Source organism: Sarcophilus harrisii, chromosome 1 (genome assembly GCF_902635505.1).
Source record: "Sarcophilus harrisii chromosome 1, mSarHar1.11, whole genome shotgun sequence".
Classification (NCBI taxonomy): domain Eukaryota; kingdom Metazoa; phylum Chordata; class Mammalia; order Dasyuromorphia; family Dasyuridae; genus Sarcophilus; species Sarcophilus harrisii.
The window spans coordinates 66048057-66336414 of NC_045426.1; the positions used below are offsets into that span (position 1 = coordinate 66048057).

The window sequence follows — 288358 nt, forward strand, 5'->3', positions numbered from 1 at the left end:
ATAAAAGAGGAAAGTTTTTTTACAGAAGAGGGAAAGAGTGAGTGAATCTTACTCTTATCATAATTAGCTGAAAGAGGAAATAAACTACATACTGAATATGAATATAGAAATCAATCTTACTCTATAGGAAAAAAATGAAAAATAGGGAACGGGATACAAGAAGGATGGAGAATGAATGAAGAGATGTCATATTGGCAGAGGGAATGGTCAGTAGCAAAACACTTTTGAGGAAAGACAGTGAAAGGAGAGAGAGAATAGAATAAATGGGCAGGATACAGTTAGCAATAGTAATTGTTTTTTTAACTCAAATTTTAAAATGAATTTTTGATGTAAAATTTTTATTTTATTTTATTTTTATTTTAAAGCTTTAAAAACATATGCATATATTATTTTCAACATTCACTCTTGTAAAACCTTTTGTTCCAAGTTTTTCTCCCTCCCTTCCCCCACTCTCTCCTAGATGGCACGTAATCTAACACATTTTAAACATGTGCAATTCTTCTATACATATTTTCACAATTATCATGCTGCACAAGAAAGAATACAAAATGCAAGCAAACAACAAAAAAGTGAAAATACTATGTTATGATCCACACTCAATCCCCACAGTCCTCTCCCTGAATGCAGATGGCTCTCTTCATCATAAGACTACTGAAAATGGCCTAAATCAATGCACTATTGAAAAGAGCCATGTCCTTCAGATTTGATCATTGTATATTCTCGCTATTTTTGTGCACAATGTTCTCCTAGTTGTATTCATTTCACATAGCATCAGTTCATAAAGTGAACTCTCTGAAATTATGCTGGTGATCATTTCTTATAGAACAAAAATATTCCATAACATTCATATACAATAACTTATTAAACCATTCTTCAATTGATGGGCATCCACTTAGTTTCCAGTTCATTGTCACTACAAAAAGAGCTACTACAAACATTTTTACACATATAGGTCCTTTTCCCTTTTTTATGACATCTTTGGGATAAGGCTCCATAGAGATATTACTGGATCAAAGGGTATACACAACATGATAGCCTTTGGGCACAGTTAAATATTACTTTCCAGAATGGTTGGATAAGATCATAGTTCCACCAACAATGTATTAGTATATCAATTTTTCCACACCTCCTCCAATATTCATCATTATTTTTTCTGTCATCTTAGTCAATCTAAGTGGTGTGAGGTTGTAACTCAGAGTTGTCTTAATTTGCATCTTTCTGATCAATAATGATTCAAAGCACCTTTTCATGTAACTAGAAATGATTTTAATTTCTTCATCTGAAAATTGACTATTCATATCCTTTGACCATTTATTAATAGGAGAATGACAAATTTTTATGCATTTGAATCAATTCTCTATATATTTTAGAAATGAAGCCTTTAACGGGAACTTTGGATGTAAAAATTTCCTCTATTTATTACTTCCTTTCTAAACTTATCTGCATTGGTTTTGTTTACAGAAAAACTTTCTAACTTAATATAATTAAAATTATCCATTTTTCATTCCATAATGTACTTTAGTCCTTGTTTGGCCACAGATTCCTTCTTTCTCTACAGATCTGAGAGGTAAATTGTCCCTTGTTCTAATTTGTTTATAGTATCACCCTTTATGTCTAAATCATGAACCCATTTTCATTTTATCTTGGGATAGAGAGTTAGATGTGTGTCAATGCCACACATCTAACTCTCTATCCCAAGATAAAATGAAAATGCCCAGTTTCTGCCATAATAATTTCCAACTTTCCCAGCAATTTTTGTCAAATAATGGGTTTTTATACTATTTTAGGGGGGTTGGGTTTAACACTAGATTACTATAGTGATTAAATATTGTATGTTGTAAACTGAAACTATTTCTCTGATTGACTACTGTATTTCTTAGTACCAAATGGTTTTGATGACTGCTGCTTTATAATAATCGCTTTAAGTCTGACAAAGCTAGGCCACTTTTGCTTAACTTTTTTTTTCATTAGTTCCCTTGATATTCTTGATCTTTTGTTCTTCCAGATAAACTTTGTTATTATTTTTGTCTAGCTCTGTAAAATAATTTCTTGGGAGTTTGATTGTTATGGCACTGAATAAGTAGATTAATTTAGATAGAGTTTTCATTTTTATTATATTTGCTTGGACTATTCATGGACCCTTGATATTGTTCCAATCGATTAGATCTGACTTTATTAGTGTAGAAATTATTTTGTTAATTTTTTTCATATAATTCCTGACTTTGATTTGGCAGGTAGCCTCCCAAATATTTTATATTATCTCCAGTAATTTTAAATAAAATTTCTCTTTGTATCTCTTGCTGCTGGAGAAGTACTAATTATAAAAAGAATTTTGAAGCAAATTTCTCTGAAGAAAGCTTCATTTCTCAAACATAAAGTAATTGAGTCAAATTTATTTTTAAAAAGAGCCAGGTCCCAGTTGATAAATGATCAAATGATATAAACAAGAAATGATATGCCAAGAAGGCTATAAAATTATATATGTCCTTTAATATACCACTCCCAAAAGAAATTTTTAAAAAAGGCAAAGGACCTATATATTCAAAAATATTTATATTTATATTATATAATATTTGTTATATGTATATTAAGTATATATATATCTATATATCTACATGTTGTATATATTATTTTTAAATTGGAAACTGAGGAGATGTCCACCAATTAGAGAATGGCTGAATAAATCATAGTATGTGATTATGGTTGAAATTATGAGTAGAATGCTCTCAAAAATTGGAAAGTCCTTTATGAACTCAAAGTGAAATATTCCATTGCAAAGTAATAGATATGTTTTTACAATGGTCAGCTGTCTATGACTTTGCTCTTTTCAGCAATAAAATGATCCTAGACTATTCTAAATGATTTATCATGAAAAATCCTATCCATATCCAAAGAAAGAGCTGATTGTGTCTAAATTCAGATTGAAGTGCACTCTCTCTCTCTCTCTCTCTCTCTCTCTCTCTCTCTCCTCATTTCTGTCTCTTTTTAATTTTATTTTATTTTTCTTTATTTTGGGGGGGATCTGTGTTTTATTTCACATGACTTTTATGGAACTATTTTAGATAATTTCACATGATTTTTCTTAATGAGAACTGAGGATGAGAATAATGGAGAGAACTAGAACTCAAAAATTTAAAGACAAATGTAAAATCATTGTTTCAAATGTAATTTGGGAAAAACAAAAATTTTAAATAAATTAAAAAACAATTGGCTTAAAGACAGAATAACATGCACACTCAACTGAACAGAGAAACCTATCTTATCCTATAGAAGAGGAAGGGAATAAGGGGACACAATAGAAGAGAGATCAGATTGGGGAGTGAGTAGTGAGAAGCAAAAAAACTTTTGAAGAGGGGCTGGATGAAATAACATAGAATAAATAGAATTAAATAGAATTAAAAAGGGGAAAACACAGTTACCAAGAATAATTGTAAAAGAAAAATTAAGCAGATTTCTTATAAAAGGTCTCATCTCTTGAACATATAGAGAATTGCTTCAAATTTATAAAAAAAAATAAAAGCTATTCCCCAAGTAATAGTTGATTAAAAGATAGAAACAGTTTGCAGATAAAGTAAACTGTGCTATCTATGTTAATATGAAAAAATGTTCTAACTCACTATTGATTGCAGAAATGCAAATTAAAACAATTTTGAAGTACTATCATATACTTATTTGATGGGCTAATAGGAAAGAAAAGTGAAATTACAAGTGTTGGAGGGAAAATGAGAAAAATGAGACATTAATGCATTATTGGTGAGGTTGTGAACTGAGGCCAACCATTCTGTAGGGTAGTTTGAAACTGTGCCCAAAGGGCTATAAAATCATGTGTGCACTTTGATATAGCGATACTATTACTAGGTTGATATCCCTAGAGATAAAAAATAAAAATGAAAAGAACTTATATGTATAAAATATTTATAGCAGCTCTTTTCTGGTGACCCAGAATTAGAAATTGATGGGATGTCCATCAATTATGGAATGGCTGAATACACTGTGTTGTGTGATTATGCTGTAATACTATTGTGTGATAAGAAATGACAAGTAGTATGTTCTCAGAAAAACCTGGAAAGACCTGTATAAGCAGATGCAAAGTCAAATGCACTAGGTCCAAAGTAATAATATTGTAAGATGATCAGTTCAGAATGATATTATTATTCTTTGCCAAACAATGATCCAAGACAAGTCTGAAAGACTTAAGAAAAATGCTATCCAGACCCAGAGAAATAACTGATAGTGTTTGAGTGCAGATTGAAATATACTTATTTTTATTTACTTAATTTTTCTTGAGTATTTTTTCTGATGGGAGAGTCCATGTTTTCTTTCACAACATGTATTATGTAAATATTTTTCATAACTACAGTTATCTAATGTTGAATAGTTATCTGTGTTGAATAACCTGCATTTTTAATGTGGCAGTTGGGAGGAAAGAATGGAAAGGGTTTGGAACTCAAAGTTTTAAAAAGAAAAATTTTAATTGTTTTTATATGTAATATGAGAAAATAAAATGCTATGTAAATTTAAAGAACTTAAAGAACGCTTTTTCCTTGTGGGGATATAAACAGTACAACTCCATTAAGGTCCTTTTGTTTTCTTCTCCCTTTTTAACTGATTATGCTTCTCTTGAGTTTTGATGTTGGAGAGCAAGTATTTTGTTCAATTCTGGTCTTCTCCTTATGGATGCTTGAAATCCTTCTATGTCAAGGAATGACCATTTTTTTTCCCTCTTGGAGTATTTGCTGTAGAAGTAATTAATAGTAGTCTTAGTTTTTATTTTCTGTAATATCATGTCCCATGACCTCTGATCTTTTAATTTGCAGTTGTTAAATCCTGTGCAATCCTGATTGTATCCCCCTGATATTTGAATTGTTTCTTTCTAGTCACTTACAGTATTTTTTCCTTGACATGATACTTGTGAAATATGACTGAATGTTCAATAAAGTTTATTTTTTATTTTTTAATTTTTTTGTATGTATAGTATAGCATGACATAAAATAAAATAAATATTTTCAAGCATTGAAATTTGAAAGGTGCTGTTCAGATCTTCCTTTTGCTTAAGGATTTTCAGGTAGCCCAGTGATTGTGATATTTTCTCTATGGAATCTATTTTTAAGTAAGTTATTTTCACAAAGTATTTAATATTTTCTCTGATTTTTCATTCTTTTGAATTTATTTGATTGGTTCTTGATGTCTCATACAGTCATTAATTTCCACTTCCCAATTCAGACTTTTAGAGTTGGTTTTCCCTGTTGGCTTTTATATTTCACTGTCCATTGGTCAATTATACTTTTTTTGTATCTCCTTTTCCATTTGACTAATTCCATTTTTAAACAACAAATTGTTGATTCTTTTCTTTTCTTTTTCATGATTTTCTTATATTGCTCTCCTTCCCCCCCCCCCATATTTTTTCTCCTTCTTCTCTTATCTAATTTATTTGCTTCTCTTATCTAATTTTCAGCTCTTATATGAGTTCTTGGATTTGCAACCACTTTTTCCTCTGGGACTTTGTTCATAGATGTTTTGATTTTGTTGTCCTCTTCTGAAATCATGTCTCAATTTTTCCCTGTCATAACTTTCTATGGTCAGATTTTTTTAGTTTTTGTTATTTTTTTCTTGGCCTTTTTCTTTTCTTTTTATTTAAACTCTGCTCCCACCCTTTGGAGATTTTTTTTTAATTTTAATTTTCTTATTTTTATTCACCATAAGTCAGAAAATGTTTATTTTCTGTCTCTTCTTGAGCTTGTGCCTGCTGGCCCTGGCTATGTATTGGGTGTTGAAATGATAATTCTCTGAGGTCCATGAAGGATTCTTGTGTCTTGTGTTGCACTGATGAGGCTGGAAGTTTGCTGGGACTTCTGGAGGGTATAGGAATCTGACAGCTTACATGATAATATTGATCAAAGTGCTAGTGGTAATGTCTGGCATGAGCTGAAACCAGTGGAGTGTTTCTGCATTGTTGAGGTACTACACTTAAGCATATAGTGGTCTTATCTTTGAAAGCTGCCTGTTTATCCCATGTTATGTTAAAGCATATGGAAATCTGTCTAATAGAAGATGTTTGTTTGCTCAGAGCTCTAATTAAATGTGTAGTGGTTCTCAGAGTTGGAGCCTGTCAGTTTCCCTAGTTATGCTAAGATATATGGAATGTCCTAGTGTTGGTATAGTGGAGTATAGTGGCTGCTCCACTATAGTAGGTTCAAAATTTCCTGATGATTTGTAGAGATAAACCTTGGTTCAGGATTTCTAGATCACTTTTTGTCCTACACTGCTTCTCCCCTTCACCTGAGCATGACAGAACTTTTTTTGTCACTCTTCCAAGTTTCGAGGCTAAAATATTCTTTCATTCCACCCTTTGATTGTTCTTTTGTTGCATGATTTGTTTTAGGTCATAATTGTATAGCTGTTTGCAGTTAAATGTGGGAGAATCACAGTAATTTACTGCTTACTCCATAATTTTGACTCCTGAAAGTGATTTCAGGAATGATTTTTACAAAATAGTCATATGGATTATCTAAATTGGATTTTTTTCTTTGGGGGAACATATGACTATGATGTTACAAAATAAGTTAAATCATAATCCAAGGGGAAGCTCTTGAATTTCTCTTTATCAAAGGTATCTAGTTTGTTTTGTAGAACCTCTGTGCTTTTTTTTTAAAGCTTGATTTTTTTTTCTGGATGAAAGTTAAATTAAATTTCTCTATTTTAGAAAATGTGGAAAGCTTAATCAACCTCATTGTGATGGTTTTTTTAACCCTTTGGAGAGGTGATGACACTGGACTTTTTTTATATTAATTTTCTTTTTTCTATTCACCATAAATCAGAAAACACTTGTTGAAATCCTGACTCCATTATTTCTATGCAATCTTAGGGCAGGCCATTTCCTTTCTCTAGGTCTCAGTTTCTCTGATATTGAAGTAAAGACATTGAATTAGAAGATTTCTAAGGCCTTTTTAAGTTCTGAAATCTTATGATGGTCAATTATAAGATGTTAGGATGTATGAAACTTCTTTTGAAGTCTACCCTTTTGGATAGATAATGATTTTAACTTTTCTGTACACCAATGCAGGGACAATTATATAAATTTTCTTGAAGATTTCCAACTATTTCATTGAAATTCAGATCTGTGTTTTTACAGTTAAATAATTCCTAACTTTGGGGCAAAAGTTATAACATTAGACATTTAGAGTTGGAAGAAGCCTTAGAAGCCAATCCTTCATTCTCCAGATGATTATACTGAGGATGAGACATTAAGTGACTTGCCCAGAATAAAATGATTAATTATTCTTTAAAAGTTGGATTGGAACTTCCTTATTTAAGTCCAGCATTTAATTACCTCCAAAATTATCTCCCAATCATCTCTAAAATTATCTCCAAAAACTTCATTCTTATGCACTGCAATTTTTTTTTAAATCACGGAATGTCAGTTTTGGGAGGGACTTTAAAGATAATCTAGTCCAAATTCTACCTGAAATAAGAAATTCATTTATCTGTTACAAATGGTATCTGACCTCCATGTAGGAGTGGTGGTTCAATAATGATTTAGCTGCTTCCTTCCTACCTTTGTGAGCTTGAGGAAATCACTTTAGCTTTATAATCCCCAGAATTCTCAACTGAAGAACGAACTTAATGAAGTTTGCAATTCTGTCATATTCTAAACATGTAATGATGTGATCCATAGGTAAAATAAAACAAATAACAGCAAGAAAAAAAAAGCTATTCATACACATTAATTACCATCTTCAAATTAGTTTGACATGTATTCTGAATTAGCTTTAGAGAGCCATTTGATAAAAAAAAAAGCAATGGCATGGAGAGTAGACTAGAATAAAATAATTCATTTCAGTCATTTTATTTAAGGTACTTTACTAGACTTCAAACTGCAAAGACAAAAGGAAACAGTGCTACTATTCAAATACTCCTAGAATCTTCTAGAAGAATATAACATGTGAACAGAAAATTATAATGCTAGATAGGTAGTGATGAGAGCATAAAGCTTTCATAGAGTTAGTAATAACTGTTCTGAATCTATATAACCATGGTAATTGGACCATAGGTGAATCATACCAATGACCTTTACTTTGAGAACACTCCACTAAATTAAATGAAAATAATTAATAATGACTTCTTTTAACTAAAAAGATAATTGCTGAGAGTTGTAAGATTATGAAAATTACAAAAGGAAAAGATTAGGAGGGAACACATTGAAGTTATGGTGTTGGAAGGGTGGTGGTTTAAGGCAAGAAATGATTTTGTTAAAATGCATTTGCTTTTTGGTCAAAATTATTAGAAGGTAAATGAACCATACAGAGCTATGATTATTACAACACATGAATGTGCCCCCAAGCCAAAGTACAAACATTATGGATTTGTGGAATAGGCTTTTTATGCATCATAATTATCTTTTTTTTTTTGCCACATCTACTCTGAAAGCTAGTGATTAAGAAAAACAGTATTCTCTTTGTAATTCAAGGAACAGAACCATTTTTGGAGGCTTTTGGATAGTGTAGGTAGTATGGCATTCACCACTTCTTATTTATGTCTCTTTCCTCTTCCCCTCCTCCATGTCTGAAATTGTTATATTTGTGTGGCCCTTGTGTCAAATTTTATCATCCTGTCCAGAAAATTTTAAGCAAAATATTTTTAATTCTGAATTGAAATAAAGTATGATTTTGTATGAGGTAGGGCTGTGGGTCTCCAATTATATGTTAGCACATAATTCACTCAGTGACTTCAGGAAAAGGATTCTTACTGTTTTATGTGTCAGTAACTCCTTTAGCTGTCTGGGGAAGACTGTGGCTTCTTTTTTAAGAACAATGTTTATTGCCTACATTTATAATTGAAAAAAAACTAAACATCATTCATAGGTTACTGAAACTAAAAATAGGTTTAGTAGAGCCAGAAAGGAATACACCTTTTTCTCAGCAGTACATGGCACTTACACAAAAATTGACATTGTATTAGAGCATAAAAATCTCACAATCACATGCAGAAAGGCAGAAATAGTAAATGCTTCCTTTACAAACCACAATGCAAACAAAAATGATATTCAATAAAACGGCAGGGAAGGTAAACTAAAAATAAATTGGAAATTAAGTAATCTAATTCTAAAGAATGAGCGGGTCAAACAACAAATCACTGAAACAATCTGTAAATTTCATCTGAAGAATGACAATAATGAGACAACATACCAAAACCTTTGGGATGCAATCAAAGCAGTTCTTAGGGGAAATTTTATATCTCTAAATATGCATGTGAATAAAATAGAGAAAGAGGAGATGAATTGCCATGCAATTAAAAAAATTAGGAAAAGAACAAATTAAAAACCCCCATTAAATACCAAATTATAAAATCTGAAAATCAAAAAAGAGATTAATTAAATTGAAAATTAAAAAAAAAACTATTGAACTAATAAATAAAACTAAGAATGGGCTTTATTTTTTTTTTTTATTTTTTTAATTTAATAGCCTTTTATTTACAGGATATATACATGGGTAACTTTACAGCATTAACAATTGCCAAACCTCTTGTTCCAATTTTTCACCTTACCCCCACCCTCCCTAAATGGCAGGATGACCAGTAGATGTTAAATATATTAAAATATAACTTAGATACATAATAAGTATACATGACAAAACATTATTTTGCTGTACAAAAGAATCAGACTCTGAATTATTTACAATTAGCTTGTGAAGGAAATCAAAATGCAGGTGCATAAAATAGGGATTAGAATTCAATGTAATGGTTTTAGTCATCCCCAGAGTTCTTTTCTGGGTATAGCTAGTTCAGTTCATTACTGCTCCATTAGAAATGATTTGTTGATCTTGTTGCTGAGGATGGCCTGATCCATCAGAACTGGTCATCATCTAGTATTGTTGTTGAAGTATAATGATCTCCTGGTCCTGCTCATTTCACTCAGCATCAGTTCGTGTAAGTCTCTCAGGCCTTCTGAAATCATCCTGTTGGTCATTTCTTCAGAACAGTAATATTCCATAATTTTCATATACCACAATTTATTCAGCCATTCTCCAACTGATGGACATCCATTCAGTTTCCAGTTTCTAGCCACTACAAAAGGGCTGACAAACATTCGTGCACACAGGTCCCTTTCCTTCTTTATAATCTCTTTGGGATATAATCCAGTAGTAACACTGCTTGGATCAAAGGGTATGCACAGTTTGATAACTTTTGAGCATAGTTCCAAACTACTCTCAAAATGGTTGGATTCGTTCACAACTCCACCAACAATGAATCAATGTCCCAGTTTTCCACATCCCTCCAACAATCATCATTATTTTTTCCTGTCATTTTAGCCAATCTGACAGGTGTGTAGTGGTATCTTAGAGTTGTCTTAATTTGCATTTCTCTGATTAATAATGACTTGGAGCATCTTTTCATATGACTAGAAATAGTTTCAATTTCTTCATCTGAGAATTGTCTATTCATATCCTTTACCATTTTTCAATTGGAGAATGGCTTGATTTTTATAAATTAGAGTTAATTCTCATATATTTTGGAAATGAGGCCTTTATCAGAACCTTTGACTGTAAAAATATTTTCCCAGTTTATTGCTTCCTTCTAATCTTGTCTGCATTAGATTTGTTTGTACAAAAACTTTTCAGTTTGGTATAATCAAAATTTTCTATTTGTGGTCAGTAATGATCTCTAGTTCTGCTTTGGTCATAAAGACCTTCCCTTCCTACAGGTCTGAGATGTAAACTATCCTATGTTCCTCTAATTTATTAATGATTTCATTCTTTATGCCTAGGTCATGAACCCATTTTGACCTTATCTTGGTGTACGGCGTTAAGTATGGATCAATGCTTAGTTTCTGCCATATTAGTTTCCAATTTTCCCAGCAATTTTATCAAACAGTAAGTTCTTATCCCAAAAGCTGGATCTTTGGGTTTGTCAAAGACTAGGTTGCTATTTGTTGACTGTTTTATCCCTTGAACCTACTCTATTCCACTGATCAACTAATCTATTCCTTAGCAATACCAAATAGTTTTGGTAACTGCTGCTCTATAATATAATTTTAGATCTGGTACAGCTAAGCCACCATCATTTGATTTTTTTCATTAATTCCCTTGAAATTCTTGACCTTTTGTTTTCCATATGAACTTTGTTGTTATTTTTCTAGGTTATTAAAATAGTTTTTGGGAGTCTGATTAGTATAGCGCTAAATAAATAGATTATTTTAGGTAATATTGTCATCTTTATTATATTTGCTCGCCCTATCAAGAGCATTTAATATTTTCAATTGTTAGATCAGACTTAATTTGTGTGAAAAGTGGTCTGTAATTTTGCAATAAGTTTCTGATTTTCCCTTGGCAGATAGATTCCTAAATATTTTATATTATCAGTAGTTACTTTAAATGGAATTTCTCTTTGTAACTCTGACTGTTGGATTTTGTTAGTGATATATAAGAATGCTGATGACTTATGTGGGTTTATTTTATAACCAGCAACTTTGCTAAAGTTGTGGATTATTTCTAATAACTTTTAGCAGAATCTCTGGGGTTCTCTAAGTATACCATCATGTCATCGGCAAAGAGTGATAATTTGGCTTCCTCATTGCCTATTCTTATTCCTTTAATCTCTTTCTCAGCTCTTATTGCTATAGCTAGCGTTTCTAATACAATATTAAATAGTAACGGTGATAGTGGGCAACCTTGTTTCACTCCAGATCTTATTGGGAATGGTTGCAGTTTGTCTCCATTACATATGATGCTTATTGATGGTTTTAAATAGATGCTGCTGATTATTTTAAGGAAAAGTCCATTTATTCCTATACTCTCAAGTGTTTTTAATAGGAATGGATGTTGGATTTTATCAAATGCTTTTTCTGCATCTATTGAGATGATCATATGGTTTTTGTTAATTTGGTTATTAACATGGCCAATTATATTGATAGTTTTCCTAATATTGAACCAGCCCTGCATTCCTGGTATAATCCTACTTGATCATAGTGTATTATCTTGGAGATGATTTTCTGTAGTCTTTTTGCTAATATCTTATTTAAGATTTTAGCATCAATATTCATTAGGGAGATTGGTCTATAATTTTCTTTCTCTGTTTTCAGCTACCTGGTTTAGGTATCAGTACCATGTCTGTGTCATAGAAGGAATTTGGTAGGACTCCTTCATTCCCTATTTTATCAAATAATTTATATATAGCATTAGAAATTGTTCTTTAAATGTTTGGTAAAATTCACAATAAATCCATCTGGTCCTGGGGATTTTTCTTAGGGAGTTGTTTAATTGCCTGTTCTATTTCTTTTCTGAAATGGGACTATTCAAACATTACTTCCTCCTGTTAGTCTGGAAGTCTATATTTTGGAGGTAGTCATCCATTTCACTTAGGTTATCAAATTTATTGGCATAAAGTTGAGCAAAATAACTCCTTATTATTTCTCTAATTTCCTCTTCCTTGGTGGAAAGTTCTCCTTTTCATTTTAAGACTACTAATTTCATTTTCCTCCCTCCTTTTTCTAATCAGATTTACCAAAGGCTTATCTATTTTATTGGCTTTTTCATAGAACCAACTCTTAGTTTTATTAATTAGTTCAATAGATTTTTACTTTCAATATTTTAATTTCTCCTTTTAATTTAGAATTTCCAATTTAGTATTTGATTGGGGTTTTTAATTTGGTCTTTTTAGTTTTTTAGTTGCAAGCCCAATTCATTAATCTTTTCTTTCTCTGTTTTATTCAAGTAAGCCTCTAAGGATATAAAATTCCCTCTTATTACCGCTTTGGCTGCATCCCACAAATTTTGGTATGATGTCTCATCATTGTCATTATCTTGAGTGAAATTATTAATTGTATCTATAATTTGCTGCTTCACCCAATCATTCTTTAAGATGAGATTTTTAGTTTCAATTACTTTTTGGTCTATTTCCCCTAATTTTTTGTTGAATGTAGTTTTATTGCATCATGATCTGAAAAGAAAGCATTTACTATTTCTGCTCTCTTGCATTTAATTTTGAGGTCTTTATGTCCTAATATGGTCAATTTTGAATAGGTTCCATGAACTGCTGAGAAGAAAGTATATTCCTTCTATCTCCATTCAATTTTCTCCAAAGATCCAACATACCTAATTTTTCTAATATTCTGTTTACTTCTTAATTTCTTTCTTATTTGTTTTGTGGTTTGATTTGTCTAATTCTGAGAGTGCAAGGTTGAGATCTCCTACTATTACAGTTTTGTTGTCTATTTCTTCTTGCAACTCTTAACTCTCCTTTAGGAAGCTGAGTGCCATACCACTTGGTGCATATATGTTTAATATTGATATTGCTTCGTTGTTTACTACCCTTTAGCAGGATGTAGTTTCCTTCCTCATCTCTTTTAATTAGATCAATTTTTACTTTCTTGATCTGAGATAAGGATGGCTACCCTGCTTTTTGACTTCACCTGAAGCATAATAGATTTTGCTCCAGCCTTTTACCTTTACTCTATATGTATCCCCTGCTTTAAATGTGTTCTTGTAAACAACATATTGTAGGGTTCTGACTTTGATCCAGTCTGCTATCTCCTCCTCTTTATGGGAGTTCATCCCATTCACATTTACGGTTAGAATTACTAAATCTGTATTTCCTGCCATCCTAATAACCCCAGATTGTGCTTTACTTATTCTTGCCTCCCCAACCCTCTTTCCCCTTTTAAACTTATGTACCCCTCTTGTATCACGATACTTATCCTCTTTATAATCCCTCCCTCCCCTTTGAGTCTTTTCCCCTTCCTTCCCTTATTACTCTTTTCTTTTCCTTTTCTCTCCCCCGTTTTTAATGAGGCGAGAGAATTTTCTCTAAAACAAATGTCAATTATTTTTCCTTTGAGCCAACTCTGATGAGAGTAAGATTCACACAATGTTCCTCCCCCTCTCTAAATTCCCTCAGATATAAGTTTCCTTAGCCTCTTTGTGGGATGTGGTTTCCCTCTTTTTATCCCTCCTTCCCACCTTATTCTGCCATCATCCCTTTCCATATCTACTTCCCTTTTTATGTTATATCATACTATCAAATTTTACATGTATTTTTTTGTATATCCAACTAGAAATACAATTCTCAAGAGTTATTTTTACCTTTTTCTGCATCTCTTGAGTTCTATTCTTGAGAATCAAATTTTTTGTTTAATTCTGGTTTTCTTCAGAAACAATGGAATTCATTTGTTTCATTAAATGTCCATCTTCTTCCCTGGAAGAAAATGCTCACTTAGCTGGGTAGTTTATTCTTGGCTGCATCCCAAGTTCTTGTGCCTTTCGGAATATCATATTCCAGGCCCTTCTTTCCTTTAATGTAGAGGCAGCCAGATCCTGGTGATCCTTATTGTGCAACCTCGGTATTTAAATGGTTTTTTGGCTGCTTGTAAAATTTTTTCCTTTATCTGATAGTTCTGAAATTTTGCCACAATATTCCTTGGTGTTTTTATTTTAGGGTTTCTTTCAGAAGGTGTTCGATGAATTCTTTCAATGCCTATTTACCTTCTGATTCTATTACATCTGGAGCAGTTCTCTTTGATGATTTCTTGTAAAATAGTATCAGGCTCTTTTTCATCATAGTTTCGGAAAGTCCAATAATCCTCAGATTACTCTCCTAGATCTATTTTCCAAGTCTGTCATTTTAGCAAGTAGATAATTCATGGTTTTTTCAGTTTGTCATTTTTTGGTTTTGCTTGACTGATACTTGCTGTCTCAATGCATCATTAGTTTCAATTTGTTCAGTTCTAATTTTAAAGAATTATTTTCTTCATTAGCTTTTTTTACTTCTTTCTGTATATGTCAATTGAGTTTTTGAATGTATTGTTTTGGTCTTGGAATTTTTTCCATTTCACTAATTTTTTTTAGTGAATTATTTTCTTTTCAATTCACCGATCCTACTTTCTTGCGTGTTCTTTGTCTTTTCCAATTCAGGATCCTACTTTCTAGTGAATTCTTTATTTTTCAATTCACAATTCTTACTTTCCTGTGATTTTTTATTTTTCCAATTCACCAATTTGCACTTCCTGGGAATTTTTAACTTTTCAATTCGTATTTCAGGAAGTTGTTGCTCTCTTTGAGCTTCTCTTTCCTTTCCCATTTATCTTCTAACTCTCTTTTGAGACTTTTAATGGTCTCTTCTATAAGGAGCATTATGTAAGGAGGACAGTCTGATGCATTTTGCTGTTTGAGGTCTCTTCAGGTTTGCTGACCTGCTCTTTTTCTGCATAGAAGCTGTCGATTGTTCTTTTCATCTTTTATTCATGTTTTAAAGCCTTTGGGTAGGTCTCCTAGGGGGTTACCAGCTTCCTCTGCAGAGCAGGGAAAGATTCTAAAACGATTTCAGCTCGAGGTATGGGAGTGCTCTGGGTGAGAGTTTTCCTTCCCCAACAGGAAGTGGATTCAGCACTGGCCGAGCTATCAAACGGCTTAGTGGGGCTGAGGGGATTATCGAGTGCCCTAGGCTAGAGACTAAGTGGCGAAAGTGTCACTGCCCCAGGCCGGAGCCTCTTGTGGGACTGTGAGTATTAGGCAGCTGACCTCAGACCACAGACCGCCGGAACTCTGCCCCAGTGTCTCTGCCCAATGCAAATCGGCCCTGGAAAGCTCTATGGCCCCAAGCCGAGCTCCCCACTGCATGCAGATTGGAGCTAACCCGGGCTGCGTCCTCCTGCCGTGCAGGATCACAACTAGCCCCAAGGAAAAGCCCTTACTGCGGTTGGGGCTGCGCACTGTGCTGAGATCTGTGCTTTCACCCTCGGTTTGAGACTCTCCTCGAACCTAATTTCTCTCCCGTCTGCGCCGATCCCCTGGCCTCCGTAACCAACCTTTTTTGGCGAGACTGCAGATTTTCTTTGGCGGTGAGTTGTTCTACTTCTTATCTTTCCGAATTGTAGCAGTCAAGACTATTTTTGAGGCTCGATATAATATTGGTAACGAGGGTAAGAGAAGAGCTTAGAAAGTCGCGTGTGTCTTCTCCGCCATCTTGGCTCCGCCCCCAAGAATGGGCTTTATAAAAAAGCAACAAAATAGATAAATCTTTGGTTAATTTTATTAGAAAAAGGAAAGGAAAAAACACAAATCACTAACATCAAAAATGAAAAGACTGAATGTACGAACAATGAGAAAAAAAGTAATAATTGGGAATTATTTCACCTAACTATAGCAGCAAAATTGACAATCTAACTTAAATTGATGAATATTAATAAAAATATAAATTTCCCAGATTAATAGAAGAGGAAATGAATTACTTAAATAGCTCTATTTTAGAAAAAGAAATTGAACAAGTTGTTAATGATCTCCCTAAGAAACAATCTCCAGGGCCAGATGGATTCAGAAATGAATTCTATCAAAGATTTAAAGTACAGTTAATTCCAAAACCATGTAAACTATTTGGAAAAATAGGTAAAGAATGAAAACTGACAAATTCCTTCTATGACACAAATCTCCCTAATAAATATTGATGCAAAAATTTTAAGTAAAATTTTAGAAAAAATATTACAGCCGTTTATTAGCAGGATAATACACTATGACCAGGTGGGATTCATACCTAGAATTCAGGGTTAATTCAATATCAGGAAAACTATTTCCATAATTGACCATAACAGTGTCAAAAGTAACAGAAATCATATGATAATTTCAATAGATGCAGAAAAAGCTTTACACAAAACATTGCATCCATTCCTGGTAAAAACACTAGAGAACATAGGGATAAAGGAAGTTTTCCTTAAAATAATAAGCAGCATCTATCTAAAACCAACAGCAATTATTATTTGTAATGGAGAGAAGCTGGAAGCATTCCCCAAAAGATCAGGAGTGGAACAAGGATGCCCTTTATCACCACTATTATGCAGCATAGTAGTAGAAATGTTGCCTTTAACAATAAGAAAAGAAAAAAAAAACAAAGGAATTGGAATAGACAAAGATCAAATAAAACTTCTCTCTGTTACAAATAATGCTTGTAGTTGGTTTTAGATAAATACTGCTTATTATTTTAAGGAAACTTCCCTTTATGCCTATACCCTAGGTCCTTTGCCTTTTGGAATAGGATATTCCATGCCCTCCAATCCCTTATAGTAGAATCTGCAAGATTCTGGATTTGCTCCTTGATATTTGAATTATTTTTGTCTGGCAGGTAGAAGCATCTTTTCCTTGAGATTATAATTTTGAAGTTTCACAACAACGTTGTTTAGTATCTTCTTTGTGTGATTTCTTATGAAGATGCTCAATGGATTCTCCCAATGAATATTTCTCTCTCTCTTTCTAGTATATGAGGGAAGTTTCCCTTAATGATCTCTTGAAGAATGCTATCCAGACTATTTTATTTGTCATGGACTTCAGGTAGAACAATTATTTTAAAATTGTCTATTTTTCTGGTTTTCAATTTTTTAGTGAGGTATTTTACATTTTCTTTCATTTTTTCATTGTTTTTGGTTTGTTTGACTAACTCTTGATGTCTCATAGAGTCATTAGCTTCTATTTGCTCTGTTTTAGTTTTTATGTGATTTTCTTCAGTTAGTTTTTGTATCTCTTTTTCTAATGATTAATTCTACTTTTCAAGGTGTTGTTTTCATCATTGGGGTTTCTTTGTGCATTTGGTCAATTGTATTTTTTAAGAATTTGTCTTTTTGCAAGCTTTTAACTCTGTTACATCTCTCATTTCTTTTCTCATTTTTTCCTACCTTTTTATTTGTATTTTAAAGTCTTTGAAGAGCACTTTCACCATCTTAGTTCTATTTCTTCCTTATTGATCTCAATTCTTGAAAAAAAAATTTCACTTGATCCAACCATTCTCATAGCAGTCATCCTATATCTTTTCTCTTTTTCTTGACTAGATTTCTTGAAGTACCCAAATAACACTAGATGAAACAATTTCCTCTCTCATCTCATCCTCTTCTAAATACTCTTGTATTCTGGTTTCCAACTATTATCATTTAATTGAACAGCTTTTCCCAAAGTTATAAATGTTATCTTAGCTACCAAATCTAATTGCCTTTTCTTATTCTTCATATTTCTTAAACTTCTTTCTGCAATTTCCACTGTTTATCATTATGTTCTCTTAAATTTTCTTCTATATGTTTTTGTTACATTGCTCTCTTATCCTAGCACTTAGCAAAGTTCCCTCTAAATTTTCCTCTCTTTCTCAATTTCTTTTCCCTTGTCATGGTACCACACTCAGTAACAAGACTTCAGTGTTCTATAATGCCTCATTCTTACTCCCTTTACATATTCAATCTGTGATCAAATCTACTTCCTTCACATCTTGTACATTCATTACTTTTTTTTTTTTTTATTGACAGAGCTATCACCATAGTAAAGGGCCACATAACTTCTTACCAGACTGACTATCTCAATAGTCAACTGGGTCAACTTCCATAGCTCTCTCCCCTACATTTTAAAGTTATTTTCCTAAAGTGTAGATTTGAACATGTCACCTCTTAGGATGATTATTTCATTGAATCTGCAGGGTTTGGGGCTTCTATAAATTGTGTTCTCGCTTTATTTTAATAGTTTACTAAATACAGTTTTGCCCAAACATCAACTAATTTAATTACTTTGTTATCCTAGATTTTATATGAGATGATTTGAACTTTTCAGGGACAAATTAATTGAATTCCCATAATATATTTCTTATAATATTCTAATAATGCAAAAAAATGAGATATCATCAATGTGGGTAGTAATTCCATTAGTTTAAATCACTACTAATCTATTCCTGTCTACATTGACCACTCTTCTACCTTATTAATCCATACATTTTCCATAAGGAAGTTTTCCTGGGATGCTAAATGCCTTTGTAAAGTTCATTTTAACTCAAAAGACACTAATAGAGCACAAATATGCAAAGTATTTACTTATTTTTTCAATTACATATTTTCTCAGAAATTTCCCTTATGTCACCTCTCCTTTGTGATTCTTTGAGCTGCTGAGATCATTGTACCCTTTTTTATTCCACTGGAGTTGGTCATTACAAATGGATGTTTCATCACTCAATAATACCAGTAAAACTTGCACTTTTTCACTTTTTAAACTTTAAAGAAAACTTTTCTCATAGCAGTTTTGAATGGGGTATAGCCATGGGTTATATGATTATATGGATACTACCAATAGGAATTATTATTGAATATAATTTCCTGAAATTTTCATGTTTTAGCTTTGAATTTGTTTACTTGCCTCATCTATCCCAATGAAATGAAAGACATGTAACTGCCTGACCTGTTCATGGATACCTTCCTTAAAAAATAAAGTGAATACCTCCAAAGTTGAAGGAGACTTTTGCAAAATGCATTTATGTCCTTTAGAAAATTTCATTTATTGTGCTTTTCAGTATCTTCGACCTATCAGAAACATTCAATATGGCATCTTTTTGGTATATATCATTTTACTAACATAGCATATCAGTCAATTCTTTATCAGTTTCAGATGTTTTCAATCTCTTTTGTTTGTTGAAAGGATGTAAATACAATAGAATATAGATTAGGAAAGGATAATATTGGTCCTAATTCAAGTCACTCATTTTATTAAAAAAAAACTATAAAATATTCAGTTAGGTAATCAACTTATCCAAATGCATTTAGGCTATTTGGTCAGTCAAAAAGCATTTTTTATGTGGTTAGTAAATAGTAGAGCTGGGACTGTAATCCAGGTATACTTACAGATGCATTCTTCTTTTTTATTATATCAATCTGATTCTTACTTATTACTTTAGGAACTTATTTAATTATATTTGAGGAAAGCCTTAATTGCACAACCTACAGTTATACATGATTTTTAATTTAAATTTATTTAAGTACATGCATGTGTATACACAGACAGAGACTCATTTGTTGTTGTTATTAGGTCATTTTTAGTACTGTCTCACATTTAATGATCCATTTGGGGTTTTCTTGGCAAAGATACAGAAGCAATTTGCCATTTCCCTTCTTCCTTCCAGTATTCTACCCAGTACACCACCAAGGTGCCCCCATATACACTCTTACATACTGTAAAAAAGCCTTTGAAGGCATTAAGGAACTTAACTAATATTCACAAAGGAAACTAAACCATCCCGATGAGGCTAACTGATTATTCAATCTTATTTACTATGGAGAAGTATGTGTCATAGTAGAAAGTATGTTTGATTTTACACAAAGAAGCCTGAAGTTCAGACCTTATTTCAGAAACTTTGTCATTATATAACCTAGGTCCACTTACTAATCTTAGTTCCCTCATCTATAAAATGAGAGTTACAATAGTACTTACCTTAAAGGATTGTTGTGTGAATCAAATGAGATAATGGATGGGAAGATTATATTATATATGTTACCTCACTTATGACTTAATGAATTCCCCAAAACTTTATTTTAATACCAGCTATAGGTTTATCAAGAGTTTTACTTTCAAGATATCATTTTATCCCTACAAAAACTATAAACACTATAAGGAAAAGAAATATTCCTTCAGGCAAAGTATAAAAAAATTAGAAATATTTTCTGTTTGTGTTTAATTGTCTGGAAGATGCTATCAAGAAAATCCACTTATATAAAATATTGCCCAGAAACATCAGAAAATTGAAGACCCACAGAACTAGATTTTGCTATCTAGAATATCAAGTTTTTATTAGAAGCAATAGTTTCTACACACATTACCTCACAATTTCCTTCAATGTCTGATTTCTGACAGGAGACTGTAAAGCCTATTTCAGGAAAATTGTCATAAAATGATTTATAGCAATAAGGAGTCAATGCTTAAAGAGTTGAATTTTAAACTATTCAGGCATATTCTTTCATCCCAGACCACATGGGATAAGTAATTTTTTTTTCAAATTGTAAATTTGTAAATCTTAACAAAGAAAAAAATATATAGATAGTGGGCCTTAGATTTCATTAGCACAGGAAACTCCAGTGTGAGAAAATTCCACCCCTTAAGGCAGATAAGCTCTTTTGGTCTTCAGGATTTGATAGAGTACTGAAAGGTTATATGACTTTCTGAGAATCACAGTATATGTTAAGTATCAGGACTTGAAGTCTTTTCAGTTCTGAGATCATCTCTCTTCAATCTCTTCCACAATGAATCTTTTAAAAATAGTTAGGTATTCACCAAATTATTATTGTTTTGTCACAATCAGAAAGTCAGCTGGACTATTTCTTAAAGTAATGAATTGATGTAAGCTATTTTGTAAAAGACATATGTATTCAAAAGCATGAATGCATCAAGAGTATTTGTCAATTACCAAGGTGAAATGCACTAAGGTGATGAAAATTTAGGAATGACCTAATTTGATTTGATTTTTGTAAATTATGTAAAACTAACAATGAATTTTAACAGTCTCTTCAGGAAAATTAAACCATTTATATTTTTCTTTTACAAAAGAAGAAACCTAATTTTTATCCATTATACAAATGGGGAAAAACCTAATTGGATTGGATTCATTTTTCCTGTTTTTCTGGTAATGAATTAAAAACAAATTTCCATGTCCATTAATGTGAATTAAGGTAAATGTACTTTAAAATACCTAATAGCATTTTAATGTTTCATATTATTTTTCTCCTTGATTACATATGTACATTTTATTTTTATCCAAATCGTTAGTAAAGGATTATTGAAGTATTTTCCTTCTATGCCTTTAGAGCAAAATGCTGACCTGAAGAGAACTCTCAAGTATAAGAAGACTATGTCTCTGTCTTTTTTTAGCACTTCTCATCAGAACTGACTTTTGAAGAAGACCACTGATTTACCATTAGTCTTTTCAGGGAGTGAACTCTTTGATCTCATTGACATATGTGTCAGAGAATGAGGCTAATTATTTTTTTTTGAGAATAAGTATGCCAAATTTAACCAATTATTGTACATTTTATAGGTAATGCCTGTGTCTATAGGCCATCTCTATATGATGAATAAGAAAGATCAAAATGCAATTAATCTAGAATAGTTTAATGGCTTAATAAAATGAATTGTATGGAGATTTAATTAATTTTTCAGAAGTTGGTTACTAGGCTAGTCAAAGAAAAAAAAAAGCCTAGACTAAAAAGTATTCATTAGATTTCTAATTTTTATTTCAATTCAATTTGGCCAACATTTATTAAATGCCTGTTCTATAAAAGCCCTATGCCAAATACTAACTACATACAAAATATCAAAGTTGATACCGTCTCTTTACTTATGAAACTTTTGTTCTATTATTGGCATTAATACATTCACAGATCAGTAAACTTAAGACAGTTTAGACTCAAAGAGAACACTAAAAACTGAGATAAGATGAATTAGGATAGACTTTGACTAAGTGGTACTAATCATTGAAATATGCTAGGGTTTTAAGATTTGGCATGGGAAAATGTGCAAAGGATCAAAGATGGACAATAAAATGTCAATTTCCAGGAATAGCTATTTAGTCCAGAATACAGATTGTGTTGAAGAAGAAAACATGAAATTTCAAGTAAGGCATTTTGGAGACACATTGTGAAGAGATTTATTTAACAGACTAAGGAATTTGCATGCTATCTTAAAGATAATAGGAAGCTGCTCAAGTTTCCTGAGCAAGAAGGCACATGGACAGGTCTATATTTTAAGAGTTTTTTTTTTCTTTTGTAAATAATAGTTTTTTTTTTATTTCCAATTACATGTAAAGATAGTTATCAATATTCATTCTGATAAGATTTTAAGTTTCAAATTTTATATCAACCTCTTTCCCCTTCTCCATTCTCAAGGCAGTAAGCAATCTGCTCTGGCTTATACATGTAAAAATGTGTAAAATATATTTCCATAATATAATTATATTGTAAAAGAAGAATCAGAAGAAAAGGGAAAAACCACAAGAAAGAAGAAAAACTATTAAAAAATTGAAAATAGTATGCTTTAATATGCAATTAGGTTTGTCCCTGGATGTCTATATAATTTCCCACTATGAGTTCTGGAAATGTCTTTTATAACTATATCTCTAAGAACAACTAAATCCATCACTGATGATAATTGAATAATGTGGCTGTTTCTGTGTACAATGTACTCCTGGCTCTACTTACTTCACTCAAAACCAATTCACCGAAGTCATTCCAGATTTTTTCTGAAATTTGCCTGTTCATTATCTTATAGAATTTTGTACTCCATTGCATTTGTATATCACTTCTTATTCAGCCATTGCCCAAGTGACAGGATACCTTCAATTTACAATTCTTTGCCAAACCTCTCTCACTGGCTAGTTAATTCTTGGTTGTAATCCCAGGTCCTTAGATTTATTGAATATGGCATTCCAGGCCCTTCAAACATTTATTGTGAAAGCTGCCTGATCTGATGAATACAGAGAGGATTGACGAGACTTACATGAACTGATGCTGAGTGAAATGAGCAGAACCAGGAGATCATTATATACCTCAACAACAATACTGTATGAGGATGTATTCTGATGGAAGTGGATTTCTTCGACAAAGAGATCTAACTTAGTTTCAATTGATCAAGAATGGACAGAAGCAGCTACACTCAAAGAAAGAACACTAGGAAATGAATGTAAACTGCTTGCATTTTTGTTCTTCTTCCCGGGTTATTAATACCTTCTAAATCCAATTCTCCCTGAGCAACAAGAGAACTGTTCGGTTCTGCACACATATATTGTATCCAAGATTTACTTTAACCTATTTAACATGTATAGGACTGCTTGTCATCTGGGGGAAGGGATGAAGGGAGGGAGAGGAAAAATCAGAACAGAAGTGAGTGCAAGGGATAATGTTGTAAAAAATTACCCTGGCATGGGTTCTGTCAATAAAACGTTATTAAAAAAACATACATCTAGCCATGACCTGCAGGAAAGGAGGAAAAAATTGATTTTTGATGCCTAGAAGCTATATTGGTATGATTTGAGAAAGCAAAATAATGATTTAAAATGCTCTCTAAAAAAAAAAAAAAAAAAAACAAACAAAAAAAAGAAAGCTGCCTGATCCTAGGTAATATTGATTGTTGCTCCTTGATATTTGAATTGTTTTGTCTGGCAGCTTATAGTATTTTTTTCTTGAGATTATGATTTTGGAGTTTCAAAACAATGTTCCTTGGGGTTTTCTTTGTGGGATTTCTTACCAGACGTGATTGATGGATTCATTCAATGAATATTTTCCTCTCTTGTTGTACCTGGACTAGTTCTCTGGAGGACCTCAGTACCAGCCCTAGTCCTTGGTCTTAAAAGTGAAGAGTTCAAACTCATGTGGATGGTCAAACATATAGTCCATTTATTCCAAGTTCTCTCAGCCATATATACCTAAATACCCTTATTTAACCACACTGTGCATGTGAGACCCCATAAACAACTTGCTATTGTATGTAGATGACTCTTTGACACTTGGAATCCCTCTGCTTTAATTGCAACACAGATTTGAACTGCCCCCTGATTTCTCAGGAAGGTTAAAGTCCTAAGGGGAGATAGGGGAGCTGAGCAAGACATTGTCAGCAGGTTCCCTCTGGGCTGAAGGATCTTATATCTTAACCAGAATTCCCCCACTATCTGTGGCCCTCTATATATCTCCTTTTCTTTTGTTTTAATTAAAGCAGGTATACATCAGTGGTTAAATCCATCAGCATGGGAGTAATCACACAAGCAAGAAGTAATATCACACAAGCAAGTAATAACATCACAAATAATATGAATAAACAAGATATTATAAAAGACTTCCATGAGTCCCAGAAGGAATATATAGAAAGTAAGTATCAATTCACTATCACACATATACCTCCTTCTTCAGTCAAGAGATAGCCCAAAGCCAATCTATTGTCTATCACTTCATGTGTCAGGGAATCCAATCATTCCTGCAGGTTTTGAAGTCCTGTATCAGTCTCATTAACAATTATTTTTGATATTCATGATAACGTTCATGAGCCAATTGCCGCTCCCCTATCTCCCCTTAGGACTTTAACCTTCCTGAGAAATCAGGGGGCAGTTCATATGTATATATAGTTAACTGCCATGCTCTTTCAGTGGCAGATGTAGTCAAAGATGGAATCACCACTGACGTTTCTTGGGTCTTTTTATTTAAAAGGTCTACTCTTTTCCTTTCTCTCTCTGATGTACAAGGCAGGTATGGTTCATTGGCACCCATCAGATTCCTTCTGCATCTGTAGAGACACAAGCAAACTCTCTACCCAAAGCAATAAGTCTGTCTGGTCCCTTCCATTCACCACTCTCCAGATCTCTCCACATCACCTGGCAATTACCTAAAGATAGTGGAGCTGTTTGCACTGGACACTGCCCTTCCAGTGGATTATAAAACCTGCCTGCCAGAACCAGTGTCTTCTCATCAAAAATGAAAAAAATAGCATAAAGTATTAGGTTGAGAAATCCTCTAGGGTTACCTGTGCTCTCCCTGTCTTTTGTTTTTGGAGGAGAGTCTTGATGTCTCTGTTTTTACTCTCTACAACTGCCTGTCCTTGAGGATTGAAGGGTATGCCAGTGGTGTGTAAAATCTTAATGCTGTACACAAAAGTGTGCAAAATGTTTAGAAGTATATGCAAGTATATTATCAGTTTTTTTATGTTTGTAGAACACTCATAACTGCAAAGGCCTGTGTATGGAATTCAGGGACCACCTGGGCCATCTCTTTTACTGCTGATACTACAAAAGTAAATTCTAAAAAGGTGTCTACCAAGACATGGATAAAAGACAAATGATCAAAAGATTTATAATGAGTCACATCCATCTGCCAAATTTCATTGGGTCTCAAACCATGAGGATTCTTCCCTGGAGAGAGCATAGAAAGGAAGGTAATCTGTACAGGCTTTTACTATGCTCCTAGGTTTAGATGTAAAGCTCGTTGCAGCCTGATGATATTTAGAATGAGATTCTTGGGCTGCCTGAGATAGAAAAGTGTTAGCTAACATGGTGAGAAGTTGATCTACCTTTGAGTTTCCATTAAAAGGAAAAAAAAAAACAGTTCCTAAAAGTCTTCTTTGAGAGTAGATATACAAGAAGTAATACTTACCAGGACATTTTCTCACTTGTTCCTGAAGTTCCTTAAAAAACTGATTTATGTTAAGACGCTACAAATTTTATTCTGGGTTTGGCAATTCTTTGTACCACACTAATGAATAAGCTGAATCAGGTATTATATTTACATCACCTGAGTAATAAGTAAGAGCTAGCAAAATTGCATACAACTCATTCTGCTGAGTGGACTGAAAGGAAGCTTTGACTATTTTTTAATAGTTAAGTCAGGAGAATATACAGCACAAATGTTATTTTTGAAAGTATATGTAAAGGATTTCCGGCCAAGATGGCTTAGAGGAGGCACACAGTTGTGTAAGCTCTGCATTTTCTCTCAGAATCCATCTCGTTACAGGCCTCTGAATTAATGCGTGACTGAAAATAAACCCACAAATAGTTACCAAGAGAAGACGTCCTTGAGATTCACCAGGAAAGGTCTGTTTTTGCTCAAGGGCGAGGACGGTTTTAGATCAAGCACAGGCTGAGGGCAGGCAGCGGCACTGGGAACTTGGCAGGCAGCTCATAGCCAAGCAGACCAGAAGGGGTTGGGATGTGATCTCAGCCTTCTCTGTGGGGAGAGCTTTGCTACAGACTTGGATACTTTGCCCTGGCAGCAAGTCAGTAGCCCAGCAGAGAAGCTAAAAACACCAGGGGTGAAGAATACAACCCCAAACAGCTGGAGTTACTCAGGATTTGGCCACCCCTCCCCCACAGTATCTCAGCACACTCTCAGAGTCTCGGAACACAGGGGCAGCACAGTCCTGCTAGTGCCTCGCTGCTGCCCCCGCAGTCTGTAGAGGAAGCTTGGTTACACCACCCAATCCCTCCCCCCAAAAAAGCAGATTCCATTTTTTTTTTCCTTTGCTAGTTTGTCTGATTCTTCTCTGACAAAATGAGCAAAAAACTGAAAAGGACCTTAATGACTGACAGCTTTTATATGGATAGAGAGCACACTCTAAACCCTGAGGAAACTAAAAACAGACTGTCTCCAGCTGAATCCCCACATGAGATCATCTGTTCCTCAGCACAGATGAATCTCACAGAAGAAATTAAAAAGGCTCTCACAAGAGAGCTAGAAGAAAAATGGGAAAAGGAGAGGGAGGCTTGGCAAGAGAGTCTGGGGAAGTCATTCCACTCACTTAAAGACAGAATGGATAAAGAAATCAAATCCTTGAAAAATAGGATTAGTGAACTGGAAACAGAAAATAACTCTCTAAAAAAATAAAATTTGTGAAATGGAAAAAAATTCCATAGAACAAAACAACACAATTGGACAATTAGAAAAAGATATAAAAAAAGTGAGTGAAGAAAATACTTCATTGAAAATCAGAATAGAACAAATGGAATTGAATGACTCGAGGAGACAAGAAGAATCACTCAAGCAAAACCAAAAAAATTAAACAATGGAGAAAAATGTGAAATACCTTTTTGGGAAAACAACAGACCTGGAAAATAGGTCCAGGAGAGAAAATCTGAGAATTATTGGACTCCCAGAAAAATATGATGAAAAAAAGAGCCTGGACATTATTTTCCAGGAAATTATCAAAGAGAACTGCCCAGAAGTCATAGAAACAGAGGGTAAAATAGACATTGAACAAATTCATTGATCACCTACTGAAAAGGATCCTAAAATCAAAAAACCAAGAAATATAGAGGCCAAATGCCAGAACCCTCAAATGAAGGAAAAAATACTCCAAGTGGCTAGAAAAAAACCAATTCAAATATAGAGGAGTCACAATAAGGATAATCCAGGATCTTGGAGCATCCAATTAAAAGATCAAAGGGCCTGGAATATGATATTCTGAAAGGCTAAGGAACTTGGTATGCAATCAAAAATAACTTACCCAGCCAGAATGAGCCTCTTTTTCCAGGGAAGAAAATGGTCATTCAACGAAATAAGTGAATTTCACCTATTTTTGATGAAAAAAACAGAACTTAACAAAAAGTTTGATCTACAAATATAAAACTCAAGAGAAAACTAAAAAAGGTAAAAAGAAATCTTGGGAACTATATTTCTTTTGTAAAGATGTATAAAGAATACATATATAGCTTTTTCTAGTAACTAGAGGTGAAAAGGACATTTTACCAGAAAAAGGGTAAAGTGGAGGTACTACATCTCACAAAAAGGCAAAGGAAACCTATTATATCTGAGAGAAAGAATGGAGGGGGAGGAATATAGTGGGTATCTTACTGCCATCAAAATTGGCTTTAAGAGAAAAATTGTAGACATATTCAATTTATGGTGAAACTTCTCCCACCTCATTGAAAAGTGAAAAGGGAAAAATAAAAAGGGAAGGAATAAGCTAAGCAGAAGGGAATACAGAAACTGAGGCAAAGGAGTAAGATAAGGGGAGGTACTTTAAAGTGTTGGGGGGGAGGGATACTAAAAAGGGAGGACTGTGAAAAGCAAATGGTGCTCACAAGTTTAATACTGGGAAGGGGGGAGGGGTAAAGAAGGGAGAAAAGCATAAACAGGGGTTAACAAGATGGCAAGTAATACAAAATTGGTAATTTTTATCATAAATGTGAATGGGGTAAACTCCCCCATAAAGAGGAAGCAGTTAGCAGAATGGATTAAAAGCCAGAATCCTACAATATGTTGTTTGCAAGAAACACACCTGAAGCAGGGAGATACATGCATAATAAAGGTAAAAGGTTGGAGCAAAATCTACTATGCTTCAGGTGAAGTCAAAAAAGCAAGGGTAGCCATCAAGCAAAAACAAAAATTGATCTATAAAAGAGATAAGGAAGGGCACTATATCTTGCTAAAGGGTAGCATAGATAATGAAGCAGTATCAATATTAAACATGTATGCACCAAGTGATGCAGCATCTAAATTCTTTTTTTTTATTTTCCATGGATATTCCTTTTTTATTATTATTATAATAACTTTATTTTTTATTGACAGAACCCATGCCAGGATAATTTTTTACAGCATTATCCCTTGCACTCACTTCTGTTCCAATTTTTCCCCTCTCTCCCTCCACCCCGCCCCCATGGCAAGCAGTCCTATATATGTTGAATATGTCACAGTATATCCTAGATATGATATATGTGCAGAACCAAACAGTTCACTTGTTGCACAGGGAGAATTGGATTCAGAAGGTAAAAATAACCTGGGAAGAAAAACAAAAATGCAAACAGTTTACATTCATTTCCCAGTGTTCTTTCTTTGGGTGTAGTTGCTTCTGTCCATCCTTGATCAATTTGGAACTGAGTTAGATCTTCTCTTTGCCGAAGATATGCACTTCCATCAGAATACATCCTTATAAACTATCATTGTTGGGGTATATAATGACCCTTGGTGCTCCTCATTTCACTTAGCATCAGTTTGTGTAAGTCTCTCCAACCTCTCTGTATTCATCCTGCTGGTAATTTCTTACAGAACAATAATATTCCATAACATTCATATACCACAACTTACCCAACCATTCTCCAATTGAAGGTCATCCATTCATTTTCCAGTTTCTAGCCACTACAAACAGGGCTGCCACAAACATTTTGGCACATACAGGTCCCTTTCTCTTCTTTAGTATCTCCTTGGAGTATAAGCCCAGTAGTAGCACTGCTGGGTCAAAGGGTATGAACAGTTTGATAACTTTTTGGGCATAATTCCAAATCGCTCTCCAGGGAATGGTTGGATTCATTCACAACTCCACCAACAATGCATCCATGTCCCAGTTTTCCTTCATCCCCTCCAACATTTATCGTTATTTTTTTCCTTTCATCTTAGCCAATCTAACAGGCGTGTAGTGGTATCTCAGACTTATCTTAATTTGCATTTCTCTGATTAATAGTGATTTGGACCACTCTTTCATGACTGGTAATAGTTTCAATTTCATCATCTGAAAATTGTCTGTCCATATCCTTTGACCATTTACTTTGAGTTTGTGTTTTGATCATTGCATTTTTTTTTTTTACCATTTCAGAGATTTTGTTTTTCAATCAATTGCTTTCTTTTTCATATCTAATTTGTAAGGAATGATATGCTTTTTCCATTTCCTCAAATCTATTTTTAAGTTTTGTTCAGATAATTTCTGTTTTTCCTTTTCCTTTCCTTCTTGTAAAGATCTCATTTTATTTTTCCCCACATTTCTTCTAACTTTATTTTAAGATTCTTATTGAATTCTTCCAAGAGACACTTGTGAAATGGGGAATAAGTCATATCACCCTTTGGAACTTCATATGGAGTTGACTTGCTTTTAGCATCCTCAAGGTTTGTAATCTGCATTGTTGTTGTTGTGGTTGTTTTCTCTATAAAAGCTGTCTATGATCCCATTTCTTTTTGCTTTTTAGATCTTCTTTTTTTTTTAAAGATTGAAGCCTGCTCTTAAGGAATAGGCATGATAGACACTTTAGTTTCTGTTGGGTTTGGTGTTGCTGATGGACTAGTGTTGCGTAGACATGACCATGTCCCATGCTATTCTAGGGTTCAGAGGCTTACTATTTGTCTTTTGTATTTGCTTTGGGTATCTCACAGCAAATCTGCTGAACCACTGGCTTGTGACCCAGACACAGTATCCTAAGAGCCTTGCAATAGATTCCCTGGTGCGTGCACACCACAGTGCCCTTGCTCACTGCCACAGTTCTCTGCCCTGGGCTCCCTGGGCTGTGGTCTGAGCCCAGAAGCCTCTCCCCCTATCTGATTAAAATATACTTTTTCTGAAGTTCTTCCAAAGTATCTTCAGGAAATAATTTGTTGTTCTCTAAATATTTGTGGGCTCTGTTACTCCAAAAGCAGTTCAGAGGCTTATTCTGATGTTGATCCAAAGGACATTAGGAGGAGCTCATATAGAGATGTGTCTGCTTTCTGCCATCTTGGCTTCATCCCCTATAAGTTTATGTTTTGATCTTCCCTGTTGCTATAGTAGCTTTTTATGGTCAGGGCTCCTTTTTTTTGGGGGGGGGGAGGGTTGTTTTTTATTTTCATTTTGATGTCGTTATTATTGTTGTTGACTTTTGAAAATTGTTTTTATTCCACTAAGACAGACCTTCTCTAGTCTCCTAAGTTATCTTGAACTGGAAATCTGTTTCACTCCCTCTTATTGTGGATTCAAATCACTTCACAATAAATCAAGTCCTAAAATAATTCTGGAGTGAGGTTTCAATTGCTGATCTGTGCTGTGGCTGAGAGTTTCCCACTGGCTTGTCTAGGTACCACCTGCATTATGGAGAGCTCAGACAACTTCCTGCCTTCTCTCCAGTATGTGTCATCACTCAAGAATTGCATATGGTTTTAAGCAATGCATTGGACTATTTGGAAAATCAAATTATTTGAATAAGTAAAATTAAAAGGATATTAACAATTGATCCAAACAAAAACACATAACATCCTAAACTAAGTAGTATTTTGTGGAGAAAAAAAGGTATAAATGTGAGAAACATTATGAAGATGGAATTTACAACACTTAAGAATTAATGAAATATGAAAGTGGTAAGGTACTCTGGTGAATCAAGGATATCCTTGACATGGGAAATCTGAGTTACTAGAAGTATGAATATAACAATTCTTTGAAGTAATATGTTTTGGTAGGAAAAAAGCAAGGCTGAAATGAAAAAATCTGGTTGAAATCCCATCTATTGTACTTACTATTTGTGTTATTTTGGATAAATCACTTAACTTTGGCCTCAGTTTCCTTATTGGTAAAACAAGGAGTTTGAAGTAGATGGATTAAGATAGACTAAGAACAATTCCTTCTCTGAATTTATTTTCTCTAAACAAAATAAGAACATTTGTAAAGCAAATGAGTTTAGAGAATAAAATAATTAATTCTGGTTGAAATATCTTGAATTTGAAATGTTACAGGAATATCTGAGGGAGAAGTCCAGCTCACTGTTAGCAGTGCAGACTAGAGCTCATAGGGAAGATTGTAGCCCGATATACAGATCTGGAAAACATCCATATGGAAATGATACCTGATCCTATGGTAACAGATGGGATCATTTAGATACAGTACAGAGAATGAAGATCCCAAAATATAGATATCTAGGGCAGAATTAAGTTTAGAATTCAAATCATTGTTGATATTCTTTCATAGGAGACTGATAAAGAGTTGTAAGATAACCAAGAAAAATCAATGTCATAAGAAATAAGATAGGCGGTGAAAAATCTAGAAGTAGGAAATGGTCAACTATGTCATTTTAATAGAGCATGAAGTTGAATAGGGAAATTAAGTGGCACATTGCCTGAAGTAAGGAAGACTCATCTTTGTGAGTTCAAATCTGGCTTCAGACTTTTACTAACTGACAATGAGCATGCAATTTAAACCTGTTTTCTTAGTTTCTTCATCTATAAAATGAGCTAGAGAAGGAAATAGAAAACCATTTAAATATCTTTGCTAAGAAAACCCCAAATGGGGTCATATAGACCTGGACACAACTGAAACAAATGAATACCAAATTGGATAAAGATTGAGAAAAGATCATGAATCAGCCTTAGGACTAGAAGACATGAATTTAATTTTGCCTCATACTGTTTGTGTGACCACAAGAATGTCATTAAACATCTCAGTATTCTAGATTGATTTTTGAGAACATAAATTACTGAGAAGGTACAACTTCATTGATAGAATTTCCTTTTATGGGTGTCCTCTCTAACAGTGAACATATATGTTCATTCCTGCTCCTGTGATCATAGTATGATGCTAACATGAAGTGGAGAGACTGCTTCGTAGGTGTGTTTCAATCTGTTCTTAGTTCTCTGTTGTAAATATATTTTAAAATTGTAAAAGTAAATGTTGATGAGAACAGAAATGCTTACAGGACTTAAGCTGGAATTTATTTTCTAATCAGAGACATTTGTCTCCAATTAAAAAAAAAAAGCACAAAATCAAAAAACACAAAAATATTGATAACAACATCCTTAGAAAATATTTTCAAAGTATTGTTGAGACTTTGTTTCATTAGCAATTCAGTAGCAAATTCAGTAAAAATTGTAAAGAATAAGAAAAAAGAATGAGTTATGCCTCCAAAAAAGCTTGTCAGAATATGTATGATTTACATATAAAGATTCGTTAACAAATTCAAAGGCTATATATAAGAGAAAGGTTATAAATTAGAGGACAAAATAGTCATCATTTGAAGAATCTTGTGTAAGATAGAATAGTTTTGTTCTTTCTGGCTCCAAAAATAGTACTCAAAATGATTAAAAGTTACCACATTGATTTAAGAATTGAATAAGATAATTAGATCTATCTAAAAGTGGAATGAGCTGAGTGAGGATCTAGTATTTTATTTTTTATCAGAGTTCAAAGCAAAGCTAAATGATTTATTGTAATATAATTTAACTCTTTTGATCTGGATTGCACTGGATGAATTTTAGGGCCATTCCAACTCAGAGACTTCTTGATTCTTTGGATTTATGGTCTGATATTTTGGAGGCTTCCTTATTTTCCTGTTTACAAGTGATTGCTACATTCACTGCATTGTTGGGATGGTTAAAAATTCTCTTTCAAAAATATGCCTTACTCACTGTCTTCTCTGGGAAGGTATTCAGCAAAACTATTCTTTTATTCCTTTATTTTGAGAATCTTGTGAACTGTGACTATGCTCAGCACCACCCTGTTAGGGATCTGACTTTTGATCTTACAAATCCATAGTGATAAAGAATTCCTGAGCTGCCTTAGAACTTTTCTTCTAAATAATTATCTCTATAAACCTTCACACAATCAACTTATAAAGAAAATGACACTGGAAGCCTAAGAAATTTTATGTGTGTGTGTGTGTGTGTGTGTGTGTGCGTGTGTGTGTGCTATTAGCATACATTTATATTTAAATCTTTCTCAAACAATAAGAGTAAAAAGACTTATATGAGCTATAAATTATAATCAGTTTTGTCTCATTTAATAATTAGGAAATTGCATAGAACGCAAGGATCTTTTAAATTATGGAGTTTTAGAGTATAACTCAAAGTTGTATTTCAATTTCCAGTTGTTCTATATTTCATTAGGTACAGGATCTTTTTAAGTTAAGTCTTCTCTCTTGGTACAGATCATAGATCATTTATCCATTTATCTTCTTTGACATTTTTCCTGTCCCTCAAAATAAAAATCTTCCCTACAGTATTCTGAAGCTCTTTGTTCAGCTCTTACAATATTCCATAAATGCTACTATATTTTAACTCATATTTTCTATTTGTTACCCCTTATATTTTATATGTGACCAAACCTTGACTTCCTCCCCTTCATCATTTTTAGGTGAAATTCTTTGAATTATTCCTCATATACAAGTCACTACTAATAATAGATGACAATCTACTTAATATGCTTATCATATGTCCCTTAATTATCATTTGAGATAACTAAAATTGTGTTTTTTTTTCAGAAATTGTAGTATTCCAAAATTGTAGAGTAAAATCAGGAAGTTGGTCAAGCTTTCCCAGTAACCATAGAAAACTACATGAGACCAAGCCTCTAAACAGAGTTTGATGCAATGAATCTCCAGATGAAGATGGACTGAAAATAAAAAGCATTTGATAAAATCCAGCATCCATTCTTATTAAAAACACTTGAGAGTATAGGAATAAATGTACTTTTCATTAAAACAATCAGTAGCATCTATTTAAAACCATCAGTAAGCATCATATGTAATGGGGATAAATGAGAACCATTCCCAATAGATCAGGAGTGAAACAAGGTTACCCACTCTCACCATTACTATTCAATATTATATTAGAAATGCTAGCTTCGGCAATAAAAGTTGAGAAAGAGATTAAAGGAATTAGAGTAGGTAATGAGGAAACCAAATTATCACTTTTTGCTGATGATATAATGGTATACTTAGAGAACTCCAGAGAGTCTACTAAAAAGCTATTAGAAATAATCCACACCTGTAGTAAAGTTGCAGGATACAAAATAAACCCACATAAGTCATCAGCATTCTTATATATCACTAACAAAATCCAACAGTTATAGAGTTACAAAGAGAAATTCCATTTAAAGTAACTACTGATAGTATAAAATATTTAGGAATCTATTTACCAAGGGAAAATCAGGAACTATATGAGCAAAACTACAAAGCACTTTCCACACAAATAAAGTAAGATCTAACCAATTGGAAAAATATTAAATGCTCTTGGATAGGGCGAGCAAAGATAATAAAGATAACAATACTACCTAATCTATTTATTTAGCACTATACCAATCAGACTCCCAAAAAATATTTTAATGACCTAGAAAAAATAAACAACAAAGTTCATATGGAAAAACAAAAGATCAAAAATTTCAACAGAACTAATGAAAAAAAAATCAAATGAAGGTGGCCTAGCTGTACCAGATCTAAAATTATATTATAAAGCAGCAGTTACCAAAACCATTTGGTATTGGCTAAGAAATAGACTAGTTGATCAGTGGAATAGGTTAGGTTCAAAGGACAAAATAGTCAAAACTTTAATAATCTAGTGTTTGACAAATCCAAAGATCCCAGCTTTTGGGATAAGAAATGTCTTATGTATACTAGACATTAAGGCTAGCTTAAATTTGAGAACGAACACCGAAAAGTAAAGAATAAGAGCTAGAATAAGGGGGTATGGACATATTATAAAGAAGTCCACTGACATTGATGAAATGATAGACCCACCCAAATACCCCAAACTATTCATAAGATAGTACATGATTTTCACTTCACGTGACATATTGAATACGAAAAAAATTTAAAAATACACTTTCCAATATGAAGTAATTTAGTCATGTATCAGTCAAGTTTGGTTGCTAGAAAATATAAATCATGATTTGCTAAATCAATTTTTAAAATTTGTTATTAAAACATTTCAATTTTCAAAAGATATGTGTAGATAATTTTTCAACATTAACCCTTGCAAAACTTTGTGTTCCAATTTCCTCCCCCTTGTCTCCACCTCTTCCCCTAGATAACAAGTAATTCAATCTATGATAAACATGGTAAAATATATGTTAAATTCAATATATGCATACATATTTATACAATTATCTTGTTGCAAAAGAGAAATCAAATCAATAGGGAAAAAATGAGAAAGAAAATAATGTAACAAAAAGAGTGAAAATGCTATGTTGTGATCCACATTTAGTTCCCACAGTCCTCTCTTTGGATGTAGATGGTTCTATTCATCACTTAACAGTTGGAACTGATTTGAATCATCTCATTGTTGAAGAGAGCCACATCCGTTAGAATTGATCATCATATAATCTTGCTGTTGCCGTGTATAATGATCTCCTGGTTCTGCTCATTTCACTTAGCATCAAACCATGTAAGTCTCTCCAGGCCTCTGAAATCATCCTGTTCATTGTTTTTTTCTTAAATAAAAGACTAATATTCCATAATATTTGTATACCATAACTTATTTAGCCATCCTCCAGCTGATGAGCATCCACTCAGTTTCCAGTTTCTTGCCACTACATAAAAGGGATACCACAAACATTTTGTACATGTGGGTCAATTTCCCTCCTTTAAGATCTCTTTGAAATGTCCAGTAGAAGCACTGTTCCATCAAAAGGGATGCACAGTTTGATAGCCCTTTGACCATAATTCCAAACTGCTCTCCAGAATAGTTGGGTCTGTTCACAATTCTCTATTAGTGTCCCAGTTTCTTCCCATCCCCTACAACATTCATCATTGCTTTTTCCTGTCATCTTAGCCAATCTGAAAAGTGTGTAATAGTATCTCAGAGTTGTCTTAATTTGCATTTCTCTGAACAATAGTGATACAGAGCACCTTTTCATTGACTAAAAATCATTTTAATTTCTTCATCTGAAGATCACCTGTTAATATCTTTTGACCATTTATCAATTAGGGAATACCTTGAATTCTCATAAATTTGACTCAATGCTATATATATATTCAAAATCATTTGAATATAATAATGTTTTGTCTACTTATTGCTTCCCTTCAAATGTTGTCTGAACTAGTTTTGTTTGTACAAAACCTTTTTAATTTAATATAATCAAAATTATCTATTTTGTGATCAATAATGATCTCTACTTCTCTTTGCCCATAATTTCATTTCTTCTCCACAGATCTGAGAGATAAGCTATATTTTGTTTTTCTAATTTGCTTATAATATTACTTTTTATGTCTAAATTATGAACACATTTTGACCTTATCTTGATATAGGGTGTTAAATGTGGGTCAATGCCTAGTTCCTGCTATACTAGTTTCCAATTTTCACAGCAGTTTTTTTCAAATAGTTCTTATCTCAAAAGCTGGGGTCTTTTTGTTTCTCAAACAATAGATTGCTAGAGTTATTGATTATTTTTTCCTGTGTACCTAATCTATTCCATTGATCCATTACTATATTTCTTAGCCAGTATGCATATGGTTTTGATGACCTTTGCTTTAGAATATAGTTTTAGATCTGGCACAACAAGGCCACCTTCATTTGCATTTTTTCCATTAATTCTCTTGAAAATCTTGACTTTTTGTTCTTTCAGATAAATGTTGTTTTTTTTTTCTAGATTTATAAAATAATTTCTTGGGAGTTTTATTGGTATGGCATTGAATAAGTAGATTAATTTAGGTATTATTGTCATTTTTATTATATTAGCTCAGCCTTCCCATGAGCATTTAATATTTTTCAAATTGATTAGATCTGATTTTATTTGTGTGGAAAGTGTTTTATATTTTTGTTCGGATAATCCCTGACCTTGCCTTAGCAAGCAAACTCCGAAATATTTTATATTATCAACAGTTATTTTAAATGGAATTTCTCTTTCTATCTTTTGCTGTTGGATTTGTTGATAATATATTAAAATGCTGATGATTCATGCTGATATTGTCAGTTCAATTAGCTTGGTTGTTGACAAGTTCAGAAGGCCCTAAGAAACAAAACAGACAAACAAACAAACAAAAATTTCCAAAGCTTTGATTTGGATTTTTTTAGCTCATCAAATTATTATATTAGTAATTGAAAATTTCTGGATATGAGGCATACATTCATATACATATGTGATATATTCATATGTATTTATATATATGTTCAAGCTCATATATATGCATATATATTCAAAAACATATATACATAAAATGTATTTGATAATTACATATTTTCTCTTTTCCTGATCTTATTACATTAAAATTTTCTATATACTGCCACAAAGTTAAGGCTGGAGTTTGCTTTTTTAAACATATTTAGATTACCTGTCTTCAGTCATAAACCATAGGCATCAGGGATTCATCTGAAAATGTATGAAGTATAAGTGGTATGGAGGCGTGGAACCAGGGAGAATACATTCTCACTTTAGAGTACAGCTATCCTAGAAGGGGGTAATTTGTCCCAGAAAGAGTCCTACATATATGATTTTACCTGATGTCCCTGTGATGCGGGAAAGATTCCAATCTTTGATTCCCAACCCCCCTAGCTAATGTAAATTACCCTTTGACTCACAAATCCTGGTCCCTTTGAATTCCAATAGAAGATCCGGACCTGTCCCAGCCCCACCCAGATCTGAGCCAACTTTGGGGCTACACCCCAAAGCCCCTCGAGCTAAGTCTCTGACTTAAAAGAACCAACTGGGAATCCCTCTTTGCAGAGATTCCAAACATGGTTGCCATGTGAGGACCCTCTGTCCACTGGACCCTCTGTCCAGTGCCCTCCTTATCTCTACCTTCACTTATCTCCTACTTCTAAACTCAGTAATAAACCTCTTTTATTAATCTAGCTCTCTGGGCCAATAAATGCTTTTATTGGGAATTCGGCGCCGCTACTAGACCTCGTATACCGCCGTATCCTTGCGCCGAATCCAAGGGGTTGCAGGGGAACTCTGTTTGACTCCCTGTACCCCAGACCTGCCACTAGACCTTAACTAAATCCTAATTTCATTTAGGTACCCCAAATCGAAACCACATTTGGTTCCTGACACCTGAATGATCTGGAAATGAAGCAAACTAGGCCCCTTCCTATCAATCAAATTACTAATTTATCAACTTAATAGGCAGTATCACAATATATAATGCATCTGGACCAGGACAATCAAACTTATTTATATCAGACTACCATATGGGCTTTTAATTTGTCATATTTGCTCTAAGAGATGAAAATGAAATAAAAATTGAGTAGTTCTGTATTTTCCCTTTCACAGAATCACTGAATTTCAGAATTTATAGGGAATTTAGTGACAATCTGTTCTAATTTATACCAAAAAAGAAAGAAAGAAAGAAAGAAAGAAAGAAAGAAAGAAAGAAAGAAAGAAAGAAAGATAAAGAAAAGAATCCTCTATGTATGTTAGCTGGTCATTTAGCCCTTGTGTGAAAACTTCCAATGAATGGAAATGCATAGCCTCTGAGGAAACTTGTGTGACTTTTGGTTAGTTTTAATATTAACAATTTTGTTTTACATGTATTAAACTGAAATATGACTCTTTGAAACTTCCACCTTTTATTCCTGGTTCAACTGACCAGTGCCAAATAGGACAAGTCTAATCCTTCTGTCTTACAGCAGGATTTTGAATACTTGAACTGATGTATCATCTACCTCTCATACTCATCTCTATCACCAATATTCCTTCACAGCATTCTCCACATGATTTTTGTTTGAACATGTGAAGCTTAATCCTAGTGTGGATACCTTTTCAATAATCCTTGGAAACACATCCATGTCCTCTTTAAACTTGAAGGATGGGGTAAAACAATATATTATAGAGCTTCCCTGGGGTTGTGCTTTTGTATACTCCCCAAAATACCATAACTTGAAAAGGCAGCATCAGAAAGAAAATAGATTTAATGGGGTTTTCATCTCATCCTTCCACTTTAGGTATCTTGGTTGCTATAATTATGATTAGGACAATTTCATTGAGAATTGTCAATCTTCTGGTTTTAGACAATCAGAGTTGATAAAACCTTTTCAAAAGTTGAAGCATGTATTTCTAACATGTTACTGCTTCATCTTAACAACTTTGTAAGGTCAGGTATTTGAGAGTTCAGAAAGTAAGCAACATATAGTTTCCTATATTTGTGATGCAGTCCTGGGGACATTTCCCCCCCTAGAACAATTTGGACAACTACATCCCTGAGGCAATAAGTAACATTACAAGGGTCTATCAAAATAAAAATCTCAATTCAGGAGAACTTCCATCTTTTGTGTATATTAGGATTAAATATAATAGGGCCCAAAGAAAAATGCAGGTGTGTATACAGAGGGAGATAGTCTAAAGAAAAGGAAATAACAAAAGTCAGCTATTTGGAAAGTCTATCATCAGACTTTCTTTCCTGATTTGAAAAAGAAAATTATAATGTGCAGAGGCAGGCTCAGATCTGAAAATCATGTCTAATTTGTTGTATAGTCACATGGCATGTTGTTTTACATCCAGAGACTTTAATCTAGTGTCAAAAACTTTTTAAAAAGTATCTTAACTATATTTCAATAAAATTAACTTCCTTTGCAGTCTCATGTATTTTTATGCATTTAAAATGTTAGGATGACAAGATGTTTCTAGGCTTTATCAGATTGCCAAACAGATCTAATACAAAGAACTTTTGCTTAAGAGAAATACAGTTGGCTGATTGAGTTAAATATCTCTTGATTCATGATGGGCAGGGATATCTGTTCCCTCAATTTTGTGTATTGTCACCTTCCTATATATTCATTTGGCTTTGTATCACTCATCTAAATGTATCAATTAATTATTGTGTCCCTAGTTAATTTCTCCTTGTTTACTCCAAGAAAGAGAACCTGAGCTAGGGTCTAGTTTGTGCATTTTGATTAATAAACAGAAATAATTGATCGAAGCTCATTATATTGCTCATCTTGGTTGGTGTTGGCAAACTAGAGCAGATCATCACAATGGGGGCTGGGAGAGCCCAAGTTGGATCAGATCCAATGGGAGCTGGGACAACCCCGGATCTCCTATTGGAATTCAAAGGGATGCTTTTGACCAGGATTTATGAATCAAAGGTCCTGGCTTCCTGAACTGAAATGCCTCAGCCAGGAGGGGCTGAAATCTGAAAGGAATCACAGATCAATAGGAAATACAGTTTCTTAAAGGGACCACAACCCACTTTGTAATGATTAGCCTCCTTTGGTATGATTAGGAAAATAATTGAGTATTGGTGAGGATTGATTCCAAATGAGAATGGTTTGCCACTTAACTAAGAGTATAAATATTTGCTTTTCTCTATCAATACTTTATCAATATGATGCTGTTGTAGCGGCAATGCAGAGTTGTGGGAATCGCCTTTTGGTCAAAGGTACAGGTCCAATGTGAAAAAATGAAAAAAAAAAAACTGAAATATTAGTGGCAAAAGAAAAAGGTTTAATTGGCACTGAGAAATCAGCTTTGGTAGGAAGACTGATTTCCTCAGTGGCAAAATCCTGACAGAGAAATAAAAAGGGTTATCACTTAGAAGAGAAATTTTTCACAATGGGCCAGAGTTCTGGTAGGCAGCTTTGCCCTACTCTGGACTTCTGCAAAGATGTGGACTTTAGAATTATCTTTTATAAAAATCTGAGGCTAAAATTTCCAGTTGAAAAGAAAGCCAATACCCCCAGGCCTAGATACTTGGAATTTCAAGCCACTTAATATCACACCCAGATATCCCAATTGAATGAAAATCATTTTGAAGGCTTCCTGAATGGGGATTCTGTTTCCCAAAAGATCAGTGGGGAAGAGGGGAAAAGAGGGGATGATTTGCCTTAGAAAAGCCCAGTCTGAAAAATAAGTCTTCTACTAGACTCTTTGGAGTCTGAGAGATCCTGAATCCAAAGGGATACAATTTCAGTGATTATTTTACAGATTAAAGGGGACACAGTTTCACCCCCATCAAGTATATCAAAGAAGTTGATTATCTAGGTAAGTATTACTTCCAACAATTTCAATACTTTGCATTATAGATACATTTTTCATTCCTCATCTTTGTTTTGCCTAGTAGTCACTCTTCCTGAAAGTTATCTCAGTGGATAAATATTCTAAGTGACTGCCTGGAGGCAGTCACATTTGCCAAACAAGTGCCAACTGTTTAAAAGCCACTTTTATTTGGTGAGTAGTTCCTGTTTCAGTAAATGCATTCAGCAAATCCATTTCATATATATTTGTTGAATACTCAAAATATATTCTCACCTAAAAGGAGCTGACCTTTAGAAACATTTTTAATGCTTTGTTTTTGGCAAATTATCAGTTTTTTTTTCATTGCTGATTCACTTATTCTTATGCATTCATATAGTTCTGAAACACGGCAGAACTGCTCATAGGTTGGGGAGCATTGAGAAATAGGTGCCCTCTCCCCTAATTGAATGTTAAACATTGGTGCCAAAGGCAGATTAGAACAGAATGCTTTATTTCCCTGATTCCCAAAGGAATCATCAGTCAGATCTTCAAACTTCAGATTACTGAGTTGAAAGCATTTAATAATCTAAATATTGATAATATTAAACAAGGATAAATGTCATCATTTCTGGTTGAATAAATGTATCTAGTTTTAAGTAAATATTGGCTTGCACGCAACGTGCTTATGCAGGTCACAGAGACATGAAAACAATAAAAAATACAGAAAAAGAATTTAAACATTCCTGTAAGTTCTTCACTTTATCTCTCCATTCCACATTCTTCAGGGAAAAAAAATGATTAGACATAGTCTGTAAATGCAATAGCACAATTAAAGCACTGACCTTTCTGGATTTTTGTCCAAAATGATGCCACAAAAATGAAATCTATGCTGTTTAGCTTTAAATAGTTGCAAATAAAGATCCCTAAGATCCCTTGAGATCCATAGGCACCAAGACCTTGGAACTTGTCTCTGTGATTTTAATTTTTTCCTACCTCAAAATGAAAAAAAAAATAATGATGACATAATAGAAAACTACTTCCAAATAAATTGAAAAATGTATAATAGTCTTGAACTTTGATTTTATTTATATGATATTTTATCATTTTAATTTAAAATTTTAGATTCAAAAGATATTAATTATATTGGATAAGAGAAAGGGAAATGAAATTCCTGTTTATGTCTTTTCACAACTTTCCTTCTAGACCTGGCTTTTGTGATTGTAATGAATCTTTAGGTGACACTTTAGACTCCATGGTCCCTCAATGATTAGCTTTTCTTTCAGGCAGGATAAAGTAAATTTTGAGGAGAGCAACTACAATTTGGAACAGGAGAGGATTTTAGAATAGTCACAAGAAGGTCACAAAACTAATATGCCCTTGGATAATCTGGAATTGGGATTATCCAAAAATAAGAAGGATTGCTAACATACCAAATGGAAAAGATAAGATCCAAAAGAATCTTGACAAGTGAGGACACTGGAATGAATCTATTAAGAAATTCAGTAGGAATAAAGGTAAATTGTTACACTTGGATATAAAAGAAAGATCAAGTTCAAGGTATAATAGAAAATGGAACAGGTATTCTGCAAAAGAACATAGTTTTTATTTTATTAGAGCATAAATTTAATGATATTCTGCTACGGTACTCAGAAAAAAAAAAACTAACACAAAAATCTTAGTATACATTAAAACAGATATAGTTTACAGGAATAAGGAAGTCATAGTCTCACTATGCTCTTCACCTGTCATTAGTCACCTGGAGTATTGCATTCAGTTTGGAGCTAGAGTGTGATGAAAGCAGCTCCTAATGACTTGAAGGAGTCAATCATTAAACTTTTAAATATAAGGATTTATGCTTCAGAAACCATATGTGTTAAAAATCAGGACATGATTTATCATTTTGTAGATTAACTAGACTTAAAAAGAAATGGATAATATTAATGATGCAGATTAAACTTTATGTGCATCATGTATACATCCTCCTCACCTGTGCCTCCCCCCTCCTCCCAGACTGCCCCGAGTTACACATTTACAAGCACACTCTGATTCTTAATGTCATGGTTTGAAAAATCTCAGTAAAATAAACATTGTCTGACAGAAAGCAACCAAGATGGTGAAGGGTTTTAAGTCATTGCTAAAATAAGATCATCTGAAGTAATTTAGAAAAGAGTAGAGAAGACTCAGGCAGGACTGGCAGCTGTTTTCAAGTATTTGAAGCATTGTTGTCATGTGGAAGAAAGATTGATTAGACCTGTCTCTTTAGTTCTAGAGAGCATCAATAGGAATGATGCATAGAAAAGTTGCAGAAAGCAAAATCGGGAATGGTGTCAGGTTAATCTTGCTAACTATTTGAGGTTTTTAAAGATGGATAAAGGCTGCCTCAAGAGCTAGTGGCTTTCTTTTTAGATGCCTTGAAGCAGAAGCAGGACTCTATTTGTCGGATATGTTTTGGTGGAGAATACTTCCATGTATTGATTTGACAGCTAAATAGACAATCTATTTATTAACTTTTAGATTCCATGATTCTGTAATTATACCTGGGCCAATTCTACAACTAAGTAACATTTTATGTAGTGACCCAATCCCAGTTCTGAAAATTCCAGTACACATTCATGCTTATTGCAAAGTCACACAAATCTCAACTACATATATATATATATATATATATATATATATATATATATATATGTCATTAAAATAAGTAACTAGATACATGGTAGGGAGAAGAACTATTTCTGTCTTGCACATCATTTAATATCATTAACCTCATGCAGTTGACTTTCATGTGATTCTTTCTACGAGCTCTTGCTAGTGGAATTATCTTTCTGCAATTCGTGTATTGTTTTCTACATTAAATGCATGAAAAATGGTTACTACTTCAAAAATGTCTCAAAAGGATCAATGAAGAACAGCATTTGGAAAAGTATCCAAAAAACTATCCAAAACTGCTTGGATTTAATACAACTTGTTATTTCAATTCAGGGTCTTGATTAATTGCAAACAAATGATGATCAATATTAACTGACCATTTGTCATTTTTCATTGATCAGTTTTATAAATCTTTGGTGAAATACAATGTTTTGCCCAATTCCAATCATGGTCAAATTCTATATTTAAAGTTATTTTATTAAAGTGATTTGGGTTACAATATTTATTATATAGCAGATGATTTCATGTCATGACATCTCCACATAGTTGAACTCTCTTGGTTCTTTGTAATAAGTACATGGTGAAGCAGTGATAGAGTTGAAATGAGTTTTTTTTTTCCTGCCCCATTTCAGCTACTTGTGAAATGCCATCATGCAATAAAGAAGACATCATTATAGTTATATATCAGAACTGCCTTTTTCTCTAGATGCTTTTTCACTGGGAGTGTGACACAACATTCCCAGAAACGTTCTCAAAACTAAAATTCATTAACTTACATCTAAATCTGATTCTCATAACATCTATGATAAATAGCCAAACTCAATCCAAGTTCCCTAGCTTCTCCAAATAATTAACAAATAAATATAGGATAGTTGGGGATCTATACAGAAGCTTCCACTCTTCAATAAACACCTAGACAGGAAATACTTCCCTATACAATTTTCAGGTGGTCAGATCTCAAGGAGGGCAAACAACATCCCAAGATGTAGCTAGTGAAGAATTATTGAATCCATATGGTTCTTCTTGAGATTTCCCTCTATCAATACAATAATCAATAAACATTTTTAAAGTACCTATCCTAAATGAGGAATTGGCAAGATATAATGATCATATATTTGTGAAGACCGCGTATTTTAAAATCAGCAGGAGTCAGGAATTCAGGTTAGGGGAAAATTGTCAATCTTTATTCTCAGTGAAGAAAGATCAGAGGTGGAAGAAGACGGGCAATAGCCATGTGTGCAGCTGAGTCAAGAAGCTAGCTAGACCAGCAGTCATATGACCAACAGCTACCAGCATAGAACCCAGGCCAATCTCTCCCAGCCTCTCTTCCTGTCTCTCTGCCTCCACCCACCAAAATCGTCATTTCCTATACAACAGATCAGAACTTGCACAGAGAGTGGGCGGGGGCCATTCTTTATCCAAGCATGTATATTAATAGAGTATAGTCCAATTACTATTTAGCCTCACGTGCTTGGGACCTCAAGTGCATTAACTCAAGCCTCAGCCCATTACATATATTGATAAAGATCAGATCACAGGAATATATTTACAAAAGTTAGCTTTTCAAGAAGTAATATACTTATAAAAGCAGATTAAAACTCAATTATTACGCATTTAAAATATTAACAGATAACTAAATAGAACAAAAAAGCACTACAAACACAGTTTTTAAATCAGAAAAAAATACCAAAGGCTTGTTGTGAGCATGAATCAGTGAAATGCTAATATCATAAGGGAGAATAAAGAGAGAGAGAATAATGTCATTAAGACAAATAAAATGATTAAAATATTTTAATACTAAGGAGAAATGTGTGAGCTGCTAAAGTAATAAGATCACAAATTACCAAAAAGTAATCATATGGTACTAGTAGATTTATTTATTTATTTGTTTTTACTTTTCAAAGAAATTTTTTAAGTAGGTTAGGAAGCACAATTTATGGCTTAAAGTATTTTACCAAACTTTCTCCATGATAACTTCTAAATAGTAATTGTTTTGAGCCAGAACTCTGAACTCTAAACAAGTATGCTTACAAAATACTAAGTGGAATTGATGAGACAATGGTTATCTAGTTTAGCATGGTTCAGTAAGATTGATTTAATCTTACAACAAATAACGGTTTCCTAGTGATATAATGATTGGTTTATACTTAGTGTGGAACATATAAGCAAGGCCTGAGAGCCACAGAGAACAAGCTCAATAGAAGTTTTTGGAGCCAAGGAGACAGAAATTCATTTCACCTTCAGTCAGGTTCCTGGTGGCTGGCCTGGCCTCCTGCACTTCCCCCACTGATACCAAGGCAGGTCTGAAAGGCTCTCCAGAAAGCTGCCCAGACCTAGGAATGAGATAATAAAAGATTTTGATTTTAACACCTGTCTATTCTTGTGATGATTACTGAACTGAAAGAAAGGCTGTTCCCAGAGACCCCAAGAAAACAGAATAAGAGAACATGACAGTAGCTGTTCTCTCTGGGTCCACAATAGGCTCTTATAGCCTCAGGTCTTCCTAATGGTACTTGGCAAATCCTTTCAGATCTTCCTGAAAGTGATGTATTCCTGGTTCTAAAGCCATGATAAGTTTGATCAGTTTAGTTGCAAATGTATTCTCAAGTTAGGTCAGTCAAAAAGTCTATCAAGTCCTCAAAGGTCCTAGTCCAGGAAGAATTCCTGGACTAGGAAGTCTGTTCAGTGTGTAGTTTGTATCCTTCCAGTTTGATTTTCTGGTGGGCTGAAAGCTAACTTCCTGGATGAAGAAAATGGTACTCTCATCCTCTTCCTGCCCAACCTCATTCTTTGGAAAATGACAGTCTAACACAAGGGTCTTCTTTGTATCATGCTTTACAACTTCCATCACCAAATTCAGAACTCTACTTGGTCTGCTTGGTTTTTCTTTTTCTCTGGTAGTTTATCATCAAATATGGACAGGATACTTCAATATTAATATTGAAGGTTACTGTGATTCTCTCACCAGCTAATTTCCAGATTAATTTGGATTCTGTCTCTTGCATACCCAGTTCCCAAACCATGGGCATCTTGGAAAAAGATATGTGTTTCTGGATTTTTTTATCCTCTTCAATTTCATCTGTCAGGAATTCAGCAAAGGCATTGTCTACTCTTCCTCCAGCCCCTTACCTCCCATGTGGGACTCCCTGCATGTACACAAGCCAGGTCCATATGTACAAGTTGCAGGAGGTGGGGACCACAGGCCCTGGTGGCTCCTCGATTCCTCTACTTTTAGGTCTTTAATAGGGCAGTTTGCAGTGCTCATGGCAGGACAGGTCCCTATCTGGCAAGGGCACAACAGCAGGAGCAGCAACAGAGGAACTATGACTGAGACATGAAGAAGGGGTAAAAGTGATGAGTATTTTTTTAAGGATAAAGAAATATAAATAAAAACATAATATCTAATGCATTCAAATATTCCTGTTTATTAGGAACACCAGACCCAGCTGTACTACTGAAATGCTATCTTGGGAGAAAAAGAACCAGCACCCCTGGAGAGCGTAAAAATAATAGGTCAGAGACACTGCAGACTTCAGGTATTTGCAGGAGAGTAGAGCTTTTGGTTTGGTATTCCAAGTAAGAGAAGGGAACTGAAGTAAAGATACAGGAATTACTCTCCACCTCACCCTAGGCTTAGAAATGCTTATGTTAATCATTCTCATTAAACACACACACACACACACACACACACACACAAAACAAAACAAAATAAACAAATATAAACTGTCAAAGTTGAAAGAACCCAACAAGAGAAACTTACTATGGGAATAAGGAAGAGGGGAGTTATCGTCAGAGGAGGACAATGAAATAAAGAAAGGAAATTTCTACCCCAAAGAGTAATGTTAAATGGCTACCTATCCAAAAAGAATTTATAGAAGAATTCAAAAAAGACATCAAAATCAAATAAAAGAGACTGAGGAAAAACTTAAAAAAAAAAAAACTATTCAAGGAAAACAAAAAGATTATGATGGGGGAAGTTAACCAATTAGAAAATGAGATAATAATGAAGAAGAAAATAGTATTTTGAAAATTTGAATTGGCAAGGGGAATTCAGTAAAGTATAAGGTACCAAGAATGAACAAAACAGAATATAAAAACTGAAAAAAGAACAGAAAATGAAATATTATTAAAAACAGCAAATCTGAGAACATGTCAAGAAGAAAAATTATTTTAAAAATTAGACTACTTTAAATGTGTTACCAGAAGGATAGAGTATTGACACAATAATGCAAAAAATAATAAAAGAAAATTGTCTTGGAGTAATAGAACATGAAAAAAAAGAAGAAATTGACAAAAGTCACCCATCACTATTTAAGAGATTCTACATAGAAAACACATAGGAATATTAGTATCGAATTTCAAAACTCCCCTGATCAAAAAGAAAATCCTATATGAAACAAACAGACAAACACAAAGCAAAACAAACAAACAAAAAACAATTCAAATATGTTGGAATTAAAATTAAAATTTTTCAGGATTTATCAAGTTACTATAAAAGACCACAGGTCCAGGAATAATGTAGATTGACAACCAAAGAACTAGGCTTGTGAGGAAAAATACATTCAGCATGACAAATGAATGAAAAAAAAAAACATTTAAAGAACTTGCAGATTGGTAGAAAAAATATATATAATAATAGCCAGCATCAAAGACTAAGTTTAAGGCCCTCAACAAGGACAGATTATTTAGATTTTTTACATAGAAATGTATATATCATATGTTTAAGATTGACATCAGTAACTGAATAGCTGAAAAGAAAAATTAAAGCAGAGCTGAGTATGGTCTGACTAAGCAAAATGGTCAAGGAAAAGATAAAAATAGTAATTATGATAATATGAATGAAGTGCAGAGGAAGAATTGACACTCAAATATTAGAGAGGAGAGGAGAGCTGTAGTTATAAAAAAAACATATTCATATTGGAAATGGGTTAAATAGGGAACAATATATACATAGACACATACGCACTATATCTGTATCTATATCTATCTATCTATCTATATATATATATATATAGACAGAGAGAGAAATGAGAGAGGGGGGGAGATAAGGGAGAGAGAAGGGAGAGATCTATGGATGGGAAGAAGTTAAGTAATACCAAGGGAAGTCAAGGAATAAAATTAAAGTAGAATTGTTACCAAAGATAAGAAATAAAAAATACATAAAATTAGAGCAAGGATCGGGAATAATATTTATTAGAAAACAAGTAAGGCTAGTAATCCTTGATCTCAGACAAAATAAAACTTAAAGTTTCAATCAAGAGAGAAACCTAAATATCAGTAAACTATATTAATATTGTTTTACATACATATTTACATGCATGTAAACTTGTAGTGTTCTTGATTAGTTTTCAGGAGGTCTTAGCAGCCTTCATTTCAGCAGATTAATCATTACAAGAATAGCCATGTGTTAAAGTCCAAATCCTTTGTTATATCCTTCACAATCTAGTTTCCTTTCCTGGGGCCTGGGCTAGTCTTCATAGAGACCTTCTGGAATCTTGGTTTCAGGGGGAGAAGGGCAGGAAGCCAGGCAGCCACCAGGAGGCTGATGAAGATGGAATGAATCTGTCCCTCCTTGGCTCCAAGAGCTGGAGCTCCCAACTCCAGTCCACTTGTCTTCTCTGGCTCTGACTCTGGCTGAGGCTCCCAGCTTATATGCTTTCTTATAATTACATCATCATAGGTATGAATCTTGTATAACTATATTAAGTACTAAGTACATGTACTGAACTAAAGAACTATTAAGCACCATGCTAAACTAGATAACCACTGTCTTATCAATTTCACTGATTTAACACCTTTTAAGAATCCTTGTTTCAAAGTTCTGGCCCAAAATATAAACTCATGTGTATATATGTATATGTATACACACACATATCTCTTGCTTAACTGTAGACTGCTTGTGGGAGGTGAGGTGGGCTGAAAGAAGAAAAAAAAAAGGAAAAAGTAAAAATTGCACAGTAGGGAACAAAAGAATTTACTACAAGTAAGCAAAGAAAATGTCTGTTATGAATATAATATTTTCTATTTTTATATATGCTTTCTTGAAATGGAAATTTATTATTACATGTTTGGAATCACCCTAATGTTTTTCTGTGGACATAACAATTTTTTGTTTTGTTTTTTCTTTTTTTCTCTCTTTCTTTTTCTATTTTATTTCTTTTTTTTCTGTTTGTTTTAATAATGTATTTAATAAAAAATAAATTTTATTTTAATAAATAAATAAAAACATATGAAATGTAACATATAACAGAATACAAAATAAAAAATAATGTTCTTATGCCCAAAGGGCTTTGGAATTGTACACACCCTTTTTATTCAGCAGTCTCATTACTGGATCTGTATCCCATAGAGATAATAAAATAAGGAAAAAGGGCCTAAAGATGCAAAAATGATTAGAACAGCTCTTTTTGTTGTTGTGAGGAACTGAAAATTGTATGGATGACATCATGATATATTAATGTAATAGAATATTATTGTTCTATAAGAAATGATGAGCAGGTTATATTACATAACTTATGCTAGTGAAGTAAACAGAGCCAGGTAAACACTGTACACAGTAACAGTGAGACTATGTGAAAATCAACTGTGATTGACTTGGGTCTTCTCAACAATGTGGTGATTCAAAACAATTTCAGTGGGCTTGGGATGGAAAATGCCAATCACATCAAAAGAAAGAACTATGGAATTGAATGTGGATTGAAACATAGCATTTTCTTTTCTTTTCTTTTGTGCAAAATGACAAATATAGAAATATGTTTAAAAGAATTGTACTTATATAATTATATCTGATAAAAAACATTTAAAAGTTAATGATTTGTGATTTAATCACATTTTAATTTAATTTAATTAGGTATTTCCTTTAAAAGCATATATATCCACCCATATATCCTCAGCAGGAGAACAAGGTTGTGACCTTTTTCATAAAGCTTAAAAATAAATGTATAACAATAAAATATATACATAAATTTTTTATCTCAAGTCCCTTGTTCTTGCTTTATGAAAGACTCATATACTCTTCAAGTTTCACATCTCTGGGAATAATTTAGTGCTGCTTTTTATAAGTTCACCATAATCATTATTCTATTGTCTATTTATGCCAAACAATTTTTTCATTGCTCTTTATGTGATCTGCATCTTCAAGTAATGTTTTACTTGATACTTTGTAGTCATATAGATATCATCATCAGAAGAATATTGATAATAAAAGATACAGATTACTTTCATAGTCATTGAACCAGTAATTATTATAAAGCACTTACTTTGTGTCATACAGTTACATAGATGATAAATAGTTGATAGGTGGATAGGTATGAATGTATAAGTATATATGTGAGCATATATATATGTGTATATATATATATATATATATATATATAAAGGTATTCATATTTGAATAAAAATGAGTGTGTGAGGGTGAGAAACAGCAAGAACAAAAGAGAGTGAAAGCAAGAGAGAGTAAAAGAAGAAGAGAGAGAATAAGAAAGAAAGATAATAAGAATGAGAGAGCAACAAACAAAGAGACATGGAGAAAGAGAGACAGAAAGAGAAGGAGGGAGGGAGAGGGAGACAAACAGAGACAGAGAGCAAGATGATGAAATGTGAGCTGAGGTTTAAATCATGCAAATAAACTAAGAGATTGTGGTGAAGGACAGATATTCTAAGCATAGAGAATAACTCATAGGCCACAAACCTATAGGTAGGTTATGGGGTTTCTACCCCAAGCATATGAAGTCTTTCCCAGTGGAATTGGAAGATGAGAATAATCTGTTTCACAAGTCATAAAGTATAATAGTGAGACATCCAAAATGTCAGAGTCATGCTCTGCCTTCCAGGCCAATGTGAGTACTGACTTTTGACTTGCCATTGGACTGTGATAACTCTGAAAAGAAGTGGGAGGCTGAAACTCTGTTTCAATTAAATAAAGATATCACCTTGTAATGTCAGTGGTCCTCTTAAAAAAAGATGAATTCTGGGAAGATGGTGGAGTAGGTCAGTAAATATTCAAGCTCTCCATATTTAACCCACAAACAGACTGTGCTTTGGGGACAACAAAGACTGATAAAATTAAAAAGATTTGGGAAATGTAATGTCTGGATTAGTTTCTGGAGGATCTCTAGACGGGCCTTGGTCTACAGGCAGAGAAGTGATGAAGGCAAGAGAGCCACTATGAGACTGGATGGTCAAAGATGAAGTCTGAAGTCTTCTTTGTGACTGTATTTGTGTCTGAGAAAGTCTTCTGTGTCTGTGGCTGAAAGTGTTTCTTCCCAGTCCTCCCAGCCCTTAAATACATTAGTATGATTAGATCAATACAGCAACTTAACATGTGCAACCATCATAACCATATCACGTATGTTTAGAGAACTATTATCACACACTGAGTAGGTGCATAAGTATAAGCACCCTGCTGACCTTGATTCAAATAGACTTTTTCAGAGTTACAGCCCTCTATATCTCCCCTTTTCTTTTGTTTTTGGAGGAGTGTCTTGATGTTTCTGTTTCTCCTCTCTACTATTGCTGTCCCTTGAGGATTAAAAGACATGCCAGTGGTGTGTAAAATCTGATACTGTGCACAAGTGTCCAAAATGTTTAGAATTATATGCAGGTCCATTATTTGTTTTTTTCTTTTTTTTGCTTGTGGCACACTCATAATTGCAAAAGCTTGTATAAGAAATTCAGTGACTACTCAGACTATCTCTTTTGCTGCTGTTATTGCAAATGTAAATTCTGAAAAGGTGTCTACTACAACACTAGATAAAAGGTAGATGACCAAAAAATTAGGTCACATCCATTTGCCAAATTTCATTGTGTCTTAAACCATGAGGATTTTTCCCTGGAGGGAGCATAGGATCGTGGAAAGGAAGGCAAGTTGTATAGCCTTTTACTATGCAACTAGCTTCCTCTTTTGTTATCCCAAATTGTAAACATAAAGCTTAAGTAGCCTGATGATATTTAGAATGAGATTCTTGGGCTGCCTGAAATAAAGGTATATTGGCTAACAGTCAGAAGGCAAACTGCCTTTGAATTTCCATCAAAAATAGGACCTGGAAGTCAACTATGAGAGTGGACATGCAAGGTATAAAATCTTACCTGGATGCTTTCTCACTTGCTCTTGAAGTTCCTTAAGGAGCTGATATATTTTAGAAGGTACACATTTTATTTGGGCTATGGCAATTCTTTGTACCATATTTACTGAATAAACTAAATCAGATATTATATTTACATCTCCTGGATAATAAGTAAGCATGATTGCATACAATTCATTCTGCTGAGTGGACAGAAAAATAGTTCTAACTACTCTTTTTATAGTTAAGTCATGAGAGTATACAGCATAAATGTTACGTTTAGATGTATCTATAAAGACAGTTGGTCTTTTAAGAGGAATATTAGAAACCTTTTCTTGAAAAACCCATCACAAATTATGTAATAACTAGGTTATCTTTAAAGAAGACCCATGTGTAAAATTGGGAGCTCTGGCCAAAGCACTGGGTAAAGAATAAGGCTTTGTTATTGTTGTGCTGGGAGGTTCACCCACTCTATCACACTACGTCCTTGATGAAGGACTACTGTGGGTGTCTCTTTTGTAGCAAAAATTGATATTTCCAAGGGTTTTTGAGTGACTCTTTCAAACACATTGGATAAAGCCAGTTAAACTTCTCTCAAAGCTTTGTGAGCTACTTTGGTAAACTGGTGTGATGATTTTAAAGCATTGTCTCCCATTAAAATGTCATATAATGGTTGCAGTTGATGGTAGTTCAGCCTAACACTGGATGCATCCATTGGATATCTCCAATCAATTTCTGAAAGTCATTTAAGCTGTTTAGCTTCTCTGTTCTTAAGGAAAGTTTTTGTACATTTTAGGGTATACTTCATATCCTAAATATTGAAAAGGAGTATGTCTTTCAACTGAAAAGGAGCTATGTGTAATTTGTAGTTCCTTAGTATTTCTATGGTCTTTTGAAGACATGCTTCTAACATTTGTTCCTCAGGTGCACACCCCAAGATATCATCCATGTAATGCAACAGCATAACTTTTGGAAATGCTTTTCTTACTGGAATAAGAGCAGCAGCCAAACACATCTGACACACAGTAGGACTATTTTTCATTCCCTGTGACAAAACTGTCCATTCTTATCTTTTATAAGGCTCAGCTAAGTTAACACTGGGCACTGAAAAGGCAAATCTTTTCATATCTTCCTTATCCAGAGTGACAGAATAGAAACAATCCTTAATGTCTATAACCCAAAGAGACCATTCTATAGGCAACTGAGTAGGAGATGGAAATCCAGGCTGAAGAGTTCTCATAGTTTCCATCTGTTCATTTACTTTTCTTAAACCAGTTAATATCTTCCATTTTCCAGATTTCTTTTTTACAACAAATACAGGGGAATTCCAAGGACTTAGACAAGGTTGTAAGTGCCCTTGGTCAAGTTGCTTCTGTACTATGTCTAATAAGGTCTGATTTTTTTTTTTAATTTTGTAAGAGCCACTGTTCTAATCACACTGGTATATCAGTTTTCCATTGAATGGGAAATGTGAGAGTGTTGGCAGGCCTTCAACAGTAGCCCTGCCTAACAAGCCAAAGTACTCAATTGTAATCCTAACTATTGTAAGATGTTTCTTCCTTAGTGATTGATGGGGCTTTTTTGAATTACAAAAAGAGTAAAAATCTTGTTTCACCTTCAACCATCCATCTCAAAGGAGTAGCACTAATTTCAGCTGCTATTGATCCTCCTATCCCAGACTTATAGGTGTCTGCCTTAATCTTTGACCAATAATTGGATCAATTGGCATCTCTAATGACTGTACAATCTGCATCCATGTCTACCAACCCTTTCAATGGTATGCCATTTACATAGATAGTGAGCATAAGATGGTCAGCTGTCATAGCTGCAGTCCAGAATATTCCTGGATTCACTTGTCAAAATCTTGGCAAATATCAACAAATTGCCTATTAGGAGTATGTATCAATAAACATGATGCTATCCTTCTCCTGGGTGGTAAGTCACACATTGTCTAATTGTATTAGTGAGATATTAGCTACACATTCCCCGGTTTCCCAAATCAATATATGGATAGACACTGTTTTGTAAGCATTCTTGGGAGGTGAAATGATTAAACCTACTGTGTGTGGAAACAAAGGATCTATAGGTCAAACAGGGACAGATTTTGCCTCTCCAGGGGATATCTCACTAGTCCCAATTGCATTCAACTCTATTCTCCCCAATTGTAATCTCTTTCTCCCATAGGATTGCTTTTTGGCTGATTGATCATGTTGGAGTACTGAACTTCTAAAGACTCTCTGGGTGTAATATAGGCTGTGCTTTCTGCCTGGGGCTATGGAGCTGAGCCTCACTTCCCATATCCCTGAGCCAATCTACAGTCTGATGCCTAATGGAAGCCTTTGTTGCATTTTAGTCATAGGATTTTGGATCTTATTTTCCCACCCTGTTTTTTCACTCTATCTTTATGCCAACATTGGACTTTCAAATGCCTTACTTTACCACATTGAAAGCATTGACAAGTCTCTCTGGAAGTCCTTTGCCAAAAGAAACCCTGTCTTTCCATGTTCAGATCTTGGAAAGTCTGCATCATAGCCTGGATATAAAAGGTATTTGTGCCCACTGTGGCACAGCATTTTATGATCTCATCTAAAGGAGCATCCTTGTGTAGTCCTAGTATAATTCTTCTACAAACCTCATTAACACTTTCCTTAGCAAGTTCTAAACATGTCCTTGCTATAGATTCCAATCATTAGGGGTTAAAACTTAAAAAAAAATTTATCTAATAGCATCTTAACATAAGACAATGTAGACCCATAAAGAGTCCAAGCCTTTTTCAGATATTTGATAATTTCCAGATTAAAAGGAGTGTGTCTTCTTTTTTCTTGACCTGAAGAGTCAAACTCTTCAATCACAGAGTAAGATTCTAATTTCAAATCAGATGTAGCCTGTCCTTCCTCTTTAGCTTTAATTAGTGCCTTTTGTAATCCTGTCATGGGGGTGGACAAAGCTGCTTCATGGGTGGTGCTGATGGTGTCACTGCCCTTCCCACTCCTCTTACTCCCTTCACCCACAAAAGCAAAATTCAGGGAAGATGGTCAGGAGAGGGGGAATGTCTATACTGCTCCAGTATAACTGAGCTGTGAAAGTGAGAAGCACCACACTCCTTTAATTCATCTGTGCTGTACTTAACTCCTTTCTTGACCAATTCTCCATGCTTCTCAGATGCTTTGTAAGTACTCTTTCTCTTCCTGCTCTTTCTCCTCACATTTTCTTGTCTGGCTGTCCACCTTAAAATTTTTCCTTTTTTTAGAATTTGTGGGATTCTTTAAAGCCAATTGTATTATATTGTATTATATATGTTTCCTAAGGAATTAAAATAGGACCCATAGCTTTGTAATATTCACTTAATTGCTCTCCCACTATTTCCCACATATTTGGCTCTAATTTTTCTTTCTTAGAGATCCAAGGAGATGTGCACTCTAATATATTTAAGAGTCCAGTGATCTGCTTCCAAGTTTCCAACAAACCTTGCTTCTTTATTAACCTACCTATACATTCTACATACTACCCTTGTGTTATGGGCTAGAACTTGAAACAAGGTACTAAGTCAGTGGAATTGATGGAGACAATGGTTATTTAGCATGGTGCTTAACAGATGTCTAGTTCAGTACATGTACTCATTACTTTAGTTCCACAAGATTCACACCTTTGAGAGCATATGTAAGCTAGGAACTTCCACCAGTATTCAGTTAGGGAGATTCAGAAGCTAGAGAAGGCAGCAGGAGCTTAAGCTCTAGGAACCAAGAAGCTTTTAAGAAAGCTAACTGGGCCCCCAGGAAAGGAAAGACTTGGAAAGAGATAATAAAGGATTTAGACTTTAACCCCTGGCTGTAGTCTTGTGATTATTGAACTAAAACAAAGGCTACTTCCAGAGACCCCAAGAAAACCCCAACCAACAAGAGATTACATTTTAGAGAGAACATTACACCCTTGGGGTAGGGAATGTGCTTTTCTATGTATTTGCTCCATTTCAGCTGAAAAAAAAATGAAAGTGACTAGTTTATCCCTCACCAACTATTTACCCCAGTTCTGGGTCCCCAGAACTTCTTCACTGAACTCGGCCAATCATGACAGTCAAATTTGTGCCCTGTTGTGCAAGGGCCTGTTTCTAGGGCCTCACCTTTAGATGCCAAAATGTAATGTCCAGGCTACCTTTCTGAAGGATCTCTGGAGGGGCCTTGGTCTTTAGGTGGAAGTGTGAAAGAGGCAGGAAATTCATGAGGATGGATAGTCAAAGATAAAGTCTGGAGTCTTCTTTGTGTATGTATCTGTGTCTGAGAGAGTCTTCTGTGTCTGTGTCTGAGAAAGTCCTCTGTGTCTGTGGCTGAGAGTACTTCTTCCCAGTCCTCCCAGCCCCTAAATACTTTAGTAAAATTACATTACTACAGCAAGTAAGTATGTGGAACCATTACATCATCATATTATATTAAATATATGTCACATTAAATATATTATTTCACACTGAGTAGATGCTTAACTAAAAGCACCCTGCTGTCCTTGATTCAATTATGCCTTTTTAGAGTTCTGGCCCTCTACAAGGGCAGAACAGGGATTCTCCTGGTACAATTCAAAAAGACCCAAAGAAAGACCCCAGGAGGGATTAACCAGTGTGAAGTGCACACAACTCTAGGCTAGCTCCACAGATACATCAAGTGGGGAGCCCTGGGACTAGCTGGATTTGCCTGGAGCCTCAGCAGGAACGAGAGAAACTTTTACCTTTTGAACTTTGTATGGAGTTGGGATTGTGAATAGGGAAATACGGAGTGGACCTTGAGCAATCAGGAATGCCAGGTCTAGATATGTTGCAGAGATATAGTCCTAATTGAGAAGGAGCCAGGACACTACATGAGTGTAGAAGTACTGAGGCTAGGATGCTGTTGTCTGTTACAACTTGCAGGAGGGTAGATCTTTAGTTTGGAATGACAAGTCAGAGGGGAAAGCTGAAAGGAAGCTAGAGACACCACCACCCTCCCTGTGATTAGAGATACTTACACTAGTGTCTCTCATTTAAAAAAAAAAAGTGAATCAGCGAAATAAAAAAAAAAAAAAAGCTAACTTAGAAACTTACTATGAGAATAGGGAAGACAAAGATTCAAATTGGAGACGAGAATACTGAAATTAAAAAAAAAGTTTTTTCTAGCCCAAAGAGTAATAATGTGAAATGGCTATATGCCCAGAGAGAATTTAAAGAAGAAATTAAAAAAAAAAAAAAAGAACTTAAAATTAAAATGAGGGAGGTGGAACCAAAATGTTGGACAGAGAGCAGGTATTTGTCTGAACTCTTCCTGACTTCACTCAGCATCAACAACAGATCATGGCTCTGAAAAGGTATTACAGTGATAAAACTCACAAATATTGGGTGTCATCTTAGTCAATCTGAGAGATGTGAAATGGTAGTTCAGATTTGTTTTAATTTGCATTTCTCTCATCAATCGTGATTTAGAGAATTTTTTCATATGACTATAAGTGACTTTAATTTCATGATATGAAAATTGGCATAAAATTGTCATTCATATTTTGACCATTTATGAACTGGGGAATGACTTGTATTCTTATAAATTTGACAGTTCTTCATATATTTTACAAATGAAATATTTTTTCAGAAACAGTATTTGTAAAGATTTCCCCCCTTCTTTGTACTTCCCTTTTAATCTTGTTTCTATTGATTTTGTTTATGCAAAACCATTTTAATTTAATGTAATCAAAGTTGTGCATTTTGCCTTTACTACTGTTCTCTGTTTCTTTGGTTATAAATTCCTCCTTTGTCCAAAGATCTGATAGGTATAATATTCCTTGCTCTCCTAATTTATTTGTGGTATCATTTACACCCAAACCATATATCCATTTTAATCTTATTTTGGTATAGAGTATGAGCTGTATTATTTTTGATATATTATTTTACAATTTTCCAAACAATTTTCATCAAATAATGAGTTCTTACATCAGAAGTTAGAGTTTGGGGGTTTATCAAATACTAGATAATTATAAGCCTTGAATATTGTGTTGTATCTAATCTGTTCTGCTGATCTACCACTCTATTTCTTAGCCAGTACAAAATGGTTTTGATGACTGCTACTTTTTAATATAGTTTTAATTTTGTTACTGCTAAGCCATCATAATTCATATTTTTCATTAATTCCCTTGATATGGTTATCCTTTCTTCCAAATGAATATTATTATTTTTTCTAGTTCTATGAAATATTTTTGGAAATTTGATTATGTCACTGAACAAGTAGATCAGTTTAGGCAGATTTGTCATTTTTATTATATTAACCTTGACTATCAATAAGCAATTGACATTTTTCAATTGTTTAGATTTGATTTGATTTGTCTGAGAAGTGTTTTGTAATTGTATTTATATAATTCTTGGTTTTGTCTTGTCAGATAGGCCCCAAGTATTTTTGTCTAAAATTATTTTTAATGGAATTTCTCTTTTGCTGATAGACTTGGTCAGTAATATATAGCAATGCTGTTGATTTGTGTGGGTTTATTTTATATCCTGTAACTTGGCTAAAGCTGTGAATTATTTCCAGTATATTTTTCAATGATTTTCTAGGATTATCTAAGTATATCATTATATCATCAGCAAAGAATGATAGCTTTATTTCTTCATTGCCTATTCTAATTCTTTTCATTTATTTTGTTTCTTAATGCTAAACCCAATATTTCTAGAACAATGTTGAATAACAGTAATGATAATGTACATCCTTGTTTCATCCTGGATTTTATTGGGAACGTATGCAGCTTCTGTTCATTACAAATAATGTTTGCTATCAGTTTTAGATAGAAACTACTTATTATTTTGAGGAAAGCTCCCTTTATCCCTGTGATCTCTCATGTTTTTAATAGGAATGGGTTCTGTATTTTGTCAAAAGCTTTTTCTGCATCTATTGAGATTATCATATGATTTATGTTGGTTTGAAAAGTAAATAATCTAATTCTAAAAATGATTGGATCAAACAATAAATATTTAAATTGTAATAAATGTTATTAAATATGTGCAAATGTAAGTGTTGAGACAATGGGACTAGGATAGTAAGTGTTGCATATATGTATAATATGTTTGCATATATGTTTATATAGATATGCATGTTTACATGTATATTTATATAAGAAAAGTTTTTTGGCTGGATATAAGCTATTGATAAATTCATTTAATTTTTTTTACTATGTGTATATTATTATAATAGACTGAGTTTAGATTTCAAACTGTCAAAAATTAAGAAGTGATTCTTTTCTGTTATAGGTAAGGGAAAAAGGAGATGAACAAGTGAAGTAGAATTGTGTGTGTATATATATATATATATATATATATATATATATATACACACACATATACATACATATTTATACACATACATAAGCACATAGTTGTTTATATATATATACTTTCTAGTGTGTATATATGCACATACATGTGTAGATAAATGTATATATATATATATATATATATATACTATATATATGATGTATATATACAGACACACACACACACACTATACATACATAAACTACAGTATTTCAGCAAGTCTGTATTCCTAAAAGGATATATTGTTCAGTTTTGTCTGATTATATTATCATATAAGAAAAATTTCAGATATGATCATTGAATGTGTCTGCTTTGTATAAACTGCTTTTTGTATGCACAGAGACATTTATCCCTGAAGACTAAGTAGATCCTCTTTCATTATAGTAACCCATGAAACAAACAAATGTAAAAATAGAACGGGTTACTGTTTCCATCTCTAGATGACCAGAATCAATATCTAACAATATGTTCTGGAATTTCACTACAAAGTGAAATTGTATTCATTGATTTATAAACTTTATTCTCTTTTATTTTCATGTGAAAATTGGAACAAATATTTGATTTACTATAATTCTCTGGTATTTACCTTTTTCTCTAGGAACCTTTAGACTTTATTGACAAGGGCTCCACAATTATACCTGCCAGTTTTTTAAAAATATATTTTCGGTTGTAATTGATCTGAGTCCTATGCTTATATTTGAATAATAACAAGATTCTCTTTTAATCTCTTCTTACAGTTTGTGATTATGGGGACTGGACCAAAATAAGCCTCTAAACTGTGAGTGGCCAGAGCCAGATTAATCAAGGTAGAGACAGGAGAGTGAGGGGAAAACATTTGCAAGTGGAACTTCTCTCGAGGAGCAGAGCTTAACATTCTGGGGCAAAGGCAGTGCTTTCAATACTTAAACACAAACACACATACACACATAAACACATACACACAAAAGAAGGCTGGACCATGACATAATCATTCCCAGTCTTTAGTAGCACTCTCCACAGCAGGCTCATATTCATATGTGGTCAATATAGGAATTCCTGAGTTCTGTGGGAATAGTCTGCACATTAATTGTCTCAAAAAAACCCCCCAAAAAAGAAAAACAAAAAACAAACCAAACAAACAAACAAAATTAGAGTGGCAGAAGTGCAGTATCTTGTTCCAGTTTGCTTAGCAGTTATAAAAATTAGGGATTGTGACCATGCCAAGAGGTATGCTGGATGGTCCTTGGGGAAATAGGGGAAGCTCCAACAAAAATGAACAGTTATTGATTAATATGAAAAAACAAATATATATATATATATATATATATATATATATATATATATATATTCCTCAATGGATACCTGGTGATGGTCAAAGAATACACTTTTTCAGAGGGTAAAATCATTTAGAATTCAAAATATTGTGATTATGCCAAGTTTATGGCATAACAGTTTGCTTGTTGGGCCTTAGCTCTAGAAAACGTTCAAAATTTCTTCTTGATGGAGAAAAAAAAACAAAATAAAATTTTGGTATTTGATCCTCCTTATCTGTTTTCAATTATCTTATCAGAAGTAAACAGTGCAATTATTTCTTCTTTCATCTTTTTATCACCCTCAAAATTGATAAAAACAGACTTTTCGTGATTTTAGTATTAATTTTCTTCCTCAACTAATTCTGAACCTTTTGATTTCAGTTACAATTTTTACATTAAGAATAGTATTATTAGGGGTTTTACGTTAGAGATTTCAAATAAGAGAAGATGATGGTTTATTTACAGTGAGATACATTTAATGAAGGCATATGACAGTTTAAATGTTTTTTTTTTGTGTGTGTGTGTGTGATTATTGCTGCTTCTATTGTTGTTTATGATAATAATGATGATAATGGTTTTCTTGGCATAGAATGCAAAAATGAAGCTATATGAATGAATGTATGTGTCTGTGAGTGTGTGTGTGTGTATGTGTGTGTGTGTCTGTGTGTGTGTGTGTGTGTGTGTGTGTGTGTGTAGAAAAAAGTAAGGGAACAGTGGCTAAATCACTTGAGGTTCAAAATTATTACTACAATACAGTAGAGGGATAAGCTACAATGGGAGCATTCAGAGAGAAGAGGGAAGAATTGGTAAATGGAGTACGATGTTGCTGAAAACAAAGGAAATGTCTTGAATGGGCATGATAACCAGTTACACATGCTCACAAGAAATTAGTTCAATCGAGTTCTAAGAAAGAACTACAGATTTTACTTGAAGCAGGTTATTCATAAACACAGAGAGCACCTCCAGTGACATAAATGTAGATCTTCACATAAGCAAAGGAATGGAGGAATGATTATGGGTTACTTTTAAGAATCACATGATTGCGGCATCAATGAAACAGTAGCTGAAATGAATATTGGAATTCAAACACACCTACAAACGTTTTTTAAGATAGATTGCAAGTTCTGGAACTGAATGTTTCATTTCATTTATGCATACTTGAATTTAATACAGCGTCTTATACTGAATTAATGACCACCAAATATTGGGGTAATTTCTGAAGAGAGAATTTGAATATGGAAACAACTTCCATTTGTAGGATAGTGGGGGTAAGATTCAGCACCCAGATAGAGTGATCATTTTCATAGGAGAGATGGGTAATCTCTCTGAGAATTTAGGAAAATCATAAAGATATAAAAATGGAGCTTTATTGAGGGGAAAGAGAGAGACAGAGAAATTCACATTAGATAATTACTGCCATCCATGTAATACTATGAAAAATATTAATATTGCAACATTTTAAACGTCAGGTAATAATTATGCTGGGGTATAGGTAGGGAAAAACAAGGGGAAGGAAATCAATATTGCTTTATTGTGCTTTTCTAAAATTATTTTCATGCCTGAATAGAGAGGAAAGTAAAGATATAATCTCAGTTTCTATAACAAAAGACACTTCTTTGGGAGAACCAGAAGACATCTATTTCTAAGGAACATCTATTAATCATTGCATTTTTTGCATATGCTGAATAAATGGTTTTTGGGGTTGATTACAACTCACAAGCTCCACTTGGCACAGACAATGTTACTTTAGAGTTGATAACACTTCCTTTTCCCCCTGACAAGATGAATTATGTTTTTTTAATATAATGATGGCATGGATTCTTTTCATGGATGCTGTATATCCTAGTAGCAACATAGCAAATATTTTGTATAAGTATATTAACTATCATCACAGGCTGAAAAAAACTTGTGTGTGTGTTGCCATTTCTTCATACTTTTCAATTATTAGAATTTTGTCATGTCCTTGAAATATATATATTTGAAAATTGCATATTTTCTTGACAAAATTTTTTCACCATAGGGATGAGTACAGTGAAACAGACGAGGTAACCACACTGATGACATTTATAAGTAGGTATGCCAGATATCCATTTACATCTCAAAACTTCTCACTTTTCCTGAAAACATTCTGATTGAATTTTGTTATACTTTAAAACATATACAAAAGAAACTTTTTTCAAACTATTGGCTACTTGCCTTGAATTTAATTTCTAATATATGATTAGAGACAATTAAAGGAGTGGTTTCCACATATATATATATACACATATATGCACATATATAATTATATATTATTATTTTGCTGCAGCAATTGGGATTTAAGTAACTTGCCCAGATCACACAGTTAGAAAGTGTTAAGTGTCTGAGTCCACATTTGAACTCAGGTCCTCCTGACTTCAAGGCTGGTGCTCTATCCACTGCACCACCTAGCTGTTTTGTGTTTCCAACTATTTTGAAAGTGAAACAGTGATGCATATGATATTAAATAGATTTACTAAGAAAATATATATATGACTAATCTCATCTCTATTTTCAAAGGGAACTCTTTAGATTGGTAGACTAATGGAATTCTATAGATGATCTAACACCTGGATTTCATTAAATGATTTGATTTTGAAAATATTTGGAATGCACTATTTTAATTATCAAGTTTATTATTTTACTAGGAATACATCACTAGCTTACTAGGAACTTCTTTGAAGAATCCAGTTAAGGAATTTGCAATCTGAACTACTTAATCACAAACGAAGTGCTACAGTCTGAAACTTTAGCATACACATGAAAAAAAAGAACTAGTAAAGGTGTAATCCCAAGGGCTTGTATAATTTACAGAATTTAAACAAGTGATCATGTGATATGCTAGTCAAAGAATATTTAAAATAGGAAATTCATTTTATTTGATTTTAAATTCTCTCTCTTCCAGGATAGGAAATCTTCATTCTTAGTCAATGACTCCCACATCCATAAAACACAGGCATTTATCATTCTCTCTCTCTCTCTCTCTCTCTCTCTCTCTCTCTCTCTTTCTCATTAGGTATACCAAAAATGAAAATAAAATTAAATGTGTTATTTCTTTCCCAACCATCTCCTGAAACTCCTCCTTTAAAAAGGCACATAAAGAAAGAGAAGTGAATTTGCAAGTTTCTTACACCAGAAGGAGATAATGAGAAAATAAAAGGGGAAAAAAGTCAAGATTAAATTTTTAATTGTTGATATTCTCTGTTACTCTAGACTTGTCTCTTAGGCTCTAATACTTATGACATCTGGGTAGGATGAATTTTAAGTTTTCCTGACTGCTTTATTTTTGTTCACATGATAAAAGAAGACTAAATCTTAGAGTTTAAGAGTATCATCAATATGAGAAATGAATGCAGCCACAGTCAGCATAACTATGCCCCAAACTTTCAGCCCAGTTTTAGCCTACTGCCTTTGAAAAATTTCGTAATTAACAAGTCTCTGTCAAGGTCAAAAAAGAGAGAAGAAGCAGCCCTTCATCTTCTCACAAAATTCTTATCACTTCTCTATCCTATTACATGGCACCATATCCTTTTGGACTGTGTACTTTTCCAAAAAGAAATAAAAATGAGGATATGAGTTCAAGGTAGACAATAATTCAACATTTCAAACTGATCTCTTTAAAAATCAATATTTATTGTCTTATTAATTCAAGTACATGAGAGAACACGCTGTCTCAGAACTCAGGTTTCCAGGACCTCAGGTTTTAGCATGATCCCTAGTACATAGCAAATGCCTGATGACTGTTTTTTTTTATTTATATGGAAGATAATTTGGCCCTTACCAACATCAAATATTCCTTAAGTCATAGTAGAGGTTTGATTATTCCTGTTATGCTAAAAGAAGCTCTAAGATTTCCCTCTACTGCCCTAACTTACTTGTTACAAAGACCCTCTGACATTGGAGCATACCTCATGACAGCAATTATGAGGATCCTTTAAATCATCTCTTTATGCTAAGTTCTCTTTCTCCCTTTTCCTTTTCCCATTCCAGTGGGACAATGACTCTTTCCCTCAGTTCTCAAGCCCTCAGAACCCAGAAATCTTAACTTATTAGCCCTTTGTCCATTCCTTCCTTCTCAATAGTAGTAGGAAGAGCTTCTCTAGCTCTCCTATCATTCATTCCTCCTCAGATATGTCTCATGACAAAACAAACATTTACTAAAAGACATCTGGTACACTAGCCATAGATTATGGCCTATTTATGATTCTTTCTTACTAGCCTCCTCCCTTCCTAATTTTAGAAGCAAGATATGTTTCAAACATATACTTTGGAACTTCCATCCTCTTCATCTTATATAAGAAGATATTAATTTGCTAGAAGAGAAACTGACTTGCTCAAGGTCATGCCCAGATCTTTTTACTCCAAATTCAGTGTTGTTTTCATTGTAGCATTTATGAAATGCTGATTTTTATATTTCCATATTCTGAGGTAGGTCCCAAGCAAAGTACAAAAAGAAATGATAATGAAATATGTAATTTGGATGTAATCCATCTGGCTCCTAGGAAAGTATTTTATAACACCATGAGGTTTCATGGAAGGCACACTCTGAATGAGAGGGGAGCTTAGAATCAAACTGCCAGAAATGTACTGGTTCCTGTGACTACGAATTTCAGATTTCTTTTTCTGAGCACAACTAAAAGACAATAGATTTTAAAAGTAGAAAAGGTTTTTGGAATCCTTCCCAGAGATTGAACAAAGGAAATAACAAGATTCAAAGTAACAATGATAGAAAGAGTTAGAAGTGACTGTTTATACAAGAGAGAATACCGGCTTAGGAGTAAAGTTATAGATAAATATCATTTTAACATAGTCCCATGAGTTGTGTATACAATGAATCATGATGGACAATAGTCATGGTTGGCTGTAATAGAAAGGATTCTACCAGAGTCCTTTTGTTTTCTGAATTCTTGAGTTAAAGGAAATGAACATGAGCTATTTTCAACTATATGAGCTCATCTTCTAGAGAGCCCCCACTAATATACCCTTGTAATACCCTAATACCCAAATCTTGTATGTAAATAAAATTTCCATGGATGGGCATACGTTTACTAAACAGTTGGAAGATTCACAGTTCAGTAAAAGGACATGTAATATAACAGGATGGTAACAAAAGCCTCAACAAAAGCCATCAATCTAGACCTCATTTTCTGAAAAAACACACTGACCCTCAGTAGGAAGAGTAGGTCTATATTAATGTCTCACTAGGGCATACATACATGAAGAACCCAAGTGCTAAGAAACCACAAGAGGAGGGTTAATTCATGTGTCTGATGCTACATTGCTGCTAATATCTTCTAGTGATCTTATTATGTCTCCACTACAATTGGTTTTTCACATAGTCAATATTTAGTCTTTTATTCACTAGGGATCATGTAGCTAATGAACTTCTCTTCCACAGATAAGTACTATAATCCTGCTATCCAGCTTATTCCATGATCACCAATATGAGAGAGAAAGAGGAATGGCATCACTTCTTCAGGAAAGGATTATAGTTGTTCAGCTTCTGACTGAATACCAGGAACAATTTTCAGTGGAAATACAATAATCTGGAGTGGGCTGCACTTCTCAAAAAGACTAAAGACCTATTCTTGTCTTGTACCACTCCCTCCAACAAATTTCAGGCTTTTCTTTGCACATATTCTCCAAAGAATCAATTGCAGCTTTCCATTCCAAAATTACATGGCATATATAATATTTTAACATGACCCACTAATAATCTGATAAACATCAGTAATTAATATAAATTTAATTGCAAATGATTATTACAATTCTATTGCACAGTCACAGTATAATCCTTTATAAGAGGTAAGAACTTATGATAAAGAGACTATTAAATGTATAATCAAAAATACTTATATTAATAGTATAGAGATTTAGATTCAGCTCTCACATATAGACATAGTTTGTATGTATACCCACGCACACACATATATTCATTAAGAGGTCTAAGCAATTTTTTCTTTTATCTGTAATATTCAGTATGTTCCTTAAGACTTAATTTTACTATATCACCTATTTGTTGAAGCATTACTTGAGTTCCATCCCATCATTCACATGCCCTATTTCCTACATCTCTCTTTTCACGCATGATTATGTTTTATCCTTCTAGTAGTTTATATGGGACTATTAATGATAGGCATGATTTCATTTTCCTTATCATCCCCAGGTATATCCATATACGTATATATGGAAAGATAGAAACGTAGATAGATCTACCTTTAAAATAGTATTATGTATCTAGAATACACAGACATTGTGTGTCTTGAAGATAGGAAAACTTCTGTTCATGAGTTCAAATCTGGTCTGAAACATTTATTTGTTTGTGCAACCCTGGAAAAGTAAGTTATCCCCATTTGCCTTAGTTCCTCTTCTGTGAAATGAAGAGCCGTCATTGGGTGGAACCAAAATCATGGAGAGTAAGTGTGCCTGGATCTGAGGTTCTCCAAGCTTCCCTCAAATCAACAGCAAATTAAGCCCATGAACTGGTTTTGGAGTGACAGAACCTATAAATATTTGGAGTACAACGGGTTTTCCAGGAGAACATATTTTGGAAGAACTTCAGAAAAGATTTGTTTCAATTGGGCAAGGGGAGTGGCTGCTGAGCCCAGACCACAGTGCAGGGAGCCCAGGGCACAAGGCCAGGGCACAGACCCGGGGCTGGAAGCCAGGGTATTGCCATGCATTGGAGAATCTAATGTGAGCTCTTTGGTTACCCTGTCCTGGTTACAAGTCAGTGCTTCAGAGATTTGACTTACTACACCCAAAGCAAATACAAAAGGCAAATTGTGAGCCCCTGAGAACCAGAACAAGCGACTTGGCCATGCCCACCCAGTGCCAAAAGTCAGTCAGAAACAATGACGCAGGGCAAACTAAAGTGGCTATTGCCCCTTTGACTTCAAACCTTAAAAATGACCACAAAAAAAGCAAAAAAATGAGCAAAAATACAGCTCTTATAGAGAGAAAGAAGAACAAATCTCAAATCCTGAGATTCTTAAAGGCATGAAGATGTGTCTTGAAGATGAAACTCCAAAGGGTGATATGACTTGGTTCCCTTGTCACAAGGCTCTCTAGGAGGAATTCAAAAAGTATCTTAAAAGAGAGTTAGAAGAAAAATTGGAAAAGAAAATGAGATCTTTATAAGAGGATGTGGAAAAAGAAAAAGAAAAACAAATTATCTGAAGAAAATGCCTTAAAATAGATATGATGAAATGGGCAAAGCATATAACTCCTCATAAAATAAATTTGATGAAATGGAAAAAGTATATAACTCCTTACAAAATAAATATGAAAAAGAAGCCATTTGTTGAAAAACAATGTATAACATGTAAAAAATGCAATAAACAAAACAAAACAACAAAACAAAAAATTCAACTGGCCAAATACAAAAGGAAGTAAAAAAGGTAACTAAAGAAAATAATTCACTAAAAATTAGAATAAAAAATGGAAATGAAGGACTCAATGAGACATCAAGAATCAGTCAAACAAAACCAAAAAAATGAAAAGAAAAAAAAAAGAAGAATAATAACTTGCATGAAAATAGATCTAGGAGAGACAATCTTAAGGATTATTAGTCTTCCTGAAAACCATGATCATCATTGTTCAGGAAATCACCAAGTAAAACTGCCCTGATCTCCTAGAACTAGAAAATAAAATAGTCATTAAAGAATTCACCTATCACTTCCTCAAACAAATCCCAAAATGAAAACTCCAAGGAATATTATAGCTAAATTTAAGAATTTTCAAGGAAAAAATATTGCAAGCAGCTAGAAAGAAACAATTCAAATATCAAGGAATCACAATTAGCATTACCCAGGACCTAGCAACTTCCAACTTAAGGATCAAAGATTCTGGAATTTGATACTTTGAAAGGCAAAGGAACTTGGAATGCAATCGAGAATCAACTATCCAGAAAAAACTAAGCAATATTTTTCAAGAATGAAGATGAACATTCAATGAAAAAGGTGAATTTCATTTATTTCTGATGAAAAGACCAGAGGTGAATGAAAAATAAATGATTTCCAAATAGAGAATTCAAGAGAAACATAAAACAGCAAAAAGGGAAGTGAGAACTATATTACTGTATGAGTATACTTAGAGAGTGCAAATATGACTTGGAAATGACAAGAAAATCATAATCATCTCTACTTTTGAGAGTAATGTATACATACATACTAGAATGATAAATATCTTTGATACAGGGCAATTTTAGGAAAAGACTAGAAAATATAGAGAATAGAGTACAATTTCAAGTAAGCATGGTTTTGATAAGGAGTTGAACATCAAGCTAAGATTTTGAGGAAATATATTGATTATTGGAGGTCAATGACAAAAAGGGGAAGGAAATACATATTTACTTTACATTTGATCCTCACAAAAGCCCATGAGATAACTGCATTATAATTTTCATTTTGCATTTGTGCAAACTGATGGTGAGAGAAGTTAACTGAATTTCACAGGGCTTTATAGCCAGTAAGAGTCAATGGATTTGAACTCAGCTCTTTCTGACTCCATGCCTAGCACTCCATTCAAGGACTTCTAAACTTGTTTCTACTTGGGACCCAAACAATTTAACATGACCCTGGATATATAAAATAGGGGTATAAATCAAACATTTACTAATAACAAATCATAATTTCAAAAGCCCCAACATTTATGGTCATGTCCCACAGTTTAAAGTTTTAAGACAGAAAACAAAACAAAGTTTCAAATAAAAGCAGAAGTTCACATCCCTAAATAAAAAAGGGAAAAAAAAATCTTCCAGCTCTTTAGCTATATGATGATAGTTAATGAAACTTACTTCTCTTTGTAAATCATGCTATTTTATGTACTTAATTAAGAATTGTTTATTGAGTGGCTATTCTGAAAATAGTATTCTTATTTGTTATTCTTAGGGATAGCAAAAAGATACAAGGGAATAGACCTTTTCCTAAAGAATCTTTTAATCTTGTTGAAGAGACAGAACTAAAACGTGATACTGTTTAGTTTAGAATTGAAGGCTAAATGAATTTAGAAAGGGGAAATTTCTGAAAGGCCTGAACTTTATGGTTGTAAAGGCTTCATTGAAGAAATAAGGAGTAATAGGTGCTTAAAGAATAACTGATAGGATCCTTGGAAGCAAGAGATTATTGAATGGTTAGCAAAGGAAATCTGGACATAGTATGATGTATGCTATCAATTTAGGGAGAATAGATTGAAAGGATTTCAGAAGGAGAGTTGGTAGGAACCAGTGGCCTAAGATTCTATAAAACAAGTTGGTTTAAAAATGTGATTTAGAAGATAATAGCCTCTAAAGAATACTGTATCCTTTTCCTGACAACACTATTCAGTAGTCAGAATAAAGTTCTGCCAAACAAGTACTTTTTTTCACTTGTTCAAAAACATTTTCAATCATAGTGAGTTGTAAGATGGTTGAATCCCACAATTCCTTTATTTGCCTTCTTCTTTTTGTAGTACTGTCATTTTTACTGGTTTAAGGTGTGGGTAGATTAACCAATCACATCTTACCTCTCTTCTCCATCCCACTGTTTCTAAATCCATTCATTATTACATCACTGGCAGTATACTACGGGATCACTTAAACAACATAGTTTACAACTAAACAAATTAGTTTAAGTTAATCAAATAAATAACATCTATCAAGCAAAATAGTCATCTTTTCACTTTGAGTCAACTTCCTCCAAGCAGGCAGCAACTCTAATAGGAAGTAGGCCTAATATGGGCACTGACTGCACATCCAAACTGTTTCCATTGACTGTTTTAAAAATCTATTTATGATTTTCACATATATGAACAGAGAAAAGAGAAATGATTGTACCTGAATCTGCAGGTAAGTAAATAAATAACATTAACATAATATTTACATTATATAGATCCTGCTTTACACTTATTATATCATTTCATCCTTACAGCAGCCCTGGAAAGTAAGTATTATTAATGTTCCCATTCATAGTTGAGGAAACTTGGGCAAATAGAGGTTAAGTTAACTTGCCCAAATAGTAAATATCTGAGGCCAGATTTGAACTCAGTTCTTCCTGATTTTAGATGCTGCATTCAGTAGCCACTGTGTCATCTAACTGAATCTCTCAGGTGATCCTTGTTTATCCTAGCTAAATTTTTTTTCCTTTCCATTATTTCAACTGTTGACAAACTAATGAATGTATCATTTTATTCCAAAATAGAATATATGTCATGGGAACAATAATTGGAAACAGGCTCTGTATAAAACATTAAGTTAAGAAACATTGATCTAAAATCATAATTGGTTAATGTGGTATTCACTCAGATCACTTCTGCTAGTCTCTCCCATGGCAATATGGGACATTGTGGAAGAATGTGTCTGTGTGGAATGGAGAGATAAAGAACTTACAGTAATGTATGAATTCTTTTTTCTTTATTTTCATTATTCCTGTGTTTATGACCTGCATAAGTACAGTATCTACAGACCTATATTTATTTAAACCTTAGTTAGTTACAGGCATATTTACTTAACCAAAGTTGGTGACATTTATCAGTGTTTGACATTTATCAATATTTAGTCTATTAGCTTGACCACTGTCAGCTTGATTATCTAAAGCCTGAAGGCCTAAGCCAGAAACCTTCCATTCCAATCTCTCCAGATAGCAACAACCAGTTAGATGCCCCTCCCCCCCATGCTCTCTTACTTGTGATGTAATGTCTTGTAACAAAATCTATAAAAGCTGCCTGTCTTCACTGATTCTTCAGCCCTCCTGCTATGAGTACTTTCATTTTCCTTTATCTCTTGAAGCAGGACTGCCCCCCTCTCATGAGATGCTATAATAAACAATTTTTCTGCTTTCTATTTTGAGTGATCGCTGAGTAGTCATTTTGGGTAGGGGTCTCCCATGTCTAAGGAGAATTCACAGTTAGAAGCATGGTATTTCCATGTGTTAGTGCCTAAAACTATTCATATTTACCTGTCTAGTTTTGAGCTGTTTGTCTTTCATACCAGACAAATGTTAATTACCCATATGTTTTTTCTTGACCAAGCCTGGCTTAGTATATTTTCATATTACCCTGAATTTAGAAAGGATATATTTTGGCCATAACTAGAGTATTGTATTATTTCAACATCCCTTCATTCAGAAGTTACTTTCCTCTGCTCTGATTATTTTGGAAGACATGATACCAGTGTAATGCATGCCTGTTAGCTGACTGACAAAAGTAAAAGATTATCTAAAGACATCAGTATGGAAGAATAAGGAATTTATATTGATTTGTGTAAACACCTTATAAAGAATGAAGCAAAGGCATTTTAGGACAAATAAATAAGAAATGCATAGTCATCTAAGAATGGTAGATAGACTGATACTGAGAATGAGTTTTTTTTTTTTGGTGGTAAATACTAAGATTAACAAAGAACACATTTAAAAACTATGCTGGGAGTTGCAAACAGAGCAAAGAAGAGATAGGGCTACTGCCCATAGTCTATCAAACGATTATAATGAACAAGAGACATATAGCAAAATTCCCAAACTCTTATCTTGTTTCTATTTTCTCTGCAAGGGAATATTATATACACACTTGCAAAGATGGATTACAAATGATTAACTGAGAACTGAAACCCACAAAAACAGGAGAAGATTGTTTGGAAAGATGCTACAACAAGCTGATGTCACCCTTTCTGACTGAATGGCATCCCTAAATGTTAAAAGACACTGTCCTTTGTTTGTTGACCTGGTGATATTAATTTCTGAAAAAAATGAAGACTAGTAGACTTTCAGGCATGGGGTAAAGCTGATGAAAATGCATTACAGTCATTGCTTCTTATCTGAAGAAAAGGAAGGCAATGTCACCAGATAGAGTAACGCTGTGTGTGTGTGTGTGTGTGTGTGTGTGTGTGTGTGTAGGGGGCAAGTCATAAGAGAACTGAAAAGATGGAAAGGATTCAGGTTTTAAGGAACTTTAAAAAGCAAACTAAAGTTTCTAAATTCGATCTTGTACATCAGAAGCAGCAACTCATCCCAGAAAGCTGCCACAAAACAACCAGCACAGACAGAACCAGATTAAATATCATTGGGAATTATTTAACAAGATGAATATAAATACAAATTAACATAGATGATCTTAATTTCTGTTTTTCCAAGTTAATGTGTGGCCTACAGGGATATATTTCTATTTGAGTTAGATAAGAGCTGTAGGCAGTAGGGATTTAATGGACTTTCTTGAATAGGGGAAAGGGAATGGCAGTAGTGTGACATCTTTCAACTTGCACTTCAGAAAGACCATTGAATTTAGATAGACTAGTGTAGAGGGCCAAGTGTACTGAAAACAGGTAATCTTATAACAAGGTGTTAACTCAGTGGAAATGAGATAATGATTCTCAGTTTACATATACTATTACTTAGTATAGTTCTACAAGTTGACACCTATTCTACAAGATTGACACCTATGACAATGTACTTATAATAGAGTATATAAGAGCTAAGAGATCTGGGAGGAAGACAGGCTTAGTGATAGAGAAGACAGAGAATTGGAGCCTGGAGAACAGACTGGAAGATAAAGACCCTCATGGTGGTTGTCTTCTGGTCTCCGGTCCTCTATCTTCTCTATCTCCTAGTCTTGTTCTAAGATTACTTGTTTCAAGTATACTTGGCCCTCTACCAACTACCACGGAGAATGATGCATGTTGACTCAACTGACCTTCAGATTACTGCAGTAGTCCAGGGGTGAGGCAATGAAGTCATGAACTGGGGTGCTAACAGTATCAAAGAAGAGAAGGGAACACATACAACATACCTTTAAAAGACTGAATTGCAAATCACTCTCCAATTGATTAATGGTCAAATGATATGAACAATTTTCAGATGAAGAAATTGAAACCATTTCTAGTCATATGGAAAGGTGCTCTAAATCACTACTCATCAGAGAAATACAAATTAAGACAACTCTGAGGTACCAATGCACACCTCTCAGATTGTCTGAGATCACAGGAAAAGATAATGATAAATGTTGGAGGGGATGTGGGAAAACTAGGACACTAATACATTGTTGGTGGAATTATGAACTGATCCAGCCATTCTCTAGCCAATCAAATTTGGATGAAACTATGCTCAAAGGGCTATCAAAATGTGCATACTCTTTAATCCAGCAGTGTTTCTATTGGACATATCTCCCAAAGAGATCATAAAGAAGAGAAAAGAAAGAGATCATAAAGAAGAGAAAAGAACCCACATGTGCAAAAGTGTTTGTAGCAACCCTTTTTGTATTGGCAAGAAACTGGAAACTGAGGATGCCCATCAATTGGAGAATGACTGAATAAATTATGGCATATGAATGTTATGGAATATTATTTTTATAAGAAACGATCAGCAGGATGATTTCAGAGAGTTCTGGAGAGACTTACATGGACTTATACTAAATGAAATGAACAGAACCAGGGAATTATTGTACATGGCAACAACAAGATTACATGATAATCAATTCTGATGTACGTGACTCTTTTGAACAATGAGATTATTGAGGCCAATTACAATGATCTTGTGATAAAGGGAGTCATCTTTACCCAGAGAGAGGACTGTGAAAATGTGGTAACTGAATGTGGATCACAACATAACATTTTCACTCTTTTTGTTGTTTGATTTCATTTTGTTTTCTTTCTCATTTTTTGATCTGATAATTGTATAAATATGTATGCATATATTGGATGTAACATGTTACATGTAAAAAGGTAAAATTGACAAGAATTGTCAGTGTGTTGAATATCATGTTGGTGGTGAGAAAAAGTTATGAGATTAGGGAAAAACCTAGATCTTGAGCCTTGGTGCGTAGGAGGATGGAAGTAAACTCCATGCAATAATGAAGTTATGAAGAGGGTGGATTTCAGACTAATAATTTATTCAGTTTTTGACATGTTGAATTTAAGATGTCTATAAAACACCTAGTTTGCAATGTGTAATAAGTACTTGGTTATGTGAGCTGGAGTTCAGGAAAGAAAATAGAATTAGACAAAATAAATTTGAGAATAATTTGCAGATGTATAATAATTAAATGCATAGAAACTAATGAGATTATAAAGGGAAATTGTATTTCAATAGAAAACGACCAAAACAAAAACTTGGGTAGCACCCAATGTTGATAGGTAAAACATGGATGAAAACATGGATGAAAATCCTACAAGTGGACTGAGAAACATCATCAGATAGAAATGAGGAGAACAAGAAGAGAGAAGTGTCATAAAAATCTAGAGAGAAGAAAGTATCAGAAAGTTAATTAACTGTGTCAAAGACTGTAGAGAGATCAAGAATAATGAAAATTGAGATTTAGTGTTTGAGAAAAACATTGGTAACTTTGCAAAAAATAGTTTACAGTTGAATGATGAAATAAGAAATATGACTGTAAAGTGTTTAACGGGGAAGGAAAGGGAAAGAAATGGTGGCACCAACCAATGATAAGATGGTTAACTTAAAGAGTTAAATCAAAAAAGGGAGAAGAAACATAGGATGATAGCTAGTATCAATGAAAAGATAAAGTTTAAATTTAATTTAAATTAATTTCATTAGTATGGGGGAAATATGAATTTTTTTTTCTAGGCAGTAAAGAGACAATAGGAAGGGTAAGAATAAAGACACTGAAAATGAGGATCTGATAAAAAAGCCAGCTGCAAAAGATTATGGAAGGGAATTGGATCACTAGTACATGTAGATTTATTTACCTTGGCAATGAGAAGAATCATCTATATCCATTAAGAAGGGCATAAGGAGGATAAAGTAGCAGAAAGCATATTAGTGATATGAAATAAGAAAGGCAGAGTTCTGGGAAAAATGGTCTTATTTTTTTCAGAGAAAGAAGAAGCACGTTTCTCACCTGAGAAATTAAGGTATGTGGGAACCATGGTAATTTTTTTTATAGGGTTAGAAAAATTTGTACAAGTTATTGTGATGCCTAGAATAATAAATTTATAGAGAAATGAAATAAGATTTCCTTGTAGTAGTGAGGGCTCAGTTGACACTAGTAAAATTAATTTGTTGTATATCCAGTCAGCATGGTTTCATGAATTTCTTCATGTTTTTTCCAGCAATTAGAAGTCAGCAAATCATGGGAATAATTTATGGTTAAGACATGACAGGGCAAGAGCTACGTTAATAAGGAATAAGAGATATGAGAGAACAGTGAAGAATAGAACTAATTTGCAAATACTCAAAATGGGGAAATGAAAAGAGCCAAGTCAGTGCAGGAATGCTAGGATGGGAAAGAATGGAGATAGTAAGGGACTGAAAGTCATAATTAGAATGAAGAGATATCATAGTTGCAAGTTGTCACATAATACCAGCAGAAGAGGTAGAATGGCAAGATAATGTGATCAGATAGAGATATCATAGTTCCTGAACAGGGAAGTGATACTTTCATGAACATGTAAATGACTACGATTTGATTATTTAAATTATTTTACCCACTATCAATATGTGAGATTCTACATGAACTGTCTCAGGACATAAACTGAGAAATTCCCCAAAAGGAAGTTTCTGGGAAATTCCCCAAAAGGAAGTTTCTGGTTTTCAATTATAAGAAGAATTTAATTTCTTTAAATCATGGTTCAATTATCCAAACTTTTATAACTGGGAAATTATTTTTAAGAAAATTAGATGTGTGTGTGTATGTATGTATATATATATATATATAAAATATGTATATATATATGTATGTATCTTTGTATCTATCTCTGTATCTCTCTATCTCTCTGTCTATATATTTACCTACCTATGTATCTATCCGCTGATTTTTGGACAGAAATCACAACCCTGTACACAGATATCCTCCATCATAAGGTTGTCTTCTTACTGAACTGAAATATAAATGGAATTCAGCACCTCTGGGTGTCTGAAGTGGATTTTAAGGGCCATAATACTCACCTCCTGGTGTGAGGAAGAGGTTAGAAAATGAGCTCTAAAAATTGACTGTTTTACCTAAACTTGACCTGCTTATCAAAACAGATAAGATACCACCATATGGTTGAAACACTCCCAAACTGTAGAAAGTTTTTTTTTTTTTAATGATTTTTATTTTATTTACCTGTGATTTAGGGGATTTTGGGATTTTTAGTACAAATTAATGTTTCACTTTGAAAAATATTCTGTATCAATACAGTTAGCAATGTTGTTGCTTCCAAATGCTTTGTGTTATATAGACATAGACATATTTTAGACAGTATTTAGTAAGAATGGGAAAGCCAGGCTTTGTATCAAGACGTTGGTAGTTGAGAGGTGAGGAGGGGAGTCTTTAATTCTGAAGCAATATCTTTTCACAATTTTTTTTTTTCTTTCTTGGTTGTCTACCAGCCCTGATATCATTAAGGATAATCATCCTTAAGTCAGTTCCTTGGGTCATTTTGACATGCCACCCATTCTATTGAGCACTACCTTTATAAATTCTATTCAGCTATCCATTATATGACTGGTAAGGCTTCTGACTCTCCCCATTTTCCCCCCTGGACATAATAATTCCTAATTATAGCTATGATTTTAGTTCTAAGCAATTAATTAGTTATCAGGAAAAATTGGTAATTTCTCACTTGATTCAAAATGAAAAAAATTTAGGGGAGAACAAAATTAAACAACTTTTATCTGTGATGTAAATGAATTTCAGTTGAGTCATATTTTCTCACACTTATGTAATATTTTTACATTCTGCTTAATCTTCTTTTAAATTATATTTGCAACTTCATTCCATCATCAACCTTGTGTGTATAGTTGAAGACTCTTATTACTGCTTTCAATTTCTTTGCTATTTACTTAATAGCAGGTTTCAGTTGATGTGACCTTTTACATGATAAAAAAGAAAATAGAGCATCAATAGATTGCTACCATCAATAGGATACAATTAACTAGGTGATGATTTAATGAAAGAATAATGTCAAAAGAACTGTGGCGGAAAAGCTATTTTAGGAATGGGAGACAATTTTATGCAAAAAGTGAATGCAGAAGATAGTGATTTCATTAGCATGCATTTAGCAGTTGACAGTGTCTGATTTTCTCCTCTTTTCTTTAATTTTATGCTTAAATGATCATTGAGGTAACTGATCTGGAATAGGGAAAAAAAGCATTTTTTTTTTTTGTTTCTGGAATTACAAGTGAAGTCCAGGATGCTTTTAGCAATCCCTGTCAACTATTTGACCCTGTAGACACCAAATAGTGAATATTATTATGCCTATTAAATCTAGTATAATCTTATCTCACCCTCTGTTTCATTCTATACAATCCAAAAGTACTACTGATAAGCTCATTATTTCATTGCCTATAACTGCTAGATAGTTTGGATTTGAATAATTAAAACACTCCTTTTGATAGGAATGGAAGATGGAAAATGTTACCTTATTGCTATTTATAAAAAGCATAATGGACTATTTATATAATTACATCTTTTTGAATTCTTATATTTGTTGGCTCAATTTATAGAATTCTGTGATTGATTGAGTTGTTTATTCTGAAATCTATGTTATTTGAACCTTGATGAAGAAGATGATGGACTAGAGGGAAGAGGTGAAACTTAAGTCAAATATTGGTGGTTCTAAGATAAGTTGTTTATCTGCCATGCATGCTATTTTTTAGAAAGTATCCCTGAATTAGAAACTTTTACTGCAGAGAATTTTTTCCTCAGATAATTATTTCACTACTAATTTTAAATTTAGTTGTTTTATATAAATCTTTTATTATTATTATTATTATTTTATTTTTTAATTATAATAACTTTTTATTGACAGAACCCATGCCAGGATAATTTTTTACAACACTATCCCTTGCACTCACTTCTGTTCCCATTTTTCCCCTCTCTGCCTCTACCCCCTCTCCTAGATGGCAAGCAGTCCTATATATGTTGAATATGTGGCAGTATATCCTAGATACAATATATGTGTGCATAACCAAACAGTTCTCTTGTTGCACAGGAAGAATTGGATTCAGAAGGTAAAAATAACCTGGGAAGAAAAACAAAAATGCAAACAATTTACATTCATTTCCCAGTGTTCTTTCTTTGGGTGTAGCTGCTTCTGTCCATCATTGATCAATTGAAACTGAATTAGGTCTCTTTGTCAAAGAAATCCACTTCCATCAGAATACATCTTCATACAGTATCATTGTTGAAGTATATAATGATCTCCTGGTTCTGCTCATTTCACTTAGCATCAGTTCATGTAAGTCTATCCAGGCCTCTCTGTATTCATCCTGCTGGTCATTTCTTACAGAACAATAATATTCCATAACATTCATATACCACAATTTACCCAACCATTCTGCAATTGATGGGCATCCATTCATTTTCCAGTTTCTAGCCACTACAAACAGGGCTGCCACAAACATTTTGGCACATACAGGTCCCTTTCCCTTCTTTAGTATCTCCTTGGGGCTTATACCCCAGTAGTAGTATTGCTGGGTCAAATGTATGCACAGTTTGATAATTTTGGGGGCATAATTCCAGATCACTCTCCAGAATGGTTGGATTCGTTCATAACTCCACCAACAATGCATCAGTGTCCCAGTTTTCCTGCATCCCCTCCAACATTCCACATTATCTTTCCCTGTCATCTTAGCCAATCTGACAGGTGTGTAGTGGTATCTCAGAGTTGTTTTAATTTGCATTTCTCTGATTAATAGTGATTTGGAACATTCTTTCATATGAGTGGTAATAGTTTCAATTTCATCATCTGAAAATTGTCTGTTCATATCCTTTGACTATTTATCATTTGGAGAATGGCTTGATTTCTTATAAATTAGAGTCAATTCTCTATATATTTTGGAAATGAGGCCTTTATCAGAACCTTTAACTGTGAAGATGTTTTCCCAGTTTGTTGCTTCCCTTCTAATCTTGTTTGCATTAGTTTTGTTTGTACAAAAGCTTTTTAATTTGATGTAATCAAAATTTTCTATTTTGTGATCGATAATGGTCTCTAGTTTGTCTTTGGTCACAAATTTCTTCCTCCTCCACAGGTCTGAGAGATAAATATCCTATGTTCCTCTAATTTATTTATAATCTCGTTCTTTATGCCTAAATCATGGACCCATTTTGATCTTATCTTGGTATATGGTGTTAAGTGTGGGTCCATGCCTAATTTCTGCCATACTAGTTTCCAGTTATCCCAACAGTTTTTGTCAAATAATGAATTCTTATCCCAAAAGTTAGGATCTTTGTGTTTGTCAAACACTAGATTGCTATACTTGACTATTCTGTCTTGTGAACCTAACCTGTTCCACTGATCAACTAATCTATTTCTTAGCCAATAACAAATGATTTTGGTGACTGCTGCTTTATAATATAGTTTTAGATCAGGTACAGCTAGGCCACTTTCATTTGTCAATCTTTTATTATTAAGATTCTCTATTTTATCATTTGTGATTATTGATCGATTGATGAGAAACAGTCAGTGCAAAGCCCTGATATAGAACATGATGGTTGTATGAGTGAACAGAAGGGGAGATAATGATGAGACAGAAATGGTAAGATTGGTAAATAATTTGATTAAAAAATCCATAAATGCAAGTAAAATACCAATGAGGGGTTATATTTTTTCTTGAAACTCTGCTTGGAGGCTCACATTAAATCTTTCATATTTCCTGAAAACATAAACTGTAATGATCATAACTCTTACCAAGCTATCCATTTAATGGCATTTAGTTTTTAGTCATTCAATCTTATGGTATATTGGTTACATCAAAAAATATATGAAGTGAAAGATTTTTCAAAATGTGTCTCTGAATATTTGTCACATTTGATGCTATTCTGATGATATAAGAGAGAGAAAAGACTCCAGCACATTGGTAAACTTTTGGGAGAATATGGACTAGACCTCAACAGAATGGAAAGGCACAAATAGTTAATGATTTAGATTGTGTAAAAAGATACCTCAATCAATGAAACTAATGATGTGTATTGAATATTTCCACTTCCAGGAATTACAATGAAATCTAGTCAGAATATAAAAGTGTTTTTTTTTTCCAATTTTTTTTCAATTTGTTATTATTTAGTTGACTATTAATGAGTAGGAAGCTAGAAGTAAGGTGAGTTTTGTTCAGTTATGATACTTGCTAGTCATTTGACTGATAAGTCACTTCATTTCTCACCTCAGACTTCTCTATGTGTAAAATATAGGAAGTATGAATTAATTAATTAATTGCCTCATGGAGGTTTTGAAAGGTTTGACTCCTAAAGTTGAAACTTGGAACCACAGATTTAGAATTAAAAGGGACTTTAAAGATAATCTAATCATATACTCTTTGTTATATTCCTCAATAATCGTTCCTTCCTTCTGTTAATTGTACCCAATTTATCCTGAATATATATTGTATGTACACAAGTGTTTATCTTTTCTCCTTCATTAGACTTAAACTTTCTTATGAGTAGAAATATTTTTACATTTGATTTGTATCATGATAGTAGGCATTTAATAAATCCTTATGTACAGGGATATTTGTATAAAATTTCTTATATTTTGATTAATTTAATTTTTTTTAATATCAAGACTGAAGTTTTTCTATATCAGAGATTTGGAGTATTGGGGAGGGGTATGTTATATAGAGGTTTTAATTCTTTTTCTTGACTTTAAATCACAAAATAAATATGTATAATTTGCTTTGCTTAATTTCATTTAAAATTTATTTTCTTAAATAGGGCTTATCACAATGCTTGGCACATAGTAGGTGCTTAATAAGTGTTTGTTGACTGACTATTAAATATTCTGGTCATTTGTTCTACAGAAATGAGTTGTCCAGGGAAATATAATATTTAGTAAATGTTGTTCAGAAGTTAGAAATCTTCATGTGATCTATCCAGGGTTTCTAATTTTTATTCCCCCCCCCGAAAAATGGATATAAGATTCAACCAATTTATAGAGATGCTATCATTTCCTTGGATATCTTATTAAAGCCAAAATTTTATTGTACTTGTATCACTGTTTTTAATCTTCTTTAGTCAACTAAGGATTGTTGTGTGGGAAATTATTATACAAAATCCTCCACAGAGCCAAATTAGATTCTTCCTTTTCCCCTAAGGAATAATTTCTCACATCTTAAATTGCCATAGGACTTTTCTTGGATATCTTCTTTTTATTTAATATATATCTTCTAGTATTACTCTCATATACATCTATATTACTTCCTTCTCCTTAACCCCATTAGATTATATATCATATCTATATTTGTCTCCACTGCTTGATTATAAGATCTGATTCATTGTTAAATATTTCTTCTGTTATCATTAACTATTGTCCTATATCTGAATCTGTCCTTTGTACTTAAACTTCTCAAAAAACCCATACATAATTGTGCTTAATTTTTTTTTTCACATCTCATTCCTACCTTAGGTTTTAACAGCCTGTCCTCTAATTTTGTCATTCATTTTTGTCATGCTCTCTTAAAATTTATTAATGATATTTTAGTTGATAGAATATTTCTCAGTCCGCATTCTTCTTGAACTCTTTGCAACTATTGACAGTATTGATACTCTCTCCTCCTTGATACTTTCTAGGTTTTAGTATAGCATTGTCTCCTGATTCTTTTTCTAAGTATTTGACCACTCTTTTTCAGTCTCCATTGCTATATAATCTCCAAGATCATATCTTCTCATGATAGGTGTCCCTTAGGGCTAATTCATGGACCTTCTCTGTTCTCACTATATTTCAAAATATTATTAACACATATATTTAACTACCATCTCTTTGTAATAATTTTCAAATCTACTTATTCTTCCCCAAACTTTCTACTGACCCCTAAATTTGCTGGTCCCTATCTCTAGTTGCTTTTTACTTATCTTGAATTGAAAGTCTGATAGTGATCACAAACCAAGTTATTCAGAAATAGAAATCATTATCATATATATATATATATATATATTTTCTGTTTTTATTTTTCATTTTTTTTTCAGTGAACAAAAATCAGTTTTCTATCTCTTCCACTGCAGTCTCATTAGGAAAAAACAAAAACAAAAAAACAAAACAAAATAAAAAAACATACTTAGTTAAACAAAAATATTTTATTGTACTGGAAAACCAGCAGTATGATATATGCATTTTTTCATATGATATGTGCATTTTTCATTGCTGAACATCAATGCTGTACATCAGAAAAAATAATTATTGAATTTTTAAAATATTTTCTAGTTTGTGAAGACACTGAAAAGTGAAAAAAAATGAAAAAAATTATTTAGAAGAAAGTAACTGGGAAGATAGAGGGGCTTTATTTAGTGTCAATTGAATATGAATTGAGGCCACCAGAACTGTTTAAGATGGTATAGAAAAGACTGAAGAATCTCTAGCACTAAAATATCTGGAGATACATTAGCATTTGGAAGAGAGGTTGGGTTTGTCTGTTAGATCCTAGAAGTGAGGACTAGAAGCAATGAGTGCACTTTGTAAAGTATCCAATTTAGATGGTCAGGAAAACTTTCTAAAAACGAGCTCTTTCACAAAATAGTATCCTATCTCTAGATGTAGCTATTTTCCCCTCACAGGAGGTCTTCATACAAAAGATGGACACTCATCAGGCATCTTATGGAATGGATTCTTCTCTGGTGATGGTTTGGATGAGGTGACTACTGAGATGTCTTCTAGTGCTAAAATTCTGTAATTCTCTAAATAATGCTTGTATTTTCAATTACACAACAAAGCAATCTAGGTTATCTACAATTCTGGATCCTGCTGAGTCTGGCCATGAACTCCTGCAGCTTTGTCATTCACTCAAAGGCCATGACTGCTACAAAGTAGAGTTTGCATTTAACTTTATGTCCAATTAACTAGGGGTTATGATTCTGGTGTGGAGGAGGCCATTGCATTAGCATATGAAAGCATTGAATTGCAATGGACAAGCTGTGAGCTGGTGGGAGGCCAGACCAATGAGTCTAGGTCAGTTTGTTACAACATTAGATGCTCACACCTTGAAGCATTATCAGTACAATATTTCTCAAAATGACCCACAAAAGCTCAGTGATATAATCTCAAATATATTAATATATTGGATGCAAAAGATCTCTGATTACATCAGTGTGGGAGAGTTTCCAATATTTAAAAAAAAAGGAATGTTTAACAATTTGTTATTTATTACCAAACATTGTATGGGGAAAATTATTTTATTTTGTGTTTCTATGTCCAAAAGCCTAACATTGCTTTGCATATAGCAGGCATTTAATAAATCCTGGTTAATCATTGTTATTGTGAAACAAATACTAGACTGAGACCTAGGTCACCTAGATTATAGTCTCAGCACTACCACGAACCAGATGAGTTTCTGTAGACATCGGTTCCTCTATCTATCAAAGAGAGAAATGTGGCAGATGTTACTCTAAGTCTCAGTCCCAATCTTGTGATTCTATAAAAAGTAGATGGGATATGGGCATGATTCAATTCAATTCAATAAAAAAAAATAATTAACCCCTGCTCTAGGTGAGGGAATAACACTCTAAATTCAATAAATTTTATATAGGGCTGTTCTTTTGATAAATAGGTTTGATAGTATTTTAAACAATTTACTAGCCCCATAACATAAATAAATCATATAGAACCTCATCAGGAAGTTGTTTGTCCAGTAACATAGCAATTGGTTTATAATAGTTCTTTCATTTTTATCTTCTTATTTTGATGCCTGTCATAGACTGATAAATTTCCTTTTTAAAATTTTTGGATACATAAAAATATGTTTTTGGACTTTCACTTTTATTGTGCCTTTTTTTGCTACACATCCTTTTAACAGCAATATATTTTTCACTTATATCAATAATGGAAGTAGGGATGAAGGAGCTAATATGTCTAATACAGAAGAAATGAAAGGTACCTGAATTATTATCATTTGAATGAAAAAAAAATATAAAATGTTCCTTTTCAGCATAAACAGAAATTGTATATGTATTTACAAGTACATATGCATATAAACGGTCATTAAGATCTAAAACAAATCATGATTTCTTCCATTCTATATAGCAATAGTGATAAATATAGATAAACAATATTTAAGGAGGGAGGTAGACAAACATAATTCTAATCCAGTGCCTTTTCTACAAAGGGAGCAGCATATCCAACTTTTTTGGTTCTCTTCCAATTCAAGTTTAGGATGTAATTAGTTTCCCTTGAAGAGGTATGGCCAAAATTGTGAAAAAAAATTGTTACATACATTTACTTAACCCATATGGAAATATGTAACCTAGATAGGATGCATAATCTCCATCCTAACTCAGAAAAATCCTATAGATTTGTTGTTGGAATCCGGAAAGAGTCTTTGGGGACAAGAGGAAGCAAGGTAATTCTATCTGGCTGCAATGGTTATTTCATTTAAAAAGCATAATTATTAATCTACTAGTCTAAGTGTTCATCTGAGAAAAATGAAGCTCAAGACTCTCATATTTACTATGTGGTAATTAATCCCACCCACACCCCATTTACTAGCAATTATACAACTAGATAAAGCATTGTTTCTATTGAAAGTTAGGTGGCACAATGCATAGAATGTTCGACATAGAAAAGACCTAAAAATGAATACTATCTCAGATCCTGAATCCTGAACAAGTCACTTAACCTCTCAGTCTCAATTTACTCAGCAGTGAAAGGACAACAATAACACCTGCCTTTTAGGCTTGTTATGAGGATCAAAAAGGATAACACATATAAAGCACTTTGCAAAGCTTAAGGGCTGAATAAATTCTAACTGCTATTTAGCTAGGATTTATGAGCAAACATGGGGAAAATATACCAAATGAGAAGGTAGGAAGACATAACATTATACATTAATGAAAGAAATCACATGACTTCACAAAGCTATCAAATATCAAAACATTTTTATAATTTAAATGAAATGATAATGATGACTTTACATTTATAAATACTTTGGAATATACCAACAGTATTTAAATTTAATTTCCTTGTATTCAGAAAATCTGGTTCCTACTAGGAAGTCTTTGCAATACAATTCCTAATAAAGATTATGTCTTTGTAATGCTGGAAAAACTGAGTCAAGATAGTGATTAGAGAGTTTTTAATATTTTATTTGGATTTCTGAGTGGAAGAAATTGTGCTAAGAAGAAATGCTGCCCCCAAGGGCTGATGTCTAAAGCATCCAGCAGGGAATGTGAGTTCTCAATGGCATATTTATAGCTTTTAGCTCCTCAGATAGCTAAACAAAGACAGGGGGTGGACTCCAAACTCTGGTGAGCAGGAATCTCCAGGCAGGGACCATCAATCTGGTTCTGACAGGTTGTGGGGGACGACCATAAATTCTTACAAACTAGTTGTTAAGGAGGTGTCCAGCTTAGCGCCAGTAAGTTTGGACTTAGAGGTATGAACAATGCCACTTAGGTATCTTAGGACATCTGGAGTCTTATCTTCTGGAATGTCAGATCTCCACAGCCCTAATTATCTCAGTTCTGATGAGCAGAAAGGGGCATTGCAACCAGAGAAACTGAGGCAGAACAATTCAGGGAAACTGAGGCAGAACAATCCAGGGAAAGTGAGGCAGGACAATTTAGGGAAATTGAGGCAGAACAATTTAGGGAACTGTGGCACAGCATCTTAAAGTTCATCTATCAACTTTCTATTTCAAAATTTAGACATTTCTACTGTTAACTGTTCCATAAGATCACAGTCTCTTAAAACCAAATCTGGTTTTTCTTGGTGAAGATATTGAAAGTTTACTATTTTCTTCTGCAGTACATTAAGGAAAACAGAGATTAAATGAGTTATTCAGGCTGCATAGTTAATAAATGTCTGAGGCCAGATTTGAAGTCGTGTTCCTAACTCTAGATTCAACACTCTATTCACTGAACCATCTAGATGCCTCCTGGATTATGGAGCTGCTATTGGATTTTTTTTTTTTAGCCTTAATTAAATGATACATTTCTTTCTTCTGTAGAGTTTGCTCTTCTAAGCAATTGACTATTCTTCCTAACAATATTTCATATCTCTTGTACCCTATGAATAGAATATACATTTCCATCAAGTCATTTGTGAGCCATATTTATTGATATTTATTGTTTTTTTTTGTTTGTTTTTGTTTTGGTTTTCTTCATCTTACATTTCTCTGTATAATTTTGGTAATGCCTTTAGTAAAATTAGCATCATTTCTGAGCTCTGATCTTTTTTTGCATAGTTGTGACTAACTGACTGTGTGGTCTGTAAATAGCCAAATCTAGTCTGGACTAGATTAAAAAATAATTGGTCAATATTTAACAAAATATATAAGTATGAAAAAACAAATACAATGCTATTTTGTATTTTTCTAACCTAATATGTCATCAGCAGGGACTTGTTTGTATTTTAGTTTTTAAATAACATGGAGATACCCATGTCTCTGTTGTGTATTTGTGAGGATGTATGCATGTATAATAAATAGCAATATATTATTGTTATTGCTATTGTTGTTGTTGGTTGATTTGGGGACCATCAGCATCCCTGACAAATAGAAAAGGATATTCAACAAGAATAAAAACTGAAAAAAAGTTTGCATGATTTGGCTAAATTGAGGATGTGTATTTTAATTCCCAGGAAAAGGAGGACAATTTTACTGATAATCTTAGGGCAAATTTTTTTTTTCTTTTCTTTTCTTTTCTTTTTTTTTTATTTAATAGCCTTTTATTTACAGGTTAAATGCATGGGTAACTTAACAGCATTAACAATTGCCAAATCTCTTGTTCCAATTTTTCACCTCTTACCTCCCCACCCCCTCCCCCAGATGGCAGGCTGACCAGTAGATGTTAAATATATTAAAATATAAATTAGATACACAATAAGTATACATGACCAAACCATTATTTTGCTGTACAAAAAGAATCAACTCTGAAATATTGTACAATTAACTTGTGAAGGAAATCAGAAATGCAGTGGGTATAAATATAGGGATTGGGAATTCAATGTAATGGTTTTTAGTCATCTCCCAGAGTTCTTTCTCTGGGCGTAGCTGGTTCAGTTCATTACTGCTTCATTGGAAATGATTTGGTTGATCTCATTGCTGAGGATGGCCAGGTCCATCAGAACTGGTCATCATATAGTATTGTTGTTGAAGTATATAATGATCTCCTGGTCCTGCTCATTTCACTCAGCATCAGTTCATGTAAGTCTCTCAAGGCCTTTCTGAAATCATCCTGTTGGTCATTTCTTACAGAACAATAATATTCCATAATATTCATATACCACAATTTATTCAGCCATTCTCCAACTGATGGGCATCCATTCAGTTTCCAGTTTCTAGCCACTACAAAAAGTGCTGCCACAAACATTAGTGCACATATAGGTCCCTTTCCCTTCTTTATAATCTCTTTGGGATATAAGTTAGGACAAATTTTTAATGGATTAGCATTGAAAAGAGTAAGATTATAAAAGGTAGAGTAAAGTGAGTGGTAAGGTAGAAGCAGCAAAAATATAATCTTTCTACAAATTTAGTGATTAGCTTTAGGAGAAAAACATGATGACAACATAAAAGTCTGAAAGGATATAAGGAATGGGTGTGGCTGTGTTTTACAGTTTTTTAGTGGCAAATGATGTTAGAGTATGCTTGTAAGTCCAGAGGAGTAAGCCTATTGAAAAGGAAGAATTGAAGGTAAAGGAGTTAAGATGATTACTGGGTCAAGGCCATGGAATATGGAGTGGATGCTTGTTCAGTGTCTGAAGGAGAGGGGTTGGATTTAGTAATTTCAAAGGCTTTGAGATCAGAGAGAAAGATGCTGACATTATAGGGCAAGTAATTAAGTGAGAGATGAGGACAGTATGTATGAAGAAGTATAAAAAAATGGATTCATCATATAACCTCAGCCTTCTCCATGAAATAGAAGAAGATAGTTTAATCTAATGAAGTAGAGATTGGAAGAGAGCTGAGGAGTGAAGGAAGACCTTTAGGAGAGAACTGAAGTAAATGCCCTGGTGAAAGTGATAGATAAATTAAGGACTTTCAAAAAGAACCCTCTTGAAGTTAGATAGCATATATTTCCAATTAATTCTTCCTTTAGGATTATTATTTGGATTTATAGGGAGACCAATGAATATAGATGGTAAGTTTAGTAGAAAAATAAGAGTCAAAAGATGAGGTCAAGGACATCAAGAATAGAAGTCATCCCTTTTTGAAGTGTTTGATGGTAAGATTAGTAACAGCTAAGAAAGGCTACCAGCCTGTAGAGGAAAGTGAAGCTCAATTAGGTGTAATGGACTGGGAGAACTATGCTAAATTTAGAGTCTAGAAGGTGAAAAACAAATTTCAAAAGAGCAGAAAAAGAGAAAGAAAATTTTGATTAGAGATTGTAAGGGTCAGGGGAGGAACCTCTCATGGTGCAACAAGGAAGTATAAAGGCTTTAATGCCTGAGGCATCTGGATGTGATCTCTATAGCAAGCAGGAACTGCCAAGAGTGTAGAAACTCTTGCTGCATTGAGGACACATCATTAACAGGAGACATGTCCTTCTCTTATTGGCTGTGTGGGTGATCTCATAGGCCCAATTTAACCAGTGGGACCAAGAGATAGTGCAGAGTGCAGGAGAGATAGTGGGAGTGCAGGATGTGATCGTGTACAATAAAGACTTATGTTCACAAAAAATAAATAAAACAAAACAAAACACCTCTAGTGGTCATATACTTAGTGTGATATAATGATGTACTGTTAGTGCATGCTCAGTTGCTGTAGTGATGTAATCATACTGAGAGATTTAAGGGCTGAGAGAACTGAGAACTGATAGTCCAAGTCACAGACAGAAAGAAGACGCCCGACTCCATCTTTGAGCATCCTTGTGGCTCTCCTGCCTTCATCACTTCTCCACCTAAAGACCAAGGCTCATCCAGAGTTCCTCCAGAAAACTAGCCCAGATATTACAAAAGATGGCAATTTGAGAGTAAAGATCTTTTTGAATAACATGTGATCATTAATTTCAAAATAAGACCACTTTTATTGAGAAAATTAACGCAAGAGGGCAATTTCCTGAGAGGCCAAAGTAGTAGAGAGGATATTCATTCAAACACTGATATTATGAAATGTTACCTCAGTGATTGTAGTGATGAAGAAAAATATGGGTCCCATTTTAAGGTGACTGGGGAAAATAGAAGAACGTTTTAGAAATCAATAGACAAAAATTTAGATTGGTAAAATCTTTTTTTTTTTCCAGTACAGACCTATGATTATTAGTATCATCTCTCACTATGGAAACTATACACTGATGTACATGTGTGTGTATGTGTGTGCATGTATGTCTGTATGTGTTTTCCTTTCAATGATAAATGAGAGCAGAGCATGTTTATAAGTGAAGAGATAGAAGCCTGTAGAAAAGGAATGACTGAAGACAAAAGAGAGAGTTAAAATGATTGATGGAACAAGGTGACGGTATAGACAGGAGAGTTAGCTCAGTAAGAGAGATCTCAATTAATCATTAACTGAGACTTAGTTGTTTGTGTCACTGAGACATTTAATGACATGGCCACATACCTTTTATATATCTAAGAAAAGACTTAGAAGCAGTTCTTTCTGCTTCCAAGGTCAACCTGTCACCACTGCAGGAGCATGTGTTTTTACCTTCAAAATTACAGATTAGAAAATTATTCAGGTTTCAGAAGTTTATTTCTGCTATATAAAAGAATGCCTGAAAATAATAATTATGCTTCTCTGAATGCTGAAGAAACCATAAGATGGACTACTGTAATTTATTTAATTTTACCCAGGGAACATTTATAGTCCAAAAATGTAAAGAACTTTTACATTTTCAAATAATTCTTCTCTGAGGTAGTATAATTTATTATTATCCTCATTTCACTGTTAAAGAAACTGAGGATTCTTGTTTCTTTTTTTTTTTTAATTCATGCCTAAGGATTTGAGGATAATCCTATCTAATTTCCCTGAATGAGTCTCCAAGACCTCAAGCTGTTTCTGAAGTTGTATTAAAGAAAAATAGAAGTGGGGAAGAAAGAGAAAATAAATTTATTTGATAAAAAGTATTATAACTTTAAAAGGAATAACAAATTGTTCATAATAAATCTGTTGTTTCATGTGGAATGATTTTTATTATACACTTATGGAAATGCTTATTTTATTCAGTAAATTAAAATAAATTTTTAAAAAATGATTATTTAAAATGTACGTGTGTGTGTGCGCCTTTATGTGTGTATGCATGTGTGTGTATATAAATACAGAGAGATGGCCTACCAGTTGCAAATTTTTTGAGATTCAAAAGTGTGACACTGCTGATTAGTCTAATGTGATGTGAGTTCAGTACTTGGAGGATACATACTTTATTAGTGCTAGCCTTTCATCATGACCATAAGCAATTTGTTTTGATGACAGAATTCCTTAAGCATTTCTAGGTTGGTCCTTGAATTGGACATGACAGTTTCAGACCCAAAAAAAGATCTTAGAAGTCATCTAGTACAACATGATTATTTCACAGGTTTAGAAACTCAAACCCAGAGAAATTAAGAAATTAGTACATTAGTACAAATTTGTACATAGCAAAGTCAGGATTTGAACTCATGTCCTTCTGATTTCAAGCTTGATGTCCCATTTACAATACAATACCACACAGCACAAATGATATGTTTCTCTTGATTTGTAAGGTAGCCATTCACCTGCAATATGGCATCCTCCTCCTTTTCCTCTCCAGTTTGCCTACAATTAAAGAAAAAACATTGTCAGTTTTTGACCATAATGTGAAATACAGTGTGGGATAATAATGACTTTTCAAGAATATGACTCTATTATAATTTTTCATGATTGCTCAACTGCAAACAAAGGAACTCAGGAATAGTGCTAATATATGACTTTTGTACAAACTTCTCAACTCTGCAGATTGTTATCAAAATTTCTAGAATCCATTGTAAAGAGAATATAAGTCTAAGAAAGTAAATAAGGGAAAATTTTAAAGAATGTTTTATAATCCTTATCTGTATATATATATATTATTAATGAGGGAAGAAAAGGAAAAAAATTATTGATACAGCACACCTTCCATCTCTTTAAATGCTTTAGTGATCATTAGACCTTACGAAAGGCAAGGAACACTTGTCTTATCAGTACTCTCATTTATGAAGAATTAGACAATGATATAACAAGTCATCTCACTGTGAACTCAGTGATAATTTTTGGGGGTTCAGTCATTCATTTCAATACTTGTTAACTTTCTCTTCTAGACTATATTACAGATGAGGTTACACAGCTGACAAGTGTCTGAGTCCAGATTTAAACGCAGAAAGATGAGTCTTTGTGAATTGAGACCCAGCACACCACTCCCTATGTTATCTAGCTTTCTGTACATAAAGTATAAGTAAGCTTAATTAATGCATGTTGATTAGCTAACATAAGCTCAACATTCCAACCAAAATGGACTGCCATTTATTTACAAATATGATCCTGATATCTCACACCTTCATACCTAAAAATATGAATTGCTCTATGCCTTGACTATATCCTTATTATGTATACTTTTTAAAAAACTAATTTATTTTATTTAAAAAGAACAGAATAAGAAAATAAAACAGAAAAGGAATACAAATTAAAATGAAACAAAACAAAAGATAACGTTAAGTACCCAAGAGAACATCAGGAGATTCAAAAAAATATCTAAAATTTACCAAATCAATATATATATATATATATATATATATATATATATACATGTATATATATGTGTATATATATGAAATTATATTCATGCTGGTTCATCTTCACTTCCTTGTAAATTGTTCCTGCTGGTCATATTTTTTATGTTATTCTTTTTTTCTCTTTTAGTGCTCTGCCCCCAAGTAGGCTATAATTAGGAATAGATATATTTATACATACACTTACATACATGCATGCACACACACACACACACACACACACACACATATATCTTTCCTATCCCTGCTGACTCTTTTCTTTAATTCTCCTCCTAACTTGCCTTGTTATCACTTTACCTCTTTCCACTCCTATATCACTCTCTTGTTTTCTTCCCTTATCTTTTGTTTCCCTACCTCTCCATCAATCTCCCCTTATTTGTGGATTTTGGAGGGTGACATACCCTTTATGATATATATAGAGTAATGCCTATTTAACCCATTCCCAATGATAGTGGGGTTTTTAAGAATTATAAGCCCTCTTACTCCCTTTAATGCCCCTGTGTCTATTCTTCCTCTGCACTTCATTTCTATAACATAATTACCATTTTTATCTTAATTCTGCTCTAGTCTTTCTTTTGAGCTGCCCCATTGTTGATGTCAATCTTAAAATATGTGGTATTTGTTTCCCATGTTAAAAAAAATAATTTGTCCATGTTGATTTTCTTGAAATTAATTTTTGATATTAGGTTGTATATGTTAAATTTTCGCTTAAGTTTGGGTTTGGTTAATAGAATGTTCTGAAAAATCTGGAAATCCTTTGAAAATTCATCTTTTCCCATTCAATACTAGAGATAATTTTGCTGGACATGAAGTTTTTGGCCATAGGCCCAGGTGTTTTGATTGTCAGTAGATATGATTCCAGGACTTGCAATCTTTTATTGTGGCTGCCAATAAATCCTGTACAATTGTAATTGTAGCTCCAACATATTTGAATTATTTTTTCTTGTTTCTTGCAAAATTTTCTCTTTGATTTGGGGGTTTGGGTATGTGGCAATAATATTCCTGTATGTTTTCCACAAAGAATCTCTTTGAAGTGGTGATTGGTAGATGTTTTCTATTTCTATTTTCCCTTCATGTTCTATCACTTCAAGACCATTTTCTTGGATTATTTCTTGCATTATTTTGTCGATGTTATTCCTTTTTGGTCACAACTTTTAGGCAGTCCAATTATTCTTATGTTTTCTTTTCTTGATTTGTTCTTCACATCTGTCATTTTTCTTATATGATATTTCAGATTCTGTTCTTTTTTTTCATTCTTTATGATCTGTTTTGTTATTTATTGATTTCTCATTGTTTCAATGTGTGTGGGACAGTGAATCCAAATTAAAATCAGAGATTCTCATAATAAAAGCAAAAAGCAGTTTATTACAATATTGTGAGAAATTCCCAACAAACAAGGTGTCAATAGAGGAATGCAAAGCACAACCTACAAAACACAAGATTAAATGGACCTTGAACCCAGAAGACCTCACTGCTCAATGGCTTTTTGTCCCATTGTTTGGGGGAATCCTGGATTATATTCTAAATCTGGAAATCTATCCCAGAAACAAAAGAATATATTGCCTTTAAATTGCTAATGCTAATTAAGAGTTAGGTGAAACAGGAAGAGAATGTCCATTCAAGGCAATCAAACATACACAGGTTTTTAGCTGTAGCTCAACTTTTTATTGCAAAGTCTAAAATCGCATTTAGGACATAGGCCAAAGTTACATTCTTATAAGAGATCTTCACTCAATGTATCCCATACAACGGGTTTCCCCTTGTCTAATTCTAATTTTCAAAAAGTTATTTTCATCTTTGAGACTATATCTCTTTTTATAGATGTTAACTTTTTTTCATAATCTTGTTTTTCATTTGATGGCTTTTATTTATTTTTAGTTCTTCCTCAATGTGTCTCATTTGATGTTTAAGTTCTTTTTTGAGTTCTTCTATAAATTCTCTCTGGGCAGGAAGCTATTTTTGATTACTCTTTGGGGTTAGAAGCTTTTGTTTTTTAATTTTAGTGTCCTCCTCTAAAGATAAACTCTGATCTTCCCTATTGCCATAGTATGTTTCTATAGTGGGGTTCCTTCTTTTTGCTAGTTCATTTTTTTGATAAAACATATAGAGGGAAGGACCTTTAATCTTGGCATGGAGGGTATCTGGATTCACCTCAGCTCTCTAATTCAGGAACCCTAAACCAAGAGTTCCACCCTTCTGCAAGTGTTCACAGCCAGTAGTATCCTGGCCACACTGTCTCTGCACTTAGCAGGTGCTGGTTCCTTCTCACACAGGGTTGAGACTCTGTAGCACAGCTGAGCTTGATGTTCCTGATCAACCAAGCTTTCCTCAGTCTTCCCAGACTCAGACCCCAACTCCACACTAAATTTATGTGGTTCCTACTGAGGGTCCAGCCACACCCAGCTGATCCCAGGGCTCTCCACTTTCAGGGCCTGGTGGTTTTTTTTAGATCTTCTTGGGTTGTATTAGGAGGACCTTTATTCTGGCACAAGTCTTTTTGATTTTTCATCAGTCTAGGTTCACTCTGAGGTGCAAATTTCTTCTATTTGTGGGAGAAATCTGGAGAGCTTGAAATTTCTCAATCTACTCTGCCTTTTTCACAAAATCCTCCCCCGTATACTTTTTACATCCTTATTTTTCCTCAAGTACTACTTAGATCTGATGAATTCTACTCATAATACTCAAATTTGGAAAAAAAAAAAAAGATATCTACCTCTTATTAATCACATGTAATAGTTTTATTTTTTACTTTTCAAAAAATATGAATAGTGCTTTACTGGTTTGTAATTTGGAAATATGCCCAAAGGGCTATAAAATTGTGCTTACTTTTTGACACAGAAGTGCCACTACTGGGTCTGTATCTTAAGTAAATCATAAAGAAAGGAAAAAGATCCACATGTACAAAATGTAGCAGCTCTTTTTGTGGTAGCAAAGAATTGGAAAATAAGTAGATGCCCATCAATTGGTGAATTGTAAAGTCCACACTAGCTCCCTGGAAGCCTCAGGATCAGCCAGAGTCAGGATAAGTAAACGTCCTTGGTCTTTAGTGGGAGAAGCTGGGAAACTGCCAGGAGTTTTGCCAAAGATCTCTCCTGGATTTTGGAGTCCAGAATCTTCACCTTTCTCCTCCTTGTCCTGCCACCAAGTGAGTCTGGCCCTTCTCTCACCCCACCCTCTAATCCTTGCCTATTATATTATCTGTATACACCAAACACTGAGTAAGCACCAATGGTGAGAAGGGCAATTTTTCCAATATATGCTAATAGAGTCACATTGAATAGGTAATTAGCCTTAAGTGGTCAGTTGTATAATTCAAGCACACCTTTTTGGAGTTTTAGCTCTTTATGGCTCCTGCTTTCTTTTGTTTTTGAAACTGAGTTGGTCACACCCTCTCCTACTCCTCTCCTCACCCCCCCCCCCCCACTTTTCTGGAAAAGAGATGAAAAGCACCAAAGGGAAGTGCGGAGTCAGCCAGATATTGCTAGTGGATTTCTGGGCTGACAAGTCTTACTAGAAACAGTTATGCACAAACCCATCAGCATGGGAGGTATTATACAAGCATATAGAAATAACACAGAGGCTATTAGTGATGACTGTCCCCACAGCCGGTGCAGGCTCAATGTGGTGTAACAAACATGAATTGTACATGCAAGTAGTGATATAACAAACAATATGAATCAACATGGTATTGTAAAAGATCACCAGAAGTCCCAGAAGGAGGGTATGTAAACAACAGTCACACATATGCTTCCTTCAGCATCCAAGAGATAGTCCAAAACCAACCTATTATCCATTACTTCATGTGTAAGGGAATCCAATGATTCCTGCAGATTTTGAATTCCTGCAACAGTCTTATCATTTTTCAGAAAATTCATTGATTCCTGAGGGTTTTCAAATATTGGATCAGTATTTGACATTAACAATTTTTGATGTCCATGAGTCAAAAGCCATAACTGCCAGGCGCTTTCAATGGTGAGCACAATCAGCAATGGAACCATCTGATGTTTCTTGGGTCTTCTTCGTTTCAAGGGTCTGCTCTGTCTCTCTCTGATGGACAAGGCGAATACTGCTTGTTGGTACCCATCTGATTCCTTCTCCATCTGTGGAGATACAAGCAAACCCTCTCTCCCAAAGAGTTAACCTATCTGGTCCCTTCCATTCACCACTTTCTGGGTCTGTCCAGATCATCTGGCAATTATCTAAAGATAGTGGAGCTGCTCGCATTGGACAATGCCCTTCCAGTGGGTTTAAAAACCTGTCTGCCGGAGCCAGTGCATCTTTTTCAAAAAGCAAGAAGTTAATAGTATAAAGAACTAGATTTAGAAGTTCTCTAGAGTTAACTGTGGCTCCCTCTTTCTTTTGTTTTTGGAGGAGCATCTTAATGTCTCTGTTTCTCCTCTCTACTATTGCCTGTCCTTGAGGATTAAAAGGTATGCCAGTGTTATGTAAAATCCTATACTGTGCACAAAAGTGTACAAAATATTTAGAAGTATATGCAGGACCATTGTCTGTTTTTATTGCTTGTGGCACACCCATAATTGCAAATGCTTGTATAAGGAATTCAGTGACCACTTGGGCTTTTTTGCTGCTGGTATTGCAAAGGCGAATCCTGAAAAGGTGCCTACCACAACATGGATAAAAGATGACCAAAAGATTTATAATGAGTTACATTCCTTTGCCAAATTTCACTGGGTCTCAAACCATGAGGGTTCTTCCTTGGAGGCAGTGCAGGAGTGTGGAAAGGAAGGCAAGCCGTACAGGCTTTTACTGTGCTCCTAGTTTCCTCTCTTGCTATTCAAAATTATAAATGTAAAGCTCGAGCAGCCTTATAAAATTTAAAATTAGATTCTTGGGCTTCCTGAAATAAAGGAGTATTGGCCAACATGGTTAGAAGAATATTTGACTTTGAATATCATCAAAAATAGGATTTGGAAGTCCACTATGAGAGTGGACATGCAAGATATGTCTTACCTGGATGCTTTCTCACTTACTATTGAAGTTCCTTAAAGAGCTGATATATATTAGAGCTGCAAATTTTATTTGGGCTGTGGCAATTCTTTGTACCACACCTACTGAATAGACCGAATCAGATATTATATTTATACCTCCTGAATAATAAGTAAGAGCTAGAATGATTGCATACAATTCATGTATGCATGCTGAGTGGACTGAAAAGGAGTTCTGACTATTCTATTTACAGTTAAGTCACGAGAGTATACAGCGCAAATATTATGTTTGGATGCATCTGTAAAGATAGTTGGTCCTTCAAAAGGAACTTTAGAAATCTTTTCTTTAAGAATCCATCACCAATTATGTAATAGTCTGGTTATCTTTAGTGGAGACCCATGTGTAAAATTTAGAGCTGTGGCCAATAAAATTTGCCACTCTGGGATGGTTTCACAGCATACATTAATTTGTGCATTGTCAGGTCTTGTCCCAGATAATTGTACTACTCGCTTAATGACCTTTAATAAAATTCTAACCACAAGCACTGGGTAAGGAGTAAAGCTTTGGTCTGGTTGTGCTGGGAAGTTCACAGACTCTATCACACTGTCTCCTTAATGAAGGATGCTGTGGGTACCTCTTGTATAGCAAAAACTGACATTTCCAAGGTTTTTTGAGTAACTCAACCACATTGATAAAGCCAATTCAACTTCTCTCAGAGTCTCTTGAACTTCTTTTGTAAGCTGGCATGGTGAGTTTAAAGCAGTGTCTCCCCTTAAAATGTCATACAATTGTTGCAATTGATAGATAGTCAAGCCTAACACTGGACGCATCCATTGGATATCTCCTATCAATTTCTGAAAGTCATTTAAGGTGTTTAGCTTCACTGTTCTTAATGAAAGTTTTTGTACTGTAAGCACTTCAGGGTATATTTCATATCCTAAATATTGAAAAGGAGCATGTCTTTGAATTTTTTCTGAGTTATATGCAATTTGTAGTTCCCTAATGTTCCTATGTTCTTTTGTAGACATGCTTATAACATTTGTTTCTCAGGTGCACATGCCAATATATCATCCATGCAATATAATGACCATTACTTTTGGAAATGCTTTTCCTACTGGAGTAATAGCAGCAGTAACATATATTTGACACATAGTAGAGCTGTTTCTCATTCCCTGTGGCAAAACTGTCCATTCATATCTTTTATAAGGCTCAGTTAAGTTAATGCTGGGTACTGAAAAGGCAAATCTTTTAGTATCCTCCTTATCTAGAGGGATAAAACAGAAACAATCCTTAATGCCTATAACCCAGAAAGGCCATTCTCTAGGCAATTGAGTAGGAGCTGGAGGTCCTGACTGAAGAGTTTCCATGTGTTCATTTACTTTTCTTAACTCAGTCAGCATCCTCTATTTTCCAATTTATTTCTTACAACAAATACAGGAGAATTCTAAGGACTTAGAGAAGGTTGTAAGTGTCCTTGGTCAAGCTGATCCTGTACTATATCTAATAAGGCCTGAATTTTATCACTAGCTAAGGGCCACCATTCTATCCACAATAGTGTATAAGTTTTCCATTGAATAGGAACAGGTGAGAGTACTGGCAGGCCTTCAACACTGTTGAACACTGTTTTGTAAGTACTCTCAGGAGATGAAATGGTCAAGCCTACTGTTCCTGGATGCAAGGGATCCATAGGCTGGAGAGGAACAGATTTCACCTCTCCAGGGGATATCTACGTAGTTCCAGCTTCATACAATTCTATTCTTCCCAATTGTAATCCCTTTCTCCCATCAGGCTGCTTCCTGGCTGATTGATTATATCTGTGTATAATCTTTGGGTGAAGCATCAGCTGCCATCATGCCCCAAGAATTGTTTTTTATTTTGGACTCTGGGTCTGGGCTCCCCATCCTGTTTCCCTGAATCAGCCTACATTCTGAGGCTCAATGGAAGCTTCTGTTGCATTTTGGACATGGGGTATTGGGTCTTATTTTCCCATCCCGTTTTCTCACTCTGTCTCTATACCAACATTGAGCTTTCAGATGTCCTACTTTACCACACTGAAAGCATTGATGAGTATCTCTGGAAGTCCCTTGCCAAAAGGGACCCTGTCTTCCCATGTTAAGATCTTGGGAAGTCTGCATCATAGCCTGGCTATAAAAAGTATTTGTGCCCACTGTGGCACAGAAGCTTATTCTCGAAAGGAGCATCCTTGTGCAGTCCTAGTATAATTATTTTACAAACCTCATTAGCATTTTCTTTAGCAAGTTACCTTATCGTAATTTCTGTTGCTGCATTTTCACCAATAGTTAGTGTGCCAGCTGTCTGAAGACCTCCCACAAAATCAGCAAAGGGTTCATTTGGCCCTTGTGCTGTTTTTGTGAAGGCCTCTCCTCTGTCCAATCTACCTGGGATAAAACCTCATGCTTTGATAGTAGTAGAAGCAATTTGCTCATATGCTTCTATGGGGTAATTAATCTGTGCTGAAATGTCTACACAAGAACCTACACCTGTTAGTTGGTCACAGGTGACTGGAGTGTTAACTCCACTATGACTATTTTGTTGGGCTTGTATCCTGCAGAGCTCACTATATTCAGAAAGCCACAAGTTTTGTCCAAGTTCTAAGCATGTCCTTGCTATAGATTTCCAGTCCCTAAGGGTTAAGACTTCATAAGCCAAATTCTGCAATAACATCTTAACATAAGATGATGTAGTCCCATAAATAGTGCAAGCTTTTTTCAGGTCTTTGAGGGTTTCTAGATCAAAAGGAGTGTATCTTCTACTTTCTTGACTTGAAGAGTTAAACTGTTGAATCACAGGATACATTTCTATTCTCAAATCATTTATATTCTTCCCTTCTTCTGTGGCTTTAAGTAGTGCCTTTTTGCAATCTAGTCATAGGAGGGGATGATTGCTGGGGGGTGGGAGGTGCTGGTGATATCACTGCCCCTCCCACTACTCCTCCTCCCTCCACCCCAGAAGGTGAAGTTGGTGGGGCTGGGGGGCATTAAGAGTCTGCTTAGGCGTAGATGGAATTGGAGCTGGGCTGTGAGAGTACAAATTACTAATCCTTCAAGTTCACTTAAGTTCTCATGCCCTTTGGTGATATTGCCATTAATCTGTCCTTTGTCTTCCTCTTTTTCCTCACACTTTCTCATATGGATGTTCTTAAAACTTTTCTTATTTCTATAACTTGCAGGATTCTTTAAGGCCAGTTGTATTATGTTTTATACATATAGAATGTTTCCTTGGAAATTGAATTAGGACCTTTATCATTGTAGTATTCATATAGTTAATTTCCTACTAGTTTCCAATTATCTGCTTCTATTTCTTCTTCCTTGAAGAACCAAGGGGACATGCATTTTAATGTATCCAGGAGTCCATCAATCTGCTCCCAAGTTACAATCAAACCCTAACTCTTTATCAGTCTGAGTATGCTTCTTGTAGATCTCCCTAGGGATGGCGTTGGGGGTAGGGAAGAATCTTTTCCTAATATCTGCCCCAATTCAGCTAGAAAATGAGAGTTACTAGTTTAGTCCTTAACAAAGTAAGTTCCCTGTTTGTCTATTAAAATACCCCATTTCCTGGTCACAGGGACTTCTTCAGTGAAATTAGGGTCCTTAGTTCACATGTTGGGAATCAAAATGTGAGGTCCTAGTTAGCCCCCTGGAGGCCTTAGAATCAGCCAGAGATGGGATAAGCAGAAGACCTTGGTCTTTAGGAGGAGAAGCAGGCAAACTGCCAGGAGTTTAGCCAAAGATCTCTTCTTGATTCTGGATTCTAGAATTTCCACTTTTCTCCTCCTTGTCCTTCTGCCAAGTGAAGTCTGGCCTATCATCCCACCCTCTAAACTTTGCCTACGACTATCTTAACATCAAACATTGAGCCAACACCAGTGAGAAGGGCCATTTTTCCAAACACAAACTAATAGAATCACAGTGAATAGATAATTAGCCTTAAGTGCTCAGTTGTCTGATTCAGGCATACCTTTTCATAGTTTCAGCCTTTTACAAGGAATGGCCAAATATGTTCTGGCATACAATGTTAATGGAATATTTGTTCTGTAAAAAATGATGAACAAGCAGATTTTAGAAAGGCCTGCAAAGAAGATTTACAAAGGTGAACTGATGCTTATCAAAATAAGCAGAATAGAAACACAGTGTACACATATGATGATCAATTATGAAAGACTTGGTTCTTCTCAGTGATTCAGTGATCCAAGAGAATCCCAATAAACTTTGGATAGAACATATCATCTGTATCCAAAAAGAGAAGTATGGAGATTGAATGTAAATCAATGCATGTGATCTTTACTTCTCTTTTCTGTTTATTTTTTCTCTCCTCTGTTTTTTCTTTTGTTCTATTTTTCCTCCTAACATGATTCATAAAGAAACGTATCTTTAAAATTAATATTCATGTATAATCAGAAAAAATAAAACTGAAAAAAAGAAACTACTAAATACAGGAGTGGAGGAAGGCAATGGAGCTAGCATCACCACTAAGAATAATTTGTGAAGCAAAAAGTACAATACTGCAAAGAAGAAGATATGTACTTAATAAAACAGGGCATTTTAACCTATTTATGATAAAAAAGAATAGTGCTAAATAGTAATTTTGAAATTCAAACAAAAGACTCAAGAAAAACACAAAAATCAATGTTTGAGAAATCATAAGGATTTTGATAAGGTAAACTCTTATATATGAGAAAGTAATACAAATAAAGGATTTTCAAGTATTTGTGAGGAAACGACCAAAGCTGAATACAAAATTAGATTTTAAAATACAGGACTCGGGGGTAGAATGAGGAAAGAATCAGGAAAGTGATCCCATAGGAGTCTTAAAGTTTATCTATTTACATTTCTACATGGGACAAAGGTACTTGTAATTCATTAGAAATTTCTCGTTAGGAGAGAAAAGCATCAGGTAGAAGGAGTATAGGGCACAGGTATATATATTGAATAAGAAGAGAAAATATTTTATAAAATGAATGGAAAGGGTGAGAAAGTAATGTACTGAGAGAAAGTAAAAGAGAGAAGTGAAATGATATAAATTATCTCCCATACAAGAAACAAGACAAATTTTATAGTGGGTGGAAAGAAAAGAAGTAGAGGGTGAGTGAGGTATCTTGGGACTTACAGCCAATATTTCTTTCCTATGAAACATGTGATAATTCCAAATCAATATTGACCAACAATATGTTTCAGGCCAAGCTCTAGTTGCTTATTTCTTGGCCCCTGATTGGCTCAAAGGGAAATGTGTGTGTGTGTGTGTGTGTGTGTGTGTGTAAATAAATATAAATATATAGATATAGATAGATAGACACATAGATAGATATAAATAGATATAAACTTTTCTCACTTTTATACATGGTTAACATTAAATATGTTTTCCATGACTTCATATGTATTACTTGCATCATATTTCTTGCCTTTTCGACCAATATGTGAGGGATTTAAGGTAAGATGAAAATTAGAAACTTAAAAGCATATAAAAGCAATGAATAAATACAAATATGGCTTACTTTTTGTTGGAATGTGCCTATGTATAAATAAAATTTAGTAAGTTAACTTTTTTGCAGACTATCTTTATTAAGTGATTTGCCTAGGGTCACATAGTAAGTATTAGGTGTCTGAAGACAGATTTGAATACAAGTCCTCCTGACTCCGAGCCCAACGTGCTATCCTGTGTTCAACTCATACCTGCTTTTGATGGAATTAATTTATAATTCCAATGTCCTTCAATCAGACTACCAAAGATTATATCATGGAGCTAGAAATATAGTAACATAATTCATAAGAAAGAAAAATAAAGTCAAGAATGTCAAGGAAGTTACAAAAACGTGCAAAGTAAAGAGGATCAGCAATAGCAGATTAAGAAGTGTACTGAAAAGCTATAATAATCAAAACTGATACTAGTTAAAGAATTGAGAAGTTGATCAGAAAAAAGGTGAGTAAACATAAAAACAAATTAATATAATACAATATTTTTTGATGATGCTAAAGGTTCCAGTTACTCCAGCAAGGTATCACTATTTAAGAAAATCTTCTGAGCAAAATGGAAAACTGTAGGTGACAAACTGAGTTTAAACCAATATGGACATGTATATTATATTGTATTTAATTTATACTTTAACTTATTTAACATGTATTGGTCAACCTGCTATCTGGGGGAAGAGAGAGGGGAAGGAGGGGAAAAATTGGAACAAAAGGTTTGGCAATTGTCAATGCTGTAAAATTACCCATGCATATAACTTGTAAATAAAAAGCTATAATAATAAAAAAAATTCTTCTCAACAATTCTTCAACTTTTTAAAAGGCTATGATGTAAAAGAAATTTTGGGATTTCTTACCTTTAATCCTATGAAAAAGAACAATGAATTAACAATCAAACAGATAATTCATGAACAGGCTAGAAAGGCATGATTTGAAGGATGTTTCCTTGGCTTTTCTCTTGAGGGCATTGCTTTTTCGGGATGTACCAGCCTACCTATTCATTGCTCTATGAATAGATATGCTAAGGACTATTACTATAAAAAAAACCACAATAGCTTCCCTTAGTGGTAGCAGTTTTCCCTTTCAGGAAGTCTTCCAATAGAGGCTGTATGACTCTTGACTGAGTATGTTATAGTAAGATTTTCTATCCAGGTACCAGCTGGGCTAGATGGTAGCTAAAATCCTTTCCAAATATGAGACTAACTGATTTGTGAAGGATTAGATATGTTTGATCAAATCATATTTTTAAGCGACTGAAGTTGAGAGCCCTGGTTGGACAAATGAGGAAGGTCTACATTTTCACTTTCACACTCTTTTTTTTCCCTAAAGAAATTATAGCAAACAATAAGAGGCAGGGTGCTCATTAGCTTATTGAACCTGGCACAAGTAAGACTTCCCTGACTCTTGGGAAGCCAAGTACTTTAATCCATGAAATAGTAATGTGTCATTGCCAACTACTCAGAAACTAAAGCAAATCATAATGAACAAGCAGGAGAGTAGATATTTATCAACTTAGGCAGACAAGATGGAGCATTACCTAATAAACAATAATAGACAGTTAATAAGAACTAAAAAAAATCAATATTCTGTCAACTATGATGCCAGTGAAATTCAACCAACATGAAAAAAATGAGCTTTTCTTTCTTTTTTTTTTTTTTTTTTAAAGTTCCACTAAGTACTTAAGCAGCTGCAATTCAAATAAATCACAACTTATAGGTGGCAGTACAAGGGAGTTCTATAAATATAGGACTTCAGGAATCCAGGTTGGTCAGCATAATTCATAGATCATATGGATGTTGTGGATCATAATTTAAATCATGCCACTATAAATTTTTGTGTGTATGAGTTAATAATAATCATTGAGGAAAAGCAGGGTTTGCTATACAATGTTGTTATGTCCTAACTCATTTCCTTTTTATTTTCTCCATCACTTATTATGAGAACAATATTCTCAGGGGTGACTAAAAAGTTTGCCATGATGTCCGAATTCTGTATTAGTGATTCTACTAGATATTCTTTTATAATAGGAGAAACAGTGATCTTCCTATTGCCCAATGAAATACCCCATTCTCTGATTTTTGAAGTTTTCCAATGGAACTATGATTATTTTGATTTTTTTCTTTCTTTGAAATAATGGATTTATGCATTGCTACTTCAAGCTCAACCTTTACTCTCTGTGTCCCAGATGTGAGAGGAATGGTGTCTGAACCTCTGTTTATTTATTTAACTGAGGCAATTGGAGTTGTGACTTGCCCAAGGTCACATAGCTAGGAAGTGTTAAATATTTGAGATCACATTTGAATGCAATGCTCTGACTTCAGGGCTGGTTCTCTATCTACTCTGCCACCTAGCTGCCCCCTAAGAGCATTTTTAAGATGAGATAGCATAGTGTGTGAAGCACAATTCCTCTCTATTACATTCTCCAATCATCTAGGAGAATAGATCAGAAAGCAGAGAATGAAGAAGCTTTCTAATTAGGAAGATAGCTCAGCTCAGCCAAGAGAAACAGATCATATCCAAGGGAAAGCTCCTTGACATCTTTAGCGTGGCAAGGTTGGTCTTTCCATACCTGATATTTAATTATCTGGAAGGCATTTGCTGGAGATGTTAGCTCCTTCTAGTTATTCTTCTTCCTAGGGCCTTTTTTTTATTCAGCATCCTTAGGGCTGTTAACATCATCCATCTTTTCTGGAAGCCAAAAGCGATACACAGACAAAAGAGATTGAAGAATTTAAAAAGACTCAAGCTCAAAAAGCAACTCCTCCCTTTCACTAACTATGTCCCACACCTCACATAGATATAGCACATTCATTTTTACCAACAGAGTACCCTATCAATAGAATTTTGAACTTAGGTTAAATTGAGAACAAGAATATAATGAATACTATCATCTTCCTGAGTATTTACTCCCTTCTCTGGCTCCACATGTGACCTGTGAAGCACTGTGGTGCAGCAAAATGGTATAATGGGTAGCCTATTATGTTTGGAGTCAGGAATATCTGAGTTTGAATCCAGATTCAGACACTTGCTAGCTATGCCAAGCTGGGCAAATCATCCAAGAATAGTTTCCTCAGTTCCTCAATTGTAAAATGGGGACATACTGAGGAAGGACATGACAAACTATTAAAATAACTTTACAAGAATATCTCAGGATAAAAAAAACCAAAAAACAAAAAAAACCCAAAAGTTTATGGGGGGCAGGGTAGAGCCAAGATGGTGGAGAAGACACATGCAACATTTTAAGCTCCTCTCATTCTCTGACTACTAATTACCAAATTCAGCCTCAGAAATAGTGCTTGACTGGTAAAATCTATGAATATTGGACATACAACAATTTACCAGCAGAAGACTGCCAGAAAAGGTTTGTCCCGATCAGGGGGAGCAGGCTAGCACAAGCAGGGAGATAGAACCAGAGGTAAACATACTGAGCAGACCAGGTCGGGGCTATCTACACGAGGGTGGAGATTTTACAGGGAGGACTCTATCACAGGTTGGCTGGTCTGCTTTGGTTGTAAAGCAGTAGATCAGCAGAGAAGTTACAAAAAGGCCAAAGGTAATGTATATTCCAAATAACTGCAAGAATCTAACAGGATCTGGCTACACCCACATAGCACCGGAAGTGATTGACTCAGCACAGACCACAGCACAGATATGCAGCCGCATTTTGCAGCATGGGGCTTTTGCCCCTTGCAGCCACACTTCTGCAAGGTAGGGAGGCTCAGCTCAGGGCAGCCTCTAATCTGCACAGGGCAGGGGTGGGGTCTGCCCAGAGCAGCCACAAATCTATATAGTAAGAGGGCTCTGCCCTGGGCAATAGAACTTCAGCAATGCTGCTGAGCTTTCCAGGGCAAAAATACTTCCAATGAGGGGCTGTTCCCAGGGCAACTGCTAATCCACATACAGTGGGATTCTGCCCAAGGCAACAACACTTTTGCCACTCAGTTGCTAGGACCAGGATAGCTGCTGATCTACAAAACTATTCCCAGTTCAGAAACACATCTGGTGCAGGGCTCTTCTCAGAGCACTCCCGCAACTTGGCTGCTCTTAACAGCTCTTTGCAGGATTGCTACTGTCCATTTATCTATCCCTGTTCTGTAGAGGAAGCTGGCAACTTCCTTATTCTGAAGGCAGACACCAAGGGCTTTTAAAAAATGAGTAAAAAAGCCAAGAGAACTCTAACCATCAACAGCTTCTATACAAAAAGGAAGCAGACAGTCTCCAGACAAAACTCCAAAGAGGGATGTAACCTGGTTGCCACAAAAGACTCTTCTAGAAGAAATTATAAAACAAAAATCTTTAAAAAGAGCTGGAAGAAAAATGGGGGAAGGATAGAGAAGCTCTGCAAGAGAGTACAGAAAAGGCTTATAACTCACTTAAAGAAAATTTTGATAAAGTGGAAAAAGAAACAACTTCCTTAAATGTGAATTGGAAAAGGTAAAGAACTCCCAGGAATGTAGGATTGGTGAAATGGAAAAGATAAAGAACTCCCAGGAAAGTAAGATTGGTGAATTTGAAAAAAAAAAAATAACTCAGTAAAAAACAAACAAAAAAAATTAGTGAATTGGAAAAAAATTAAACAGAGCAAGACAACTCACTTAAAAACGCAATTGGACTTATACAAAAAGAAATGGAAAAGCTAATGAAGAAAATAAAATTAAAAGTCAGAACTGAACAATTATAAATGAATGATTCATTGAGACATCAAGAATCAGTTAAGCAAAACAAAAACAAATGAAAAAATTAGGGGGAAAGAGTTAAATATCTACTTAGAAAAACAACAGACCTGGAAAATAGATCGAGGAGAGATAATCTGAGGATTATTGGACTTCCTGAAAATTATGATGAAAAAAAGAGCCTACACATTATTTTACAGGAAATCACCAAAAAGACCTGTCCTGAATTTCAGAACTACCAGACTGAAGAAAAAATATTACAAGCAGCCAGAAAAAAACAATTCAAATACCAAGGAGCCACAATAAGGATCACTCAAGATCTAGCTGCTTCCACATTAAAGGATCAAAAGGGCCTGGAATCTGATATTCTGAAAAGCAAAATAACTTGGATTGCAGCCAAGAATAAACTACTCAGCTAAGCTGAGTATTTTCTTCCAGAGAAAAACATGGACATTTAAAGAAACGGGTGAATTCCACTTGTGTCTAATGGAAAAAAAAAAAAAAAAAACAGAATGAAACAAACAAAACAATTGACCTCCAACTATAGGACTCAAGAGAAGCAGAAAAAGGTAAAAAGAACTCTTGTGAACTGAATTTCTGTTATGAATATACATAAAAAGTGCATGTATAATTTGATTTTACTGTTATAATATAAAATAAAGGGAAAGTAGAAATGGAAAGGGGATAGTATGATAAAAAAGGAAAAGGGGCAATAAAAAGTGGGAAACTACATTCCAAGAAGATGCAAAGGAAACTTATCATATCTGAGGGAATTTAGATAGGGGGAGGAACACTGGGTGAATATTACTCTCATCAGAGTTGGCTCAAAGAGAAAATAATTGACATATTTGGTTTACAGAGAAACTTCTCTCATCTCATTAAAAAGCAGGAGAGGAAAAGTGAAAAGGAAAAGAGTAATAAGGGAAAGGTACAAGAAAGGGGAAGGCATTCAAAGTGGGGTGGGAGGGATTCTAAAGAGTGAGAGCTGCGTGAGGCAAGTGGAGCACATAAGTTTAATACTGTGAAAGGGAGTAAGGAGGGGAGGCAAAAAAAAAAAAAGAAAAAAGAAAAGCATAATCTGGGGATAATAAGATGGCAGGAAATACAGAATTAGTAATTTTAACTGTAAATGTGAATGGGATGAACTCTCCCATTGAATGGAGGTGGATAGCAGATCAAAAATCAGAACCCTACAATATATTGTTTAGAGGAAACACACCTGAAGCAGGGAGATACATACAGAGTAAAGGTAAAAAACTGAAGCAGAATCTATTATGCTTCAGGTGAAGTCAAAAAAGCAGGGGTAGCCATCCTTATCTCATATCAAGCAAAAGCAAAAATTGATCTAATCAAAAGAGATAAGGAAGGAAACTATATCTTGCTAAAGGGTAGGTAACATAGACAATTAAGCAATATCCATTTTAAACATATATGCACCAAGTGGTATAGCCTCTAACTTCCTAAAGGAGAAGTTAAGAGAGATGCAAGATGAAATAGACAGCAAAAGTATAATAATGGAAGATCTCAAACTTGCATTCTCAGAATTATATAAAGCAAACCACAAAACAAATAAGAAAGAAGTTAAATAGTTAAATAAATTATTAGAAAATATTAGGTATGAGAGATCTTTGGAGAAAACTGCAGAAGGGAGTACATTTTCTTCTCAGCAGTTCATGGAACCTATACAAAAACTGATCATATATTAGGACATAAAGACCTCAAAATTAAATGCAGAAAGGCAGAAATAGTACATGAATCTTTTCAGATCACAATACAATAAAAATTACATTCAGCAAAAAGCTAGGAGTAAATACACCAAAAAGTAATCAGAAACTAAATAATCTCATCCTAAAGAATGACTGGGTGAAACAGCCAATCATAGACCCAATTAATAATTTCACACAAGAGAATGACAAAAATGAGACAACATAACAAAATTTGTGGGATGCAACCAACGCAGTAATAAGGGGAAATTTTATATCTTTAGAGGCTTCCTTGAATAAAATGGAGAAAGAGAAGATCAATGAATTGGGATTACAACTTAAAAAACTAGAAAAAGACCAAATAAAAAAATCCCCAATCAAATACTAAACTTGAAATTCTAAAATTAAAAGGAGAAATTGATAAAATTGAAAGTAAAACAAAACAAAAACTATTGAATTAATAAAACTAAGAATTGGTTTTATGAAAAAAAAACGATAAAATAGATAAACCCGTGGTAAATCTGAATAGAAAAAGGAAAGAGGAAAATTAAATTGTTAGTCTTAAAAATGAAAAGGGAGAACTTTCCACCAATGAAGAGGAAATTATAGCAATAATTAGGAGTTACTTTGCTCAGCTTTATGCCAATAAATTTGACAGCGTAAGTGAAATGGATGACTACCTTGAAAAAAAAGATAGGCTTCCCAGATTAACACGCGAGGAAACAAATTGCTTAAATAGTCCTGTTTTAGAAAAGAAATAAAACAAGCTATTAACTCCCTAAGAAAAAAAATCCCCAGGACCAGATGGATTTCCATGTGAATTCTACCAAACATTTAAAGAACAATTAAGTTCAATCTTATATAAATTATTTGGAAAAATAGGGAATGAAGGAGTCCTACCAAATTTCTTTTATGACACAGACATGGTACTGATACTTAAACTAGGTAGGTTGAAAACAGAGAAGGAAAATTATAGACCAATCTCCCAAATAAATATTGATGCTAAAATCCCAAATAAAATATTAGCCAAAAGATTACAGAAAATCATCCCCTGGATAATACACCACAACCATATAGGATTCATACCAGGAATGCAGGACTGGTTCAATATTAGGAAAAGTATTAGCATAACTGATATCAATAACCAAATTAACAAAAAAACATATGGTCATCTTAATAGATGCAGAAAAAGCTTTTTATAAAATCCACAGTCCATTCCTATTAAAAACACTAGGGAGTATAGGGATATATAGACTTTTCTTTAAAACAATCAGTAGCATCTATTTAAAACCATCAGTAAGCATCATATGTAATGGAGATAAATTGGAACCATTCCCTATAACATCAGGAGTGAAATAAGGTTGCCCACTATCACCATTACTATTCAATATTGTATTAGAAATGCTAACGTTGACAATAAGAGTTGAGAAAGAGATTAAAGGAATTAGAGTAGGTAATGAGGAAACCAAACTATCACTCTTTGCAGATTATATGATGATATACTTAGAAAACACCAGAGATTCTACTAAAAAGCTATTAGAAACAGTTCACACCTTTAGTAAAGTTGCATACTATTAGAATAAACCCACATTAGTCATCAGCATTTTTATATATCACTAACAAAATCCAACAGTTAGAGTACAAAGAAAAATTTCATTTATAGTAACTGCTGTTACTACAAAATATTTGGGAATCTATCTGCCAGGGGAAAATCAGGAACTATATGAGCAAAACTACAAAAAACTTTCCACACAAATTAAGTCAGATCTAGCCAATTGGATATTATTAAGTGCTCTTGGACAAGTCGAGCAAATATAATAAAGATGCCAATACTATCTAAACTAATCTATTTATTTAGTACTACACCAGACTCCCAAAAAACTATTTTAATGACTTAGAAAAAATAACAACAAAATTCATTTGAAAGAACAAAAGGTCAAGACTTTCAAAAGAACTTATGGGAAAAAAATCAAATGAAGGTAGCCTAACTGTATCAGATCTAAAACTATATTATAAAGCAGCAGTCACCAAAACCATTTGATATTGGCTAAGAAATAGACTATTTGATCAGTGGAACAGATTAGGTTAAAAGGACAAAATAGTCAATAACTTTAATAATCTCCTGTTTGACAAATGCAAATACCCCAGCTTTTGGAATAAGAATTCACTGTTTGACAAAAATTGCTGGGAAAATTAGAAATTAGTATGGCAGAAACTAGGCATTGACCCACACTTAACATCATACACCAAGATAAAGTCCAAATGGGTTCATGATCTAGGCATAAAGAATGAGATTATAAATCAATTATTAGAACATAGGATAGTTTACCTCTCAGACCAGTGGAGGAGGAAGGAATTTGTGACCAAAGAAGAACTAGAGGTCACTATTGATCACAAAATAGAAAATTTTGATTATATCAAATTGAAAAGCTTTTGTACAAATAAAACTAATGTACAGAAGATTAGAAGGGAAACAATGAACTAGGAAAACATTTTTATAGTCAAAGGTTCTGATAAAGGCCTTATTTCCAAAATATATAGAGAATTGACTCAAATTTATAAGGAATCAAGCCATTCTCCAATTGATAAATGGTCAAACTATATGAGCAGACAATTTTCAGATGAAGAAATTGAATTTATTTCTAGCCATATAAAAAGATGCTCCCAGTCATTATTAATCAGAGAAATGCAAATTAAGACAACTCTGAGATACCACTACAAACCTGTTTGATGGGCTTGGATGATAGGGAAAGATAATGCTGAATGTTGGAGGGTATATTGGAAAACTGGGACACTGATACATTGTTGGTGGAATTGTGAATACATCCAACTATTCTAGAAAGCAATTTGGAACTATGCTCAAAGAGATATCAAACTGTGCATGCCCTTTGATCCAGCAGTGTTACTACTGGGTTTATGGACCAAAGAGATCTTAAAGAAGGGAAAGGTATCTGTATGTGCAAAAATGTTTGTGGTAGCACTTTTTGTAGTGGCCAAAAACTGGAAACTCAGTGAATACCCATTAGTTTGGAGAATGGCTGAATAAATTGTGGTCTATAAATGTTACGGAATATTATTGTTGTGTAAGAAATGACCAGCAGAAGGATTTCAGAAAGGCCTGGAGAGACTTACATGAGTTGATGATGAGTGAAATGAGCAGGACCAGGAGATCACTATATACTTCAACAATAATACTATATGATGATGAATTCTGATGGAAGTGGCTCTCTTCAACAATAAGATGATCCAAATAAGTTATATTTGTTCAATAATGAATAGAATCAGCTATACCCAGCAAAAACCTCTGGGAAATGAGTGTGAACTATTACATAGCATCCCCAATTCACTTGCATTTTTGATTTCCTTCATCAGTTAATTGTACATTATTTCAAAGTCTGATTCTTGTGTAGTAACATTTTTTTTAACAGTCTACAATTCAAAGATTCAAAGTTCGTGGGTACTTAAAATTTTCTGTAGTTATCAAGAAATTGTTTAACTGTATCTAACTGATCATATATAGAAAAATCATTTTGGAAGCTTGATTGCTTTTGCCTAATAGGAATCTCTAAGTTCTTCTCATTGAAAAAAGAACATAACACTTTATTTTATATACACTTGAACTTGTGCAAAGTTTTTTCTTTATTCTATGAATCAATTATGTTGATTCATTATGATAGTTGCATTTGCTATTGAATAAGTTGCACTCACAAAAAGCCAACAATGATTATGTAGAGCATAGAAAAATAGAATGTTTATATCATAAAGTTATTAGGAAAAGGGGAAAAGGCATACTCTCATCTCACATAATATTTTTTCCTTCATAAGAAAGTTTACAGTGGGTCAATAAAAATGTAACTGAAAATATCTGCCCCTAGGCTGCATCTATTTGAAACATTATGCATTAGTTTAATTCTTCTCTGTCTGGAGGCTCAACAATTAAAATAAATGTCTTCTACTACTGAAAAATATCAGAGTAAAAAATCTCTAATAAGGTCCATAAATCATTCAGTCTTAAATAAAATGTGTTTGAGTAGGTTTATTATGTGTCAGAATTAAGGGAAATACTAACACTGGATGTTAAATTTGGTTTATCTTAATGGAAAATGGACAAAGATCAGAAACGAATCCTTAACATTTGACAGTGAACTGTGAGTATTATGTTAGATATAGTTCTATAAAATTCAAATATTTGAAGAATATGAATTTCATCTCCCATTACACATTACCATTTTCCTTGAAATCCAGAGATGACTACAATGATTAATTTTAAGAAAACAACTCTATTTCCTTTATATTTAAAAGAGAAAATATTCTGTGCCTGAATATTGAAATCAGAGATGATCTAGAGTTACTGATTTCAATTAAAAGCTCAGTTTTAAAATTCAAAAACTCCCTCAAGTAAAATGTACAGGTGAGGGTAAGGGATAAATCTACAATTAGTAGGCTAGCTTGAGGAAATTAGTGTTGGAAGATGTCTTCATCTATCAGATACTCTTCAGAAATAAGATTCTTCTTATCAAACATCTATCATAAAGTCATTGTGGATACATAAATGTAAAAATAAGTACATAGTTCTATTTCTCTAAGCCATTAGATTAGGACTTTTGAAGGGAAGAGAAGGAGAAGGAACAGTCATTTTTTGAGTACCAATTAAATGCCAGGTACTCTGCTAAATTCTTTACAAATATGATCTCATTTAAGAAGATGTATCCTTGAAGGTACCTGATATCCCTTCCAAGATCCCTCTCCAAACTTAATTCTTTACTTTTTGTGTGACTAAGTACTTGTTTACTTATTTACATCTAAACTCAATATGTTAATTAACATAGTTATTACTTCATTTAACATATGTATGCTATTTATATATTTACATATCAATGGGTGTATGTGTGTGAGTATGTATACATCTGTATCTATACATATATATGCATATATGTGTATATATTCCACACATGCATGTGTCTATCTATCTATCTATCTATCTTGGACAGTATACTGCCATTTCTATTTTATATCCTAAGTAGCAGTATCCCAGTTATTCAAGTAACTTTTACCTGCCATTACTATGTGAAAGTGACTATGGCTCCTGAAAACTATGCTGATTGAACAGAAGTTCTGACAACCCCTTCTACAATTGATTGATTGATTGATTGTTCTGTTTTTCTGTCAAGACCTAGTTTGTTCGAAAGGTATCTGAATCATCATTGATCCATATAGATATATTCCTCGCAACCATTAGAAATTCTCATGGTAGGAGAGCGCACTTTAGTTTAATATTAAAATTCAAGCAACATTATATTTTAATAAGATCTTTTAGAACCTATGAAAAAAGAAATTATGACTCTCTGGGGAAGAATACCTATTGTGAAGTACTCCCATGTACATGATAATATATTGAATTTTTTTTTCAATTCCAGTAGTTTGATAACTGTGTATATTACTAACATTGTGTTATTTCATTTATCCATTCTTCACACAGCAGATCTTTCAAAACCTTTCATATAATAGATACACAACTTCATAACTTTTATTGAAATTATATTGAAGCAACACATTTTATTATATTGATATTTGAAAATAATACTTCATTTTTGTCTGCAAGTGTTTTCAAAAGACTGTTACATATATTTAATATGGCTCATATTTTTCGTTTTCCAATTTCAGTATAATAAAGAAACAGTAATTCAGGTAATAGAATACTTTGCAGCATAAATTTAAAAGACATTTTTATATTTATTTTTTATTTTGTACTACATCATTTCCATATAAAATTACAAATATGAACATATCAGATTACATTTCTACTGTCCCTTTAATATTTCAATCCTTTTACCACATTCCATTTTTCTTAGTTAGCTTTTTATTGAATTGTCTTGTAAGACTATAACAAACAATAAACTTTGAATTATACATGATTTAACACATTGCACAATCCATTACTCAGTGAAAAAAATAACTTGAATACATCTAATAAAAAAATTCCTCCTCCCTTGGGACCATAAACAACATCATTATTCTAGAATATCATAAACACATTAAGATTGTTGATCAATCTATCACTGTATCCTCAGATACTCAAGGAATTTTATCTATAAATCAGGTCTGACATGAAATTCAGAGATATATGCAATTACCCATTTTAGTGGGTGAAAGTGGACTGCATCTCTTCATTTATATTACCATGAATGCTACATACATTTACAGAATGAAATAAGGTTTAACTCTTCACACCCTATAAACCAAATCAGAATGTAGCAGAAAATACAGACAAAAAAAAATCAAGTACATTATATTTTGATCCACTAATTCTTCAGCAATGTAAAAAAAAAAAAAAACAAAAAACCCAAATCATTAGTTTTATATAAATATATATATATATATATATATATATATATATATATATACATATTATATAGCAATCTGATTCTAGCTGTGCCTTATTAATGACAAGTAAAGAATTCTTTTAACAATAAATTAAAATAGAGAAGATTATGGAAATATGGCAGAGTAAGTCAAATTTAAAGCCTTCCAGAATTCTTATACAAACAAGAAAAAATTGCACCTCAGGGTTAACATAGAGTAGTTAAAAATAAATAATTGGGACACAATAGTGGTCATCTCAGAACAATTAGAGAAAATACAATGGAAAAAATTTAGGAAATGGAGTGATAGAACATAAGAGGAAAGTAGAAATAGAAAAAATCCACTGATAACCACCTCAAAAAGATCCTTTATAGAAAACACATAGAAATATTTTTTTTTCAAAAATCGAAACCCTCAGATAAAAGGGAAAATTTTGTTAGAAACAAGAAAAAAAAACAATTCAAATACACTGGAGCTACAATTATACTAATAAAAGACTAATCAACAGTTACAATAAAAATCATGTCTACAGAGAAAAGAACTAGACCTGCAGACAAAAGTATCCTATCCAGCAAAATTATTTATAATTTTCAATGAGAAAAAAATTAACATTTAATGAAATTACAGATTTTCAGGACTTTCTAACCACCAAACCCAAACTTGACAAAAAATTTAACATAATAGAGCCAAAATCAAAGATCATTATTAAGGAACTCAACATGGACAAACTATTTAAACATGGATAAATTGTTTATGTTTTTTCTACGTAGGAAAATGTATACTTTAATTTTAAGATTCATATCAACAATATAGTAAACTCAAAACACTGGCAGAGTAAAGGTAAAAATAACAATGTTATACAAATGAGGTGCAGAAGAAGAATAGACACAGATATTAGAGGTGGGAGGAGGGTTTGTAGTTCTGCAAACCTACTTTCATCAGGAATGGGTTCAATAGGCAACACTACCTATATATATATAACATGAAGGATATAGCACCCTCCAAAATCTATGAAGATATAAGGGGAGAAGGGATGAATGGATAGGGAAACAAAGGGTGAAGGAAGAAGACAAGGGAGGGTTCTGTGGGTGAAGGGTGCTTAAGTAATGGTAAGCTGGTTTTATGGAGTGGATTTTAATGAGGAAGAAGGGATAGGAAACACATATGTGCATATGGATATGTGTATGTGTGAATCTATCTATATATGGATGCATTTACATATCTATATGTAAATATATCTTTTCTTAACTGTAACTAGCTTGGAGGTCTTGGAAGAGATGAAAGGGAGATATATGTGTGTATGTATGTGTATGTATATATGTATATATAAATATATCATTTCTTAACTGTTGTTTGCTTGAGGACAATGGAGGAATGAAGAAGGGAAATAAAGTAAGTTTGTATGGCAGAGAATAAAATAAGAATTTACAAGGAAGTAAAGAACAGATGATTACTTTTTAATATAATTTCTTTACATATATGTATATATATATATTCTTAAATTGGTATTTGGTATATATTAAGAATCCTCCTTGATGTTCTTGTTCTGTTGGGCACATAATAATGCTCTTTATTTTTATTTCATTTTGTTTTGTGTTGCTTTTGTTTTTTTTTTTATTTTTTTTTTTGCTTATTGTTTTATCAAATAAAAATACATTTTAAAAAAGAAATAAATCCGAGGCATTTAATTCCCATTTATATTTAGCAATCTATATAGTATCCCTTGTACTTTTTCCATCAAATCTTTTTTTTTTTCTTTATGAATCATGTTGGGAGAGAAAAATCAAAGCAAAAAGAAAAATCATGGATTAGAGAGAGGAAAAAAAAAACATAAAAAAGTGAATACAGCATGTGCTGATTTACATTCAGTCTCCTTAGTTCTTTTTTCTGTATTCAGATGGCATTTTCTGCCCAAAATCTATTTGGATTGCTTTGGATCATTGAACCACTGAGAAGAACCACTTAGCTTGTGGAGAAATGAACTAGAAATGAATCCAAACTTTAAAAGTCTTGTGCCTGGTGCCCTCTTAATTTTTTAGATGGGGAAGTTGAAGGCCAGAAAAGGGAAGTCCTTTGAACAGGGTTTGTCATATAGATCTTTTGGAGATGGGCAGTTCTTCTCTTCTGCACTTCAGTTTACTTATCTGTAAAATTAGGAGAGAAATCCTTTCCCAACTAATCTCACAAGAACATTGTGAATATAAATATTATAAAACAAATGGTGTTAAAAAAGAAAAGAAATAAAAATCTCTCCTACTCCAAGGAGTAACATCAAATGGTCACTTGTCTAAAAATGTCATAGAACAAATTTAAAAAAAAAAACTTTAAAAATGAAATAAAAGAGATTGAGGAAGAGCTAAAATAAAATTACAATCCAAGATTATATAAAGAAAATCAACCAACTAGAAAAAAAATCTCATCAAGAATCTTAAAGACGAATTGGTCAAGAGGAAGCCAGATAAGTTATGAGACCAAGAAATAATACAAAATATGAAGTATGAAATAGTACAACAGAAATTGAGATATATCATAAAATATTAAGGTATATATTTAAGATTATTAAGATTAAAAAGAGAAAACATAAAAGAATTGGGTTATTTGAAACAAAAATAAAACCTAATATTACAATTAAAGAAATAAAGAAATTGTGCCTAAGTCTTAGAAGAAAAGGGGAAAGTAGAAATCGAAAAGAAAATTCTCTGATCCTAAGTAATAAGATAATATAAAGTAATACTAAAAGAAAAACATACAGGAAGGTCATAAATTCCCAAACCCCCCAATCAAGGAAAGAAATGTAATATCCAGGAAGAAAAAAAAATCATATATGATGGTGCAACAATTAGAATCACAGAAAACCTATCAATGGCCACATTAAAAGACCAAAGGTCTTGGAACACTATCAATTGGGGAAAAAACAAAGAAACAAAAAACCTAGGTTTGTTGAAAAAATGTATCAAATTTATACCTAGCAAAGTTAAGCATAATCTTAATAGACAAAAAAATAAACAAAACAAAACAAAATAAATTTAATGAATTGCTAGACTTTCAGAATTATGTTGCCACACACACACACACAAAATAAACCTGAACTCAATGAAAAAAAAAATTGACATAAAAGATCCCAGAGAAATATAAATATCAAAGATTCATTTCAAGGCACTCAATAAGGACACACCGTTTATGTTTTATATTTGGAAATGCAAACCATATATCTAAAATTCTTATTAATATGTGGGTAATTTAAAAGGAAGATTAGGGTGGAGCTGAATATAATGTGATTCTAAAGAGCAAAATTTTACTGGAAAGGTAAATAGAGTAATTAGGTTATATCAATGGGTTAAAGAGAAGAAAAATACACACACACACACACACACACACAGCCTAATGACCCAAAGCTACCTAACTCATTTTGATAAATTCTAGTACCAATCCATCTATGGAAGGAAGTTTTCTTTTATACATATGTATTCACATACTCTGATTTTACCAGATGAACCACTATTGTGCCCCAATGCCTATTTGTTTTTAACTGCTCTGTGTTTACCCTGAAGTGTCCTTGTATCCATTTTTCTGACTTCCCTTTGAGCACTTACCTTCTATGAGTTTCCTTATACAAATGCACGTCTGGCATCCTAACAATATGGCCAGCCTACCTCAAGAGTTGTGCTCGCTGTAGTGGAATTTGAATAGTTAGCAGTTCAGCTTGAGAAAGGATCTCAATGCCTGGTACCTAACTTGCCAGAAGATTTTCAGAATGTTCCCAAGTCCATTCAGTTGGAAGTAAGCCATACATCAATGAGATCAGCACAATGGATCTCTAGACCTTAAGTTTAAGCAACCAAATATATCTTCTCTTTCATACTTTCCTTTAGAAACTCCCAAGTTCTGAGCTAACTCTGTTAACACAAAATCAACCTCATCATCTTTTAGGACATCCCTTGGAAGTACACTGTCAAAGTAAGTGAAATTTTCCCCAGCATACAAAAATTCTGCATTTGCTCTAGCCAATCGTTCCAAATATGGATGACATGGTGGTGGCTGGTGGGGAACCTCTGCTTTTTTTTTTTTAATCAAAAATATAGTAGATATATGCAAAGATTGTACATATATCTATTAGTTTTTTCAAGAATCTCCCAAATATTGAACATAGACAGTTATTTGGACAACAGAGCATTTGATGCATCTCAGTCAATAAGCATTTAATAATCACTTGTTACATTTCAATTAATATCCTAAATGCTGAATATTCAAAAAAAGACAATTAGTACTTAAACTCAAGGAATTTGCAAAGAGAAGACAACGTGCAAACAACATACAAAGAAGCTATATATAGCATAAATTAAAAATAAATAAATGAAAACACTGGAATTATGAGAATAAGGCCAAGAAATTCTCAATAGCAAACTTGCTATTAATCAAGTAAGTAGAGAAGTTTCTATTTCTAGGGATACAGTTAAAAAAAATTGGTATGTAATCTTTAACATCAACTTGTATTGTTCTTATACTTCCATATTGAGCAAAACAGATTAAATTATATGACAAATTTAGAATTCTAAATGAGTTCTGAATGAAAGATTAATATAGGGAAAAGGACCACTATATTCTAGCATGTGAAATAAATCAATTTCATTTAAGAAAGTTTTGATTCTTTTTCTCAAGGTCAAAATGGCTTTTTTGATTCTAAGATGGTTTTTTGATGCTTTTTTTTTTCTTTTGTGAGAGTACGTTTTTTTTTAATTGTCTATTATTTAGGCAGCAAATTTCAGCATTCTGTTCCTAAGAACACTAATTTTTATTCCAAAAGCTATTTCAATGAAAAGAATTAATTTTAGAATGAAATACATTTCATGAGGGCAAGTGGGTGGTGCAGTGGATAGAATACAGTGCCTGAAGTCAGGAAGAATTGCTAGCTATGTGATCTTGGACAAGTAACTTAACCTTTTTTGCTTCATTTCCCCACCTATAAAATAAATGGAAAAGGAAATGAAAAGCCACTTTAATAACTGCCAAGAAAATCCCAAATAAAATCATGAAGAGTGGGATGCAATAACAAAAAACCTGAACACCAACAAAATTTCTTATATATGTAGTTGTTTTCCTTGAGGCTGCAGTTTATTGCAATTAAAAACAAACAAACTAATATCCCATTGATGTCCTGACTTTTGGGTATAGGTTTTATGTTGACTTCTAGAAACAGCAAGCACAAAGCCATGAAGTTTGACCATAAAAAATTAGTGGAGATACTTCAAATAATACATGCTCACACCTCATTCCAATTATTTGCAACAGAAATAAGTTTGAATACTAGAATCAAGCAAGTAGTATTCACTGTAGGGGACGAAAACTTTGGGCAAATCACTTAAATTTTCTGGGATTCATGTTTTTATTTTTTGATATTTAATTCAATAAAACAAATATTTATTATGGGATACAATGACAAAAAAGAAAAAAAAAAGCACCATGCATTTTAGCAATTTTCCTTTTTTTTTTTTTTTTTTTTTTTTTTTTTTTTTTTTTTTTTTTTTTTTTTTTTTTTTTTTTTTTAGGAGTGAGCCTAGGGTAGGAGAGATCTATACAAGACAAATAAACAAATGAATATATAGACACAGAGATAGATCCATGGATAGATGTTGGATATATGTATATTTCTGTATATATGTGTATGTATATTTTATGTGTGTGTGTATATATAAATGTGTGTGTGTGTGTGTGTGTGTGTGTGTGTGTTTTGAACACATTTTTTTTCCTCTCAAGTTCTGTTGACTATATGGTGAGGGCTACACAGCTACTACTTCATTATTCTTTTTTTTCCTTAAGAAACATAGAAGAATCTCCTTGCATTCTGTTCACTTCACAGTGACTAGGGTAGTGCTTTGCTGAATAATAAAGTTCTACATTGTTTCTTATCCGGACTGCCTCAAGTTGCTGCAGTATAAAATAAATGATAAAATTTAGCAATGATACTTTGGAACTCATAGTTCCTTGGTAAAATCAGAGTTACTTTCGAGTCCTTCAGGGCAGCTTCTATTATTTTCTGAAGGGATTCAAACTAGTCATTTAATAATTACTAGATAAATACTTATTGATGGACTGAAAAGAAAGAAAAATGCATTCTGGCCTTTTAGATTAATATTTCATATATATATTTGCTTAAATTATTGAATTATAAAATAATTATTGAAGCATGAGTGAGCTAATTAGAACTTAAGCATTTAATATATACCATCCTGTTAGAGACATTCCTTCTGAGAATTGCCATGTATGCCATGTCAGCTGATAGGGTGGACCCAGGAGGTGAAAAGAGGCCTGACCTCTGAGGTAGTAGGTTGTGTCTTACAGGTGTTAGATCTTTTTTTAGGACACAGCACTAATTCCAGGTGTTTCCCTTCTGCAGATCCACCTAAACAATGCTGAGTGTGCTAGGCACAGTGTAATTCCAGAGGAGAGTAAATATAAATGGCCAGCTTTGCCATAGGCAAAAAGAAGGATGGGGAGAGAAGTAGAGAGAGGCAGGCAGAAACGTAGAAAGATTCAGGGATACAGAGAGAGATGCAAAGACATACATACACTTGCTTCCTGCTAATTCCTGCTGAGAACACCAATAAAGAAAGGCTGTTTGGTACCTTAACATCAGTCTCGTCTCCATGTCTGTCCAGGGAAGATTGGTATGTATGGCCCTGGCAATCAGTAGCCTTGAGACAAGAGGTTACAAATGGCACCTGAAGAACAGGGATGGGATTGGCCAGGTTGGCTGGCCATGAGTTGGGCTGGTTTGATCATGGGAAGGGAGATGAGACTCCAAGACTGATGAAGCAAATCAACAGTAGATATGACATCACAGGAAGTGGCAGTGGGGAAAGAAGTGGGAAGTAGATAGATTTACAGACATAATTAAGTTCTGTGTTACAAAAAACAGCAAAGCAAGGGAACCAGGAAGCAAGGATTGGGCATGTTTGATAGCCCCTAGAAAAGAATATGGGCTCCATTGGAGTAGAAGAAATTTAAAGAATTGAAATAGTCAGTTAACATTTACAGAGTTGAATCTCCATATGTTAAAGAGCTGCTGGCACTTCTAGCCTCCAGCAGTATAACCTTTCCATGATTTTGTGGCTCCCTACGGGTGGCTATTGAGAGTTAGTTGGTGAAGGAGAAGCAGCTGGTCTTCTTATTCAAAAGTTAGCTAGAGAGAACACTAACACCGGTTGCCAGAAAGCCATGTCCTCCTTAGATAAGGATGGAAGCCTTGAGGAGATGATAAAAAGATGTGAGAATGTTGGCTCCAGTGTCTTTCAAACTTGAGCTTGCAAGCTCCTGTGTCCAGGTGCTCTGTTTAACAAGAACCACTTCTTGATTAGGCAGTGGCTGGAGACATTCAAAGGGCTGGGATTAGGCATTCTGGCAATAATTAATCTCTGAGGGAGAGGTTACAAGTGAGGATTGCCAGGCCCCGCAAGGGAAGGTAGGAATGCATAATGGCTCAGAGTATAAGTTTGCTCATGATCATGTGTGTCGACACAGCTATAGTATATAAATTAGAGAGCCAGATGGGTGAATGTGGATAAAGTCTTAAATGGGACTTTAAGCATCAGAGAATATTCAAAAGGTCCTTTGAAAGGATGAGGAAGGATATTGGCAAGGTCTAACCTTAGTACTTTGGAGAGGGCCAAGATATTTACGTCTTTCAAGTCTTGATGGGGAAGGCCACTGGATTTCAGATTTGGCCAACCTGCAATCACCTTAAGCCTGAACTTGACATTTGGTACCGGATGCTGCTGCTGCTGCCTACAAGTCACTCATCTCCCCTCTTCAGACTGGATCCCTTTGGGTAGGGTCAGTCCTATGCCCCTTGTCAGCCTGAAGAAGTTATAGAAGATGAGAACTTCATCCCTTTGCCATAGATGAATCTTAAACATAATCTTCTCATCCCCTTTATTGCATCTTTGTACTTTTAAAACTCTAAGCCTATGTTTTATATGCAAATATATTTTTTATATTTTTAATATCAAAGCTGCTTTTATGAGAGGTCCGGGCTAAATGGAAAGGGGGATATGTTAGAGACTTTCCTTCTGAAAATGGCCATGTATGCCATGTCAGCTGGTAGGGTGAACCCAGAAGGTGAAAAGAGGACTGGCCTTTGAGGAGGTTGTGTCTTATAGGTGTTATATGTTTTCTTAGGACACAGCACTAACTCCAGGTGTCTCCCTTTGGTGGATCCACCTACACAGTGCTGAGTGGGCTAAGCAGAAGATAATCCCAGAGGGTAGTAAATATAAATGGCCAGCTTTGCCACAGGTATCCTTTTAAGGATACAGAGAGAAGTAGAGAGTGGCAGAGATGTAGAGAGATTCAGGGATGCAGAGAGATGCAGAGACATACATACACTTGATCTTGCTTCCTGCTAACCCCTGTTGAGAACACCAATAAAGAAAGGCTGTTTGACACCTTAACACCTGCTTATCTCCATGTCTATTCAAGGAATATTGGTATGTATGGCCCTGGCAATTGGTAGCCTCGAGGTAAGAGGGTACACCATCCACTGTCTTACCTTTTGGAGATGCCAAGAAAAACAAAAGTCTAGTTTCTCTCATCAAAGAGAGCATCTTCTGCCAGGAAGATGGGGAACATGAGAGACTGGGAAGAAAGTCTGCTGCAAAAAGTGGTATCTGATCTGTATTTGAACGAAAACAAGAAAGCCAAAAAAAAAAAAAAAGAAAGGAGCAAGAACATCCCAGGCATAGTGAACATTCAGTGAAAAGGCATTGAGTCCAGAGACTGAATATCAAGTATGAGAACTACCCAAATGCCAGTGTAATTGGATTATATATACAGGTAAGGATGTGAATATAAGAAAAGTAGAATGATATGAAATACTTTAAATGTCAAACAATATCTTATAGATTATTCTGGAGGTAATAGAAAAACACTTGAATGTATTGGTTAAGGGACTTACACAATCATTTTAACACTTTAGGAAAATCATTGTCCTAGTAGAGCATTAGAGTAAAGAGAGTCATAAGACAGGAACACCAAATATAATGTTATTACATTGAACCATCTGAGATATAATACAGATCTATACAAAGGTGGAAGCCATAAGAATAAAGAGAGACAATTAATTCATAACTACCAGGGGATCATTTTCCCCACTGAATTAAATGAAGAATTACATCAGCTCAATTCATTTTGAGAATCTATGCCTGGGACAAAAGAATATTTTTTTTCCTTCTGCAATAAGTATTGTCCTTCCAGAGCAGAGTTCAAAGCACAGGATAGAACTAAAAATCTTTTAGGTATTACATATCTTAGAAGAGAGATTCATTAGACAGAATGGTTAGTGCAAGATCTCTGTTTTCAAATTGTTTCTTAGGGAAATCCAATCAATAACGTTCTGATGAGTCTGAAAACAAATAGCTTTCATTCATCTCCATGTTTGTATTCAGACTCTGGAAGTATTCTATCAAGTCACAGAAGTCTCAAGTTTTTTGTTTGTTTTTTATTTCAATTTTGTTTTGTTTTAGCTTCTTTTTATATTGTCCTTTGCCATTGAAAGAAAAAATTATTGAAGGCAGGGTCTGTCTTCTTATTTTCTGCTTGTATTTGTATTTCCAGCACTTAATAAATTACCTGGGATATATTAAGTGTTTAAAAATGCTTGTGACTTGACAACTGGTGAAGAGGGGGAAAAATTTGGGATTGTCAGTCAATATTTATCAAATGTCTACTAAGATCCAGACACTGTTCAAAGTGTTGAAGACACAGAGATAGGCAAAACACTATCCCTGCTCTTAAAGAGCTCGAGGTCAACGGGGGAAAATAACATACACATAGCTATCTATGTACAAGGAAGGTGTATATATGCATATATACATATATATATACATATATTAATATATATATTAATATATATATATATATTAATATATATATATATATATATATATATATATAGAGAGAGAGAGAGAGAGAGAGAGAGAGAGAGAGAGAAAGAGCCCAATAGATAGTCAATAGAGGAAGATACTAGAATTAGGATTGGGAAAAATGTACTATAAAATCTGGGATTTTAATTTGACTTGAAGGAAACCAAGGGGAAGTTGGGAAGTTGACATTAGAATGGAGAGAATTTTAGGGTAGGAGGAGATGGAAAAGAGGGAATGACAGCTGGCTAAACAAAATAAACATACATGCATGCATACAAAAAAACAACTTAGAAATGAAGCATCTTCCACAAGGAACAAAAAGGAGAACTCAAGAATATAGGGATTTAAGGTGAATAAAGATTGAACTTGTGTGTGTGTGTGTGTGCAGGTTATGGAAGATTTTTAATACCAAATAGAGTAATCCTCTGGAGAAGATGGATTGAAATGGGATTACTTTTGCATGTAGGGGGACTTTTTATCAAAATGAAGGGCTACTTTATTATTCAAAATAGAAGTAAAACCAAAGATAGTAGCAGAATGCATCTGGAGATGCTAGTTGAAAAGGAAAGAGAAAGCTGTCAGGGAATGGGCTCATTTTTTTTTTTTCAGTGAAACATGAGGCAAAATTCTTCACTTCAGAAAGTGGAGTACGGGAAGTGATTCAGAGTTTAAAGAGTTATAAAAGGTCTTAGAAAACTACTGTGGTGAGTGGAATACTGAGAAGAATAAGTGAATGCCTTGTAGCACTTAGAATCCATTTGAGAATATGTAACATAAATTTGTAGTGGGGTCCATTTGTTGGTGAATATTGGTTGTGAAAACCTTAGAAAGAAATTCATTTGACCAATTTGTAGGAACTAAACAATGATCAAATGCTTGAATACTAGTATCTTAATAAATAATAGTATGAACACATTATTAAAGAATTGCTAATATTTAATTTTTTAAATTTAATATCCCAGCTCAATATCCATTAGTAATATTTATCATTCTCTTAATATGTATACATACACATATGGATATGTATGTATATGTGTGTGGATATGCATGTCTAATTTTTGGTTTATTGTATCCTAATTCCTAGGAATTAGGCGCATTAAAATGGTTTAGATAACATTATATTTTCTAACAATTTCCCTGATTTCTTTTGCAATTTTTTTTTGTCATTTATTTTATTTATTTTTTCTGAGGCAATTGGGGTTAAGTGACTTGCCCATGGTCACACAGGTAGGAAGTGCCAAGTGTCTGAGACCAGATTTGAACTCAGCTCCTCCTAACTTCAGGATTGGTGCTCTATCCACTGTGCCACCTAGCTGTCTTCATTTCAAATATTTTTATAAAATTAGCAAATGCCCTTTTCATCTTATAATAATTGTTGAAAAATAACTGCTATTTTAATGCATTGTTTTTTATTTTCTTCAACTGACTTATCTTTCCTAGAAAATTTAATTGATTTTCAAAAATAGAATTTTTATTTATTTTTGCTTTATTTTTAAATCACAAAATCAATTCATCTTGTATATTTCACTTTTGTTTATGAAAGTTTTTAGAGGCATATATTTTCCTTGAAGTACTACTTGGAATGAATCTCATGAATTTGGCAAGTTAACTCATTTTTATTTTCTTTGATAAAAATGTCATTTCTGCAATTTGTCCTTTAACACATATATTCAATAAGATTATATAATTAATCTGCATTCGTCTGAACTATTTTAAATTCTATTTTTAATTTAATTCTAGTATACATTGTATTATGATAAAGTAAAGAATATTTGTTATATCAATAGATTTTATGTATATATATTATGGAACACTTTATGCCCTACAGAATGATCAGTTTTGAAAAAGGTGTCAACTAAAAATGAGAAATATTTATATACATTAAGAAGCCTAGTAAATTTCAGCAGTTGTCAGAAATGACTGTTTTCTAAAATTTGAAGCCAATGAGATTCAACAGAAATAGCAAATTCTAATCTTACTAGTATATAATCATCTAATCCTTTGTTTAACCCCTACTAATTGTTAAAAATGAATCTGTCTTTCTAATGTCTTTTTGCCTAAGGGTGCTATTTAAAATATTCTATTATGTCCTGGGTTTTTTAGGAGGAACATTTGAACTTGCTATATTAAAATACAGATTGTTCTCTACCCTACCTTCTCAGAATTTTTTTCAGCTTTATACTACATGCTATTTTGTCTTAGAGATTCCCCCCTTTGTTTACTGGAATATTATATTATAGGTATTTTTCTCCCTTTTCTTTATACTGAGTACATAGTCTATTGTGTGTGTGTGTGTGTGTGTGTGTGTGTGTGCGCATGTGTGTGTGCTTACTCTAATACATCGGTCTTGTTTGGTGCTTGTTTACCACTGCTTTGTTTAAGAGTTCTGTATGGTTTTCTTTTATGATTTCTTAAAATATAGCAAGCAGGTTTTTGTTTGTTTTTGTTAATACTCTTAAAAATTTCATCAAATTATCTGTCATCATTGCATTTCCTAAATAAGTCATTGATACTTTCAGGAAGTATAATACTTGAATAGATAGACCCTCCTATCTTTTAGTCTAAAGTTTATATTCCCTTTCAAAGTGTTCTGTTTTGGACTTCCAGTCAAGATGGTGGAGAGGATGCACACAACTACTTAAGTCCATGTTTTCTCTCAGAATTTATTTCATGACAAGCCTCAGGATTAGTGCTTGACTGAAACCCTCAGGTTAAGGCTGAGGGCAGGCAGCTCACAGCTAAGCAGACCAGAGTGGGGTAGGGTATAATCTCAGACATCTCTGTGGGAGAGCTTTATTACAGTATTGGATACTTAGCTCTGTCAGCAAGCCAGAGAAGCTAAAAACACAGGGGGTGAAGATTATAACCCCCAAAAGCTAGGGTCTCTCAGGACCTGGCCACACCCACCCGCAGTGTCTCAGTACACTCTCAGAGTCTTAGAGTCTCACAGTTCAGACACAGCACAGTCATAACTGTCCTGCTAGTGCCTCGCTGCTGCCCCCCACAGTCTGTAGAGGAAGTTCAGTAACACCATACAACCACCTTCCCCCCACCCCAAAAAAAGGAAGCTGCATTTGATTTTGTTTTTTTTTTCTTTTGTTAGTTTGTCTTCTTTGATTTTTCTCTGACAAAATGGGCAAAACATTAAATGGACCCTAACCATTGATAGTTGCTATATGGATAGAGAGCAGAATTTAAACCCTGAGGAGACTAAAAACAGATTGTCTCCAGATGAATCCCCAAAGGGGGATATAAACTGGTCCACACAGAAGATACTCATAGAAGAAATTAAAAAGGATAGAGAGCTAGAAGAAAAATGGGAAAAGGAAAGGGAAGCTTGGAAAGAGAGTCTGGAAAAGTCATCCCACTCATGTAAAGATAGAGTGGATAAAGAAATCAAATCCTTGAAAAACAGAATTAGTGAACTGGAAAAAGAAAATAGCTCTCTAAAAATAAAATTGGTGAAATGGAAAAAAATTCCATAGAACAAAACAACTCACTTAAAAACTCAATTGGACAATTGGAAAAAGATTAAAAAAAATTGAGTGAAGAAAATACTTCATTGAAAATCGGAATTGAACAAATGGAACTGAATGACTTGAGGAGACACCAAAAATCAGTGAAGCAAAACCAAAAAAAAAAAAAAAAAAGAAAAGAAACAATGGGGGAAAATGTCAAATACCTTCTTGGGAAAACAACAGACCTGGAAAACAGATCTAGGAGAGACAATCTGAGAATTATTGGAATCCCTGAAAAATAAGAAGAAAAAAAGGGCCTGGACATTATTTTCCAGTAAATTATCAAAGAGAACTACTCAGAAGTTATAGAAACAGAAAGTAAATAGAAACTGAAAGAATTCATCGATCACCTACTGAAAGGAACCCTAAAATTAAAACACCAAGAAATATAGTGGACAAAATCCAGAATTATCAGAAAAAGGAAAAAAAATACTTCAAGCTGATAGAAAAAAATTAATTCAAATATATAGGAGCTACAATAAGGATTACTCAAGACCTGGCAGCATCCACATTAAAGGATCGAAGGACCTGGAATATGATATTCCAAAAGGCTAAGGAACTTGATATGCACCCAAAAATAACTTACCCAGTCAAAATGAGCATCTTTTTCCAGGAAACAAGATGGACATTCAACAAAATAAGCGAATTTCACCTATTTTTGATGAAATAACCAGAACTAAACAAAAAGTTTCGTTCTACAAATATAGAACTCAAGAGAAACCTAAAAAGGTAAAAAGAAATCTTGGGAACTATATTTCTGCTATAAAGATATATAAAGAATACATGTATACCTTGTTCTAGAAACTAGAGGTGGAAAGGAAATTATACCCAGAAAAGGGTAAAGTGGGGGTACTAATCTTACAAAGAGACAAAGGAAACCTATTATATCTGAGAGAAAGAATGGAGGGGTATGAATATAGTGGGTATCTTACTGCCATCAGAAGACTACCTTCAAAAATATAGCTTGCCCAAATTAACAGAGGAAGAAGTAAATAGACTAAACAGTCCCATTTTAGAAAAAGAAACAAAACAAGCTATTAACCAACTCCCTAAGAAAAAATCCCCAAGACTAGATGGATTTACATGTGAATTCTACCAAACATTTGAGGAACAATTAGCCCCAAAGCTATATAAACTATTTGAAAAAATAGGAAATGAATGAGTCCTACCAAATTCCTTTTACAACACAGACATGGTACTGATACCTAAACCAGGTAGGTTGAAAACAGAGAAAGAAAATTGTAGACCAATCTCCCTAATGAATATTGGTGCTAAAATCTTAAATAAAATATTAACAAAAAGATTAGAAAAAATCATCCCCAGGATATGGGGTTTTATACCAAGAATGCAGGGCTGGTTCAATATTAGGAAAACTATTAACATAATTGACTGTATCCATAAGCAAATTAACCAAGTAGGTTTCATACCAGGAATGCAGGGTTGGTTCAATATTAGGAAAACTATTAACATAATTGACTATCCATAAGTAAATTAACAAGAACATATGATCATCTCAATAGATGCAGAAAAAGGATTTGATAAAATTCAACATCTATTCCTAATAAAATGACTTGAGAGGATAGGAATAAATGGACTTTTCCTTAAAATTGTCAGGAAAATAGATTTAAAACCGTCAGTCAACATTATATGTAATGGGGAAAAACTGGAACCTTTCCCAGTAAGATCAGGAGTGAAACAAGGTTGCCCACTATCACCATTATTATTCATTATTGTATTAGAAACACTAGCCTCGGCAATAAGAGTCTAGAAAGAGATTAAAAGAATTGGAGTAGGTAATGAGGACACCAAACTATCCTCTTTGCAGAAGATATGATGGTATACTTAGAGAACCTCAGAGATTCTACTGAAAAGCTATTAGAAATAATTCATAAAATTAGCAAAGTTGTAGGATACAAAATAAATCTACATAAATCCTTAGCATTTTTATAGATCACCAACAAAATTCAACAGCAAGAGATACAAAGACAAATTCCATTCAAAATAACTGTTGATAGCATAAAATATCTGGGAATCTATCTACCAAAATGAAGTCAAGAATTATATGAGCAAAATTACAAAACACTTTCCACACAAATAAAGTCAGATTTAAATAATTGGAAAAATAGTAAATGCTCTTGGATAGGCCAAGCGAATATAATAAAGATGACAATGTTCCCTAAACTAATCTATTTATTTAGTGCTATACCAATCAGACTCCCAAGGAACTATTTTAATTATCTAGAAAAAATAACAAAAAAAAATGATATGAAAGAACAAAAGGTCAAGAATCTCAAGGGAATTAATGAAAAAAAAAAATCAAATGAAGGTGGCCTACCTGTACCTGATTTAAAACTATATTATAAAGCAGCAATCACCAAAACCATTTGGTATTGGCTAAGAAGCAGATTAATTGATCATTGGAATAGGTTAGGTGCACAAAACAAAATACACAATAACTATAGTAATCTAGTGTTTGATAAACCCAAAGATCCCAACTTTTGGGATAAAAATTCATTATTTGACAAAAACTGCTGGGAAAACTGGAAATTAGTATGGCAGAATTAGGCATGGACCCACACTTAACACGGTACCCCAAGATAAGATCAAAATGGGTCCATGATGTAGGCATAAAGAATGAGATTATAAACAAATTTGGGAACATAGCATAGTTTACCTCTCAGTCTTGTGGAGGAGGAAGGAATTTGTGACCAAAGATGAACTAGAGATCATTATTGATCACAAAATAGAAAATTTTGATTATATCAAATTAAAAAGACTTTGTACAAACAAAACTAATGCAAACTAGATTAGAAGGGAAGCAACAAACTGGGAAAAGATTTTCACAGTTAAAGGTTCTGATGAAGGCCTCATTTCCAATCTATATAGAGAATTGACTCTACTGTAGAAGAAATCAAGCCATTCTCCAATTGATAAATGGTCAAAGGATATGAACAGACAATTTTCAGATGATGAAACTGAAACTATTTCCACTCATATGAAAGAGTGTTCCAAATCACTGTTGATCAGAGAAATTCAAATTAAGATTATTCTGAGATCCCACTACATATCTGTCAGATTGGCTAAGATGACAGGAAAAAATAATGATGAATGTTGGAGGGGATGTGGGAAAACTGGGGACACTGATGCATTGTTGGTGGAGTTGTGAACGAATCCAACCATTCTGGAGAGCAATCTGGAATTATGCCCAAGAAGTTATCAATCTGTACATACCCTTTGACCCAGCAGTGCTACTACTGGGCTTATATCTCAAAGATATACTAAAGAAGGGAAAGGGACTTGTATGTCCCAAAATGTTAGTGGCAGCCCTGTTTGTAGTGGCTAGAAACTGGAAAATGAATGGATGCCCATCAATTGGAGAATGGTTGGGTAAATTGTGGTATATGAATGTTATGGAATATTATTGTTCTGTAAGAAATGACCAGCAGGATGAATACAGAGAGCTTTGGATAAACTTACATGAACTGATGCTAAGTGAAATGAGCAGAACCAGGAGATCATTATATCCTTCAACAATGATACTGTATGAGGATATATTCTGATGGAAATGGATTTCTTCGACAAAGAGAAGATCTAACTCAGTTTCAATTGATCAATGATGGACAGAAGCAGCTATACCCAAAGAAAGAACATTGGGAAATGAATGTAAACTGTTTGCATTTTTGTTTTTCTTCCCAGGTTATTTTTTACCTTCTAAATCCAATTCCTCCTGTGCAACAAGAGCACTATTCAGTTCTGCACACACATATTGTATCTAGAATATACTGTGACATATTTAACATGTATAGGACTGCTTGCCATCTTGGGGAGTGAGTGGAGGGAGGAAGGGAAAAAGTCAGAACAGAAGTGAGTGCAATGTTGTAAAAAAAAAATTACCCAGGCATGGGTTCTGTCAATAAAAAGTTATAATTATTAAAAAAAAAAAGCAAAAAAAAAAAAAAAACCAAACAAACAAAATTTTCTGTTTTATTCTTCTTTTATTCCAGATTGACCTTTATCCTTTCAATGTTGCCCTGAAAATCCTTGTGGCACATTTTTAAAAAAAAATTTTAACTGAATTTCTACCTGAAATACATATATTGTTCTTTTTCTTATTCTTCAGTTTTATCTTGCGATTCTTTTAGTGTAGACTATTTCTTCTTAATATAAGGAAGATTCCTTTTCTTTGCAACTTCATTTAGGGTTTTCTTGGCAAAAATACAAAAATGGATTTCCATCTCCTTCTCCAATTTTTTTTTAACTGATGAAGAAATTGGGCAATTGGAACAAATGGGGTTAAATGACTAGACTGGAGTCAGTCAGTAAATATCAGAGATTTGAACTCAAGTTCTACTGAGACTAAGGTTAGAACTCTATCCACTATATTACCTCGCTTCACAATGCCTACACTAGGTGTCATGTTATGCACTAAGTTCTTCCTGACCATTCTCTTGCCCCAGATAAAAGTGGTCTCTCCATCCTCAAAACCATTAAACACTTTATCCTGATTTTCTTCATAATATCCTACTGAATAAGGTACTTATTAGTATGTATTTCCCTATCCTAACCTGGTTTGTTTATAATTTTATTCTTTCATCAATATTTTTTCCTCACGTTAGATGTTTTTGTAGGGTTAGGCATTTTTTTTCTTTCTGTTTATTTGTTGTTGTTGTTGTTGTTGTTGTTTTGTTTGTTTTTAGAATCATTCCAATTTATTATTCAAATGTTTTGATGTTTGAATTTTTCTTTTATAAACTTTGTCACTAAGTTTCACATCTTTCTTTCCTCAGATTTACAAACTCATGAAACTAGGAAGTTAAGTAATTTGACCTTCCTTTCCTTGGAGGATACAGGTATTAGTAAGGCAGAGTCCAAGTCTGAGAGCAGGGGAGGAAGTTTTTCAGAAGGAGGATTCCCTTTTTTTCTGTGAGGCCCAATGTCCCTTTCCACTTCAACTAGGAACTCTGAATAGAATATGTATGTTTTATTTCTCTCAAATTCCTCTGTGCTTTCTCATCCTTTCCATCTTATAGAAATGACAGAGAAATTGTCTGCTTATTCTTGCAGGACTAAGAAGGGAAAAACCCTTTAGTTGAGCATTCATTTATAAATCTGTCAATTAATTTATCCTATTGAGGAGTGATACTGATTGAGAGATCTTACTATGAATACAATCTAGATTTATCTCAAGATGCTATTTTTTTTTACTTTATGTACAGATTTGTAGTCTGATTTTTGAAATCACTTGGAATATTTCCATGTAGAGCTCATAATATCTTTCTTCAAAATTTTGGGATTCGAAGAGTTCTAGAAAAAATGACTAGATATGTTGCTATTCTCTTGCTTAACAAACCACACTGGAAGGTACTTATTAATTGGTCTGAAATCTGGATGCCTCACTGTTTCCTGTAAGTGATTCTCAAATATTCAGAGGCTTTGTTTTATTTTTCCCCCTTGGGGATTTCTTTACTTACTCAATATATTTTGTTGATCGCATTATCAGAAAGATTAGGCTACTTACAAAGTGACTGACTTAATTCTTGAAGATTTTTTGATAAATACTTTTAAACTGTGGCAAATCTTGGCAGAAAATACTATATAAACTTTATGGGATTCCACAAATGAGGCTCAATCTAAACACTCCATTCATTCTTTAAAAAAATGAAATGGTAAATAGAGGAGATATTGTAACTCGGATAAGTAAAGACTGTGATGTATTAACAATCCTGGTGAAAGTGGCAGACAGTTTGAGGTTTGAACTGGCAAAAAGAAATGTGAAATGGAAGTATCAGTCATGGATTATGCAGAGCATTTCAAGTTAGCAAAAGCAGCAAAATAAGGGAAGCCATCATTAAAAATATTTAAAGAAATGGCATCAGAAATATTGAAAGGTGAATAAAGAAAACAAAATACAAAGTCATAAATGTGAAAAAACAGAAATATCATACTATTGATGTTATAAAATAACATTTGCATTTTTCCTCTATCAGTAAGAATTCTTGGTATATATTTTAGCTGGGAAATATACATATGTGCATACGTACATACACATATGCATATACATATACAGGTGGGTGCATATATATACATATGAAGATATATGCACAATGCAATGTGATATATTAAATAAACACATTAAATATATAATATTATATATTATTGTGTATGTCTTTTTCTGTCTATCTCTGTCTCTTTCTCTCACACTCTCCCTCTCACTTTGGTTCTCTCTCTTTTTCTCTCTTTCTTACACACACAGGTTATTTCATAAAAATACTTTTAAGTTTTTGGAACATCTTACAAACAGAATGGGTAATGTGTATGCATTTATGTATATTCATATACACTTTTATTTGCTTTGGCACTGCATATTCACAGGTATATACACAGGTTATGTATGTACATAGATGTTTATAAACACATATATGTATCTATACATAATAATAGTTTTTGTCTAAAAATGAAATAAGATTGCTTAGAGCTTAAATGATTAAGGTATAGGGTAATTATGTAGAACTTTGTTTTGATTATAAAGAATGATAGGAGGGAAAGCACATAGCATGTGGGAGAAAGTCAAGACATGTCCCATAGTGCTTCTTTTTATATTAATCAATTAATTGATGCCCTGTGTTTGGTTCTAGGGAGAGAAAGACAAAAATAAGACAATCTTTGTTTTTAAATAGCTTGCATTCTATGGGGCAGACAACATATACATCTAGAAGCATTTTTTTAAACAGATATAAAAATTAATTGTCACTAATGACTGGAGAAATAGAGAAAACTTCATGAAGAATGTGATATATGAGTCGAATCTTGAAGAAAACTAGTGACTTTAAGAGAATCAAGTGAAGTTGTACAGTTCTATTCAGGAAAAAAATATTAGTGCAAATCTACAGATACTTCATTTTTTAAAAAAATTATTCAATTTATTAAAAGACTACAATAAAAAAGAAATTTTTAATTATGATTCATGTTGAGAATCTGGTGGAAAGGCTGCTAACCAAAACATGATTTAAAAAAAAAAATAGAAAAGGAACAATTTATTCCTTGTGGTGAAGTACATAATAGAAGGGAAAGTGAAAGGGTCTTAGAAGTCAGTAAGTTCATGTTTTAGGGTTCAAAAGATTACTCTCCTCAAATTATAATTTTTAAAGTTAATCATGCCAAAGATGCATGAAGAGACAAAACAATGAATAATCAAAGGAAGCATATAATCAACTTAAACTTGAAAAGATTACAAGAACTATTAAAACTAAGACAAAATCAAATATGTCATTTTTGTCAGCAGCAAATATGGTAAGTCTTAATTGCAATTATATCATGTAACTACTTTCAAGACATACTAGAAAAGATCTTGTTGTTTTCTGTGCACTTTCATAGATTCCTTAAAATTTGTACTACATGTCCAACAACTGAAAATATGCTTACATTCATCTTAATCTCATAAGAATCCCCAATAACAAACATAAATTAATCATGATTAGCCACAATTAAATACACTTGGTTGAGCTTCCAGAACACAGAATGGATATTTGGCTATTCTCCATTTAATTTAGTCATTGTAGACATTAAAATCAAGCTATTCAGACTACAGATCTTCTCTGACATCTGAATTAATACAGCTGTCTGCCTTTATCACATTAACTATACCTTCACTCTAATGCTATACATAGAGTTCATGTCATGAGGTTATTTCAGTAAAAGATCTTGGGAAATAAAAATTATAGCCTCTTCCCTGTTTTTGCCTTCTGTTCCAATCTATACCAACAGGCATTAAAAGGAACTGAGGATACAAAATGTAACAAAAACAATCCCTCATCTTAAGGGGTTTATATTCTGTTGAGATGATACAATATATAACAACAATGTATGTATCGTCATAATATAATGACAAAGGAGGAGATAAAGAAAAACTTATTGTAGGAGATGGTAAATGAGTTGAGACTTCAATGAACCCAGGAATTTTAAAATCAAGAGGGAAATGACTTTTCCCTTCTAGCAATGGGAAACAACCTAGGCAAAATAAAGCTGCAGGAAATTGATTAATTACAGCAGGAAAAATAAAATTACTAGTTTGACTGGACTTTGCAGTACACAGACAAGAAAATGAAATTGTAGGCTGAAATCATATTACATAGGGCTTTAAATGCCAAAGTGAAGAATTTGCATTAGGCCCAAGAGATAAAAGGGAGCCAGAGTGTCGCTGAAGTTTTTGTGCAGTGATGGTTGAACTTATGTTTTATGAAGATTATTTTTGCTACTTTTATGGAGGATAGGTTTGAAACAAATGAGACAAGTAAAGTGAATGACTTTGCCTCATTTCCTCAGTACAAACTTTATTCAGATATGCCTAAATTAATCTAAACTGAATTTGGAGAAGATTAAGAGATAACTTGGTCATAGCCATATTTTCAGGAAGATAATAAAATAGAGCTCCACCCAGTAAATCTAGTCAACCTCCTCACTGTATTTAACCTTTTTGAATAGTACAATTTTTTTTCTACTAGTATTTCTGTCTTATCAATACGTATCTCTTGTGAAATTACTCCATTGTGATTAATTTCTCCTTTTTAATGGTTTGGTGGTGGCAAAAGTTCTAGCACTCACCTAAATTGAACCCAAGGACTCCCAATGGGTCTGTGGATTCAAAATAGTCAATGGACTTTCATGAAAAAAAAATATTGATTTTAAGGATTTATGACAGAGAATGTGGAGTAACTATCTCTCTCTCTCTCTCTCTCTCTCTCTCTCTCTCTATTTATATATATATATATATATATATATATATGTATGTATCTATCTCTATATGTATATGCATGTGTGTATATAGTATGTATCATGATATTTGGGACATAGTTGATCCTTAACAATAAATAAATATTATTGTCTTACCCAAAGGGTCATATTACTAAAATAAGTTGAGATCCAGAGATCTAAAGGTACATCTTAATAAAGTCTCAAAATAATACAACTTATATTTAAGTCTAGAAACATAAGTCTATGTCCTTTACATATATATATGCTGGAACAACTCAAACAGACCCTTGAGAGGTAATTAGTTTGAGCATTTACACCTTGGGAAAAGACAAATTATAAATCAGTGCTTGATTGATTTTTTTTTGTCATTCTTTTTGAAAGTTAAGAAAATGATGGACAAAATTCTAATAAAACAAAAAGAAGATTTAAAATATATCTTATGTACTATTCTGGGGGGATAAGAAGAGGGGAAAGAGCCTATTATTAAAATTTTACCATCATATTCCTGACTTGAGCTCTGGTAAATTTTGGGGATCGAATGCTATTTTAGATTCTGTGAATATAAAATCATGGAAATGCATATTAGGCTCCTTCTTTGTGAAAGGCATTGAACTAGGCACTAGTGATGATTCAAAAATGAAACACTGAATCCCTTTAGGTGTTTACATGTTATTTGGGAGAACAATATATTGATAGATAGATAGATGGATAGATGGATAGATGCATGTGTATGTATATATATATATGGGCATATACATCTACATAGTGTGTATGTATATAGTGAAATGAATAACAAGACTATATAGGAGAAAAGGTTGCTAGCAATTGAAGGTATCAAAAAATGCTTTATGAAGGAGACAGTGCTTGAATTGAGTGTTGAGATAGTCACTATAGAGATAGTGACAGGGGATATGATATTAGGATCCATGAAAAAAATATACACATGAACATACATGCATACACACACATATATATGTATGTATGTACACACACACATATATATATATATATATATATATAATCAATTTCCCTTATCCCATGTATTTTATTTTTATAAATATTTTAACAATAAGTCTATAAGCAGCACTAAAGTGCCACTGGAGCATAACACAGAAAACATTATACATTAAATTCAATTATTCATCCAATTATTCAATTATTTTTCTATTTAATTATTCAATTTGATCATTCTTTTATAAGAAATGATGAGTAGAATGATTTCAGGAATGTCTGAAAAGATTTACATGAACCAATGCTAAGTGAAGTGATAGAACCAAGAGAACATTGTATACAGCAACAACAAGATTATTTGACAATCAACGTATGGACTTGGTTCTTTTTAACAATGAAGTAATTCAGGCCATTTCCAATAGACTGTGATGGAAAGAGGCATCCGCAACTGGGGAGAGGACTATACAGGCTGAATGTAGATCACAACAAAGATTTTTCACCTTTATTATTCTTTTGTTTGTCTACTTGTTCTTGTTTCTTCCTCATTTTTTCCCTTTTGATCTGATTTTTCTTGCTCAGTATGATATATGTTTAAGTATGTTTAGAAAAAATTTACATATTTAGCCTATATTGGATTACTTGCTATCTAGAGGATGAGGGAGGAAAGGACAAAATTTTGGAACACAATGTTTTGCTGTTTTGCATCGGTGGATGTTGAAAACTATCTTTGCATGTAATTAAAAAAATAAAAAGCTATTATTATTTTTAAAAAAAAGAACCTTCATTCAAGTCAATGAAAGATACTTAAAAATCTCACAGAATGACAGATTTAAAGCAGGAAGGCATAATAAAGGGCATTTAGTCTACCTCCTTCACTAAAGTGAAAAAAACAAAACAAAACAAAACAGAAACCCAAAGAAGCAAAGTCATTTTCTAAGGTCACCTACATGATAAATAGAGAAGCTGGACTCTGAGCCCAGTCTCTTGATTTCATCCACATGGAGTATGGTGTTCCATTATAACATGTCTCCTCCCTGTTATTTGATTCTTGTAATTTGAACAACCTCACTATTCTAGGTAGTAATAACTATCAGAAAGAAATAATAGTAATAACCATTTTAAGTATACATGGCACTTTTCTGTGTCATTGACAAGGGTAAAAATAAGAAATGGAAGAATTATAGAATGGGGTTTAGTGTGCATGAAAATAAACCATTTCCCCTGCTTAGTCATAAACAATCATTCTGTCATAACATCACCAGAAGAGAGGAAGGTCAAATCCAGATGAATCATAATTCTAAGAGCCATGTAACTAAACATTATATTTTTGTGCTGAAATGAAAAATAACTTTTATACAATCCAGTGGCATGTTTTTAATATTTCAAAGGGCAAAGAGGCTGAATTTTTGAAAATTGTTTCAAAATGATTCTTAGGATACCAGTGCCCTCACTGACATAGTCATATGGCTAGACTCAGGAATATTTCAACTTGTTTAGAGGTGTTCATAAATGAAAACTGTTACCTCAATTATGAGCTAAAATGATGTTGAGCTAAAAGAAACAGACTATAATATGAAATAATTCTTTTCAGGACACAAATGGTCCTGGTTCATTGATTAGATTATATGAAGTTCTGCTATTGTATACTTTAACAATGTAAATATCTCTCTGGATTGCTGAGTGCTTGAAAATATTCTATTGTTATAATAACCTTGGTGAAAACATGCTGTTTAGACTTTGTACCAATTTCCCACCAAGGGGAAAGAGATAGGGAATCTGATCAACAGAGATTGATCATGTAAATACATTTTTAGTCTACTTAAAATTTTAGTAATAATTAAGTATATACTTAGGGAAAAAGGCAATAATTTCTGACAAACATTATTTAGTCAGTTAAAAAGCATTTATGTGCCAAAAATAGGTTAAGCTCTGGGTATAAAATGGCAAAAAAAACCCAAAACTCACCTCTTCCTTCTTTTAAAGTACATAGGTTTATTTTTGGGGGGAGTGGGGAAGTTTCACACATTTTAGAAGTCATATCTCTCTATCTGTATCTGTATCTCTATCTATCTACCTATATGTGTGTGTGTGTGTGTGTGTGTGTGTGTGTGTGAAAGGAGATTTAATATAATCTGACAGAGGAAGTCATTAGCAGTTAAGAGAAGCAGGCAAGACCCCTTACAGAAAATAATATTTTTGTTGTCTAAAGGAAAGCAATGGAAAACAAAAAAGAAATGAAGGGAAGACATACTAAGCATAGAGGATATTATTAAAAATCCCAGAAATGGGAGATAGTAAATCCTATTTGAAGACTGGTAGATATGCCATTATGGCTGCATGTAGAATATAGAGAGGGTATTTCCAGAAGGCTGGAAATAAAGCAAGAAGCCAGATTATGGAGAATATTAAATGCTAAAAAGGAAGAAGTTTAGGTTTAATCTTGGAGTAACGAGAGAGCTCATAGATGTCATTGTGAGGTACATATAAGGATTAGAGTAAATATTATCATATTTATCTTAAAATAATTTTAACAGATCATTTAAAATGGATTGGAATGGGGAGAGACTAAGGTTATTATAATAGTTTAAGAGAATGGAGATGAGGGTTTATAGTAGAGTGAGGTTTCTGTGTGGAATGTTACATATACCAAGAAGCAAGGAATGTCCTTGATGCCTGTTGTAATCAACTTTTGTTCCCTGGACTTTCCCCCATAATAAGTATTCTTTCTGTTCTTTTCATTTATTTAGTGTAATATATTCCCCAGTTACATGTGAAATAAGTTTTAACATTGATATTTTAAACTTTGAATTCCAGATTCTCTCTGTTCATTGCTCTCTACTCCAAACTTTTCAATTTAATATAGGATATATATGTGTAGTAATCAAAACATTTCCACAATCATCATTTTGTCAAGGAAAATATAGATTTTTAAAAAGTAAAGAAAAACAAAGCAAAATAAAAAAAGTGTAAGATTTATTCTTTCTTTCTTAGATTCCCTCCCTCTTTTAAAAGCCTTTTCTTGTCTCTTGCATTTGAAATAAATTATTCCATTTTACTTGTTCTTCTCATTTTCTCCCAGTACATCTATCTTGAACTCATTAATATTATTTTTAGGTATCATTACTTCACATTAAATTCATACCTGTGCCTTCTGTCTATTTATATTTCTTCTAACTGTTCTAATAGTGAGAATATTCTTAAAAATTACAAATATCATCTTCCCATGTAGAAATATAACAGTTTAACCTTATTAAACCCCTTATGATTGCCCTTTTCTGTTTATTTCTTATGTTTGTCTTGAGTCTTGTATTTGAAAGTAAAAATTTCTATTTCCTTTTTTTTTTTTTTTTCAAGAATTCTTGAAAGTTCTTCATTTCATTGAGTGTCCATTTCCCCCATTCAATTTTTCTGGTTAGGTGATGCCTGACTATAACACTAACTCTTTTGCTCTCTAGAATATATACTAAGGGGCAGAGCAAAGATGATGGAGGAGGCACACATGACTTTCTAAGCTTCTCTCATACCCTCACTACTAATTATTACATTCAGCCTCAAGAATAGCACTTGACTGGTAAAATTCACAAAGATTGGAAGTACAACAATGTATGAGCTGAAGATAATCTGGAAGATCTCCAGAAAAGGTTTGTCCTGAGCAGTGGGAGCAGACCAGCGCAAGCCAGGGATAGAACCAGAGGCTAGCATATAGAGAGGACCAGAGAGGGAGTGGTCTCCCTGGCTGGAAAATTTACAGAGAGGATTCTACCATAGGTTGGCTGTTCTACTTTGGTTGCAAAGTAGTAGACCAGCAGGGAAATGAAAGCCAAAGAGAGAAGGTATTCTAAAAAATCCCAGAACCAAAGAGGATCTGGCTATACCCAGTCAAAATTGGGAGTGACTCAGCACAGACCACAACACAGTTGTGAAGTGGCATTCTGCAGCACAGGGCTTTTGCTGGGGCAGTCACAAATCTGCCCAGCAGAGGAGCGTAGCCAGGGCAGCCTATAATCTGCACAGTGACGGGCTTGGCCTGGGGCAATAAAATTTCCACAGCATGATTGTGCTCCCCAGAGCAGAGACACTTTCGTGCATGTGGGGCTATTAGCAAAGCAACTGATAATACCAACAGCCCTACAGTGGGCTTTTGCCTGGAGTAATGACACTTTTGCTGTTCAGCCTCTAGCCCCAGGGTAATCACTAATATGCACAGCAGGGCTCTTCACAGAGCACTTCCCCAGCTCGGCCTGTGATACCCAGGCATAAGTCACTTCTGGTGTGGAGCTTTTCCCAGAGCACTTCCACAGCTTGGCTGCTCTTTGCAGCCCATTGGCAGGATAACTACTGCCCACATACCTATCCCTGCTCTAAGAGGAACCTGGTAACCTCCTTTCCCTGAAGACAGACCCTAAAGACTTTTTAAAAAATGAGTTAAAGAAGTCAAAAAGACCATCAATAGCTTCTATACAGAAAGAGAGCAGGTTTTCAAAAATAGCACAGTCTCCAGACAAAACCCCCCAAAGGGGATGTGTAACCTGATCCCCATCACACAAGGCTCTCCTAGAAGAAACTATAAAAACTCTTAAAAGAGTGCTAGAAGAAAAATGGGGAAAGGAAAGAGAAGTTATGCAAGAGAGTAACAACTTCCGGAAATATGAATTGGAAAAGGTAAAAAACTCCCAGGAAAGTAGGATTTGTGAATTGGAAAAGATAAAGAACTCCCAAGAAAGTAGGGTTTGTAAAATGGAAACAGAAAATAACTCAGTTAAAAAAATAGTGAAATGGAAAAAAAAAATTCCATAGAACAAAATAACTCATTTAAAAACTCAATTGGACATATGCAAAATGAATTTTAAAAAGCTAATAAAGAAAATAAATCATTATAAATCAGAAATGAACAAACCGAAATGAATGATTCATTAAGAAATCAAGAATAAGTCAAGAAAAACCAAAAAAAAAAAAAATGAAAAATTAGAAAAAAATGTTAAATATTTACTTGGAAAAACAATAGACCTGAAAAATAGATCTAGGGGAGATAATCTGAGGATTATTGGACTTCCTGAAAATTAGGATGAAAAAAAGAAGAGCCTAGATACTATTTTTTAAAAAAATCATCAAAGAGAACTGCCCAGAAGTAATAGAATGAGAAGGTAAAATAAGCATTGAAAGAATTCATTAAACACCTTCTGAAAAAGACCCTAAAATAAAAACTCCAAAGAATATTGTGGCTAAATTTCAGAACTATCAGACTTAAAAAAAAAACTATTAAAAGCAGACAGAAAAAAAAAAAAAACAACAATTCAAATACTGAGGAGCCCCAATAAGGATCACTCAAGATCTAAGTGCTTCCACATTAAAAGATTGAAGGGCCTGGAACCTGATATTCCAAAAAGCAAAATTACTTGGAATGCAGCCAAGAATAAACTATCCAGCTAAGCTGAGCCTTTTCTTCCAGGAAAGAAGATGGGCATTTAATGAAACAGATGAATTTCATTTGTTTCTGAGGAAAAAAAAACAGAACTAAACAAAAAATTTAATCTACAACCATAACATTCAAGAGATGCAGAAAAAGGTAACAAGAACTCTTGAGAACTGTATTTCTGTTATGGATATACATAAAGATAATATGTGTAATTTGATTTTACTGATATAACATAAAAAATAGGAAGGAGAAAGGGAAAGGGGATAGTATCAGAAAAAGGTAAAAGGGGACATAAAAAGTAGGAAACTACATTCTACAAGGAGGCAAAGGAAACATCATTTATGAGGGAATTTAGAGAAGGGGAGGAACATTGTGTGAATCTTCTTAGAGTTGCCTCAAAGAGAAAATAATTGACATATTTGGTTTACAGAGAAATTTCTCTCACTTCATTAAAAAGCGGGAGAGGAAAAGGAAAAAGGGAAAGGTAGAAGAAAGGGGAAGACATTCAAGGGGGGGGGTGCGAGGGATTCTAAAGAGTGAGAGCTATGTGACGCAAGTGAGGCCCATAAGTTTAATGCTAAGAAAGGGAGTAAAGGGGGGGGCAAAAAAAAAAAAAGAAAAGCATATCTGGCGATAATAAGATGGCAGGAAATACATAATTAGTAATTTTAACTGTAAATCTGAATGGGATGAACTCTCCCATAAAGTGGAGGCAGATAGCAGACTGGATCAAAAGCCAGAGTCCTACAATATGTAGTTTAGAGGAAACACATTTAAAGCAGGGAGATACATAAAGAATAAAGGTAAAAGGCTGGAGTGGAATCTATTATGCTTCAGGTGAAGTCAAAAAAGCAGAGTAGCCATCCTTATCTCAGATCAAGCAAAAGCAAAAATTGATCTGATCAAAAGAGATAAAGAAGGAAACTATATCTTGCTAAAGGGTAAATAGCATAGACAATGAAGCAATATCGATTCTAAACATATTTTCATCAAGTGGTATAGCATCCAACTTCCTAAAGGAGAAGTTAAAAGAGTTGCAAGAAGAAATAGACAGAAAAATTATAATAGTGGGCGATCTCAACCTTGCACTCTCAGAATTAGATAAATCAAACCACAAAACAAAAAGAAAGAAATTAAAGGGGCAAATAGAATATTAGAAAAATTAGTTGTGATCGATCATTGGATAAAACTGAGTGGTGACAGAAAGGAGTATACTTTCTTTTCAGCAGTTCATGGAACCTATACAAAAATTGACCATATATTAGGACATAAAGACCTCAAAATGAAATGCAGAAAGGCAGAAATAGTAAATGCTTTCTTTTCAAACCACGATGCAATAAAAACTACATTTTAAAAAAAGTTGGGGCAAAATAGCCCCAAAATTTTTAATGTGGAAAAGTCTTTAATTCAAATCTCTTTATTTTATTTTATTTTATTTTTTAAAATTTAATAGCCTTTTATTTACAGGATATATGCATGGGTAACTTTACAGCATTAACAATTGCCAAACATCTTGTTCCAATTTTTCACCTCTTACCCCCCCACCCCCTCCCCTAGATGGCAGGATGACCAGTAGATGTTAAATATATTAAAATATAAATTAGATACAAATAAGTATACATGACCAAAACGTTATTTTGCTGTACAAAAAGAATCAGACTCTGAAATATTGTACAATTAGCTTGTGAAGGAAATCAAAAATGCAGGTGTGCATAAATATAGGGATTGGGAATTCAATGTAATGGTTTTTAGTCATCTCCCAGAGTTCTTTCCCTGGGCATAGCTGGTTCAGTTCATTACTGCTCCATTGGAAATGATTTGGTTGATCTCGTTGCTGAGGATGGCCTGGTCCATCAGAACTGGTCATGATATAGTATTGTTGTTGAAGTATATAAATAGCCCAAAAATTAATCGGAAACTAAATAACCTCACATAAAGATAAACAGATGATTGGGTGAAACAGCAAATTATAGACACAATCAATAATTTCACTCAAGACAATGACAACGATACATCATACCAAAATCTATGGGATGCAGCCAAAGTGGTAATAAGGGGAAATTTTATATTTTTAGAGGCTTACTTGAATAAAATAGAGAAAGAGAAGATCAATGAATTGGGCTTGCAACTTAAAAAGCTAGAAAAATACTAAATTAAAAAAGCTAATTAAATACTAAACTTGAAATTCTAAAATTAAAAGGAGAAATTAATAATTTTGAAAGTAAAAAATATTTAATTAATAAATAAAACTAAGAGGTGGTTTTATGAAAAAAAAATAAAATAGATAAACCTTTGGTAAATCTGATTAGAGAAAGGAAAGAAGAAAATTATATTGATAGTCTTAAAAATGAAAAGGGAGGACTTTCCACCAATGAAGAGGAAATTAGAACAATAATAAGGAGTTACTTTGCCCAACGTTATGCCAATAAATATGATAATCTAAGTGAAATAGATGACTACCTCCAAAAATATAGCCTTCCCAGATTAACAGAGGAGGCAATAAATTGCTTGAATTTCAGAAAAAGAAATAGTACAAGCTATTAATTAATTTCCTAAGAAAATATCCCCAGGACCAGATGGATTTTCATGTGAATTCTACCAAACATTTAAAGAACAGTTATCCCCAATGCTATATAAATAAACTATATGAAAAAATAGGAAATGAAGGAGTACTACCAGATTCATTTTATGATACAGACATGGTACTGATACCTAAACCAAGTAGGTTGAAAACAGAGACAGAAAATTATAGAGGAAGAAAATTATAGACCAATCTCCCTAATAAATATTGATGCTAAAATCTTAATTAAGATATTAGCAAAAAGATTACAGAAAATCATCCCCAGGACAATACACCATGATCAAGTAAAATTTATACCAGGAATGTAGGGCTGGTTCAATGTTAGGAAAATTATTAATATAACTGATTATATCAATAACCAAATTAATAAAAACCATATGATCATCTCAATAGATGCAGAAAAAGCATCTGATAATATCTAAAATCCATTCCTATTAAAAACACTTGAGAGTATAGGAATAAATGGCCTTTTCCTTAAAATAATCAGTAGCATCTATTTAAAACCATCAGTAAGCATCATATGTAACAGGGATAAACTAGAACCATTTCCAATAAGATCAGGAGTGAAACAAGGTTGCCCACTATTACCATTACTTTTCAATATTGTATTAGATATGCTAGCTTTGGCAATAAGAGTTGAGAAAGAGATTAAAGGAATTACAGTAGGTAATGAGAAAATCAAATTATCACTCTTTGCAGATTATATGATGGTATACTTAGAGAACCCCAGAGATTCTACTAAAATGCTATTAGAAATAATCCACACTTTTAGCAAAGTTTTAAGATAAAAAATAAACCAACATAAATCATCAGCATTCTTATATATCACTAACAAAATCCAACAGTTAGTAACAAAGAGAAATTCCATTTAAAGTAACTACTGATAATATAAAATATTTTGGAATCTATCTGCTAAGTCAAAAGCAGGAACCATATGAGCAAAACTACAAAACACTTTCCACACAAATAAAGTCAGATCTCACCAATTGGAAAAATAGTAAATGCTCTTGGATAGGGTGAGCAAATATAATAAAGATGACAATACTATCTAAACTAATCTATTTATTTAGCACTATACCAATCAGACTCCCCAAAAAACTAATTTAATGACCTAGAAAAAATAACATCAAAGTTCATATGGAAAAACAAAAGGTCAAGAATTTCAAAGGAACAATTGAAAAAAAAAATCAAATTAAGGTGGCCTAGCTATTCCAGCTCTAAAATTATATTATAAAGCAGCACTTACCAAAATAATTTGGTATTGGCTAAGGAATAGACCAGTTGATCAGTGGACTAGGTTAGGTTCAAAGGACAAAAAAATCAATAACTTTAATAATCTAGTGTTTGATAAACCCAAAGACACCAGCTTTTGTGATAAGAATTCATTATTTGACAAAAACTGGTGGGAAAATTGGAAATTATTATGGTAGAAACTAGGCATTGACCCACACTTAACACTGTACACCAAAATGTGTTCATGACCTACACATAAAGAATGAGATAATAAATAATTACAATAAAAATATTAGAAGAACATAGGATAGTTTATCTCTCAGACCGGAGGAAGAGGAAGAAATTTATGACCAAAGAAGAACTAGAAATCATTATTCATTACAAAATAGAAAATTTTTATCATATCAAAGTGAAAAGTTTTTGTACAAACAAATCTAATGCAGACAAGATTAGAAGGAAAGCAATAAACTGGGAAAACATTTTTACAGTCAAAGGTTCTGACAAAGGCCTCATTTACAAAATATATAGAGAATTGACTCTAATTTATAAGCAATCAAGCCATTCTCCAATTGATAAATGGTCAAAGGATATGAAGACACAATTCTCAGATGAAGAAATTGAAACTATTTCTAACCATATGAAACAATGCTCCAAGTCATTATTAATCAAAGAAATGCAAATTAAGACAACTCTGACATACCACTACATACCTGTCAGATTGGCTAGAATGACAGGAAAAATAATGCAGAATGTTGGAGGGGATGTGGGAAAACTGGGACACTGATACATTGTTGGTGGAATTGTGAATACATCCAGCCATTCTGGAGAGAGATTTGGAACTATGCTCAAAAAGTTATCAAACTGTGCATACCTTTTGATCCAGCAGTGCTACTACTAAGCTTCTATGCCAAAGAGATCTTAAAGAAGGGAAAGGGACCTCTATATGCAAGAATGTTTGTGGCAGGTCTCTTTGTAGTGGCCAGAAATTGGAAACTGAGTGGGTGCCCATCAATTGGAGAATGGCTGAATAAATTGTGATATAGGAATATTTTGGAATATTATTGTTCTATAAGAAGTGACCAGCAGGATAATTTCAGAAAGGCCTGGAGAGACTTACATGAACTGATGCTGAGTTAAATGAGCAGGACCAGGAGATCATTATATACTTCAATAACAATAATATGTAATGAACAATTTTGATGTACCTGGCCCTACTTCCAATAGAGTAGTAATGAATTGAACCAGCTACACCCAGCAAAAGAACTCTGGGAAATGGGTATGAACCACTACATAGAATTCCCGATCCCTCTATTTTTGTCTGCCTGCATTTTTTATTTCCTTCACAGGCTAATTGTACACTATTTCAAAGTCCTATTCTTTTTGTACAGCAAAATATCTGTATGGACATGTATACATATATTGTATTTAACTTGTACTTTAACATATTTAACATGTATTGGTCATCTTGCCATCTGGGGGAGGGAGTTGGGGAAAGGAAGGGAAAAATTGGAACAAAATGTTTTGCAATTGTCAATGCTAAAAAATTACCCATGCATATATAGTGTAAATAAAAAGTTATAATAAAAAGTTAAAAAATAATATTTTATATTATATTAGATTGTATATCTAATACAATATTCTACTTTAAAGTAGAAGCTGCTAAATTGTGTATTATCCTGAAAAGACATAAATGAAATGAATTCTGTTTTTTTTTCCCTCTCCCTTTGACTGGTTGCAATATTTTCTCTGGAATTTTACTATAACATTCTTGGGGTTTTTATTTGTTCACTCAACTTGTTGACTTCTTTTTGTCATCTTCACTCTGTCCTTTTCTAATATTTTAAAATTATCCCCTTCATCATTTCTTATAGTCTAATAGTATCCAATCATTTTATATACCATAATATTTCATTTATTTCTGAAATCAAAGCCTGCCCCAAGTTCCCAATTTTTTGACATCACCAAATAGCTATTTTAAATACTTTTCTACCATTGCCTTATTTTTCCTTTTCCTTTTAAATGCATGGAATATAGATCTATTAGCAGTACTAGTAAGTCAAAAGATATATAAATTGTCGTAGCCCTTTGAACAAAATTCTCAATTGTTCTCCTGAGGTGTTGAATTTATTCTAAATTCCACCAACGATGCTATTTTTTTCATACCCACTTTAGCCTTTTTTATTTTCCTTTTCTGTCAACCTTAGCCAATCTGATGAGTATGAAGAAATAGTTTAAGATTATTTAATTTTTCATTTCTATTATAACCAGTAGTTTAGAGAACTTATTTCATAGGGCTATTGATAGCTTTGATTTTTTTTTTCCTCTGAAAACTGCCTATTTCTATCTTAAGTTGCAAGTTTATTCATAACTACCCTATGCTTCTTTAAGGTTCTTTTGATGACCTACATCTTTAACTTATCTGGGACTATAATATATTCTACAAATTTTATTATTAGATTATTCCATGTAACATTTATGTGGTTATTGGCAGTGCAAACAGTTGAGATATGGAAATCCCCTTCTGGTCTGTCAGGTTCAACATGAAAGAATTCATGAACCTAATATATTAGCGGCAAAAAATGAAGTTTTGTTGTTGGCCCTGCAGAACCCAGCTTTGCTAAATAGAATGACTTCTGAGTGACAAGGCCCTGACAGAGAAATAAAGAGAGGTTATCATTGAGAAGAAAATGTCTTCATAGCTGGCAGGGATCCTGGCAGGCTGATATGCCAAGATAGAGAGAGAGAGAGAGGTTTCTTGACAAGGCATAGTCCTGGGTTATATTTTCAACTCAATGGAGGATACAACTATTCTCACCAAGACAAGAGAATGAAGTCACTTCATCTTGATTCCCTGAGGTGGGTTTCTCCCAGAGGAGAGTTTCCAAGAGTTCAAAGACAGTTTTTCAAGAGTTCATCCCATGGCTTCTTCCCCTAAGTCAGAGGACAGTTTCAGGGTTCCCCCTTTCAAGCAGTCATCCCCAAATTCATTGGGATAAAGGTCTCTTTTTCTTTACTTCAAGCTGGCAAGGGTAGCAGAGATGTCCCTGAAATCACTGGGGGTTCATGCTAGGAGGGGAAGACAACAGCAGGGCATCTAAGGGATGTTGTTTGTTCCAATCAGTAGTCTCATGATCTGCAGGCTGTAAATTCATAGCCTAGAGAAATTCATTTAAGTCTAGAGAAAACAAATCTCAGTGGAAGATTAAAAGTGGGTTGTCAACCAAGGTTAAGATGGTGACATTTGGGAATGGAGCCTTTTGCAAAAAATGCATTGGGTCACATCTGTGAGCTAACTTAAGAATGGTGGTAGCCCCCCCAACAATGCTGAACAACTCCCACTGCCCACAGAGCTCCTTAACTGAAAGGAGTTAAGAAGTAAATTATGCTGGCAGGGGCATAGAATGCTAATCAAAAAGTAGGAGAGAAAATGCTAGGAACAAAATGTTCTCATCTTTGGAGTGAGAAAAAGTTAGATAGAAGAGTGAAAGTGAGGGAAAAAAGGAGCCAAGTTCATTCCACCCTCCTTTCTCCAGAGTGCTCAGAGGAGAAATCTGAAATATCTGAGAAGTAAAAGCAGGACTGTTCATCTTTCTTCAAGGAGCTTAGGCAGGTTTAGCAAGTGCCATGATGCCTTCAGTATCTTCTCAGTTCTGCAGAGAAAAATCTTAACAAAACCAAAAACAGTTTGGAACCCCCTGCAAGAGAACGTAAAGTCTATATGCCAATCTTCACCTGGGTATGTGGGAACTGGCTTCAGGAGAGAGAGAGGTTTAACAGCTCCCTCAGGATTCACTTGGGCACAAACTGGGCAAGCCTGATGAAACCAATCAGAAGGAGAAAGGATGTGCTCCCTTTCTTCTGCAATGTTTTTTTTTTCCTGTGAAATATAGTAAGGGCTATAAGAATCAGGAAGTTGAGGGATTAAAAGTGCCATAGTCAGGGGTAAATGAGCAACATCTTTAGCAGCTGAATCTGCAAGCCTGTTTCTCTTGGGCTAAAGGGAATCTCCCTTTGGATATCTTTTATAAAATATTATTGAAATCTCCCTGGGTGGACAGCTTGCAATACCTGTAGAATTTTTCCTGCATGTTTAATAGAAGAATTCTTTGCTGTCAACAGACCCCTTTCTGTTCATATAGCCCCATGAGCATGCAAAGTTTGAAAAGCATATTTGGAGGCTGTATAGATATTAACTTTCATTTCCTCCCCCAGTTCCAAAGTTCTGGTTAGTTCCAAAGTAGTTCCAAAGCCTTCCAAGGAGGCAATGGCTTAACCTCCAGGGTGCTATTAAGAGTCACCATAGAATAATCTGCCTTTCTTTCCCGATTTTTCAGGGAGCAGGGCAACAGGGTCAAGAGTGTGACACACCTAGAGAGTCAGGTCAGGTAGGAGACTCTAATATCTACTAAGCCTCCCACCAAACCACTGATGTCCTTTGGCTTCTAATGTGCTCTGAACCCTGGGGGAAAACCTCTAATGGCCTTCCCAAAGTTAGTTTTGAGGCTTCTTCAATTAAAAGGGTCCTGTCAGCTACTGCTCTAAAGAAGGATGGCCATCCCATGGGAAACTGAGTACAGTTTTAAGAGATAGATGACGGGTCTGGGGTGGGCATGGCCCTGTCTATCAAGACTGCAAATCAAGACAAGACTGCCAGTAAGCTTCTCAAGATCTTCTAACTTTCAAACTAAAAGTTAGTGGATGAAAAATTTCTCTGGATGTCTGAAAAGAAAAAACCGGGTCCCTAATCTCACCATTAAATTATACCACAATAAGGCAACAGGAAACAAGCATTTAAATGACAGGTTACCAAGTAGAGGCAGAGAAGATGACTCAAGACAGGTCCTCCCACTCAATGAGGGGAGGGGCAAGTGAGACCAGAGGGCCAGAGCAAGAGTGAAGCAGCAGCCCCTTCCCATAGCAAATTTACTAACCACCAGGTGCTGGTGGAATGAGAGGGAGCTTGAACAAGCCCCAGACTCCTGCAGGAGGGCAGGGAATTGGTGGACAGATCAATCCCTGTAGGCAGTATCCCCTTCAGTGCTTTTCCTGCTTGAACTCAGGATAAGGACTGGGGAGTTTAAAGCACAGACCTTTGTGGTTCCCAGAAATAGCAGCAAAGAATAAGGACTTTTCTCCAAATCTCGCTTTAATTCTCTCTCCTTCACTAAAGCTTTATTCCTATCATTAAAGACTCGAGGGACCAAATCTGGCTTCTGCATCTTCTTCCATATATCTGGGACAGACCAATTAACATCTTCCTAGGATAGATCAAGGAGGGCATTGGCTCACTTTGGTCCCCTCAAAAGGCTGGGTGGGGTCCTTAGAGTAATGGTCAGGTTTTTCTGCAGTTCTGGAAGAGATTTGACATATCCTGAGAAGGAGAAAAAAGCTGGAAGTCTCAGGATTTAGTTCAGATGAGAGAGATAGAATTAAAGAGATATTGCCAGATCATGTCCAAAATATATAGAGAATTGACTCTAATTTATGAGAAATCAAGCCATTTTCCAACTGATAAATGGTCAAAGGATATGAACAGACAATTTTCAGATGAAGAAATTGAAACTATTTCTGGCCATATGAAACAATGCTCCAAGTCATTATTAATCAGAGAAATGCAAATTAAGACAACACTGAGATACCACTACACAACTGCCAGATTGGCTAGAATGACAGGGAAAGATAATGTGGAATGTGGGAGGGAATGTGGGAAAACTGAACACTGATACATTGTTGATGGAATTGTGAATACATTCAGCCATTCTGGAGAGCGATTTGGACCTATGCTCAAAAAGTTATCAAACTGTGCATACTTTTTGATCCAGCAATGTTACTACTGGACTTATATGCCAAAGAGATTTTAAAGAAGGTAAAGGGACCTGTATGTGCAAGAATGTTTGTGGCAGCCCTGTTTATAGTGGCCAGAAACTGGAAACTGACTAGATGCACATCAATTGAAGAATGGCTGAATAAATTGTATAAATATTATGGAATATTATTGTTCAGCAAGAAATAATCAGCAGGATGATTTCAGAAAGGCTTGGAGAGATTTATATGAGCTGATGCTTAGTGAAATGAGCAGGACCAGGAGATCATTATATACTTCAATAACAATAATATATGATGATCAATTCTTATGTACCTGGCCTTTTTCAACAATGAGATGAACCAAATCAGTTCCAATAGAGCAGTAATGAATTGAACCAGATACATTCAGCAAAAGAACTCTGGGAAATGAGTATGAACCCCTACATAGAATTCCCAATCCCTCTATTTTGCCCACCTGCATTTTTTATTTCCTTCACAGGTTAATTGTACTCTATTTCAAAGTCCTATTCTTTTTGTACAGCAAAATAACTGTATGGACATGTATACATATATTGTATTTAACTTATACTTTAACATATTTAACATGTATTGGTCAACCTGCCATCTGGGGGAGGGGATAGGGGGAATGAATGGAAAACTGGAACAAAAGGTATGCAATTTTCAATACTGAAAAATTACCCATGCATATATCTTGTAAATACAAAGCTATAATAATTTTTAAAAAAGATATTGCTGGGCATATGATCCTATTCTGGAAGGATTCAAAGTCCTCCTGACATGGACTGCATAGAAGTACAGAGTGGGGCTTCCTTGTCCCAAGAAGAGCTGGAAGGAGGGAGTTTGATTTCCTTCCAGCAAATTTAAGCAGTATCCTATAATTCTGTCTTAATTTAAGCTTTCCAGTTTTGAGATCTTTCAGGCCTAATTTGTCTCTGTTTTTTAAGTGACAGCCTAAAGGAGAATTTTTAGGAATAGAGGAAGTAAACTGTCCCATTTTTGCCAAGAAAAACTTATTTTCCCTAATTCTATATTACCTTGTTCTTCTCTAAATGTCAGTAGATATGAAAAGATGACAAAATGCTTCCTGAGTAAGGGGGGCTTTTTATTAGAGAATGCAGGTATTCTCAACCAGTTGTCCATGACAGAATTTTGCTCGAGCCTGGGGCTCCAATGACTCAAATAGTCCTGGTCATTTAAGTGTCCACCTATAGAATAAAATAACAAGAAAGTGCTTTAACTTGTCCAGATTTTTGGAGATCCTGGTCAGGGAACCAAAATGATGCAGTTAATGGCAGTGTAGAGAGTTGAGGTGTGAGAATCCCCTTCTAGTTGGCACAGATTCAATGTGAAAGAATTCATAAACCCAAAATATTAGTGACAAAAAGGAAGTTTTATTGTTGGCATTGCAGAAGTCAGCTTTTCCAGAAAGACTGACTCCCTCAATGACAAGGTCCTGGCAGAGAAATAGCAAGAGGATTATTACTGAGAAGAAAATGTCTCTTCACAGAGGGCAGGGATCTTGGCAGGCTTCTATTTCAAGGGGAGAGAGAGAGAGAGAGAAAGAGAGAGAGAGAGAGAGAGAAAGGTATTATCCTGCTTTTGGCCTCTGCAAGTTATGAGTTTAAAATTGCCATTTTTTTAAGAGATCAATTGAATAAAATTCCTTCAATGTTGTTACTGACCCAGGCCTAGATTCCCAATTGAATGAAACCACTTACAGTCTAGCTAAGTAGGAGTGGTCCTGGATTAAATTTCAATTCAGTAGAGATTACAGCTAGTCTCACCAAGATTAGAGAATGAAGCCACTTTATCTTTATTCCCTGAGGCAATCCTTTCCCAGAGGAGAGTTTCTCAAGAGTTCAAGGAGAGTTTCTCAAGAGTTTACCCCATAGCTTCCCCTACAATGCCAGAAAGGACAGTTTCAGGGTTCTCCTCACCTCTGTCACCATTACTGACTCTTCTTAGTAAAAGAATGAATATTTAAGAGACGCTTAACAGAATTATACAGGCCCACACATATGTGTGTATATATACCCATTATATATCATATACACACACACATTTAATTTGCCTCTTTAATTTAATTTCACACTTACTTGTAAAAATAGTTTTCGACAATTATCATTTTAAGATTTTGAACACCATATTTTTGTCCCTCTTTCCTCTTCCTCCTTCCTCTCCAAGATAGAAAGCAATTTCATATCGATTGTAAATGTACAATGATGTTAAACATATTTCCATATTAATGTTATGAAAGACTCAGAACAAAAGGCAAAGCCCAAGAAAAAATGTAAAAAACAAAAAAAGTCAAAATATTATTCTTTAAGCTGCATGCTCTATAATTTTTTTTTTTGAATATGGAATCATTTTCCACCGTGAGTCCCTTTAAATTGTCTCAGATTATGGCACTGTTAAGTCACAGTTGATCAATATACAATGGTGCTATTAATGTCTACAATGTTATCCTGGTTCTCACTTCACTTGGGATCAGTTTATGTAAATCCAGGTTTTTCTAAAATCTACCTGCTCTTCATTTCTTATGACATAATAGTAATCCATATGTTCAGTCATCTCCCAATTGATGGCAATACTCTTGATTTCAAAATTTTTATGAGTACAAAAATAGATATTAATATTTTTGTACATGTAAGTTCCCCCCTTTTTATATATTATCTCTTTATATCAGAGAGGATGTAGTATTTGATTTCTTTTTGGATATAGCTCCAAATTGCTCTCCAGTATAGTTGGCACAGTTCACAATTCCACCAACGTTGGATTAGTATTCCAATTCTTCCAAATCTCTAACATTTGTAATTTTTTTTCTGTTATATTAGCCAATCTGTAGTACAACAGAGTTGCTTTAATTTGCATTTCTCTAATCAACAGTTATTTGCAGCATTTTGGGTAAGGCTACTGATAGCTTTAATTTCTTCATCTGAAAACTGACTATATATCCTTTGACAATTTCTCAATTGGGGATAAATTGTATTCTTGCAAATTTGATTTACTTTTTTATATATTTTAGAAATTCTGTCTTTATCAAAAACACTGATTGTAAAAATAAAAATGTTTCTTAGGTTTTGCTTTCCTTCTAATCTTGTTTTCATTATTTTTGTGCAAAATCTTTTTTTTTTTATTTAATGTAATCGCAATTATCCATTTTGCATACAATATTCTCTGTCTCTTTTTTGGTCAAAAAATGTTTCCTTTTCCATTGCTCTTACAGATAAACTATTCCTTTCTCCACTAATTTCCTTTTATATCACTCTTTATGTGCATATTATGTAGCCTTTTTGATCTTATCTTTACATAGTATGTGATTAGTAGTATTTTTTTTTAAAGCCAAAGAAACAAACAGCAGTAACAAAAATTTGGCTTGGTGGAGCAAAAAACAATTTGAAAATTTTCAACAAGTTGGCCCTTATATAACAGTTAAAATTGTATCAGATCATGAAAGCATATAACAACAAAAGAACCTTGGTTCAACAATCCTGGGATTATTAATGAGGCTCATCAAATTGTGTTTTGTAACCTTCTTTAATCAAATTAATCCAGTTCAGATTCCAAATGGAAGTAGAGATTCTTTTTAAATAGCTGAGCTTCCAGTTATTTGAGGCAAAAATTTCATCAATTTCAAAAACATTGTGAGACTTTTTAAATGAGATATATAATCACTCAAAGAGTTTGGTTAATATATCTCCTTGGGGTGTGGGGGGATAGGAATTGCAAATGATTAAAAGATTCATTCCTCTAAACAATTAGATGAAGAACCCTTCAAGATAGTTCAAAACATATATCTAACTTATTCAAATTTCATGTAGACAATAAACTGTGGCTATAATTGAATCAAAGGAAACAAATGTGCTAGATTTGTTTTATGAAATTTTAATAGCTTAAAATTATTTAATTGCATGTGTCCATATTACTATGTAGATATGTATAATTTAACAGATACACGGTTTTCCTGTATCTGTCCCAAGAGATGAGGATATGGTTAATGCAGGAAATACTTACTTTTTTAGATCTTGGTTGATTTGAACAAAATGGAGTCTCAGTGAATGGTATATGATATCATCTCCCATGAAATGATGATCGACTATCCACCTTTATGAAATGGACCCTTTAATAGCAATTACTATCATTTTTTTTCTTTTTCCATAAATCTCAGAGTAAATTCACATATGCTATCTCATTAGAATGTCAAATCAGTACAACTTTATGGACAGGAGATAAAATAAAGAAGTTTTATTTTATTGACAAAGATTTTCAAACATAATAAAGTAAAAATATTTGTCTTAAGTCATAAACCTAGTGCCTGGAAATTTCCCTCATCTCTTGTAGAAAGTCAAATGTGTTTCTTGGCATTTACAATATTCTCATTGTTTAGTTCTATATTTGATATAAAACTCTTCAGTCAGACTTTTGAAACATGTTCAGGTATGCCTTTGAAAATGATGGGGTTTGCTTTTACCTTTCATAAGCCTTTAGTGAGACAGGAGTGAATACAATATTGACAGCACTGCTTTCAGATCCCTTAGCCCCAGCCTCATATAACTATTCTAAGTCGCTTTGAATTAAAATCAAAATGTAAATTTCAACTATTCCATCAAGGACTAATATAGTCATGAAAATATTCACCAGTCCCAGTGCACAAAGTGTGAAAGTAATCCAGGTAAGTCTAATGGAAATCAGGCAGGATGACTACATGAATAGAAACCTGCCATATTTCTCCTCAAGTGGCTAGCAATATTTTAAATAAACACCAGGATGAATCAATTCTAACAAGTCCTAATATTGGCTTCTTCACATTAACTGGGAGTGCTCCATACCTTTCAGGATGACCACAGTCTTTACATTAGTGACCTTACACTAATGTATAGAGCAAATTTAGAAGTATTAAGCTTGCATCCAATTGTACTGATTTTCTCAAAAGAAAGTCTTTGTCTTTCACATATTTTATATATTGCTCCCTTAGTAGCCTGACAATTGTTTTACCTCTGATACAAATCTTCCCTATCAATATCTATCCAAATTTAGCATCTTTTTTTCTTTTTTGTTATGTCTAGTACCATTTGCACCTTTCTCATAAGTACATTTGGAACTGTGATATTAGGGTTTAAATGAATTGATTATGATGTCTTCAGTGTGAAAAAAAAAAGAACTCATAATTTTTTCAAATCTTTCTTTTTTCTTCTCTGTTTCTCATTTCATTTAATTCTTTAAGGTCTCTTGAGAAAATTTGCTAAGTTGAATGTTAATAAACTTTCTATAAACTTAATTTTCCTTCAAAAATATCTTTCAGCTTCATAAGATAGTTCTCATATCATTATTCATCTTTCTTTGTGAGTCTTTATAAAGGAGTTTATATTTTACTAATTTTATTTATCTTCTAATATATATTTTATTGTCTTTGGTAGCTGGATTATATTTTATTTGACATACAAGTCATATATTGGCTGATTCTTGCTTTCTAGGTTATTTTTTCTTGTTTAATTATGCTTAATTAATTTTTTTTGGTATGAAACTACAATGATGTGACAAGGTGATATCTATTACCTAATTCTTACTGTTGATTGGAAAAAGTGCCAAAAAATAATATTTTATTCCTGAAAAGCACTTGAGAGATTACTTACAAAAAGAGTTGAATGTGTATTAACAATAAGAATAAAGATCATCATAATCATAATATTTATAAAGTAATATATTATAAATTTACATAGTTTATATAGTTATGTAGAGCATTAAGTTTTAAAAGGTAATTTTAAACACTAAAACTATCTTCCCAACAACTATAAGAAATAAGAGTTATAATTAATGCTACTTTACATTTCAAGAAACTAAAATAGTCAGAGTTTAGGGGATATGCTCAGGGGGGTATGACTAATAAGAATGAGTCAGGATTTTGCTGATTTTTTTTTTTTAATTTTCAGTCACTTAGCTGAATATTCAGTTCTATGCATGGATCAGACACTATTAGTGTTATATAAGGTGTAAATCTTATAAGATGCAAAAAAAAAACTTGATGAAAATAAGAAATTAATATAAAATATTTGGGAGTCTTACTGCCAAGACAAACCCAGAAGCAGAATGAACACAATTACAAAACGCTTTTTCAAATAAATGAAGCCTGATCCAAACAGATGGAAAAAATGTCAATTGCTTTTGGATTAGGTCAGTGACAATTCTTACTTTCTTTCCTTTCCTTTCCTTTTTTTTTTTTTTAGATTTTCTCTTTTTTATTAAACCTTTTTATTATCAAAATATATGCATGGATAATTTTTCAACATTATCCCTTGCAAAATGTTGTGTTCTAATTTTTTCCCTTCCCCTAATCCCCTTCCCTAGATGGCAAATAAGCCAATATATGTTATACATGTGAAAATAAAATATAAATATATGCATACATATTTATACAGTTATGTTGCTGCACAAGAAAATCCTATCAAATGGTTAAAAAATGGGAAAGAAAACAAAATGCAAGCAAACAACAAAAAGAGTGAAAATGCTAGGTTGTGATCCAAACTCAGTTCCCACAGTCTTCTCTCTGAATGTAGATGCTCTCTTCATGACAAGAACATTTGAACTAACCTCAATGATCTCATTGTTGGAAAGAGTAATGTCCAGCAGAATTGATCATTGTATTAATATTGCTGTTGCTGTGTATAATGATCACTTAGTTCTGCTCATTTCTCCTAGTATCAGAGTAAAGTATGAGCTAGCTCCTGGAGGGTCTTGGGGGTAAGTCAGAGTTAGGATGAATTAAAGTCCTTGGTCTTTAGGGGGAGCAGTGAAGAAGGCAGGAAGGCAGAATCCTCAATTCTGGAGTCCAGAGTCACCAACTTCTCTTCTCATCCTGCTGCCAAGTCACTTTGCATTCCTCCCTCCCCAAATCCTTGTCTAGGATTATCTTAACACCAAACATTCAACAAACACCAATGGTGAAAAGGGCCATTCTTCACATATATGCTAATAGAGTCATTATCTCACATCAAATAGGTAATTAGCCTTAAGTGCTCAGTTGTCTGATTCAAGCATACCTTTTTGGAGTTTCAGCCCTCTATACATCAGCATAAGCAAGTCTCTTTAGGTTGCTCTAAATCAGCCAACTTATTATTTCTTATAGAACAACAATATTCCATAGCATTCATATATCATAACTTATTCAACCATTCTCCAACTGATGGGCATGTACTCAGTTTCCAGTTTCTTGACACTCTGAAAAGGGATGCCACAAACATTTTTGCACATGTGGGTCCCTTTCCTTTTTTTAAAATCTCTTTGTGATATAGGCCCTATAGAAACATTGTTGGAACAAAGGATATGCACAATTTGATAATTCTTTGGACATAGTTCTAAAGTGTTCTCTAGAATGGTCACATCCATTCACAATTCCACCAATAATGTATGTGTCCCAGTTTTCCCACATGCCCTGCAGTTTGTCATTAACTTATCCTGTCATCTTAGCCAATTTGAAAAGAGTGTAGTAGTATCTCAGAGTTGTCTTAATTTGCATTTCTCTGATGAATAGTGATTTAGAAGACCTTTTCATATGACTAGATGTTAGAATTCTTACAAGGTGCTAAGTCACTGGAATTGATAGAGACAATAATTATCTAATTTAGCTTGGTACATAACAGTTTTCTTGTTCAATAATGTACTTAGTATTTATTATAGTTCTACAAGATCACACCTTTAAGAAAACATATATTATCTAGGAGTCTCAACCAGGATTTAGTCTGGGACATTCAGATTTCATTCCTTCTTTGACCTTTGTGCTGGCTGGAGACATTCAGAGGGAGCTAGAGACAGAAGCTGGCAAAGGCAAAGGACTGGCAGCAAAAGCTCTCAGAACCAAGGAAAGAGACAGGCCTCTAAGAAAGCTAACTAGGTCCAAAGAAGGAGACAATACTTGAAAGAGAAAATAAAAGATTTGGACTTTAACTCCTGGCTGCATTTGAGGTGATTATTACACTGAACTGAAACTAAGGCTGCCTCCAGAAGCCTCCCAAGAAACATGATCCCAGAGAATATTACATTTTAGAGAAGAACATTGCTACTAGAAATGGTTTTAATTTCTTCATCTGAAAATTGTCTGTTCATATCATTGAATTCTTATAAATTTGAGACAATTTTCTATATATTTTAGAAATGAAGCCTTCATCAGATCCCTAGAATGTATATATATCTATATCTATATTTATATTTCCAATTTATTGCTCTCCTTTTAATTTTGTCTGCATTTGTTTTGTTTATGCAAAACATTTTAAACTTAATATAACCAAAATAATTATTTTGTGATCAATAATGATCTCCAGTTATTTTTTTGGTCACAAATTCTTTCTTCCTCCACAGATCTAAGAGATAAATTATCCTATATTCCTCTAATTTGCTTATAATATCACTTTTTATGTTTAAATCATGAATCCGTTTTGACCTTATCTTGGTATGTGGTGTTAGTGTAGGTTGAGCCCTAATTCCTTCCATACTAGTTTTCAATTTCCCCAGCAGTTTTTTTTTTTTTTTTTTTTTTTTTTTTGTCAAAAGTAAGTTCTTATCCAAAAAAGCTGGCGTCTTTGGGTCTGTCAAACACTAGATTGATACATTTATTTATTGCCTGTTTCGTCCTGTAATATTAACCTCTTCCACTAATCAATTACTATTTCTTAGCCAGTACCAAATGGTTTAGATAACCACTGATTTATAATATAGTTTTAGGTCTGGCACAGCTGGGCCACCTTCATTTGTTTTTTTGTTTTTTTTCATTAATTCCCTCGAAATTCTTGAAGTTTTGTTTTTCCATATGAACTTTGTTGTTATTTTTTCTAGGTCACTAAAATAGTTTTTTGGGAGTCTGATTGGTATAGTGCTAAATAAATAGATTAGTTTAGGTAGTATTATCATCTTTATTATATTTGCTTGCCCAATCCAAGAGCATTTAATATTTAATATTTTTCCAATTGATTAGATCTGACAGTTTGTGTGGAAAGCATTTTGCAGTGTTGCTCATAAAGTTTGAAATTCTTGACCTGTTTTTCTTCCAGATGAACTTTGTTACTATATTTTCTAGATTGGTAAAATAATTTTGGGGGTATTTAATTACTATGACATTTAGATTAATTTAGGTAGCATTGTCATTTTTATTATACCCACTTGGCCTCCCCAGGAGGACTTGATATTTTTCTAATAGATAAGATTTGACTTTATTGTGTGGAAAGTGTTTTGTAGTTGTGTTCATATAGTTCCTGACTTTGCCTTGGCAGATATTTTATATTATGAACACTTATTTTAAATGGAATTTCACTTTGTATCACTTGCTTCTGGACTTTATTTGTAATATGTAAATATCATAATGATTTCTAGATTTATTTTGTACCTTGCAACTTTGCTAAAGTTGTGGATTATTTCTAGTAGTTTTTAAATTGATTCTCTAAGGTTTTCTAAGAATTCCTTCATATCATCTGCAAAGAAAGACAATTTGGTTTCCTCATTACCTACTCTAATTCCTTTAATCTCTTTTTCTTCTTTTATTGCCAAAGGTCACATTTCTTCTATAATATTGAATAGTAATGGTCATAGTGGGCAACTTAGTTTCACTCCTGATATTATTGGGAATGGTTCTAGTTTGTCTCCATTACATATAATGCTTGCTGATGGTTTTAAATAGGTGCTACTGATCATTTTAAGGAAAGGTCCAGTTCCTATACTCTGTAATGTTTTTAATAGGAACTGCTATTGAGCTTGATCAAATGTGTTTTCTGCATTTATTGAAATAACCACATGGATAATTTTTGAATGAAGTGATAAAAAAGAGGAAAAAGCTTAGTCCTACTTGAATTATCTCTCTCTATATATATTTTGCAATGCAATCAGGATTTTATTGACTTGCCCGGTATCACATAGCTAGTAAGAGTCAAGTGTCTGAGATCAAATCTGAACTCAGTTTCTCCTGACTTTAAGGCCAGTGCTCAATCCACTGTGCCACCTAGTGATCCCTCTATATTTTGTTTTTGAATTCTCTCCTTCATTAGATTGTAAACACCTCGAGAACAAGAAATGTCTTTTGCCTTTTGTTGTTGTCATTGTTGTTGTTGTTGTTGTTGTTGTATACCCAGAATTTAGTATAGTGCCTGGCAAATATTAGGTCTTTCATAAATGCTAACAGATTTATTGATGAAATCACAGGTAAATATAAAAGTAAATAAACAGATTACTCTAAGAAATATCGGATACACACACACACACACACATATGTGTGTGTATGTGTCTTTAATAAATTCAAGTTAGCTTCCAGGATAATGAAATTATTTGAAAACATGTTTGCTGAAGTATTGTTAGTGACACCTGAAAAGTAAAATAAAAATAAGATTTAACAGAGATGTAGTTTATTGGTTGATGATCTTTGAGATGAGAAAGAGAGAAGGAAGAAGGAGAAAAAATTTTAATCTATCACAGTATACTAGGGACTGTGCAAGTCCTAGAAATACAAATATATCAAATAGAAAAGACAATTCTTGATCTCAAGGGATTGTCTTTCTAATTACTTTGTAATCAGATATAATACCTCATAAAAAGGAACTGAAAGCAATAGGAAAGAAAAGATGAACAAGTAGTCAGGAAAATCAGAAGCTGAACCAGATTAAAAGGAACTGTGACTGATAAGGGTAGTTCTTTAAATGGAGGTACTGGGGAGGGACTCAATCAGAGGAAAAATTTGTAGGCATGGATGAGTTGTCAGTATAAGTAAGCCATTGGAGCCGAGTTGGAGAAATAGAACAGGGAGTCATGAGGTGTGCATGGTAAAATTCCAAAAAAAAAATTATTAAAGAGATGGTTTGTGAACACTTAGAAAGGAATAAAAGATTACTAAGAGTGAGAATGAGTTTATTAATTCATGCTAATTTAACTTCAGTTCTTTATGAGACAATATTATTAGACTAGCCACATTGCCATAGACACAATATATTTGATTAACCATATATCATTTGCCAAAAAATATCTATGGCAATATTTTGCCATATCTGAATAGAGTGTAGAGTTGTGCAGTAGATTTTAGAACAGTTAGATATTAGATTCATTCAGCTTGAGGACAGCAGAGAGAGAAATATCAAAATATCAAAAATATTGTACTGATATGTAAGTAACCAATAGGTGTTTTATATTTTCCTCTTTTTCCCAAGAGCAGAAATACTAAATCCTTCATCTTCTCCCACCTTTTTCTCTATATTTCCAGAACTAGTCAGATTAAAGATTTTTCTCTTTCCCTTTTCCTCTCATTTTTAAAAAAATTTTGTGCCTCTTCATTTGTGTGTATTTTTTTTTACCTCTGTCTCTGTCACTATCTCTTTATGTCTCGCAATTCTTGATATTTCTCCTCTTTTTCTCTCTGTCTTTCAAAATCTTTTTCTCTGTGTGTCTATTTCTCTGTATCTCTATCCATTTATGTATCTTTTCCTCTTTTTCCCCCTTATAAGGGCCTCCAATTCAGATGGAATCCCTTCTCTTACTTTTGGGAAGACTAAATAAGATTACTAATAAAATACAAATAAGATTAGCTCAACAAATCTACTGTGTTTTTAATCTAGAAAAGCAAACTTTAAGACAGTTATATCCTGTAGAGGGCTGAAACTCTTAAGTTATTGCACTGAGGTCAGTTCAAGCACTTAAGACTAACTACTGATTGGATAATACTCTATGGGCATATGCTTAGAAAATGGTCCTTCCCACTATCCTGTGCTGGCTCAATGATTGGAGTATACAGAGGATTGTAGGAGGGACTAGGGAGTGAAGTAAGACTAGCCAGAGTCACTTTTTGTGGTGGATGAGGAAGAAGGCCTTTGAGGAGATTCCACTTCCATTCTGTTCACTTCTACTCCTGAGGACTAAGAATAAAGACTAGGGACTTTTGCTTATCCTGACTCTGGCTGATTTTGGGATGTCTGGGGTGCTAGCACGGTCATCACAATACTCCACTAATCTTAACAGTGAAAGAATTCCCCTCAGAATTGTTGATCTCAATTAAAGACAAGCACACAGAATAATCACTCATTTTTTTTTTTTTTATGGAGAGAAACTGGGTTTTAAAATATGAATAAATAAAGAACAGCTTACCAGGGAAACAGGAAAGTTTGGATTTAATTTTTTTGTTTTCTGAATTTAGTAAAAGAAGAAATTATGAGAGATAGTGAACAGCATAATAATAATCTTCATCTGCTTGGATTTGTTGTCACTAGAGTCACTAACAATTAGAGACTGAATTTACTAATATTTGGATTTATTTTACATATGAGTTATTACTTTCTTGTTTGCTATACTGGACAAAGATGTTGACAGTTCCAGGGTGGATGGATAAAAATAATGTTTCAAAAATCTACGTGTCTTCTGATCTCCTCCAACTTCATGTACAAAACTTCTTCAACTCCTAATATATAATTTTACCTAGCTTTTGAAACTGTGTGATATAGTTCTATTAAGATCCTGGACTATAAAACTCAAGACCCTTGGCTAAACTTGGTATGTCTCCTTTTCTATCAGATAAATAAAATAATTGTTTCCTTACACTTTTGGACTCCTGAATCGGTGTAGGGTGATATCAGTAATGTAAGGACAAATCCTGTTACACTTTTAATGGATAAGATTCGTCAAAGCTAGTCTGCAAATGCTACCTAATGGTGTTAGATGCTGTCTATTTTTTTTCTGGTTAAAAAAGAAAAAAAAGTATAGCTACATCTAATAAAGCATTACAATTTTATCTTAGAAATTATACAAAATGAATTTAACAATGCCTTGTGCAATAGTCTTATAAACAAAGTTTTATTCCCAGGACATTATTTAAATGCTTAGGCAAATAGTTTAGCATTTAATATTTAAATGATATATGTATTTAAGTCTTCTCAGTGAATAAGTTTGGTTAGAATTGCTATTTCTTTTCTCTGGGGGAACAAAAACCACAGAATATTTAACCATATAGTGGATTCAGGTTTCAAGATCATAGCAATTTATTCCAAGTTTTTTCCACAGTGTGTTGAATATCTCTGCTTTGAGAATTGTAAGATTTTCAATAGCTTTTGAGGAATATATATTTTAAAATCTTAAATCCTAATGCATGATTATAATTTTTAATTTATACAGAAAAAGTATTTATCTCTTGGAATTTAAAAAAGACAAATTTTTCCTTGAACATTTATCACATCAATACTTTCTTTAAAATAATGAGGTTGATTAAATTAACATTTATTAACAATATTCAACATTTTGAAGTTCCCCCCCCCAAGAAAATAATATATTTCCACCAGGATCAAATATGCTTTGACCATGCATATAAGAGGATATTTTAATCTACCAAAGAAGGACATTGTGAACATATTTCTAAAAGCCAGGAAAATAATGACTGCCCACTTCTGCTACACGTTAGATTGCCCTTGTTATCACTCTTTTCTACTATTCAGACAATAGTTTTGAGAAATAAAATTTTCATGAGGTGATTTTGATGTTCAAAAAGAAAAAAAAATAAAAGGATTCTAGGATGACAATACCACATTCTGCAGAGTAAATTACTGAATTCCTTTATGAACGAAAGAACTCTTGGAAATGAAAAGCATTCTTGTATTATAATTGATAGTAGCTACTTCTGATACACTGTCATCTTTATATCCCTTTTTCTATGGGATAGAAAACTGCCACTTATAAAGAGCACATAGTTCTAATCTTGTTACTTTTTGAAATCAGAAAATTTACATCTGTACTTTCTTTGATCCTTGTAGAAATACAATTGCTCAATCATTATTATTAAGGCACTGAGCCTTGGCCAAAAAGATGTAGAATGCAGATATTTTTATTAAAGGTTTTCTGTCAGCAGACTAAGATTCAGCACATTCCTTTTAATGAAAAGGCTAAAAGCAGCTTTAATAGCCTAAAGACTTTTCCATTAGTGACTCCTGCAATTCTAGTCCTCAAAGCCTTGGGACTGAAAGTCATTTAATATTCTTATTTTGTACTGCTTTCATATGTGATCATTTACTTGGGCATTCTAGAAAGCAGCTTTAAAATTTTCATACATTCCTATTCCTTTTATTTAAATTTTGAGCAAAAACATTACTTTTGAGAAAGGGTAACTGGAACTTTAAGTAGCTTCAAGTCTGGGACCCAGTCTTATCTAAAAAAATTGATGTTTGGTGTGGAAAGTAATAAGACAGAAATCATCAGCTTTAGTAACTCAAAATTACCTGTCTGATTTCTGGATTTTCTATAAATCATATCCTAAATGGATCTTGAAAGGATACTTCTTAATTGAGTTCCATTAGAATTTTGTGTGGAGACTCTACTTAGTCACCAGAAATGAAATAAAAGATAAAATGGATTTTTTCAGTGTCACAAACTTGACAAGTTCGGTCCAAGAGAGTCTGAGCAGCAACAAAGGAATTTAGTCCAAAATACATCTTGCTACTTTAATCAATAAATTAAATAAATGTGGTTGACTAAAGGTTAGAGTGATGAAAGAGCTGGCAGATCATTGGTACTATGTTGTAAAAGACCTAATAGGCCTTTCTATCTCTGAAGGTCTCTGATTAGTAATTTAATAGAACAATAGACTGTGCGGAAACAACATGACAGCTGAAGATCAGATTGTGGCAAAGTTCAATAGAAATTTCCAGTAGAATACAATTCAATAGAAAAAAACAAATTGGTAGAAAATCATGGCTCACCAAAAATTTGATAACTGCTGAAGAGTAAGTAGCAGGAACAGATGCAGAAAAGAGGTCCAGCAGAAATACCAACTTAGTAGTATATGCTGGCTATATATGTTATGTTAATTATTTATGTGTATCCTGGCAAGATCAGGTGCTCATATATGTGCCCCTCCAGGATTGTTCCTTGGAGAGGTACACATGCGTGTGCATATGTGTGTATATATGTATATATTTATGCATACATATTACACATATACTATACACACATGTATATGTGCATATGTATGTACAGGTATACCGATCATATCTACAGGTATGTAGGTACATGCATACATATACACATATTTCTACCACTAAGGATTGTTGTGAGGATAAAATGAGATGGTATTTGTCACATGCTTTACTAATTCTAAAGTGCTTCATAAATGTTAACTAGTATCACTAGGTCACAAGCTGTCATTATTAGAGTTCTTTTACTATCCCAACAAGAAAACATATTAGTTCTAAAAAGAATAAAAAATACATAAAATTATGTAGCATAACAAAATTAATGTCTATCTGTCTGTCTAATCTATATGAATGTGAGGGGGAGTAAGGTGGCAGGGGATAGAGCACTGGGAATTAGGAAGACTCATCTTCAGGAATTAAAATCCATCATCAAACATTTTCTAGTTGTATGACACTAAGCAAATTACTTGATTCTATTTGCCTCAATTTCCTCATCTGTAAAATGAGCTGAAGAAGAAAAGGACAATTCACTTGAGCATCTTTGCCAAGAAAATCCCAAATGGAATCTCAAAGTGCTGGACATAACTAAAATGACTAAACAAAAGCAATACTTAAATGTGTTTATGCATATATATGCATGTATATCAATCAAAAAACATTTATTAAGTATCTAAATGTGTCAGCTTTTGTGCTAGTTCATGTCACTTTTTTCACTACTTTTATGTGTTCTGTTTCCCACTTTAGATATCTCTGTGGAAGTATATCTCAGGCATGTATATATGCATGAGGAGAGATATTTCTCATCATATCTTTTGTTATATTATTTAGTTTTACATATCATTTTTGGAGCTAATATGTATCCAAATGGAAGACTGGATTTTCAAGGAACTACAGTAATGAGGGTTTGTGTACCCATGATATCAACTAGTATTTGTGTTAACACTTTAAAGTTTGCAAAGTGTACTGCAAATGCTATTTCATTTTATTTTTACAGCACTTCTCAATCTTATGTGCTATTATTGTTACATTTTTACAGTTGAGAAAACTGAGACAGACAGTGATTAACTGATTTATATGGTTCATAGCTGCCTGAGGCTGGATTTTAACAGAAATCTTCTTAACTCCATATTTATGTCTCTATTCATTATACCAACTAGTTGTTTCATGTTTGGGTATTGTTGACTTACAGTGCAACATGAATCTTAAATGCTTTACAGGGGATCCATATAAGAAGTTCTCAGATTCAAAATTCAAATATCTGTGCTCTGAGAACTGTTTTATGGAATGGACAACAATTCTTCAGAGTAAAGTGTGGTGAATTTGTTCTTTAAATAAATTACTCAGTATTTTGAAATAAAAACAAATAAATAAAAATACAAAGGTATGTTTTATTCCTATTTGAGGCTAATTTATTTTCACTTCTTAGAAATGGTTTTAAAGTAATTCCAAAAGAGATATTTCAAAAAAAAAGTATTTCAAGTAGTGGTGTACCATAGAGAGTGCACAGATGTTCAACATGGACACTTTAAGAGGAGACAAGGCAAATTTATATGCTTAAAATATCATATCTTGGTCAAATCACTTCCTTTCCAGTAATATTTTCCCATGCATAAAATAAGGGACTTGAATGAAATCAGTATTTCCCAATGTAAGTTTGAATTTTCAAAGATTAAAATACTACATAACTATATTTTTAGGCAGCCCTACATATACTATATACTTCTTCACAACTTCATCTTAGTAGGTAAGCTCATATTATCAAGGAGCCTGGGAAAATTAAAACAAAGGCAGGGGGAGGGGGAGGGCAGAGCCAAGGTGGTAGAGAGCAGACATGACTTTCTGTGACCTCCTCTGATTTCTCTCAAACCAATAGAAGATTAAGCTTCCAAACTGGTTTTGGAGTCAAAGAACCCACAAATATTTGGAGCACAACACATTTCCTGAAAAAGATTCCTTGGAAAAATTTCAGAATACGTCTGTTTCAGATAGGCAGAAAGACATTCACCCAAGCTCAGACTGCAGCAAAGGGACACTGAAGCAAGAAGCTGGGGTGGGGAGGCAAAGCATTGCAGCTTCCACTCATCTGGGAATCTTCTGCAAACCTCTTAGACTACTCTGTCATGCTAGCAACCAGGTAGTTTGGCAAATTTGCTACAAAAGTAAAACACTGAGCCCCAGAAAAATGCCAGACCTAGCCACAATTAACTAGCACAGGTAGTCAATCAGCAGAATTGCCCCTGGGCAAACTAAAGCAGCTGCCTCTCCTTTCTGTTAAGAACAGACATCAACCATAAAAAAGATGAATAACAAGCAAAAAATGAACTCTCAATACAGACAGCTTTTATGGAGAGAACAGACCTCAAATCCTGAGGTTCCTAAAGGCAAAGTAACTCCTTATGAAGCCCCCAAAGGGATATAAGCTAGTCCTTATTTCACAAGTCTTTCTTGGAAGATTGCATAAAGTATGTCAAAAAAGAGTGAGAAGAAAAATGGGAAAAGGAAATGAGATAATTGCAATAAGGAATGGAAAAAGCATATAATGCCCTACAAAATAGATATAAAAAAGATACCAATTCATTGAAAAACAAAATTTATGAAATGGAAAAAAAAATGCAACAGACAAAACAATTCAATTGGCCAAATACAAAAGGAACTAAAAAAGGTAATTGAAGAAAATACTACACAAAAATTAAAATTGAACAAATGAAAGGGAATGGATCAATAAGACTTTAAGAATCAGTCAAACAAAAGCAAAAAGAAAAAAAAATAGGAGAAAATATTAAATACCACATAGGATAAATAATTGACTTGGAAAATAGATCTAGGAGAGACAAACTAAGGATTATTGGACTGCCTGAAGGCATGAGAAAAAAAAAAGAACCATACATTATCTTACAGGAAATCATAAAGGAAACTTTTCCTGATATGTCAGAATCAGAAGGCAAAATAGCCATTAAAAGAATTAACCAATCACCTCCAGAAGAAGACCCCAAAATTAACTCCCCAAGGAATATTATGGCTAAATTTCAGAACTATCTCACCAAGGAAAAAATATTGCAAGCAGCCAGAAAGAAACAATTTAAATACCAAGGAGCCACAATTAGGAGTACCCAGGACCTAGAAGCTTCCAACTTGAAGGATGAAAAGGACTGGAATCTGATATTCCAAAAGGCAAAAGAATCTGGATTACAGCCAAGAATAAGCTATCCTGCTAAAATCAGCATTATCTTTCAGGGAAGAAGTGGACATTCAATGATATAGGTGAATTTCACCTATTTCTAATGAAAAGACCAGAACTAAACAAAAAATTGATCTCCAAACACAGAACTCACGAGAAACATAAAAAAATTAAAAAAGGAAAGAACTCTTGAGACCTATATTTCTGTTATGGGTATACTTAGAGAGTGTTAGTATAATTTGATTTTATTCTGATAATATGAAAAAGAAACTAGCAGTGGAAAGGGCATCATACTGGAAAAAGAGGAAAAATGAGATAAAATAAGGAAAATTGCATTGCACAAAGAGGCAAAGAAAACCTATTATAATTGAGGAAAAGAAGGGAGAGGGATGAGCATTGTATGAATCTTACGCTTATAAGATTTGGCTCAAAGAGGAAATATCCAATATACTTTGTTTCACAGAAAAACTTTTCTCACCTCATAGAAAAGTGGGAGGTAAAAGGGAAGAAGAAAGGCAAAGACTAATAGAAGGGAAACAGAAGTATTAGGGGAAAGGTATAAAAAAGGAGGGGCTTTAAAGGGGAAGGATGGTTTGAAGGAGGTGGTTATAAAAAGCAAAATGCTGGGGAGGAGAGAAGGGGGAAAGTAAAGAGAAAAGCATAACTTAGGTTAAATAAGATATTAACAAATATAGAATTAGTAATTTTAACGGTGAATGTGAATGGGATGAACTCTTCCATACAATGGAAGCAGATACAAGATTGGATTAAAAAGCAGAATCCTACAGTATGCTGTTTATAAGAAACACATTTCACACATAGTGATACATGTGAAAGTAAAGGACTGGAGCAGAATCTATTAGTTTTCAGGTGAAGTTAAAAAAAAGAAAAAAAAAAGAAAAAGCAGGGTAGCAACCCTAAATATCTTAGATCAAGTAAAAGCAACAATAAATCTAATTAAAAGAGATAAGGAAGGAAGCTATTTTTACCCATAGATAATGAAGCAATATCAATACTAAACAAAACTAAGTGATATACCATTCAAATTCTTATGGGAGAAGTTAAAACAGATGCAAGAAGAAGCAGACAGGAAAACTATACTAGTGGGGTATCTCAACCTTGCTCTCTCAGAACTAGATAAAGGGAACCACAAAATAAATAAGAAAGGAATTAAAGAGGGAAGCAAAATGTTAGAAAAGTTAGGTATAATAGATCTTTGGAGAAAACTGAATGGAGACAGAAAGGAGTTTACTTTTTTTCTGAGCAGTTCATGGAACCTATACAAAAAATTGACCATGTGATAGGGCACAAAACCCTCAAATGCAGAAATGCAGAAAGGCAGAAATAACAAATATATTTTTTTTCAGATCACGATGCAATAAAAATTATATTCAATAAAGGGCCAGGGGAATAGCCCAAAAAGACATTGGAAATGAAATAATTCATCCTTAAGAATGAATGGGTAAAACAACAAAACATAGAGACAATGAACAACTTCATCCAAGAGAATAACGATAATGAGATAACATCCCAAAATTTGTGTGATGCAGCCCAAGTGGTTATAAAGGGAAATTTTATATCTCTCGATGCTTACTTGCATAAAATAATGATAAGATCAATGAATTGGGCTTACAATTTAAGAAACTAGAAAAAATAACAAATTAAAACCCTCAATAAAATATCAATTTTGAAATTCTGAAAATAAAAGGGGAGATTAATAAAATCAAAAATGAGAAAACTATTGAATTAATAAATAAAACTAAGTGTTGGTTTTATGAAAAACCCGGCAAAATAGATATCTTTATTTAATTTGACTAGAAAAAGGAAAGAAGAAAATCAAATTGTTGGTCTCAAAAATGAAAAAGGAGAACTTTGCACCAATAAAGAGGGAGTTAGAGCAATAATTGTGGGTTATGTTGCCCAACTATATGGCAATAAATTTGATAATCTAAATGAAATGGAGTAATAGCTACAAAAATATAGATTACCTAGGTTAACGGAAGAGGAAATAAATTATTTAAATTGTCCCATTATAGAAAATGAAATAGAATAAGCCATTAATGAACTAATTAAGAAAAAAAATCTCCAGGATCAGCTGGATTTACATGTGAATTCTACCAAACCTTCCAAGAACAATTAATTCCAATAGTATAAATAAACTATTTGAAGAAACTGGGAAAAAAAAGGAGTCCTACCAAATTCCTTTTATAACACTGTTATGGTGCTGATATCTAAATCAGGTAGAGTAAAAACAGAGAAAGAAAATTGTAGACCAATTTCCCTCATGAATATTGATGCAAAATTTTTAAATAAAATATTAGCAAAGAGATTACAAAAAATCATCCCCAGGATAATACATCATAACCAAGTAGGATTTATACCAGGAATGCAGGTTTAATATTTAGAATATTAATGAAATGAAATATTATTTCATTTAATATTATTTAATATTAACTTAATATTAATATTAGTATTAATATTTAATAATAAAGAAAAACTATTATTCTAATAGTCTAATAGTAAGTCAACTATATCAATATTCAATCATTGGATTAGATCATATGATCATCACATATGATTACCTCAATAGATGTAGAAAAATCATTTGATAAAATCCATTCCTATTAAAAACACTAGAAAGTATGAAGAATAATTTGGATTTTTTCATAAAATGATCAGTAGCATCTATTTAAAACCATCAGCAAGTATTATATGTAATAGAGACAAACTAAAACCATTCCCAATAACTTCAGAAATGAAATAAGGCTTTCCACTATCACCATTACTATTCAATATTGTATTAGAAATGTTAGTTTTGGTAATAAAATAAGAAGAGGAGATGAAGGGATTTAGAGTAGGTTCTGAGGAAACCAAATTATCACTTTTTGCAGATTATATGATGGCATACTTAGTGAACCTTAGAGAATCAACTAAAAAACTACTAGAAACAATTCATAACTTTAGCAAAGTTGCAGGATACAAAATAAATCCACAAAAATGACCAGCATTTTATACATTGCTAACAAAATCCAGGAGCAAGAGATACAAAAAGAAATTACATTCAAAATAATTGTTGATTGGAAAAAATATTTTGGAATCTATCTCCCAATGGAAAGTCATAAACTACATAAACATAACTGCAAAATACTTTCCACACAAATAAAGTCAGATCTAATCAGTTGGAAAAATATCAAGTGCTAATGGAAAGGCCTAAAGTATATAGTAAAAATGACAATACTACATAAATTAATCTACTTATTCAGTACTATGCCAATCAAACTCCCCAAAACTATTTTCCATATCAAGAAAATTAATAATAAAGTTCATCTAGAAGAAAAAAAAGTCAAGAATTTCAAGGGAATTAATGAAAAAATTCTAATGAAGGTGGTCTACTTGTGCCAGACCTGGAACTATATTATAAAACAGAGGTTATCAAAACCATTTGGAACCATTTGGCTAAGAAATAAGGTAGTCAATCAGTGGAATAGGTTAGGATCACAGGACAAAATAGTCATTAATTATAGCAATCTAATGTTTGACAAACTCAAAGACCCCAGCTTTTGGAATAAGAACTCACTTTTTGACAAAAAACTGCTGTGAAAATTGGAATCTAGTATGGCAGAAACTAGGCAGTGACCCACACCTAACACCACATGTCAAGATAAGATCTAAATGGGTTCACGATTTAGACATAATGAGTGATGTTATAAGCAAATTAGAATATAGGATAGTTTACTGCTCCCAATCTGTGGAGAAGCAAAAAATTTGTGTCCTAAGAAGACCTAAAACTTATAATTGAACACAAGATAGATAATTTTGATTATATTAAGTTTAAAAACTTTTGTACAAACAAAACTTATTCAGACAAGATCAGAAGAGAAGCAATAAATTGGGAAATTATTTTTAAATTTAAGTGTTCTGATAAAGGCCTCATTTCTAAAATATAAAGAGAATTGACTTCAGTTCATCCTCCAGTTGATAAGTAATCAAAGAATATGAACAGATAATTTTCAGATGAAGAAATTAAAGCTATTTCTATTTGGGCAGAGCCAAGATGGAAGAGAGGACACATATGTCTAGCTAAGCTCTCCATTACCGTCACATTACTTTTTTATGAAAGGCCTCAGAATTAATGCTTGACTGTCAAAACCCATGAATATTGGGAGCACAATACATTACCAACAGAAGATAATCTTGAAATTCACCAGCAAGGGTCTGTTTTTATTTGTGGGTGTTAACAAATAGGCCAGGCACAGCTTCAGGGAAATAGACAATAAGAGCATGGAAACAACTCACACTGAGCAGTCCAGAAGGGTTTTGAGGGATGGTCTCAGCAGGCAGAAAATCTGCAGGGAGAACTTTACCACATATAGACTATTTTTCTCTGGCAGCAAGCCAGGTATAAACTCGGGGGGGTAAAGACTGTAATCCCCAAAAACTAGAGTCTCTCCGGACCTGGCCACACCCCACCTAGCACTGTGAGGGACTCAGCAAGATCTCAGCATGCAACCACTGGTACCAGTTCAGATGCTGACCACAGCATAGACTCTGAACCCAATGCAGATACTGATCCCAGCACAGCCATTGCTGTCTCACTACTGCTTCACTGTTACTTCCTGTTGTCATTTGAGGAAGCTTGGTAACACCACACTGGCCCAAAAATCAGACTGCAGGTTTTTTTTTTTTGTTTTTTTTTTGGGGGGGATTGATAATTATTATATATTATTATTATTACATATATATTATATATATATATATTTCTTTTTCTTCTCTTATTGCTGTAATAGAAGTTCTAGTATGATATTGAATAATAATGCTGATAATTTGGGCATCATTTATTGATTTCTGATTTTATCGGGAAGTTTTCTAGCAAATACCTCTTATAGAAAATGCTAACTGATGTGTTTAGAAAGATATTGTTTAAACTTTTAAGAAAAGCTTCACTTATTCATATGTTTTCTAATATTTTTATAGAAACAGGTGTTATGTTTTTATCAAATACTTTTTCTCTATCGAGATAGTCATCTGGTTTTTATTGGATTTTGTTACTTATGTGGTTAATTATGCTGATAATTTTTCTAATATTTAACCAGTTGTGCTACAATCTCCTAACTAACATTTCATTAATTTTTTGCATCAATATTCATTAGAGAAATTTCTCTATAATTTTCTTTGTTGGTTTTACTCTTCCTCATTTAGTACCAGTACCATATTTGTGTCATATAGAAATTTGGTAGAACTCCTTCATCAATTTTCTAAATAATTTTTATATAGTACTGAGATTAAGGGTTTTTTTTAAATACTGGTTATTTCTATTTTTAATGGAATAATGTTTAATATTAATGTCAGTAATATGTTTTTCTTAATGAGAAATATCTACTTACTAACATTTCTCATATGTTTTGCTTCTTTTGAAATGTTAAAATTAGAATTTAAATAATCTTTTAAAATGAGTGATTCACTTCAGATCTAGAATGTCCCAAATTTGCATAGAAAATAGATCTATTCACAATGAGTTCATGACTCTCAGGAAATAATTAGCTTTTACTGTGAAGGGATTCAGTGATGATTCTTGTGAGGAATTAAATGGGATTTAATTCTCAAGCAGTGTGAGTTCTATTTAATTCAATAAGAATCATTAAAATCTAAGACAGGAATAAAATTGATCCAGGCCTCAGGTGTTGTATAATCTCAATATAATTAAGAAGTATTAGAACTATAACTCTTAACACTCCAATCAGAAAAAAAAAAAAAGGGTATTGGAAGTCATGAGGCAAAACGTTACTATAAAAAGTTTAAGAATTTTATAAAACCATTGAAATGGTTCCACTATTCATTCATCTCTTCAGACAACATCTGAAAATTTCAATTTAACTGTGGGCAGCATATTTTAAAAGGACACTGATGAGCTAGCTGATTAGTCTCTAATGTAGAATGACCAATGGTGGTGAAAAAACTGGAGATTATGCCAAACAAATCTTTAATGAAAGAATTTATAATGTTTATCTTGAATAATAGTACTTAAGATGACTATGATAAATATTTTAAGGTTTTGAAAACTGTCTTGAAAGACATATTATGCAATCATTTCTACTCAGTGCAGAGCTTCAGGTAATGAATGACTTTTTATCAATTATATTGTAGTAAAATTTTTATTTTCTATGGGTGTGGTTTAGACTTCATAGTCATGGAAAATACTCCAACTAGGGAATTCCTTTTCGGATTCTTTTTACTTATTCTAGCTGGTCAACAATAAGGTATTGAGTGAATATATATTAAAACATAGGATTGATATAAGAAAAAAATAAAACTTTGTATTGGAGTTATACAAAAATGAAGTGCCTTGACTTTGGAGATAAAATATTACTTTTTGATGTAAAAAGATGGATGGATATTTCTCATGTATATTATAAAATAGGTTCTTTTTCTACCACATGTTGGACAATATAGTTAAAACATATTGAGACTGATTATGGCAGTGTAAATAGAGAGACTAAAGTTGTAATCAGGAAAAAAAAAACATCAATTTGAATTATGCCTAATATGTATCCTCAATGCATTATGAATAGCAAGTAATTATTTCTCTCAATTTTGTATTCTTCATCAGTAAAATGTGGATAGTAACTCCAACTTTATACTGTTCTTGTGAAGATCAAATGAATTAACTTAGATAAAAAATTTTGTAAAATTTTTTACAATAATTATAAATGATAATTGTTAATATTATGATCTCTAACATATCCTTTACTATAAGATGATGTGATTCTGACAGATTTATATGGTATTACTTATATAAACTTGTAATTTCAAAGCTAGAATGAACATAGACAAAATCAAATCCAGCTCCTCTATTCAAATACAAGTAAGCCAAGAACAAAAAAGTACAAATAAGTTATCCAAGATTGAACTCATTAAATGGGAAAAAAAAACTGGGAGGAAGTCTCAGACTTTTATGTTTCAGTCCATCTTACTTCATAAAAGACAAATTGATAATTTTTAAACTGTTGGTTTTTATAGAATTTTCAATAATTTACTTTTTCTTTATGTGGTAATTGAACACTATGATGCTAAGATTTTTTTCCCCTTTTTTCATTTTTTTTCATAATGCTTAGCATAAAACCAGTCATATAATAAGCATTTAATATATGTCACTTGATAGATATAACACGTTGCTTTTTTATGAGGTGAGAATTCTTTTTTTATTATTATAGCTTTTTATTGACAGAACATATGCCTAGGTAATTTTTTACAACATTATCCCTTGCACTCACTTCTGTTCCAACTTTTCCCTTCCCTCCCTTCACTCCCTCTCCTAGATGGCAAGCAGTCTTATACATGTTAGATGTTATAGGATATACTAGATACAGTACATGTGTGCAGAACCGAACAGTTTTCTTGTTGCACAGAAAGAACTGGATTCGGTAGGTAAAAATAACCTGGGAAGAAAAACAAAAAATGCAAACAGTTTACACTCATTTCCCCGTGTTTCTTCTCTGGGTGTAGCTACTTCTGTCCATCATTGATCAATTGGAACTGAATTGGATCTGTTCTTTTTCAAAGAAATCCACTTCCATCAGAATACATCCTCATACAGTATTATTGTTGAAGTATATAATGCTCTCCTGGTTCTGCTCATTTCTCTTAGCATCAGTTCATGTAATGTCCTCAAAGCCTCTCTGTATTCATCCTGCTGGTCATTTCTTATAGAACAATAATATTCCAAAACATTCATATACCAAATTTACCCAACCATTCTCAATTGATGGGCATCCACTCAGTTTCACTTCTAGCCACTACAAACAGGGTGACAAAACATTTGGCAATACTGGTCCCTTTCCTTCTTTTAGTATCTCCTTTAAAACCCAGTAGAAACACTTTGGATCAAAGGGTATGACGTTTGATAACGGGCATAATTCCAGATTCTTCCAGGATGGTTGGATCATTCCTCCACCAACAATGTATCAGTGTATTTTCCTGCATCCCCTCAACACTCAAATTATTTTTTCCTGTCATTTAGCCAATCTGACAAGGTGTGGTATCTCACGTTGTTTAATTTGCATTTTTGATTAATTGATTTGGAACCTCTTTATATGAGTGGTAATGATTTCAATATCATCTGAAAATTTTGTTCTTTCCTTTGACCAATCAATTGGAGAATGGTTTCTTATACATTGAGCGCTCTATATATTTTAGAAATGGGCCTTTATCGAACCTTTAATTTTGAAGATGTTTTCCCCGTTTGTTTTCCCTTCATCTTGTTTACATTATTTTGTTTTAAAAGCTTTTAATAAAATTTTGTATTTTGTGATCAATAATGTTCTCTGTTCTCTTTATCCAAATTTCTTCCCTCCTCCACAAGTCTGAGAATAAACTATCCTATATTCCTCAATTTGTTTATAATCTTGTTTTTTTTCTATATCATGGACCCATTTTGATCTTATCTTGGTATACGGTGTTAAGGTGGGTCCATGCCTAATTTCTATCTAATTTCCAGTTATCCAGCAGTTTTGTCAAATAATGAATTCTTATCCCAAAAGTTAGGATCTTTGGGTTTGTCAAACTAAATTGCTATATTATATTCTTCTTTGAACCTAACCTGTTCCACTGATCAACTAATCTATTTCTTACCAATACCAAATGGTTTTGGTGACTTTTTATAATATGTTTTTAGATCGGTAACAGGGCCACCTTCATTTGATTTTTTTTTTCATTAATTTTTTGAGATTTTTGATCTTTTATTACTCCATATGAATTTTGTTGTTATTTTTCTAGATCATTAAAATATTTTCTTGGAAGTCTGATTGGTATACACAAATAAATATATTAGTTTAGGATATTGTCATCTTTATTATATTTGCTCGATTATCCAGGAGCACTTAAAACAATTGTTTAGGTTGACTTTATTTGTGTGGAAAGTTTTTTTGTAATTTTGCTCATATAACTCCTGACTTTCCTTTGGAAATTTCCAAATATTTTATGCTGTTGACAATTATTCTGAATTTTTCTCTTTGTATCTCTTGCTGTTAATTTTGTTTGATGTATAAAAATGTGAGGTTTAAAATTATTTTATAATATGCAACTTTCTAAACTTTTTTTTGGAATTTGGTTCTCTAATTATACCATCTATCATCTGAAAAAGTAAGTTTGGTTTCCTCACTGCCTATTCTGATTCCTTTTCCTTTCTCGACTCTTATTGCCGAGGCTAATGTTTCAATACATTTTGAATAATAATGGTGACAGTGGGCAACCTTCCCTCCAGATTTACGGAAAATTCCAGTTTTTCCCCATTGCATTGATCTTCATGGTTTTAAATATATGCTCCCCTGACTATTTTAAGAAAAAACCATTTTTCCCATACTGTCAAGTGTTTTTTATTGGAAGGATGCTGGATTTTAAAATGCTTTTCTCATCTTTTGAAAATTCATATGTTTTTTTTTTGGTTACTGAATAGTCAATTCTAATATTGAACCAACATTGCATTCCTGGTATAAACCTACTTGGTCATATTTTTTCCTAGGAATGATTTTCTTAATCTTTTTTAATATTTTATTTAAAGTTTTACATCGTATTCATTAGAAATTTCTTAATTTTCTTTTCTGTTTTCAGCCTACCTGGTTTAGGTATCAGTACTATTCGGCTAAAAGGAGTTTGGTGGACTCCTTAAACTTTGTTTTCAAATAGTTTTAAACATTGGGGAATTGTTCTTTAAATGTTTGGTGAATTACATTTAAATCCATCTGGTCCTGGGGATTTTCTTAGGGGTGGTTAATTCTTGTTCTTTTCTTCAAAGATGGAATGTTTAGGATTTTTTCTTCCTCTGTTAATCTGGGCAAGCTATATTTTTTGAAGGTATTCTTCCATTTCATTTGTTGTCAAATTTTTATAAAGTTGGGAAAGTAATTCCTAATTATTGTAATTTCCCTCTTCATTAGTGGCGAGTTCTCCTTTCGTTTTTAAGACTAACAATTTGATTTTCCTTTTTTTTTAATCAGATTTACTAAGGGTTTTTTTTATTTTGTTTTTTTCATAGAACCAACTCTTGTTTTATTAATTAACTACTTTTTACTTTCAATTTTTATTGATCTCTTTTTATTTTAAATTTTGATTTTGGCCTAAAGGGTTTTAATTTGTCCTTTTTCCCATTTTTAGTTGCAAACCCTTCTTGACCTTCCTTTCTTATTTTATGCAAGTGGCCTCTAGAATGAAATTTCCCTTATTACCCTTTGGCTGCATCCCACACATTTTTGGATGATGTCTCCTTATTGTTTTTTCTTGGGTGAATTTTTAATTATGTTAGATTTGGGTTTCACCCAACTTCTTTTATGAATTATTTGTTTCAATTTTTTTTCTACTTTCCCCTGCTTTTGTTGAGTGTAATTTTTATTCTATCGGTCTGAAAAGATGCATTTTATTTCTCCTTGCATTTAGTTTGGGTTTTTATATCCTAATATTGGTTATTTTTGTAAGGTTCCATAACGTGAAAAGAAAGTTTTTCTGCCCATTTTTTTTCCCGGGTCTATTATTCTAACTTTTTCAGTATTCTTTTCCCTTTGACTTCTTTTTTTTATTTTGGTTTTTTATCTAACTGAGAGTGCGGTTGAGATCTCCCACGTTATAGTTTTCCATCATTTCTTCTTCGCTCTTAATTTCTTTAAAATTTAATGCTACCCACTTTCAATTATGTTTTAAATTGATATTGCTTATTATTTATGCTACCCTTTAGAGATAGAGGGGCCCTTCATTCTTTTAAAGATCAATTTTTTTTTTGATCTGAGATCAGGATGGTACCCGGTTTTTTGACTTCACCTGAAGATAGTAGATTTTTCCCATCCTTTACCTTTATTTTCCCAATTCCCGCTTCAGGTGTGTTTCCTTAAACAATATATTTAGGATTCAACTTTAATCCATTCTGCTAATTGCTTCCTCTTTATGGGGGGTTTACCCCATTCATATTTTTGGATAAAATTACCAATTCTGTATTACTTGCCACTTGTAACTCCTATTTATGTTTTTCTCCCTTCTTTTCCCTTACCCCCTTACCAAATTATTAAACATGTAGCACACTTACTTCTCACACCCTCCTTTTAGTATCCCTCCCCCACCTTAGAGTTCCTCCCAATCTTACTCCTTTCCCTCCAGTTTCCGTATTCCCTTCTGTTATTATTCCTTCCCTTTTCCTTTTTCCTTCTCCTTTTCAATAAAATGGGAGAAGTTTTCCATTGAATATTTCCAAAATTTTTTTCAAAAGTCAACTTTCAAAATCCAATTATTCATCCCCTCCATTCTTTCTCTCGATATAATAGGTTTTTTGCCTCTTTGTGAGATATGTACCCCCACTTTCCCTTTTTCTGATCCAATGTCCTTTCCACCTCAATTTCTAGAACAAGGTATACGTGTTTTTTTAAATCTTTACAGCAAAATATAGTTCCCAAGATTTCTTTTACCTTTTTTAAATTTTTTTGAGTTCTATTTTGCAGACAAACTTCTTGTTAAGTTCTGGTTTTTCACCAAAATAGGTGAAATTACTTATTTTTGTGACCATCTTCTTCCTGAAAAGATGCTCATTCTGGCTGGGTTTATTTTTTGGTTGCATACTGGTTCCACCTTTTGGAATATCATATTCAGACCCTTCGATCTTTTAATGTGGATGCTGCTAGATCTTGGGTGATCTTTTTATTGTTTTCTATTTTGAATCGGGTTTTCTAGCCGCTTGGTATTTTTTTCCTTTGTTTGGGGTTCTATTTCCATATATTTTTGGTGTTTTGATTTTGGATCCCTTTCGTGGGTGATCGCCTTTCACTGTCTTTTTACCCTCTGTTTCTTGACCTTTGGGCAGTTCTCTTTGATAATTTGGAAAATAGTGTCCAGGCTCTTTTTTCATTGTATTTTTCTGGGGTCCAAAACCGATTGTCTCTCCTAGACCTGTTTTCCAGGTCTGTTGTTTTCCCCAGAAGGTATTTCACATTTTTTCCATTGTTTTTTGGTTTTCTTGGAATTTTCTTGTCTCCTCAGGTATTCAATTCCATTTGTTCTATTCTATTTTCAATGAAATGTTTTCTTCACTTTTTTTTATATCTTTTCTAATTGTCCAATTTGTTCTTGGGATGTTTTCCATTTCAAAATTTTATTCTTTAGGGGATTTTTTCTGTTTCAGTTCACTAATCCATTTTTCAAGGATTTGCTTTATCCACTCTGTCTTTAAATGGGAAATGACTTCTCCAGACTCTCTTATCCTCCCTCCTTTTCCCATTTTTTCTTCAGCCTCTTCTGAATTCTTTTTAATTTCTTCTATGAGATTATCTGTTGGGGAACAGATGATCTCCTTTGGGATTCACCTGAGATAATCTGTTTTAGTCTCCCCAGGGTTTAGAGTCTTTTCTGTCCGTATAAAAGCTGTCAATCGTTAAGGTCCTTTTCAACTTTTTCATTTGTCAAGAAGAATCGGACAAACAGCAAAGAAAAAAAAGGAAAAAAACCCAAATGGAATCTGCTTTTTGGGGGAAGGGGTGGGTCCTTTTGGCTTCCTACAGACGGCAGGGGCAGCAGCAGGCATTAAGGACTGAGCTGTGCCTGTGCTCAAGACTCGAGGCGGCTGGACATGGGGGAGGGGTGGCCAGGTCTCAAGGAACTCCAGCTGTTTGGGGTTTTATTCTTCACCCCCGGTGTTTTTAGCTTCTCTGGTGGGCTACTGACTTGCTGCCAGGGCAAAGTATCCAAGCCTGTAGCAAAGCTCTCCCCACAGAGGTGGCTGAGATCACACCCCAGCCCCCTCGGGTTTGCTCGGCTGTGAGCTTCCTGCCAAGCTCTTGCTGCTGCTGTCTGCCCTCAGCCTGTGCCTGATGTAAAACCATCCCGTCCTCGAGCAAAAACAGACCTTTCCTGGAGAATCTCAAGGATGTCTTCTCTTAGTAACTTTTTGTGGGGTTTTTTTTTCAGTCAGGCATTAATTCAGAGGCTTGTAATGAGATGGATTCTGAGAGAAAATGTGGAGCTTACACAGCTCTGTGCCTCCTCGCCGCCATCTTGGCCGGAAGTTAGCACCACTTGCTTTTCACAACCCTCCCTTTTCAGTATCCTCTCTCCCCCCACCTTAGAGATCCTCCCCCTATCTTACCTTTTCTCCTCACAATTCCCTTCCATTTAGCTTACTCCTTCCCTTTTCACTTTTCCCCCTCCCACTTTTCAATGAGGAGAAGTTTCACCATAAATCGAATATGTCTAATATTTTTTCTCTTTAAGCTAATTATGATGGTATAAGATAAACACTATGTTCATCCCCCTTTATTCTTTCTCTCAGATATAATAGGTTTACTTTCCCTCTTTGTGAGACATAGTACCCCCACTTTACCCTTTTCCGGGTACAATTTCCTTTCTATCTCTAGTTTCTAGAACAGAGAATACATGTTATATATCTTTATAGCAGAAATATACTTCCCAAGATTTCTTTTTATCTTTTTAGGTTTCTATTGAGTTCTCTATTTGTAGATCAAACTTTTTGTTTAGTTTTGGTTTTTTCATCAAAAATAGATGAAATTCACTTATTTCATTGAATGTTCATCTTCTTCCCTGGAAAAAGATGCTCATTTTGGCTGGGTAAATTATTTTTGGCTACATACCAAGTTCCTTAGACTTTCAAATTATCATATTTTAGGCCTCTTGATACTTTAATGTGGACATTACTAGATCCTGAGTAATCCTTATTTTGGCTCCTCTATATTTGAATTGATTTTTTCTATCAGCTTGCAGTATTTTTTCCTTTGTATGGCAATTCTGGACTTTGGCCACTATATTTCTTGGTATTTTGATTTTAGGTTTCCTTTCTGTAGGTGATTAATTAATTCTTTCAATTTCTATTTTACCCTCTGTTTCTATGATTTCTGGGCAGTTCTCTTTGATAATTTCCTGGAAAATAGTGTCCAAGCTCTTTTTTTTTCTTCATGTTTTTCAGGGAGTCCAATAATTCTCAGATTGTTTCTCCTAGATCTATTTTCCAGGTCTGTTATTTTCCCAAGAAGGTATTTGACATTTTTTTCCATTGTTTCATTTTTTTAGTTTTGCTTGACTGATTCTTGGTGAGTCCTCGAGTCATTCAATTCCATTTGTTCGATTCTGATTTTCAATGAAGTATTTTCTTCACTCACTTGCTTTATATATTTTTCTAATTGGCCAATTGATTTTTTAAATGAGTTGTTTTGTTCTATGGAATTTTTTCCGATTTTTCCCATTTTATTTTTTAGAGAGCTATTTTCTTTTTCCAACTCATTAATTCTGTTTTTCAAGAATTTGATTTCTTTATCCACTCTATCTTTAAATGAGTGGGATGACTTATCCAGACTCTTTTGCCAAGCTTCCCTTTTCTTTTCCCATTTTCTCTTGTGAGAGCCTTTTTAATTTCTTCTATGAATGTCTTATGTGTTGAGGACCAGATCATATCTCCCTTTGGTGATTCATCTGGAGACAGTCTGTTTTTAGTCTTGTCAGGGTTTAAAGTCTGCTCTCTATCCATATAGAAGCTATCAATAGTTAGAGTGCACTTTAATTTTTTGCTCATTTTGTCAGAGTCAAAAAAAAAATGGCCTGCATTTTTTGGAGGGTTGGGGAGAGCTCGATGGTATTACCTAGCTTCCTCTAAAAACTGCAAGGGGCAGCAGCAAGGCACTAGCAGGGCAGCAATGGCTGTGCTGTGTTTGTGCTCTAAGACTTTGGAAACGTGCTGAAACTCTGTGGTTCGGTGTGGCCAGGTCCTGAGAGACCCTAGCGTTTTGTGGTTATAGTCTTCACCCCCTATGTTTTTAGCTTCTCTGCTTATTTACTTATTTACTGCTTATTTGCTGCCAGGGCAAAGTAGCCAACAGTGTGTCAAAGCTCTCTCCATAGAAACAGCTGAGATCACACCCCAAACCCTTCCGGTCTGCTCAGCTGTGAGTTGCTTGCCACTGTGTCTGCTGTGCTGTAGCTGCCTGCCTTCATTTTGTGCCCAATCTATCCATCCCCATCCACAAGCAAAAACAGAACTTTTCTGGCAAATTTCGAGGATATCTTCTTTTGATAATTATTTGTGTTTTTTTTTTCCACTCAAGCACTAATTCTAAGGCTTGTCATGAAATAAATTATTCTGAGAGAAAACACAGAGCTTAAGTTGTGCCTCCTCTCCACCATACTGGCTGGAAGTTGAGGTGATAATCAAAATGTTGCTTTAATAATAAGCGAATGATTAGTTTCAAAGGATAGATGCTATCAACTCAAATTCTCTAATCTAATTTCTAATATTCCTCCATTCTAATTTGTAATTACTTCCTAAAATGTACTCTCCTCTGATCAATAAAAAATATTAACCACCCACAGTACATAAGTGATTTGATTCTTCCTACATTTTTTTGTTTCTACATTTTTTCATTTTTCCTAAAGTAGAATCATATCTTAATCAAGTCATGTCTTTTATGCATGCAAAATTCTGTCGACATCTCAACTCCTATATGCATTGTTGCTATTGTTGCCCTTCCTTCCGTCCTTCCTTCCTTCCTTCCTTCCTTCCTTCCTTCTTTCCTTCCTTCCTTCCTCCTTCCCTCCCTCCTTTTCTTTCTTTCTTTCTTTCTTTCTTTCATTCTTTCTTTCTTTCTTTCTTTCTTTCTTTCTTTCTTTCTTTCTTTCCACTGAATCACCTAACTGCCTTAATCTAATAAATATTCTATGACAGTGTTATGTTAATCTGAGAAGGGAAAACAATTCAATCAAGTGTTCATCAGATATTTCTTGAGTACCTGAAAGACCCCTTGGTTTTGTGAGAATTAATCATTGGTGCTTCTTACTAAGATCAAGTGAAAAATAAACACATGTCTAGTATTATAAAACTTCATGGCTAGAACATAGTCCCATTGGAATACATTTAATGAAATATGAAATAAAAAGAAAATAGTTTCAAGTCCAATATTCTACATGAGTCCTCAAAGAATGGAGCTCACACAGACAATGGTCTGTGTACTAAGGCTAAGTCCTACTGCTAATAAAGAAAATAACTGTATTTAACATTTTCAAAAGTTATTTCTATGACAAAATATATTGAACTTAATATAACAGCTTATTAACTGAATTTGGGTTTTCTTTAATATGTAATGATTGTTCTTATAAACATCCCTGATAATGCCATAATCTATAGAAAAATGGAGATTATATACATGTTGATATATGTGTGTATGCATTTGTGTATTTATATATGAACAATCATACACACACACACACACACACACACACACATATACACACATGGAATTCAGTTCAGAAAGCACTTATTGTTCCAAGGTCTTTTTCCATGGTTGGTTGCACATTAACATTTATTAAGAATTTATAAAATTCTCACAAATATCTCCTGAATGAAAATCTTGTTATTATTTTATGTTGATATATATATATATATAAAATAGAATAAATATATTCTATATTTCATTATCAGTACAATGGGAATTTATATGTATTATTTATCTCTTGAAAATCTCATATACATATATAATGCACACATACATATATATGTGTATGTGTTAATGAGTAGATAGATAGATAGATGGCTTCATGGCATATATATATATATATATATATATATATACATATAATGAGATATATCCATGTATGTATGCCTTTTACAAATATCTCATTTAATAGTGGAGTGATTGATTCTATAGATATGATGATCCAAATTATAAAAACAATGAAGTCCAGAGAAACTGGAATTTGCCTTACAATATTGCCAATATGTGTCAGAACTTGAATTTCTCCTATTTATCTTAAAATTTAGTGCTCTACCAGAAAGAATTAACAATTTTAGCAAAGTTGCAAAGTACAAAATAAATCTACATAAATCATCAGAATTTGTATTTATTACCAACAAAGTCTGGCAGCAAAAGATAGAAAGAGAAATCCCATTTAATATAACTGTAGACAATATAAAATATTTAGAAGTCTACCTGTTGAGACAAGTTCATGAATTACATGAATGCATTTACAATATACTTTTTACCAAAATTAAGTCAGATTTAAAAATTGGAAAAATATCAACCAGCCATTCAATCAAATATCAATTAATTAATCATTGGTAGGCCAAGCTTAGATAATAAAATTCACAATTGTACCTAAATTAATCTATTTATTTAGTGCCATATCAATTGAACTGTCAAAATTATTTTAAGAAGCTAGAAAAATAATGAGAAAATTCATCTGGAAGAAAAAAAGGTCAAGAATATCAAGGGAAATTTAAAAAAAAGTATAAAGAAAGTTGGCCTACATATTCCAGACCTAAAACTATATTATAAAGTGGCAGACATGTAAACCAATTAGTATTCGCTAAGAAATACAGTGAAGGATCAGTGGAATACTTTGGGTATACAAGACACAGTAGTTAATGACTATTATATTCTACTATTTGATAAACTGATATACTCCAGTTACTAGAATAAGAACTCATTATTTGACAGAAAATCTTTGGAAAAGAGGAAAATAGTATGGCAGAAGTAGAGTATAGACCAACACTTCAACCTTATGCCAAAATAAGGATGGAAATTTAGACATGAAGCGTGATGTTATCAGAAAATTAGGAAAGCAAGGGATAGTATAACTGTCAGATTTTTGGAGAAAGGAGGAATTTATGACTAAGCAAGAAATGGAGAACATTTTGATCAGTAAAATGGGATAAATCTGATTATTTTAATTTAAAAGTTTTTGTATAAACAAAACCAATACAACCAAGAAAAGAAGGGAATTAGAAAGCTAGGAAACCATTTTTACAGCCAATATTTCCAATAAAAGCCTAATTTCTAAAATATATAGACAACTGGCTCAAAGTTTTCAGAATCCAAGCCATTCCCCAATTGAGAAATATTCAAAGGATATGAACAATTTTCAGATTATGAAATTAAGCCATCTTTAATATTATGAAAAATACTCTAAAGCACTATTGATTAGAGAAATGAAAATTAAAACAACTTTGAGGTATCATGTCATAATTGTCAGATTCATTAAGATGACAGGAAAAGATAATCATAAATGTTTGAGGGGATGGAGGAAAACTGGGACACTATTGCATTGCTGGTGCACTTGTGAACTGATCCAGCTATTCTGGAAAGCAATTTTGAAATAGCCCAAAGACTATAAAACTGGGCATTCCCTTTGATACAGCAATGTCACTACTGGGTCTTTATCCCAATGGGATCATAAAAGAGCTAAAAGGACCCACATGTAAAAAATGTTTGTGGCAGCTCTTTTTGTGGAGGTAATTAATAGCAAATTGAATGGAAGCCCATCAATTCAAGAATGGCTAAATAAGATGTGATATCTTAATTTAATGGGATATGGTTATGTATCTATAATGAAGAACAGGATGACTTCAGAAAAGCCTGGAAAGATGCAAACTGATACTGAGTGAAGTGAGCAGAACCAGGAGAACATTGTCCAGAATAATTGTTAAGGACTATGCCTAGATGAAGGGGCAGGTCATTTCTCTGAGAGCCTCCACAGCTGTGAATCATAACACTTCAAGGAGTTACAAAGCAGCCTTCACAGATGTTCCTTGTGGATTGGGAATGAAATAAATTGGAGGCAAGAGGAAAGAGAAGAGAGGTCAGAGAATTCAATTGCCTCTCAGTGTGACCCTTGGCTTACATTTATTCCCACAATCACAAATTGATGCTTCTTGCTTAACAAGGGTGTTTTTGCAAAGTTGTACATCAAAGGTTGAGGTGGCCTCAATACTCCCTCTCAGCAGAATCCCATGCCCTTGCAAATATGAAAATATGTTTTAAATGATTGTATATATAATATATACATGTATTTGTATCTCTCTATATATAATATATGTATATACATATATACATATATATGTATATATATATATATATATATATATATATATATATATATATATTCTTGTCTTGGGAAGATGGAAGGGAATAAAGCAAAGAAGAAAAAATTCGAACTCAACTTTCTTACAAAATGGATGTTGAAAACTACTGTAAATAATTTTGAGGGAAATATAAAATACTATTAGATGAAACAAAAAGAATTCTAGTGTTATTTTCATTTTGCCATGACCTGCAGAAAAAGGCCATATTATGTTCACTATTTGTATTAATGATTACAATATCATAAAAAAACTTGCTTATGCAAAATATAATGGGGGGCAGAGCCAACATGGTGGAGAAGGCACACATGACTTTCTAATCTCCTCTCATACTCTCATTACCAATTTTTAAAATCAGCCTCAAAAATAGTGCTTGACTAGTAAAATTCACAAAGATTGAAGTACAACAATTTACCAGCCTAAGATAATCTGGAAGAGCATCAGAAAAAGTTTGTCCTGAGAGGCGGGAACAGACAAGCACAAGCAGGGATAGAACCTGGAGCAAGGGTGGCCTCTGTGGTTGGAAGGTTTATAGAGAGCTCTCTGACATAGCCTGATTGCTTTGTTTTGGTTGATGAGTAGTGGATCAGCAGAGAAATTAGAGCCTAGGGTACAGGATACTCTGAAGGAAGCCAGAGCCTAACAAGTTCTGGTTGTGCCCACTAAGGACTGGAAGGGACTCAGCATAGACCATAATACAGCTCTGCAGTGTCATTCTGTCATTCTGCATCAGGGGCTTTTGGGAGGGGGGGGCAGTCGTTAATTTGCAAGGCAGGGGGCATAGCCTGGGACAGCATCTAATCTGCACAGGGTGGGGCACGGCCTAGGGGAGTGGAATTTCCCCAGCTCAACTATACTCCCCAGTCAGAGACACTTTTGGTGCCATGAGGGTTAGGGCAACTCTGAATATTCAAACCGGCCTTTGGGGGTATGTGTGATACTTTCACTGTTTACCCTCTAGCCCCAGGGCAGTTGCTAATCCTCACAGTGCGGATCCTCCCAGGGCACTTCTGCAGCTTGGTCCCGTGATACCCAGGCCTAGTCACTTCCAGTGTGGAACATTTCCCAGAGCACTCCTGCAGCTCGGCAGCTCTTTGCAACCGATTGACAGGAGAGCAACTCTCCCTATATCTATCCCTGCTCTGCAGAGGAAGCTGGTAACCTCCTTGCCTTGAAGGCAGATGCTAAAGGCTTTAAAAATGAGTAAAAAAAAAAAATCAAAGGGACAATCAATAGCTTCTATACAGAAAGAGAGCAGGTTTTCAACCCTAAGGAAACTAATAGCACACAGTCTCCATTAGACAATATCCCAAAGGGGGATGTAACCTGGTCCCCAATGCAAAAGGCTCTCCTAGAAGAAACTATAAAAAAAATCTTATAAGAGAACTAGAAGAAAAATGGTGGGGGGGGGGGGGAGAGAAGAGAAGCTATGCAAGAGAGCAACAAATTCCTGAAATGTGAATTATAAAAGGTAAAGAACTCCCAGGAAAGCAGGATTTGTGAATTGGAAAAGATAAAGAACTCCAAAGAAAGTAGGATTTGTGAATTGGAAAAAGAAAATAACACAGTAAAAAAAAAAAAAAAATGAAATGGAAAAAAAAAATTTCCATAGAGCGAAACAACTCATTTAAAAACTCAATTTGACATATACAAAAAGAAGTAAAAAGAGCTAATGAAGAAACTCATTAGAAATCAGAACTGAACATATAGAAATGAATGATTCACTGAGACATCAAGAATCAGACAAGCAAAATCAAAAAAATGAAAAACTAGGAAAAATGTTAAATACTTACTTGGAAAAAACAACAGACCTGGGAACTAGATCTAGGAGAGAAAATCTGAGGATTATTGGACTTCCCGAAAATTATGATGAAAAAAAGATCCTAGATACTATTTTACAGGAAATCATCAAAGAGAATTGCCCAGATGTAATAGAATCAGAAGGCAAAATAGGCATTGAAAGAATTCATCAAACACCTTCTGAAAAAGACCCTAAAATAAAAACTCCAAGGAAAATTGTGGCAAAATTTTAGAACTATCAAACTAAGGAAAAAAATATGACAAGCATCCAGAAAAAAAAATTCAAATACCAAGGTGCCACAATAAGGATCACTCAAGATTTAGCTGCTTCCACATTAAAGGATAGAAGGGGCTGAAATTTGATATTCCAAAAGACAAAAGAACTTGAAATGCAGCCAAGAATGAACTACCCAGCTAAGCTGAGCATTTTCTTCCATGGAAGAAGATAGACATTTAATGAAACATATGAATTGCATTTGTTTCTAAGGAAAAAAAAAAACAGATCTAAACAACAACAACAAAAAAAAAATTGATCTCCAGCTATAGGATTCAAGAGAAGCAGAAAAAGGTAAAAAGAACTCTTGAGAACTGTATTTTTGTTGTGGATATACATAAAGAGAACATGTATAATTTGATTTTACTGATATTACATAAAAAGGGAGGTAGAAATAGAAAGGGGATAGTGTCAGAAAAAGAGAAAAGGGGAGAAAAAAGAGGGAAACTACATTTCATGAAGAGGCAAAGGAAACCTATCATAACTGAGGGAATTTAGAGAGGGGGAGGAACATTGTGTCAATCTTGCTCTCATCAGAGTTGGCTCAAAGTGAAAATAACTGACATATTTCTTTCACAGAGAAAATTCTCTCACCCCATTAAAAAGTGGGAGAGGAAAAGGGAAAAGGAAAGGAATAATAAGGGAAGAGTACAAGAAAGGAGAAAGGATTCAAAGGGGTGAGGGAATGGATCCTAAAGAGGGAGAGCTGCATGTCACAAATGGTGCCCATAAGTTTAATACTAGGAAAGGGGATAAGGAGGGGCAAGAAAAAGAAAAGCATAATCTGGGGATCATAATATGGCAGGATACAGAATTAGTAATTTTAATCATAAATGTGAATGGCATGAACTCTCCCATAAAGTAGGGGTAGATAGCAGGCTGGATCAAAAGCCAGAACCCTACAATGTGCTGTTTATAGGAAACATATTGAAAGTAGGGAGATACATACAGAGTAAAGGTAAAAAGCTGGAGCAGAATCTATTATGCTTCAGGTGAAGTAAAAAAAAAGCAGGGGTAGCCATCCTTATCTCAGATCAAGTAAAAGCAAAAAATGATCTAATCAAAAGAGATAAGGAAGGAAACTATATCTTGCTAAAGGATAGGTAGCATAGACAATGAAACAATATCAAAAATAAACATATATACACCCAGTGGTATAGCATCTAAATTCCTAAAGGAGAAGTTGAGAGAGTTGCAAGAAGAAATAAACAAAGTTATTGGCTGTTTTGTCCTCTGAACCTAACCTATTCCATTGATCAAGTAGTCTATTTCTTATACAATACCAAATGGTTTTGGTAACCACTGCTTTGTAATATAATTTTAGATCTGGTGCAGCTAGGCCACCTTCATTTGATTTTTTTTTCATTAATTCCCTTGAAATTCTTAACTTTTTTTTTCCTTATGAACTCTGTTGTTATTTTTTCTGGTTAGATCTGACTTTATTTGTGTGGAAAGAGTTTTGCAGTTTTGCTCATATAGTTTCTGATTTTCCCTTGGCAGATAGATCCCTAAATATTTTATACTGTCAGTAGTTACCTTAAATGGAATTTCTCTTTGGAACTCTAACTGTTGGATGTTATTAGTGATATATAAGAATGCTGATGACTTATGTGGGTTTATTTTGTATTCTGCAACCTTGCTAAAGGTATGGATTGTTTCTAATTGCTTAAATTGCCAAAATAGCCCCATTTCAGAAAAAGAAATAGAACAAGCTATTAGTGAACTCCCTAAGAAAAAATACCCAGACCAGATGGATTTACATGTGAATTCTAACGAACATTTAAAGAACAATTAGTCCCAATGCTATATAAACTATTTTAAAAATAGGGAATGAAGGAGTCCTACCAAATACCTTTTATGACACAGACATAGTACTGATAACTAAACCAGATCGATTGAAAACAGAGAAAGAAAATTATAGATCAATCTCCTTAATGAATATTGATGGTAAAAATTAATTAAGATATTAGCAAAAAGACTACAGAAAATCATCCTCAGGTTAATACACCATGATCAAATAGGATTTATACCAGGAATTCAGGACTGGTTCAATATTAGGAAAACATTAATATAATTGACCATATTAATAACCAAATTAACAAAAACCATATGGTCATCTCAATAGATGCAGAAAAAGCATTTGATAAAATTCAACATCCATTTCTATTAAAAATACTTGAGAATATAGGAATAAATTGACTTTTCCTTAAAATAATCATTACCATCTATTTAAAACTATCAGTAAGCATCATATATAATGGGGACAAACTGCAACCACTCACAATAAGATCAGTAGTGAAACAAGGTTACCCAATATCACCATTATTATTCAATATTGTATTAGAAATTCTAGGTTTGGCAATAAGAGTTGAGAAAGAGATTAAAGGAATTACAGTAGGTAATGAGAAAACCAAATTATCACTCTTTGCAGATTATATGATGATATACTTAGAGAACCCCAGAGGTTCTACTAAAAAAAACTATTAGAAATAATCCACACCTTTAGAAAAGTTGCAGGACACAAAATAAACCCACATAAGTCATCATCATTCTTATATATCACTAACAAAATCCAACAGTTAGGGTTACAAAGAGACATTCCATGTAAAGTAACGACTGATAGTATAAAATATTTAGGAATCTCTCTGCAAAGGAAAATTAGAAACTTTATGAGCAAAAGTACAAAACACTTTCTACACAAAAAAAGTCAAGTCTAACCAATTGGAAAAAAAATTAAATGCTCTCAGAGAGGGTGAGCAAATATAATAAAGATGGCAATAGTACCCAACCTAACTATTTATTTAGTGCTATACCAATCATACTCCCAAAAATTATTTTAATACCTAGAAAAAATAACAACAAAGTTCATATGGAAAAAGAAAAAGTCAAGAATTTCAAGGGAATTAATGAAAAATAATCAAATGAAGGTGGCCTAGCTTTACCAGATCTAAAATTATATTATAAAGCATTGGTTACCAGAACTATTTGGTATTTGCTAAGAAATAGACTAGTTGATCAATGGAATGGGTTAGGTTCAAAGGACAAAACAGTCAATAACTTTAATAATCTAGTGTTTGATAAACCCAAAGACCCCATCTCTTGGGATAAGAATTCACTGTTTGACAAAAGTTGCTGGGAAAATTGGAAATTAATATGGCAGAAACTAGGAATTGACCCATACTCAACACTGTACACTAAGATAAGGTCAAAACGGGTTCATGACCTAGACATAACGAATGAGACTATAAATAAATTAGAAAAAACATAGGATAGTTTATCTCTCAGATCTATGGAAGAGGCAGGAATTTATGACCAAAGAGGAACTATATATCATTATTTATCACAAAATAGAAAATTTTGATTACATCAAATTAAAAAGTTTTTGTACAAACAAAACTAATGCAAACAAGATTAGAAGAGAAGCAATAAACTGGGAAAACATTTTTACAGTCAAAGGTTCTGATAAAGGCCTCATTTCCAAAATATATAGAGAATTGACTCGAATTTATAAGAAATCAAGCTATTCTCCAATTGATAAATAATCAAAGGATATGAACAGATAATTCTAAGATGAAGAAATTGAAACTCTTTCTAACCATATGAAAAGATGCTCCAAAGTCATATTAATCAGAGAAATGCAAATTAAAACAGCTCTGATATATCACTACACCTGCCAGATTGGCTAGAGTGATAGGGAAAGATAATGCAGAATGTTGGAGGGGTGTGGGAAAACAGGGCCACTAATACATTGTTGGTGGAATTGTGAATACATCCAGCCATTCTGGAGAATGATTTGGAACTATGCTCAGAAAGTTATCAAACTGTGCATAGCCTTTGATCCAGCAGTGTTATTACTGTGCTTATATCTGAAAGAGATTTTAAAGAAGGGAAATTGACCTGTATGTGCAAGAATGTTTGTGGCAGGTCTCTTTGTAGTGGCCAGAAACTGGAAACTGAGTGGATGTCCCTCATTTGGAGAATGGCTGAATAAATTCTGGTATATGAATATTATGGAATATTATTGTTCGGTAAGAAATGACCAGCAGAATGATTCCAGAAAGGCCTGGAGAGACTTACATGAACTGATGCTGAATGAAATGAGCAGGACCAGGAGATCATTATATGCTTCAGCAACAATATATGATGATCAATTCTGATGGATGTGGCCTTCTTCAACAGTGAGATGAACCAAATCAGTTCCAATGGAGCAGTAATGAATTTAACCAGCTAGACCCAGCAAAAGAACTCTGGGAGATGATTATGAACAACTACATAGAATTCCCAATCCTTCTATTTTTGTCTGCCTGCATTTTTGATTTCCTTCACAGGCTAATTGTACACTATTTCAGAGTCCAATTCTTTTTGTCCAGCAAAATAACTGTATGGACATGTATACATATATTGTATTTAACTTATACTCTATAACATATTCAACAGGTATTATTCAACCTGCAATCTGGGGGAAAGGGTGGGGGGAAGGAGGGGAAAAGTTGGAAAAAAAACATTTTGCAATTTCAACTCTGCAAAATGACCCATGCATATATCTTGTAAATAAAAAGCTATCATAAAAAAAGAAAAACATAATTGACATATACCTTGGATATATTACTGATATGATTAATGATAGATTCTCAATTGTATATCTCAATGGTCTTGAATATTATCCTTGAGGTAATTAATCATGGATAAATTTAAGTTCAACTAACTTTCAAGCATTTATTAAGTACTTATTAATATGGTCCTGGATGGCCAGATGTGGTTGTCAGAGAAAGACTGAAGTATTGCTCTGAGCAAAACAAGGAAAGGCACTGATCGGGATCAGTTTAATCTTGTAATTCCACCTTTCTGTGCCCACCCAACAAATCCAAGTTGTGTCAAACCCTGAGACCCATACTCTGTGGAGATCATGGGTACCTCAGCTGTATTCTATCAGAAATCCCAGTCATACTTCTGAAGTTATTTTCCCATATAAATTTGCTTGTATTCCACACCATATTTGCTCAACCCCTATGGTCAGTGCTCTCTGACTTGTGGTGTCTTTCCTGTTATCCACTCTCCATGCCACATGGTATCTTACTTCTTCCCACCAAGCTTCTTGATAACTCCTCATTTTCCCATTATGGATTTTATTGGGTTTTTTCTCCTTCAAGCTAACTAATTCTTTTAAGGTGCTAAATTCCTTTTAGGATTTAGTCTGTCAACTAGGGGCATATCCTAATTTCTTGATGTATTTCTTTTCTCTTGGCTAAGTGAGTTTCACTAGGCAACTTATCTTTTCTCCATTAATTACTAAAATCCATATCTTGGTAACTATGTGCTCTCCCACTCCATTTTATATTTACCAATCCTGGTGTTTATTGCATTTCTTCATTTCATTTGTAATCTCTTATCCTAAAGAGAGCTACCTTTTGTCAAAGAAAATGGCCATTATAAATTCTGAACATGATTGAACCCCAATATTTGATGCTCTCCTACAGCACATCATCTGGTCCCATATCATGTACTACATCACATATTTCTTACCATATGTCATTGATAAAAAAAATATTAAATTGCACATGACCAAGAACACAACTCAGTGGCATACTACTAGAAATTTGAGGTTCACACTTTATATTGATCCACATTTTGTGAGTATGATTTTTTAGTTAGATGTTGCAAATATAAGAAGTAACATGATTACCTAAATGTTAGTTGGTCTTCTTGCGATTATGTTATCTACACAATCATTACATTAAATATTTTGCTAAATTCAAGATGTGCTTTTTCAAGGTCAGGATTTTTGAGAGGAGATATGCTAGAGAAAATGTAGTCCAAACCTTCTCATTTGACTGACAAAGAAATTAAAATGGAAATGAATGGCTGGTCTCCATCATCTAACAGAACTAGGTCTAAAAACCTGCTTACTTGATTCTTAGTATAATTTTCTTTTTATTATACACATGGAATTGATTTCTCACCTTGATGGAAACTCTGGGAGGAAACACATTAAGCTCACTCATGGAATTTCCATGAATTACAGAGAATTATATATGTTTAATTTATATTCCAAGAGAATGCAAATTTCTTGTGGAAAAATATTGAGTTTTTGTTTTGTATATACAGTTCCTTACTATATGTATGTATTAAACACTTAATAGATGCTTATTATATTTCTTAGAAAAGGAAAATACACTCTCCAAAGATTTTTTCAGATGATTAAAATTGTTGGAATCTTTACAAATTGTTAAGCCATTGGAGTTGATAGAGACAATAATTATCTAATTTGTCATGGTTCAATATGATTGATTTGATCTTCAAAGGAGATATTTTGGGCCAGAACTTGAAACAAGGTACTAAGTACAACTGATAGAAACAATGCTTGTGTTCACACCTCTAGAGAGCTCATAAGTATCTAAGTACTTAACGGAGTTCACACATTTGGGAGATTTCAGGACTTAGATATCCTAATTCAGACCTCACTTGAAGTTCTTAGGGCCAGAGAGCATACTGGGAGACATCCCACAATCCCATTCTTGGAGAAGTAGCATAAATATAGCTCCAGTGAGCCACTCGGAGGAGTTATTTGGGAACATTCCCAGGGGTCGGAGAGGAGCACTCTGTGAAGAAGTCTATAAGCCCTATCTTCAAGGCAGGAGAGATTCATTGTATCTTCTACCTTGGTGCTGGCTGGAGTTGGAAGGACAAACCTTTGGATTTGGAGACATTCGGGCGGAGCTCTTAGAACCAAGCAGAGAGATAGGCCTCTGAGCTAACCGGGCTATATTGAAGGACACAATAAAAGATCTGAACTTTTATCACCTGGCTGTGTTTTGGAAAAAGAACACCAACGTAAAATCATTTGAGTGTGTATATGTTGCTTTTTTATGCTTTTTAAAAATCATTTTGAGATATTTTTCCAAACAGTGTTAAATATTATATAGTTCTGTTTAATTCAAGGGAGTAAACTTTCATTATATTTGTATAATCACCCCAAGATGATAGTCTAAATTAAAGATACAGATATATATATGGCAGAATTAGCATCTCTGATGAATCAGTTAGCAAACATTTATCAATTTCCCTTGTCTGTCAGGAAACTATATTCACTGTGAGAAATATGAGTACACACAATTGAAACAACATTTATTTTTAAAGATCTTATAATCTATTAGGAGAGCCAATATGTACAAATATAAGTATGTAAAAATTAAATACATGCAGAATAAATAGAAAATTAAAGTGTTAGATATAATTTTTAAGGAGAGTACTAGACTGTTGTGGGGAAGGAGATTTGGAAAGGTTTTGTGTAGAGTTGGAATTATATAAGGTGGAGCGTATATGGAATATGGCTACTACAAATGTTAAGAGACAGGACATAGACTACTACATGTGTGGGAACAGAGAAACAATTTGGTTTAGGCCATAGAGGGTAGAAAGAGGGAGTTGTGTATAAAGTTGTTGAAAAGAATATTTTTTGGAAAAAAAATTATGTGAATGACTTAAAAAAACAAACAGAGGAGTGTGTATTGTATCCTTGAGGCAATAGGGAAGCATTGAATTTAATTAAGGAAATAAATGACATACATGGTGAGCTATAACCTAAGAAATAAATTTACTTCTGTAAAAGTGGATTAAGGTACAGAAGATATATGTGACAGGGATACTAATTAGAAATCCATTGTCATAGTCTAGATATAAAGTGATTAATTACTTGATATGTTAATGGCTTCATAGTAACTGTGAATCTATTTTTCTCAACAAATTAAATTTAAATCTTTATTAACTAAAATATTTTACTTCAATCTCTTTTACTATTAATACTTCTAAAATAAGTTTCTATCTTTCCTGTTTTTTTAATACATTGTGTTATAGTTTATGTGTGGAATTCATAAATATCTGTGCAAATTCCAGGATGTAAGCTACATGTTACATTTTAAAATAAATTCTTTTTATTTGACCTTGAAATCCCCTTATCTTTTGCCTCTTATAGGAATGCAATGTTATATATAGATTCATGCATGTGTGGGCATCTATTTTACCTTTTGAATTGTAAATTGGCATAATAATTCTGCAAGAAGTAAGTATTGAATCATAGGATAAAGCATCTGATAATCAGTTATTTTCCTGTCTTTAATAAAATTCTCATCTTTCCAAGTGTCTTTTGTTTCTATAGCAAAATTCAATGCATTCTATTTTCATTCCATACCATGAATTACCTTCTAAACAATGTCCACACATTCTCATTCTCATTTATATTCACTCATATGTGAATTCACATAGCTGGGGTCTCCTTATCTAGCTTGAATCAATAAATTCTAATGGGTAGGGTGCCTCCATCTTGTAGACTTGTAGGATCTTTCAGAAAATGTGACTTTGTTGCAACCATAAATATAAGTGTGATTTCATTTATCTTTTAAGGATTTCTATATTGAATACTAGAATAGGGAAAACAGCAATTTCATTCATTACTGGGAGGAAATCAGGGCAAATATAGCCAACTTGACTTATTTGCATGGTTCCAAATTAGTAACCAGGGGCACGATGGAAGTTGGAAAGGATTTTCATTTTCTATACCTAACTCAAGGAGTAGATTGAATTCAAAAAGTAGCAGCTGAAGCATAAGAAAACCATTTTATAATGCCAAATTAATGCCTGAGGACTTTTCTAGCTGGCTAGCTGGCTAGCTGGCTACAACTGTGGATGTACTTCACAAAAGACCTGATGTATACACTTATGGCCTTGAGCTTGAGAGATGACATACGTTACCAGCTAGCCAAAAGAAATAATAGTAGATGACACAACAGTGGAGAGAGAAGAGCACTCAAGAGTCAGCTTTAAGAGAGGGAGCAGAGAAGATAAAAACAAGCAAGAAAATTAAAAAGCAAAGCAAAACAGATAAAACCTTATACCTCAATAATATTAATAGATCAATGTAAGAACACAATAGCTTTGGAGTAAATCATGCTAAAAGGGAAACTAAGGTTTTCAACCAGAGACAAAGCTTTTTGTGTCTAAATATATTTACATAGTTAGATATGTTGCTTATGTCTAGGGGTGGAGGTAAGATGGCAGGGTAAAGCCAGGTAGCTGCTCAAGCTCTCCCAATTTAGCTTGAAAACTATATGAAACCAAGTGTCTGAACAGAGTCTGATGGAATGAAACCAATCTCCAGCTCAAAATAGACTGAAAAACTTCAGGAATATTTAGTCTCACTGGGGTTAAAAGGGTGTTCAACCCAAATCAAATAGATTTTGAGAAAGCTGGTGAGAGTGTTATAATCATAGGGAATCATCAACACCCTCAGTCCTGGCTCAGTAGAGGAACAAAGAGGGGGACAACCTCCAGTCCCAATTCTAGAGGCAAACTATGGGAAACTAACCTGATTCCTGAAAAAAAAAGGCAATGTTACCCCCTGAAATAAAACAAGGGACCTCAGTGTTCAAAGGCAAGATAAGAACTGCACAGGAATATTGGAACAGTGTCCCCTTTATCTCAGGAACAGAGATCGACCACAAAAGTAAAAAAAAAAAAAAAAAAAAAAAAAAAAAAAAAAAAAAAAAAAAAAAAGGAAATACCAAAAGAAAGTGAACAAGAAACAGAAAAAAATATTATTAACCTAGCTGAAGTCCATGACAAAAAAAGAGCCTAGATAGCACTGTTCAAGAGATCCTTAAAGAAAACTGCCTCCAAAAGTAGGCATAGACCCACACCTATCACCTTATACCAAAACAAGATCAAAATGTGTTCATGATCTTGGATTTAGCATGTATTTCAATATATTTAAAATATATTTAACTACCTGCCAGGTAGAGGAGGAGGTGGGAGGAAGGAGGGGAAAATTTGGAACAAAAGGTTTTGCAAGGATCAATGCTGGAAAAATTACCCATGCTTATGCTTTGTAAATAAAAATGATAAATCAATAAGTAAACAAAGAAATACATAAAATAAATAGATAAATAAATAAATGGAAGATTTAAAAAAAGTAAAAGTGCCCCAATGTCTCAGAAGCAGAAGGGGAAATATTCATAGAAAGAATCCATCAATCATCTTCAGAAAGAGGTCCCACAAGGGAAACCCCATGGAATATTGTTGCAAAACTTCAGAATACAGTCTCAAGGAAAAAATACTGCAAGCTGCTGGACAGAAACATTTCAAATATTAGAGCAACAGTCAGGATTACGCAGGACCTGGCAACTTCTACAATAAAGCATCAAAAGCCTTAAATATCATATTCTTGTAGGCAAAGGACCTAGAGTTGCAACCAAGAATGTACTACCCAAATAACTTAGCATCATCTTTCTGGGGAGGCAATTGATCTTTAATGAAGAAAAAAGATTTTAAACTTTTTTATTGAAAAAAAAACAGACTTAACAGAAAATTTAATTTAAAAACAAGAGAATGTCTTGAAAGGTGAACAGATGAAAAGACATATGTTATTTAAAAGTTAAACCACTTACACCCCTAGATGATAAAAGGATGTGTGTAACTCTTGAGAGTGCTCAAGAGTTACTGGGACAGTCACATGAGGACATCACATGGACAGAGGGTATTATTGTGAATGGATTCTTATGTGATAATATCAAATAAAAAAACAGTAAAGGTTGGGAAGACATCTTCAGTCAAAGAAGAAGAAAGGGGAGATATAATAGAACAATTTAGATCACATGAAGAGGCACAAAATACATAACAATTAAGAGAAAGAAGCAGGGAGAGGAGAATTTTCTAAAACTTGAAATAGTAAGAATAGTAAGAATATTAAATGTGGATGCACTAAGTGCTACAGCAGCCAAATTACTAGAAAAGATTTTAGGCCAATTACAGGATGAAATAGACAACAAAAGTATACTGGTGGGGAAATGCAAACTTCCCTCTTCAGAATGAGACAAATCTAACCATAAAATAAATAAGAAAGAATCTAGGGAGATTATTAGAATTCTAGAAAATCTAGATATGGTAGAATTCTGGAGAAAACTGAAAAGAGACAGAGAAGAATGCACCATGTTCTAGGCAGTACATAGTAACTACACAAAAATTGTTCATATATGAGGCCATAAAATCTCACAAATGCAGAAAGGAATAATTAGTAAATACTTCCTTTTCAGACTACAATTCGATAAAATTATATTCAATAAAGAGCCAGGGAAAAATGGACTAAAAATCAATTTTAAATTAAATAACCTAATTGTAAAAATGAGTCAAACAACATTGAATTCAAGATAGTAACAATAATGATTACATTCAAAAATCTATGGGATGCAGCCAAACCAGTACAATAGCTACCTGAATAAAATAAAGAAAAAGGAGATCAATAAATTGAGCATGCTACCAAAAAAGCTAGAAAAAGAGCAAACTAAAGCTGTTAATTAAATACCAAATTAGAAATTCTGAAACTCAAAGGAGTTTAACAAAATTGAAACTGACAAAACTCTATACACTAATAAATAAAACTAAGACTTGGTTTTATGAAAAAGCAACAAAATAGATAAACCTTTGGTTAATTTGATTAGAAAAAGGAAAGAAAAAAATCACCAGCATCAAAAATGAAAAGGGTAAATTTACAACCAATGGGGAAAAAACAATAATTTGAAGCTACTTTCTTAATATTTATGGAAGTAAGTTTCCCAATTAACAGAAGAGGAAAAAAAATACTAAAGTAGTCCAATTTAAAAAACAAAAAAGGAAATTGAGTAAATCATTAATGAACTCCCTAAGAAAAAATTCCTGGGGTCAGGGTAATTCACAAGTGAATTCTCTCAAATATTTTAAGAAAAAAAATTAATTCCAATAATATGTAAACTATTTGGAAAAAGTAGGTAAAGATGGAATTCTTCCGATTTTCTTCTATGGCACAAATATGTTGCTGATACCAGAAAGAGCCAAAACAGAGAAAGATAAGTTACAGATCAATCTCCCTAATGAATATTGATGCACAAATTTTAAATAAAATATTAGCAGAGATTACAGCAATGTAATCAGCAGAATAATACACTATGAGCAAGTGGGATTTATACCAAGAATGCACTGCTGGTTCAATATCAAAAAATATTATAATAATTGATCATATCAATACAAATCTGCAGAAATCATATGATAATCTTAATAGACGCAGAAAAAGCTTTTGACAAAATATATCACACATTCCTACTAAAAATGCTAGAGAGCATTAGGGATAAAGAGAGCTTTCCTTAAAATATTAAGCAGTGTCTATCTAAAACCTACAGGAAGCTTTATTTGTAATGGACAAAAGCTTATTGCTTTCCCAATAAGATCACTGGGGCAATAAAGATGTCCATTATCACTACTATTATTCAACATTGCACTAGCAATGTTAGCTTTAACAATAAGAAAATAAGAAGAAATTAAAGGAATTAGGATAGACAATGAGGAAATGAAACTATCACTCTTTGCAGATGATATGATGATATACTTAGAGAATCCTAGAAATCATCCAAAAACCTATTGGAAACACTGCACAGCTTTAGCAAAGTTGCAGAATATAAAATAAATGCACACAGATCATCAGCATTTCTATATATTATTGACAAAGCTAATCTGCAAGAGATAAAAAGAGAATTTTCATTTAAAATAACTTTAGACAAAGTAAAATATTTGGGAGAAGTCTAACTCCCAAGACAAACCCAGGAGTTATATAAACAGAATTACAAAACACTTGCACACAAATAAAGTCAGATCCAAACAATTGGAAAATTAACAATTGTTCATGTCTAGACTGAATTAATATCATAAAAATGACAATTCTGTCTAAATTGGTTTACTTGTTCAGTGTCATATCAATAATACTGCAAAAAATTATAGAACTAGGAATAATATTTTCTTGACAATTCAAATGCTGAGCATAAAGAGAATGTTAACAAAAACCATAAGAAAGGATTTGTCCAAGAGACCCATGACTAATAGTAAGAAGAGTCTGCAAAGATGAGTGTCTCTTGAAGTTCTATATGCCACCAAGTAGCTCAGAATTTGCTTTGAAACTGATATAAACCACACTGTCCTCAGTGCTGCTGATTTTCTTCATGTCTAGTTTAGTGCACTCTTGGTTACTTCAAAGGATTTTTGGTATGTGAAACAGCCCTATATCTTAGCCAATCTTTACATAATTATTCTTGGTTACTTGAATAATCAGAGGCTCAAGCAATCAAGGTAGTTAAAATATCCATTTTCTTTTCTTTTCTGAGCTTCAGATATATATATTTTTTCTCAGTAGTGTTTTTTTTATTTTTAAAGTATATGTAGAGATGTAGAGATAGTTTTCAACATTGAATTTTGTAAGAATTCCAATGTAATTTTGTAAGATTTTCCCAAAATTTTCCCCCTCCCTTCCCCATCTCTCCCCTCCCCAAGACAACCAGGAATCTGATGTAGGTTAAATATCTGCAATCCTTATCAACATACTTCCATATTATCATATTATGCAAGAAAATTGGACCAAGAGGGAAAAATAACAAGAGGAAGAATACAAACACCAAAGATAAAATACCAAAATACCAGCATTGTCTTTGTCTCTTCTTTGTCCTCTTTTTGTCTACTAGTACTTTCATTCTGACAAAAAAAAAATATGCTTTACTCTTCTCTACCCTAAAACAACAGCAGCATTTGGAAAAGGCAACAAAGTTAAAGTATCATAATCTAATGTCTTTTGCTAACATTCTAAAGAACAACCAAAATCCACTCATTTAAAATTGTATAATCTTCCAATTAACAATTCTATTCAGATAATTTATGATACTGTGATCTTCCCTGGAACTCTAGTTCCTAATCCCTTAGAATCTTTTAGAATAGGATATAACATAAGACAACATCACAAATTCATGAGGAAATATTCCCAAACATTACACACAAATAGAATTACTTTGGATTACTATGAAGACATTTCATTTGGTTATTTTTCTCCTGTCAATGTAATCAGGTCTGCAACCATACCTTAAAGGATATTTTAGGAATACCAAGAGAGAAAACTGGTTTGTCTTTGCTTTCTATTCTGTCTGAAAGCAACTTTTAGCATAAGAGTCAAGGTGATGTTCTTATCAGGGACTTTTGGAAGAATACCTGACTTGCAGTTGTTAAAGATCTTATATCAGTGACTGCAATAACAAGCCATTCAGATAGTTATCCCTCTAGTTTAGGTTCAGATTATTTGCCCAGGAATTTAGTGATTGTGTCTTTACTAGACTTTCAGATGCCCAGCTTAGGAAGTTTCTGTGACTTTTTTATTGTGAATAGGATAAAATATCAATTCCATATTCTGACATTTTTGTCTATGTAATCCGGATTCCCTGATTTTTTATAGCTTTATTTCATTTTATTAAATGAGACTGTATTGAACAATTTGATCATTCCTAAATTCTTGCTGTTTTATTTTAGCTTCTATGACAGGTTGTTCCTCAATTCTATAATTTGTTCATTCTGGAAATATTTCTCTGAAAATGTTTATTTGACCCTAGCAATAACAAGACAAATGATGGCACTGCTTCTTTGGTTGGGGGTGGGGAATAAGTGTGATATAAAGGAAAAGTAGTAGTACAAGCAAAAATACAATAAAATTTTGATAATTGATCCTGTCATTCTTCTGCTCAAGGAACAAGAGAGTTTACATCAATAAAGTTCAAATCCATTTGTCTAGCATTTAAATCCCTCCATACTTCCTTTTAGTATTACCAAAGGCTTTAGCTTTCTCTTAGTCAAATTGAATTAATCACCATTTATTGTAGTTGACCTCCGTTTAATTACCTCTGTGCTTTAATTCATGATATTGCCATGTTATTTTTCATGATATTCTATATTTGGATTGTTCTCCACAAGTCTGTTGAATATATACTCATTTTTTAAAACCACACTCAAAGGCCATCTTCCTTTTGCAGCTTTCTCTCTCTTGTTTGAAATAACCTTCAACCAGAATCTCACATAAAGCTCTTTTAAAAATTTTCTCAATTTTAATATTAATTAATGATTCTATCATGTACTATGGCAATATCCATATCAGGACTTCCTTATGAGCTTTCTAGAACCTCTATCAGGGTAATTATAATCTCAGACATATATCTATGTCTGAGAAGGAACACAACAGTTCATGACTTCATAATAAATATAAAAATAACAATTTGTAATCAGTGTTTGTGCTTTGTGAGATTATAAATTCAAAAGTGGAAGAATTATGCCTTATGCAAAGCTTTTGTTTTCTCTGGACAATCTTGGTTTTCCACACTGAGCAGACATCTCATAACATTTAATTGAAGCACAGTGGGTTGCATTAAAGGATTAGTTATTGGTTCACTATAGCATATTTCCCAGAGAATACATTTCAGGTAATATAATTTTAAATCGTTTTGAGAATACTAATGAACAACAAATTACTATTATGATTCATTTCTCTTCTTTAATTAATAATATTAAATTATTAAATATAAATTATAATAAAATATAAAATGTAATAAGAATGCAACATAATTTAAAGTTATAACATAATAAATATTCTCTTTGATTTTTTTAATTTGTAAAGAATGCTCAGTGTTATCATTAATGATACAATTTCTTTGCTTTCTAAAGAAAACAGGCTAATTCTCTAATTGATAAAGTCAAAGGATATGAACAATTTTCAGATGAAATAAAATCATTTTAGTCATATGATAAAATGTCCTAAATCACTATTAATAAGAGAAATAAAAATTAAAACAATTCTAAGGTACAAATACATACCTTTTAGATTGGCTAAGATGACAGGAAAATATAATGATGAATGTTGGAGGGGATGTGGAAAAATTGGGAAACTAATACATTGTTGGTTGAGTTGTTAATGAATCCAACCATTCTTGAGAGCAGTTTGGAACAATGTCCAAAGAGTGAGCAAACTGGCCATACCCTTTGATACAGCAGTATTTCTACTGGCCTTATATTCAAAAGCATCTTGAAAGAGGGAAAGGGACCATATGTGCAAAAACGTTTGTGGAAGCTTTTTGCAATGGCAAGAAACTGGAAGCTAAATGGATGACAATCAACTGGAGAATGCTGAGTAAGTTATGATATATGAATGTTATGAAATATTATTTTCAATAATATTTCATAAATATTCATAAAATATAAGAAATGATCAGCAGGATGATTTCAAAGAGGCCTGGACAGATTTACATCAATTGATGCTAAGTGAAATGAATTGAAACAGGAGATGATTGTACACAGCAACAAGATTTTATGATGAACAATTATGATGGATGTGGCTCTTTTCAACAATGAGATGATTCAAGCCAGTTCCAATGATCTTGTGAAGAACAGATCCATCTACACTCAGAGAGAGGACTGTGGGAAATAAGTGTGATCACAACATAGCATTTTTACCTTTTCTTTAATTGTTTGCTTGCATTTTATTTTATCTCATTTATTTTAATTTTTGATTTGTTTTTTTTTTTTCTTTTGGAACAAGGTAATTGTATAAATATGTATGCCTATATTTAATTACTTGCCCTTCAGGAGAGTGGGCAGGGGGAAATTGTAACACAAGGTTTTGTAAGGGTTAATAAAAAATTATCCATGTATATGTTTTGAAAATAAAGAAGTCTTAATTTAAAATAAAAGAATGTTTTCATGATTTGGTAATCTACTTGTACTCACATTTGAAAATCCATCAAAAGAGATTGACCAAGTAGCAAAACACTTTTGAGGAGGGACAGAATGAAAGAAGAGAGAATAAATGGCAGGAAATACAATTAGCAGTAGTAATTATAAAAAAAACTCTAATCTAGTTTTTCAAATGGAATATTATTATTTTCTGGGAAATAATGAACCAGAGGCTCTCAGGGAAAAAAAGCTGAAAAGTCTTTCATTAACAAGATGAAATATATTGTATAAAAATAATAGAAATGTTCTATAATGACCAGGTGAAAATGACTTTGTCATTTTCTGTCATATAATCATTCAGAACTACTCTAAAGGACTTATGGTGAAAAACCCTATTCATACCAAGAGTATGAATTGATCAGGTCTGAATATAGATTGAAGCATTCTCTATTTCTGTATCTCTCTTTATTTTTAACATATTTTTTCTTGAGGGGTTTTATTTTCATTATCCTGGGAGATCTATGTTTTCTTTCATAACTTGACTTTCATGGCAATGTTTTACATAACTTCACATGTGGTTTTACAATTGTGGTTCAGGATAAAGGAGAAAACTTAGAATTTAAAAATTTTGAAATCAAATAAACAATGTTTTTTAATGTAACTGGGGAAAATATTAAATAAAAAAGAGAGAAAGAGAAAATGACTATTTTATGCTCCCTGCCCCTTTGCAGAATTATGAGGTCTTTCTCCAATAAGTCAGATTCATCAATGAGGGTGTGACATGATGCTCCCATATCACAGAACTAAGTGAATATTGAAAGCTAAAATATCATATTGTGTCTAATCTGATTTATCTGTATGATAGGAATAGTTAAATTGCCTCCTGGTATGTTTAGCATCATAACACTTAACAGATTATCTAGTCTTTATTCTAGAAATGTGGGAAAATGAAGTCTAAAGTGTAAGTGAATTTTTATAAGTTACACAGATGATTATAATAGTAAAAATTTCCAGGAAATAGAAAGAAAATTTTCTTTTACCATCTAGCTCTTTTTGAAACTTCTGTCTACATCATCATGATTTAATTATGGTATATTTTCCTAATGACTTTGCACTCAAATATTAAAGTATATACCATAAAGCAGAAGTCATTATTTTCCTGTTATATTTCCTTATTTTTAGTGATTAAAATCTGATATTATTTATATTAATTATTTGTTCCAATAGTACTTTTGAGATCATACATTATTCATTGATGAGGGATATATTTTTCATTCCCATAAACATTTAGAAGGAATATAGATAAACCCCATTCAAAGGAAAATTCAGTCAAAACAGATGACTATTGACTAAATTCTGTTGGTAATTAAAATGTATTTTTTTTTTGTTTTGGGTAGAAAAGAGGATATCAGTCAGAATGAAACAATTGATAGATATCCAAATAGCATATTGATATTTCCAAAGAAGTTAGGCAGGAGTGGAGGGAAACAAGGAAGCAATGACTAATCAATGAATTAAACTATATTTGTCAATTATCTTAAATTTTTGACTACACAGACATAGATACAGAAATTAGAGTCATTACTCTCAAGGAGCTTACATTTTGCTTTATGTATAAAATATTTTCACATTTAAATAAATATACATTCAAACTAAATATATCACATGTTACCACCATGGCAAAAGCCAATCAAGAATATCAAACAAAATATTATTTATAGCAGATTTTTGGGAAGCATGAGTAATAATAATAATAAAATATTTCAGTGCATGTCAAAAGAGAGAGAACCTCTCCTCTAATGCTGAAAATACATTAAAATTCTGTACCAAGTGGCAATATTCCACCTTTCTTATTCATAAACATTCATTTGACCTAGCAAATGATAGTGAGTAAGTATATAAGATTTGAAGTTAGTTGACCTGAGTTCATGCCATAGCACTCCTACTTGAAACCTATAATACAAGAGACAAACCATTTTTCCCCTGAGCTTTTATTTTCTTAGCTCATATGAAATTAAAAATTGCTATACATAATTTTGGAGGTACCTTCCAGTTCTTATTTTATGATTCTGTCAACATCCCTTCACCTCCAATTTCCCCTTCTACTGTCCAGCAGCAATGTAACATATGATCATAAAGAAAATAAAAATACCCAATGATGCATTACTCTTGCAGGAAGGCAAAGTACATTTACTCCTACAGAAACCCACAAAGGATGCTTTTTGTCGTGGTTTATGGATGTTTGGCCTTCAACATTTAGGTAGAAGAACTCAATTGAAATTATATTCTTTTTACACTAAAATTTTAAATTCCAAATAAATGTTAGGCAGCATATCTAGGAAAATAAACAAATTTAAATTTTTTTATAAAGATTAGATTAATGGCAGTAGGTAAAAAGAATTAATATGAGTCCTGGATTTAGAATCCAATACCTCATTTCAAAAATCAGTTTCTGCTACTTTCTGTCTATGGGAAAATCATTTCTCACTTCTAGGTTTCAACTTTCTTATTTTTAAGAGGATGTTGTTAGAATGAGTGTTTTTCTAAAATATATTCCATATTTAAATCCTAACCATCATACAAACACATGAAAGAACATTTATTTAAAAGTTGCTATATGTGAAACCTTATAAATAATAATGAAGATCTAAATAAAAAAGTGTGATCATATCTTATTTGAGGAATTCACATTGTTTTTAGGAAAACAATATCAACAGGGAATAATGAGTAGGGAGAGGTATTTTGTCTACCAGGTCAGGAAGAAAAGAGATTGCCTAGATGCTAAAATGATGGCCAAAGCTGAAAAGGAAGTATCTGTGGACTATCAGATATATAAGATGATGCAAATGTGCCCTCATTAATTAGGACAATATAAATTCTACAGTAGGAGTTTCAGAGCTGAGTTCATTGTGGTGGAGATGTCAAGTATATAGTTGGAGATATATGTATAGAATACAGGGGATCTTTAAATTTGGGAGTCATTTATTAGTAACAATTTTAAATTATACCAAAAGGAACATGTGAGTTTTCACTGTTATAATTACTGGCAAACAATATTAGCTTTCTCAAGTTTTTATTAATTAGCTCTTGTGAAAGGAGAAAACAAAACAAAACTCAAATTAAGAGAGATCTGACTTTTCATTCATCTTCTAATATTCAGTCCATGCCAACTTCAGTTCTCAACCAGGATGGTAGAACAGTAAACAAAGGTAGCATTCATTCTTCTGTCAACTTGACCAGGTACTTTTTAATCGATCCATTTCAGGATTCATTGTTTTTGTCATAACAAGAACATGTGCCATAAGAAATTTGAATCTATTTATGTTTGTATTATTCTGCACCTGTTAAAAGTTTTTATGCATTCAGCATTTCTATGATTCATCAATTAATTCATTTACTCATGTTCCAAAGAGTCTATTCCTGAAATGCAATGAATATGATCACTCCAGGTGCTTCTCATCTACCTATCCTGGAAACATCAATTACCTGATAAAATAGCAAGGATGATAAAGTCATTTCCACTGAGTTTATGTTTTAGCAGATGGCAGCCCGGGGTCATATGAAGAAGAAATTGGTCAAGATGAATATTCAAATCATAATCTGCCAGACCACATCAACTGCCAACATCTACCTCAAGAACCCATAAATGATTGTTCTATCAATATAATACTTACCTAAATATTGTCATTTAAGAAATTTTGTTTACTTTGCAAAGTTTAATTAGATATGCATAGAATAGTCATTGTCATTGGAACTACTACTACTATCAATAACAATAATAATCTTTAGAATTGAAAAACACTTTGTGTTTTAATTCATTTTATCATACCTTTGCAGCTATTGTCATATTTTGTACAGTTTTAATATTCTATATCAGTGGAGTTTTACATCTTTATTTTCTTGTCTTAATCCTGAGATCTATTGCATAAGTTACAAATCAACAATTTAATTGACATAGAAAATTCTCATATGAAAAAAAAATTCCTTTAACGTTGCCACCATTTCAACTCCTTTGTAAATTATAGACTCTAATATTTAACTTTTATACTAAAAGGCTGAAATCTACAAATAGAATGTATTAGAGACCTGACTTGAACCCAGGCCTGCTCAGCTTCAAGAATAGTTTGGTATACAATAACTGTCATTAATTCTTCATCTATCTCCAAAATTCACCCATTAGAGAATAATATAATAATTAATAATATAGAGCCTTAGATGCATATGCATTGATTGGCTCTTGAAAAAAAAATTGAGGCTAAGAGCATTTCTAGATAATTTCTCTCATGTATACCCCTTTTCTGCCTTCTCCTTCCTGTGCCTTTCCCATCTATCTATGTTTTAGGTCTCATGTTCTATTTAAAGTGGAAATATCAAATGCTGTATAATGTATCTCTTTAAGTTGAAAGCTGCCAAAATGTCAGAGTAACAGAAAAAAATAATGAGTTACCCCACAAAAACAAATAAAAAACATTCAAAAAAGATTCTAAAATATGCACCAGATAGAAAACTGATTGGGAAATCCAAGAAAAAAAATCAGTGTGGGATTTGTCTGGCCAAGGTCATCAAAGAGAAATGGATGAAGAGGTCTATTGACATTGGTGATGGGGCGTCTGGCCAGGAATGTTTCTCAAGTAATACTCCAATGCATGGGAAAGTCTGAACATCATAGCAAGAAAATTTCCCAGAGAGACAGTTTTGTCATTTATTAAACTATTAATTTGTCTTCCTTCCAGAAAGTCTCTCTATTCCACCTGGAAGACAGCACACTATAGTGAGAAAAAAAATCTAGTTCTGGAATAAAAGAAAATTGCTTTAAACACATCTTTAATATTTACTATATGTAAAACAAATTAAATCCTCAAAGTTGTTTTCCTTTACAATAACATATATATATTATATATATACATATATATATGTACATATATTCATATAATCAAATTTGGTTCCTGTGATTTTTCTCACTTAGATATTCTTATTGCTCCTATTCATCTAGAATCATGATTGCTGCCACTTCTCTTCGAAAAAAAAAATTCCTTATGCATATTTAAGTTTCCACCAGTTCGTCATTTTAACCAGAATGTATTTAGTAAGAGTTTGCTTCATGTAACTAATTGTCATGATATTGTTAATACAAAAAGGGAAAAATATTGTATTCATAGATGTAAATTAAACTCAGATGGGAAGATATTAATATTTGAGAATGGCAGGAGAAAGAAAAATCTCCTGCAGAAAGTGATATTCAAGCTCTTAGGGAATTTCAGCAAGTGACTGATAAGTTCTTTTTAATTTTTCTTTAATTTATAAAATTATTAAATTTTATAATTTATGGATATATCTTACCTAGTTTTTGTTCTACTTTCTTCTTTTGTCTTTTTTGTTCCAATAGTTCCTGTTACTTCATAAAACTATTGTTTTGTTTCCTCCATTACACTTTTCAGGAATAACCACTTCTTTATATAACTGCCAATTTTTCTAAGAAGTGTTTTGTTTCTTCTAGGAATTCTCAAATTTTTTGTTGCAAAGAAATTCTTTCTCTCTGCTCTTTTTTTCAGGGTCTGAGTTTATATTTTTGGTTTCTTACAACTCATTGCATTTCTTCATTTGATGCATAATTCTGTTTTCTCTTATACACATCTTCAGTATGTAGATTGAGACATCATTTCAGGATCATGCTTTCACATCACCAAAACTTTTGTATTAAGTATTATTATTATTTATAAATTATCCTACTACTATTTCCTTTCTGATTGAGCAGTTGGTACTGGTACTCCTTAGTTTCTCATTAGTCCTAGTCATCCAACATGTTTGAAGGTATCAGGTTTCTCTCTTTTTTTTTTTTTTTTTTAACCTTGCTTAATTCACAATCATGAATTGGCCTTATCTCTCATTCATTGAAAGATTTCTGAGGAGAGGATATAATGATGAGGAATGAATTTTAGGAACATTAATTTGGAAGCAGAAAAATGTAAATGTCATTTCACTTCCTTGTAGATAAAAGTTCACAGTATTTGTAGTAAGCTATTTTAAAAATTGATATGACAGAAATATTCAGCTTCAAATACTCAGAGCCCATGTATTCCTTCTAAAAATTTGCATAACTATTTTTGTATTGTAGCTTATGGGCCCAAATACATAATTATAGGTAATTTAAAAGCATGCATTATGGATAATTTTTGTGATACTACAATCTAGGACAATGAAAATGTCATATTTTTAGCTTTTAATGAATTTTCTTTGTATGGGTGAGTGGGTGAAAAGCTATAGAACACCTGGAGGGGCAGCATGTACTGCAACTTCAAGGACAAAGCCCTAGAACAGATGTGATATGAATGGATAAGGGGCTGAATGAATAAATCAGTGAATCACAAACTATTGGCTATATCAAAAGATTTCAAACAGATGCAGGATATGCCAAACAATAGATTCTGATCTCTGTCTGTCATTTGGGCTGAAATTGTGTGCATTGTAGATAACATTTCATATCCCTATTAAAAAGAGTTGTAGAAAAAATTCATCTTGAGATATCTATTTTCAGTAACTAGTTTATAGCTATGGATGCTCATCAATATCACTGATTGTGATAAATTTTATCAATTAGACCTCTTGTCAGATGACCAAATAAACAGAAACTAATTTTATAAACTATATAAACAATGACATGTTTTAGACTATATATATGTATATATATGTATATATATACATATATACATATATATATATATATATATACATATACATATATATCATCATAAAATTTAAGCTGTCAAAGACCCAGTGAAAGTTAATTCTAAATGCCTACTTTAAGACTAGAGGAAAGTGAGAATCTCAGAAATGAAGTGCACTTTTGAAGGCCATCCAAAAAGTACCAAAGATAATATTCAAACCAAGGGAATCTGGCTCTAAATCTAATATGTCCTCCCTTAGATCTTGAGCACGTAATTGAAAAATATGCTGATTGTCCTAACACATGCTGAGACCAGATAATAGCATATTAGTTTGAGTATTTGTACCTCAAAAATAAGTAAATATCACAAATCAGAGTTGGTTTATTGTTTTGTTTATTGTATAGAGCTGAGATATCAAACTCTTCACTGTGCAGCATGGTCTGGCAGGAACCAGATTAAATTGTCATTGGGAAATTATTAACAAAATAAATAAAAATACAACATAGCATTATGTTTTTGTAAGTCAAGTATTTGACCTGCAGATATTAGTTTCTAATTTAGTTTGTTGCCATTAGTCTAGATTTTTAAAAAGTCACAATAAAGTAACATAAACTTTAAAAAGCATACACATATATCAGTGCATTTTATTTTCTGAGAACTAAATTGATAAATAGTTTTCAGCAACCCTTGACTATTATACAATGGCAAGAACAGAGATAGACTACAGCATATTACTACAATGAAATGGAAAAAGAGTAACAAAGAGAACAAAAATTTCAGGCACAATGCTTGGCATATAGTAAAACCTATAAAATGTTTCTTGAAGATATCAAGAAATTAAAAAAAAACTGGGAAAAGAGATGGATAGATATCAATAAATAGCCCATATGTTGTACCATAATCCTTGCATTATTTAAATAAAGTATGGAACCCCTCTAGCACATAATATGGAACTTTTTTTTTTCATGGATATAGCATAAGCACTTTTATATCCCCAGAAAATGAATAAACTTGTATAAGATCTGGTTTCAATTTACACTGGTGAATAAGGGATGATACCTATCTTATTATGAGGAAAAGCCTTATGGTCAGCCTAAATATTATTATTGAATTGCCATAAAAACTACTATGGCTGTTGATCATATAATCCTTCACTTGTAGCATTCAAGTTGTACAGTGTATAGAGCACTGTGACTGAATTCTGGAAAACCAGACACTTACTAGCTGTATGTTCCTGAGCAAGTCATATAACCCTGATCGACAAAAACAAATAACAAATAAAAACCATCTCTTTCTTCTACATGATTGCTTTCCTGAAACCCCTAATTTCCAGTTTCTTCCTTTCCTAAGTTTTGTTTTAAATTGTATTTATTTTTGTGTTACCATTGTTGTTTTCCCTCTATGGCTATATTTATATTACTATGATTAATAGTAAAGAAAACAAGTTCAAATCCTGCTTTGGGAACACTCTTTGTATGATCCCAGCAAAGTCAATTAACCTGAAATTATTCTAGATAATTGTCTAAGACTATGTTTTGCACAGTAGGTAACAATATGCCTTGGTAGGAATTCCCTTAAAATAAGTACTCTTCAAGTAACTCATGGGAAGTATGCAAATAGTTGGGTATAAAAAATATATATATATACAAGATAAATTGTGAATAATCAATAGGTGGAAGGCACTAGGATTAAATTTGCTCAGAAGATTCTTCTTATAGAAAGTAGGATTTTAGCTGAAACATTAAGGAAATCATAGAATCAAAGAGACAGAAATGAGGATAGATTGGAATGGAAACTTTAGTCAAAGAAATCAACCAGCAGGCTATTCCAATAAACTAGGGGTAAGATGATGAGAAACTAAAGCAGGGTCATGGCAATGCTGATGGAGGAAAAATAGTTGGAATTGAGAAATATTATATCTGTAAAATCAATAGACCTTGCTAACAGATTTTATCTGGATAGGGGGAAAGATCAAAAAAAATGGCTCATAGAATTTGCTATTGGATGATATAGAAAATGACAAAAAATACTAATTGGGAGGTCTGGAAGGGGAAAGTTTGGGGAAATTATAATGGAGTCCTATTCCTTGAAAAGAGAGATTATTTCACATGTTATTCTTTGAGTCCCTGGGTTTTAGATTGCTGATTAAATGATTTGTAACACATATTTATACTGTTCCTGCTTTTTCTCACCATTTCATTTTTAAAATATTTCATTTATTTATTTGAGTTTCAAATTTTTGCTCTCCCTTACATGTCCTTCCACACCCACAGGGAAAAAAAGGGAATATGGTGACAATTCTTTTGTAAGAAAACAAGTAATTTCCCAATTGATAAATGATCAAAGGATATAAACACACAATTTTGAGATGATGAAATTAAATCTATCTATAGTCATATTGAAAAATGCTCTAAGACATTATTGATTAGAGAAATGCAAATTGAAATAACTCTGACGTACTAATCTCACATCTCTCAATTTGGCTATTATGACAAGAAAATTTAACGATAAATATTGGAGGGGATGTGTGAAAACTGAAACATTACTACATTATTGGGTGGAGTTGTGATAGACACTATTTTTCAAGAAATCATCAAAGAGAATTGGTCTGAGAGACCCCAAAATTAAAACTCCAAGAAATATCATGGCTAAATTTCAGAACCATCGAAACAAAAGAAAAATATGACAATCAGCCAGAAAAAAAAATTAAATATAGGGGAACCACAATAAGGATTATCCAGGATCTAGCATATTCCACATTAAAGGATAAAAGGGCCTGGAATCTGATATTCCAAAAGGCAAACTTGGAATGCAGCCAATAATAAACTATCCTACTAAACTAAGCATTTTTCCCCCGGGGAAGAAGATGGGCATCCAATGAAACAGGGGTATGCAATTTATTTCTGATGAAAAAATAAGAGCTAAACAACAACAACAAAAAAATTGACCTCCAAATATAGGACTCAAGAGAAGCATAAAAAATAAAAAGGACTCTTGAGAACTATATTTCTGTTATGGGTATACACAGGGAGTGCATGCATAATTTGATTTTTCTGTTATAATATAAACAAGGAGCTAGAGAAACTGGAAATTGAATGAATGCCCATCAATTGGAGAATGGCTAAGTAAATTGTATATGAATATTATGGAATATTATTGTTCTGTAAGAAATGACCAGCAGGATGAATACAGAGAGGCTTGGAGAGACTTACATAAACTGATGCTAAGTGAAACGAGTAGAACCAGGAGATTATTATATACTTCAATAACAATACTATATGAAAATCAATTCTGATGGAAGTGGCTGTCTTTGGCAATGAGAGGATCCAAATCAATTACAATTGATCAGTGATGAACAGAACCAGCTACATCCAGTGAAAGAAGACTGAGAAATGAGTGTGAACCACAACATAGCATTTGCACTCATTCTGTTGTTGTTTGCTTGTATTTTTGTTTTTCTTCCCAGGTTATTTTTTACCTTCTTTCTAAATCCAATTTTTTTTGTACAATGAGATAACTGTATAAACAAACAAACAAACAAACAAATAGATGAATGAATGAATAAATAGATAAATGAATAAATAAGAAACAAATAAATAAATAAGTAGATAGATAAATAAGTAAATAAACGAATGAAGGAATGAATGAATAAATAATAAATAATAAGCACGTATTGTATTTTACATATACTTTAACATGTTTAACATGTATGGGACTGCCTGCCATCTAGGGGAGGGGGTAGAGGAAAGGAGGGGAAAAGTTGGAACAAAAGTGTTTGCAAGGGTCAATGCTGAAAAATTACCCAGGCTCATGGTTTGTCAATAAAAAGCTATAAGAAAAAAATGGGATAAAAAGGAACTAGAGAAGGAAAGGGGAATGTAGCAGAAAAAGGAAAAAAAAATGGATATAAAATGAGGGAAATTACATCTCACCAAGAGGCAAAGGAAACCTATTATATCTGACGAAAGAAAGGAGGGGGATGAACAGTGTATGAATCTTATTCTCATCAGATTTGCCTCAAATACTATTGGTTTACAAAGAAACTTCTCTCAACTTATTGAAAAGGGGGACGGGAAAGATGAAAAGGAAAGGGGTAGGCTAAATAGAAGAGAAAACAGAAATATTAGGGGAAAGATATAAAAAAGGGGGAGGGACTCTAAAGCAGGAGGGATTCTAAAGGAGGAGGGCTGCTGGAGCAAGTGGTGCTCATAAGTTAAATACTAGGGAGGAGAGAAAGGGGAAAAGGAAAGAGAAAAGTATAACTGGGGATAATAAGATGTCAGGAAATACAGAATTAGTAGTTGTAATCATAAATATGAATGGGCTGCACTCTCCCATAAAGAAGTGAAGAGCAGTTGAATTAAAAGCTAGAATCCTACGATATGTTAGTTAAAGAAATACATTTGAAGTAGAGTGATACATACAGAGTAAAGGTAAAAGGCTACAGCAGAATCTATTATGCTTCAGGTAAGGTTAAAAAAAAAGCAGGTATAGCAATCATGATTTCAGATCAAGCAAAAGCAAAAATTAACCTAATTAAAGGAGTTAAGTTATATGCTAAAGGGTAGCATATATAATGAAGCAAATCAGTACTAAATATATATGTACCAAGTGCTATAGCATGGAAATTTACTGCTATATCAATCAAACTCCCATGAATTTCAAGGGAACTAATGAAAAAAAAAATCAAATGAAGGTGGCCTAGCTGTACCAGATCTAAAATGCAGCAGGCATCAAAACCATTTGGTACTGACTAAGAAATATACTACTTGATCAGTGGAACAGGTTAGGTTCACTGGACAAAATAGTCAATAGCTATAGAAATCTAGTGTTTAACAAACCCTAAAACACCAGCTTTTGGGATAAGAATTCACTATTTGACAAAAATTGCTGGGAGAATTGGAAACTAGTATGGCAGAAATTAGGCAATGACCCACACTTAACACCATATACCAAGTTAAGGTTCATGATGTAGACAAAATGGGTTCATGATCTAGACATAAAGAATAATATTATAAATAAATTAGAACATAGGATAATTTAACCTCTCGGACATGTGGAGGAGAAAGGAATTTGTAACCAAAGGAGAACTAGAGAGACTTCATCTAAGTCTCTCCAGGCCTCTCTGAAATCATCCTAATGGTCGTTTCTTACAGAACAATGATATTCCATAACATTCATATATCATAATTTATTCAGTCATTCTCCAATTGATGGGCATTTATTCAGTTTCTAGTTTCTTGCCACTAAAAAATGGTCATCCACAAACATTTTTACACATGTGGGTACCTTTCACTGCTTTAAGATCTCTTTGGGATATAAGCCCAGTAGAAAGACTGCTGGGTAAAAAGGTATGCACGGTTTGGTAAGTTTTTGTATATAGTCCCAAATTGCTTTCCAGAATGGTTAGATCCATTCACAATTTCACCAACAGCGTATCAGTGTCCCAGTTTCCCCATATTCCCTATACCACAATAGTTGATAGTTTTTCTACAGTTTCATCTTAGAGAATTACCTTGGATTGTTGAGATATCATTAGATTCTCTTTGGGTCACTTAGTCATTTTGATACAGAAGTAAAATTTGTACCTTGGTTTTGCTGTCTGCCACAATGGCTATTTCAAGATTGTCACCACTATGTTTCAAGAAACTTAACAGAAGCTTATCTTTTCCAATAATGATACCACCCTCTACACTGTCACAGTAACATTAATTTACATAGCAGGAAACGTGTAAATTATGCTAACACAAAGGGGAAAAAATCCTTGCCTTAAGAATATGTGTAAAGCTATTTTATTGTATGAAACTCTGGAGGTTAATAACTCAGAGGGTCTTTTCAAAGACTAAGAAATTTAGCAGTTTGACACATGAGTAATCTGATTTATAACATTTGGAGTTTCAGATCACACCACAAGAAAGAATATAAACAAAAAATCTAGCTGACTTATAGCAAGTGGGCATAGATTAAAGGGAAGGAGTTCATAGCAAGAGGTAATGAAAACAGCTGGTGTTACTTTATCCCAGCAAAGAAATAATGCAATCTTGACCATCTTGTGCATAATTCCTTTTTACAGGAAGAAAAAAGTCTTCTTAACAATAATGGCATCATCCACATAAGAAACACATAAGAAACTTCATACAATTTGAAACAATATGGATGACCTTGGGCAAACAGCTTCCCATTTATTGGCCTCAGTTTCTTTATCTGTAAAATGGAGAAAGGGTATAAACTCCCTTACAACTCTGGATCCTATTAAGAAAACAGCACTGACATTGAACTTCTTGCATAAAATTCAATTTCCCATTAAAAATTAATGATGGTAATGATATTAACATGGGCACAACACACAAACACACACTAATTGGACCCAGATGAGAAGCTTGAGAAAGACCAAGGTTGTGAAAGTAACTCTGAATTTAGAATTATGAAATTCAAGTTCAAGTACTGGTTGCCTTAAGTCTCCTCATGAGCTTTGGAGAACTATATTGAATTTTGGGGTTTCAATCTGCTCATCTATAAAATGAAGTGATTGCACTAGGAGACTTCTAAGTCTCCATTTGCCTTAAAATCAATGTAGCTATGACCTGTACGGTATCTTCCAAACCTAAGTTTATGATTCTGGGACAGGCTACCTACTTTTTTTCAAACAAAGCTCTAGACTCCTCCATTTGTAATATGCTGCAATATATTGAGAACTAAAGTATTTGTAGTTTAGAGGTAAGAAAGTAGAAAGTAAGGGAGGTAATGAGGAGATTACAGGTGGGGTTTAAGAAAAAAAGTTGGAGGCTCTGATTTTCCTAGTGAACATTTGAAGATTTCTCTGTTTTCAATCCTTCTCACACAATTTCAATACATAAGACATGGTATTAGGAATTTTGTTGTTCACAGTCTTATCTACCCAAAAGTGATTAATCCCCACTACTTAAAAAAAATTGGATTGGGACTCCAGATTCCTAACTCATTGATTTTTAGGATTATGCATTAGAATAGTTCCTCATTCATCATAAACTGACCAAACAAAACTCACAATTTCCTCAAAAACAGAAGGAATCATAGTATAACATCAACATTATAAAATCAATTTTGAAGACTTTTATAAATTGAAAAACATAAAATAAGCAAAAGGAAAATACCAATATATACAATAATAGCAACATTGTAGAAAGGAAAAATAAAAATAAAATCTATGAAAGCTATAACCACTATGGTCAGTATAATGACCATCTAAGATTATATTTAATGAAGAAACATATTATAGACATCCTGATAATGGTGACAAATTTATGGCATGCAAGGAGACATATACACACACATACACACATATACATGCACATACATATACATAACCATACAAGTATTTACATGTGTAAGAATACATGGATTTTCAGATTTGTATAAGATAGTTAGGTAATGTATTGGATAGAATGCTATCAGTAATAATGAAACCTAATCTTCCTGAATTTAAAATCTGATCTTAGACATTTACTAACTTGGTGACCCTTGACAAGTCATTGAACTCTTCCTCAGTTTTCCAATCTTTAAAATGAGCTAGAGAAAGAAAAGTTAAATCACTTCAGCGCCTTTACCAAGAAAACCTCAAATGCACAGTCAGACATCAACTCTGAAGTACACTACACACCTCTCAGATTGACTAAGATTACAGGATAAATAAATGGTGAATATTGGAGGGGCTATAGGAGAACTAGGACACTAATACATTGTTGGTGTAACTATGAATTGATTCAACCATTCTGGAGAACAACTTGAAACTATGCTCAAAAAGTTATCAAACTGTACATACTCTGATCCAGCAGTGTTTGTACTGGGCTTATATCCCAAAGAGATCTTAAAGGAGGGAAAGGGACCCACATTGGCAAAAAAATCTGTGGCAGCTCTTTTTGTAGCAGCAAGAAACTGGAAACTGAGTGGATGTCCATCAGTTGGAGAATGGCTGAGTAAGTTATGGTATATAATGTTAAAGAACATTATTGTTCTATAAGAAATGATCAACAGGATGATTTCAGAGAGGCCTGAGGAGATTTACATGAACTGATGCTAAATGAAATGAGGAGAACCAGGAAACCTTGTACACAGTAACACAAAATTATAGATGATCAATTTTGATTTGACACTTCTCAACAATGAGATGATTAAGAACAGTTGTAATGATCTTGTGATGAAGAGAGCCATCTAGATTCAGAAAGAAGATTGTGGGAACAGAGTGTGGATCATAACATAGCATTTTCACTTACTTTGTCTAGGTAAGTAGACTCTCAAATATTTTATATTATCTACAGTTATTTTGGAAATACCTGGGAGAGAGAAAATACAGGACAGCCTGCCTCTACTGACATTTCATCTGTTTTCTGTTAGTTTGTTTATTGACATAGTCAATTATGCTAATAGTTCCCCTAATATTGAACCAGCCCTGCATTCCTGGTATAAATCATAATGTATTATCCTGGGAATAACTTATTGTAATCTCTTTGCTAATATTTTATTTAAGATTTTTGCATCACTATTCTTTAGGACAATTGGGCTATAATGTTCTTTCTCTGTTTTGACCTTATCTGGTTTAGGTTTCTGTGTCATATCTGTGTCATACAAGGAATTTGCTAAGACTCCTTTGTAATGTTCTCTGTGAGCAGGTTCTTGGGGGACTTCTGGAGGCAGCCTTATTTTTAGTTCAGAATAATAATCATCTCAAATGCAGCCAACTGTTAAAGTCCAGTCCTTTATTGTCTCTTCCAAAATATCCCGGTTAGCTTCCTTAGAGGCTTATCTCTCTCCTTGGTTCCAAGAGCTCCTGTTCTTAGTCCTTTGTCTCTTCCAGCTTCAGCCTCTAGCTCTCTCTGAATCCAAAACTTTCAGCCAGCACAAAGGTGGAAAATGGAATGAATTGACTCCGCCTCCCAGAGAGTAGGCTTATGGGTTTCTGACTTGTGAATCTCCCGAAGTCTCTAGTTGGCTTGTGGGAGCTCCTCCTTATATATGATCTCTTAAAGGTGTGAACTCTAATGTGTGAACTAATGTGTGAATTCTCTTTAAGGTGTGAACTAAGTACATAAGCACTGTCTCTATCAATTCCAGTGACTTAGCACCTTGTTTCAAGTTCTGACACATAACACTCCTTCTTTCCCTGTTTTTCCAAATAGCTTGTTCCAAGTTTCCTCTACAGATGACAGTGCCTTCACTCTGCCCTGGAGCCAGTGCTGCTGTCTTCCTTCTTGTGCTGGGTGAGTGTGGCCAAATCCAGCTGGTTATGCTGGGTTTCAGGGGCTCTCTCTTTGCCTTTTGCATTTGTGTAGGAGACATCACAACTACTCTGTTTATCCACTGGGATCTGAACCAGGACAGAGTAGCCAGTTTGGCTTTATTTATGGTAGCCTCCCACTAGCTCTCTCTGCTTGGGGAAGTCTCACCAAACTGGATCTCCCTGTTCTCTGCATCTGTGCTGGGAGGCAACCCCTTTCTCCCCTGCCCAATTGAGACAGATTTTTCCTGAAATTATTTCAAAATATCTTCTGCTGGAAATTTGTTACATTCCAAATATTTCTGGGTTCTGTCATGCCAAAATCCATTTAGTAGCTTTATTGGTTGATCTGAGGGAAGCCAGGAAGAGCTCACAAAACAAACAAACAAACAAAAACATGTCTACTCTACACCATCTTTGCTCTGTCCCATAAGGCTTTTTAATTTAAAGATTTTCAGAAAGTCAGCCCTGCTTATACTAGCAATGGATCTCAGGAATTGATGAAACAGAAAAATCTACTTAGACTACTAAGCAATTCATTGTGACAATATCTCATATCTAATAGAAAAAAGAAAGGGGATAATTGGGCTGTGTACATGTGTGGGGAGAAGGAAAGTTTTTAAAATGACCCTCATGATTTATCAATAATAACTAAGATGAAGTTAACACCTAGGGAAAATGCTTATCCAGACCACTTTTTTCATCCTATTTGATGAGAAAATAATCATAATTAACTAACTTATTTGTAGAAATGCCACTGACATAAGCAACGTCTTTTTCCTCAAGCCCTGAGATTTTTCAAATTCCATGCCTCAGTAATTGATCTTTCTTTTTTTTTTTAATTTATATTTTGAATTTAAATACATAAAGATACAGAAAAAGAACATTTCTAAATGCACAGCAGGAATCTAAAAGAGGATTTATTATGAAACCATGTATTTACATTTTACAATGTACATTTTTTGAAAAAAATTACCTAAGTTCCAGTCATCACTTTTAAATTTAATCTATGTTCTCTGCTTCCTTTTACATTTTATTTTTTTCCTCTGCTTTGCATTTCTGTATTTATCTTCTCCCCAGCCAAACAAAAGCTATCATTAAATACAAATAGGCAGATAGATAAATAGATAGATAGATATGTGTGTATGTACTCCCATGTATCAGTTCTTCCTCTGGAGGTGGGTGACATCTTCCTTCATAGATCCTTTGTATAAAATTTAGGTATTTATGATACTTAAAATGTCAGTTGTTTATCTTTACAGTCAGTATTTCTGATAAAGGTTTCCTTTCTAAAATACATAAAACTAACTATGTCAAATTCATAAAATTACAAGTCATTCCCCAATTGATAAATTGGGAAAGAATATGAACACACAATTTTCAGATGAGAAAATTAAAGCTATTGATAGTTATATGAAAAAAAAATGCTCTAGGGGCAGGTAGGTGGCTCAGAGGATAGAGCACCTGATGTCAGGAGGACCTGAGTTCAAATCTGGCCTTAGACACTTAACACTTTCTAGCTGTGTGACCCTGGGGAAGTCACTTAATCCCAATTGCCTCAGGGAAAGAAAAAAAAAAGCTCTAAATAACTATTGATTAGAGAAATGCAAATTAAACAATTATGAGATTCCACCCCACTGTTCTCAGGTTTGTAATATTCTCTTCTCTAAAATATAATCGTTCTCTGTGAGCAGGTTTCTTGGGGAGCTTCTGAGAGCAGCCTTAGTTTCAGTTCAGTTTAATAATCACCTCAAATTCAGCCAGCTGTTAAAATTCAATCCTTTATTGTCTCCTTCAAAATGGCCCGGTTAATTCTGGAGAGCAATTTGGAACTATGGTCAAAAAGTTATCAAACTGTGCATACCCTTTGATCCAGCAGTGTTACTATTGGGCTTATATCCCAAAGAGATCATAAAGAAGGGAAAGGGACTTGTATGTGCAAGAATGTTTGTGGCAGCCCTCTTTGTAGCCCATCAATTGGAGAATGGCTGAATAAATTGTGGTATATGAATATTATGGAATATTATTGTTCTGTAAGAAATGACCAACAGGATGATTTCAGAAAGGCCTGGAGAGACTTACACAAACTGATGCTGAGTGAAATGAGCAGGGCCAAGAGATCATTATATACTTCAACAACAATACTATATGATGACCAATTCTGATGGACCTGGCCATCTTCAGCAATGAGATGAACCAAATCAGTTCCAATGGAGCAGTAATGAACTGAACCAGCTATGCCCAGCAAAAGAATTCTGGGAGATGACTAAAAACCATTACATTGAATTCCCAATCCCTATATTTTTGCCCACCTGCATTTTGGATTTCCTTCACAGGCTAATTGTACAATATTTCAGAGTCCAATTCTTTTTGTACAGCAAAATAATGGTTTGGTCATGTATATTTATTGTGTATCTAATTATACTTTAATATATTTAACATCTACTGGTCATCCTGCCACCTTGGAGAGGAGGTGGGGTGAAGGAAGGGAAAAATTGGAACAAGAGGTTTGCAATTGTCAATACTGTAAAGTTACCCATATATATAACCTGTAAATAAAAGGCTATTAAAAATAAATAAAAAATAAAATAAAAACAAAAACAAAATCAAAATAGCCTGGTTAGTTTTCCTTGGTTGTGAGAGCTCTTGTTGCTAGACTTTTGCCTCTGCCAGCTTCAGCCTCCAGCTCCCTCTGAATCCACAGCCTCCAGCCAGCACAATGGTGGAATATCGAATGGATTTGACTCCAGAGAGTGGGCTTGTGGGAGCTTTGACTTGTGAATCTTCTATACTGAATCCTGATTTGTCTCCTGGACCTGTGAATCTCACACTGAATCCTGGCTCCGAATCTCTCAGAGCTTCCAGTGGGCTTGTCCTTTTATATGCTCTTTTAGAGGTTTGAACTCAAAGGTGTGAAAGGTGTAAACTCTTGCAGAACTCTAACAAGTACTAAGCACATTAGTGAACCAGAGAACTGCTAAGCATCATGGTAAAATTGGACAACCAACTTAGCACCTTGTAAGAATTTTAACAGAGTTTGACTAAGATGAAGGAAAAAAAAATATAATGACAAATGTTGGAGGGGATGTGGGGCTGAACAAGTTGTGGTATATAAAGATATTGAAATAAAATATTTTTACTTTTAAAACATATTTTATGTTTCATTTTTTACCTTTTTTGTGCTTCTCTTGAGTTTTATATTTGAAGATCAAATTTTCTGTTCAGCAATGGTCTTTTCATTAAAAATAAATGAGCATCCCTTATTTTGTTGAATTCCCATCTTTTCCTCTGAAAAATAATGTTTAATTTTCCTGGATAATTGATTATTGGCCACAGTCCAAACTCTTTTGCCCTCAGGGTTATCATATTCCACATCCTCCAGTCTTTTAAAGTAGAAGCTGCTAGCTTCATGTGGCTTCTGAGTTTTTCTTTTCACTGTGTCCAATACTTTCTACTTGATCTCATAATTCTGGAACTTAGCTATACTATTTCTTGTACTTTTCATTTTGGAGTCCCTTTCAGGAGGTGACTGGTATATTCTTTCAATGATTATTTTATACTCTTGGGATGTGTTTACCAGGTCAGTTGGTTTTCTGATGAGGTATTTTACATTTTCTTTTATGTTGCTATATTTTCCCCCTTCATTTTAATTCCTAGGAAATACTCATTTTTCTATATATCCCTTTATGGATAACAAGCAAGATCCCTTTGGAAATGTTCTAATTTTTTTCTAAATCATCATTTATTAATTTGATCCCTGAAGGACTGTGATCTTTGACCAGAGCATGATGACAACGAGTCTGAATACTACCCCTTTTTCTATACCCTCAGGAGGGAATGGCAGCAATGGAGGCTATCACTATATGTCATATGTTCTTATCCCCTTGTGAGTAATAATACAGTTTTTGTTTTCATTTTTCTTAACCTCTAACCCTGTGTGGCTCTATTATTATTCATATAGACTCTTCTGTATGACATTTCTGTTAGGATTCTTACAAGGTGCTAAGTCAGTTATCTAATTTAGCATGGTATTTAACAGTTCTCTAGTTCACTAATATGCTTAGTACTTATTAGAGTTCTCCAAGATTCACATGTTTAAGAGAGCATATATAAGCTAGGAACCTCAATCAGGATTCAGTCCTGGGCATTCAGAAGTCAGAAAAGGAGAAGCCCACTCTTGGAGAAGGAAACAGATTCATTCCATCTTCCACCTTTGTGCTGGCTGGAGACATTTGGAGAGAGCTAGAGGCAGAAGCTGGCAGAGGCAGAGGCCTAGTGGCAGGAACCAAGGAGAGAGATAAGCTTCTAAGAAAACTTCCCAAGTGAAGGAGATAAAATTTTGAAGGAGACAATTAAGAATTTAGACTTTACCTCCTGACTGCATTTGAGGTGATTATTACACTGAACTGAAACAAAGGCTGCCTCCAGAAGCCCCCCAAGAAACCTGCTCCCAGAGAACATTATATTTTAGAAAAAAAGAATATTACACATTTCCATAAAATTTGTTTTATAGTTGCAGTCTGTGTATCTTGTTAAGGAGATTTTCATGTATGCTTGAGCTGCTATACTTATTTTAAATGGATTTCCCCCGTTTATTTTCTTCCTATTAGATTTTGTTTGTAGTGCAAAGAAATGGTGTTGATTTATATGCATTTATAATTTATCTCACAACTTTGTTGAAGTTATTAATAGTTTCAATTAATTTTAGTTTACTCTAGGGAATTATTAGAAACTATTTTGCCAAATCATATGCCAGTTACAGTGATAGCTTAAATAAAATGGATGAATATTTACAAAATATAAAGTGCCTAAAATTATCAGAATAAAAACAAGGAATTTAAATGATTCAAAGTAAAAACAAATTAAACAAACCATAAATGAAGTCTTAAAAAATAAAATTAAGAAATAGAACCAGATGGATTTTAAGTACTATCAAATATTGAAAAAAAACACCAAATTTCAATATTATATTAACATCCAACTATGTTTCTTTTCAGATAATCTTGATATTTAAAGCAAGGAGAGTTAAAAGAAAATGTACATATTGCTTATGTACATTAATGCAAATAATTTTTTAAAAAAATATTACAAAAACTTTGTAGAAATATATTAAAGGGATGATAAACTCTAAGTTTCCTGTATAACAATAATGCAGCATTGACTCAGTATTAAAGTACTGTACAATAGCATGTGGGGAGTCAGTTGGAATCAGCTCATTATAATCTATGGTTAAATTTTTATGCTGAATATTTATATCTTGGAATTTTTCAAATACTACAAAACAGGACTTGTTTTATTGCTTTGTTGATTTTTCAGACTTAAATTTATGGTATAAATGTTAATAATGCAGTTTAAGCTTTAAAATATGTCATCCATTAATTTATTTTTTCTCTTGGGGAGTAGGTTATTAAATATTTACCAGCACACTACCCAGTGATAAATGAAATGGATCATATCAATAACAAGACCAACAAAAATGTGATTTTGTAGATATAGAAACATTTTTTTTGACAAATATAATACCAATTTCTATTTTAAAGAAATAGAAAAATAAGAATAAATGGACCCTTCCTTTTGTACTTATATGGAGCAGGTGCCATCATTATATGTAATGGGATATAATAAAGATCTTTCAAATAAGATCAGGGCTGAAGTTGCTAGGTGTCCCACTGGATAAATAATTAGGACTGGAATCAGGAAAACTTGAATTTGAATCCATTTTTAGACACTAGTGGCTGTGTGGACTTGCCCAAGTAACTTAACCTCTGACTCAGTTTCTTTAATTGCAATATATGAATAACAATAGTGCCTACATCTCAGTATTGTTGTGAAGTTGCATTGAGATAATATTTGTAGGGCGGAGCCAAGATGGCAGAGAAGACACACGCCACTTTCTAAGCTCTTCTCTTACCCTCTTTATCAATATTATATCGAGCCTCAAAAATAGTCTTGACTGCTACAATTCGTAAAGATAAGAAGTAGAACAACTCACCGGCCAAAGAAAATCTGCAGTCTCGCCAAAAAAGGTTGGTTCTGGGGCCAGGGGGGAGATTGGCGCAGATGGGGAGAGAAATTAGGTTCCGAGGAGAGTCTCAAACCAAGGGTGAAGGCACAGATCTCAGCACAAGCTCGCAGCCCCAACCCGCAGTACCGGGCTTTTCCTTGGGGCAGTTGTGATCCTGCACAGCAGGAGGAGGCAGCCCGGGTTAGCCTCCAATCTGCACAGTGGGGAGCTCGGCTTGGGGCCATAGAGCTTTTCCAGGCCCGATTTGCACTGGGCAGAGACACTGGGGCGGAGTTCAGGGCCGTCTGCTGTCTGCGGTCTGCGGTCTGTGGTCTGTGGTCTGCGGTCTGTGGTCTGCGGTCAGTTGCTAATAAAGTCCCACAAGAGGCTCCGGCCTGGGACAGTGACACTTTCACCCCTTAGTCTCTAGCCTAGGGCAATTGCTAACCCACTCAGCCCTACTAAGCAGTTTGATAGCTCCCCCAGTGCTGAATCCACTTCCTGTTGGGGGAAGGGAAAACTCTCACTCAGAGCACTCCCATACCTCGGAGCCGGAAATCGGTTTACATCTTTCCCTGTTCTGCAGAGGAAGCTGGTAACCCCCTTGCCTAGCAGACCTACCCTAAAGGCTTTAAAACATGAATAAAAAGATGAAAAGAACATTGACACCTTTATGCAGAAAAAGAGCAGGTCAGGAAACCTGAAGAGACCTCAAACAGCAAACATGCATCAGACTGTCCTCTTTTACATGATGCTCTCATAGAAGAGACCATTAAAAGTCTCAATAGAGAGTTAGAAGATAAATGGGGAAAGGAAAGAGAAGCCTTACAAGAGAGCAACAACTTCCTGAAATACGAATTGAAAAGTTAAAAATTCCCAGGAAGTGAGGAAACAAAATTGGTGAATTGGAAAAATAAAAATCTCAGGAAAGTAAGAATTGTGAATTGAAAAATAAAGAATTCACTAGGAAAGTAGGATTTGTGAATTGGAAAAGACAAAGAACTCGCAAGAAAGTAGGATCTGTGAATTGGAAAAGACAAAAAACACGCAAGAAAGTAGGATCTGTGAATTGGAAAAAGAAAATAATTCACTAAAAAAAAAATTAGTGAAATGGAAAAAATTCCACATAGACCAAAACAATACATTCAAAACCTAATTGGACATATACAGAAAGAAGTTAAAAAAGCTAATGAAGGACAATTTTAAAATTAGAACTGAACAAATAGAATCTAATGATTCATTGAGACAGCAAGAATCAGTCACAAAAACAAAAAAATGACAAACTGGAAAAACCATGAATTATCTACTTGCAAAACGACAGACTTGGAAAATAGATCTAGGAGAGATAATCTGAGGATTATTGACTTTCTGAAAACTATGATGAAAAAAGAGCCTAGATACTATTTTACAAGAAATCATCAAAGAGAACTGCCTAGATGTAATAGAATCAGAAGGTAAAATAGGCATTGAAAGAATTCATCGAACACCTTCTGAAAGAAACCCTAAGATAAAACCCCAAGAATATTGTGGCAAAATTTCAAAACAATCAGATTAAGGAAAAATTTTACAAGCAGCCAAAAAAAAAAAATTTAAATACCTGAGGTGCCACAATAAGGATCACTCCAAGATCTGGCTGCCTCTACCTTAAAGGAAAGAAGGCCTGGAATATGATATTCCGAAAGGCACAAGAACTTGAGATGCAGCCAAGAATAAACTACCCAGCTAAGCTGAGCATTTTCTTCCAGGGAAGAAGATGGACATTTAATGAAACAAATGAATTCATTGTTTCTGAAGAAAAACCAGAACTAAACAAAAAATTTGATCTCCAAGCATAGAACTCAAGAGAGATGCAGAAAAGGTAAAATAACTTTGAGAATTGTATTTCGTTGTGGATATACAAAAGAATGCATAATTGATTGTACTGATATACATAAAAAGGGAAGTAGATATGAAAAGGATGATGGCAGAATAAGGTGGAAGGAGGGATCAAAGAGGGAAACACATCCCCACAAAGAGGCTAAGGAAACTTATCATATCTGAGGGAATTTAGAGGGGAGGAACATTGTGAATCTTACCTCATCAGAGTTGGCTCAAAGAAAAAATAATTGACATTTGTTTTAGAGAAAATTCTCTCTGCCTCATTAAAAACGGGAGAGGAAAAGGGAAAAGAAAAGAGTAATAAGGGAAGGAAGGGGAAAGAATCAAAGGGGAGGAGGTATTATAAAGAGGATAAGATCAGATACAAGAGGGGTATAAGTTTAAAAGGGAAAGAGGGTTGGGAGGCAAGAATAAGTAAAGCACAATCTGGGATTATTAGGATGGCAGGAAATACAGATTTAGTAATCTAACCGTAAGTGAATGGGATGAACTCCCCATAAAGAGGAGGAAGATAGCAGACTGGATCAAAAGTCAGAACCCTATAATATGTTGTTTACAAAACACATTTAAAGTAGGGGATACATATAGAGAAGGTAAAAAGCTGGAGCAAAATCTATTATGTTCAGGTGAAGTCAAAAAGTAGGGGTAGCATCCATCTCAGATCAAGCAAAAGTAAAAATGATCTAATTAAAAGAGATAAGGAAGGAAACTACATCCTGCTAAAGGGTAGCATAAACAATGACGCAATATCAATATTAAACATATATGCACCAAGTGGTATGGCACCAACTCCTAAAGGAGAAGTTAAGAGAGTTGCAGAAGAAATAGACAACAAAACTGTAATAGTAGGAGATCTCAACCTTGCACTCTTCAGAATTAGACAAATCAAACCACAAAACAAATAAGAAAGAAATTAAAGAAGAATAGAATATTAGAAAATTAGTATGTTGATCTTTGGAGAAAATTGAATGGAGATAGAAGGGAATATACTTTCTTTTCAGCAGTTCATGGAACCTATTCAAAAATTGACCATATATTAGGACATAAAGACCTCTAAAATTAAATGCAAGAAAGCAGAAAATAAATGCTTTCTTTCAGATCATGATGCAATAAAACTACATTCAACAAAATGTTAGGGGAAATAGACCAAAAGTAATTGGAAACTAAAAACTCTCATCTTAAAGAATGATTGGGTGAAGCAGCAAATTATAGATACAATTAATAATTTCATAAGATAATGACAATGATGAGACATCATACCAAAATTTGTGGGATGCAGCCAAAGCGGTAATAAGAGGGAATTTTATATCCTTAGAGGCTTACTTGAATAAAACAGAGAAAGAAAAGATTAATGAATTGGCTTGCAACTAAAAACTAAAAAGACCAAATTAGAAACCCCAATCAAATACTAAATTTGAAATTCTAAAATTAAAAGGAGAAATTAAAAATATTGAAAGAAAAAAAAAACTATTGAACTAATTAATAAAACTAAGAGTTGGTTCTATGAAAAAGCCAATAAATAGATAAGCATTTGGTAAATCTGATTAGAAAAGGAGGGAGGAAAATGAATTAGTAGTCTTAAAATGAAAAGGGAGAACTTTCCACCAATGAAGAGGAAATTAGAGAAATAATAAGGAGTTATTTTGCTCAACTTATGCCAATAAATTTGATAATGTAAGTGAAATGGATGACTACCTCCAAAATACAGACTTCCCAGACTAACAGAGGAGGAAGTAAATTGTTGAATAGTCCCATTTCAGAAAAAGAAATAGAACAGGCAATAAATAACTCCCTAAGAAAAAATTCCCAGGACCAGATGGATTTACATGTGAATTTTACCAAACATTTAAAGAACAATTGGCCCAATGCTATATAAATTATTTGATAAATAGGAATGAAGGAATCCTACCAAATTCCTTCTATGACACAGACATGGTACTGATACCTAAACCAGGTAGGCTGAAAACAGAGAAAGAAAATTATAGACCAATCTCCCTAATGAATATTGATGCTAAAATCTTAAATAAGATATTAGCAAAAGACTACAGAAAATCATCTCCAAGATAATACACTATGATCAAGTAGGATTTATACCAGGAATGCAGGGCTGGTTCAATATTAGAAAACTATCAATATAATTGGTCATGTTAATAACCAAATTAACAAAACCATATGATCATCTCAATAGATGCAGAAAAGCATTTGATAAAATCCAACATCCATTCCTATTAAAAACATTGAGAGTATAGGAATAAATGGACTTTTTCCTTAAAATAATCAGCAGCACCTATTTAAAACCATCAGTAAGCATCATATGTAATGGAGACAAACTGCAACAATTCCCAATAAGATCTGGAGTGAAACAAGGTTGCCCACTATCACCATTACTATTTAATATTGTATTAGAAATGCTAGCTATAGCAATAAGAGCTGAGGAAGACATTAAAGGAATAAGAATAGGCAATGAGGAAGCCAAATTATCACTCTTTGCCGATGACATGATGGTATACTTAGAGAACCCCAGAGATTCTGCTAAAAAGTTATTAGAAATAATCCACAACATTAGCAAAGTTGCTGGTTATAAATAAACCCACATAAGTCATCAGCATTCTTATATATCATAAAAAATCCAACAGTCAGAGTTACAAGAGAAATTCCATTTAAAGTAACTACTGATAATATAAAATATTTAGAAATCTATCTGCCAAGGGAAAATCAGAAACTTTATGAGCAAAATTACAGACCACTTTTCACACAAATTAAGTTTGATCTAACCAATTGGAAAAATATTAAATGCTCTTGGATAGGGCGAGCAAATATAATAAAGATGACAATATTACCTAAACTAATCTATTTATTTAGCGCTATACCAATCAGACTCCCAAAAAACTATTTTAATGACCTAGAAAAAATAACAACAAAGTTCATATGGAAAAACAAAAGGTCAAGAATTTCAAGGGAATTAATGAAAAAACAATCAAATGATGGTGGCTTAGCTGTACCAGATCTAAAATTATATTATAGAGCAGCAGTTACCAAAACTATTTTGTATTGTCTAAGGAATAGATTAGTTGATCAGTGGAATAGATTAGGTTCAAGGGATAAAACAGTCAACAAATATAGCAACCTATTCTTTGACAAACCCAAAGATCCCAGCTTTTGGGATAAGAACTTACTGTTTGATAAAAATTGCTGGGAAAATTGGAAACTAATATGGCAGAAACTAGGCACTGATCCATACTTAACACCGTACACCAAGATAAGGTCAAAATGGGTTCATGACTTAGGCATAAAGAATGAAATTATTAATAAATTAGAGGAACACAGGATAGTTTACCTCTCAGACCTGTGGAAGGGGAAGGTCTTTATTACCAAAGCAGAACTAGAGATCATTACTGATCACAAAATAGAAAATTTCGATTATACCAAACTGAAAAGTTTTTGTACAAACAAAACAAATGCATGACAGATTAGAAGGAAGCAATAAACTGGGAAAATATTTTACAGTCAAAGGTTCTGATAAAGGCCTCTTCTAAAAATATAAGAGAATTAACTCTAATTTATAAAAAATCAAGCCATTCTCCAATTGAAAATGGTCAAAGGATATGAACAGACACTCAGATGAAGAAATTGAAACAATTTCTAGTCATATGAAAAGATGCCCAAGTCATTATTAATCAGAGAAATGCAAATTAAGACAACTCTAAGATACTACTACACACCTGTCAGATTGGCTAAGATGACAGGAAAAATAATGATGATTGTTGGAGGGGATGCTAAAACTGGGACATTGATGCATTGTTGGTGGAGTTGTGAACGAATCCAACCATTTTGGAGAGTAGTTTGGAACTATGCTCAAGTTATCAAGCTGTGCATACCCTTAGATCCAGCAGTGTTACTACTGGGATTATATCCCAAAGAGATTATAAAGAAGGGAAAGGGACCTGTATGTGCACGAATGTTTGTGGCAGCCCTTTGTAGTGGCTAAAACTGAAACTGAATGGATGTCCATCAGTTGGAGAATGTTGAATAAATTGTGGTATATGAAAATTATGGAATATTACTGTTCTGTAAGAAATGACCAACAGGATAATTTCAGAAAGGCCTGAGAGACTTACATGAAGTGATGCTGAGTGAAATGAGCAGGACCAGGAGATCATTATATACTCAACAACAATACTATATGATGACCAGTTCTGATGGATCAGGCCATCCTCAGCAACGAGATCAACCAAATCATTTCTAATGGAGCAGTAATGAACTGAACTAGCTATGCCCAGAAAAAGAACTCTGGGAGATGACTAAAAACCATTACATTGAATTCCCAATCCCTATATTTATGCACACCTGCATTTTTGATTTCCTTCACAAGCTAATTGTACAATATTTCAGAGTCTGATTCTTTTTCTACAGCAAAATAACGTTTTGGTCAGGTATACTTATTGTGTATCTAATTTATATTTTAATATATTTAACATCTACTGGTCATCCTGCCAACTAGGGGAGGGGGGGGGTGGGGTAAGAGATGAAAAATTGGAACAAGAGGTTTGGCAATTGTTAATGCTGTAAAGTTACCCATGTATATATCCTGTAAATAAAAGGCTATTAAATAAAAAAAGAAAAAAAAGAGATAATATTTGTAAACCACCTGATACACAATAAGTGATGTGAACATGGTATTATTATTATTATTATAACAAAGATGCCAATTATCACTACTTCCATTTGCCCTGTTCCTCCTCTTCCTTCTTCTGCTCCTTTTCCTTTTTCTCTTCCTTTTCCTCCTCTTCCTTCTACTCCTCCTTTTTTTCCTCTTCTTTCTCCTTCTCCTTTTCCTCCTCCTCCTCTTCCTCCTCTTTTTCCTCTTTTTTTCTTCTTCTGATTTGTATTTTCTGCAGTCTCCTACTTTCTCAGAGTAATTAGTACACTACTCTTGAAAGATATCAGAAGTGCCTCAGGTGACAGACTACAAAAGTTCCAATTTACCTTAAGCAATCTGATTTATTGTGAAATCTATTTGTCTGATCCCAGTGTGTGATTTATGTAACACAAATGTAGTCATGTTCTTGGCTCTAGATCTGCAAGATTGCTACTGGACCCAGCTTCTCTCCATTAGTTGGTAGACTTTATAAGTGTAGAGTGACAGAAATTTAGGTTCCCATTAGCTCTGAATTTCCTATCAAGATTACTAAGCTTTATACTTCAGCATGAGCATTTGGGATGAGCCCAGTATCAGTGTCTAAATCACAAAGCTACAGATATTTTCTGCTCATAATTATGCCAGAAGTAAACATGTAGAATTTCTTCATGTGCTTCTTTTCAGGTTTCTGTAAGTCTAGACTTATACACTCATACACTGAGTGTCTTAGTGTTAGAAAAAGATCTGTTTTTTATGTGAGTTGTTATATAGTACATTATCTGTGTAATTACATTATACAAGGTTTTGTAATAGTATTACTTCTTTTGACTTGGTGTTAAGTAAATTGTATTGTTTTATGTCAAAAGTGTCATTACTATGAGTGGTTTGTATAAATAAAAATGTGCATCTGGAGAACCAAAAACTAGATGTATGAGTAGGTAGAGCTCATTCCTCCTCAACAGATACTTCTAACAGATTGAAATATTTTATTTTGAGCATGTGGTTGTGTTTTGCTTCTGAGAATATATACCTAGTATAGAAGCAAAGTGGAGTAAAATAACTCAGAGAGCAAATAGTTATCTAAATGCCTATGTGGGAGGTAGGAAGTGCTACAGCATGGTTAATTTATTCCATGTACCAGTATTATAACTAGCAAAGTTCCTAATGCCATATAAGAACTTAATAAATACTTATTGTTAGATAATTATCTTCATAATGCTTTCATACACATCCCTTTATGAGGTACCCAATTCCTTTAAGACATAGAAATACTATGAAAGTATTAAGTATTTGCATTTTGAATTGTTATAAAATGAATGCAGTTCATTTTTCTTTCTATTACTTTTCTTTCTTTCATAATTTCTGAATAGTGGCACTTAAATAAAAAACCATTTTATTGTTGCTTTTCAATTGAATTTTATTATATACACATCATTCTTACAAAATAATCTCAAACCTTTTCCCACTAGAAGCAATGTATTGAAATGTGACAGAAACTGAATTAGCCTATCCCTGAAGAGCCATATATGGAAACAAGTACTGGCTTATGAAAATTCACTTTATAATGAGCTTATTCAAAAAAGATAATAGTAGCATATCATCCAGGAAGATTTTCATACCCAGAACTTTTCATTTTCCATTTTTTAAAAAACATTTATGTTTTTGGCTCACAACCTAGATGACCTAGATGGTGGGTAGCTCTAAGCTATGCCTTTAGGTTACATGATGTACTGATCCAAAAGCCTTTCTGCCTGAGGGTATAATTGCTAAAACACTATATTGCAGAATTTTCTTGCTTCCTTAGGAATGTACTTTATGTTCCATTCTTTCAAAATCTGACCTTTTATATATTTGAAGAACTAAAAAGTCTACTATAACTAACATTTCCCTGAAAGGATGGCACTGATTATCACATAGCTGAGGGAAAAAAAAAAAATTTCTATGATGAGTTCTCAAGTAACCCTTTCACCCATAATTGAATGAAATAGTTGAAATTAAAATGTCCTTGGTTCTTTTACCTTAGTTTAATAACTAACATGACTTTGGGTGAAGACTTTAGTTGGAATTGGTGAGAACACATGAGGTAAAGAGAACACATATGTCACAAAGAGTAGGAAAAGGAAATGAATGATACAATTTTACTCACCTATTAAAAGGTTAACTTTAAAAGAAAAAAGTTTCCCAATGAATTATTCATCAAGTATAATTGAGTCTAAGCAATGATTGGGCCAAAGAAAAATATCACTTAATGAAATTTATCTAGAGCACTTATTAAAACTTTAGGAATAAAAAATATAGCTAATCTACATTGATATTTTCGTTTTTGTTCAAAAGTCTATTTCCCAACCATATCTTCTCTTCCTATTTGTTAAAGTCTCCTCTCAGGCTTGTTAATTCTCTTGAGTTATACTCCCCTCTAGAATCATCCATTTCATACTGGTAAAATCCTTTTTCCAAAATGAGCTTTACTGGTGACCACAGGGAAGAGAAACCAACATGACAGATTTATCCTTTATTAAAGGTCTGTACTTGATGTCTCACTTGATTCCAAACATTCATGTTCAGAATACAGATCTAGAGCTGTTAGCCACTCTTGAATTCTTTCAGCCTTTTAAGCTCAAAGATCATTGTCCCCTTAGTTACTAATTATGCCATCACTTTTATTACACCAGAGTTCTTTATGGTAGCTAGAATCCTACCTATATGAATCAGATTTCATTCTTCATCCCAGATGTTATTGAAAAAGTTTCTAGTTTTGCATCATTGCAATTAGTGCTTTTTATTGTGATATATATTAATTATTAGTTTAAGAACAGTGCTATGTTTCCTTTTTATTAAAACTTTTTATTTTCAGAACATATTCACTGATAATTTTCAGTATTCATCCTTACAAAACCAATTTTTTTTCCCTCCCTTCCTAACATACCCTTCCCTAAATGGCAAGTAATACAATGTATGTTAAACATATGCAATTTTTTATATATTTCCAAAATTATTATGTTGCACAAGAAAAATCAGATAAAAAGAAAAAAATAAGAAAGATAAGAAAATGCATCAACAGAAAAAGAGTAAAAATACTGTGTTGCAGTCCATACTCAGTTCCCACAGTCCTCTCTCGGGGTCAAATGGCACTCTTCATTAGAAGACCATTGAAATTGGCTTGAATCATCTCATTATTGAAAAGAGCCACGTCCATCAGAATTTATCATTATATCATCTTGTTGTTGCTCTGTACAATGATTTCCTGGTTCTGCTCATTTCACTTAACATCAGTTCCTGTAAGTTTTTCCAGTGCTCTCTGAAATCCTCCTGCTGATCATTTCTTATAGAACAATAATATTCCATAACATTCATATACTATAACTTATTCAACCATTCTCCTAATGATAGGCATCCACTAGTTTCCTGTTTCTTGCCACTACAAAAAGGGCTGCCACTAACATTTTTGCACATATGGTTCCATTTCCCTCATTTAAGATCCCATTGGGATACAGACCCAGTAGAAACACTGTTGCATCAAAGGGTGTGCAGTTTGATAGATCTTTGGGCATAGTTCCAAATTGCTCTCCAGAATGATTAAATCACTTCACAATTCCACCAACAAAGAATTAGTGTCCCAGTTTTGTCATACCCTTTCCACCATTCATCATTCTCATTTCTTATCATCTTAATCAATTTGAGAGTGTGTAGTGGTACCACAGAGTTATCTTAATTTGCATTTTTCTGGTAAATAGTGATTTAGAGCAACTTTTCATGTGACTAGAAATGGTTTTCATTTTTTTATCTGAAAATTCATTGATCATTTATCAACTGGAGAATGGCTTGAACGCTTACAAATCTCAGTCAATTATGTATATATTTTAGAAATGAGGCTTTCATTAAAATACTTGAATGTAAAAATTTTCCAGTTTATCATTTCTCTTCTAATTTTTTCTGCATTGATTTTGTCTGAACCAAAAATTTTTACATTAATGTAATCAAAATTATTCAGTTTGTATTCAACAATTTACTTCTAGTTTTCTTTGGCCACAAATTTCTTCCTTCTCTACAGATCTGAGAGATAAACTAACCTTTCTTCTAATTTGCTTATAATATCACTCTTTATGTCTAAATCATGAACCCATTTTGACCTTGTCTTGGTATAGTGTTAAGTGTGGTTCAATACCTAGTTTTTGCCATACTGCTTTCCAATTTTCCCAGCAGTTTTTCTCAAATAGTGAGTTTTTACCACAAAAGTTGGTGTCTTTAGATTTGTTAAATAATAAATTACTATAATCACTGACTACTTTGTCCTGTGAACTTAACCTATTCCACTGATCAATTGTTTTATTTCTTAATCAGTACCAAATGTTTTTGATGACTGCTGCTTTATAATATAATGCATAATATAGTTTTAGATTTGGTACAACTAGGCTATCCTCATTTGCATTTTTTTCATTAATTCCCTTGAAGTACTTGACTTTGTTCTTCCAGATAAACTTTGTTATTGTATTTTCTAGTTCCATAAAACATTTTCTTGAGAGTTCAATTCGCATGACACTGAATAAGTAGTTTAATGTGTTTATTGTCACTTTTAATATATTAATTCGGCCTACCCATAAGCACTTGATATTTTTCCAGTTTATTTATTTGACTTTATTTGCATGAAAAGTAGTCATACCTCCTTTCCCCGCCCCACTGCTTCAGGCAATTGGAGTTAAGTGACTTGCTCAGGATTGTACAGCAGCTAGGAAGTGTTAAGTGTCTGTGATCACATTTGAATTCAGGTCCTCCTGACTTCAGGGCTAGTGCTCTATCCACTGCATCACCTAGCTGCCCCTGTGGAAAATGTTTTGTAATCATGTTCATATAGTTTCTGACTTTCACTTGGCAGATAGGCTATCAAATATTTTATATTATCTACATTTATTTTAAATGAAATTTGTCTTTGTATCTCTTGTTGCTGGACTTTGTTGGTAATATATAAAAATGCTGATGATTTATGTAGATTTATTTGGTAACCTACAACTTTGCTAAAGTTATGAAATATTTCTACTAGTTTTTAGTTGATTCTCTAGGATTCTTTAAGTATACCATCAGATGACATTTGCAGATGATAATCTGCAAAGTGTGATAATTTGGTTTCCTCAGTATTTACTCTAATTCCTTTAATCTCATTTTCTTCTTTTATTGCCAAAGCTAACATTTCTAATGCAATATTGAATAGTAAGGGTGATAGTGGATAGCCTTGTTTAATCCCTCATTTTACTGGGAATGGCTGTAGTTTATGCCCATTACATCTGATCCTTGCTGATGGTTTTAAACAGATATTACTGACAATTTTAAGGAAAACTCCATTTATTCCTAACTTTTTAGTGTTTTTAATATGAATGGGTGCTGGATTTTGTCAAATGCTTTTTCTGCAAATGTTCAGATAATGATATGGTTGTTATCAGTTTGGCTATTGATATAGTCAATTTTGCAAACAGTTTTCCTAATTTTGAACCTGCCCTACATTCCTGGTATAGAATCCTAGTTGGTCATGTTGTATCATTCTAGGGATAATTTGCTACAACCTCTTTGCTAATATTTTATTTAAGATTTGTGCATCACTATTGGTTTGGGAAATTGGTCTATAATTTTCTTTCTCTGTTTTGACCCTACCTGATTTAGGTATCAGCACCATATCTGTGTCATATAAGGACTTTGGTAGAAATCCTTCTTTACCTATTTTTAGTTTGCATTGTTTTGAAACTATTTTTTCTTTAAAAGCTTGGTAGAATTTATATGTAAATTCATCTGGCCCTGAAGATTTTTTCTTAGGGATCTGATTAATAGCTTGTTCAATTTCTTTTTTTCTAAATGGGATTATTTAAGTAATTTATTTCTTCCTCTTAATGTGGGAAATTTATATTTTTGTAAGTTTTCCTTCATTTCACTCAAATTATTGTTTTATTAAGATATAGTTGGGCAAAATTACTCCTAATTATCATTCTAATTTCCTCTTCATTGGTGGAAAATTCTCCCTTTATATTTTTGAGACTAATAATTTGATTTTCTTCTTTCCTTGTTCTAATGAAATTAACTAAAGATTTATCTTTTTTTTTTTTGGCTTTTTCATAAAATTAACTTTTAGTTTTAATTATTAATTTGATAATTTTCTTCTTTGAAATTTCCTTAAATTTCTTTTTAATTTTCAGACTTTCAAATATGGCATTTAATTCCAGTTCTTTAATTTGTACTTTTTCTGACTTTTTTATTTGCACATCCAATTCATTGATCTTTTCTTTCTTTATTTTATGCAAGTAAGCATTTAGAGATATAAAACCTCTCCTAAGAACTACTTTTGCTACCAGCCATAAATTTTGGCATGTTGTCTCACTGTTTTCATTTTCTCTGATGAAATTATTGATTTCATATTCATTAAGAAGTATCTATAATTTTCATCCACTCATTCTTTAGGATAAGATTATTTAATTTCCATTTACTTTTTGGTTTATTTTCCCTTGCCTCTTAACTTCATATAATTTTTATTGCACCATGATATGAAAAAGATGCACTTACTATTTTGGCCTTCCTGCATTTGATTTTGAGATTTTTATGCCCTAATACATGGCCAGTTTTTGTGTAGGTTCCATATACTGCTGAGGAAAAAGTATCTTCCTTTCTGTTTCCATTCAATTTTCTCTAAAGGTCTATGGGCTATCATTCCTTATTATTCTAGGAATCTATTTACCTCTTTAACTTCTTTATTTCTTATTTATTTATTTATTTTGCTTTGCTTTATGTAGTTCTGAGACAGCAGGATTGAGATACACCACTAGTATAGTTTTGCTGTCTAATCTTCTTGCAGGTCTCTTAACAACTCCTCTAGGAATTTGGATGCTATATTAATTGTTGCTTATATGTTTAGCAGTGATGTTACTTCATTATCTGTGGTACCTTTAAGTGGAAGGTAGTTTCCTCATCTTTTTTAATTAGATCTATTTTTGCTTTTACTTGATGTGAGATCAGAATCACTATTCCTGCTTTTTAACTTCACCTGAAGCATAATAGATTCTGCTCCAGCCTTTTACTTTTATTCTGTATGTGTCATTCTGCTTTAAATATATTTGTTATAAACAATGTATTGTAGGGCTCTAGGTTTTAATCCAGTCTGCTATCAGCTTCCTTTTTATGGGAGAGTTCATCCCATTCACATTCACAGTTAAAATTATTATCTCTATATTTCCTATCATCTTGTTTTCCCAAAGTTATTCTTTTCTCTTTCCTTTACTCCTTCACCTCTTTCCCAGTAGTTTGCTTCTGAGTACCACCTTCTTCAAATAACTCTCCCATTTTACAGCCCCTCTCCCTTTCTTAAACATTTTCCCTGCTACTTCTCTTTTTCTTTTTATTAGTCTCTCCCTTTCCTTTCCCATTTCCCCTCCCACTTCCCTATAGGGTGAGATAAGGGTTTTTTTTGGCTGTTTTTTTTTTGAAGCCAAATGTTTTTTATAGTCTTTCTTTGAGCCAAATCTGATGAGACTAAGATTCAGACAATGTTCTTCTCCCTCCATCCCTTCCTTCAATTGTAATGAGTCTTCTTTGTCTCTTCATGAGATGTAATTTCTCTCATTTTATCTCCATTTTCCTCTTCTGCCAGTGGCATTCCCATTCCATCTCTAGTTTTTTTATGTTATTACAATAAAATCAAATTATACCTGCACCCTCTAAATATACTCATAAAAAGAGATGCGGTTCTCAAGAGTTCTTTGCTTTTCACTTTTTATGATTTACTTCAGTACTGTGTTTAGAGATTAAATTTTCTGTTTTTCTCTCTTCTTTTCTTCAGAAATAAATGAAATTCACCTGTATTAATGAATGCACAACAATAATATTCCATAACATTCATATATAACAATTTATTCATGCATTCTTCAATTGATGGGATCCACTCAGTTTCCAGTATCTGTCCACTACAAAGAGGGCTGCCACAAACATTCTTGCACATAGTGGTCCCTTGCCCTTCTTTAAGATTTCTTTGAGATATAAGCTCAGTAGTAGCATTGCTGGATCAAAGAGTGTGCACAGTTGATAACTTTTTGAGCATAGTTCCAAATTGCTCCCCAGAATGGCTGGATGTATTCACAAATCCACCAATAATGTATCAGTATTCCTGTTTTCCCACATCCCCTCCAACATTCCGCATTATCTTTCCTTGTCATCCTAGCCAATCTGACAGGTGTGTAGCAGTATCTTAGAGTTGCCTTAATTTGCATTTCTCTGATCAATAGTGATTTGGAGCATCTTTTTATATGGCTAGAAATAGTTTCCATTTCTTCATATGAAAATTGTCTGTTTATATCCTTTGACCATTATCAATAGGAGAATGGTTTGATTACTTTTAAAATTGATTGATAAATGTCTGATCATTTTGGTGGTTGAATAATAACCATTCTGGAATTTGGGTTATCAAAAATTTCAAACATCATACTCTTTGATCCAGATCTATTGGCTTATAAAAGATCTTAAAAAGGGAAAAGGGATCTATATGTAAAATGTTTGTGGCATGGTTTTAATTTAAAACTGGTGAATGGATATCCATCAACTGGAGAAATGGTTGGGTATATTGTGGTATTAATGTTGTGGAAATTGTTCTAAAAATATTTGGGAGAACAGACACTTGGGGCCTTACATGAACTGATGCTAAAGAAATGAGCAAACAGAGTCTTATACTTCAACAACAATACTTTGAGGATTATTCTGATGGTGTTCTTTTTATATATATTATATATAATTATATATATATATATATATTTTTTATTTAATATTTTTATTTACAGGATATATACATGGTAACTTTACAGCTTAAAATTGCCAAACCTCTTGTTCAATTTTCACCTCACCCCCCCCTCCCTACTGGCGGATAAGTAGATGTTAAATATAAAAATATAAATTAGATACACAATAAGTATACTGAAAACGTTATTTTGTACAAAAGTCGATTCCAAATTTTAAATTAGCTTGTAAGGAAATAAAAAAATGCAGGTGATAAATATGGGATTAGTTCAATGTAATGGTTTTTAGTCATCTCCCAGAGTTCTTTTCTGGGGCATAGCTAGGAGTTCATTTCCTCCATTGAAATAATTTGGTTGATCTCGTTACTGAGGATGGCCTGGTCCATCAGAACTGGTCATCATATGATTGTTTTGAAGTATATAATGATCCTGGTCCTGCTCATTTCATAGCATCAGTTTGATAAGTCTCTCAGGCCTTTTAAATTATCCTGTTGGTCATTTCTTCAGAACAGTAATTTCCATAATTTTCATATACCACAATTTATTCAGCCATTTTCTCAACTGGTGGACATCCATTTCGTTTCCAGTTTTAGCCACTACAAAAATGCCACTTTTAATACAGGTCCCTTTCCTTCTTTATAATCTTTGGGGATATAATCCCATTTAACATTCTAGATCAAAGGGTATGCCATTTAATAACTTTTGGCATAGTTCCAAACTACTCTCAAAATGGTTGTTCGTTCCCAAACTCCCCAAAATCATCAATTAATTTTCCAATCCCCTCAACAATCATCATTATTTTTCCCCCATTTAAATCCGGTGTTGGGGTATCTTAGGTTTCTTAATTTGCATTTCTCTGATTAATAATAACTTGGGCATCTTTTCTATGACTGAAATAGTTTCAATTTCTTCATTTAAATTTCTTTCATATCCTTTGACCATTTTTAATTGGGAATGGCATTTTTATAAATTAAGGTTAATTCTTATATATTTTAGAAATGAGGCTATCAAACCTTTGACTGAAAAATATTTTCCCGTTTTCTTCCCTTCTAATCTTTCTGCATTAGTTTTTTGTACAAAATCTTTTATTTTATAATTAAATTTTTCTATTTTGTGATCAGTAATAATCTTAGTTCTGCTTTGGTCAAAAGACCTTCCCTTCCACAGGTCTGAGGGGTAAATTCTGTGTTCCTCTAATTATTTAAAATTTCATTCTTTATCCTAGGTCATGAACCCATTTGACCTTATCTTGGTGTGGCGTTAAGTATGGATCACTGCCTAGTTTCTCCATATTAGTTTAATTTTCCCCAATTTTATCAAACAGTAAGTTCTTATCCCAAAATGGGGTCTTTGGGTTTTTCAAAGACTAGGTTGCTATATTTGTTGACTTTTTTCCCTGAACCTAACTTGTTCCTCAGATTAACTAATCTATTCCTTAGCCAATCAAATGTTTGGTAACCTGATCTTAAATTAATTTTAGATCTGGTATAGCTAAACCACCTTCATTTATTTTTTTATTGAAATTTGACCTTTTGTTTTTTCCATATAATTTTTTTTTTTTCTAGGTCATTAAAATAGTTTTTAATCTGATTGGTATAGCGTAAATAAAAATTAGGTAATTTTTCATCTTTTATTATATTTCTCCCCTATCAAAACATTTAATATTTTCAATTGGTTAGATCAAATTAATTTGTGTGAAAAGTGGTCTGTAATTTTGCTCTAAAGTTTATTTTCCCTTGGCAGATAGATTCCTAAATATTTTATATTATCAGTAGTTACTTTAAATGAATTTCTCTTTTAATCTGACTTTGGATTTTTTAGTGACATATAAGAATGCTATACTTATGTGGGTTTATTTATAACCACAACTTTGCTAAAGTTGTGGATTATTTCTAATAACTTTTTAGCGAATCTCCGGGGTTCTCAAATATACCATCTGTCATTGGCAAAAGAGTGATAATTTGGTTTTCCTCATTTCCTATTCTTATTCCTTTTAATCTCTTTCTCAACTCTTATTCTATACTAGGTTTCTAATCAATATTAAATCTTATCGGTGATAGTGGGAACCTTTTTCCTCAGATCTTATGGGAATGGTTGCAGTTTTTTCCATTACATATGATGTTACTGATGGTTTTAAATAGTGCTGCTGATCATTTTAAGGAAAATTCCATTTTTATTCCTATACTCTCAAGTGTTTTAATGGAATGGATTTGGATTTTATCAAATGCTTTTCTGCATCTATTGAGATGATCATATGGTTTTTGTTAATTTGATTATTAACATGGCCAATTATATTGATAGTTTTCCTAATATTGAACCAGCCCTGCATTGATGGAAGTGGATTTCTTCGACAAAGAGAAGATCTAAATCAGTTTCAATTGATCAAGGATGGACAGAAGCAGCTACACCCAAATAAATAACACTGGAAAATGAATGTAAATTGTTTGTATCTTTGTTTTCTTCCCAGATTATTTTTACCTTATGAATCCAACTCTTCCTGTACAACAAGAGAACTGTACATTTCTGCACACATATATTATATCTAGGAAATATTGTGACATATTTAACATGTATAGGACTGCTTGTCATCTGGGGGAGTGGGTGGAGGGAGGGAAGGGAAAAGTCAGAACAGAAGTGAGTGCAAGGGATAATGTTGTAAAAAATTACCCAGATGTGGGTCCTGCTCCTTTCACTCAGCATTAGTTCATTTAAATCTATCCAGGCCTTTCTGAAATCATCCTTTTGGTCATTTCTTATATCACACTAATATTACATACTATTCCTATACCACAATTAATGCAGCCATTTTCCAATTGATGGGCATCCACTCAGTTTCAAGTTTCTGGCCACTACAAAGAGACCTGCCACAAACATTCTTGCACATACAGGTCTCTTTCCCTTCTTTAAAATCTCTTTGGGATATAAGTCTAGTAGCAACACTGTTGGATCAAAGGGTATGCACAGTTTGATAACTTTTTGAGTATAGTTCCAAATTGCTCTCCAAAATGGCTGGATGTATTCATAATTCCTCCAATAATGTATTAGTGTTCCTGTTTTCCCACATCCCCTCCAATATTCTGCATTATCTTTCCCTGTCATTCTAGTCAATCTGGCAGGTATGTAGTGGTATCTCAAGTTGTTTAATTTGCATTTCTCTGATTAATAATGACTTGGAGCATCTTTTCATATGGCTACAAATAGTTTCAATTTCTTCATCTGAGAATTGTCTGTTCATATCCTTTGACCATTTATCAATTGGAGAATGGCTTTATTTCTTAAAAATTAGACTCAATTCTCTATATTTTTTTTAGTTCTGTAAAATAGTTTTTTAGTAGTCTGATTGGTATAGCACTAAATAAGTAGATTAGTTTAGGTAGTATTGTCATCTTTATTACATTTGCTCTCCTTATCCAAGAGCATTTCATATTTTTCCAATTGGTTACATCTGACTTAATTTGTGTGGAAAGTGTTTTGTAGTTTTGCTCATATTATTCCTGATTTTTCCTTGGAAGATATTTTATACTATCGGTTGTTACTTTAAATGGAATTTCTCTTTGTAATTCAAACTATTGGATTTTGTTAGTGATGTAGAAGAATGCTGATGACTTATGTGGGTTTATTTTGTATCCTGCAACTTTGCTAAAGGTGTGGATTATTTCTAATAACTTTTTAGTAGACACTCTGGGGTTCTCTAAGTATACCATCATAAAATCTGCAAAGAGTGATAATTTGGTTTTCTCATTACCTATTGTAATTCCTTTAATCTCTTTCTCAACTCTTATTGCCAAATGTAGCATGTCTAATATAATATTGAATAGTAATGGTCATAGTGTGCAACCTTGTTTCACTCCTGATCTTATTGGAAATGGTTCTAGTTTATCCCCATTACATATGATGCTTACTGATGGTTTTAAATAGATGCTACTGATTATTTTAAGGAAAACTCCATTTATTCCTATACGCTCAAGTGTTTTTAATAGGAATGGATGTTGGATTTTATCAAATGATTTTTCTGTATCTATTGAGATGATCATATGGCTTTTGTTAATTTGGTTAGTATTATGGCCAATTACATTAATAGGTTTCCTAATATTGAACCAGGCCTGAATTCCTGGTATAAATCCTACTTGATCATGGTGTATTGACTTGGGGATGATTTTCTGTAGTCTTTTTGCTAATATCTTAATTAAGATTTTAGCATCAATATTCATTAGGGAAATTGGTCTATAATTTTCTTTCTCTGTTTTCAAACTACCTGGTTTATGTATCAGTACCATGTCTGTGTCATAAAAGGAATTTGGTAGAACTCCTTCAATCCATATTTTTCAAATAGTTAATATGACATTGGTGTTCATTGTTGTTTAAATGTTTGGTAGAATTCACATGTAAATTCATCTGGTCCTGGGGATTTTTTTTTTTAGGAAGTTGATTGTTAGTTTATTCCATTTCTTTTTTCTAAGATGGCGATGTTTAACCAATGTACTTCTTCCTCTGTTAATCTGGGCAAGGTATATTTTTGAAGATAGTCTTCCATTTCATTTAAGTTATCAAATTTATTGGCATAAAACTGGGCAAAGTAATTCCCAATTATTGCTCTAATATTCTCTTCATTAATGGCAAGTTCTCCCTTTTCATTTTTAAGACTAACAATTTGATTTTCCTCTTTCCTTTTTTAAATCAGATTTACAAAGGGTTTATTTATTTTTTTGGTTTTTTCATAAAAGCAACTCTTAGTTTTATTAATTAATTCAATTGTTTTTTACTTTCAATTTTATTAATCTCTCCTTTTATTTTTTGAATTTCATGTTTAGTGTTTGATTGGACATTTTTTTAATTTGTTCATTTTCTAGACTTCTTAATTGCAAGCCCAATTCATTGACCTTTTCTTTCTCTATTTTATATAAATAGGCCTCTAGAGATATGAAATTTCCCCTTATTACTGCTTTGGCTGTATCCCACACATTTTTGTATGACATCTCTTTATTGTCATTTTCTTGGGTGAAGTTATTAACCATGTCTATGATTTGCTGTTTCAACCAATCATTAGTTAGTATGAGATTATTTAGTTTCTGATTATTTATTGGTCTATTTTCCCTTGGCTTTTTATTGAATGTAATTTTCATTGCTTTGTGGTCTGGAAAGGATGCATTTACTATTTCTGCCTTCCTGCATTTGATTTTGAGGTTTTTATGTCATAATATATAGTCAGTTTTTTGTATAGGTTCTATGAACTGCTCAGAAGGAAGTGTACTTCTTTCTGTCTTTAGTTTTCTCCAAAAATCTATCATATCTAACTTTTCTAGTATTTTATTTACCTCTTTGACTTCTTTCTTATTTATTTTGTGGTTTGATTTATCTAATTCTGAGAGTGCAAGGTTGAGATCTCCCACTATTATAGTTTTGCTGTCTATTTCTTCTTGCAGCTCTCTTAATTTCTCTTTTAAAAATTTAGATGCTACTCCACTTGGTGCATATATGTTTAATATTGATATAGCTTCATTATCTATGCTATACTTTAGCAAGATATAGTGTCCTTCCTTACCTCTTTTAATTAGATCAAATTTTAGTTTTGCTTGACCTGAGATGAGGATGGCTACCCCTGCTTTTTTGACTTCACCTGAAGTAGAGTGCGTTCTACTCCAACCTTTTACTTTTACTCTGTATGTATCACCCTACTTCAAGTGTGTTTCCTGTAAACAACATATTGTAGGATTCTGGCTTTTAATCCAGTCTGCTAGTGGCTTCTTGTTTATGGGGGAGTTTACCCCATTCACATTTATGGTTAAAATTACCAATTCTATATCACTTACCATCTTGTTAATCCCTGCTTATGCTTTTGTCCTTTCCTTCCCCCTTGCCCCTTATATGATCAGTTTTTATATATTTGACTCTATTTCTTTATTTTGAATGTTATGCTAATAAGGCTCTGTAACTAGAATGAGCAGGAGTAGTGAGGAAAGGCACTGTCCCAATATTCAGGACAGTGAATAATTTCCTTCTGCCCTTCAAAAATGTTCTGAACTTAAGAAAAACATCTCATTTCAACTTTGTGTTTACTCTGCCACTTGAGAATTCAAACTGAAGTCTGGAGGGGAATTCTAGAATAACTTGACTGCTTCTTCTACTCAACCATTTTGACTATCTCTAGAAATCTAAATCTATATCAATATTACCTTCATTCTTATTTCTTCCATCATGGCTACATTATGAATTGTTGATAAAGAGTTAAACTCACTAGGAAGTGGAATAAGAAAAGGATACCTGGGATAGATATGGCTCAGATCTGAGAGTGCTGAAAATTCCTTCTTCATATCCTTTCACTACTTTCTTTGTAGAAAATATGGAAAAATTCTAAGAAGAAATTATTTTCTTGGAAACTGGAGTCAAAGGAGGAGAAAGAGGAAAAATCTTAAGAAAACAAAATTATAATATTCCCAAAAGATAATAAAAATTTGAAATCTAGACTGTGTAAAATGGCCACAGAGTTTATTATACTTAATTATAGTAAATTGACGTTTTAAAGTACACATATAGTTTGTGGAATTGGTTTCGAGTTTTGAATATTGTATGAGATAGAATGGAGAAATGATACTAGTGTGGGGCTAAAGGGGATAATGTTTGCAGGAATATTTCTTTTAGATTTTTGAGATAATTTGAGCCTCTTTATTATAAATAATATTATATTTGACATTGTCAAATTACTACGCTGAGTATTAAATACACTTGTGTTAGTGTTAATGTTTTATAGCTTAAAGTAAGAAGCATATTATCATACTTAAATATGCATGTGTATCTGTAAGTGGGTGTGTGTGTGTGTGTGTGTGTGTGTGTGAAGGAAGCATAATTGCAATTTTATAATGGAAATCCATGAGGGAAAAAAAAAAAGGAATCAATGTGTAGAGCACTGTTTTACAAGCAACTTTTCTGTAATTGGAATTCCACCTTTTGATTTTTTATTTCAATTACTTATAATCAGTTTTCCTTTGACTCAGAAGCAAGCACAGAATTTTTATTCAAATATATTAGGAAGTGCACTTATAAATTAAACACCATTTGTGAGGGCTGCTGTAAGGTAGTTTGATGAAGAAAATTTTAAAATTTTAAATTGGGAGTCTAATTTTAAAATGGGAGTTAGATTTACCAGTAAATCAGAATATAATCAGTATAAAAAAGGATACTAAAAAAATTTCATCATAAAATATTTCAGACTCAGTTCTCGAGCATTATATGGAAATGGAAACATTTCAATCCACAGGATGCACTGCAGTAAAGTTTTCTAAAGCAGTGTTATCAAATTTAAATAGAAATAGGGGTTATTAAAACAAATATAAGGATATCTTATGTGGATTCTTAATGAGTCAAAACTGTTATCATTTTTATTTTATTGCATATTTGTTTATTTTGTTAAATATTTCTAAGTTACATTTTATTTGGCTAGGCCACCACTGGGGAGTCTTGGTGAATACATGTAGGTTATTGACTATGTGTTTGATACTTCTGTTCTAAACTGTTCAGCACTAAACCCAGAGGGCATCAGGTCAATTTATATTTAAGCTTGTGTTTTTCCATTAACTTGTTGAATGACACATTTCAGTACACTAGGTTCTTAGCAGAAAATAAAGGCACTATGATAAATCCATGTTTTATAAACTACATTAGAAGAGTAATGTTTTCTGTGGAAGATCAGCCAGGCTTCTAGAGTATCCACATGACTCTCAGTGACGAAGGACAAAATTGAAAATAAAAAGAATTTTAAGATTAGAGAAGTAAAGAAAAATAAAAGATGAGAACTCAATTGAGTAAAATTAAACGTTTTAGGATATCTGTTATAGATAGAGTAGAAATCATGATGGAAGTGGCCTTAGATTCTAATCAGAGCTCTGTGGATTACTAACTCTCTGATGGATAACAAGTTATTTAATTGCTCCAAGCCTCAATAGTTTGTTCTAAAATAATGGTCCCTTATTTCCCTTCCAGTTTTCAATTTATGATAATATGTTTACTAGAACTGCTCATATTTTTATAGTTTAGTCCTAGTGTACGGATTGATTGTTGCATTGCTAGTACCCTCTCAAAACACTGTCAGTTTGTGAAGGCCTCCCAGAGATTGTACTCTACTAGCATGGTCTCTTGAACTCAGGGCCACTGCTAGATGATATAGCATATATAGATTATATATAGACTACATAGATTACTATACTAGAGTCCAGAAAGTCAATATCCAGTTCAGTTCAATGAGTTTTTTAAAGCTCATTGAGGCTCCAGACATTTTAGTAAGCATTGAGAACATACTAACAAAAGGGATATAAGTTCTTCTGGACTCTAAGGCTTGACTCTGACCCATACTTACTGAATAACCATGTTTGGGCGCCAAACGTGAAGACCACGTATTTTAAAATCAGCCGGAGTCAGGAATTCAGTTTAGGGGAAAGTTGTCAGTCTTTATTCTCAGTGAAGAAAGATCGGAAGTGGAAGAGAATGGGCAATAGCAATGTGTGTAGTTGAGTCAAGAAGCTAGCTAGACCAACAGCCACACGACCATCAGCTACAAGCAGGGAACCCAGGCCCAATCTCTCTCAGCTTCTTTTCCTGTCTCTCTTTGCCTTCACCCACCAAAATCGTCATTTCCTATACAACACATCAGGACTTGCACAGAGAGTGGGTGGGGGCCATTCTTTATCCAATCATGTATATTAATAGAGTATAGTCCAATTACTATTTAGCCTCACGTGCTTGGGACCTCAGTGCATCAACTCAAGCCTCAGCCCATTACATAACCATATGATGATAATTAATATTATAATACCACAGATGACTGCATAATATTACACGTGTCAACAATTGTTAATCTCCAAATATTTATGTAAGTGTATTGGTAAGGGGAGAGTTACTGAAATTCTCCACTTTGAGAAGTATGAAACCTACTTCCATAAAGGTATGAGGACATGTAATAGAAGCACCTTGACGTTAGAGATTATTTGTGAATTCTGTATCTGTTCTATTCTGCTAACTATGTAATGAAAAGGCTAATAATTTACTTGCACTGTGCCAGACCACAGGTAATAAATAATAATAATTCTGATGATGAAAATACATTAATATCAATATTAATAATGTCAGTGACAATAGTTATAATTATCATAGTAGTTGGGGTAGAGAGAGAAGGGAAAAAATGGAGAAGAAAATATACATTTATATAGCACTTTCAATATGCTAGGCATTGTACTAAGTAATTTAGAATATCATCTCATTTGATCCTCAAAACAACTCTTAGAGTTATATATTATCATCTCTATTTTACAGTTGAGGAAACTGGGGTAGATGGAGATTAAATGACTTGCCTGGGGTCACACAATTAGTAATTTGTCTGAATATTTGAGGCTAGCTTCGGGCTTAAAACTATTTGATGCTAAGCTTAGCACTATCTCCATCCACCAACAATAGTGAAAAACAAGGTTTCTCCTTATTTCAAGACCATTGCCCTTTACCCACTAATTTCCTTTATGAAGTATAACATCTTAAAAATCAGAACACTATTATAAATGTGAGCCATTAAAAACAACAAACAAACAACTTCTTTTTCCATCCTCCATCCCAAGAGTCTGGCAAAATTCTATTCATTAAATGCTCATCACTAAAAATGAATCTGGAAATCATCAAAGGTTTTACATCTGCCCTTATAAATTAACACCTCAAATGATTAGACTTGAGTAGGCAGTGAAGTACTTTTCCTAGCTGTGCCACAACTGTTTTCCTTGTCAGTTAGCTAGAAGACATAAAATGAAGCACCCAGGAATTCTGTTAAAATGTATAATACAGCTGCAACTTTGCCTCTGCTGTGAATCCATCTGTTACAAGGGAGAATGCTCTGATGTTTGTCTTACTGTTGGTTTGGAGTAAGATTGCCAGTTATTTTCTATATTCTCTCAATTCAGCTTGTCTAGTAGTTTAGACCAAGTTAGTGTTCCTGTGGTACCAATTATTTGGTTTTCTGCAAAATCTGCTTTGGTGCTGCTAAAATGGTAAACAGAGTGTATTCCAGTATTTTTTCTTCCTCCTCCACTTTTTGGAACTAGGACTGCTGGTATGTGTCGTGGAGGATGAAATGCTGCCCGAAACTGATGCTTACAGTGTCACTAGATTTTAAAATCATGTTAGAGTTCTAATTTGCACAACATAATTTATTACAGTATGTATCCAGAATTAATTTTTTTATTTTAAAGGAAATGATTTATCAATTTATGAATCATTAAGGACACTTTCTTCTACTAATAAACTAAAACTCATATATATATATATATATATATATATATATATATATGTATATACATACGCATTTAAAGCAATGACTAAAAATTCAAAATCTCACATTTAAAAACAAAAATGACAAATTTTGTTTAATGATGACCAGACATGTAAGACGATGCTAATTTTATGAGCATTAGAGGTATCCAAATAGTGAGATAATTCAGATTAGCCAAAAGAGATTAGTGCTTTTTCATCTTCCTAAACTAGAAAATGAGACATGGCTCACTAGGTATTATTGATTTAAACTATGTCACCCTATCATTGTAATTAATTAATAGTGTTAATTCTTTTTTACAATTTCAATTTACAAAAGAGTAAATGATGCTGTGCTTTGTTTTTTACTTGTACTCATTTCCCAAAGTCTCTTTTATATGAAACTATAATTATTTAATAAATTTTAAATGCTTTGCAACAACGGGAAAAATCAATCCAATTTCTTTAACTGATCAAGTTATTCTTTCATGACATTCATATCACTCTCTTAAAAAACAAATTTGTCAAAGTTCAAAAACAATCCAACTTCTACTTCTACTTTTTCAAGGAACAATTTAAATTTGTTGCACATGAGTTTTATATCATCTCTGTTAATTTCTGACTTCAATAGTCTTCCTATTACAGTCAGATAATTTACAAGAATTTTATTCATATCTGTGGTTTATCTAGGCAATTATTCAGTGCTCAAGAAAGTAAAATGGAAAAAAAAATCATTCTCTACTATTCTTTCTTTGTCCCAAAGAAATGCTAGTAATAAAACATATCAATAGCAGTAGTCATTTTTTCCCTTTAGTGAACTGAAAGAAAAATATATTCTTTGCACAAATCTTTACACTGTCCATGAAAATAGATGAAAATATTCTGGGCCACTTCTCGTAATAAGCAAAGTGTTAGTCATGCTTTGCACTCTTGACATTGCAGAAAGAAGTTAATATCTGGAACTTGGAGAAGCTTCCTCATTGTTACTTTGAGCTAAAGAATAGCATGTGAATTATAAAGGAACTGAAGGAAATTAATTCTTAGATGAGGCTTCTGGTATTTATATTTAAGATCGAAAAAGTGAAGGGTTTGGTTAAATTCTTATAAAATTTGTAAAATTATGAGATAGTTTTATTATAAAGTCAATCATGCTTCCACTTTCTATTTTAATTACATATTAATTTGCAGTCTTCAGCTGGGATTTTAACTGAGAAATCTTCTCTATCACTTCTTGGTGTATAAGAATTCCTTAAATAAAGGCAAAATGAAATTTAATTGATAATAATAATCAAAGCTACTTCTGGTTTCTTTACTATGCATACTAATGTACACATTGATTAGGATGAAATTTAATCGGTACACTTAGCAAAAACAAAAAAAAATACAATTTACCTTTATATTTCTTTTGAAATCATACAGTAAATTTAAAAATGTTTTTTAAAGCCATCAAAGACAGCTGGGTAGCACTGGGCATGAACTGATATTACTATCATGAACTAAAATTACAAAAGACATGAATCTCAAGATTTTGTAAAGACAAAATGAGATACATGTAAAGCATTCTGTAACATTTAAAGCATTCTCCAAAAGCAAAATATCATAATTGGAAGATAGAGGACTAAGAATTAGTCAGAATGTAAATGCCATCATGTAAACGGTAAAAAAAATAATAATAACAAATAATCTCAATACTAGATAGTATAGGAACAAATGGAGTTTTCCTTAAAATGATCAGTAGGACCTATTTAAAACCATCATCAAGCATCATGTGTAATTGACATAAACTGGAACAACTTTCAATAAGATCAAGGGTAAAACAAGGTTGCCTTTATCATTACTATTATATATATATATATATATATATATATATATGTCAACTTATTCAGTGCCATACAAATCAAATTCCCAATAAATTATTTTACAGGAATAGCAAAAATAATAATAAAGTTCATTTGGAAGAACAAAAGGTCAAGAATTTCAAGGAAATTAATGAAAAAATGTAAATGCAGGTGGTCTACTTGTTCTAGATTTAAAACTACTATAAAGCAGCAGTCATCAAAATCATTTGGTACTAAGAAATCGAGTAGTCTATCAGTGGAATAGGTTACATACACAGGACAAAATAATCTAGTGTTTGACAAACCCAAAGACCCCAGCTTTTGGGATAAGAACTCACTATTTGGTATAAACTTCTGGGAAAACTGGAAACTAGTATGACAGAAACTAGGAATTGACCTACACCTAACCCTTTAAGACACAACTGAAATGGGTTCATGAATATAAACAAAGTAAAAGAACAAAGTATAGTCTGCTTCTCAGATCTATGGAGTAGAAAGCAATTTGTGATAAAGCAAACAAACAAAAAAAAGGACCATATTACGTTATGGAATGTGAAACATATAGTTTTGATTATATTAAATTATAAAGTTTTTGTACAAGCAAAACCAATGTAGACAAGTTTAGAAAGGAAGCAATAACCTGGAAGGGGGGGGATTACATGTAAACATTTTAATAAAGGCCTCATTTCTAAAATATATAGAGAATTGATTCAAATTTATAAAAATTCAAGTCATTCTCTGCTTGATAAATGGTCAAAGGATATTAACAGACAATTTTCAGATGAAATTAAAATTATTTATAATCATATCATTACTGATTAGAGAAATGCAAATTAAGACAACTCTGAGGTACCACTACACATCTCTCTGTTTGGCTCATCTGAGGATTAAAGATAGTGAATGAAATTAAATGAAATTTAACTAATTGAAATAATTAAATGACTAATTTAAATGAAATTAAAGGTAATGATGAATGTTGAAAGGAATATAGAAAATTCTATAGAATTTCTATATTCTAAAGAATTCTATAGAAATTTCTATAGAAAAATCTATAGAATATAGAAAAATATTGGGATATTAATATAGTGTTGGTAGAGTTGTGAACTGATTCAACCACTAAGGAGAGTGATTTGTAACTATTTCCAAAGGACTATCAAACTGTGCCTAATTTTTGATCCAGCAGTTTCTCTACTAGATCAGTATTCCAAAAAGATCATCAACAAGGGAAAAGAAGCTGCCTGTGCAAAAATGTTTGTAGCAGCCCTTTCATATAGTGGCAGGGAACTGGAAACTAAGCAGATGCCCATCAGTTGAAGAATAAATTATGGTATATGGTATATATATAATGGTTTATGGTATATGTTTGTTTCTATAAGAAACAAACAGTATGATGATTTCAGAGAGGCCTGGAGAGATTTACATGAACTGATGCTGATAGAAATGAATGGAACCAGGAGGACATTGTACACAGTAGCAACAAAATTGTACGATGATTAATTCTGGTAGACATAGCGTTTTTCAACTGCAGCGTGATTCAGGCCAGTTCCAATGGTCTTGTGATGAAAAGAGCCATCTGCATTCAAACAGAGGACTGTGGGGACTGAGTGTGGATCACAACATAGTATTTTCAATTTTTTATTGCTGTTTCCTTGAATTTTGTTTTCTTTCTTTTTTTCACTTTGATCTGATTTTTCTTCTATAGTACAATAGTGAAACATTTATAAAAGAATTCCACATATTTAACATATATTGGAATACTTGACATCTAGAGGGTAAATGGGGATGGGGTGGGGGATAGGGGAATTTTGGAACACAAGATTTCATAAGGATGAATGCTGAAAATTATCTATGCATTTGTTTTGAAAATAAAAAAATTGCTTTAATAAAAAAGAAATGCTAAAAATCAAAACAGACAATAACAAAGTTGAAAGTAAGAAACTACTGAACAAATAAAACAAAGAGCTGATTTTATGGGATGAAAAGGATAAACATTTGATTAATTTGATTATGAATGAGAAAAATAAAAACCACATTACGAGTATCAAAATGAGAAGTGTGAAATCATCAATAATAAAGGGTAAATTTAAGCAATAATAAGGAACTTTTATCCAACTATGTGCCACAAGCAAGTTAAAAGAGCAAGAATTTATCTGTCAGATCTTTGCAGAAGGAAGGAATTTATAACCTAAGAAAAAATGTATACCTTTATGAAATGAATCATGGATAATTTTGATTGCATTAAATAAAAAAAAAATAGATTGCATAAAGCAAGCTAATCCAACCAAAATTAGAATGGAAACAGAAAGTTGGCAAATAAGCTTTGCAATCATTGTTTTTGATAAAGTTCTCCTTTCTATAATCTATAGAAAACTAAATAATATTTTTATGAAAACAAATCATTCCATAATTGATAAATGGTCAAAGGATATGAATAGGCAGATTTTAGATACAGAAATTCAATCTATTTACAATCATTTAAAAATACTCTAAACCACTATCATAGAGATATGCAAATTAGAACCACTCTGAAGTATCATCTCACAACTTTTGGATTGGCTAAAATGACAGGAAAAATGATAAATATTGGAGGGGATGCACAAAACTTCAGATACTAATGCACTGCTGGAGTTATGAGTTGATCCAACCATTTTGAAGAGCAATTTAGAATTGTGCCCAAAGGACTATAAAATTGTGCATACTCTTTGTTCCAGGAATGCCAGTGCTGGGACTGCATCTCAAAGAGTCTGTAAAAATGGAAAAGGACCCACATGTACAACAATATTTATGGCATCTCTTTCTGTGATGATAAAGAATTGAAAATTAAGGGGATGCCCATCAATGGGGAGTAACTGAACACAGCATATGAATATAATGTAATGCTATTATTCTATTAGAAATGATGAACTGGTAAATTGCAGGAAAAAAAAAAACATTGAAAGACTTACATGAATTGATGCTTAGTGAACCAGAAGAACATTGTACACAATAACAGCAAAATTATTTGATGATCAACTATTATAGTTATAATTCTTCTCACCAATTTAATGATCCAATACAATGTCAAGGAACACATAATGGAAAGTGCTAACCACATCCAGAGAAAGAATTATGGAGTCTGAATGTAGATCAAAGCTTAATATTTTCACTATTTTCTTTTCTTTATTGTGATTTCTTTCTTATTTTCTGATTCTTTTTTTTACAACATGAATAATATGGAAATATGTTCAATGTAAAGCCTATATAATATTACTTACTCTCTTGGGGATAGGGGAGGGAAGGTGAATAGGGTGTAAAATTTGGAATTCAAAGTTTTACAAAAATGACTATTGAACCTTAATTTACAAAGTAATGGGAAGTAATGTACCTGTTTGAACCCTTACAAAGTGGTAAGTCAGTTGCCTAATTTAGCATGGTACTTAGCAAATTCTCTAGTTTACTATTGTATTTAAATACTCATTGGAGTTCACACTTTTGGGAGATTCACAAGTCAGTATTCAGTATGAGATTCACAAGTCAGAAACCCACAATCCCACTCTCTCAGAGGAGGAGTCAACCTTTGAGTTCACACTTCTAAAAACATAAAAAGGAGTTGAATTAATGAAATGAGTCAGTTCAGAAGAAGCCCACTCTCGGAGGCAGAACCAGATTCATTCATCCCATCTCACACCACCGTGGTGGCAGGCTCTTCTCCTTCACTTCTCCACTGAAAGTTAGGCCTCTAAGAAAGCTACCCGGGCCCAAGGAAAGAGACAAGACTTGGAAAGAGAAAATAAACTTTTGGATTTCATCAGGGGGCTGCATTTGAAGTGATTATTGATCTGAACTGAAACTAAGGCTGCCTCCAGGAAACCTCCCTGAGAAACCTGCTCTCACAGAGAACCATCTTATATTATAAAAAAGAAAAGAATACCACATATACCATTAATATTTTTAAAACAATAACAGCAATTAGAATTGAGCAATGGAAAATCAATGTGTCTGAGACATCAAGTCATGATAAAATAAAGACAAAAATATTTAAAAATAATGAAAATGTGAAATATCTCTTTGTAATAACAAATGACCTTGAAAATAGATCAAGGAATGATAATTTAAGAATTATTGAACTACATTATATGCATTGTTTGTTTAAAGCTAAATATCATATTTTAAGAAATTCTCAAGGAAAACTGCCCAAATATCATAGAATCAGAGGTTAAAGTAGAACTTTAAAGAATATATCTATCATCTTCTGAAATCAATTCCAAAATGAAAATTTTGAGGAATATTATAGCTACATCCCAGAACTCACAGGTCAAGGAAAATATAATGGTAAACAAACAGAAGAAATATTCAAATATCATGGCACCACAGTAAGGACTACATAAGATTTAGCTGCTTCTACATTAAAAGATCAGTGCATTTAGAATTTTGGAAGATAAAGAAGTTAGGATTATAGCCAAAAATATCTTAACAAGGAAAATTGAATATAATGTATAGATAAATTGATATATTATAAAATAGAAGAATTTCAAGCATTTCAGGTTCTACCCAGTAAATTCTATGATTCTATGATTCTATCAGGAATTCTCCTTCCCCAGTGATGTACTTTAAATTTATATCACTATATATTGATATCTATGTACATATGGAATAAATAAATAATATGTAATTTAAGCAGAAATTTCATATGCTAGGTTCCTTATTTTACCTATATGTATATACCTATATAGTGAAATGAGATATAAAGAGCATATATTTTTTCTGATACAGAATACTTGTTAGATATATATTCATATGATATGGATTTAAATGTATGTGTGTATGCACACCTATTATACATATGTATGTATATATAATATATGTATATATATATATATATGTATATATACACACACATATGTACATACATACATACACATGGATATTCTACAAATAAGTGTATGGGCAAATAAACTATGTGGACAAAATTGTCCATTTAGCATATTGTGTATCAAAAATTTATGTGGTGATTAGTTATATATTTTGACAATATACAGACATATTTATTATAAACAAATGTGCATGCTCATTAAAAAAAACCTAAAGAAGTCAATGTGTTTATTTAGAACATTCCTTCTAACAAGAATCTGACACATTTATCACATATTAGAAAGATACATTATCTATTTAACCTTTTATTTTTTCTCATCTCTCTGTGTCTGTCTTTATCTCTCTTTGAGTTTCTCTGTTTCTGTCTCTCTGTTTCTCACTCTTACTCTGCATGTTTGTGTTAACATGTCTATGGTCACAGATAAGAGTATACAGTAATAATTTATCTACTGTATCCAGCTCTAGAAGTGTGCTTTATATCTAGCTGAAGGAGTTATAAAAAGCTTCTATATGTCAGATTGGGAAATACCTGTGTATTTATCGTGAAACTCTGATAAAATGGTTTTATGGAAAACTTTAAAATATACATCATATTTAATTTATTTCTACATAGATTCATTAGAACTAATGAGTCAATTAGTGGACCACAGACATATATTTCTTTGCAAGTTTGGAATCACTAAGACTTTTTGAAGAATTCTAATGGAAGGAATGCTACTTACACCCAAAGTGTTCTGGAGCCAGAATCTAATTTGCATGAGTGCATCTCAAAGAAGCTGAACAAGTCATTCCTGAGGCTCTGAAAAAGGAATAAATTTATTGCTGTTAAGTAAATCTCTTGTATAATAAATGCCTTTCTTCTGCCAAAAATGAAATATAAGCAGTTTCAGAATGCAAGATGTGGGAAAAGAAAAACACAAAATTTATTGTTGGAGTTACAATTTTGTGATGGTTAGAAATCATAACTATGGTTGTAAATAGGTAATTAGTTACCAAAAGGAACTGGAGTAGGAGACTGACATGCTGGTTGATTTACTAAAACAATTTGTGGATCATAAAGGGAGAGAGGTAGATGGCATGAAGTAATTCCAAATGATGTACTTACCAGATTGATGTGAGAAGAGGATGGAAAGGGGCAGTAAAGAGGGAATTTAGGGAAAGAAGCCTGACTGTAAGAGAAGCCAAGATCCAAAGAGTGTAATAAAAAAAAAAAGTAGGAATGAATGAATGAAACAAAGAGTAAACTGAGAAACATTTATTAAGCCCTTGCTATGCATATGATATGTGCTACATATAAAAATATTAGATATAAGGCAGTAATTAGGGATATAGTAGATGTGACTGAGGTTCAAAATTTCTGGAATCCTATCTCTCCTAATGCCATAATTGCTAATCTCACTGGCTTTTTACATCCCACAAAAAAAATAGCCAATTGTTTTTGGGAAGAAATAGAGAGCAACAGCTAAACTGAGTGTCAAAGATATAATCAAAGTTGTATAATAATGTTGGTTGATAGTTATCAAAGCAATTAGAAAGTAAATATTCAATATCCTCCTTAAACTACCTAATATAAATATAATATCAGAGATAAGAATAAATATAAGCAATTCAAAAAATAGTGGGATTTTCTACCCTAGAGAAGTTATCTCCCAAACCATTCAATTTCAAAAATTAAGCAACTGTTCTACTCAATGGGCTTACGACTTTATGACATGTATAGTGGAGGGACTAGTGAAGATCACAACCTCTTCTAGAGGTTAAAATATGATCAGCATCTACTCTGATCCAGACACTGAACTAAGCATTTTGATTCATACTAAAAATCCCAGTTTTACAGTTGAGAAAACAGGTTGAATAGAGGTTAAATCACTTGCTCAAGATTACACAGATAGGAAATATCAACTCCAGATTTGAGTCAGGTCTTGCTGACTACAGATCTAGAGGTACAAAAAGTGCTCCACTTAAGAGAAAGAGGCTAAATTCCCAAATAACAGCATATTGTGTTCAAAAATCATTTTCTAACATCTGCAGTTTCCAATAAAATGATTTTGTAATGTGAGATTATTAGTATTTGTTTACAAAACCCATTTGGGGAACAAATAAGATTTTTTTCCTGAAATTTCTGGTATAAATTCATAAATATGCTTCTTGGGTTTAGACAAAGAAAGACCAGTTAAAAGTTTAATTAAAAGACACATATTTCCATAGACCAAGTGATTGAGTTCAATTCCTGTCCTTTTTATTATTTCTTTAAAAATTTATATATCCGTCCCTTAAAATTTTGGTGGACATTGATTGAGGGGCATAATGGCATACTGTATGTTATAAACATTTTTATGTAAATCCTATTCTTGATGAATTATGTAATTAATCAAAAGTGCAACAAAGACTTTTCAAGATGATTGTTATATACTAGTAATATATTTGACTAAATCTTAATTAAATGATGAACTCACTAGTGAGGGAGGTTACCGAAACTTGGAAAGAACAAGGAATTGAATAGAGATATTTAACGAAATCAGTGCTGTTGTGGGTAAATTTTCAAACATGGTTAATTATATTAGCAGGTTAATTTTAAAACTTCAAAGTGAAAAAGCTTAATCAGCATCATTGCTATCAGGAACTCGAAGCAATTCCAGAATGTTGAATAAATTCATCAGCACCATCAATGGCAATTTCCAGTGTTTGAAATCACCTAGAATTTGTATAAACTATAATATACACTAGACATAAATAAAATATTACTCTATAGTAATTTGTTTTATTCTACTCAACAAACATTTATTGTAGATCTATAAGGTTTTGTTATGGTCACTAAGGATACAAAGACCAAATGAAAAACGATCCTGACCAAAAGAAGCTAAAAACTGTGGCATTGTACAATAGTGTACTTTTAAGATCAAATTGCTCTTCACCTCTTAATTGTACTTCTAACAATTCAGACATTAAAGTAGAAGGTTTAACCTTAAAATTAAAAGGACTAAATCACCAGGACATGATTTGATTTCCTTAGTTTTATTGGAGAGATAATTAGCTTCTAAGATGGAATATATCTAGTTCTCACAGTCATATAATTTTAGAGGTATAAGAAATTGCTAGGTCCATCTAGTTTTATACATTTGGAAAATGAATCCCAAACAAGTTAATTTCATTTTCCAAGTTCATACAGGTAGTGATTGACAAAATAAGAACTTCGAAGAGCTTAAGTTCAGGACTTTTCTATGGGACTATTTCTTAATCTCTTTTTTATCCCTTTGCATTTTATATGAATGTGTGTATACATGTGTATATAGATATAGATATAGATATAGATATAGATATAGATATACACACATATACACACACACACACACATAAATAAATAAATAGCACATGACCACACACACACAATGAAACTGAAAGGAAATTTTGAGATTTTTAAAGAATCCAAATAGGAGTAAGAACTCAGTGTGTGTTCAGCAGAAAGAAGTGAGAAGAGGAAGTTGGAGGTAAGTGATTAAAAAGTAGACTTATATTCAAGAGTTTCCCTCAAACAGTCAAAGTTATTTTCTGTTTAGATTAAAAATTTAATAGTGATCTGCTAACAAAATTCAAGGTAGACAAACTTCATTTCCTTTTTAAACAAAATTACTATGCTAATAAGGCAGAAAAATCTTATATACAGTGTATTACTGGATTTCCTCATAGTATTTAATAAAGCTTTTTTAAAACATCATATATCTTCATGGGCAGATTGAAAAGACAATGGGGAGTACATAAGGCAGTTATACAATTTCAGAAATTCTTGAAGAGTTGTACCTCAAAACTAGTTATTAGTACAGTAAGTTTTACTGGAGTGCCCTGGAGTTCTGTCTTTCACCAATATTTAAAAAAACAAAAAAAAATTAATCAGAAGTTCTTTATTTTTGTGTGTGCCATGGATACCTCTTACATTCAGGTAAAGCTTTTGGAGTTCTCCTCTGAGTAATGCACATAAATTCATTCAATAAATTACATATAATTACAAAGGAAATCAATTATATTAAAATAAAGATTTTTTTCTTCTATTTTTTGGCCCTCTATTAATTTATCCTAATTTAGATCTCAGGTTAAGAACTGGTCTCTTAGATGAAGGTATAAATCACACACTTAGCAAAATTATAAATTACACAAATTGGTAGGAATAGCTAACACAATGGATATTAGTCAGGTTCCCATAAGATATTAATTTAGAATAGTACATTGAATTTAATTATAAAATTTTAAAGGAATAAAAGTGACAGTCATGCACAAATAAAGAGTATCAGATTTTTAAGAAATAATAACTTGCATTTATAGATATCAGAAGGTGTATAGAGCATTCCATCTAATCCCAAATTTTGCAAAATAAGTAGTAGCAATACCATTAGTACCATTTTACAGATGGGAGTTTAGGCTAAGTGATTTATTTGTTCATGGTCATAAAAATAATAACTTACAGAACTTATAGTGAGACCCAGGCTCCTAGCAACAAATCCAGGTCTTTTCACTTTTTTTTTTCCACAGAAAGGAAAAAGGTCTTGCTAGACAAAGTTAATAATGAAAGAAACAAACAAACAAAATCTCTTCTCTTGAAGTATAAAATAAATTCAATATTAGTAGATAACTTGCCACATCAACCCAAAAGGCAAGCATACTGCTGATCTTAATTAACAGTACATTGTTAAAATAATAGAGGAAATACTGCAATTGAACTATACCTTTATCTGGATCTTATCTTGACTATGTATAAATCTGGAGTTTTTATTATCAAAGGATATTACAAACTTAAAAACATTCAAAAGGGAGCAACCAGGAAGGTGAAGACCATTGAAATCATGCTATATAGGAATTTGATCAAGACCTTGGACATGGTTAAAATAAAGAAGGAATATTTGAACAGATGAAAAGAGATAAGGAGAGAGGACAAATATATTTCAAATATTCAAAGGAATATCTTATGGGGGAAAAAAAACTATTGGATTTCTTGTTCTTGGCCTTAGATGGGAGAAACAAGATCCATGGATGAAGATAATGACACAACAGATATTAGATTAAAGTAACTTTTCTCAAAGATAGAGCTATCTAAAAATCAAAATAATCTCCCTTGGAAGGAGGCCACTTTCTCCCTACTAAATATTATCAAATAAAAGTTTGATAGTCATAAATAAGGTATTTTGTGGAGCAGTTTTCAGTTCAGGTAGAAGTTAGGATGACAAACCTTTGAAAGTTTCTTTTGACTCAAAAATCCTTTGCTTTCATTATATACTCAAATCAATTTGACATTTTTTCTCTATATTAAAATACTTGTGCCTGATATTAGATAGCTATATAATGATGGTGATGATTTAATTTTTAGCCATAAATGGATGTTTATATTGACACTACCTGACGAATAGAATTGTTTTGAGAACAATATTTGTAAAATTTAAGATACATCAGAAACTAAGTATATACCCCTATTTGTGAAAGATCAACCTGTAAAACATCCAAGGAGAAAATAATAAATAAAAAAACAACTTCTATTATGTCAAACTGATTTTCTTCCTATGAATATCAAAAATTTCTGAAGAAAATTAGAGAAACACAAATCATCAAATTTTAGAACTAGAAGAGAGTTTAGATAAAGAACTGGAAAGGAATTTGGATCAACTGGTCTGTAGATGACAGTTTCCCCCTCCCTCAATACACCTTAATTATCTCCTATGATCTATCATTGTAGTGTGTCAAGTTAGGAAGTAAAATTGGCTTAACATTTTATTTTTAATCAAGTCATATTAGAGTTTATTGCTTATAATCTGTCTTTCTTAATGAGCATAAACTATATTTTTAATCTTAATTGTACCTGTATACACACATATGCATGTATAGATCTATGTGTATATATTATGTATTTGTGTATATACATTTATACCTACATGGCTGTTTTGTGTGTGTGTATGTGTGTATGTGAAGTGTCTTTAGACTTAGAGTTTGAAGAATCTAATTTCTCTATCCGATTTTGAAAACCAAAACAAAATTTTCCCTTGTCCCATTTTGAAACACTTTTCTAAGATTTCAATATCTTTTAAAATTGTTAACTGTTTTTGTTTATCATCTAGTACTCTGTGATGTAGTCTGTCAAAGGCCTTGTAACTTGAATTCATTGGCAGCTAGATGATCTTTCATCATTTTTCTCATTTATGTTTAAATCTTTCATTTATTTTTGTTCTATCCTCCATCTTAAGGAACCATCTCTTTATAAAACAAAATTGAAGAATAAAAAGTCAATTCATTTAACCTCATTATCATACATCATCTTCATCGTCATTATCCTATTTACATTTCTCTTATTCTCTTTTTAATTCTTTTGTAATATCCATTAATTCTTTAAATTACAATTGCACTAGACATGGCGACCATATATAGTAAATAATTTTGATTAAATAAAGCACCCTTAAATTAAGCACCCAATAGAATCTTATTGAATCTACATCTTATCTCAATAAAAACCAATGTTCATGTTTCCCTTAACATCTAGAACCAACCCTTAATCACTTCCCCTCCCCAATACAGGCTATTTGGACTATACTGGTTATACATATTCATTTTTGTCTATTTCCTTTTGCTTCTATATTTTGTATATTATGTCATCCTTTAGCAATAATCTGGGGGCAGCTAGGTGGTTCAGTGGATAAAGCACCAGCCCTGAAGTCAGGAGGATCTGGGTTCAAATCTGGCCTCAGTCACTTAACACTTCCTAGCTGTGTGACCCTGGGCAAGTCACAACCCCAAATGCCTCAGGAAAAATAATAATAATAATAATAATAATAATTAATAATAATAATAATCTGAATTAGTCAATCTTAGGTAGCTTCATTTTTCATTTTAGGAAACTTTCTTTTTTCATTACCCAAATAATTTCTGCATATATCTTCAGAATGTCATTTTTGATTTTTTTCTCATATTGCCTGCAAAAATATACTCTATATAATATTATACCTTAATTCTTATGTATCATTTCCCTGAAACTCTTTGAAATCCATTTTTTCAAAATCTAAAATGCATATAAAACTATGCCTGATTTTTCACTCTTCCATACTCAACTCTAAAATGAGATCATCATTTAATTTTGAGTTTTATTTAAGCTACCATTTTCTTGTTTTTGGTCAGAATTACATCTCAGAATAGCAGTCCTCCATGCCTGGATTCTTCCCCCTTCCCCCCCCAATGACTTCTTCCTTCTTTTATACAATGAAATTTATCATGAAAACAAGTTAACTCATTTAGCAGTTCTTCCACTCATAGTGTAGAAGGAGATTAATAGATTTCCATATAGTTGGGTTAACAACAAAATGAAAAATACCCCATTGGCCAACTGGCTACAATTTCCTACCTCCTTCTCCTCCTCTTTTGAATTGCTTATACTTTGCAAGTTATCTTGGGGTCGGGAGGTTAGATCTTTCCTTTTCTTTCCTAGATCTTTATTTATTCTATCATTTTAATAAGTTTAATTTATGTAGTTTTCATTTATGATTTCTTGAATATAATTCTTTGATACAGGCTTTAATAAGTGCTATTAGGATTCAAGAGGAGCTACTTGATCATACCTTTAAATCCAAATCATTCTGACTCTCAGTGATTAATCAGTAATAGATCCCAGATGAAAGTTGCTCCTCTTTGGGTTTAATGTTTCAGACTGATGTAAGTAGCAATTGTTTTTGTCCTGGCTAGAAACTCTGATGTTTTTTTCCCTCCCAGATTGATTCTATTGAGAAGTCAAACTAGACCATCTTTTGTTCAGTTCTTACTTAGCCTTTAATCACTGTTTGGGTGTTACTTCAAAAAACCTGAGACCTAGGAAAGACTTTAGTGTAAAAAGGACGAGATCTCCCACTGCATCTTGGGGCATCTGCAGTGGTCCAATCTAAGTCTTGTCAATGGACCTCCAAGATTCTAGAGGAAAGAGTGAGGCTGATGATTTTTCACAGCCCTGCCACACTTAAATCCGATTCACTTGCAAGTCAACACATGCCTGTACTGATGTCACTGATCTTCTTTGAGAACACAGAAAGAATAATAACAAGTAATGGGTTAGCGTACTTACTACAATGAATGGCCTTTATTTAGTTATCATTCCCCACTGACTTTCCTGTCCTTCTAGTTTATTAATGTTGAAAATTGTATCTTCTTTGATATCTATTTTCTTGCAGGATTCCATGATATTGAGCTCCCTTTGTTTTAATCCTATTCTTCTGATCATTCCCTTTCAATCAACATCACACATTTTTATTTAACATCTTACTCTATTAATATAGCAATCCTGCAAACTCTGTTATTCATCATTTTATTTCTCCATGTACACTTTTTTTCCTGAGTGATCTCATCTGTCAACTAATTTTAATTGTCACATGTAGAACAATACTTAATATTTTAATGACTCTAGGATCTCTTCGACTTACTCATACCTTCTCATCTTTGTTCTCAACATAGATAATTTTGCTATACTTTTATTATTTCCTCGTTAGCTATCTGAGATAAACTATGAACCACCTTTGCCTGTCTTTCTCTCTCTTAAAATTTTGAAATTATTCTTTGTCAAAATTTAGTTTAAATATCAACTTCTCCAAGAATCTACTTTCCCCCCTCCTCAGTTAGAATAATTTTTCTCTTCATGCATTTCTCAAGCCTAAGCTTTTGGCTTCTCATATATACTTAATTATTTTGAACACATGTATTAATCATTCATATTTTATACATATATACACACATATAATTATAATCTTCATCAAGGCAAAGATTCTGCTACTTTCTAAATTTTCTTTTTTCTGACAAATTGATTCACATTGTTAGGATTTAAAGCATATTTTTGAATTGTCTTGCTTTTTTAAATAAGAAGATATGCAGGGAATTTGATTAATGATAGCTAGCTAAAACTTGGAAGTATAAAAACTATTTTGGAATATTTTGGAATTGTTGTGTAAGAAAGAACTATATAAAAACCCAGCATTTGATATATAAATAGCTATGTGATGGTGGGAGAATTATAAAACTTCAGTTCTTATTCAACACTTTTAAGTATCAGAAAAGATAATTTCCTTAATGATCTCTGGGCAGTGATGTTTATGGAGAATTATTAGTAATAGAAAAAGAAATTGAGAAGGGACATCAATTCCTGGTATAGCAGTGTGGTTACTTCCTAAATGGCTCAGCAAGCACATTTAAATCAGATTTAGGCAGGGAATAGGACTGGCTTTGGACAAAACAGATTACTGATCAATCACTCTATGGTTGTGCACTCAGTTATTAATTGTAAATAATCTTATCAGAAGGCTTCAAAGCAATATTTGAGTCTATCATCCCTTCTCTTTCTATTTCTCTTTCATTTTTACCCAAAATGCCCACTCCACTCAAAGAAAGAGTAATCCTTTGTAAAGGTATACTAATTGTGCCTGACTTTTTCCTGCTTCTGTGTTTCTGCTCATTAGGATCCACAGCAACTGAGTTACAAAATATTCATTCATGTTATTTTAATTACTGTGAAAATTAAATCTAGTGAATTATTAATGGAAAATATACATGTATACATATATGTGTGTTCACATGTGTGTACATATATGTTTATAGAGATGTGCACAATGAATGTACATACAAGTACCTGCACATGCATGTGTCCATACATGTGTGTAAATACATGTTTCTGCACACATAAATTTTTGAACATTATGTCTCAGAATAAGGAAAACACTGCAATTTCTAATTTCTAATGCAATTGCAGGGCAATTTTTCTCCACTTGTATGTGAACAATGCTTTTAGATGAATGTATTAAATTTTGCATTTGATTGATGAGGAAATTGAAAAAGGAAATGATTAAGTGTCTTGAAAAAGTCCACCTGGCAATTCTGTGGCAGAGTCAAGATTAGGACTTAGAAGCTTCACTTAGACAACTGCTCTTCCATTATAGGCATATTGACACTACTAAGTACATAATTACCAGGATAACTCAATCACTTCCAAAAAAGGATGTAAATTTAATTTCTCTAAAAGACATGAGGAGCTTTGGGCCTTAATCCTTTTATTGTCAGTGATCTGTTATGACTGCTGGATAAAGAATCTCTGGCATCCCAATTTCATCTTATGTGCAATTGATTCTAGGAAAGAAATTCGTGGTAAAATAGCAGCTGTGACTTGATGGAAGCCATTGTTAGGGAGCTTGTCCTAAGGTTTTAATAGGATCTACTTTTATTCAAATCTATCACTGCCAAATATCTGCTAGTTATAAATTTGAGGAAAAGACCTTCCATTTTTTGCTATGACAATTTCAAGTCCTTGTATAATTTTTACCATATAGAAGAAACAGAATCTAAGAATACTTTGAAGGATGAAAGAAATCTTGTCAAATGTTGTGCTTGTTCATTGTAGGACTTTTTTGATTTGTTTTTAAAATTTATCAAAAGCATAATTTTAAATGAAATGGTAACTCTTTACTTGGGACTACAACATGTTTTTCTTATCTTAAAATATTGCCTGTAGGTCATGGCACATTAACTGTAGGTATTATATAAGAACAGTTGAAAAGGAATTTACTGAAATGACCTCCTACTCTTTGTCATATGATATTTCCTTACTGCTTTGGCAAAATATTAACAAACATTATTTTAGTTAACCCATTAGGAAAGCGCAAATAACTTAAAAAGTATTTTGATATAGTATGATTACAAGTGATAACTGACAATATCAAAAAAAATAGCTTAAAAAGTTACATAATGATCTAAGTTTATCATTCCTTTTCCTTTTCCCTTGTTACTTGTTTCCTTTTTACTACTTTTGTCATTCTGTCTTTGGGTTCCCTGATGTCTGAGAGTCACCCTTATCTGCCTTTCTTAAATGTGGGTAACAACAATAAGTGGGGTAAGATGGAGTGGGGAAAGGATTTACAAAACACACAAATATTATAAATTCTATGTTATAGAAAAAATATTGAGGGTAAAAATTGTTATTAAAAGTTTCCAGGGTCACATAACTAGTTGGCATTGCAGACCTTTTCAGACTCCAAGGTTCTTGGCTCACTTAAACACAGAAGAATTTAAAACAATAGACAAATGAACATGCGGGGGGAAGAGACAAGAGAATGATTCTTAATGTTAAGATAATGCTTTTATTAAGTAACATATTTTTCCATAAGAAGGGAAAATTTAAGACAAGATCACTGATTTGAAGTAATTGAAAGGTTATCAAATAGAATAAATTAAGATTTTATTGTTTGTCCCTAATATAGAGATTCTTAATGTGGGATCTATGAACTGTTTGTTGTTTTAAAAGTTTGATAACTGTATTTGATTTGATAATTGTATGATCTTCAGTATTTTATTTTATGCATAAATAAATATTTATCTCCTAGGATCTGAGAACTAGATCTAGAACTGGAACTAGAACTAGGATTAGGAGGTTGACAGAAAATGTGATATCTATTATAATACAAAAATTCTTTTCTTGAAAATTACTGTTTATTCTGGTATCCTAAGTTGAAATTGGCTTTGTTAGAAATTGTTTCATATTGTATTCATATTCATGTAAAAATGAATGTAATCCTCAATGACATTCTACTGGACATATGACAATGTTCTGCTTTGCTTTGTTTTATTTTTCTTTTATGTCTTTCTATTTTCTATTAAATTAAAAAAAAATTTAAAAAATGAAAGAAAAATCTGGGAAGGTTTTTCATGATGTAGATTAACAGTTTTTTGTAATAGTGGGATTAGCCTGAAAAAGTCTGCATTTATAATTATACCTTGATACTTACTGCCTGCATAAACACAGATATGCTACTTATTCTCCTTAGATATTTCTTCTTCTGTAAAATGATGAAGGAGTTGTATCCCATGTTCTCTGGGGTCCTTTCCCAATGATATTCTATTATCCTATAAACTCTGATGCTGTTGTTCAGCTGTTTTCTGTCATGCCCAAACTTTTGTGACCACATTTGGGGTTTTCTATGCAAAGATACTGGAGTATTTGCCATTTCCTTTTCTAGCTCATTTTAGAGATGAGAAAACTAAGGAAAATAGGGCTAAGTGATATGCCCAGGGTCACACAGATAATAAGTAAAGTAAATCTGAGGCTAAATTTAAATCCACAGAGAGGAGTCTTCTTGATTGCAGGCTTAAGCTTCTATCCACTATACTACTTAGCTGCCCTCTTAAGGTCCCTTGCAATTCTACAATGGTTTAAATTATATTAATGATGACTAAACTGCTGCATAGTTAAAGAGCAGTTCTCAAAATAAATAAGGCCTGTATTGTATTTCTATCTCTGTCACAAAATGGTTGTGCAATCTGCAAAGCTAAACTTAGATAATTGCCAAAACCAGAAGTTTCCTGGAAAGTTCTTAGGAGCAATGGCAAAGGGAGATTTCATACTTAAAGGTTTCTTGAACCAGTGGAATGACAGTTCTAAGCAATATTTGATCAATTGTTCCAAGATCTTTTTTTGTTTGTTTGTTTTAAATCATAATTCTTCATCTAATATATTAATTTTTTCTTGGGCTCTATTCATATGTGTAAAGGGCTGAAATTGTGAATAGGTGTACTTGAATCAGACAACAGAGCATTTAATAGATAATTAGCTATTGAACGACTTTATTAGCATATGTTTGGATAAATGGCTCTTCTCACAGTTGATGCTGGCTCAATGTTTGGTGTTAAGTTAATTGTAGGAAAGGATTAGAGGGTAGGGTGAGACAGGCCAGAGTCACTTGGCAGCAGGACGAGAAGGAGAAAGGTGGAGATTCTGGACTCCAGAATCGAGAAGAGATCTTTGGCAAACTTCCTGGTAGTTTAGCTGATCCCCCTAAAGTCGAAGGACTTTTACTTAGCCTGACTCTGGCTGATCCTGAGGCCTCCAGGGAGCTAGCTTGGACTTGACACATATGAAAGATAAGAAAATTTTGATACATTTAATGTCTGTTTTCATCCAAATCACTGATACAAATGTAGAACAGAAGAAAACCAAAGACAGAGAATTGAGTAATATCACTACAGCCTTTTCCCCACATTAACAGTACATAGTTATTCATCATTTTGGGTTCTAGATGTCTTATTTTTAACAAACAAATTTAGTTGCACACATATTCTTTCTCTCCCTCCTTCTTTCCCTCCTTCCCTTCTTTCATTCTTCTCTCTCTCTCTCTCTCTCTCTCTCTCTCTCTCTCTCTCTCTCTCTCTCTCTCTCTCTCTCTCTCTCTCTCTCTCTCTCTTTGTGTGTGTATGTGTGTCTTTCTCACCTCCCCCCTCAACCAATTGGACTCTGTCCAGTCATAGGCCTTCAATATTTGCCAAGAACTTTATATATACAGGATATCTTAAAAGTCTTAGTACAATTTTACACTTAGGACTAAGACTTTTGGGACACACCTAATAAATCATATCTTGCCATTGGGCCTAATTAGTTGTGGACTAGAAAAGTCACTTCACTTATTTGGCCCTCATCTTTCTTCTCTCTAAACTGAGAGGTTTGGGGAAGGGAGCCAAGATGGGGGAGAAGGCACACGTGACTTTCTAAGCTCTCTCATACCCTTATGACCAGTTATTAAATTCAGCCTCAAAAACAGCGCTTGACTGGTAAAACCCATGAAGACTAGAAGTACAACAACTCACTAGCCGAAGATAATCTGGAATTTTGTCAGAAAAGGTTTGTCCTGAGTGGCCAGGATGAAGATCAGCGCAAGCAGGGAGAGAACTTAAGGCTAACATAGTGTGCAGACTGGGTGTGAGTGGTCTCTGTGGTTAGAAAATTACAGAGATGACTCTGGCATAGACTGATTGCTCTGCAAAACGGTATATCAGCAGAGAAATCAAAGACATTCTTAAAAAAAAAAAAAAAACACCAGAGCCTAACAGGATCTGGCTTTATCCACCCCAAACCGGAAATGGCTCAGCATAGATCACAGTACAACTGGCAGCCCCAACCCACAGTATGGGGCTTTTCCTTGGGGCAGTTATGAACCTGAACAACAGGGAGCACATCCCCGGGCAGCCTCTAATCTGCACAGTGTGGGGCTCAGCCTGGAGCAATAGAACTTCCACAGTGAAACTTGCTTCCAGTGCAGAGACACTTTTGGTCTGTGCAGGGCTATTTGCTGGTCAGTGGCTAATATCCAGAGCCCCAGTGGGGGCTTTGGCCTAGGATAGTCACACTTTCACTGTTTGGTCTCTAGCCTTAAGGCAGTTGTTAAACCACACAGCACTTCCCTAGCTCTGCCCATGCTGAATCACTTCCCATTGGGGAGGGGGGAACTTTTGCCCAGAGGACTTCCATAGCTCTCTGCCTGAAGACTGTTTTATATCTTTCCCTGCTTTGCAGGGGAAATTTAACTATAAATGTGAATGGGATGAACTCTCTGATAAAATGGAGGCAGATAGCAGACTGGATCCAAAGCTAGAACCCTACAATATGTTATTTACAGGAAACACATTTAAAGCAGGGAGATACATAGAGAGTAAAGGTAAAAGGCTGGAGCAGAATCTATTTTGCTTCAGGTGAAGTCAAAAAAGCAGGGGTAGCCATCCTTATCTCAGATCAAGTAAATGCGAAAATTGATTTAATCAAAAGAGATAAGGAAGGAAACTATATCTTGCTAAAGGATAGCATAGACAATGAAGAAATATCAATACTAAACATATATGCACCAAGTGGTATAGCATCTAACTTCCTAAAGGAGAAGTTAAGAGAGTTGCAAGAAAAAATAGACAGCAAAAAAAAAAAAAAAATAGTGGGAGATCTCAATCTTGCACTCTCAGAATTGGACAAATCAAACCACAAAACAAATAAGAAAGAAATTAAAGAGATAAATAGAATAGTAGAAAAAATAGGTATGATAGATATTTGGAGAAAACTGGTGTCAGAAAGGAGTATACTTTCTTTTTACCAGTTCATGGAACCTGCACAAAAATTGATCATATATTAGCACATAAAGACCTCAAAATTAAATGCAAGAAGGCAGAAATAGTAAGTGCTTTCTTTTCAGATCATGATGCAATAAAAACTACATTCAACAAAAAGTTAGGGGTAAAAAGACCAAAAAGTAATTGGAAAATAAATAATATCATCTTAAAGAATGATTGGGTGAAACAGCAAATTATAGACCAAATTAACAATTTCACTCTAGATAATGACAACGATGAGACATCATACCAAAATTGGTGGGATGCAGCCAAAGCAGTAATAAGGGGAAATTATCCTTAGAGGCTTACTTGAATAAAATAAAGAGAAGATCAAGGAATTGGGCTTGCAACTTAAAAACTAGTAAAAGACCAAATTAAAAACCCCTAATCAAATACTAAACTTCAAATTCTAAAATTAACAGGAGAAATTAACAATATTGAAAGTTAAAAAAAAAAACTATTGAACTAATAAATAAAACTAAGAGTGGGTTTTATGAACAAAACAATAAAATAGATAAGACTTTGGTAAATCTGATTAGAAAAAGGAGAGAGGAAAATCAAATGAGTAGTCTTAAAAATGAAAAGGGAGAACTTTCCACAAATGAAGAGGAAATTAGAGAAATAATAAGAAGTTACTTTGTTCAACTTTGAGCCAATAAATTTGATAATCCAAGTGAAATGGATGACTACCTCCAAAAATATAGGCTTCAAAGATTAACAGAGGAGGATATAAATTGCTTAAATAGCCCCGTTTCAGAAAAAGAAATAGAACAAGCTCCCTAAGGAAACTCCCTAAGAAAAAATTTCCAGGACCAGATGGATTTACATGTGAATTCTACCAAACATTTAAAGAACTATTAGAGCCAATGCTATATAGGTTATTTGAAAAAAAATAGGGAATGGAGTCCTACCAAATTCGTTTTATGACACAAACATGGTACTGATACCTAAACCAGGTAGGTTGAAAACAGAGAAAGAAAATTATAGACCAATCTCCCTAATGAATATTGATGCTTAAATCTTAAATAAGATATTAGCAAAAAGACTACAAAAAATCATCCATATGATCATCTCAATAGATGCAAAAAATAAAAATTTGATAAAATCCAACATCCATTCCTATTAAAAACACTTGAGAGCATAGGAATGAATGGACTTTTCCCTAAAATAATCATTAGCATGTATTTAAAACCTTCAGTTAGCATTATATGTAATGGGGACAAACTGCAACCATTCCCAATAAGATCAGGAACAAAACAAGGTTGCCCACTATCACCATTACTATTCAATATTGTATTAGAAATGCTAGCTTTGGCAATAAGAATTGAGAAAGAGATTAAAGGAATTAGAGTAAGTAATGAGGAAACCAAATTATTACTCTTTGCTGATGATATGATGTTATACTTAGAGAACCCCAGAGATTCTACTAAAAAGTTAATAGAAATAATTCACACTTTTAGCAAAGTTGCAGGATACAAAATAAACCCACATAAGTCATCAGCATTCTTATATGTCACTAACAAAATCCAACAGTTAGAGTTACAAAGAGAAATTCCATTTTAAATAACTATTGACAGTATAAAATACTTAGGAATCTGTCTGCCAAGGGAAAAAAAGAAACTTTTTGAGCAAAACTACAAAACACTTTCCACACAAATTCAGCCTGATCTAACCAATTGGAAAAATATTAAATGCTCTTGGATAGGGCGAATAAATATAATAAAGATGACAATACTATGTAAACTAATCAATTTAGCACTATACCAATCAGACTCCCAAAAAACTATTTTAATGACTTCGAAAAAATAGCCACAAAGTTCATATGGAAAAAAAAGGTCAATAATTTCAAGGGAATTAATGAAAAAAAAAAAAAAACAAATGAAAGTGGCCTAGCTGTACCAGATCTAAAATTATATTATAAAGCAGCAGTTACCAAAACCATTTGGTATTGGCTAAGAAATAGATCAGTGGAATAGGTTAGGTTCAAAGGACAAAACACTCTATAACGTTAATACTCCTGGGTATTAAAGACCACAGCTTTTGGGATAAGAACTCACTGTTTAACAAAAATTGCTTGGAAAATTGGAAAATAGTATGGCAGAAACTAGGCATTGACCCACATTTAACACTGTACACCAAGACAAGGTAAAAATGGGTTCATGACCTAGCCATAAAAAATGAGATTATAAATTAATTAGAGAAATACAGGATAGTTTACTTCTCAGACCTGTGGAAGAGGAAGGAATTTATGACCAAAGAAGAACTAGAGATCATTACTGATCACAAAATAGAAAATTTTGATTATACCAAATTGAAAAGTTTTTGTACAAACAAAACTAATGCAGACAAGATTAGAAGGGAAGTAATAAACTGGGAAAACATTTTTACAATCAAAGGTTCTGATAAAGGCCTCATTTCCAAAATATATAGAGAATTGACTCTAATTTATAAGAAATCAAGTCATTCTCCAATTAATAAATAGTCAAAGGATATGAACAGACAACTATCGGATGAAGAAATTCAGACTATTTCTAGCCATATGAAAAGATGCTCCAAATCATTATTAATCAGAGAAATGCAAATCAAGACAACTCTGAGATACCACTACCCACCTATCAGACTGGCTGGAATGACAGGGAAAGATAATGCAGAATGTTGGAGGGGATGTGGGAAAACAGGGACACTAATACATTGTTGGTGGAATTGTGAATACAACCAACCATTCTGGAGAGCAATTTGGAACTATGCTCAAAAAGTTATCAAACTGTGAATATCCTTTGATCTAGCAGTGTTACTACTATGCTTATATGCCAAAGAGATCTTAAAGAAGGAAAAGGGACTTGTATGTGCAAGAATGTTTGTGGCATCCCTCTTTATAGTGGCCAGAAACTGGAAACTGAGTAGATGCCCATCAATTGGAAAATATGAATAAATTTTGGTAGAGGAATATTATGGAATATTATTGTTTGGTAAGAAATGACCAACAGGATGATTTCAGAAAGGCCTGGAGAGTCTTACATGAACTGATGCTGAGTGAAATGAGCAGGACCAGGAGATCATTATATACTTCAACAACAATACTATATGATGATCAATTCTGATGGACCTGGCCATCTTCAGCAATGAGATGAATCAAATCAGTTTCAATGGAGCAGTATTGAACTGAACCAGTTACACCCAGCAAAAGAACTCTGGGAGATGACTAAGAACCATTACATAGAATTCCCAATCCCTATATTTTTGCTCGCCTGCATTTTTGATTTCCTTCACAGGCTAATTGTACACTATTTCAGAGTCTGATTCTTTTTGTACAGCAAAATAATGGTTTGGACATGTATACTTATTTTGTATTTAATTTATACTTTAACATATTTAATATGTATCAGTCATCCTGCTATCTAGGGGAGGGGGTAGAGGGAAGGAGGGGAACAATTGGAACAAAAGATTTGGCAATTGTCAATGCTGTAAAATTACCCATGCATATAACTTATAAATAAAAAGGTATTAATAAAAAAAATCAGTTCCTCCCAGATAAGCCACATTTTCAAGAAAGCTAAGAATTTAAGTAACTACCCTTTGATCCAGCAGTGCTACTACTAGTCTTATATCCCAAAGAAATACTAAAGAAGGGAAAGGGACCTGTATGTCCCACCTGTTTGTGGCAGCCCTGTTTATAGTGGCTAGAAACTGGAAAATGAATGGATGCCCATCAATTGGAGAATAGTTGGGTAAATTGTGGTATATGAATGTTATGGAATATTATTTTTCTGTAAGAAATGACCAGCAGGATGAATACAGACAAACTTAGAGACTTACATGTACTGATGCTAAGTGAAATGAGCAGAACCTGGAGATCATTATATACTTCAACAACGATACTGTATGAGTATGTATTCTGATGGAAGTATATTTCTTCCTCAAAGAGAAGATCTAACTCAGTTTCAATTGATCAATGATGGACAGAAGCATCTATACCCAAAGAAAGAATACTGGGAAATGAATGTAAACTGTTTGCATTTTTGTTTTTCTTCCGGGGTTATTTTTTACCTTCTTTATCCAATTCTTCCTGTGCAACAAGAGAACTCTTCTGTTTTGCACACATATATTGTATCTAGGATATACTGTGACATATTTAACATGTATAGAACTGCTTGCCATCTGGGGGAGGGGGTGGAGGAAGGGAAGGGACAAGTTGGAACAGAAGTGAGTGCAAGGGATAATGGTATAAAAAAAATTACCCAGGCATGGGTTCTGTCAATAAAAAGTTATAATTAAAAAAAAAAAGAATTTAAGTAGCAAAACTTGTTTCGCTATAATTACTTAGAATGGAAATTCTTTTCAAATGTATCACACACTTGGCTGATAAATTGCAATAAAACCTGTCTTGATAAAAAAAAATAAAATAAAATGAGAGGTTTGAATTAGATCACCTCTAAGATTCTTCCCTCCTTTTTATCAATTTAAGAGATTATGGGTTCACACAACAACTTGGTGAGGAAGGTACTACACTTACTTACCCCCATTTTATGTGTGGGAAAGCTGAATTATTTATATAGATACATCTTATAAGTGAAAGAGATGGGAGTTAATTAAGTTAAACCCATTTTTATTCCAAAAGCAGTATTAGAGATTTAAAAATAGGAGGAATTTTGAAATCTTTTAATCCAGTGTTCTAATTTACAGATGAGATAACCAATGACTTTCCTAACTCAACATACTTTATTTATATATTATTAACTTATGAAATCTAAGTAGAGTCTTTCTATAGCATTCCTTTGATGTATTAATCTAATAATTCTATATTCATGAGATTTCTCTGTTTTTTCCCTTTTAAACTTATTAAATGCATGTATAACATCATTGTCTAGAATTTGGGGTGCCCATTCTATTAGCAAGAATATATTTGAATGACAAATGTAAAGGGATATTCAAATTTTCCATTCTCTTTTCAGTTAGGTATGAATTTTCTCTGAGTTTTAAATAGTTAATTATTTGCTCCTGATAAGATCTCAGTACAGTTGAGAAAAAAAGAAACTCTCAAAAAGGAAAACAACAACAACAACAACAACAACCATTTAAGGGATTACACTAACATAGGAAATTTAAGTGAAGATTGAATCTTGTTCAGGGTAACCTCCAATCACTATCAATGGGTGATCTGTATTTGTTCAATTGTAAAGGGACCAAAATGTGAAAAATGCCAATATTGGCTATAGACAACTAACATACAATATTCCTTCAGGTATAATAGTGAGAATCTGTGAGAAACTAGAGATGAAGGAAAACATAGGTGTTTTTGTTTTGTTTTGTTTTGTTTTGTTGTTTTTTTGTTTTTTTGGTTTTTTTTTTGGATCCTTTTAGGAATAAGTGAAAGAAATGAGAAGCATACATTTTCAGTTCTCATCTGTGTACTAAGACTAGACTCTTCTCAGATGACAAATGCTGGTTTTACTATTTCAATAGGGTTCATGTGATTGTCATCACCAATCAATACTTAAAACTACATGATCATATTCTAATGTAGAAGGTTTATTCCTGAGCTTTGTTGGTTTATTTCTTTTTTCTGTGAAGTCCTTTCTGGCATTAAGTTTCTCATTCTCTAAATTTCAGTGTAATCTGTATTTTTCTTGTTGCTTAATTTCATTAGTTATTTTTGTAAAGTAGCTTTGAAAATGTTTTTTTTTATTCAAATGGTATAGAAAACATATAGAAATAAGTAAAACAATTTTTATTTTTGGTTCCAAAATTTTGACATCTACAATCTATTTGTGAAATTGGACCTATTTTGATTAGTGCTAATTACTACAAGTTAAGAGTTACCCTTTGTATGCCACTTTAAGATTTCTACAACATTTTACACAGGATATCTATGATTCTAGGAAAGTAAATCAAAAAATAAAATATCTTTCTATTTTTAAAGTAACTTTTTTTAAAAAGTGTGTGGCCTCTAGATGACACTGTGTATTCAATCCGTGAGCTACCAAAAAAATTTATAGCTCTATCCTATGATATAAAATGTCCAACCTGAATTATGAAGGGATGGCATTAATCTGCTATTAGACCAAATTATTTTAAAGTCCCAGTTTTTGTGAGACAATATGACCTGGACTCCAAATACTATAACTCTTTTGGAATGCCTTTTCCATTAGTGTTGCTTTTTCTCTTGTTTGTAGATGAATCTGATTCCCATGACAATCTTGGTAAAATTATGCAGTATAATTATGTCATTAGTGAACTCTCAGCTGGCCTACAGCACTCAAGCCAATAGATTCTGCCTTGAAATAGAGAATTTCCATTGCACCCTGAATACAACTGTCTATCCATTAAGAAAACAGAATGTAAAGTATGAACATTTGTGAAAAAAAACATAACAATTACAAAAACACTATTTTTTTTATTCCTTTCACTTCTTTCTCAATAAAATCTAAGAGCTATTAATTGGTACATTTTTGTTGCTTGGAATTCACAAAGGGAGCAATAGTATTTCAAGTTCAGACCACCACATGAGTCTTGGGGATTAAAACTCTTGCCTGTACACCCTAAATATTTCCAAGCTGTGTTTGGCATTTTCCCACAAGTTCTGGAGAATGAGGTGAAAGGGCTAACCTTTCCATTTTGAGACCTTTAGCAACTGACTATGAAAATTCATTTGTAGGTTAAGTATGACAAAACTAGATTCCACACTATGGCAATATTTCAATATTACCTCATAAATAAATCAGTCACCTAATTGGCTTCAGCATGGAGTTTGGGGCCTAGATTGAACTTTAGAATATCAACTCAAGAGCTTCTATTCTACAAATAAGAAGAACCTGAATCTCAAAGAGGAGAAATGAATTGTATAACATTTTAAATTCAATGAATGTCAGAATCTAACTTGAGCTACTAAATTCCCACAGTATGGAAAAAGAAGTGTTTTTAAGGTGGCAAATATAAATGGGTGGTATTAATAGGGTGACACAGAAGAATTCAACAACCATAGACAGGCAGCTTATGCTTTAAAAGTCTGGGACTAGAGAAGGAGAACACTATATTCCTTAAGGATCTTTGTTGGCACCTTAAGAGAAGGTAATGCTATTTTCTGGATGATAGAGTCATCCCATGTATGCAGTATTCCAATCCCTGCACACTCATAACAAACCCTTGACTAAAATAGGAAACAGAGTAGAGGATTGTGAAAGAATTAACCAAGTGTATAGTCTCAATTATTTTTTTCATGAGCCATGCTTTTCAATAAATAGAAAGTAAAGCTGACAGATAAAACTGCTGCCTAAGATAAACAGATAAAGGCTTTAAAGTAGAACACAGGCTGAACAAGTAAATAAAAGAAATGTACTATTCTTCAAAGCTTCTATAAAACAAGGGAAAAGTATAATTTATATGCTTGTATAAATATGGAGTTATTCAGTGACATTCATCTTGGTTTATGGGTTTGAAATCAAAGACAGTACAAATCTTAGTTCTCTACTTTGTCTAAAGCAACTAGGTAGCCTCATGACTAGAGTACTGGGCTTGGAATCAAGAAGACTCATTTTTCATAGTTTAAATCTGGCCTCAGTCATTTAAAGTTAAGTGACTCTGAGCAAATGAATTAATTATTTGACCTAGTTTCTTCATCTATAAAATCAGCTCAAGAAGGAAAAGGTAAATAACTCCCAGGATCCTTACTAACAAACCCTCAAATGGGGTCACAAAGGAGCAGATGTGATTGAAATGACCAAACAATAACACTTACTATCTAAGTGACTATGGGCAACTTACTTACCCACTCTGTCATCTGTGATTTCTCTTAGTGTTAGAGCTAAGATGTTTCTAATTATTCCAAAAATGAATTAAAAAGAAAAAAAAACATGAATGATAGAAATATCACTGATTCTATCATTTTCCTGTTATTCTGTGAAAGGAGAGAACAATAACAAGAATGTTTGTTCTAAAATCATTAATTTTGTTATTCAGGTAGAATATCTAAACCTGGGCTGCAGAAATGAGTCTCAAAGTAAATCTGCCTTCATTCTAGTTTGTGACTCACACCTTCTAAGAACATCCGCTTTTGAAACTCTATCATTGCAGGCCTGTTACCACAGAATGGCAGATAACACAAAGTTAGTCCTTTCCTAAGTCATTACAAAGTTATTCAATAAAAGAAGATACATAGAGCTTCAAAAATATTTTTATATAAGGGAAGATATTGAAAACAAAATAATAATTATCTATTGACAAAGGAAAATTTTAAAAAATGAAAAAAATCCATAGATTATTCCAAAAAGATAAAATATTTGAGATTAATACTTTGGACAGACAAATCAAAGTTGGAGAATGGCAATTGACAGGATAATTGGAAATGCTCTTAATATATTATAAATTTTTAAAAAGCAAAAATAATCTATTATTTTCAATTGATAAAAAACAAATCCTGGGAATGTAAATATAAAAGGAAATATCTGAATTATCAGACAAAGAAATTGAAACTATTTCTAGTTATATGAAAAGATGCTCCCAGACAATTCTCAGATGAAGAAATTGAAACTATTTCTAGTCATATGAAAAGATGCTCCAAGTCATTATTAATCAGAGAAATGCAAATTAAAACAACTCTAAGATCCCACTACATACCTGTCAGATTGGCTAAGATGACAGGAAAAAAATAATGATTGTTGGAGGGATGCGGGAAAACTGGCACATTGATGCATTGTTGGTGGAGTTGTAGACAGAATCCAACCATTTTGGAAAGTAGTTTGGAACTATGCTCAAAAAGTTATCAAACTGTGCATACCCTTTGATCCAGCAGTGTTACTA

At 33.2% G+C, this 288358-nt stretch overlaps 1 pseudogene; it reads right to left on the bottom strand.

Annotated features, from left to right (window-relative positions):
* Window positions 1-46785: 46785 nt before the first annotated feature.
* LOC111719460 lies at window positions 46786-185815 on the bottom strand (annotated as a pseudogene).
* Window positions 185816-288358: the final 102543 nt, after the last annotated feature.